The sequence below is a fragment of the Myodes glareolus genome, chromosome 16 (genome assembly GCF_982192425.1).
Source record: "Myodes glareolus chromosome 16, mMyoGla1.1, whole genome shotgun sequence".
Classification (NCBI taxonomy): Eukaryota; Metazoa; Chordata; class Mammalia; order Rodentia; family Cricetidae; genus Myodes; species Myodes glareolus.
The window spans coordinates 33,416,160-33,703,561 of record NC_142041.1 but is presented as its reverse complement, the minus strand read 5'-3'; the positions used below and the strand labels follow the sequence as shown (position 1 = coordinate 33,703,561).

The 287,402-nt window shown below is 45.9% G+C and overlaps 5 protein-coding genes, 3 long non-coding RNA genes and 1 other non-coding gene across 13 annotated transcripts; 6 read left to right on the top strand and 3 right to left on the bottom strand.

Annotated features, from left to right (window-relative positions):
* The first annotated feature begins 23,089 nt into the window (after positions 1–23,089).
* On the top strand, positions 23,090–34,671 carry LOC146891454 (uncharacterized). Its single transcript, XR_014997451.2, has 3 exons — positions 23,090–23,549; positions 30,948–31,088; positions 34,492–34,671. It is a non-coding gene; the product is annotated as an uncharacterized LOC146891454 (long non-coding RNA).
* A 6,090-nt stretch (positions 34,672–40,761) lies between these two features.
* B4galt1 (beta-1,4-galactosyltransferase 1) lies at positions 40,762–88,802 on the bottom strand. Its single transcript, XM_048419843.3, has 6 exons — positions 88,234–88,802; positions 60,778–61,013; positions 49,029–49,216; positions 45,880–46,002; positions 43,803–43,907; positions 40,762–43,401 (listed from the first exon to the last, which is right to left on the bottom strand). The coding sequence occupies exons 1-6, from the start codon at positions 88,643–88,645 to the stop codon at positions 43,269–43,271; spliced, it is 1,197 nt and encodes a 398-aa protein (XP_048275800.2). The 5' UTR covers positions 88,646–88,802; the 3' UTR covers positions 40,762–43,268.
* A 29,884-nt stretch (positions 88,803–118,686) lies between these two features.
* On the top strand, positions 118,687–142,011 carry LOC146891453 (uncharacterized). The gene is made up of 3 exons (XR_014997450.2): positions 118,687–118,864; positions 137,890–138,150; positions 139,995–142,011. It is a non-coding gene; the product is annotated as an uncharacterized LOC146891453 (long non-coding RNA).
* A 2,642-nt stretch (positions 142,012–144,653) lies between these two features.
* On the bottom strand, positions 144,654–153,547 carry LOC146891452 (uncharacterized). 3 transcript variants are annotated; one of them, XR_015735113.1, is made up of 5 exons: positions 153,306–153,386; positions 152,785–152,880; positions 152,633–152,684; positions 146,838–147,651; positions 144,654–146,638 (listed from the first exon to the last, which is right to left on the bottom strand). It is a non-coding gene; the product is annotated as an uncharacterized LOC146891452 (long non-coding RNA). The 3 variants fall into 3 exon arrangements; XR_015735114.1 differs by having other exon boundaries at positions 152,633–152,880; positions 153,312–153,547; XR_015735112.1 differs by having other exon boundaries at positions 152,633–152,880.
* A 16,146-nt stretch (positions 153,548–169,693) lies between these two features.
* Positions 169,694–178,689, top strand: Spink4 (serine peptidase inhibitor Kazal type 4). The gene is made up of 4 exons (XM_048420543.3): positions 169,694–169,826; positions 174,540–174,580; positions 176,180–176,292; positions 178,117–178,689. Exons 1-4 carry the CDS (start codon positions 169,766–169,768, stop codon positions 178,160–178,162), a joined length of 261 nt encoding a protein of 86 aa, XP_048276500.1. The 5' UTR covers positions 169,694–169,765; the 3' UTR covers positions 178,163–178,689.
* A 6,176-nt stretch (positions 178,690–184,865) lies between these two features.
* Bag1 (BAG cochaperone 1) lies at positions 184,866–197,767 on the bottom strand. Of its 2 annotated transcripts, XM_048420363.3 has the most exons (7): positions 197,220–197,763; positions 195,886–196,014; positions 192,323–192,405; positions 189,842–189,955; positions 187,582–187,689; positions 185,776–185,838; positions 184,866–185,125 (listed from the first exon to the last, which is right to left on the bottom strand). In XM_048420363.3, exons 1-7 carry the CDS (start codon positions 197,503–197,505, stop codon positions 185,036–185,038), a joined length of 873 nt encoding a protein of 290 aa, XP_048276320.1. In that variant the 5' UTR covers positions 197,506–197,763; the 3' UTR covers positions 184,866–185,035. The 2 variants fall into 2 exon arrangements, with proteins under 2 accessions (XP_048276320.1, XP_085533367.1); XM_085677241.2 differs by lacking the exon at positions 195,886–196,014 and having other exon boundaries at positions 197,220–197,767.
* Positions 197,768–198,022: 255 nt separating this feature from the next.
* Chmp5 (charged multivesicular body protein 5) lies at positions 198,023–211,372 on the top strand. Its single transcript, XM_048420303.3, has 8 exons — positions 198,023–198,191; positions 198,978–199,082; positions 200,032–200,078; positions 202,170–202,263; positions 203,082–203,153; positions 206,623–206,731; positions 207,232–207,344; positions 210,679–211,372. Exons 1-8 carry the CDS (start codon positions 198,123–198,125, stop codon positions 210,727–210,729), a joined length of 660 nt encoding a protein of 219 aa, XP_048276260.1. The 5' UTR covers positions 198,023–198,122; the 3' UTR covers positions 210,730–211,372.
* An 11,026-nt stretch (positions 211,373–222,398) lies between these two features.
* Nfx1 (nuclear transcription factor, X-box binding 1) lies at positions 222,399–282,448 on the top strand. 2 transcript variants are annotated; one of them, XM_048419754.3, is made up of 24 exons: positions 222,399–222,516; positions 227,573–228,559; positions 234,850–235,008; positions 236,163–236,240; positions 239,661–239,766; positions 243,229–243,300; positions 243,857–243,996; positions 245,279–245,378; positions 245,476–245,693; positions 250,292–250,389; positions 253,587–253,617; positions 257,697–257,776; positions 259,752–259,860; positions 260,331–260,450; positions 265,118–265,197; positions 271,331–271,561; positions 272,155–272,228; positions 274,340–274,441; positions 274,878–274,919; positions 276,361–276,459; positions 276,932–276,998; positions 278,545–278,690; positions 279,349–279,453; positions 281,731–282,448. In XM_048419754.3, exons 1-24 carry the CDS (start codon positions 222,492–222,494, stop codon positions 281,801–281,803), a joined length of 3,342 nt encoding a protein of 1,113 aa, XP_048275711.2. In that variant the 5' UTR covers positions 222,399–222,491; the 3' UTR covers positions 281,804–282,448. The 2 variants fall into 2 exon arrangements, with proteins under 2 accessions (XP_048275711.2, XP_048275712.1); XM_048419755.3 differs by lacking the exons at positions 271,331–271,561; positions 272,155–272,228; positions 274,340–274,441; ... (4 more) ...; positions 279,349–279,453; positions 281,731–282,448 and adding an exon at positions 267,984–268,536.
* Positions 259,038–259,164, top strand: LOC125391453 (small Cajal body-specific RNA 4). The gene has a single exon (XR_007229139.1).
* Positions 282,449–287,402: the final 4,954 nt, after the last annotated feature.

Here is a 287,402-nt window from a genome sequence, read left to right as displayed (position 1 = left end):
ATCCTTAGTCATCAGAGAAATGTAAATCAAAACAACTCTGAGATTCTATCTTACACCTGTAAGAATGGCCAAGATCAAAAACACTGATGACAACTTATGCTGGAGAGGTTATGGGGAAAAGGGAACACTTCTGCATTGCTGATGGGAATGCAAGCTGGTACAACCCCTTTTGGATGTCAGTGTGGCGATTTCTCAGAAAATTAGGAAACAACCTTCCTCAAGACCCAGTAATACCACTTTTGGGTATAGAGCCAAAGGATGCTCAATTGTGCCACGAGGACATGTGCTCAACTATGTTCATATCAACATTGTTTGTCATAGCCAGAACCTGGAAACAACCTAAATGCCCCTCAACCAAAGAATGGTTAAGGAAAATGTGATACATTTACACAATGGAGTACTACACAGCAGGAAAAAAATAACGACATCTTGAATTTTGCAGGAAAATGTCAAGACAAGGTGAAAAGGCCCTTGTGCTGGATTATGGAAAAGACCTGACCCTGTATTAATTTGGGATCAAGGATATGTTTGTGCTTTTATGCCCAGGAAGAAAATAAAGCTGGATGAGATGACTGCATATACAGTAGAAGAGTACCAGCCCTGATGACATCGCAGCTGCTGATGCCCCCACAGAAGAGTACCTGCCCTGATGACATCGCAACCACTGATGACACCATAGGAGCAGTGGAAAGAGGTTCCTGAACCCATGATCCTGACTACCTCATACCACCATGCTACAGGCTGATGAAAGGGGTACCTGAACCAGTGTTCCTTTTTTTAAAAAAAAATATTTATTCATTATGTATACAATATTCTGTCTTTGTGTATGCCTGCAGGCCAGAAGAGGGCACCAGACCCCATTACAGATGGCTATGAGCCACCATGTGGTTGCTGGGAATTGGACTCAGGGCCTTTGGAAGAGCAAACAATGCTCTTAACCTCTGAGCCATCTCTCCAGCCCCTGAACCAGTGTTCCTTACTGACAATAACTTGCTGCAGTCTGACAAGGGAAAGAAGATTGTGGTGATGACTACTGATTTCCAGCCTCTTGATGGACTTGCTACACAGACTTCCAGACCTAGTGAGTTCAGTTTACTTTGGAACTGAACCAGAAACACAGACAGAGCATTTAACTGTTTTATGCTTCGGGACACAGAACTTATTTTGACAGTATGGTATTCACTCTATTGTTAAAATATCGGACCCGAGAACTGAGACCTAAACTTTCCCCTCAGGGGAAAAAGGACTCATTACAAGGAGTGACTGAAGTCCCTCTTCAAATATGAGGAGGGGAGCCTAAGGGTCTCACTGCTGCTCAGAGACTAGACAATTACTTAAAAGCAGCAATGCTAACCAGGTGGTGGTGGCTCATGCCTTTAATCCCAGCATTCAGGAGGCAAGAGGCAGGCAGATCTCTGTGAATTCAAGGCCAGCCTGGTCTACAAGAGCTAGTTTCAGGATAGGCTACAAAGCCACAGAGAAACCCTGTCTCGAAAAAACAAACAAACAAAAAAATGCTGTTAGACTGTTGGATTCTCACCCACAAAAACCTTTCTTGTCTTTTCTGTCTTTTCATTAGAATGGATTATTCAAGAGAGTTGAAAAATTGTGAGTTTATTGTTATTTTACATCCTAGAATTATGGTATTAATCTGGTAATATTTATAACTGCTTTACTTTATTATAAGATGTTAAGAAAAGTTTGATATTTCGTATGAGTTCTTGGGTTTAACATTTTATAAGAAATTCATATTTTGATACAGTAAAAAATTGTTAAGACACTCTCGAGATCAACTGAAGAGAGCATTCTCAACCCTGGTGATCTTCCTCTCATTTAATTAGGAGACTGTAGCCATTAGGAGCATGACTATTCATAAAACATTATCCAATTGCAGGTGAACTCTCTTGACAAAAAATTGGCTCAGAGACACAGAGCCCAAAAGTATTTTTCTCCCTTAGTTCCCTTTGTTTACAGAGTTAGGCAGTCAGTGATGGGTTTGATCCTTTTACCCCCAAGTGCCTAAGACACAGACTTGCATAATTAGAATGCATGTACTGAAGACTGGTAAGTCTGGGAAATGGGGAAGTGTTCACCTAAGGCAGACACGGTCATCTGTCCTGTTGCAGAAGCACAGCCTTTATTAGAATTAATAAGAAGGGAGGAATTGTGGAGACCAAAAAATGCAGACCCATGTTCACCTTGTCTGATGTTCAGAGAATTTAGGGACTAACAGGTTGAATTTGCATTAATTGTATTTTTGTTGAGGCCAGTCCTTGACAGAGTCGAGTGTGATGGTACGCACCTTTAATCCCAGCACTCAGAAGGCAGAGGCTGGAGATCTCTGAGTTTAAGACCAGCCTGGTCTACAGAGCAAATTCCAGAACAGATAAGCTTATTCAGTGAAAGAAATCATCAAAAACAGAAAGTTGGTGAAAATGTAATTGAATGAGGAGGCCATTTTCTAGCCCCAGCAAATGGCAAAACTTGGCCACTTGGCAGCCCGGTTCTGACTTGAGAGTCAAAGAAGAAAAAAAGCATTATGGAACCTTCCTCAATGACTAAGGCCAGCCATGTGTCAAGGGTGATCCTGAAGGGAGGCCTAGAAAGGCCATTGCATGAAGCTGTGGATTGTCTTGAAGATCCCAAGATGTTGAAGATGCCAGAGCCGTGGGATACCTGCCGAGGGGAGCTGCTAACAGGGAGTGGAACCAGCCCAAGAGAAAGAAGTGTACTGCAGTCAACAAAGCTGAAAGGAGTTGGAGATCTGAAGAGCTTTTTGACATCAGACATGGAGATGCGGAGTTTAGAGTTGGCCCAGCTGGCTTTCGGTCTTGCTTTGGTCCACTACATCATCACTATGCTCCCTTCCTTATGTTTGAAATGGCAGTGTATATCCTGTGTCATCATATACTAGAAGTATGTGATCTGTTTTTTTATTTTGATCTTACAGGGGATTACACTTAAGAGATTGCATGACTCGCAGACTATGAGCTTTAGACTTTTAAATAAGTTTGAGACTGTTGTAGACTGTGGAGACTTTTGAAGTTGGACTGGATGCATTTTTTGCATTATGATATGGCTACAAGCCTTTGGATACCAGAGAGTGGAATGTGGTGGTTTGAAAGAAAATAGCAGCTGAGCAGTGATGATACACAGGCTTAATCCCAGCACTTGGAAGGCAGAGGCAGGTGGATCTTTGAGTCCAAGGCAGCCAGGGCTACACAAAGAAACCCTATCTGGAAAACACACACACAAACACACACACACACACACACACACACACACACAGAGAGAGAGAGAGAGAGAGAGAGAGAAAGATTATTTGCTCAGTGGTGATGGTGTACACTTTTAACTCTAGCACTCAGTAGGAAGACAGAAGGAGGCAAATCTTAGTGAGTTTGAGGCCAGCCTGGTCTACAAAACGAGTTTCAGGACAGTTGGAGCTGTTTCACAGAGAAACCTTGTCTCACATAAACAAAAGAAAGGAAGGAAGGAGGGAAGGAAGGAAAAAAGGAAGGAAGGAAGGAAGGAAAAAAGGAAGGAAGGGAATGTAACATGAGGGGCCGGCTTGTTGGGGTTTCTGTCCCGCCCGGCACCCCAACAAGTTGGCAAGTTCCAAAGAAAAATCACATACAGGACTCCATAAGGTTATAAACTGATTGGCCCATTAGGTCAGGCTACTTATTAGCTCTTATAACTTTTGTTACCCCATTATCCTTATCTATGTCAGCCACACGGTTCCTTTCTCAGCTGGGCAGCTTACATCTTGCCTCTTCGGTGGTCTGCGCAGGAATGGCCGAGGGAGTTTCTTCCTCCCTAGCCTTATCCTATTCTCATTGCCCCGCCTTTACTTCCTGTCTGGTTGACCCACCTATACTTCCTGCCTGGCCAATCAGCGTTTTATTAAAATACATGATTGACAGAATACAGACAATTCTCCCACACCATTTCCCTCTTTTTTTTTTTAACAAAGGAAAATACCCATAGTCCATTTGTTGGGAATGTGGGCGTAGTATTTCAGGCTACTTCCTGCTGGTTGGGGGCGCTGATAATCTTATGGGGACCTAAAGAAAATTTAGGGTTATAATCAAGTCCTGTCTGGAGCATCCTGTGAGTCTCGATCATCTCAGGTGACAGTCTTGAATCTGTTATCGATGTAGAACTCAGACATCTGGGCCATTTATTCCTGTCGGAGATTTTTCAGGTGGCCTCCCTTGTTCAAACTGGATTTTTCTTAACTCTGAATAAATCCAGAGCCTCTCATTTTCTGTGGAAACAAAAGCAGAATCTCTTCTCCAAAGTAGCATACCTTTTGACTTCAATTTTGAAGCCAAGGTATTTTCAAAATACCTATCTTGGGTTAGTTCAGCAGCATTTATAAACAAAAGTCTTTTAGCAGCTGTTGCTCTTTCCTCGGCATTCAAACAATTCAAAGAGAGCATAACAGCATACAGTATCAAGATTCTCTGTTTATTTTCCATCTTTATTTTAACCTCTATTTCTTTTATTTTTACTTTTACTTTTTGAGACAGGTTCTCTGTATATCTTTGTCCTGGAATAACTCTGTAGACCAGGCTGTTCTTGAACTCACAGAGATCTGCCTGTCTCTACCTCCCCAGTGCTGGGATTAAAGGTGTTTGCTACCACACCTTGAACTCACAGAGATCTGTCTGTCTCTGCCTCCCAGGTATTGGGATTAAAGGCGTGTGCTACCACATCTTGAAGTCACAGAGGTCAATATGCCTCTGCCTCCCAGGCATTGGGATTAAAGGTGTGTACCACCACACCCAACTACTCTCTTTCTTTCCTTTTAACTTTAAGAACTTTAACATTTAGCCTGCATATACACACTGTAAACCATTTAGAGGTTTTCTTCCTCTTTGAATCTCTCTTTACTGTATATTTTTCTTTTTCTGACCATATGAGTCTTTAATTTACTAAGCAATATGGAGAGCTGTGGCTTTGACGGCTAGATCCAGCTCATTCCTTAGCTTTTCAGCCTCAAGGCTGAGGTACCAGCCAAAGCTGTGTTCACTGCCACAACTCTATGGCGTTTCAAGGTCCTTGCCAGCAAGCAAGCTGCAGCATTCTGCTCACAGACCACACTCAGTCGGACTGCCTGCCTGAAAGAGTCAGAGTTTGCTCTGGCAGGACAGCCCAGATAGCCGGCATTTTAAAACAGCACAGCTTTTCTCCTGCTACAGCTGAAAACTGAAAAGAATGCGTTCAGCTTGTAATCAACAACATTTAAGTGTTTTGTGGCAGGACCTCTTTAAAGAGCTGCAAGGTTTTGCAGCTAAAGCTGAGTCAGGAAGCCTCTCTCAGATGAGAGCGCTTGCTTGCCTCTAGCAAGCAAAGTAGACCTGAGAAATTGCTGCCACCAAGAAGCCATGCTTTACTCTATTCTTTTCCAAGCTTTCTCAGGCTTTCTGTGGATTCAGTTATCCACGTCTGGGCGCCATATGTAACATGAGGGCTGGCTTGTTGGGGTTTCTGTCCCTCCCAGTACCCCAACAGCCGGCAAGCAACAAAGAAAATCACACACAAGACTCCATAAGGTTATAAACTGATTGGCTCATTAGGTCAGGCTTCTTGTTAACTCTTATAACTTATATTAACCCATTATTCTCATCTATGTTAGCCATAATGGCTCCGTACCTTTCTCTGCTGGGCAAGTTACATGCTGCCTCTTCGGTGGTCTGTACAGGAATGGCCGAGGGAGTTTCTTCCTCCCTAGCCTTATCCTATTCTCATTGCCCCGCCTTTACTTCCTGTCTGGTTGACCCACCTATACTTCCTGCCTGGCCAATCAGCGTTTTATTAAAATACATGATTGACAGAATACAGACAATTCTCCCACACCAAGGGAAGGAGGGAGGGAGGGAGGAAGGAAGGAAGGAAAAAAGGAAGAAAGGAAAAAAGAAAGGAAGGAAAAAAGGAAGGAAGGAAAAAAGGAAGAAGGAAGAAGATGGCCTCCAAAGGGAGTGGCACTACTGGCAGGTGTGGCCTTTTTGGAAGAAGTGTGTCTCTGTGGGGGGCAGTCTTTAAGGTTTCTTTTGCTCAAGCCAAGCCCAGTGAGACAGTTCACTTCCTGTTGCCTGCAGATCAAGATGCAGAACTCTCAGCTCCTTCTTCAGCACCATGTCTGCATGATGATAACAGACTAAACCTCTGAAACTGTAAGCCACTTCACTTAAATGTTTTTATTTATAAGAGTTGTCATAGTCGTGGTGTCTCTTTCCAGCAATAGAAACCTTATCGAAGGCAGGGGGTTGGCATGCAAGTGGGTGGGGGTGGGGCACAAAGCAGAATATAAGCATAACGAGTTGGTCATCATAACCTGGAACAAGGCCATGGACACAAGGTGGTCACAGTAACCCTTTGAAACAAAGGCATGGTTGCTGTTTCCTGGACCATGCAGTACAAAACCATATGTAGTTAAGCCTTCCAATGGGGCATAGTCCCAGCCTTGAGAAACAGAGGTTTGATCATAGACAGGAATGAACTTGTGATAGCTATTCCTGGTTGTCAACTTGACTATGTCTGGAATGAACTATAGTCCAAAAATGGAGGGCACACTTGTAATCCAGATCTTGAGACAAGAAGATAGCATGCCTTTGACCCTGATCTTGAGGCTGGATCAGGCCCTTAATCCAGACCTTAAGGCTGGAAGGCTCACCTTTAATCTAAGCCACGCCTTCTGTTGGAAGCCTATGTAAGCACAATGGAGGAAGGAAGGTGGTGTTCCTCACCTGCTTGCCCTCTCTTCCATTAGCCCATCCATCCCATTATTGAGATCCCCGCAGACCAGCTGAGATGCCCAGCTTTGTGGGACTGAGAAACCACTCGATTCTTGAATTTTCCATTCATAACTAGCCATTTCTGGACTGCAGCCTGTAAGTCATTCCAATAGATCCCCATATATATTCCCGAAGGGAGAGAGAGATTCATTCTGTAAATTCTGTGACTTTAGAGAAACCTGACTAATACAAACCCTAATTTGTCTTCAACTGGTTCATAGGAACCACAGCCTGGGACCCAGTCATATACTGTAGCTGCAGGGATGTGGTAACCACAGGGCTGTGAGACCATGTAAAGCATTTACACACTCACCTCCCATTCAGAAGTTACACATTCCCATTTTAAATTCCTTGTCTGTAGGAGGAGGCTGCTCATTTGTTCCCAGCTGCTCAGACCACAAAATAATCACTCAGAAACTATATTATTTGCAATACTGTTTGGCCAATAGCTTAAGTGTATTTCTGGCTTGCTCTTTTATCTTAAATTAACCTATTTCTATTCCTCTATGTATTGCCATGTGGCTCTTGTTTACCAGGTAAAGTTCTGTCCGGTGTCTGTGTCTGGTGGGGCTGCATGACTTCCCTCTGACTCTGCCTACTCTCTCTATAGATCTCTTCCAGCCTGACTATATTCTGTTAAGTCACTAGCTGAAAGTCGCTTCTTTATTCATTAACCAATAAAAGCAACACATATATAGAAGGACTTCCCACACCACTTGTCTATTTCTCTAGGGATCAATCTCCATCCAGTTATCCTCTAAAAGTGACTGAAGCGAGCTGGAGAGATGACTCAGCAGTTAGGAGCACTGGCTGTTCTCCCAGTGGACACTGGTTCAATTCCCAGCACCCACATGACAGCTGACAACTGTTTGTAACTCCAAGATCTGACACCATCACACAGAAACACCAATGCACATAAAATAAAAATAAATTATTTTTTAAAAAGAGTTTGGCTGTGATCTTCTGTGGCTGATCAAGCCTCCCCTGCCTATCACCCCAGGGTCCTTACCTGGTCTGAACAAGCAGCCAAGTATTCAGCTCTACCAGAGACTCTAGTCTACATGGAATGCAGAATTTATGCAGTGAGAGTTCAACACATACTTCAGGGGTCAGCTTATCAGAAATCTCATGTGGGGCACCTCATTTAGCAAGGTGATGGGGACTATTGTCACCAGAGATTAATCTTATCTGCAAGATGATAAGGAATACTGCCTTCTGAATGTGGTAAACTGTCTGTATTGCAGACTTCTTGTGTGAAGAGCTTTTTCCCTCACATTACAGGTTGGGGATTTTTCCCACAGCACTACATTTACCGGGCACAATTTTCTCTATGCATTGGTATATTGGATGACTGTCTCCAGTAGTGAGTGATTCTGGCAAGAAAGAAATCACAGTAGATACCGTTATTCTCACAACCAGGTCTTTGTATGAACTTAGAAGTCTGCCCTCCTGCAGTTATCTTCCTTGGCAGACAGTTGGTCAGTGCTAGTATCCAGGCAAAGAGATCTCTATTGAAACATTCGTAGATGCCCAAGGACAAGAATCATGCCATGTCTAAAGTTGTTGAGCCATAGTTCTCAGAGAGATAGGGAACAAGAGTATCCTGGATTCCCCCTGCCAGCAGATAGGAAAGTGCTGTCCCAAGCTAACTCACAATGACCTTAAAGCATGCCTATTCTCTCAGGCAGTAGTGGCGCCTGCCTTTAATCCTAGCACTTGGAAGCCAGAGGCAGGCAAATCTCTGTGAATTTGAGGACTACAAGATCTACAGGAGGTAGTTCCAAGACAGCTAAGGCTATTACACAAAGAAACCCTGTCTCAGTGAGAGGGGGTGGGGGAAGGGAGCATGCCTATTCTTCACTTGCCAGTCTACTAATAATGGATCTCTATCTCAAAGTTGTCATTGGGCACTAGGCCCGTTCCCACATCCGGTTGGGGTTTTGCTCCTATGGCCTTGGACCTTGGTGTTGCCATGATAAGCGGCTCAACTCCTTATTGTTTCAAGGCTCCTGTAGGAGAAGAGTTTTTACAATAGGGGGAGAAGCTAGAAGCAGCAGCATGAGAAGTTAGAAGTAGGACAGGATTGTTAGAGTAGACACAGAGCAACCGCGAGCACATGGCCCTCAGAGTGTGCGTGAAGCTACTGTAGAGATTCACCTGCTCCTGTGCACCTGAGAAGCGGTTCACCTTTGGAACCTGGGTTGGGGCAGGAGCTGGACTCTGAGCCCTTCCACTGGTTGAGATGTGTTCGCCAAAGGCCTGAAGCCTTTCCAGACGGCGTTGGACAACGGCAGTAGCAGTTCCAGCTTCACTCAGGCAGGAAGTGAAGGTAGACAATAATATTTCCTTTAGACCTCTCGATATCTGGGCCATCTAACGGCAGGCACTCCACACTCAGGAAGGGTCTTTGCTGCCATTCAGCAAATCTCTCTCAGACCAGCAGGTCTGCTAAGTGATTCAGATCCCCTCACGTTAACAACTAAGATTAACCATGACAAGAGGTTTGTTTGCGGGGGCTGGAGATATGGCTCAGAGGTTAAGAGCATTGCCTGCTCTTCCAGAGGTCCTGAGTTCAATTCCCAGCAAGCACATGGGGGCTCACAACCATCTGTAATGGGGTCTGGTGCCCTCTTCTGGCCTGCAGGCAGATACACAGACAGAATATTGTATACATAATATAAATAAATAAATAAATATTTTTAAAAATATTTTAAAAAAGAGGTTTGTTTGCTTGTTTGTTTATTAGCCACAACTACCTGGCCATCTAATTTCTCATTTGTGTGTATTCATAAGGGATATTTGAAATAATATTCTTAATATCATGTCAGTGATGGGATTTTTAAATTCTTAAACATTTTTACTTGTGTGTGTTGGTATTTTGCCTGCATGCACGTTTTTGCACCCCATGTGTTGTAAAAGGAGCGGTGGGCTGCGTTCCGCCCAGATCCCAGCTAGCTTACCCCCGAAATAATTACATAGAAACTGTATTCTTTTAAACACTGCCTGGCCCATTGTCTCCAGCCCCTTATTGGCTAACTTTCTCATATTGATTCAACCCATTTCTAATAATCTGTATGTCATCACAAGGTCGTGGCTTACCAGGAAAGATTCAGCATGTCTGACCTGGCAGCTTCATGGCGGCAGCTCTCCTGACCCTGCTTTCTTCCTCCCGGAATTCAGTTCTGTCTTCCCTGCCTACCTACCTATGTTCTGACCTATCAAGCCAGGCAGTTTTCTTTATTAATTAACCAATGAAAGCAACAGCTAGATAGAAGACTCTCCTACATCACCCATGTGTGCCTGAAGGCCAGAGGAGGGCTTCAGATCCCTCTGGAACTAGAGCTAGATGTTTGTGAGCCAGCACGCGAGTGTTGAGAATCAAACCTGGGTCCTCTGGAAGAGCAGCCAGTGCTCTTACCCACCGAGCCATCTCTCCAGCACCTAGGTTGATGGGATTTAAATCTAAAACTAAAAGGAATTTAAAAAAAAAAGAGTTCTGGGACAACATAATATAACCGTGGGATGGAATTATAGCTTAGTGACTGAATATTTGTCTAATGTGCACAGGGCATCATTCTTTTGAAATCCGAGAGGAGGAAGTTACATGGTCCAGTGGTTAAGGGCAGGTATCACTCTCGCAGGGGACCTGAGTTTGGTTCCCCAGTCATGGTGGGCACTCGAAAACCTCTACAACGCCAACTTCAGGGAATCTGGCATCTTCTTCTGAACTCTGCAGACACTTGCATCCAAGTATGCACACTCACCCTGACACACACCTACACACAATTAAAAGTAATAAAAATAAACCACACAGTGGTATCTCATGCTTTTAATCCCAGCACTCGGGAGGCAGAGGCAGGTGGATCTCTGTGAATTTGAGGCCAATCTGGCCTATGAAGTGAATTCCAGGACAGCCAGAACTGTTACACAGAGAAACCTGTCTCAAAAAACCAATAAATAGATGATGATGATGATAAAAATAATAATAATAATATTTTTTATTCAAAAGGCTTTTGAGTGCTTGGTTTCTGTTTGCTTGGGGTTTTTTTGATTTTCCATCTCACTAGCCTGAGGAGCTTAGGACAACCTGGCCACACATAATAGGACCCAGGTCTCACAGCTGCAGTGGCCGTCAGCACTGGGTTCCCTAAGCTGACACCACCCATGGAGGGCCAGCAGCTAAAGGGAAGTACCTGACATTCCAACGGTTAGGTAAGATAAGAGCACCAGACATTCCTGAGCCCAGAACTCATCTGTTCCCCTTATTTCAAGACCCCTAGACAAATGTCAGCCAATCAGGGTCCTGCACCCTGGAAATTCCCTCACCCCAACCTCAACTATGATTAGAAAAAAAAAAAAAAACACTACCCTGTCTGAGCTTGGCACTCTCTGCTCTCAACCGCTGAATTGGACAGACAGACAGTCCAAGTTTAGACTTGAATAAAGGCTCTTTGATTTTACATATAAGTGCAAACCCCATGGTGGTTTGGGGGGACCCCACGATCTTGGAGTAATATAGCCCATTTCTTCACTTGGGAGTGTCTTTTTCTTAATAAACTGCTTCTTTTCTATTGCTAAAAATGAAAAAATAATCAGGAAAACATTAAGGTTGTACTTCCATACGAGATGAATGCTCGGCGTGTATAGACCCTGAGTTCAGTCCTCAGCACTCTGCAAAACGAAAAAGGGTTTCGAAAAGAAAAACCATAGTGCTGAAAATTGCAACTGCCAGTTATCAGAAAATTTATGAAGGATGTCCATCCCCTGCTGATTCTAATTTTGGAGGGGACAAATCCCTATAAACAAAAGAGAAGGAAGGCAGGAAGTCGGGGGGGGAGCAGGAACTGTATTCTGTCTGCAGTTTGCTGCTTGGGAAAATCTCTGGAGGAACCAAAGTCTTCCAAGTCAGAGCTTCTTATCTCCAGCTGCGCCTAACGGTTACATGTTCACATCCATCAGGTCAGATACCACCCTTGAGAAATGAGATTACATCAGTTGGGCACGGTGGTGGCACTTACCTTTGATCCCAGCACTGGGGAGGCAGAAGCAGGCAGCTCTCTAAATTCAAGGCCAACCTAGTCTACCAACCCTGTTTTGAAAAAAACAGAGAGAGAGTGAGAGGTGAGAGAAAAATGAGATCATATCATTATAAGTAATTGTTTTGCTTTGTTTTTTTAGTTTTTCGAGACAGGGTTTCTCTGTGTAGTCCTGGAACTAACTCTGTAGACCAGGCTGGCCTTGAACTCACTGAGATCATATCATTATCAACAATCACAGATTGAACCTCATTTACTTCTTAGAAAAATTGGATTTTAAACCTCTGATTGACAGCCAGTACCCCTACCTTCCTCATTCATGTTTCCCCTCTAATAGCAGAACGAACTGTGGTGTTTGCTAGCGTGTGTAAGGAGATGGACTGTATTCTTCACCCACCCACTCCACCCTGTGGTGCTGGAATCTGAATGCACGGCCTCATGCATAACACATACACCACAGATCGAATTCTTCAGTCCTGAAACTGCAGTCTTTGCCTAGGGAAGAGGGGATGTTTTTTCTTCTTCTAAATTAATTATTTATATAAGTATCCCAACTACATATAATTCATCAGCTGTATGTCCTCTCCACGCCCCAGGAGTCAGTTCTTTTCTGCTTGCCAAGTCTGGGCTGGTGACATGATAAACTTTATCAATTGTTAAGCATCAGGTTGTCTGGAAATTTTGGTTAAAAGCTACACAGTTTTGATTAAAAGCGATGTATGTCTGTCACATCTCTCCATCTGTCCTAGTTAGGGTTTCTGTTGCTGAGAAGAGACACCAAGACCTCGGCAACTTTTTTTGTTTGTTTGTTTGTTTCAAGACCAGGCTGGTCTACAAGAGCTAGTTCCAGGACAGGCTCTAAAATTACAGAGGAACCCTGTAGACCAGGCTATCCTGGAACTCAGAGATCCCACCTGCCTCTGCCTCCTGAGTGCTGGGATTAAAGTCTTGCACCACCACTGCCCATCAACGGCAACCATTATGGAGGAAAACATTTCACCGAGTGACTTACAGGTCAGAGGTCCAGTCCATTATCAGCGTGGTGGGACTGGCAGCACACAGGCAGATGCGGCGTTGGAGAAGGAGCTGAGAATTCCTCATCTGACACATGCAACAGGAAGTGATCTGAGACACTGTGCATGGCTTGAGCATTTATGAGACCTCAAGCCCACCTCCACAGTGGCACACTTCCTCCAAGAAGGACATGCCTACTCCAACAAAGCCACACCTCCTAATAGTGCCACTCCCAGTGAGTTTACCGGAGGCCAATTTATTAAACTACCACACATTCTATACATGGATATAGAAACTCAAACAAGCTGGGTGGTGGTGGCGGTAGGGACTTTTAATCTTAGCATTCAGGAAATAGAGAAAGGAGGATCTCTGTGAGTTCAAGGCCAGGCTGGTCTACAGAGTGAGTTCCATGACAGGCTCCAAAGCTACAGGGAAACCCTGTCTCGGAAAAATATAAATAGATAAAACAAAACAAAACAAAAAAACACCTCAAACAATCCAGGCAGTGGTGGTGCACACTCTCAATCCCAGCACTTGGAAGGCAGAGGCAGGCAGATATCTTTGAGTCTGAGGCAAGACTGGTCTACAGAGCGAGTTCTAAGACAGCCAGGGATACACAGAGAAAGCCTGTCTCAAAAAAATAAAAAGGAAAGAAAGAAAGGAAGGAAGGAAGGAAGGAAGGAAGGAAGGAAGGAAGGAAAAGAAGCAAGCAGGATGGAAATGGCACAGATTGTAAACACAGCACTTGGAAAGTTGAGACAGGATGACTCCAAATTTGAGGCTAACCTGGGCTATTGTATTAATTCAGAGCCTCCTCAACAGGCTTGGTCTAGTGCAAATAAGATGGCATCCTCTCCGGAACTCCACTTAACCAATGTTCTTCTTAAGCCAGCAGAGGGCAGGGCAGCCTCACTAAAGCCAATGTTGTGAGCCTCCTGCTGGCTCAGCAGTTAGAAAGGAAAAAGGAAGTGAAGTTGGCTTCTCTACTGTGATCTAAACCAGCTTCTCCTAACACGAGGCCAAGTCTACAAGAAAGCCCTCACACAATTCTACCGGCTCGTGGCAGAACATGACTTTCTCCTCCTTTTAACGTTCCTTTCTAGGCCAGGGCTGAACTGCCTGAAAACAGGCCATCGTCTTTTTGGAAATGTCCGTGGATAAAAGCCATCTGTTCTGACATGGAACAAAATATGCTTTCCTGTGACTCTCCAAGGACAAGCCTATTTCCTTCAGAGGTGTCACTGTGACCCTGACCCCTGACCCTGCAGAAGGGGGTTTCTCCTCACACATTAGTCTTTGTCAAGTCCAAGACTTTTCCCAGAAGTCACACATACACACACACACACACACACACACCCTGATTTCTGCTGATCCACAGGCCAATGCAACCTCACGTGCTCTTTGTTGAGCTAAGGCCATCATTGGCAACAGGAATGGAATGACTGTGGTTGACTAGGGCCACATGGCTATGCCCCCGGGGCAGTGGAGGACCACATTAAGCATCCATGCACAGCTGCATCTCATCTGGCGAAGTGGAGCCAGAGCCTGTGGAATGTCTTCTTGGTCTGCCCACTCCCGTCTCCCCACCCCTGTACATCGGTGGGGAGTGCTGAGTGCTCCACCTTTTGGACTAGGAAGAAGAAAAGAGGAATTGAAAAGCCCTGTGCAAATGTCACAGTGAGGGGCTCTGAGCTTACAGAAAATCAATTCAGCTGGAAGACCCAGTTGGGACTTTTTGTTGTTTCTTCCAGAAGTATCCAAAGCAGTAGCTGGAGATTCTGTTTCACTGTCTTAGCAGTTAGACCCATGAGAGGAAAACAGGATAGCAAGAAGCCTCTCAGAAGACAAGGAAATGGGATTCGCAGGGAAGCTGAGGACACGATGCTTAGACAGGACATGCATAGTTCATCTGCATGTCTACCAGGTGGTGCTGTGGCTGAGCGAGTGCCTGAGAAGGTGTGGTCTTCTCATCACTGGCGACGGTGCTTTATACCTTGTGATTTCTAACATCAAGTCGGGCCCAACCTGTTGAACAAGTGGTACAGACACCAGATCCAAGAGCAGATGAACCACAAGCTGGCCAGCTTCTCACTGCCTGCGCGGGTTGACGATCACAAACCGAGTTCATCTCTTTATCGGGCTTTGAAAGTTGGGCAGTTGGAGGCAGCAGGGACATCAAGGGACTTGGGAACAGGTCCTGAGGCCTGAGGCAGCTTTAGCCAAGAGAAAAGGTGCAGTTGAGGGGATAAAGCCTGTGTGTGCACTGGAAGGGGAGGAGAAGACACGTGATATTGTATGTTGACAGAGACATATGGGAGAGGAGCCTTGTTCCTTCTTGCTGCCAAAAATACCGGAACACACTGAACTCTTAGAGAATCTCATTTCCCAGGCCTCTAAGAGCTCCTCTGCTAGTACTGTACCCCTTTAATGCCAGCAGTCGAGTGGAACTCTGTGAGTTCCAGGTCAACCTGGTCTACAAAGAGAACTCTAGGGCAGCCAGAGTTACATAGGGAGATTCTGTCTCAAAAAACCAAGCCAAACAAATGAAAGGCCGTTTGCCTCACGATGCCTATTCTTAGACTTCAGTAGCTTCTACCTCTTCTAGCCCTATTTCCACCCTTGAGAATACGTTCTACCATGATCTAGCTTAAAGGAGACTATATCTTCCGAAGGAGTCTAACTAGTCAACACAGCTCTTACCTGGAGCAGCATCACCGAGAGTGGCCTAGCTGGAGATCCCAGGCTGTGACTTTAGGAGTTTCTCTTTCCTTATCTGTAAAATAAGGATCTCAAAATTCCTGAGAATCAGCCGGGTAGCGGTGGCACACACCTTTAATCCTAGCACTTGAGAGGCAGGGGTAAGCAGATCTCTGTGAGTTCGAGGCCATCTTGAACTACAGAGCTAGTTCAATGATAATCAGGGCTATAAAGAGAAACCCTCTTTCGAAAAACCAAAACCAAACCAAAACAAACAACAACAAAAAAATCTAAGCATTAAATGAATTGTTATGTATAAAACATGTAAAACCTATCTGGCATATAGGAAACACCAAAGAGGAATGTATTATCATCATTCAGTAATTTGTCACACCTCTGGGGGTGTGAAGATCACTCAGCACTTAAGAGCACCTGCATGCTCCTCCAGAGGACGCAGGTTCAATACCCAGCACCCACAAAGCCCCTCACCACCATCTGTAACCATTGGGCTCCAGGGTATCTGATGCCTCTGACCTCCTGAGGGCACCTACATTCATATGCACGCGCGTACACACACACACACACACAGAGAGAGAGAGAGAGAGAGAGAGAGAGAGAAAGGCACACAGTCTTAGTTAGGGCTTTGTTGCTGTGAGACAACATGACCACGGTAACTCTTACAATGGAGAACATTTAATTGGGGCTGGCTCACAGTTTCAGGTGTTCAGTCCATGGTGGCAGGCAGGCAGACACGGTGCAGGAGAGGTGACTGAGAGTTCTACATCTGGATCAGCAGGCAGCAGGAAGAGACAACTCATCCCAAGGACACATTTCCTCCAACAAGGCCACACATCCTGATTCTCTCAAATAGTGTCACTTCCTATGAGCCTATGTTGGTCCTTTTCGTTCAAACTACCACACACACCTATACATAATTTAAAAACATAATCTTTTTCTTTAATTTTTGAAAAGAAGTCAAAGCTTTTCTGTTGTCTTTCTTTCTTCCTCCTTCCTTCCTATCTTTCCTTTCGTTTTTTGTTTTATCGAAGCAGGGTTTCTCTGTGTAGCCCTGGTTGTACTTGAACTCGCTCTGTAGCAGGCTGGCCTCAAACTCAGAGATCCACCTGCCTCTGCTTCCTGAGTGTTAGGATTAAAGGCGTGTGCCACCACTGCCTGGCTTTTTTTTCTTTTTTCTTTTTACTTTTTTTCATAAAGAGAAAATGAGTAGCGTAAGTAAGAAAAGGTCTAGACTGGCTGGTTCCGGAGTGAGGGAACGCTATCCCGGTTACTAAGCCGCTGCTCTTGAACACAGCTTGCATCCTGGTCCTGTCAGCAGGCGGTGGCTGACTGGTCCTCCTGTAATCCTCTACTTTGTCTTGGCCCCCAAAATCACTATGTGTGTCCCATTGGCCGCTTCTGCCCTGCGACACAAAAGCCACATGAAGGATGTGGCCGGCGCCTCCTCTACGTCCACAGAAAACGTTCTTGCTGGGGCTGGAGTGTGAGGCTAGTTACTCCACCAGGACTTGCGGGCACTTGTGCTTTCCAGAGCTTTCCCTCTGCACTCCTTTGATCTGGGGTCTGAGCAAACAGTATCTCCAGGGCCAGGTCACAAGGAGCCCCCCCCTCCCCCCGCACCTTCTTGTACTTACACTACGGGATTTCCCAGGATTGTCTTATAGATGGCACCTTTGGCCCTCTTCCCCAAATTATTTTCCTACAGTCTCGAGGGACTCTGGGGCACCAAATTAGTTCTAAACTTACACATCCAAAATTCCTCGCTGTCCCTCGGCTCGGTGAGGGAGAGGTTCCACCCTTGCTCGTTCCTCGACTGCCCTGCCCACAGAACAGTCCGACTTCTCTGTCTCTCTGGCAAGCTCAGCAGCAGCAGCAGTGGAGGACACACAGCCCAAGGCTGCCACCTGTAGCCTACTGACTTCTCTTGCAGCCTCCACTCAGACGAAACTGGGATGCTTTTGTTGGTGTTTGTTTTATTTTGTTGGATTGCTTTTGTTTGTATGGTTGGTTGGTTTGGTTTGCCTTGGTTTTCTACCAGAGATTATCAGAATAAGTCGGTTTGAAGAAAAGTTGGAGCTATTGAAAAGATTAAAAACTCAAGTGTATGTTTAAGTCTGAAGTGCAGGAAGAAAAAGAGATGGGGGGGCTTAAGCATCTCAATAATAGCAATTTATGTGTTTCGTGGCTTTTTCTTTTATTTGAGACAGTGTCTTATGTATCTCAGACTGGCCGCTCCCTCTAGCCCACACATTTTCATTTCTATGTGTTCATTAAGCTTTTGTAACTGCAGTAAGCCTGGGTGCCCCCCAGGAGCCACACTCCAGCTAGAGGGAGCGTGGTAGCTTGTAATTATCATGACAGAACTTGGGAAATTGAGATAGAAGGATTACAGCAAGTTCAAGGCTAGCCTGTGCTACACACCAAGACACCTCTCTCTAAAAACAAAACCAATCAGAGCAAAACAAACGCAACAGAGCAGGAGAGATAACTCAGTTGTTAAAAGCATTAGCTACTATTTCAGGAGTTAGATTCCCAGCATCTACACGGTGACTCACAACCGACTGTAACTATAGTTCCAGGGAACCCAAAATCCTCTTCCAGCCTACGTGGACATCAGGCACACACTTGATGCACAGACATACATGCAGTCAAAACACTCATACATAAAAAATAAAACGAAATAAAACCATTAAATTGCGGGGTGGTGGTGACTCACACCTTTGATCCCAGCACTTGGAAGGCAGAGACAGACGGATCTCTGTGAATTTAAGGCCAGCCTGATATACAGAGCAAGTTCCAAGACAGGCTCTGAAGCTACAGAGAAACCCTGTCTCAAAAAAACCAATAAATAAATCAATCTATCTTTCTATTTGAGTTTTGTTTTGGTTTTGAGACAGAGTCTCAATATGTAGCTAGCTGTGCCTGTCCTGAAATTCACTCTGTAGATCAGACTGACATCGAACTCATAGAGCTCCACCTACCCCTGCCTCCCAATTGCTGGGATTAAAGGCATGCGCCACTATTATACCCACCATAGATAAATAGTTTTTTAAAAAATAAAATAAAAAAGAAAAGGAAGCGCTCATTCGATTGTTTTTCTTATCTTAGAGAATTTCTTTTCATGGATGAAACTGTCAGGTGACTTTTACATTGTTCGGATTTCAGGGATAAGGGAGGACTGCCCGCTGTAAACTCACAGGCCCACACGCCTGGCTGAAGGCAAACTGTTCATTTGTTGTTCTTAAACGCTTAGATACGTCCGGGAAAGGAGCATTGTATCCTTGACGGTATCCTTGAAGCTTTCCTGACCACCTCTGTACTGAAGTTCGAGTCCTTTTCCTTGCTAGTGCCCTCCCTAAAAGTCCCTGAAACTTTCTGTACCCAGGTAAACCTCTCCACTGATGCAATAATCCAAATCAGACCTCAAACCGAATCAGAAAAGCCCGGTTTTAATGGATACAGCGCTCAAGGATGGCCTCCCAGTCCCCCAGAGAAGAGATGGGAAAGGAAGACTGGAAAACACGTGTCTGCTTTTTGGGGGTGCAGCAGTTTACCCTGTGGGAGCGGTTTTGAGCATCTTGGGGGGGGGTCATCATTTGGCGGGCTTTCTGAGATTTAGCAGGCTATGGAGAGAGATGGGGGAGGGGCTTTTCTCTTTGGATACATGGATGCCAGGGACTAGAGTGAAGCTTCCACCCAAACATCCCAGGCTCTGGGTATGTCTGGCTGCTTTCTGCGGGCACGGGACAAGGTGGGGAGGAGGAGAGTTGGGAGTTGGCGGGCTCACGCTCAGCAGGAGGTGTGGGTGGAGAGGTGTCAGCTTAACTGCCTTCCTGGAGACCTCAGGCATCTGTTCCTTGAGAGAACTGGAAAGGCAGGTTGCTAGGAGAAAAAAAGAGTCCCTACTTTTTTTATCCTGCCTCATCATAATTCCCCTTTATCCCTGTGCCCATCCAACCACATCCAGGAGTGGGCCGTGGAAACCACGTTTTACCAGGTATTCCTTTTCCCATGGTATTTAAATGGCCCGGGGCAGACACTGACTCAAGGTAACCTGACCGGATTTTCTTTCGTGGTTATTATGAAGTGACAGCAAAGGCTGGAGAGATGGCTCAGGGGTTTAGAGCACTGTCTGCTCTTGATCAAGACTGGGCTTCAGTTCCCAGTACCCACACGGTGGCTAACTCTCTGGGATCTTCAGTGTCGGAAGATCTGACACCTCTTTTGACCTCAGCAGGCTTACAGGTAGGTGGTACAAATTCATAAACATAAAATAGAATAACAATAATAATAAAAAACGTAACAGCACAACATCCTGGTTCTAACTGGTCTGCCAAGCTGAGCTGTGGGCTTTCCCTTTCTGTACCATGATTAGGAAGCTGCAGTGAGAAGAGTAAGACTCTCACTAAAGGACAAGAGGGACGCCAGAGCCGCCAGGGACGCTTTCTAGGTTTCCGACTGCCTTTTCTCCTCATGAAGACATTGTGGTAGGGAATATTAACATCCTGTTTTACAGATGTGGAAAGTGAGACAGAAGTGACAGGTTGTCTAAGTGGCACCCCACGATCTAGCTAGTCTTAGAAGTGGTCTAGCGTTGGGCACCCTAGTTGTACGACTTGTTTGGGGAGGATGGAGCACTAGGTTACCGTTGCACAAAACCTGGGTTCAATGTCCATCATTCCTCTCCACCTATGATCATAATAACTGGCTTGGGTTGAGATTCTCTTTTATTAAGAAAGGGTTGACTGAGGTGGATTGTGTGTGTGTGTTGAAGTATATGCTGGGTACTGAACTCTAGGCCTCTTGAGTGTAGGGAAGTGATCTACCATTGGGCTATCTCCCCACCCCAATCCCCATGGTCCACCTCCTCCGGAATAGGGCTGTTTCTGTAGAATATAGCCTTGGACGGGAAGAAAGACAACATTAAAGAAGGGTGCCGCAGGTTTACAGACAAAGTTGGAGGTGGGAGGGGCAGGAAATAGGGGAAGTTCACACCCTTTAACCTCAAGGCTTTATCTGTGAGGTAGTTCAAGGCAAGATTTTGGGGTGAGGAAAGATGCTGTGGCTGAAAAAGGAATAACTGTAAATAAGGGAAGAAGAAAAGCAGCTTGGATCAGCCTGAGAAATCCCCCAGCACGGCTAAAGCTGGTGCATTTTAGGCTTCTCTGCCTTTTGGGTACAGCCAGAGGTGCAGGTAGGGACATTAAAAGGGAGCCAGGAGGGACTTATTGGGCTGTAAGGGGATGGGGGTCTCTGAGGTGGAAGACAGGCTTATTCAGAGTAAGAAAGAACCGAAGTGTATTGCAGCCTAAAACATTGGAACCATTCTTATTCATGACAGGAGCTGAAACATGAAGAGAGTGTCTAAAGTGGGGGGAAGGCCTTAGACTGGAGGAAATCCTGGAAATGAGGGACAGAAACCCGCACATGGGGTATTCCCAGACAGAATCCAGAGACCTGCAGGTGCGTTCAGGCACGCAGCACAGGATGGAACTCATAAATTCACAGTTCCAGGACTGTCCCCTCTTTTCTCTGCCAGCATACAACAGAGGGAGGCACACACAGGGACAGACATGAAGCACATTATGTAGAGACATGCAGTCATATGACACACAAACTTTGAGTCACTCACCACAGTCCTGTGGTGACTTAAGTGAGTTAGATCTCCCCTCCCCCCGCCCGGGTATTGTTTTTCATGTTGTCTCTGGCTACTGTGGTGTCCACATGGCACATCCACAGTTCTTAGGGGAAAAGGCAGAAACCTGAAGCCTCTCCCAACTCAGAAATAAAGGCCTTGGCACAGCACAGCACTGGCTTACCAGGGCAAGATGCCTGCTAACACTCTTATCTTCCTAGAACTGGTGTTCCACTTCAAATGATGCCCCAGGGCCTCTCAGCCACAAGAAACAGCCTTTGCTTAGCCCAGGGAACATCAAGAGAGCTGGGCTGGACTGAATGATCTTGAACAATCAGAGCCTCTATCTTCCCCAACGGAATCATTTTTTTCCATTTGTTTTTTGAGACAGTTTCTCTGTGTAGCTTTGGAGCCTGTCCTGGAACTCATTCTGTAGACCAGGCTGGCCTTGAACTCACAGAGATCCACTTGCCTCTGCCTCGCAAATGCTTGCTCCACCACTGCCCAGCCCAAATCATTTTTAACCCAACAAGCCAGCCTTATGTCACAAAGCAGTATGCCAGGAAGGGGGATCAAGGCTGTGAGGAGTGAGGTGGAAGCGAAGGTTAACTTGTCCTTTAGGACTGAAGGGATGACTGGGGTAAAGAGCATTATTGATCTTGCAGAAGACCAGGGATTCAGTTCCCAGCACCCACATAGCGGCTCTTAACTGTCTGTAACCCCAGTTCCAGAGGCTCGAAAGTCCTCTTTTGGACTCTGTGAGCATCAGCCATGCATGTGATGCACAAATATATATGCAGGCAAAACACTCATACACAGAAGATAAAAATAATAAAATTTTAAAGAAGAAATTAAGCTTTTGACCAAAGGAAAATGGTGATAGGGAGTGGGTACTGCTAAGAGGGAGGTGATGGGCAGTGGGTACTGCTAAGAGGGAGGTGACATGTTTAAATTGCCATTTTAGAGCTCCCAGCTCGGAGAATAGTTCCTAACACACAATAAATATGGCAGCTTGATGTGGAAGGGCTGGACACCAGTAGCCCTGGGGATAGGAAATGCGAACCGGAACATCTGATCAGGCTAGAGGAAGGGGCTTGCTCTAGGGCAGATGTCTGACCAGAGTGAGGAGAAGAAAGGGAAGTGTCTAGGGATTTGATAAGAAAAGCTGACTAGTGAGTGAATTCATGGGCTCCCTCTTACGCTAAGAAGAGAACCTACTGTGAGACTGGCATAGAAAGCTGAGGGAAAACGCAGCTATTGTGGAGATTAAAAATGTTCAACAAAGCCTCTAATCCCAGCATTCGGGAGGCAGAGGCAGAGGCAGAGGCAGGTGGATCTCTGTGAGTTCAAGGCCAGCCTGGTCTACAAGAGCTAGTTCCGGGACAGGCTCCAAAGCTACAGAGAAACCCCCGTCTCAAAATAAATAAATAAATAAATAAAAAATAATAAATAAATAAATAAGAAAAGAAAAGAAAAAGAAAACAACAACAACAAAAAATGTGTAACAAGCTGGTTGTGGTGGATTTCACCAGTAGGATTTGCTGAAGAAGGAAGAGGCAGGTGGATCATGAGTTCGAGACCAGTCTGGTCTATAGAGTGAGTTCCAGGACAGCCAGGGCTACACAGAGAAAACCTGTCTCATAAAGGGAAAAAAAAAAAAAGTTCAACACTGTGTGGACATGCACTGGACTCTTTCCTGCGTGGAATTCTTTGATCCCCACCATCCTACTTCATATTTCCAACCCCATTTCTTTGTTTTCTTTCGTAACCAAACTTTTAGCATTTCCGTCACTGCTGTTTTCTTCTACTTTGCCCCTTAAATTACTCTACCCTGTCCCAGCAGCATTCCAGAGCCTTGTCATGTCAAGGTCACTGATGGCCTCCACGCCACCAAAGCCAATCAACAGATGTGAGTCCTCCACTACAGAAAAGCGAGGCTCAGAACATCAAGGGGAATTTAACCTCCTACAATTCGGCTCCAGAAAGACAACTGGAGAATAAGAAAATATCAACCTGAAGGCGTAGAAATCAGTGACTGGATGTTAGGACTCCTTTCTCCCTGACGGATCTGGACAACTAACGCCAGCTACAACAGCCAGCCAAGAAAATGACGTGTTTCCCCCTTTTGTTTTGTTTTGTTTTAACAGAACAGGGATTGGAGTTTTGAATTGCCAGAATGGGTGCTAATGGCCTTCTCTTTGGCTGAGATACTAAAAGGCTGACCTTCAGAAGGTAAAGGAAGACAGGTGAGGGGGTTGTTAGGTCCAAAAAAGCTCCCTAAACTGGCAGTGCTGTCGGTGACTTGGTCTGAAACAGAACGCCAATGGTTGAGTAAACAGACACCTAAAGGTAAGTTTCTGTTTAACAGAAAAGCGGATCTCTTTGTAAGGAGGGTTTCTGTTTACCGGAATCTCCCGTAATCCTCCCCTGAGGTAGACTCCTGCTGGCCAGAGCGGCTGGTTCCTAGTTGGTCCAAACAGCCTGTTTGCGCACAAAGCCCCCACCCCGCGACCGGCGTATATAATCCACTTGCTCTTCTGCCATTTGACTTCGCTCTACGCCCCATGAGAAAACGCCTTGGCAGTTTGATCCCCGGTAAACCTTTCCTTCTACCTCTGCAGTGGTCCAGTTCAGTAGTTTCACTCTGTTCCTGCTCATACTTGATATCAAAACCCAGAATAGACATGACCTCCCTCCACCCCGGAAAAAAAGCCTTATCACTCATGGCATGGTTCATTTGCTTCTGCTGGCTCCCGTCACCCATAAATAGTCGTCCGTTTCTCTCCTCCACGTACTCTACCCGCAAAGCTCTCCTCGCCTACCTCGCTAGGGGTCCTCTCAAGAACTCCCTGCTGTCTCAGCCCCTGGTTGACTTGCTGGGGCCTCTCTTTGTCTGTCTCTCCCTGGAACCTGCCCCAAAAGTCACCCCAGTGCATCAGCAGCCTTCCCGGTGCCCCATCTTGTAGAGGACGGATCTGTTAACGGGGCTGCAATTCCTGATTCTTGGTGCTGACAGGCTTCAGTCAGACTCTCAGAGTGCGGGACTCTTCATTTTTCCGTTTCTTTAATTTTCCCTGACTTTTAATCTACCTCAAGACTCCTGTCTTAAAAAAAAAAGAAAAGAAAAAAGAAAGAAAATTTAGAAGTGGGGTGTGTGTGTCTGTGAATGAAAGGTAAACAGCCCTGTCAAGGATCAGCTCCAAATCACCTCGGTCTCTGAGCTGGATTTGTTTTGACTTTGGTTTGGTTTGTGGCAGCCCCTCAGTAGGTAGCTTAGATTCATCTGCTTGCCTCACCCTCCTGAAGTCTTGGGATCCCAGCTGTGTGCCACATCACCCAACTCAGTCCCTGAAGTCGAGTAAAGTTTCTGGTTACGCCAGTCATTCCAAACCTAGACGCTTTCTGAAAGAAGATATCAGAGGTCTCAAATTATTGCTACATTTTTTTTGCTACATTTTTTTTTTGCTTTTTTTCCCCCTCACAGAAATTATGGTGTTTTGCAAATGTAATGTCTCCCCCCGAACAGACAAACAACGTGAGCAAAATCCCAGCAAAAAAACTGTCTGCAATAGAACTAACCCCATTGCAGCTCTAAATGGTGGGATTGTAACAAATAGACTTTAACCGTTTACTGTGTTCAAAAGCAGGACCCAGCTTTTCGGTAAAGGTTTGGGAACAATAAAAAGTAGTTGGTAGGGGCTGGAGAAATAGCTCAACGATTAAGAGCACTGGTTGCTCTTCCAGAGGACCCGGGTTCGATCTCCAGAAACCACATGGTGGCTCACAGCTGTGTGTAACTCCAGTTCCAGGGGATCTGACACCCTCACACCAATGCACATAGAATTAAATAGATTATTCTTAAAAAGCAGTTGAAGTGGAAATTCTAGAATTAAAAAGTACAAGTTAACAGTAAGTCACAGTTAGATTTACAGTTCACTCCGCCTGAGAGACTTTCTGAATTAGAAAATAACTTTAATAACAATCAGTTGTGTGCAGAAAGGCAGTACAAAAGAAAGATGGTTCCTTGAAGGTGTGGAATTACACACGTGTGGTCCAAGTGCCACTCAGGGAGACAAAGCAAGAGCAGCACAATCCAAGGGCTAATGACTGAGAACTCCCCCAAACAGAAGACATCTAGCTACAAATTCAGGGAGGAAATCCAAATAGGATTTCAAGGGGCTCAGCTGGGTGCCTCATCCCCTGGCTGGGGTGTCAAGGGAATGAAGAAATGACAGAGACAGAAACACAGACCGAAAGCTGGGATTGGGTGGTCTCGGCTCTCAGGTGGAGCGACCACAGTATCCCAAAAGCTCAACATGTTTATTATGTAGAGTTGAACAGAGTCAGGATTGTGTGCAGCTGAACAGGGAGGCAGGGCTATTACACAGCCGAACAGGGAGGCAGGGTTAGCTTATCTTGGCAGGTGCAGTCTCTGGAGGGGAGCAGCCTTCAGCTGTGCACATCCAGAGAGGCAAACGTTGTGGCGGGCCTGTACTACACATACTGGCAACGTTGGCCCATGAACCACAAAGAAAGGGTTTGCCATTTCCCTCTGAGCCTTGTCTCTGAAAGGCTTTGCTGTTCCTCCGTGGGTCTGAAGAGAGAGACTCTGGGGTCCTTGACATGGCAGGCTCACGTCAACACATATACACACTCATGCGTTCTCTGCTCCCAGCCACTGGGGTCACAGGCTTTGTCAGACAGGGTGCTGGCAGCACAGTGCTAGCCCCTCCAGTACTTAGGTCTGGGTGCAGGTCTGAACAACACCACCCTTTACACTAAAAGCAAGCAAACAAAACCCACTTGACGCTGTGGTGTGAAAACATGGCGCAGTTGGAGAAGAGACGGAATTGGTGGTGGATAGTCGTCCTTGAGTCATAAATGGAAGGGTGGCTCAGTGGTTAAGAACATTGCCTGCTCTTCCAAAGGTCCTGAGTTCAATTCCCGGCAACCACATGGTGGCTCACAACCATCTGTGATGAGGTCTGGTGCCCTCTTCTGGCCTGCAGACATACACACAGACAGAATATTGTATACATAGTAAATAAATAAATATTTTAAAAAAAATAAAATAAAATAAAATAAGGACAACACACGGGAGCCAGAGAAGAACTGGGATTGCCTGGCGTCACAGCTGAACTTCCAAGTCAAAGACAGCAAGCAGAACATGAGACAGACAGCTGGATCAAAGGGCGGCAAGAGTCAAGCTCATCCTGGCTCAGAAAACAAGGAAGAGGAGAGCAAAGCAAAGAAGAAAGTACCCAGAAACGAGGAACCTTTGCAAGCCTTGGGCTTGCAGATAGAGCCAGTTATGGGAGGAATAGGTTCCAGAGAACCTGTTCTCCCGTCAAAGTAGGCAAGTCCCCGGAAGACCCACCTGGTTGCTGCTAAGGCATCAGGTGCCCACAGGAGACCATCCTTCTACATGAAAAAGTTGATGTGGCAGTCCCACCCCTGTGAAGTACCAGCCCTGTCCTCTGACTGTGCCTTCCAAGTGGGAAAGGGGCTCTGCTTGTCTCGGCTCCATAAAGCGAGCTTGAGAATATGGTCACTGCAAAACCTTGTAACCAGACCGGGGGGGGGCACAGGATGGTAGCACCAGCTACTTGGGAGGTTGAGGCAAGGGGATTAAGGACCACCTGAGCTATAGAGTGAGTTCAAGGCCAACTTGGGAGCTGAGAAAGACCCTGTCTCAAAATAAAGTGAAAAAGGGGGAGTGTGGCCTAGTGGTAGAAGGTAGGCTTGGGGTGAGCAAGGCGCTAGGTTCAATCTCCAGTACAGAAAAGAAAAATAATGCACAGAGGAGAGGAGGGGAGGAGAGAAGAGACGCCAGATAGTTTCTGTCCAGCTGCTCAAATGTCTTCAAGATGTCCAAAGCTGTGTAGCTTACATTCACAAGGGAAACAAGGTTTCAAAACAGCCCACGCTACACTTACAGCGAAGAAAAGGGCCTGCTATGAAGGACTAAACTTGCAGAATGGGGTGTGTGGGAAACCATACTCTTCAAAGAACATGTCCAGTGACCCCCAGTTTTCTTCCCAATGACATTACCTGTTTGTTTGTTTGTTCATACATTCATTTGTTCGTTTGTTTGTTTTGACAAGGTTTTACTATGTAAGCCCTGGCTTACTCAAACCTCACTAGGTAGAACAGGCTGGCACTGGCTCACACAGATCTGACTGCCTCTGCTCCAGAGTGCTGGCATTAAAGGTGTGAGCCACCCTGTCTGTCTTTACTGCCCCTGTTAACATATGTGTAGCGTATGTGTGATCTGGGGCTATTGGTATATTATTTGGGGGTGGAAAAGATAAAGGGGAAAGGAAGGGAGATGGAATAGGAAGATTTTGGTTAAAATTTGACATCTGACTGGAGGAATGGTGAGTTAATAGAAACAATTAATGATTTGGTTCTAAGTACAGAATATTTTATCTTTTCAAAATAATTTAATGGCACCATAGACGAGGACAGGGACCTATTGCCTGAAAACTGTCACTGCCTGAAACCTATCAGCAAAGGTGTCCCCTGCCTGACTTTAATGTTGTTCCTCATAAGTCAGGCGTGGCGGCACACTGCTTTAATTCCAGCAACGGGGGGTGGCAGAGGCAGGCAGAGTTACGGTACAACCTGGTTTACATAGAAAGCCTGGCTCAAAAACAAAAAGGCTAAGTTAGTTTCTGAGTTCCCATGCTATCGTTTGGTGTTTTGTTTTATTTTGTTTCTCAAGACAGGATCTCACTGTTGATGTAGTCCTGGCTGGCCTGGAACTGGCTATGTGGCTAAGAATGGCCTTGAACTCCTGATCCCCCTGCCTCCACATCCCAAGAACTGGGATTAAAGGTGTGCTGGCACTACTTAGAGATGAAACTGAATGAGAAGCCTTTTTTAGAGAGTGGATACAGGGAAGCCATTCTGTCCTAAAGGTATTAATTCTTGAAATTAGAGGGGGAAAAGACCCTGCCTTTTCTACATACAAAGTCATAAATGTCAGTTTGTCCATCCAAGCCATGGGCTGAAGTATTGTGGGAGTGGCTGATGGGGAGGGAATGGAAAGGGAAAAGCCAGTGCTCTTACGGTGGAATCTCTTGGAGCCTCTATTTTATGAACTTTGAAACCCAAACCATTAGGGGCAAGGTTTAGTCAGGAGGAAATCTTTGCTAGCTGGACATCTGACAGAGGATTCATACCTAGAACATATAAGGAACTCCAAACCTAAACAAAAAATCGAACACTCTAATCAAAATGGGTTAGTGAACAGATGGCCATCAAAAGATGACATTCAAATGGCCTGTAAGCCTGAACAAATCAGGGGCAGAGGTTAGCCACTGACCAGAAAGTTTCACTGAGTCAGTCTAAGAACTATTGAGTTCAAAAGCTCATATCTCAGATTAACTAAAATTGTAGCAATAGTTCACTTGAAAATACAAAACATCCTTAAAAGTAGAACCTGAAACTCTGCGGAGGGGGAGGGGGAGAACCGGGAGGGGGAGCAGGGAAAAGAAGTTACAGACGCAGTCAGGAACTTTCTGAATAAGAATCAAGTCGCTCAACCTGACAGAGAAATGCAAATTAAAACTGTTGAGATTTTCTCTCATCCTAGTCAGAACGGCAGTCACTAAAAAAACAGCAAGCAGTGTTGGTGAGGATGTGGGGAACCTTTACACACAGCTGGTGGGGTGAAACTTGTGGGCATTCACCAGAGAAGACTGCTCAGACATGGCTTTAAGTCAATAGAAAGTCTCTATTAGCCAGCTGGCAACTTCACTGGGTGTTTGGGATCCCAGTGTAGCCCAAGCTTTTCTCAGGGTGAACTTTTAGGCACAAAAACCATGACCCAGATTGACGTACTTCAGTTAACAGGAACAGTTAGCCAGAAGCAGAACTACAGAAGCCAAAAAGCAGGCTAGTACACTTAGACACTTTCCCAGAACTATGGACTTTGATGGATTGGGCCTTTGTTTTCAGCTTTGGAAGGCGATGCTGTCTATGTGCGGAGTTATACAACCTGAATGACATTTCCATCATGGAGTCAGTTGTGCTAAGGTTTGGAGCCCTATTACATATACCAGTTCAGCCCCTGGAAATCTGTATGGAAGTTTTTCAAAAAACTAAAAGGAGAAAACTAGGCATAGCGTCATATACCTATAATCCCAGCACTCTGAGAGTTAGAAACAGGAAGATCAGTTGTTTAAGGTTATCCTTGGCTACATAGGAAGTTCAAGACCAACCTTGGCTACAAGAGATACTGTCTCAATCAAACAACAACAAAAAGCACAAATAAGCAAAAGACTGAAAATAGAGCTAGAGAGGGGGCTAAGCAGTTAAGAGCTCTTACCCTCTTGTAGAGGACCCAGGTTCAGTTCCTGGAACCTATATGGCAGCTCCCAGCCATCTGTAATTCCAGTTTCAGGGGATCTGATGCCTTCTTGGGGCCTCTACACTCATTGCACGTACACCTGAAGTCAAAGCACTCATATCCATTCAAGAAAGGAAAGAAAACAATAAAGAGTAAATATTGAGGAAATAAAAAGTTAAAAACCAAAACCTAAAAATAGACCCACTACTGCACACCTAGCTAGACCACTCCTGGATACCTAAAGAAGACATCCAATGGAAATATCACAGAGATCCTTGCACACCAGCGTTTATATGGTGCTGCTCATGGAAACTAAGTTATGGACCAACTAAGTACCCCATCAGAAAAAAATGAATAATCTCTCTCTTACTCTCTCTCTCTCTCTCTCTCTCTCTCTCTCTCTCACACACACACACACACACACACACACAAAGGGATATTTTTCAGCCAGGATGAAGAATGCAGTCATGTCCTTTAAAGGAGAGAGGCTACAACAGGAGAATTAGCAAATTAAACCAGTTTCACCAGGCAGTGGTGGCATAAGCCTTCAATTCCAGCACTCAAGAGGCAGAGGTTTGAGGCCAGCCTAGTCTACAAGACCAGGACAGGCTCCAAAGCTACAGAGGAACCCTGTCTTGAAAAATGAAACCCCCCCCCAAAAAAAAATTAAACCAGTTTCAGAAAGACAAATGCCATATAATTTTTCTCATTTGTGGTCCGTAGATATTATATAGACAAATACAATCATTTATATATGACATGGAAGTAGAAGCAAAACTGTCTAGGAGAACAAAGAAACAAATTTAATATATATATATATATATATATATATATATATATATATATATATATATAAAATAAAAAACAGAAAATAACAACAAAAAATAAAACAAACTTAAAAACCCCTTCACACCTTTCATCCCAGCACTCAAGAGGCAGAGGCAGGCAGATCTCTGTGAGTTTGTGGCCAACCTGGTCTACAGAACTAGTTCCAGGACAGCCAGGGCTATCACACAGTGAACCCTTATCTCAAAAAACAAGAAATAAAACAAAACAAAAAACCTCAAAGAATTAACATAGGCTGGCATGGTGGCCTACGTCTGTACACGCAGTTCCTCACACGTATGGACAATTGTTTCATGACAAAGGTGGCACAGCAGAACAGTAGAGAAAAGGTGACAGCTTTCTCAATACGTGAACTGGGATAGTTGGATAGAGCAGCAAAAAGTCATTTTCCCAAAGTCCCATGGTAGCTTTGTGGTAAGCCAGGTCTTTGCATGTATATGCGGTGGTCTCTGAAGCCCATATTCTTTATACACTGACAACTTTCTTGTTACCTCCTAAGCCACTTGGAAGTGACCAGGCCCTGGTAAAGCGCGTGCTTTCTCCCCCAGGAAGTTCTGTGAACATGAGGGGGTAAGACTCTGGCCACTGGAGTGATGACCTCCTTCCAGGGAAAAACAGACCACAGGTTATGAGTCCTGCTCCTCCTACCAAGTGCAGCTGGCACCTGAGCACCAAGTCCCCTTGGGAAGGTATGGTCCTCTGATTAACTCATTTGTACCCCCTTTGGTTTTTCAAGACTGTTTCTTTCTCTGTGTAGTTTCATAGACCAGGCTGGACTTGCTTCTTGCCTCTCGAGTGCTGGGATTAAAGGCATGCGCACGGTGTTCCTAACAGTGGGACCATCTCTCTAGCCCTCTGATTGACTTTTTTTAAGAAAATGTTTTGGTACACATTTTTGTCTTCTTTTCTGTGCATTGGTATTGTACCATGGGTGCCAGGTCTCCTGGAACTGGAGTTACAGACAGTTGTGAGCTGCCATGTGGGTGCTGGGAATTGAACCTGGGTCCTCCGGAAGAACAGTCAGTGCTCTTAACCACTGAGCCATCTCTCCAGCCCTCTGATGGACTCTGTACCCAGGGTTGGCATTGGAGAAGGTCCAGTCTAGAAAAGGACTGGTGCTCTGAGATCAGTTTGTTTGTTTGTTTTGGTTATTTGTTGATATTTATTTATTCTATGTATGAATATTTTGCTTGTATGTAAGTATGTACACCACATACATACCTGGTGCCGCCAAGGTCTGGCGGGCGTTAGATGAGATGCAAATGGTTGTGAATGACCATGTGGGTGCTGAGAATCAAACCTAGGCCATCCACAAGAGAAACGCGTGTTCGCAGCTGCTGAGCCACCTCTCAAGCCCCTTGCTGTTGGAGTTAGGGTTTCCTGCACTGTGAGCTCCCTTTGGGAGAAAGCAGGAGCTAGAGTGCCAGACGCCCTCAGGACCCGGTTGGTGTCTCTTTTGTAAGCCAAACTTTTCACTGCAGCTTCAGCCCCTGGGGTGAGGCAGAGTAAAAACAGGAGAGACAGCTTTCCAGCCAAAGTTGCATAAAGGCCTTCTTCCAGGAGGTCTCTGCGCCATGCCCTTAGGGCAAGCTGTGCCTTCTTCCTTACTCTCTTCTCTGGCTTCCTGAACTGACAAAGTAGACCTTTGTTTCGGACCTTGAGGTCTTACAGGAGGATGGAGTCCTGTTTTAGGCCTCACAACCTTAGGCCGGTTAGAGAGCTCAGTGGAGTGAAGCCAGAGTTCTCCCTTGAGTTTTCTCAGAACCACAAGCCCTTGCTGCTAGGAGATCCCTCACTGCCTCGCTGCTGCCCAGTCCAGACTTCCTCTGCTCCCTTTATGGCCTACACCCTCCAAAATGAGGCATCCCATCAGTAGGCTTAGCTTATGCCATGACCTCAGCGACAGAACGGAGTCAAAAAGGCTTGGCAATTCTTGTTCCCATGAGGAAGAGCCCTGGAACTCAAGGAGGCTGTGAATGTGTGCGATGGAGTAGGCACGAAATAGGGAGAGCGCCCAGACACGTAAAGCAAGCGGGGTTGAACTCCACCAGCCACAATCCCAGCAGCCAAGCCAGAGACTACGAAGAACACAATCTCCGCACCAGATACAGAGCGAGGAATGGCCCAGGCTGGCGTCTGGGACCGCTTGGTCATAGGGGAGGTTTCTCTTCTCCTCAGTCCTTCTGTCATCCATTCCATTGTCTCATTGTGGCTGGGTAAATAGCTACCCAGAGCAAGGCACATGGACTCTGAATCAACGCGGTCTGGAGTTGATGCACTTACGTCCATCAGCCCGCTCGTGACTCATGAAAAATAAACCACAGTTCCTTGACTTGCTGAAAACAAAACAAAAACCCTCAAAATTGCCTTCGGCTGGGAACAGACAGGAGTTTAGGGAAGAGAGTGGCAGCTAGCCTCCTTTTGGGGAGAGGGGGTGTGGTGGAGGCAGGGAGAGGCTTAAAGGGAAGGGAGAGCCGGAGAGATACCACCTGCCTCTTTGGGTTCCTGCAGCCTTGTTGGGGATGCTACACTGAGCCCTCCTGGGCCACCTATGCTGGCCCAAGGTAAGGGCAGTCCAGGAGGATGGCAGAGCTGTGCCATCTGTGAATCAGAGACTGGTGTTGCTGCTCACAGTGAGCTTCAAGAGGCAGAGGGCCCAGGCGTGTCCCCCACCACCTTCTTCCTCTAGGATCGGCTTTTGTGAAGTTGGGAACTAAGAAGGTGTTGCAGCTGGCTTGTCTCCTGTGCCGCTGTCATCAAAGGAGACCAAAGTCAGGCAGGAGCGCTCTGACTGACTGGAAATTTCTAAGACTTCCCTGTCTAAGGCTCTTGATGCAGGAAGTTCCAGCTGACTGGATTCTGTGGCACTGAGCGGAGCTCAACAAGGCCAGGCCTACAACCCTTGCACCGTACCGCACAGAATTCAAAGATAAAGGCATGCCCTTTAGTTAGTCATGTCTTGGCATATGCCTCTGAAGCAGGGACTGAGTCCAGGAACACAGGCCAAATGGTCTGTATTTACATCTGGCCCGGAAATTAACCTCCCATAGCTCTGGGGCTCAAGTCCATATCAAAATCCAGATGTCGGGGTCTGCCTGGGCAGAGTCCAGGGTTCCTGGATTCCACAGTCAAAGCTCTGCTGGCAACAGATCTGCTCACTTCCTCCCAGGCTGCCATTCGTCCCGGAGCAGGCACCTCTAGACCCAGGGCTTAATGTTCCCTTCCCAGGGTTTCTGTCTCTAATCTTTTTCTTACACAAGTATAACAGGCCTGAGGGTTCTGATGCCCTCAGAAGAGTAGCAAGAAGCTTCTAGAGGTCTTTCTAACCTGGTCCTCAGGGATTCCACACGAGGCCACATCCTACCACATGTGAATTCAGGCTCCCACCACACACACTGTGGAGGGCCGGACCACATTCTCCATTGCTTCTAGGAACAAAGGTAGAGATTGACCTGTGACCCCAAGGTGTGGCGGTACACGCCTTTAGTCCTGATGCCTGGGCGGCAGAGGCAGATTGACCTCTGTGACCTCAAGGCATGGTAGTATACGCCTTTGGTCCCAACGCCTGGGAGGCAGAGACAAGCAGATCTCTGTGAGTTCAAGGTGATGTAGCACACGCCTTTAATCCCAGCGCACGTGCTTGGTAACTCTCTACCGCTGCGTCCCTGCCTACTCCCGAGGCATCATCTGGGATAATGGGCAGTGGACCAATCCAAGAGTGACACGTCAGAAGCGAGGACTGTTTCCTTTATAAGGGCTGGGTTCCCCTCATTCGGGGTCTCCGCTTTGGAAGCTGATGCTCTTCCTCTCAAGACGCATAAAGCTTTACTGCAGAAGTATCCTAAGTGCCCCGCGTCGTTCTTGCTGGCGAGACGGTAGCGCGGGACAACACACCCGTGAAAGGACGATCTCTTTCCTCCCAGGTGTTGGAAGGCTTGCCGCTTTCCAGGGAGCGGTCCTTCCACCCCCAGTCTGTCCCCCTCCCCCAACTGTCTGCCCATCCCCCTCTCTCCCTCTTTCTAACTTTTTCTTGTTAGAACCTGGGGCTTCACTCATGCTGCACCCTCGGCCTTCAACTTGTTCTCTCAATAGGGCAGGACCTAAAACACAAGAGCAAGGTATCCCTGGGGTACCAGAACAAGAGCCTGGCCCTCGTCTGTGAAGAGAGGGGAAACGCATCCTCAAAACGCTGATGATGATTCTACTCCCACCAGCAACGACACCATAGTATCCGCACTATGGGGACAGAATTTGACACAACTCCCTGCCATATATGGAAATATTCTGCTTTCCCTTTGACCTCTTTCTAATAAACGAATGCAGGTCCCCCTTATTCTCTATACTGCAGTATTAGGTACTTCATTTTCCTTAGCACAGCCCCCTTTTGGCGGTGTCTTCTCGTTTTCCAGGGCTAACAGCATGGAGAGATACTTCTTGTGGGATGGAGTAGTTAAGTTTCTTCAACTAAATTCCCAGATCCAGAACTGTGGGGTCAGAGCATAGAGCTGATTCGAGGATTTGTCTCCACGAGCCACCCCCAGAAACACTGTCCCCATATGGTACTGATGTCGCCTTGGGGGTCTTGATTGGGCTCATATCCCCTGCCAATTAAACAGTTAAAAGGCAGGGGAATTCTTGGTGCAACAGCGAAATCACGAACACTGTAACAGTATCAACAGTTGAAACAAGGCATTTCCTGCGGGCGAGGAAACACACACACACACACACACACACACACACACACACAGAGCTGGCACTAGGAGAAAAAGGCCCTCTGCAAAGCAAGGGGTACTTAGGAAGCCCAAAAAGGCCATTCTATTCCCGAGGGCCAGGGCCTCTGACCTTTGAAGTCTCTGGATTTTCCTCCACTACTTTAGGGCTGGTCAGTTTGAAGAATGGTAGATTGGCCCACAACTTGTGTAACACATCCTGATCCAGCCTGGGACTTGTTGAGCCGGTCCATCAGCAGGAGGCTGCTGGTGGAGACAGAAGCCCACGAGGCCTTCATTTTCAGCTGCCAGGCTTCTGTCTCAGATCAGGGGGTTGAGGAAGAAGCTGGCTATCTTGGAAGTGTGCCATCTTCATTACCTAGCCACGACCCTTCTTTCTGTGGGAAGTCTGTCTGTCTCCCTCCTAGTCTGTCAGCACTGCTGTCCCCAATACCAAGTCACGATCCCACCTCCCAGGAGCATCTCATCTGCCCTCCAAACTCCAGTGACCCAGAAGGCCACGTCCCAACACCAGGGAACCTTGTTTCTATCTAGACAGAACCCTGTCTAGCTGATGCTCCCTGTTCTCACCCCTGGGCACAGCCCAGCCCTCAACTGCCATTTCTTCCTTTTAAAACCATTTCAACCCTAGTTTCTGCCAACGCTAAATGAAAACCAGTAGGACTCCCTCCGTCATCCGTGTTTTCTGGTCCTGTGCTCTGCCCGAGTCCTGGTTTCACTTGACGCACCCAATTCCCACCTGACTAAGGGAGGCTTGTACAGACGTCAGGACCTCGCACAGTCTAGCCTCCCTAGGGAGGAAGGCTGTTTGTCTCAGAAAAAGTAGCAACTGGGAAGCCAGTTCTCTGGAGCAGAGTGTCAAACTGGATTTAGAAATCAAGCTAAGCCCCTAGCATTTGTCATTCCTCAGGTAGCAGGCCCTGTGTGGCCAGCCTGCCTCTCTTTCTAACCTCCTGGTGGATGCCGGGGATACTCTGTCACCCCCTTGACCTGGGTGCAGATCCCCAGCGTGCACATGAGAGCCAGGTGTGTTCTTACAAACGTGGTACAGAGAAGGTGAAGCAGGTGCATCCTCGGGGCTCGCTGACCAGCCAGACTAGCTGGAAGGGCAGAGAGAAGTTCAGTGGGAAGATCACATCTCAAAAATCAGACAGAAAACAATAGAGGAGGATGCCTGGTGACCGCCCCTGGCCTCTGTTTGTATACACAGGGGCTAGCACACCTGGGACATGCACATACACACACTTTGTGAAATACCTTTAACAAACATACCACTAAAAAAGATTTATTAATTATTATTATTATTTGTGTGTGTGTGTGTGTGTGTGTGTGTGTGTGAGAGAGAGAGAGAGAGAGAGAGAGAGAGAGAGAGAGAGGAAAGGAGAGAGAAAGAGAGAGAGAGAGAGAGAGAGAGAGAGAGATTGCCATATGTGCAGGTCCCCTAGGAGGCTAGAAGATGTAGTTGGGTTTTTTTTACCCTTTACTCTTTTGGGACCCTGCTACCCAGCTCTCTAACAAATAAACCACACAGAGGTTCATTCTTTTTTTTTTTTTCCAATGACTGTCCAGTCTTAGCTTGGCTTGTTTCTAGCCAGCTTTTCTTAATTTAAATTATCTTGTCTACCTTTTGTTAGGACACCTTTTGCCTTTTATCTTTCTCTATTTTATATACTTTTCCTTCCTTCTTACTCCGTGACTGTGTAGCTGGGAGGCTGACCCCTGACGTCCTCTTTCCTCTCCCCGTTTCTCGCTCCTTGATCTCTCCTGTAGCCAACACTGGCCTCAAATTCTGAACTCTCCTGCCTGAGACTTTCAACTGTTGGAATTACAATCCTGGATCAGCAAACCTAGCTATAGCCTAAGTAATATAGACACTCCAGAGTTTTGTTTTTGCTTTGTCACCTGCATTTCTGCTGAGTCGTCTCAGCAAGGTGGATGACCCACTTGAAATGGCCCTGAGGTGGAGGTGGTTCCTTTAGCACCTTCTCCAGGGAGCTGAAGAGAGAAAAGCCCACCCCACCGCCTTCCCTGTGTCTCTCTTCCTCGGGTTCCTTTACAGCCTGCTGAGTTTAGGAGGGAAGGGTCAACAAGTCTGATTTGACAACAGAAAAGGTGACTGCATGAAAGGAAGAACAGAGAAGGAGTGTTTGGGGGGGGGGTGCAGCAGTCAGCACAGAGCAGAGGGAGGGGACCCTCAAGCCTGTCCTGATTTTTCCTCAGTGGTGGAGGTGGGTGGAATCCTGCTGTTCTCACAAATGAAGACCCAAAGCTACAATGGATTTCTCCAGAACACAGAAAAGGCTAGAGCTGGGAGGTTCTCTGTCTGTTGGGAGGACAGAACTAGGCAGGACACCAAGGGTGGGCTCTGAGGGCAGGTCATAAAAACCAAGAGCAAAGTGGTGTGTGTATGTGCGCGCGCGCCTTTAACCCCAGCAGAGACAGAGGCAGAGACAGGCAGATCACCAAGTCCGAGACCAACCTGGTCTACAGAATGAGTTCAGGTCAGCCAGGGCTACACAGAGAAACCCTGTTTTGAAAAACCAAAATAAATAAATAAATAAATAAGTAAAAAAACCAAGAGCTAATAGAGAACTAGAAAGGGACACTGATTTGCCCAGAGCCACACAGTGAGGGTGAGGGCAGAGGAAGTCAGTACAGTAGTAAGGACCATTGTTTGTGTGGTCTCTGTCTTCCCATCTACCTCTGTGGACTGTGACAGACAGACAGCCTCTCCCCTTCTGTGACGACTGTGACAGACAGACAGACAGCCTCTGCTCTTCACCCCCAGTCTCCATGCTGTGTGTCCTGGTAATGTACACATGTCCTCGAGTGTGACATTTCCACCCAAACTTCTCTGAATTTTCATCTAGTGACGTTCACCCTGTAATACCATACCCACAAAGATGACCCTGCCTCAAGACCTCTGAATGGCTCATGCGCAGAGGAATGCAGCTGCTACATTCCCTGCCGGGGGCCATGGCCAAAGGAGGAAATGAAGCCTGCCTGGCAGGACTGGCTCAGCCAGATCTCATTTCCTTTCTGACAAGGTAAGAAGTTCCAGACAGGACTTCACTGTGTTGTCCAGGTCGATCTCAGACTCATAGCGATTCTCTCTCAGCCTTCTGAGGGCTGAGATTGCATATATGAGCCACACCTACTCATTCTGTTTCTAGCCCAGACCTTCCAAGTCGCAGAGGCTTGTGTGGCTGTGGGACACACACTTGGTCTCTGCTCTGGTTTCACAGGGTCCTTCAGACCTTTCTACCTTTCTTAGCAACAGCGGTGCTAGAATCTTTGGATCTCACATTCAGCTCTGCCCCGGCACACATTCCTTGGGCTCACCTTCAGGACAAGCATGTCCTTTGTTCTAGAAGGTGGCTTCTGGTGGACTCTGGATGGAAGCTGCCTTTAGGAAGACAAAACCATGAGAGAACCTAGGAGCTTGCAGCCTCCCCAGCCCAGTCACACCAGGAGTGATGGGCTAAAGGTTTGGCAGATCACTAATGGTTCACAAGATAGAGCCTTCAGAACTTCCCAAAAGTTTGGGTGAGGCTCTGGATAGATAACACAAGGAGATGTCTGGGGGTGCACTCAGAGAAAGCATGGGGTTCTCCTCCCCTTCCTATAGGCCTGACCCTGTGTGTGGTATGTGTGTCAGGTATGTGCAGGCATGTGTAAGAAGGTCAGGAAGACACTGGGTTTGTTCTCTCTGTACCTGAGGTTACATGGATTCTGGGGATTCAAATCAGGTTTTTATGTTTGAGCAGAGAGCCCTCTGGCTCACTGAGCCACTTCCCAGACCCAACACCCTTTACCACTACTTATATTCACTACGATTGAACCCAGAGTCTCCCCCACACAGGGCATGATTTCAGCAGCCTCCTTTTTGTGTTTTTGAGACAGCGCCTCACTAGCCTGCTCAGGCAGGCCCAGAAATTTTGTGATCCTTCTGCGTCAGCTCTGAGTTCCTAGGATTACAGGCCTAAACTACCAGGCCTGGTATAAACTGTAAACCTGTGTTTCCCCGAGTTCTGTGACTCATCCTGGCAAATTAGTTGACCCTGCAGTCAAGATCCTGGGAATCGACAGCCAACTGGTCAGGAGTACAGGTCCCAACCTGTTAGCTATGGGTGTTGGAGGCAATCTTGTGGTTGAGGCCTTAGCCTGTGGCATGCGATTCTGACGCCAGGTGGATAACAGAGTGAGTTACACTAGAGAACATCCTACTGGATGTGCCTGTTGGTAGGGACAGTCCTTACACCTGGTGTCAGATGGGACGTTCCGAGAGACGTGACGTGTGGGAAGGAAAATACATTGTTTTTCCGTCAGACTCTATAAGAGCGCTGTCCAAAGGTCAAAGTGCCTGGTGTTTGAAGGTAACATCTGAATATTCCCTATGGATGCTCAGGCCAGAAACTACTGCAGATTCCTCCAGCAGTGTGGCTAACCCAGAGGGCCCTGGGGGAGGCTAACCGAAACTCATTCCCCTTGCTTCATTCTTGTAGGACAGGCAGAGCCTTCTCTCCTGTGCACTGGCTACCTTTGACCTGTTTCAAGTCTAGTTACTCAGCCTTGAGAGGCTGTAGTGCCTGACACACGGGATGAGAGGACACACCTGGGACCCTGGTAACAACGAAGACGCTTTTCTGATAGTCCAGGGCAACGAAGATGTGCTAAAAGATGGCTCAGTGGCTAAGAGGACATACTGTCTGGCAGAGGACCCAAATTTGGTTCCCAGCAACCACTTCCGGCTGCTCATAACCACCTCTAACTCAAGCTCAAGGGGATAAGATGCCCTCTTCTGGCCTCCCCAGACACCTGCATGCATGTGCGCGTACCCACACACATAACCACAATCCAAAATAAAAGTGAAAGAGGGGGAGACACTTCTGCCCCTTCCCTTAGGGATCACACCATAGTACTAAGACACACCCTGTACCCTGCAGGGAGCTGGGATTTCCTCAGGAATCTCATGCTGGGAGGAAAAGTTCATCTGTCAGGCAGAAAGGAAATTTGTCTCCTGGAAAGAGATTTCCCACACTGGAGCAATGGTGACAGGTACATATCTCCTGCCCGCTATTCAAACCTAAACATATGTTAGGATGCTAAGGACTTGGGGGAGGGGCACAGGAACACTTAAGTACCCACAGTGAATAAATCTCCATTTCCTGCTTTTTACTATGTTTAATTGGTCTGTTGAGGACTGGCGGTCCTTAGGTTCTAATCCTCCAATTCTACTAACACGAGTTTAGATCCCCTGGTTAAACTTTCTGGGCTGGCAAAAAACCCTCTATGGGATAATAGCACGTGACTTACACTGTGACTACCTTGCACAAATGGCTCTCTGATCCATCCTTAACTACGCTGACATTTGTTGAGACTAGCCGACTGTGGCCAGAACTGCTAGGAACAATTTTATTTGAACTGGGAATAGATAGTACCTGTGAGGTACTGGTCATCAGCTTAAACACAGCTCCTCGAGGACCGAAAGAGTCTCCGCGCGGTATAGTTTCCACTCTCAGTAAAATGAAGGATCGATGAGGAAACTTGTGATTTCTGGGAGGCAGGTGTAGCCTGCTGCTGCCTCCTTCCCCCACTACCCAAACCCCTTAAATTAGAAGAAAAACCACAGTTACAAAGATAGGGTCATTTATTCGTGTTATATTTCTGCATTTCAAAGGCAAAAAATACAGTTGTCTGTTCTGAACATCAAAGTCAGAGAGACTGCGCCCCCCCTTCCACCCCAGCCCCAACGGTAAATACACACACTTGCATACATAGGATATCGCAATACATACACGGCATCACAAGTATCTAGAGCGCCCAGTGGTCAGTGCAGACCCTACCAGGCTGAAGGCCAGCACAGCATTTCCTTTGTCCTCCTGTGCCACGGATCTTTTCCAAAGGCCACTTTACACACAGGTCACCAGCAAAAATACAGACAGAAAAAGGCACAGCATGTGACACCAGGGTCCAAACTCCCAGGTGAAGGGAATGTTCGCTGACTCCTCAATCCTCCAGTCTCCAGTGAGGAGGCAGACAGCAGCCTCTCCTGGGCCAGGCAAATGTCCAGGCCCAACAGTATCTTAGCTGTGCGCTGGGCCTGAGGTGCCCCAGAGGAAGCTGGAAGGCGGAGGAGCAGGCGAAAGGATTTCCCTCGGTTCTGAGGACCACATGAACAAAACCCAAGGAACAGCACAGAGTAAAGGCAGTTCTGCTTTAGGAATGAAGGAGGTGACACAGACGGCACCACCCAGCATCTGTCTCCCTTCTAAGGCACTTTGGAAAAGTCAGGATCTGGGGACAGAAAAACAAAACTCTCAGTGCAGGCAGTCTCGGTTTTAATGGCCTTCTAGAGGCACGTGGAATTGAGAGAGCATGGACCTTGCACAGCCTGCCTGCTTTGGTTGGGGAATAATCGTTTCTAACCAAACACACTAAAATAAAGTGTCTGGAAAAAGCAGCAAGGTAGACACTGTGATGCTCAAAGCCATAAAGGCACAGGTAGGACCAGGACCGACCCTCCGGACATCATCTACACTCGCTGGAGTCCAGGCTGCTACCACGCAAAGGGCTTAGCTCTGGGATTAGACTGCTAATCTTGGGCTCTCAACCCAGGCTGTATTTTACAAACCCTCTCATCCTGATGGTCTGAGTGCCTTCAGTGATCTCAATGACCCCAGGCACTGCACTCCAGCAGGGTGAGTTTGTGAGGGACCCCTGTGGGTTAGACCGAGCAGTGGGGGAAGCACCTGCGAAAACCCTGAGTGGTGATGAGGGACTCTATAGGCACCAGGATTCTCAAGGAAGAACGGGGTGTGGGTTCTGGTGAACTTTCTAGACCTCTAATTAAAAGGCACAATTGTGCTAGAGAATGAAGTTTGACCCTGAGTGCCACAGGAAATTCCAGGAAAGGAAGCAGAAAGTGAAAGAGAGAAGGAAGAGGAGCAAAGGAAGAGTTGGCCACTTTGGGTGGGGCGGGGAGTGTGGCACGAAGCTCTTAGGGAAGGTAGGATGGTAACCGCCCTGATTGCTGAGATCTTAACCCTGCAGCCTAGGGCCCTGAGGGGGTCAGTTGCTGACCCAGAGGTCTGGCAGGATAATGCTGACCTGTAGGTTTTGCCCTCATCAGGGGACCTGAGGGTAATTTTGCTCTTCACAAAACCTGGCCTGCCAGCCTAATCAGAGGCTTATTTGTGACCACTACAGCACACATTATTTTTCTCCCTAAAAAATACTCAATCCCTTCCCCACATTTAACATACCACAATAAAAATATATAGGAAATTCAAGTTTACATAGCATGCCTAGAAAAATAAAGTGTCATGACTTAACACTCAATAGCTATTTCAATTTGGATCAACATAAAAACAAGCTATAGCATAATCAGAACTCGATTTATTCTTTAAAACACTGCAAATTGCTTCTTAAAAAACAAACAAACAAACAAACAAGCCCTCCCAAACCCCCCAAACTTTACATTCAGAAATCAGACAGGGATCTGAAGACAGGCCATGTGAGTTGAGAGTACCCGAGGCCCCTGCTCTGAGTGCAAGGCCTCAGAATCCACACCCTAACAGGGCACCAAGCTCCAGGCTCAAGTTTTAAAATTCTTTTGCTAAGAAAGCACATACACTGGTATGCATCAAGCTGCACACCAATGAGAGAACGTAGGACAGGCACAGAACATGAGACTGATTGAAATTTTGATTTTTGTATAAAAAAAAATCCACGAATATCATAGCAGCAGCCTCCAATTTGTCATAAAGTATAAACGTCACCGATTAAAGCAAAGTCTTACCCATGTTTCAGCAGTGGGAATGTGAGCCGCAGTCACTCAGTTATGACCTGTGTACAGCTCTGCCTCTTTGGAGAGGTGATACATGGGCTATGACCAAGAAGCCTCCGAAGGCTGACCTTTTTCCCACTGACCAACACCTGGTAGAATTTCATCCAGTGCCTAGCCAGGTTCAAGGCAAACATTACATTCACCCTGGGCATCTGGAAACACGTCTGGATGATAGCAAGGACAACTATCATTCGGATTATACAAATGCGAGGGACCAGCCCAGTCGACTGACAGAGACACAAGTCTGAGGTCCCTGGCCAATTTCAGGTCTCTTATTTTGTTCCAAAATGCTATCTCGGTGATCCGATGTCCACTGTGATTTTGGTATATAATGGGTATCTTTGTACTTCCAACACCTGGTACGTCAGTGAGTTCAAACCATCAAAACGCATAGTTTCCTTTGTGTGTGCGATCCGGTCAAATCTACCAGGAGAAGAGGAGCAAAGGAAATGGGTTAAAACATAAATCCTGAGAAACTGGTCAACAACTGGACATCTTCCCCAACAGCCCTTGGCCCAGGATGGTTACCACAGATGGAGGGCCAGGCTCTGTGCAAAGCCTCTGACTTACAGGCCTGCCCAGCTTGAAAGAAGCAAGAATGACTAAGAATGAACAGGGAGCTGGGAAGATGGCACTGGCTACTCTTGCGGAGGAAACCTACTGGTGGATCACAACTCCAGTTCCTGAGGACCAGATGACCTCTTCTGACCTCCAAGGGCAGTGGCACACATGTACTGCACATACTTACGTGCAGGCAAAACACTCATATACATAATATCAAATAAATCTAACATTAACCAAAAGAGGACACACGCAGAACATACCTCTGAGGATTGGGCTCATTTTTCTTGTCTCTTGAGTGTCGTATCATGCGACACCTTCCAACCACAGCATTTGGGCGCGATATAGACATGCCTCTATGAACTATTCTGCAGAGTGAAGGGACAATCATCACCAAAGCTGTCAGAAGGCATGGGTCTAGTAGCCCAGCTGGAAGACTGTGGACTCATCCATGGACCTAAAAGCTGTTCACTAAGCTCAGCCCCTCAGCATCATGCTGGGACATAGCCCAGAAAGACTTTAGTTAAAATTTAGACTCCTTCCCAATATCCTGAAATGGCAGATTCTGTGATTTGTAGTATCTGCCCATTAAGGCCCCAAATCAAAGCATCAAATATCCAAGAACAGGGGAAGACTGGCCTAGATGGATGAGTTGCATGTTTCTGGCAATGTTTTCCCTGTGGGTTCATCTTCATGTTTGGAATACAGTAAGCCGGTGCATAAAGCCTTTATCTCTTGGAGAGCTACCCCATCCACGTATTACTCAGTCTTTCTAGTCCTGCCCTTGATGTCTCTTCCCTCCCCAACCCTTTGCACTGTGCACTGCCACAGCACTCCAGAGGGCTTGCCCAGGGAAGGTGCTGAGGAAGTAGGTGTGTCTGAACCCAGGGTCAAGGTGCCTAGCCTCTTCCCTGCTGGACGGGCCTTTCCATGCTCCATATGCAACAGATACTCAAGGTGTGCATGCTTGATAACCAGTTTGCACACTCTGACACTCAAGTGTTTTCTCGAGGTCCTTATTAAGGACTTGGAGCTTTGGCAAGTTCTAACACAGCGGTAACCTTGAATGGCATGGATATTCTTCTGACAGATACCTCTGCTAACTCATCAAATGTATCCCAATTCGGGTAATGGGTTCAGGTTGGCTCCCAGATACTTTTTTGTTGTTGTTGTTGTTGTTTGTTTGTTTGTTTTTTGAGACAGGGTTTCTCTGTGTAACAGTCCTGGCTGTCTTGGAACTTGCTTTGTATACTAGGCTGGCCTCAAATTCACCGAGATCCACCTGCCTCTGCCTCCCAAGTACTGGGATTAAAGGCGTGCACCACCACCACCACCTGGCTGGGTGTGCACATTTTAAAAGTGACTGGGGCTGTGGATGTGGTAAGACTGGTCACAGCATAAGGAGAATGGACCAGGTTCCACCCAGGCTCACTAAACTATTGTCTTTTATTTATTTTCTGAGAAAAGGTATCACTATGTAGTTGTGGCTGTCGTGGAACTCACTCTGTAGAGCAGACTGGCCTTGAATTCAGAGAGATCCACCTGCCTCTGCCTCCCAAGTGCTCTATCATGCCTGCCTGATGCCTTTTATTTTTAATTTGTGTGTGTGTGTGTGTGTGTGTACATCTGACTGCAGATGCCTTCAGACTCCAGAAAAAAGCACTGGCTCCTCTGGAGCTGTGAAACACCAAAACCTGAGATGGGTGCTGGGAACAAAATCTGGGTTCTCTGCAGAAGTGTTATGTGCTTTTAACTGCTGAGCTATCACTCCAGCCCCCTATTCTGTCTTTTCTTATTTGTGGTTAAAATATTCCAAAATAACAATACGGCACAAAGATTCTGTGGAAGGAAACTTGTGTTCTACCAAAAAGGGACTACAGGGAGATGCAAAGTCTTTAAAAGAAGAGCCTCTGGTCTGGGGCCCCTCCGTCCCCACGCCCCAGTGGCACTTATGCGCATCTGGCTGCAGCGGCTGCAGCTCTCATGCTTGCAAAGGGAAGTGGTTTCCCCACTGAGTCATCTCCCCGGCCCTTTACATGGGACACAGGTCTGCTTCTTTGGCAGAGAAAGCTAAGCCCATGTAGGAAGTCAAAGTAAACCTACCCCTCTATCCACTGCCAGCTTACATTTCCCAAAGCTGTTGTAAAAACCCCAGAAGCTCATTTCTCTAAGGGCTCTGCGACACACTTGTGGGACCTATAAGAGCATGGAGCTAAGCACAGGGGCGGAGTGGGGGCTGCTCCCTCCCAGTTGCTAATCCTCCCAGAATAACCGAGCACTGACTCAAAACTGGAAGTGAAGCCTGAGAGACCAGAGAGAGATAGGAACTGTGAGCATTACCTGTTAAAAATGTCGTCATCTTCTCCTCCCCAGCCCCAGTAATTATTAGGAAATCCATTGATGGCAAGAAACTGCTGTTTACTGAGAGCAGAGACACCTCCAAAGTACTGAACGTAGGGCAGGCTGGGGAGGAAGCACACACACACAGAGGCCGGGTTAGTACGCTCTGACTCAAGCGATGACTGAATGCACCAACTTCTATCTCTCCCTTTGAGGCAAGGTCTCTGTATCCCTGGGAGGTCTACAACTCACTGTGTAGACCAGGATGACCTTGAACTCAGAGATCTGCCTACCTATCTCCCAAGTGCTGGGATTAAAGGCACCTGACTATGTGAATATTTTTGAAGCTTTTTTCTTAGTTACTAAGAGGAAATCTTTATTTAATTTGCTTTTCCCCCCTCCCGTTTAGAAAGCTAACTTACTTGCTGACTATCTTTCCAAATTCAGCCCTGAACCAAATGGTACCTTTTGCTGTTTAATTTGCTTTTGTATCAGTGTTCAGATTCTCTTAGAGACACAGATCTGTAGAAGTTCCCCCCTAAGAGTATAGTCCTGTACCTATGGTTATATAGAAAACCAGTTGGTTCCAAGAAGGCTAAGCAGCTCTGCTCCTGTGGCTCTGGAATCTGCTTTTTGTTACCTTGTTCCCGCAAAGATGTGCTCGTTCAGGCCACCCTGCCCACGGCCACACCATGCTTCTTTGTTCTTCATGTCTACCAATCTCTCTTTCTTTCAAAGACCCTAACCATGGCAGCTACATCTCTGGAAACTGCTTCAAATTTTATCCTGACTTAGCAACATGATGAACTTACTTTTCCAGTACTTTTCCAAGCACTGAGTCATGGTACCTTTTGTTCTTCTATAAACTTTTATCTATCTTTTATAGATAGATAGATATAAATAGATATAGATGTATTTACCCTTATGTATATATATATATTTCATAACACTGTCATGGTTAGGAAAGTTAGACTCTGCCCCAAAGGCAAAGGTCTGTCCAAGCGCCCTCAAAGCCTTCAAGTTTCCTGTTAACCTAAGCACTGCTCCAAATGACATTTAGGTTTCTGCTGGACTCCAGAGAGACTGAGAACTATCCTGTCGACTAAGGAAAACGCCGGCCAAATTACCAGAAGACACATCTGAAGATGGTAGTGGTTCCTTTTCTTTCTGGGAAGGAAGTTGTGTGTGGACAAGGGTCTCACTTTGTATCCCAGGCCAGCTTGAACTCACAATTTTCCTGCCTTTCTTGGCCTCCCAAGTAAGTGCTAAGACTACAGTTACCTGTCACAGTGTTTGGAACTCGGACCCTACACCCCATTATACACACACTACACGCACACTCCATTATACACGTACCACAGTACACCCCATTATACACACACCACAAGCACACCCCATCCATTATACACACACCACACGCACACCCCATTATACATGCACCACAGTACACCCCATTATACATGCACCACACACACACCCCACTATACATGCACATGTACACCCCATTCATTATACTAGCACCACACGCACACCCCACTACATATGCACAACACACCCACCCATCCATTATACACACACCACATGCACACCCCATTATACACACACTACACACACCCCATCCATTATACACACACCACACACATACCCCATTATACACGCACCACACACACACCCCACTATACATGCACTACATGTACACCCCATCCATTATACACACACCACACGCACACCCCATCCTGGTCTCACTCCCTAAGTCACCTGGGATATCTTTGGACAGATGACCCTTCTGACCTCAGTTTCCCAGTTGTTACAATTACAGGGTCAGCCACTTTCACTGACTTGGAAGGATTATTTTTCAAAGATCCCTGGGGTTCTGCTTGAATAAATCTAAAGCAATGAATTGAGATTTAGATGCTATCACTAAAGGTCAGATCATCCATTTTTGGCGCACCTCACACAACTTTCTTTTGTGGGGGGGCGGCGCAAATACAGAACTGGGATCTGAATCCAGGGCCTCAAGCACACCAGGCAAATACTCCATCACTGAGCTATGGCTCCGGCTCCTATGCCTAGATCTTTAATGTTGGTTAAGCAAAGGTGGCTAGGCTAATAATTGGTCTTTTTAATCAATGCTATTCTAAAAACAGATTCCTGTTTCAGTGGAAGTACCTGCTATCTTGACTAACCTCAGTTTTGCTATCTGCTATTTTTCTTATATACCTGCTCTATTTACCAAACATCACAGGATGTTCGTAAGTCGCTGTTGGTACAGTAACGAAATCAGTGGTTATTGGGCCGCATCATCACACTTCAAGAGAGGAATAAGACGGTCAAAGAACAAACCCGTTAAAGGGAAGACACCCAGAAGAAGGAAGGAAGACAAGTGGGCACAGATTATTTCCCGAAGAGCCTAAATGTGACATTCTGTTTAGACCCCGAACAGCTCTGACATAGGGAGACCCATGTTCTAGACGGTGCTATGGCTCATGTCCCCCCATCAAGGGAAGGAGAAAGAGAGGACAGAATAACCGATCCTGACAGAGAGCAGTTGTATTCCCACAAAGGCTATCTGCACAGGCCAAGTATATGCGGACCCAGTCTAAACCAAGTAGCTGCAGCACAGCCTCCTGGAGCTTCAGGTTTACTTAATGAAGAAAAGATAATGCTTTTCAAATATGAGTAATTCAAAAAGATTTCTATGCTTAGTGCAAATTGTGAAACAAAAATGCAACCTATTTACTTACTGATTTAGATTTTTTTTTTTTTTTAAGATAGGGTCTTAGCACAAAGCTCTGCCTGTCCTAGAACTCGGTATGTAGCCAGGCTAGCCTTCAACTGTAGTGATCCACCTGCCTCTGGACTCTGGAATGCTTTAGAATTAAGGGTGTGCACTTTTATCCACACACATACTATCCTGGCCCTTGGACTTTTCAGATTAAACAATTGACCATAAGGCTATGCTCCACATGTCAATAAGGTTTGGATCCCACTGCTGTCCCTGGGGACAGGAATATCTCTGGCCTCTTCACCAGCTCTTTGACAGAAAAGTTAGAGCCCTATGTTTGAGTGGAAGCCCATGTTCTTCTTGGAAACAGACCACACCTAAAACGTAGCACATTTGTGGCAGGCTCTTGCTGAGTATGTCTTACCTAAACCCGAACTTGTCCATTGCAACAGAAATGTGCCTTGGCTGCGCAAAGCACCTGTAGGCATTGTGGTCATCCATGGGGACGAGGTCCACATCACTAAACACAAAGCAGTTGTACTCGTAGTCCTTCAAGGCCTCTTGAAAGCCAATATTGAGGAGCTTGGCTCGATTGAACATGGTTTCTCCAGCCTGGTGCAGAAACAAGAAGTGGTTGGTATCAGATCCACAAGACCTTTGAAAGAGAACACTCACAAGGATCAGGGACTTGCCTGCCACACATGGTCATCAGTTAACTGGTGGGCCTCATTTTTCTGCCCTTACTGCACACGTCAGTTCTGAGTGTCAGCCCTCTGGGCCAACAATCCCCCTCCAGGAATCTGTCTGGGAGAAGGGCTTGCAGGCATGTGACAACTGTGACTAGCACTGTTCACTGTGAAGTGGGCATCGCTGCAGCAGACTATGCCAGTTACATAAGCATCCCTGGGGAACTGGTCAAACAAGTCATGCACAGCCACGTAATGAAATAGAGCTGCTAAAATAATATAAAAAATAAGGGCCAGGTGTGGTGGCACACATATGTAATCTGGCACTCAGGAACTTGAAGTATATAGAATATGAGTCTGAGACCAGCCAGGGCTAAAGAGAAAATTTCAGAGCAGCTTGGAATACAGTAAGACTCTGTTTTAAAGTGTGTGTGTGTGTTATTGTGTGTGTGCATGTGTGTGTAACTCTAAAAGAAAAGGTGAAAAAGGCATTTGAACATTTGTCATAAGTTATTTATATTACTACAAACAGACTCCAGGGGAAAAACACAGGAAACAGTGAAAATGAGGTGCCTGACTGTCATATTTTTGGACTTGTACATGAATGTCAGGTCAGCACCAGGTGCTGCACTAGGTCCTCACCCTCACATGTTAACAGTGCACAGCGGGAAGCCGCTGGACACATGTTAGAGCTAGAGACAGAGCGCCTGCTTCGGTCCAGCAGACGGGCCTACGTCGCCAAGTCTGACGGCAGAGAAGATGCTTCATGTTTTAATGACTTACCTTGCTTATTTCCAGAATCGTCCATGAAAATGAGTGTGATAAAGAACTTACACTTTTGTATTTTATTCACCTAGTGCCCCACTGTCATAAAATAAAAACATAATAGTTGCTGTGAAGCTTGATGGATGGATGGATGGATGGATAGATGTGATGGATGGATTGGACTGGATGGATGGACAGACTGATGGACAAGTTTCAATGTACAGAGACAGATGGTGGCACTTTCTGTAAAGTTCCCACCAAAGCAGCTCCTGGTCCAAGGTCAGCAGAGATGGTCCCAGCATCAGCTCTGCTGTCCTTGACACCAAGCAGCCCATACAGCCCTTCCTGAACATGTGCTCTCATTCCGACCTCGTAGCCGTGTCAGGAGGCGGTGAAGCCCCACACTCTGGAATCCTTGCTTACTAAGGCTCTTTTCCCTAGAACTCTTGGGATCAAGAGCCTGGGGCCTCCACTTTGAGGACCACGGTCCCACAAGGGTCTCTCTCCCTGTGCCTGGATGAAAACTTGGAAGCTGGCACCACAGGCCATCAGGTAGATAACACAGAAACAAACTACTCACAGAAAGGCAGGTACCAGGAAGTCAGAAAACAATGAATAACTTAAGAAACCACTTAGCACACAAGGCTCCTTTCTCCGGCCCTAACAAAGTCCTTCAACTATGCACAGTGAAAGAGAGCTGTGCCCAAAGGAACACTGTGTTCTTTGGCTGCTCTATCGCAAAGACTTGATCAGAAATCCTGGGTTCAATTAATTTCATGAAAGACATGGGGCAAAAAGTCCAAAGAGTAGAAACTGAATAGGAAAACTGAGAAGTTATGGGAACTCCTGTTACCATAACAACATATTGCTAGTGTACACTGGGGGATGTCATTCATGTACAGGGCATAGAGTAATGTTTCTAATGTTTCTACCCTGTAGTGCATGGCTTGATCCTCTTGACATCCTTTTTTTTTTTTTTTTTTCCTTTTCCTTTTCCAAGACAGGGGTTCTCTGTGTACACAACAGTCCTGGTTGTCCTGAAACTTGCTTTGTAGACCAGGCTGGCCTTGAACTCACAGAGATCCGCCTGCCTCTGCCTCCCAAGTTCTGGGATTAAAGGCGTGCACCACCGCCCAGTCCATCTTGACAATCTTTTAACAATCACTGTCCCAACCCTAATCACACTTAGGAGCACAAAGTCCCAAAGACAGCTTTCCTAACAAGTGAAAGGGACGCATTCCCAAAGCCTCTAAACCCTCTGTAGGAGACTCTCGGGGTACACTCCCACCATCTGGGGTGAGGGCTCCTGGTGGCCTTCTCTGCCCCACAGGACCTGCTGGCAATGACTGTCTGATCTAATCGCGGCCTGGGACTAGCAGTGTACACCTACCAGGAGCTAAAAACTTGGAACCATAGGCCATAAACAGTCGCAGCCTGGAGAGGTCCAGGAGACCTGCTTTTGGCTTAGGGCCCTGTAACAGACGCCCTTCGACTCAGAAGGGACCCTGGTGTCTGGACCACATTTAGAACTGGTCAGGCAATTTTACAAATAACCTGAACCACATTTTTCCTCTTAAGCCTCCTTCCCAACCAGTGTTACTTGTAAGAACAATGAAGAGAGGAAGAACATGGTACAGGCTAGCGGGTGTGCTGTGGCCCACCAGGAACCTGAAACGGGAAGCTGGGCAGAATGTATGTGTCTTCCTCTTCCTCCCTTGAGACTGCAGAAAAGTAAAGTATTTTCTAGGTTTCTTTGGGTGAAATGCTGACCTTTCTTGGTAAACGACAGCATGGCAAATCCAATTATCTTTTTTTTTTTTTTTTTTTTTGCTGGGGGAGGACTTCAAGACAGGGTTTCTCTGTGGTACAGTCCTGGCTGTCCTGGAACTCACTCTGTAGACCAGGCTGGCCTCAGATCGGAGGTTCACCTGCCTCTGCCTCATGAGTGCTGGGATTAAATGCCCATGCTACCGTGTGTCAGCTTCCAATCATCTTTTTCTAAAATGTACTCCTCCACCTCCCAAGAGGTGGGAGGACCCCTCCCCCAAGCCTTCTTCTCACCCCTCCTCACACAAACTTTCTGCCACTTCATTCACTCAAGTGCAAACTCATCAAGCACCTGACGCCAGGTCAGGCCCAATAACCCAGCTGAGACAAGACACACTTTGCTCCACATCCTGCGAAGTGAATGGGGAAATCGCACCTCTGGCCTCAGTTTCCTGTTTTGTTACCTAGGAAGATACCAGGTGAGTTGTAATAAATACAATAGGTCATAAAAGGCCTTAGTGCCCTACCTGGTGACAATTCAGCTACTACCACAATTATGGAAACAGGTTTTTCATCCTTCTGGAACTATCAGAATGATTCTTGAGTCCCGTGGCTGTTTTTTTTTTTTCTTTCTTTCTTTCTTTTTTTTTTTTTTTTTTTTTAACACTCCTGGGGACTCTGTCTTCTTTAGAGTTTACTTATGGCCTTTCTTACCAGCTTCAAGAGTTCCCGTCAATTCCTGCTTCTCTGACAGACAGGGAATTGCTAAAAAGGATTAGGCTTAACTGAGTTAGCCTGAGGCTCACATGATTGAGACTCCAGCAGCGGAAGAAAGACCAAGGTAAAGTGTGGGAACGCTTAGGGGAAGACCTCATTCAGAAGAGAAGCTTCACACCGAAGGGGCTCTCTAAAAACTGACTCAGCTGGCTTTTTTTTTTCAGTCTGTTTAGGGTATTTTGCGACAGGATTTTACTGTGTAGACCAGACTGGCCTCAAAATCTCAAAATCACAGCGATTGAGTTTTGGGATTAAAGGCATGCACCACCACCAGCATGATCCAGTTTTAAAAAGTGAGCTTCTTCCCATATCTCACAATAGTAGGCAAGATTATAGCTACCTTTTCCTAATTAGAGGGAGAAACAGGAAGAAAGAAAAGAAGAAAGGCCAGAAATAGCTCAAATCTCTGAATGACTGAGACGCTGCAGATGAGAGCAGAGACTCTGAGTGTGGGGGTGGGGTGGGTGTGCGGAAAGGCATCAGATAGTAAGAGGATGTGAAGAAATAGGAACATTTTCAAAATTACAAGAATTCAAAACAGAGACGGAGGTAGACCAGTCCATAGGTAGAGACGGAGGTGGGCCAGTCCATAGGTAGAGATGGAGGTGGGCCAGTCCATAGGCAGAGAGGAAGGTGGGCCCTTGCTGAGGTACTCAAAGGTTCGGGCTTCCCCTCTAAGCCACAGGGAGCCTTACATTATGTTTTGCATATCAGGGGGGATTTGTGTCTCAATCCAAGTAAAGACAGGGAGACCAGTCCATTAGAAAGCTGTTTTATGATCCACGCACAACTGGCAAGCCTGGGAAGTAATGGTGAGTAAGTTTTGAATCCTCCTCTGAGCGCCCGGAGGCTCCACTTCCTTCTCATGCCCCTGTCCCTAAGTGTGTGTACTTCTAAGAGCCTTTTGGGGGAGGAGGACAGGACAGGTACCAGAGTCTACTCTAGTCTCCGGGAACATCTCGAGGGCAGCTAAGAAAGACAAGAAGAGATGTCCCTTGATTGCAACAAAGGCCAGAGGAGCAGCCACAGAAAGCCATGGTTCACCTCGTTCATGTCCCAACAGCCTCTTGAATATTCATTCTGCCCAACCGCTCTGCCTCCCAGGAATGCAGGCCCGTGTGCGCCATCAGCAGCTACATCCTGAGACCTAGACGGACTGGGGACAAACCACACATGCCTCTCCTCCAGCACAAGACGGCTCAACAACAAAGTTGGTCCCCAGATTCTCTACGAATCTGAATATCTGTGTTGGGAGAGATTTGGTTGCTGTGGCCCCATTACAAAGCCACTCCCACTTCGACTGTGAGAAGGCTAGGACTTGGGGCTGGGGAAGCTCTGACTGGGCATCCCTGCAGCCTCGGTGTACTGCAGATCTTAGAACTGCAGACAGACTGGAGGGGACACCTAGGGGAGTAAAGCAAGAGCCTGGGGTTAGACAAATGCTGACCTGTGGTGGGTAATAGTCATTCTTCTTTGGGTTCCTAGCAGGTGGGTTCTAGTTTTTATACATAACATGATGGTCTTGGGCTTAGATACAGTCCTCAACAAAACTTGAATCTGAGGCTTAAGTGTTTCATCCAGTGAGTGAAAGACACAGGCCTTCAGAAGGACAGCCCATACTCATTGGGAGGCAGTTCTCTGTTAGCTGAAGCAGTCACTCAAAAGGATGGGGCACATCTGCTTTCCAAGTCACAAGTTGGGGGAACAGCACAGGAATTGTGGGTTATATATGCAGAGGTCAGCTTAGAACCTCAGTTACACTGAAGCCAGAGCCTTAGAAGGCTTGCCTCTTTCTGAGCTCAAGGCACAGAGACTTCCTGCAGAATACAGCCAAAGGTGGTACTGAACACTTCCAAGATGTATAAGACACAAGTTAAAATAAAGACTTCTCTTTCAAAAACCAATCTGTCTATTTGTATCAGACAAAATATGCAAAGTATTTTCTTAACTATCCTATCCTATAACATACTATGCCATGTCTGAAAATCCAGCCCAGGGAAACAATCTTGAAGGCAGAAGCCAAGACAGAGCAAACCTGACACTTGAGGATGTTTGCTACTGTTTATTAGGCTTCTAATAAAGGAAAAGGTAATTACGGTAGAACTCAGGGATGAACAACTATGAAAGCGTGGAAGTTATGAATATGGAGACTATGAAACAGTGTGGGAAGATGTTAATGATATGGACCTGAAGAGAAAGGCAAGATATAAACATTTATATACATACACTATGAGCTCTAGCAGGGTCTAATCTAAAGACAGCGAAGTCTCTTGGGCTCTGCACCATGAGCTGGCTTCCACTGATCTCGATGTTTTCCCAGAACGCTCACAGCGGTCCTGTGCTTGTCTGGGAGGCCCCACAGCTGGAGGACAGCCCAGTCACGGGCTTATTCAGAGCTTCCCCTGGCCAGCAAGGCCCGGCACCGTATCAGGTGTGAGAACATTACCAGGGTGGCAGTGGCACTGGCGGTGGTGGCAGCGGTGGTGGCGGTAGTTAGGAAGAGCAGCAGTAGGTAAGTCGGCTTTTCTCTCTTTGGAGGAGGCAGAGAGGACAGAAGAGAAGGTGGGTGAAAAGTAAGAAGCCGCCCACAAGTAGGAGCTTCTCCTTCAGCTTGCTTTGCTAACAGGATTAACAAGTAAAGGCAAAAGATCCCCCCTAGAAGGACAAAGAAAAAGGAGGCATATGCAAACGAGATGGGCAACAGGCAAACCAGGCTGCACAGGGAAAGGGACCCATTCGGATCACCCTTGTCTCAAGGCAAAGTTCAAATACTTGCCATTTCCCTTTTGTGGACCAAGGGTGTGTAGAGACAAACTGGCATTTCCCAGAACAATATCTGGGGGCTATTCACTAGCAACTGAGTACCGGTAAGTGCTAGGATACACTCCCCAGGAGAATACACAGACTTGGTCAGAGCGGGGACAGCAGGGCAGAGGGTGGCACTCGGACTGGGTGACAGACACTCCCAACCTTCCCACACCACCTCTATGTCAGCAAGCTGAGAGGTCCAAATGTCCCAAGGAAAGGAGGGTGAACCTGAGCCCTCCCACTACCTAAGTCCCATCCCCTGACACATTCACTGACAGCTGGAGGAGGAAATAGCAGACACAAGTGACAGGAATGACACAGAGATGAGCAAGGCAGAAGCCAGACTATGGGGGCCACAGACCATCCTCATGCCTCACCACAACCGATCCTGACCTCTTGGAGGCCATAACTATGGGAGCCATAAGCCACCCTCATGCCTCACTACAACCGATCCTGACCTCTTGGAGGAATTCTGTTGGCTGGACCACAGCCCACGACAAGTGCAGCAGTGGCGCTTCTTGCTCACGGAGGGCACAAAAGTCTATCTCAAACTACAGCCACAAGCTGATAGCCTAAAACAGTCCACAGAGGCAGGGGCTGGAGATGGCTCTGTGGTGTATAATACACACTGTTCTTGCAGAGGGCCTGATTTTCGGTCCCAGTACCCACACCAGGAAGCTGACAACTGGTCACAACTCGAACTCCAGTGGATCTGATGCCTCTTTTGGTCTCTGTGGGCACCTGCACTAACACATACACACACACATACACACACACTTTTGACAAACCATCTTCAAAATAAAAAACTGAGACAGAACAAAGTCACATCAGAGCCAGACAAAGCACCATCTGCCGTCCTAGCCCAGGCTGGGCTCTTCCGCTTCCCCAAAGCCTGTGCAGTCAGGTCTACCTGGAACCATAACAAGTGAGACAGGCTCCTGGGGGCACTGGGGCTATTACACAAGTCGCTGCCCTGTCTCACATGGGCAAGTGCCTGTGAATGTTCTGGAAACAAACATGACAAGTGGGATAGTCCTTAGTACCTCTGTCTAATCCCAGCTCTGCTACTGGCCATGACATGCTTACCTCTGCAGCCTTCATAGCAGGGGCAGATGAGAAGCCCTCATCGAAGAAAGTCAAGATGCAAAGGAACACAAGAGACTTTGCTTTTGATTTTGGTCTTGATATGTAGCCCAGGCTTGCCTTAACACACTATGTAGTAGAGCTGATCTCGAACTTGGAATCCTCCTCTTTCTTACCACAATTACAGTTATGAATCACTGACCGTGTAAGGGTCAAAAATGAGTTTTATGACCATGAACAAACAGAGGGCTAAAGTATATTGTATCTTTCCCGAAAAGGAAGGTTACCCCAAGGGATGTATTGTAGATAACCTATGTCCTAGTAAGCAATTCACAGGGACTTCAGGGAAATGATCCCTCCCTAGAGGGAGGGGCAGTGCCAATTTTGCAGGGGTCATTGATCTGGCTAAGCTAGGAAAGGAGACTTTGCTTCCAGCAGTGATGGACCCAGCCAGAGAACCAGGAGCAGACACCCTGAGTGTGGGTATAAATAAAAGGACAGGATGCAAGGAAAGATTCTCCATATTCCAAACCCTGCTGAGTTCGTACTGGACTGTGGAGGAGCTGCATGGTCAGAGATGTGGGGATGAGTCTGGTTGGGACTGGGAATCCAAGGTCAAGATGAGGCACAAAAAATATGACTGTCTCTTACATCAAGTAGATCAGGAACAGTGAAGAGGGAGAAGTCACCTCTACTCCAGGGGCTTCACAGAGCTACTGAGGCAGAGGAATGAGGCAGAGGAAAGAAGCTTAAAACACATTCAGAAAAAGTCATGGTGGGGGGGGCATGGACAGAGGCAGGGGCAGTGTAAGCAAAGGCACAAGGAGGAGGGGACAGGTGTCTGTGTGAAGGGTGACGAATGGGGAAGAAGTGGCTGGAGGTAGGTCAGGACCAGTCCCCAGGTGGTATCCCAGCTAAGGTTTCAGACCACTCTGGCCCTGGCCTGAGGCAGTGGGGACATTGTTGAAGGGTTTAAAGAGGGTAAGTGATGTGGTCAGAACCAGAAGGGTCCTGAGTAGCTGAGGGAGGAAACAAGAAGTGTCAGAAGCAAAATGAATGAAACTGCAGAAATTCCTAGTTGCTGAGTCTGGGACCAAGGACGGTCATGGCTATGACCCAGCGTAACAGTGTGTATTTTTTTATGATGGACAGTCTTCAAAGCATCTGGCCTTTTTTCTTTCTTTCTTTCTTTCTTTCTTTCTTTCTTTCTTTCTTTCTTTCTTCCTTCCTTCCTTCCTTCCTTCCTTTCTTTCTTTCTTTCTTTTTTTTCATTTAAGGTTGGTGCTACCAGGTGGCAACACCTTCCTATTCCCTGGCTTTGTCCTTCCCTGACTGTAAACTATGTGGGACAGAAAGCATCCTGTTTGCTATTTGATACCTTGACATTCATTTCCACATCAAGGTCCGCCCCAGTGCTGGATACCTTAGCTGGATATCTGTGTCTCAGAGCGGGACGTGGCACGAGGTACGATGTGCAGGATCTCTAACAGGATCCACACATGGTACGCAAGAGGAGAAACAGAAACTCAAAGGACAAAAGCCAGACTTGCTCCCCTCTAACAGTTGGGAAGCCCCTCCCACAACTGTCCAGCACACTTATTTGGAGTTTTAAGTTTCACAGTGGCTGGGGGGCCTACATTGAACAAGGTCAACAGCTTCCTACGGGCAGAAGTATAAACCGTAAAAACTTGTAGGAGTTCATTTCTGTGTGGGGGACCCCTCTGAAGAAGTTGATAAGACATGGTCCCTGAGACTCCTGAGCCTGCTGTCTGACTCACGCCAGTATCTACCATCTTCTGACCATACAGAGGTCCCAGCGGGTGGTAGGCAAGACCCTGATATTGGTGCTGTGTTGGGATAAAGCAGGAGGCAGGAAGAACAATAAAGAACTTATCAGCAAAGTACCAGGCAGAGGCAAGAGGCAGGAAGAATGGGGAGAGGAAAAGACGAAATCAAGGTAATAATGGCTAATATTTACTAAGGGTTTGCCACACAACAGGTGCCTCGCAGCCCAATGAGGACATACTAACTTCCTTTCCTCTCTTGGAGGGAAACAAGTTGGCAAGGCTTACGTGGTTGGCCCATGATCACTGACTGGGAAATGGCTCTCCAGCATGCTTGCCCCCAGTCCTGGATACCAGGCTTTGAGAAACATCCCAGGAAGAGGCTAAATGGCTTCAAAAAGAGCTCCCGTGACCCAGTAGAAGGGCATTAAACTTGGAGTCCGGGTGGGGTAGAGCTGCAGCCCACTGTTATTTGTGACCAGTATGTACCTCTGCTGCTCTTCACCCTCTCTGAGTCTCTTTGCTGTGACACTGAGCAGAAAACCCGCTCCCTGCCCACTAGGGTCTAGGCAAGTCCTAGCAGACAGTGACTGGCGGCTAGGCCGGAGCTCAAAGATAGGCACCTGAATGCTCGGCAGGCGGTCGACCACTGAGCTACACCAACTGCTATGTAAGATCCCTTTTCTTCTCTCTCTCTCTCTCTCTCTCTCTCTCTCTCTCTCTCTCTCTTCTAATTTTTCAAGACAGGGTTTCTCTGTGTAGCTTTGGAGCCTATCCTGGAACTTGCTCTGTAGATCAGGTTGGCTTCAGACTCTTAGAGATCTCTCTGCCTCTGCCTCCCAAGTGCTGGGATTAAAGGCGTGCACCACCACTGCCCAGCAAAAGATTCTTTTGCTGATACTAAGGTACAAGTGGGAATAAGAGAAAGGAGTTCATGGTATCCTAGGGAGAGTAACAGGAAGGAGAGAGGGGCTGACTTGGGGTTGTTTTCTCCAATGTGTGACTCACAGAACACTCATCACCACAGACATTCTTGGAAAACAGCTCTCTGTCTAGACTAGCTCAGGAAACGCTTCCAGAGGTCACAGTGTGCCAGGGCATGGGAATGCTCTTTAACAACGAGATCTACCTCCTCATGTATTTAGGAACTCCTGCACTATATTATCAGGGCACAGCTTTCTTCTTCCTCTAAATTTCCAAAGCATTGGACAATCATCATGCAATCACTTTTTTTCCCCCTTTTCGAGACAGGGTTTCTCTGTGTAGCCCTGGCTGTCCTGGAACTCACTGATCTGCCTGCCTCTGCCTCCTGAGTGCTGGAAAAAAGCATGTACCACCACGGCCCAGCTCATAACTATTTTTAATTGTTAACGAGCTGTCTAAAGTGGGCTGGAAGCTTCAGGATGTTGCAATGTCACACTTCTCTAGAACATTCCTGAGGCAGCACCAGGCTACAGGAGCCTTCAGCCAGATAGGCAAACACTATCCCAGTGTCCTTGAAGAAACGCGAAGTCCCTTGACGTTGATGGAAGCAGAAAACAGTTAGCAATCTTACTACTTCAAGCAGGCTCAAAGCTGAGCTTAAAACCAAGGGGGCAAACTGTCTTTTCAAAGACATTTCAATGAAATCTGGCACACAGATAAGTCAGACCTGTCAACACAACTAGGAGATTACATGAATTTAAGTATTGGGAATAAAGTTGAAATATCAAAGTTAAATTCGTGGCACAAGTAGTAATTCTCATTAAGTATACTGAAATAAGCAAAGTTTGTTTGTTTGTTTATTTATAAAAGTTCTCGGTGTATGCCTCTAACCCTGGTCTCCAGAGTGAGTCTCAGGACAGTCAGGGTTCCGTAGTAAGATCCTGTCTCAAAAGAACCTTATAAAATGTTCTTAAATCTAGCCGAGTCTCCAGGCTCTGGTGACAGTGGCTGGAAAGTCTTCAGCATTCATGTCCTAGGTGGATGGCATCCTGACACACATGATCTGAAGTGCAGTACCAAGTTCAGCCTAACCCACATCACTCTATGAGGCTCTGGAATAGGACCTTCCCAGACTTCTCACCCACAGCCGGCTTGTATGGAGACACACATAACCTCAACTTGGTACAGGTCTCTTACTGTCTGGCTTGATCAATTTCAAAGTTGTCCAAAAGTCTGACACAAATGGATATTGTGTTTGTAATATTTTTGTAATGTAGGAAGAAAAATATATAGTTACCTTGAATGATAATCAGTGCTTTACTTTGTGATAACTGGAGATGTCTTTTCCTTTTTTTTTCAAACACACCCTTCCCAGTTCGCTTGGCTAGCAGAGCTAATATCAATAAGCAAGCATACTGTTGGCATTTAGCTCACTGTATGTTTAATTAAGTGGCAGGGTTGGCACTTCACTGTAAAATGCCGAGTCGTCAATGAAATCACTCCCTTCCCTTAGTACTAACTGCACAGGCATTTGTGTACCCGAGTTCTACCTCCCGTGCCCCATCTTCCCAAACCTCACCTGGTTGATAACGTAGATGCCATAGTCCAGTTGCTGGCGCTGTAGGATTGGGTGCAAATAATACAGCCAATATTTGAGGTGCTCCTGCCGGTTGCGGAACGGGATAATGATGGCCACCTTGTGCGGAGAAATACAGTCCTTGGGAGAGTAACGACCGCCCATCTTTATCTCTGGGTTCTTCTTGGCCAAAAGCTCCAGATCCACGGGAATATTAAAGTCAATCACCATGGGGCCAACTGGAGAGATGGAATGAAGATGTTAGCCAGCCGCAGGGCCCACCATGCCACAGACTGCATCAGCTGACCAGACCACAGCTACCGAGACAGCTCCTCCTGGAGGAGGGAGAACACAGGGTACGGCAGAAAGCACATCCATGCCCAGCGCTGGTGTGACGGATCACCTTGGAAGCCCCTTGTTCCAGGAACTCCCAGTGCTGGGCAAACCCAGACAGTCAGTTACCTCTGGAACACTCCCTGCCCAAGACACCCTCTCCCACTTGGGTGGTACTGCAAAAAAAAAAAAAAAAAAAAAAAAAAAAAAGGAATCAATTTCTGCTCACACCACTTGACTTTTGCAGTACAGACTGGTGAGCAGAGATGCAAAAGCATTTTCTCAGAAATCCTGAGCTTGAGACCCAGCTCTGCTATCTGTATGGCTTTAGACAAAGGACTAACATGACTCTTTCTAGACTTAATCTAAGCAGGGTGTGGTGGTGCCCTTTAGTCCCAGCACCCAGGGAGGCAGAGGCAGGCTGATCTCTGAGTTTGAGGACAGTTAGGGTAGTTCCAGGACAGTTAAGGTAGTTACACAGAGAAACTCTGTCTTGGGAAAACAAAACAAAATCTAACTGGAGAAATCAAAATTCTAACTAGAGAGAAGAAAGAAGGGGTGTGGTGTGTGGGGCTCACACTGCAGCTAGTAAGGAGCTGAAGGGTCAATGGAGAAGGAAGGAGGCAATGCGACCCCAGGGGAGAGGAGGGGAAACAAAGGAACAGCTGGAAAGATCACTAAGAACAAAAAAGAAAGAAAACAATAACAACAAAAACAAAAAAATCCTCCCAGCTGTGGTGGCATAACACCTTTAATCCCAGCACTTGGAGGCAGAGGCAGGAAGATCTCTGTGAGCTCAAGGCCAGCCTGATCAACAGAGTGAGTTCCAGGACTGCCAGGGCTGTTATGGCAAAGTCAGTATGCCTCCAGAATTTCTGTCCTCTGATTAGAGACCAGTAAGAAATGGCCAGTAAGAAAGTGCTTGGCTCAGAAGACTAGGGAAAGGCAGGCAGTAAATTCTGACATGGTGGACAGGAAGAGAGGGAAGAAAGGAGTCTGTGCACAAAGTGGTCCAGGCACACACAGGGAACCCTGACACACAGGATCCAAGTCTGCAAGCCTGGGCTCATAGTGCTTCACGATCCTCAGAGATCCTCAAAATAGGTTCCAGAAACATGAGCCCCAGCAAGATGCTCAGTGGAGAATTATGCCCAGAACAAGCCAGGGTGGGAGTCACACAAACTAAATCCTGCTTCTGGAAAGCACCCAAAGGCACTGGAAAACCTGTGCTGTCAAGAAACCCCTTGCAGCTCGCTAGCTTACCATTTCCTACATCTCCATCATTACTGAACTAGTGTCGTCATTTGGGGAACCGTTACTGTGCCATGCCAGCTTCACACGTGAAACAGACCAGGCACTAGAACACAGGGAGGAACCCACTGTGGGAGGGACACTGACAGATCAGAGTCTCCTGAAATACATGAGCGAGGACAGTACCCTGCCCACCGCTGTGCAGGCACCAGTCTGTCCTGCTTATAATAAACAATGTCGCTCACATGCTCGGGGAACATCTGCCCTCCTAAAATCGTCTAGCAAAGAAAGCCGCGAGCCTGCTCCCCTGCCTGGTGAGCGTTTCTGGACAGTTGTCACCTCCTCTCCCTTTTCTGGGAACCTCCTCAATCTTCTCTCTCTGTCCTTCATTACAGGACCTGTTCCCATTAACTTATTTTCTTCCGAAGACAAAGCTCTGATTATATCACCTTCATGGTGAAAGCTGTGTGACCTTAAATCGAAACGCGGCCAGATGCTTTGGCCAGGCAACAAGGCCTACCACTCGCAATCTTCCCCATCTTGGTGCCTATTTCCTTAGCCTGGCCTACTCGGGAAGCACCCAACTCCCGCATCGACAGGCAGGCCTCGGCAGAACTGCATCCCTTGGCTCTCTTGATGACCACAGAGCTTAGTCAAGTAGGAGAGTATCAAACTCAAAAAAAGCTGTGCCTCGAATCCGGGCTATGACCTCCCTTTCGGAGGCCGGGGGTCTTGCAGAACCAGTTCTGAACAATATTGCTACTGTCCCTGTTCTGACCTCCCAAGATGCCCCCTAGGTGAGCAGGCACTCTGCTCCAGAACTATGTTAGTAGTCACCTGGTACAATTTACCTCAATCCTATCAACAGAGTTTCCTGGGGTGACTGGCACCAACACACAATCTCAGTCCACCTCAGCTGACCTTGGAAGGGACAGAAGTGGATAATTAACAAAAAGCCCAAGAGATTTTGGTTTTAAATGTATCAGCGTGCTATGGACATATGTGTTCCTATGGGTGTGTACAGGTATGTGTGTGTCCAGAGGCCAGAAATCAACATTATTTTTTCCCTTAATTGCTTTCCACCTTAGTTTCTGAGACAGGGTCTCTCACTGAGGCTGAGCCCTAGAGATGGGGCTTGTCTCCATTCTTGTTCCCTGCCCCAGCACTGGAACTACAGATATATGCTCCAAACCTAGGTTCTGGGGATATCAACTTGCATGAGGCCCTTTACGACTGAGCCATCTCCCCAGACCCGGGATAATTCTTACCAGGCAAATTGGACAACAGAGCTTGAAGGCCCATTTTAACACTTGACACTTTCTAGTATTGAAGGTTCTTTGGGATTCCCACTCCTTCCCATAGACCTACTAGGTTTAGAGGCTCAACTCTCCAATCCTAGGACAAGACTTCCATCTGGGAGACTCCAAGGTACAGTGAATTCATGACCCATCATTGGGTTCTTCTTCCTTTGGGGATCCCACAGCATCTGTTCCTACACTGTCTTTTGGTTCTAGAGGTACTGAAAACACAACCCTATTTACAAGAACCCAAGAGGCAGCAGAGTTATCTTCTGACCACCTTGCTTATGCGTTCTGAAACCCACCCAGAAGACAGGAGCTCATGTGAGGTCTGCCAAGCCTCCCCGAGGATACACCTGCAGGGGAAGTGTCCTGTGTCCCCCCTCCCCCCGCAGAAAGATGCTGAGGTAAATGCACTGAATAAGAGAGGGGACCCCAGGATCCCCAGTGCAGCTGCCTCAGTGACTTATTGGGTGATCCTTGGACAATTTCCCCCTGCTCTCAAGGTACCTATTTTCCTGTCCATACATTGCAAGGATTGGACTGGATGAACTCTGAGGTTTCACAGATACCCGACAGACTTGGAGTACTGGTTAAAACTAGGAAGAACAGACCCCACTCTGGGATCTTCTGAAAACCCTATTCTCACCTTCCTTGCTCCCTGGATGGCATGAATGGCCAAGCAGAAAGGAAGATATGGATGCCCTGAATGGGAAGATGACTAAGAAGGAATCCTTAATTACCAAGCGTTATGCCCTCTCACGTCCCCCTACCTTACCCCCCATGCTTTCTCAGCCTCTTTCCTTGGTAACATCTCTCTCCCTTTCATTTGGGTCTCTGTTTTAAACAATGCCCACTCCCCAAATTCTGTCTCCAGGCCCTATCTTTCTGCTGGCTACCCATGTGCCACAAACACTTTAATTAACCTACCCCATATGCACGCTACCCTTCAGTACCTACCCTTTGACTTGCTTCTCCTCCAGGGTTCCCTTGGCAACAACATTGCTGCCTATCCAGTCGAGGAGCTGACATGGGTAGTCTATCTTCCATTCCCTCCTCTTTCTACCCAACTTCAATACTCTCTGTCCCCGTTTCTGTCAGCCTCTGTTGCACGCACACACACGCAAGCACACACGCACAAAGGTATGAAAAGCATGTTGACCAAGTCCCTGGGAGCCTACCAAGAATGAAACCGGCCTTTTATCCCATAATGTTTACATTACACAAACTCTCCTTGGGTTAAGACAAGAACATTTTTCTTTGTGTCAGCCAGTGCTTTCTGGGTACCAACTGAGTGCCAGTTTGTATGACAGCCCAAGGAGGCTAAGTTGAGGAACAAGAGAAAGAGGCCAGACACGAATGTTCCCACCTCCTAGAAGCTCCCTGCTGGGTATATACTAAATATAAAGGAAAACTGCCCTGGTTTCCAGCTGCCCAAGGAATGCACTCTTTCGGGGGTTCCACACAGAGTTCGGTCACTGATAGCCTTTTCCACTCTCCTGCTCCCCTCTGAGCTACTCTCACAGCCCATGCCTCCAATACCTCACCCCCACGCTCCTCCCCACATGGCAACTCTTCCCCGACTCCCACCTCTGACCCCCACATTCTGGGAATCCTGCAGCTCACCCTCTAGGGTGAAGAGCACACAGCAGCAGCAGGCCCAGAAGCCAACGCCTTCTCGGGTCCAGTGTCAGCCAGGAAGCTGCAGAACTTCTGTCATACTGAGGAGCTAGCCTCCACTGCACACCCAGCTCCACCTCAATATGAAAATCCAAGGAGTTGGACTCCAGGCAGGCGAGGACTGGCACCATTCATAGACATGTACCTCTGCTACCAGTTCTCGGAGCCACTGCCTATAGACACAGGAAGCGTAACAAGGGGCAGCAAAAGCCTGAGAACTTCGTGACAACGCTCAGGCTGGGCCAGGGCACCCTGACTGTGTGGCGCATGGCGTCTGCTTCCACAGGCCTCAGCCCCGCTGGGCTGGCTTGTGTGTTTTCTTGGCTCTGAAAGCTGAAAAGCAGGGTTACGTAAGCAGATGAGACGTGAGCTGTCCTCGGCTCCCCAGGCCCAAGCACTGCCACGTGGGCCTCGCGGCTGGGAGTCCAGGTCATGGCCTTTTGTGTAAGTTGCTCAATAACTTCAATGTGTGAGTTCGACTCTGCAAATTCCACTGCTTCCTTAAAAGACACAGCAAAACCAAACACATGTATGCCCCTGTATCAAAAGCAGGGCTAAGCTAGGCTTGGTGATGCACATCTTTAATTCTAGTAATTGGGAGGCAGAGGCAGGTAGATCTCTGAGTTCGAGGCCAGTCTGATCTACAGAGCAAATTCCAGGTCTGCCAGAGCTACAGAAAAAAAAGACTCTCTCAAAAAACCAAAAAGCGAAAAAGAAAAAGAAAAGAAAGAAAAAGCAGGGTTAATCTAAGCCAACCTCAACACAGGCCCACTCTTATATTGGCGAGGCCACCGGATCAATCCTCCAGCCTCAGGAAACAGAAACCTCCAGGTCACTGATTTCCAACCGACAGGCCAGTGAGTGGTTTAGGACATAATCCCCACCTGAGGCTAGGTGGTGACAACAGTAACCGTTGAAATCAGCAGGGCAGTGGTGGCACATGCCTTTAATTCTAGCTCTTGGGAGGCACAGGCAGGCGGATCTCTGAGTTCAAGGCCAGTCTGGTCTACAGAGAAACCCTGTCTTGGAGAAACCAAAAGAAATGCTGAAATCATGTACATCAAGCTAACAAAATTCACTGGGGGAGCTGTATTTCTTCCAGGATTGAGGGCATCTTAGTCTGTTCAAAGGTCTTTTTTCTTAGGAAAATAAGAAGTCATGGTGGCTTTTGATATTGGATTGATTTTTTTTTTTAAATTTTATGCTTAAAAAATATCCTTCCAGATCTTTAAGTGCCAGGCTTCTAAATTTCCTACAAAAATTTTCTAAGCAAGAAATCCCACCATCTGGGGAGTGTTCAGTAGACAGGGCCTGGGAGGCTGGTACTCTAGGAACTATGGTTTTGGATCCGTGTTTGGGGCCAAGTCCCAGATCTCACCATCCAGTGCCTCTTCTGACCTCCCTAATAACATGCTGGCCCACAGACTCGGTGTGCGTGTGTGGGAGCCTCTCCTCTCTGTGCCTCTGGATTCCAAAGGGCAGGAATGCACCAGAAGCAGCCAGGCAGTGCAACAGGATGTCTGGGCTTGGGAGAGACACATTATTAAACCAGGGCTGACGACACAAGCCAATAATCTTACCACATGGGAAGCGTAGCTTGGTCAGAGGATCAAGACCAGCCTGTGCTACATGAGACTCTATCTCAAAAAGAAACAAAACAAAACAAAACAAAACAAGACTCAGGTGCTCTTTAGTCTAGAAATGAGAGCTGACCCAAAACCTTCTCTTCAGCCTCTGGAGGAGGACACACCCTCTAGATCCGCACGGACTGATTAACTGATATGACTAAACCTATTCGCCTCTCCCCACCCCCCACGCCGGTCCAGGAGGTCTGCTCTATTTTCATCCACTTATCTGAAATAGTCACAACATCACAGTCACTCAGACCTGCACCCCACTAGCAGTTACCATGCACCAAGGGTCCCAGAGGGCGCCTTAAGAAGAGGCTGCTGCTTTCAGTGTGGCAGTTGGGGAGAGCCCAAGACAAAACATGAGGAGGCCAAGCAGAGCAGGTCATGGTGGGGCATGTGACAGTGGTGACCTGATACCCAAGGGGGGAAATGACACCAGGGCCAGGCACAGAGTCAAGGAAAGCTTTGCAGGCAGCACAGCTCTGCGGGGGGCCCTTGGTGCCTCTTGGGGGGGCGGTCATCATACAGATTGTATCCACTTGCCAGCGAGTCCCTCTGCTTCTGAAACACAGCACACACTAAAACAAACACACACACACCTTCTGCTGTAGAATATTAGCTTAGGATGTATTACGTTCATCTGTGCTGTGGAGTATTTGTTTAATGGGGCTAAGCTGTGTTGCTTTGTTAATTCCGGCAAGCTCTGTTACTTTGTCTACAGTGACCTGATTGGTCTAAAAAAGAGATGAACAGCCAATAGCTAGGCAGGAGAAAGAAATAGGTGGGGCTGGTGGGCAAAGAGAATAAACCGGAAGAGGAATCTAGGGAAGTGAGGAGCAAGGAAAGGAGGAGAGGGGGAGACCAGGGAAAGCGACCCAGCCAGCCACAGAGTAAGGAAAGATATATAGAGTAAAGGAAGGAGAAAAGCGCAGGGGCAAAACGTAGTGAAAGAGAAATAAGGTAATTTAAATTAGAAAAGCTGGCTAGAAAGAAGCCAAGCTAAGGCCGGGCATTCATACGTAAGAATAAGTCTCCATGTATTTATTTGGGAGCTGGATGGCAGGTCCCCAGGAGTAAAAACAAAAACGACTATACAGCCTTCCCCAACTGGCCCTGCACTCCGTCCTCCTTGCTGCTCTGCTACTGACACAAGCAACAACGCATTTCAGTGAATTCCAAGTGAAGACAGATAGAACAGGGGTAAAGAACACCACTGGGCTCTCAGTTCCCACGGGAAGAAAGCGTTTCTCGCCGAGCTTTCAAATCAAATAGCTCAGGGGGTAAGGTACTTACTACCATGCCGAATAACCAGAATCTGCCTTAGGACCCACATGGCGAAAGGAGAGACCGGGCTCCTCAGAGCTGTCCTCTGACCTTTACACCTGTGCTGTGGCACACATACACACGCATACACGAGCACACACACCATATACATTTATGAACACGCTAAAATTATTTTATAGAACTGGGTTAGCAAGATGGTTCAGTGAATGAAGGCACCTGCTGCCAAGCCCGAGGACTAAGTTTGAACCCTGGGATCCAAAAGGTGGATGGAGAGAACTGTCACATACACGCTGTGACTTCCACAACCCCAACACACACGAAATAAATGTTATTTTAATTAAGAAAAACCACTTAACTCTCAAAGATTTCCAAGTCACTATAAGTAGTTTATCTTTTTTTTTTTTCTTTTAAAGACAGAGTCCCACTCTGAAGTCCTGACTGACTTGGAACTCCCAGAGATCCGTCTGCCTCTGCCTCCCAAGTGCTGGGATTAAAGGCGTGCACTCCACCACCTGGCCATAATTTACTTCTTTTTTTTTTTTTGGATTTTTGAGACAGGGTTTCTCTGTAGTTTTTGGTGCCTGTCCTGGAACTAGCTCTTGTAGACCAGGCTGGCCTCGAACTCACAGAGATCTGCTAGCCTCTGCCTCCTGAGTGCTGGAATTAAAGGCATACGCCACCACTGCCCGGTCAATAATTTACTTCTTAAATCAAATGTTTGTGTCATTTATTGTACCTTTGGGACATGTCTTTAAAGTTCTTTAAACTAAAAATAATTTTAACTATAATCCAAGGAAAGGTGATTCCAGCCTTTAGTTCCATCTCCAAAGAAAACATCTTCCAATAGAAAGACTTCAAATGTGGCCTAGCAAGATGGCCCAGCAGGTCAAAGGTAAAGGTGTTTGCTGTCTGATGACACATGCCTATTGAACTGGGGTCAGTCTCCAGAACCCACATGAGGGAGGGACAACTGCCTTCCATAGCTTTACCACAAATGTGCCATGGCACACACCCTCAAGCCCATACATACACTGTGGTAGTTTGAATGTAATTGGTCCCTATAATCTCATAGGAATTGGCACTATTAGGAGGTGTGGCTTTGTTGGAGTGGGTATCACCTTGTTAGAAGAAGTGTGTCACTGTGGGGTGGGCTTTGAGGTTTCCTATGCTTAGGCTACTTCCCAGTGTCTCAGTCAACATAGGACTCTCAGCTACTCCAGCACCATGTCTGTCTGCAGCCACCATGCTCCCTGCCATGATGACAATAGACTGAACTCTAAAACTGTAAGCAAGCTCCCCCAATTAAATGTTCCCTTATAAGAGTTGCCATGATCATGGTATCTTCAGAGCAATAAAAACCCTAAGACATACAGTAAATAAATATATATTTTTTCACAACAGGGTTTCTCTGTGTAACAGCTCTGGCTGTCTTGGAACTCACTTTGTAGACCAGGCTGGCCTGGAACTCACTGAGATCCATCTGCCTCTGCCTCCCAAGCGCTGGGATTAAGGACACGCGCCACCATGCCCGGCAAATACAAATCTTTTTAAAAGATTTAAATAAAATAATTTTTGTTCTATTTTGAGACAGATTTTCACAAAGCCCAAGCAGCTCAAACTTACTAAAAAGGTGAGGATGGCCTTGAAGTGCTACAACCTCTACCCTTACGTGCTGGGATTACAGGCTGTGCACAGCTATGCCTGGTTTCAAATCTAGAACTTGGCTATCAGAATAAGACAAATTTTTAAAAAGAGAGGAAAGAGAAACACATCTTTTCCTACTGCGGACACATCTTGGGCACGTGCACAGAACGCAAGTTCCACACCCGTTTTCTTTCTGCCAACTCATCACCCATTTTCGACAGGAAACAGAACATCTGTTGTACAGTAACTTTACGCTAAGAGATGAGGAAAACAAAGTATTTGCTCAAGGCGAAGCCAGAAGGTCAAGCAGCAAGTTGTATCATGGTGGGGCTAGTTGCTCCTCTGTCCATATCTCTGCTCAGGGCCACCTTGTCACATGCCCACACTGCCCCACTGTGTAACCGGCTATGTGCAGAAAGTAGCCTCACCAACGGTGAGCCCTCTACTTCGTGGAACTGTCATTTCTCACACAGTGACATTAAAGACCTCCCCAAGCGTCAAAGGCCAAGCACTGTTGCTGGCTTTCACAGTGCTGGTGAGGCTGCCCACTGTCCCACTCCAGCTGTGCAGTGAAGGGACAGCCTTCCTGGGCAGCACGTCTATGCCCACACACATGCTGGTGAGGCTGCCCACCGTCCCACTCCAGCTGTGAAGTGAAGGGACAGCCTTGCTGGGCAGCACGTCTATGTCCACACACATGCTGAGCAGCCCAGAAAGTCACAGCTCCGGTTTTTTAATTTTATTTTAATTTATGTTTTAAAGTTGTCTGTGTGTGAGTGTTTTATCTCCATGTGTGTGATGTCTGTGTACCACAGGTGTGTCTAGTGCCCTCAGAGATAAAAACAGAACATCGCATCGCCTGAAACTGGAGTTAAAGACACTTATGAGTCCCCATGGGGATTCTGGGAATTGAACCCAGGGGTCCTCTGGGAGAGCAGCAGTTAATCTTAACCACTGAGCCATCTCTCCAGCCCTAGGAAGCTGCATCTTAATATGAGTACTGGGGTTGTTTTCTGTTCATTTGCTTACTTAGGTTTTGTTTTGCTTTGGGACAAAACCACTTATTTCTAAACTCTAAACCTCCATTTTGTTTCCAGATAATGGCTCCTGATTCATCAGCTGCTGGTACTGCCCAAAATAAAGTTAAATTTTAAATTAAAATTTTCTTCAGGCTATAGGCCTATAATTTGAGTTTGTGTCAAAGGATGGACTAACCTAGTGAAAATACATTCATTGCCTTTCCTCACCTGAGCCTCGCACTGCCACACAAAACACACTCTTCACACATGCTACTCATCCCTTGTGAGAATAAGCCCGAGTCTCCAAATCTCAAAGTCTTCTTATTCAGGCTGTCTAGCTCTGCCCTTCACTAGTCCTTTAGGGTTTTGATGGTCATGATACAGCTCCATGGAGGAGGGCCAAGTGTAAGTCACGCCTCTGCTGTCCCTCTGCTATGGTCTATCTGTGTCTCAGAATCCTTCTCAACCTCGGTTCCAGGGCGTAGACTGACGTCACTGAGCTAACCCTTCTCCAGTGTGTCTGTTGGCGGTGCCTCTTAGGCTTAGTGGGGGCAAAGAAGCAGGAAAAACCTCTTGGGATTCCAGAACTGGAGATGTGACAGTTTCCTTCTGTCCAAAGGTAGAAAGGTTTCCACCCAAGGTGAGGTTTCTACCAGCACTGAAAACAGAGACCCTCGGCTCTTAAATTAAATCTATGGTTGTCTGTGGCCCAGTCAATTAGCTTGGTGTTCACCTTTGTAAAGAAATCCAAGAATGAATTTCTGCTTCTTTTTGTGAAACCCTAAAGAAAGATTTCTTCTCCTACCCCTTAGCTGGGATTTGTATAAAATGTACCCGCCTTTAGCTGTCAATCTCAGAAAAGAAGGTTCCTAGAAAGCCCATGGTAGGCTGGGGAGATGCTCAGGGGATAAGGCATTTGCTGCACAAGCATTAGGACCTGAGTTCAAATCCTCAGAAACACACAGAAAGCTGGGCTTGGTAGCACACATCTGTAATTCCAGTGTTCCTCCAATGACATAGAAGGCAGAGGCAGGAGGATCCTGTATACAGATGTTCCTCATGATGCTATCTGGGCAAGGAGCATGGGAAAAGAAAAAGAGGAGAAAACGAGAGAAGTATCACCGGGCAGTCTGAATCAACAGGCTAAGAGCACACATGTAAACGGACCCTGAAAACAAAAGTGAACAGCTGGCAGCGAGTTCTTGCTTTCTAAATATATCCTCTCCTGAAAAGAACTGGGACTCACTGGAGAGACGGCTGGTGCCAGGGCTCTCAGGGAAAGAGCAGCCTCCTGAAACGCCTCACTCTTTCCTAAAAGAAGCTGCTCCAAGAAGGACAGGATCCAGCCCGCGGGAAATCCCACGGGGAAGCCTGGGATGGTAAGCATCAGAATAAGGAATGGCAGCAGAAGCTGTAACCCACTGAATAAAGTAAAACCTGAGAACCATCAGTCTGTGAGCAGGCTGTACTTAGGCATTTAGGAATACTTGTGCATATACAGTATGTATGTAACAACAATCAGTGAAAAAACAAGACCATAAACTTGAAAGAGAGCAAGGAGTAGTATATAGGAGAGTTTGGAGGGAGGGAAGGGGGAAAACCATATAATTATATTATAATCTCGAAAAATAATTTTAAAAAATAATTCAATCTTTATTGATCTATAATTCCAAGAGTAGAGATCTATAATTCCAACAGAATTGATGGGAGGGATCTTTTAAGTAACAAATGCAAGAAATCAACCACCATAGTAACTGATTCAGGAATAACCACAGCAATAAAAAAACAATTCAGTGAAGGGAAGTTTGATGAAAATTGAATATTCACATAGTAACAGTAGGCTGAGGGGGTAGTTCTGGAGGAACACAAGTGTAAAGCTAGCCTGGGCTACATAGTAAGACCCTGTCCAAACAAAACAAAACACACAAAACATGTCTTCATGAACAAACAGCAAACCTGAGGGAACTCCTACAAATAACTGGCTTCTACTCTTCAACAATGTCCTGTCATAAAATACAAAGGAAGTTTGGGCTATGGTGCCAGATAGAGAGGCTGAATATAATACATGATTTCTGACTTTTTTTTTTTTTACCACATTATTGGTACAACTGACAAAATCTTCATAAGGAACTAGGCAGGGGTGCCTGCCAGGCCAGGACTCGGGAAGTGGAGAAGAAACATGAATTCTAGGCCAGCCAAGACCATACAACAGATATCTGGTCTCAAAACACAAGCGCACGTGTTCTCTCTCCCTCTCTCTGTCTCTGTCTCTCTCTCTCCTTTTAAAGCTGGGGCTCAGTGGTAATGTGCTTATCTATTTTGTGTAAGGCCCTGGGATGGAGGGAGATAAAAGTAATAAAAAATAGATAGCTGGGTGTGATAGTTCAACAATCCTAGCATGTGGGAGGCGGAGGCAGGAGGATTATATAGAGAGTCCAACGTCAGCCTGGCCTAAACAGTGAGTTCTGTGACGTGTAGACTGTGAGGTGAGGGTGGGGCTACTGAGGGGAGGCTATGGCTCATGAGACGGGCGTTGGCAGGGACTAAACCGGCCTGTATTTTGATTACGGTGGGATTGACACAAATATAAGCGTCTTTGAGTCCACAAAACTACATGACAAAGAAATCAATTTTACTGCGTGTCAATCTAAAAAATGTAATGGTTTGAAATGAGAAATGCATACACACACATTCCAGAGGTTCCAGTGTAACCAGTGGAAGCACACACACGTGCGGTAAACACAGGAGCAGGGCTGCCCGTGTTGGGGCTCAGTGACGGAAGTGAGAATAAAGATAAAACACAACAAATAGCAAAGAAGGCAGCAAAACCAGCAACTAAACAGAGAAGACAACGGGCCATGAGATGGAGTCTGAGAGCTGGATGGGAAAGAAGAGACTAGCAGTGGCAGCGGAGTGGGAGGCCTCTCCAGGGCTGCCGGGGAAGGGAGGAAGGCGTCTGGACCCCTAGGCCTGCAGGTCGGGGCTGTCACCGCGACAGTCTGACATGATCTAAGGCCAGAGTAAGCCTACTTCTCTGGCTTTTGACTCCTCGACTCCCCGAGAAACCTGTGGCCTTCTGGGTACAGCTGTCTGCATCTACAGAATTCCTTTGTTTGTTTGTTTTTGTTTTGTTTTGTTTGTCTTTTTGAGACAGGGTTTCTCTGTGTAGCCCTGGCTGTCCTGGAAGTCACTCTATAGACCTGGCTGGCCTCGAACTCACAGACAGCCTCCTGTCTCCATCTCCCGAGTGCTGGGATAAAAGGCGTGCACCATGAAACTCCCTTTCCAACACAATTCTTAACAGTAGAAACCTGAGTATTTTCCCACTTGGGAAGAACAAAGGGACGCCCTCTTGTACCAGAGCTACTCGGCATTATAACAATTATAACAGAGGTCTCGTCAGAACAGACCTTAGCAGGAAAATGTGCTGTGAGTGCTAATGAGAAACTTTCCCTGGCGCCTGGCATGCAGGGAGGGCTGAACTATGAAGGTGCACACGGTTGGTGGGGCTGTGGCTGCAGTCTAGGACTCTATAGTCAGACTGGTGCCCACTGACTAGGTTTTCACACTGAGCAAGTCAACAGCTGAGCCCTAGCATCTGTTGTTCTGCTTAGGCACTGGGCTTGCCTGATGAATCTAAGCAGGTGTGTGTGTGCCAAAGGCACCCATGGGGAGCTATGAATGCAGCCCAACAGTTATAATTTATATAAAACATGGAATACGGTGTGTGTGTGTGTGTGTGTGTGTGTGTGTGTGTGTGTGAGAGAGAGAGAGAGAGAGAGAGAGAGAGAGAGGAAGAGAAAGAGAGAAGGAGAAAGAAAGCTTTCTTGTAACTCAGTTGCATAGTTCTCAGGTGTGAATCTGTAAACCACAACATCATGTGAGGGCAGGGCAAGTATGCATTCTTCAGCTGAGACTCAAGTCTGGTTCACACGCTCCACTGACAACTATCCCAGCTTTACAAGGTGGCCCTGGTACACACTTCAGTGTCTTTCAGTGAAGTCTTTCGGCTAACCATGGCTGCACTAGCAACATCAGGCAGGAAGGTACTCCAATGAGCACCCACGCTAACCCTTGGTTAGCGAGAAACTGAGACCCAGAGATCACTCAGTACACTGGCAGCAGACCTGACTTACAGACTGGGCATCCTGGATTTCAACTCCAGCCCCTATGTAGAACATAGAAGGCTAGCCCAGGCTTGTGCCTTAGGTGGTCTGCCATCACGCCAGACATACGACCTAAATGAACACACATTTGGTTTCCATTTTGTTTGTTTGTTTTTCAAGACAGGGTTTCTCTGTGTAGAATTCTCCAGTTTTCTATTTTAATAACATACCTTCTTTCCTCTCGAGACTCCACAAAATATCCAACTCCACAAAACACTCCTTTCTGACTCCTTCTGAAAAACTTGTAACTGTTTATGATTTGAATACTCGCAAACTGTCTACCCTGAGAAGACTGTGCAGGTTGCTACAAATACCTGGCACACCTAACACGTGGAAGCACACAGTCTAAGTATGTTCCCAGTGTGGATGAACAAGGTGAAGCCCTTCTCCTTGTGGCCTGGAGGAGGTCCGTCCACACAGCCAGACCATTCTCAATTCTGAGTTTTCTGCTTCCATAAGCTTTGGTCATAGCTTCACACCTCTCCATTGGCAAGACACTTGACCAAGTCAGCCTAGGGAACTGAATGGACGCCTTCTGTGCCCGAGGAGCAGCGCTGATCAACAATTATACATCTCGTATCATTGAATCCTCTTGTGAACCCTCCAAGGAAAGAAACGATCCCATTTCACATAGGAAGAAAACAGCTCTGACCTGATTCAAAGCACCCAGAGTGTCTTACTACATCAGAAGGGAACTGTGAACTGGGTAGAAGACACAGGAAGTGACTAGAGGAGGAAGGCGGTGCCCCTTACAAGTTGAATAAGGACCCCTCTCCTGGATCTAGAAACTTGTGGTCATTTGAAATCACTGGCTCTAATCACTTTACCATTTATGCAATTAAGCAAGCTTCTACTGGTCTCCCAGAGAGGCCTGCCCTGGCATGTACGAGGCCCTGAACTCAACCTCCAGCCCTGTAAGCCAGACAAAAGGCATGTGCAAGGAAAATACTAGCCCCTCGTAGTTGTAGATTTTGGACAACTTGCATCAACTTATTTTTAATCCAGTATGATTTCAGTGTTCTTTGATTTGAGTGCTGTTATTGGCTTCTATAAACCAGAGCTGTTACACAGGAATTTGTCCACTCAGGTTAAAAGATCAAGCACCCAGGCTAGTCTGTCACAAACGATTCCTAAGAGTCTCTATGACTGGCTGCATGTAACCAACTCACAAAGGTTTAGACCAATATCATTTTAAAGTCAGGCTTTTATAGCTAACGTCTGATCCTATTCTATAAGCTTGGCTTTGCTTATAAAGGAAAGAGGAAAGTTCACTCATTTTTGATAAAGATGATTTGTATAAATCATCTCTGCTTATGGAGTATAAAGAATCAGCAGATTCCTCTTTAGAATACTGAGCACCCAGGCAGGAACAGCCCGGAGGCAGAGGCAGTCACTGTTTAAAAAAAAGCATGCCATGCTTGGGAAAATTCTCTCCCCCTCCCCCCACCAGGGGAGAGAGAGACACACTAGGAAAGTTCACATGAAGCTCAAGATAGATTCAACACTCTCTTTGAATCCACATTCTTTAGAAGTCGGGAATTTCAAATTTAGAGCCTGTGAACAATCCAGACCTCTCAGAAAGCAGTGTGGCAATGTGAACCCACGTTGTCAGGATGACCATAACCGACCTACAGATTCTTTCTAAGAATATATCCCCAGGAAGTAATTTGTTGTGTGATATTTTGATTTCATTCTGAAAACAAAGCTTGCTTTGGGTCAGAGAATGGAGCTAGGTACTAGCTGACTGAAATGAACCACAGAGGTTTGGAGATCTATGGACAGATAGGAGACAGGAAGTAGTAAGGCGAGGCTGAGAGAGGATCTCAGCCCCTTTTAGAGGAAGGAACAAAAGAGGCAGGAAGTCACTGTGGCTGCTCCCATGCTTCTCTGATCTTTTGGGTCCTTACCCCAATGTCTGACTCCCGCTTTTTTATTGATAAAGATTAATTAGATAAATGCCTCAGTAATTCAATTGAAATAAAGAATTATATCCTACAAAATATGTTCAAGATTATGACAGTGAAACCTGAAATGAAGAACACTAAGGAATTAGCAGTAAGATTAGTAAACAGGCATGAAGTTGAGGCAGGAGGATTATGAATTTTAGGTCAGCCTTGACTACACAGTGAAAACTAGAGAAACTAGGGGAGGGGAAAACATGATCCGAGTCTATCCTATGAAAAAATCTTTAATTAGAAAAGAAAATTTTTAATTAAAAAACAAAACAGTTAAGCCAGGAAGTGGTGTCATATTTCTTTAATCCCAGCACTCTTGGGGTAGAGGCAATCAGCTCTCTGAGTTCGAGGCTAGGCTGACCTACAGAGCAAGTTCCAGGATAGCTAGGGTTACAGAGAAGCCCTGTTTCAAAAAAAACGGTAAAAAGATACTAGGCAGCCACAACTAAAGATAATCAGGTTAAGTAAAGGCAAAATTACACTTTGGAAGGTAATAGAAATAGGTGGATTTAAATTAGTTTCACACAATAATTATGACTGTAACAGTAAACTATCCGTGCATTTTGACATAGTAGCTTTATTGCAGTGGTAGGGACAATTTCAAAAAAAAATCTAATGTGAAAAAAATAAAAATAAAAATAAAAAAATCTAATGTGGTATCATTTTCAACTATAAAGAGAACAGATCCCATAAAGTAGGACACATGAGTGGGGGAAGGAAGGTATGGCTCAGCGGGTAAGGTGCTTGCCGTGCAAGCCGGAAAACCAGAGTTCAGACCATCTACATCGGATAAGTCAGGCTCGGCAGTACATGTCTGTGAACTTAGAGTCGGGAAGAATGGGCTGAGTGGGGCTCCAGAGCTTGCTAGCCAGCCACACTAGGCAGTGAGCTCCAGGCTTACTGAGAAACCTGCTCAAAAAGCAAGGTGGAGAACTATTGAGGAAGACATAGGACAATGATCTCTAGCCTCCACATGTACATACTTCAGTGTGTGCATGTGAGCAAGCATGTATGCAGACACACATATACATACACACAAGGGAGGCTGGGCTGGAGGTGTGGCTCAGTGGTAGAGTGCTTGTCTAAAATACGCAAGGTTCCTAGTTCAATTCCTGGTCCCTGGCAAGGGGGAAATCCATCAAAAATGAGAATTCCAGCCTCCCCTTCAGTTTTCCATTCCACAATTTCAGTTACCACCCTGGTCTAGTCCTATCTACGGTCCTAAAACACCACATGCAAAATTCTACAAACCATCCACTAGTCTTAAAGAATTTGTATTACAGCATATTGGTAACCATTATAAAATTGTTCTATTTTTGCTACTATTGTCTCTTATCTATGTTTGATTTAGAAATTAAGGTTTGTCACAGACAAATAGGGTTCAGTACAATTTGTGTGACCTCGGGTATCCTCAGGGGACATATAGCATCGCCATTATCAAAGATAAGCAGCACAATCAGAGCTTAACACGCACCAGGCGCTATTTTAGGCCTTTTCCTGGCCATTCCCTAAACCTCTCATCTCTTAAGTGATACTATTATTACCCCATTTTATACAGGAGAACACTGAGGCCCGCAGAGACAACGGTCTCAGACCTCACAGCTGCCTAGTATGACAAAGCCATTCTTCACTTCATGTTTGTCCGTGTGAGTGTTTACTGTGTGTGCACAAGCGCCCTCAGAGGTCCGGACAATCAGATCCCAGGAGCAAGAGTCAGGTGGCTGCGAACCACTCAGGGTTGGTGCTGGGAACCAAACTCGGGTCCTCTAGAAAAGCAGGGCACGCTTAACGGCTGAGCCATCCATCTTTCAAGCCTCCTCGCTCTATTTCTCAGCCATGCTCCTGCTACATCATCATGCTTATCGACAGAGAGGCCAAAAGCCTCAGAAGCAGCCTCACCACAAATGCGCTGAAAGCAGTGGGTGGTGAGCCCCACAAGGAATTTCTGAGGCCTTTCGAGAGAGCTGCTATCTCTACACACGCCCCACACTAGAATTTCGGGAGGAGAGAAACCGTTCACTTGAGCTTCAGGGAGGCAACAGGACCCAAAAGAGTCTGGATTGGCCTAACACCCCAGGGGCAGAACTCTGAATCGACCAGAGTTGCAGATCCGCCCTGCCCTCTCCACTCCACTCCAGCCTCCTCCACTGCCTCCCCGAGGTTCCTCCTGCCTACAGCAGTCTCCAACAGCCAGCGCCACTGCCTCTTCTAGCGTCTTCCGGCTCCGTCGGCCTTCACTTCCTTCCCTCTCCTACCCTGTCGGCAACAGCCGGAGATTTAGCCACGTGATAGCAACTAGAAGAGGTCAGGGGCTGTCCAGCGATAGACCCCAGCCCACCACAGCGCGGGAACAGTGTTCAGACAAGCTAAGGCAGGGCTGCCAGCATCACTGTGTGCAAGGGGCCCTTGGTTTCTGATGCTGGCCCTAGTCCAGACCACTCATTTCACTCCCTGCCCCTCAGAGCCTCTGAACAGAAAGGCTCTGGACCTGATTCACCCACCGTGAAGGGACTCTTCTATAGCCAGAGGCTGGACCTTGTTTGTGTCTACCTCTCGCACTTCGTACAGTGTAGTTGTCCATAAAAGCCTGCTGTATAAGCAAATGAGGTCACGTCTGTCCCCTTCCTTTGGGGTCTCTTTTAAGTATGTTGGCCAGCAGGGCCCCTGCTTAGGCTGCCTACAATGCTTATCTAAATAGAGGAAGCTACCAGGCCATGTCCCCACTCTGGCCTGACACTCAGCTTCTCTGAGTCTCCCCGAGCTTAGAGTACTTTTCTGCCTGCCTGTCTCTTACTCTTTCCAGGCTGTTGGTGTCTTGTCGCACCAATAGCAGCTCTGTGGTTTCAGGACGTCAAAGGCAAGAGGATATTATGCAAAACAGGGATGAACTTTTAGAGAAAATGTTAAAGGCATTTTTAGGAGGAACCCTGTCGTTGGGCCAAGCATTTACTGACGCTCCTACCAGGCCCCTCCAGGCCCACATGGAAAGGCAGGAAGGAACCTGACCTCAGAGGCTACGTGGGTCAAGCTGGTCTAGCAGAATCCTGCCCCTTCCTTCAATGCAACCTTGCTCTAACTTCAAAAAGCGCAGTGTCAAAAGACCCCCGGTAGATTCTCCACCAAACATCCCCCTCAGAAGAGAATTCAGCTCCACTGAGGACATTCAAAATGGAGTAACTTCAAAATATACTCCTTGGAAACAGCCAAGCACAGAGTGCAGCAGCCTGAAGCTTTGTTGACGTAATCCACAAGTCCTCACTGAAAGCCAGGCTCTGTTGCTTCCCCAGGCTTTTTCCCTTAAGAGAATTCCCGGAAACCTAAGAGTCTCACACCACAGCCCCTCCCTGGAACTCAGGAACACGTGGTAGCAGCAAAGCTGTGTGTGTTTCAGAATCTGATTTGCTGGTTCCTTCCTACCTCCCCTCTGTCACATCTTGATGATGTCTACAGCAGTGGTTGGCCCACCAGGACTCATCCAGCACTCAGCCCTGGAGCCATATTAGGCCATATGAGCCTACCCAGGGATCTGGCAGCTAAGGGGACGAGTGGAGAAGTTCCTGAGGGCATACCATCCCCATGGGTTCTATCCGCAGCAGATCTCTTCAGCCAGCTCCAGAGACCTGCCCAGGCGCTTCCTGACCCTTTTCTCCTCTTAATCAGAACTCTAGACCCATCATTCCACACAAGTGGTAATCGTTTGACAGCGCTGTGCAAACCTGTCGTTTCCAATGCACTTAACCCTTCGTAGGAGGCTTGAAACCTAGAGCTTCTCAAAAAAAAAAAATCATTTTTTTTTCTCTTTTGGAAAATGTTCTACAGACAGCATACAAAAAGTACAATTTTGAGCACAAGGCTCACCACACCTCCAGACACCCACAGATATGTGTCTAACAACAGCTGACGGTAAGACAGCTATGGCATACTCTGCCAACCTAGATGATATACTGCTTTTGTGATTTATTTGCTAGTTTTGTTTTATTATTTTCTTGCAGTACAGGGATCAAGCCTGGGGCCTTACAACTGCTAGCAATCACCCTTCTACTACTGAATTGTATCTCCATCCCACCTCTGTGATTATTTAAAAGATGCAGGACCAAGATTGCAATGAATAAAAAAAAAAGGATGACAACCAGGCTATCTGTATGAATTTATATCAGTTTATTGTTCCTCCTGTAAAGATATCAGTCATCCTGGGTGTCTTAGTTAGGATTTTATTGCTGTGATAAAGACTATGACCAAAAGCAACTCGGGGAGGAAAGGAATTATTTCATCTGACACTTAAAACTGAAGCAGAAGCCATGAAGAGATAGATGCTGCATATCGGCTTGTTCCTCCCTCATGGCTCTCCTGGCTGCTTTCTTATAGCACCCAGGACAATCTGCCCAAGGGTGGAACCACTCACAATGGATGGGCCCTCCTACAGATATCGATCACTAAGAAAATGGACCACAGGCTTACTCACAGGCGAACCTGAAGGGAGCATTTTCTCCACTGAGGTTCCCTCTTCCCAAGAGACTCCAGCTTGTGTCGAATGACATAAAAACTAGCTGGCATACTGAGTATGGTACCAGCCCATCTGGAGTACCATAACTTGTACTCCTTGTAACACAGGAGTTACAAGCCTGGGAAACCTAGGAAGACACTGTCAACAACAAACAACAACAAAGACCCAGAAACAAGGTAGCAGCTATATTCTTAAACATGTCAAAAGAGAAGACAGGCAGAAAATAGGGAAGCATGTCTATCTGGGTGAAAAGAATGTGGGTGTACTTTTCTTTTTTTTAACTTCGCAAGTTATTTTCAATGTGCCTGATTTTTGTTTGTATGTTTTCAGAGCTGGAGATCATCAAATCATACAAGTTCTCTGCACTGAGTTATATAACCCCATCCCCTGCATCACTTTACACACACCTTTACACACACACACACACACACACACACACACACAAAAGGTTGCTCCTACCCTAAAAAAGAAAAAGAAAACATGAAGACCCACAGTCTTTGTCCTGACACCTCTATGAGGCAAATCATTATAGTTACACAATACACCCAGAATATACTTAGCAATACACCTTGCTAAGAGTTCAGCAATAACCAATAAATGTTACAGCCCCTGGCCTCCCTTTGTACAAGGAAGTGGAGGGCTGAGGACAAGTTGAAAACGTGGAACCAGAACAAGAACACCGGGTGTGTGACTCATCCCTCTGTCTGCTAAGGACAAATCCCTTTAGGCCACGTTCACTTAGAACTAAAATCCGGCCAAAACACCACAACCCTCTAACCTAGAGGTCTCTGACTTTCAGAACAGGACTTAGAGAGCTCTCCCGGGGACAATGGCACCCTCACCTCACCCTGCACAGACCCAGACAAACAAAGGCACACAACTGAGGTCTTTTAAGTCACAGCTGCAGACAGCTTTCAGGAGACCTTGCCCAGTTTAGATACAGGAAGGCTAGCTCTATGGAGATCATGAAGTGCAGTCCCACACCTTGCTAAGGCCCTTCAAAGTTGCAGGGACTGGCTGGTCACTGGCCCAGGGAGCACATCAGCTACGGCAGAATCAAATGTAAAACCATCACAGTATCAGAGTCTCCAAGGGAAGCCGATTCGTCAGAAGACCACTCCGAAGCTGGGGAGATGGTCAGCAGATAAAGTTTTTGTTGTGAAATCAGGAGCCCCTAAATCTGAATCCCCACATACAAGCCAGGCTATAGTATGTCTCTATTCCCAGTGCTCCTACAGCCAGTCTGGGAGGAGGACACAGGAGAATCCCAGCAGCTCACGGAACAGGTAGCCCCGCTGTATGCAGCAGCAAACGACAGAAACCTTGTCTCAAACACTGTGGAGGGCAAGGACTAATACCCAAAGTTGTCCTGTGACCTCCACAGGGTGCAAGCCTGCCTACACATGGACACACACATACGTGCACACACATACGGACACTCACACACACATACACACAGGCATGCATGCACACAATTTCTTATAAAAAGATTACCATTCCACTGCATTTAAAAAAAAAAAACCTTGCAAACTCCAAGTAGACATTAATTCAAGCAGAATTTCAGTCTCTCTTGGCAGGAACAAACAGGGAACAAAGAATGGGTATAAGGAATAGAGGGAGTAAATAAGTTGGAAGTGAAGAAATCTCCAGGTTTAGCCAAAAAATAACTAGGCCCCTTTCACAGAGACCTTAGCCCACTGAGGCCAAGATAAGCCTGCCGACCGTGCCTCCACAGTCTGAGCGGTCCCAGGGTGGAGCCCGTGGGAGGGCTCAGGCTGACTTGGCATCAACTGCCCCATCATTCTCAACCCCTAAATTAGCCTGGAAATCCCTACCCTGCTGCTACTCAAAGACCATAATACCCAGGCAGATGGCCGTTGATATCTCATTATGATCATTATAAAGCAGCAAGTTAAGGTTACCCAGCAGAGCTAATGGGCAGCTTTGGAAAGAAAAGGAAAATTTTCACACAATCAAATAAAATCAGGACAGAAGAACTCTGATATCAAGCCTGAGCTTCTCTCTCAATGAAAGGAAGGGAGGTTAGAATGTTAGGGAAAGGGACACACACACACACACACACACACACACAGTTCAGAGACATAGTAATTATGTCTCTCTTGTCTAAATTGTGCATTGCTGCAAGGGAGACCCTTTCCCTTCTTTGTAGCTCTAGTGCTGCACACAGTACACACTGCAATTACCAGAGTCATCCGGACATCCACATAAGACCTTTCAGAGGAAGGGATGTACAAGCACCTTAGAGATCTTCTTTCCACTCTCTGAGCCCCATCAAGGCAACTCCTGGTCCTCCGAGCTAGTCTTTCTGGGCATTAACCTGAGGCAAGAAAACCACCAAGTCCCCTCCAGGAATGCTAAACCGAGAAACCATGATTTAATCCAATCCTACATTTGGCTCTTATTTTCCACGTCCCAAGATCATCTGACGCCCTTCTGCCAAGGTGGTTCCCACACTCGAACCTGGAATTTTTCCCCTCAGTGCTGGGATTAAACCCAAGATATATATGCAAATCACTGAGCCACATCCCTAGGAAGTGTAGAATAAAGAACAGGCAGGGATCTCACTTTTCCTGCCATAATGTTATTTGGGAGAAATGAACAGGTTTTACAAAAAAAAAAAAAAAAAAAAAAAAAAAAAAAAAGATCCAGACTGTCATGGAGGGTATTTCTGAAGGACTTTGGCAATCAGGTATCCACTTTCTGGCTACCTGACTGTGTCTGAGATGAGGTGAGGCCTTGAAATGTTTTTCCTAGAATGTACTTCTCGGCTCCAGGTAGGTTAGGTTCTGTCTAATATGACCGTTAGAAAAAGACAGTAGGATCTGTGTGCACATCAATAAATTATTGCCTCCAGAGAAAAGCAGCAAGACAAAACCGGCTTAAAGGGCTAGTTACCCAAATTCAAAGCTGCAAGATCTGCATCCAAATGAGGCTCTCTGCACCTCCTCCAATACCCAGGATGAGATTTCACCCTTAAAAGAAAGGGAGATGAGGTCCCAACAGTCATCCCAGAGTGGATAAGTCAAGGACAGTCCTCTCCCACATCTCCCAGCACAGGCTGTTCTAATCAGCCTGCCTGTGTCCGCCTGTGCACGCATGGGTGAAGGGAGGCAGCAGCCTGATACAGAGACATGCCTGAGAGCCAAGAGCCCAGAACAGACCTAGCAAGTACTTCATCTTCAACGTCACTCACAAGCCACGGCAGAGGCTCAGCTACAAGCACCCACCCCCCAAAGCCAGGGAAATTGCCCTATCAACAAGTGCTCTAAAAGGGCCTTGGTTATCTAGAGCTCCTGTTTGCGTCTAGATATGAATCCTAGGCCAGCAAGATGGCTCAGCAGGTAAAGGTGTTTGCAACCAAGCCTGACAACACGAATTCCATCCCTGAAACCCACAGAGTGGAAAACTACTGACTCCCACAAGGTGTCCTCCAATCTCCACACTCACACCATGGCACACAGGTCCACACACGTATACACACATACACAAATAAATAAATGCAACTCACTCACACACACACACACATTAATCTTCCCTTTTGAACAAATGAAGAGTTATCTCCTTAAAGCATAATTGGGCAAGAAGGGTCTCTGAGATTGAAGTTGCCCAGAACTCACTGCCCCCTTGAAGGATTTGCACTATCTGTCCCAGGTCCCAGCTCAGCCTGCTATTTCCCCCAATGAATCCAGCCTGATATGCCTGTCTACCTCCTCGACCAACACCACACCCAAAATGCCTGTGCCACAGCCAGTCAAATCATGTTTGAGCTGTGCCAAATATGAGCAGATAAAACATTCGAGAAAAAGATAAACATTCTGGGAAAGAGCCGCAAGGCTGCAGCTCCTCCCATCGCAGGCAAACATCCAGGTGGCCAGAAAAGAGAGCCCCATTGCCATGGTCAGTAGAGAGTACAGTGCACAGTTACCTGGAAGCCTGTCACGGGACTAGAGAAAAAAAAGCCTGAACTAACTAGAATTCTCTGGGCAAGTTGGAGAACTTCTCAGGAAAGGTCAACCAGCCCCTATAGCCTGCACTGGGGTTGGGGAGGATGGAACAGACAGCCAGGGACTCATACTAGCCCCACAGGAGAGAGGAGTCCAGCTACCACTAGTACTAAAAACAATGCAGCCTGCCCCCAGTCAGACCTATTGCAGAAGCACGATTCTAACCTCAGCCTATCTAAAGTCCATTCAAGTGTCCTGGCGAACTGAAGCCAGATCTAACAGCAAGCTAACAGCAGTCTGATCTGGTCCCTTACCATCTCAAAGTCACCAGCAATCAATTGAAAAAGATCCAAGCGTCCGGCTCAGACCGCTGGACACCAGAAAGTAGAGGAAACTCAGGGAAAGGAACTGTAAGTAGTGAAAGGGCAACAGTGCTAACCCCCAGGGATGCTTCCTCCCACCAACCTCAAAACCACGGCCAAGGACTTCAACTGACACCTGCCCAGCTGAACAGATGGGCCTGATTACCCGCCCCGAGACACACACACACACACACACACACACACACACACACACACACACACAGAGTCCCTGGCAGATTGAAAGCTTTCTTAAGATTCCTCCTGGCCAGGAACTGTCTGCCCTCCAAAAGTTGCACATTATTCAAATCTAAGAGCGCAGTTAAAAAATAAATTAATTAATTAAAAACCTCTACCCTCATTTCTGGGTTGTGGCCTCAGCAGCAGCCTAAACATCAGTCCCATGCAAGTCACATGAAGATAGTCAGGCCCTGGCCTCTGGCTCTGCAGTCTAAAATGTTGTCTCTCTGAAAGGTCCTTTTGAGATGTCTGTTTTAGAATTAATTTAGCAACACCACATTGCCAAACCAAGCCCAGCAGAACTATAGCCACCACTTCTCTCATATTTCAGCAGGAAGACCCTACACCCCAAACAACTATAAACATGGGTATCTGGCTTTCATTTTGAAACAAACAGGGTTTGATGTATCCCAGGCTAGCCTCCAACTTACTACACAGGAGAAGATGACCTTGAACTTCTGATCCTGCTGTCTCCACCTCTCAAGTGCTACGGCTCCAGGCATTGTTCACCGGAAGTGGTGTTGGGATCACACCCAATGCTCTCTGATGCTAGGCAAGGACTCCACTGACTGAGCTATGTGCCTGGCCCAGGAGTACTTTTTACTAACTAATTTGTCTTTTTATCTGCATAATGCCCAGGCAACAACCAAAAACAAAAGCAGACGACGGCCCTGGCCCTGATGCTCTGTAATCTGGGGACCCGCTCCCCTCCTGTGTTCTTCAGTGCCATCTCCACAGGGTCTAGGGAAACAATGCCGCCCAGCCTCAAACTGTATTATTGATTACTTGCTATTTTATGCTTACTATGTACACAATCTCAACTAGTCCTACAACAACCCTGTGAGGTAAGCACCGGCAAGCTTATCTAACACCCTCGAAAGGAACACTACAATGTTTGAAGTTGATGTTTCCCAGTAGGACTAATATTCTCCTTCACCCTCCAGAGGACTACTCCTGTTTCCCAGATTAACAACCCAGTCCAAAGGAATTCAATTTCCCGCTCGTGTTTGGCCAATTCCAAGAGGTTCCTCCCAAACTTGATATGAAAATACTGAAGTAATTATTGGAGAAATTGAGCAAGAAACTATAGGAAGGCCTGCTCTGCCAGGGCTCTCCCGGAACGTGACAGGGCTCTTGGCAGGCTGCCTGCCTGTGGTGGGGAGGTGGGGCTCCTCTGAACAACATTCTCTAGAACCTGCATTAGAAATGAGCAGCCACCTGGCTGGTAACGAGGGCAGCAACCTGTGGTCTACAGGCCAAACAGAGGTCTACCCCGGGCCAGCCTCCTTAGTACTAGAAAGTAAACCCATCTACCCGCTGTCTGCCTGGTGAAGGAAGGGTCAGGGTTCAGATCAGCTGGAGAGCAGTGCCAGAGAAGTGCAGCCCCCAGCGATCCGGAGCGATCTGGTTAACTTTAGGCCTCCAGTCCCCTGAGTACACAGGCACTCTGACCCTGGAGAGAGCCAGGCTCACTTTGGTTAAGAGGAACCTTCAGGAGAAGGAACTTGGAGTGAGAGACGGAAGGCCCCTAGGTCCAGGACCTACCAATAGGAAGAAATCCCACAACTGTGGCAAGTTTCTAAAAGTTCATCCTCATTATTTAAACTCCTAGTTACAGTGTTTCATTTACTCCTTCAAAACAACTCCTTAAACAGATGCGGTCTATTATCTCCATTAACCAGAAAGCAACCTTAAAGAGAAAGTTAAGCCATTTGTTTAAAGGCGGAGTGGAGGATGGTGGGAAAGGAGGTGGTTTGCTCAGTCGGTCCTGTCCTCAAACCGTAGAAGTTGCTGCCGGTTTTGCTACAGGTAGGCAAGGCAGTAAGTAGCCTTTCAGTCTACCGGCTACTTTAAACCGACCCCAACTCCAAAATTTCCTGAGCCTTGGGCAAGAACAAGGGTGTTTCCAGGGCCTTTTCTGGCGCTGGGGCCAGAAGAGCCTGAGAACTTCCCAAGAGGGCCCCTTCCTCTGAGACAACCAGCCAACCTCTCCCGAGTCAGCCCCGAAGTTGGTCTTGGGGGATTAAGTACTCTGATCAAAACCCTGAGGCTAGCAGATCATAGGGTAACGTCCCGGTGACCCTACTGAGGAAATCCGAGGAGTCCCTGACCTCCGATCCTGGTTCTTACCGAGCAGCGGGGACTCCTCAGGGCAAGCGGGTAGCGACAGCAGTGCAGTGGTAGGGGGCAATGGGACCGAAGTCAAGTTGCTCTTCGCGCCGGTATCAAAAGCCGCTCCAGGGCTGGAGGGACCCGGGCGAGGCTTCGAGGAGACTCCTAGAGGAGGCGGCGGCCGTGCGCCCCCAGTCCGGAGCTCTCCCGGGGGCTGCTTGCTGGCGGCGGTGCCGTTCGTGCCTCCCTTAAATGGAGATGAGACTCCCACTAGCTGGGGCAGGCGGCTTAGGTCGCGGCCCGAGAGGTAATAGACCAGGGTGACGCCGAGGTGCAGCGCGCAGACGGCCACGAGCAGGCGGCAGGCCCGCTGCAGGGACGAGCCGGGCATCGCGGTGCTGCCGCCCAGAAGCGGCTCACGAAACCTCATCTTCCCGCCGCGGCTTTAAGAGGGGGTGGGCTAAGGATGAGAGGGCGGCCCGCCCGCAGGCCGCCCGCCAGGAGCTACCGGACCACAGCGATCGAGGGAGGGGCGGGGGGGTGGGGAGGCAGGGAGGGCAGCTCCGGCCGCCCGCGGCAGAAAGCCGACACCCCGGACCGCGGGACTCCGGAGCGATCAGCAGGGAGCCACAGGCGCGGATGGGCACGGGGCGGGGCCGCGGTAAGGGGCGGGGCCTCAACCGGGTTTTCGGAAGGCGAGGAGAGCGGAACCTGAGGGGGCGGGGCCTGAGGGGCGGGGCCGCAACGGGGGCCTTCTGAGAAGGGCGGGGTTTGAGGGATGAGACGGGGAGGGGTGGGAGGAAGAGCCTAAGGGGCGGAACCTGCAGCCGGGGATGCTGGCCGCTACGGGAGGGCGGGGCTTGAGGGGCGGGCCCTCTGGAGGGTGGGACGCAAGTGCGCCGCGGCTCCAGGGGACTAAACGTGGCGCTCCGCCAGCCCGACTGTATCCAGGGCTTGAACCGGCATCCCACTCCCAGCGGCGCTCGGCTTTTCTTTCGAGCGTTCACCGTGGGGCTTAAGTGTCTTCGAACCACGCTTCCCCATTAAACGAACTGCTCTCGGGCGGTCCCACCACTTCCTGGCGTACCCAAAGACTCGTGTGTGGGCTTGGGACAGCAGCGCATGAAGCCTAAAGGACTGGCTGGTAGCCCTTGAGGGTAGTGAGAAACTGGAGCGGAGAAAGGTCGTCTAGGAAACCGGCTTCGACGCCCCGCGAAAGGACCGATTCTCTAGGGGCATTCCAAAGATCATCTTAGCCTAGCTGGGTCCTCCGGCCTGTGAGCGGGGCTAGCAAAGAAGGGGTGGCTTACTGGGAGTCCTACAACGAGGAAAGGACCAAGTTGCTGTAATCCCGCTTTGGTGTTTGTCGGGTTGGGGAAACCTCAGGGGCCAACCCAACTTGGTTCTAGGTGCAACAGTGTAGGATGTAAAACGGACTGTTCCGCCCACAGGCTTGCGAATTAATGCAGCTCTCTGCCGGTCCCATCCCTACAAGCATGCGACCTCGCCCCGTGGTGAGAACCCTTAAGACGGGAAATATTAACTAATTCTAGCTACTCCTGGACTTGGAGAGTGTATTGTTAACCAGTGTATGCCCTGGAATAGGGATTGTTAACTATCTCAGTTTCATAGATGAGAAAACAGGCCGAGCAGTTTGACATTTGGTCGCAATCATATAAAATGTACGTGTTCTTTGTTGGCTTTCTGGTGGCTCCTCTGGCCTCTTTTTTTTTTTTTTTTTTTTTTTTTTTTTTTTTTTTTTGACTGCTCCTCCTCATCTCCATTTGTTGGTGGGGTCCGTAGGCTGTGATTTATGTCTTTTTTTATGTCTACACTTACTACTCAGGTGTGATTCTATTAACTGTAGGTCGATGACATCAACAATTTCTGTCTAGCCCACACCTCTTCCTTCACCTTCCTGTGTCATCTCACCTGAACAAATCCTGCCCACAACAACCCGAGCCCTACACCCTATAGTCCACTCCCATCCTCATCTCCCTCAGAAAGAGGCACCATTGTTTGCGCAGTTCCCCAAGACCCAAACCTGAAAGCTGTCCTTTGCTCCCAAATGTTGTTCCCAGTCCCTCAACACGTCTGTCACTGCTACCTTCAGATGCCAAAGTTTACCACTTGCAGATGTGTAGCCGTCACAGACTAAGCCACTATCATCTTGGCCTGCTTTATACAATTGCCTTCTAAGTAGTTAGCTGTTTCCGCCCTTCCTTAGTCTTCCTATCTCAGGGCCTTTGTTCCTGCTCTGCGCTGGAATAGAGGTAGTCTTTCCTCAAATTTCATTCAGGTTTCTCAAATGCTACGTTATGGAGAACACCTTCTTGGTCTTCCCAATTACTCTTCTGCAAAGTCAGCTCAGTCTGCTTCTGCTTTGTTCTGTCTCTGAATAACCCAGGGTGGTTTCAAACTTGGCATCCTCCTGCCTCAGCCTCACAAGTTTGACACTACAAGTAGGACTGAATTTTTATGACCACAGATACTTGTGAACACCTTCCTTTTTTCCTTCCTTCCCTCCTTCCTTCCTTTCTTCCCTTTCTTTTTCAAGACAGGAGCCCACACACTATAGCCTAGGCTAGTCTAGAACTCTCTATGAAATCTAGGCTAGCTTAGAAGTCGCACAATTCTTTCACCTCAATCTCCTAAGTGCTGGGCTTGTCAACCACCATACCTGGCTTCTAGAAATGGTTGTCTTAGTATGGGAAAAGGAAAAGGGGACCTTTATTGCTAAGTTATTTTAAAGAGCAAAGTCACAAATTCTCTTCTGAGAGTCAGTCAAGGTGAAGCTAACTCCACCATCCTATTCTAGTGGGGAAATTCTGATTGGGATTGAGCTGGGTTGAAGCATATTAATTCCCTGTCTGAAAAATGAGCAGAGGAAAATGGAGACAACTCTAGGTCCAGACAATAGCCAGGAAATAGGATTAAAAGAGTGTTAGGGCCACAGATCTATCCGAGGATCTTCTGGGCCAGAAATCCAAGAAAAATAACACCGCCTGCTAATTGTCTACGGATCGGGAAGACGAAGAACCCACTAAGGACTAAGCCTTTTCTATACCTGCCAGTTTTCACTTCTGTTTCATCCCAGTGGATCAGAAGGGCACGAAGATCAGAAGGCATAAAATAGTGCCTGGCACTTAACAAGTCTATAACATAACTCCCAGGCAGTGTGGCAGCAGCTTTTCACTATGGACTGTTGGCTGGTGGTTCCAATTACTGTAATAATAACCACGGCATACATAGGACCTTGGAGATGCACTGTGTGAAGCTGTTTTGAAATTTCCAAGGTCCCGTGTATGCCCTGGTGATTGGATGCTAATGGAGGCTGGGAGCTCAGAAGGCCTAGTTGGGTTAAGTTAATGGGACCTTCATTCCCCAAGTTGACCCTCTCCCCAAAGGCCTTTTCCTGTAATGATTTAGGCTGGCAATTGCCTGGGCATCCTCCCAAACTGGAGGACACATTCCAAAAGCAGCTTAAGACAAATGCAAGAGCATTTCCTAAGAAGCATCCTTAAAACACCACTTCTGTTCACATGTGTGTTCGCCCATGTCACAAGCGGGTGAGGTTATTAACGGAAGTCTTCTACCGTCGGATCTGAGGATTGAACTCAGGTTATTGGGTGTGGATGGAAAGCACTTTTACTGCTGAGCCAGCGTGTTGGTGCCAAAGCATCACTTTTCAGAGAGAGAGTTCTTTCGGCTAAGATAAACTTGAGAGCTAAACATGGATACACAGGCCTGTAATCCAAGCCACTCAGAGGGTGAAGACAAGAGAATCTCAAGTTTGAGGTCAGTCAGGGCTCCACAGTAAACTCCGAAAACAAAAATTTTAAATAATTTAAAGTCAGATAGGGTGGCATAATCCTGTAACCTCATAATTTTGGAGGTGGAAGCAGGAGGATCATCCTTAGATAAATAAGTTGTAGTCTAGACTGGACTACAGAGGACTCTGTCTAAAAATGAACAGCAAAAGGTAACAGGGTAGTCTAGGTTCAAAGAGAGCTTTAAAAAAAGAAGATTTCTTAATGGTTGTAGAAGGAGCAAGAAGTTAGCAGGCATCTTCAAGTTTTTCCAGTAGCTACAAATTACTTCGATTTTTCTCACATATAAAATGTATAGTACTTTGTATCTGTGGTTCCAAGTCCTGTCCTCCCCGAAAGCTCATTCAAGTGCAAAGTTTCATCATCTACACCAGTTCCTGGTATAGTCTCTTAAGTACAGGAACATATAAATTATAAATCACCTTCTTCCTCTTCCTTCTCCGCCCTTCCTGAGAAAGTTAGTCCAGAAGCCAGGAATAAGAGTTCAGCAAGGTCAGTAGTCCAGATGGCATGCACATGCTGGCAAAATCCACCAGCAGGAAGAAGAGGATGGGGCTGGGTAAGGACATAGTACAAACATCCAAGCAGAATGAAGGGGGCGGCATCTAGAGGTTCTCAGGACTAGCATGTGGTAGTAAAACTTTTATAAAGTAGAGCGACCCAAATCAGGGTCTACAGCCCAAGTGGGGAAAGGACATGGTCAAGTACATGCAGATGGTTTTAAAAAGAAGCTGCTCTGTAAATATGTGCATAAGGAGAGCACAGCTGTGCACCAGAGAGGTAATGCAGAGAGCAAAACACTTATCTTCCGATACTTTATTTGAACGAGAGAAACTGACATGAATTCACAACTTTCCACTCAGAGGTATTACTTTTGCATAGCTGGGGTTTGAACCCAGAAACACACACACACACACACACACACACACACACACACACACACTAAACAAAGGCTCTACCACGGAGCTGTACCTGTCATCCACTCAAGTTAAAGATAGAAAATTGAATTGATGGAGATATCAGAAAATTTATGTTCTACATTGTGTGTGGCACTGTTTAAATATAATCATAGCGCTCAGAAAGTGGAGGCAGGAGGATTCAGAGTTTAAGGTGAATTCCTGACTAGACTGGGCTCTGTGAGACCCTATGTGGGGGAAAAAAAAAAAAAAAAAACAGACAATGGATACGGGAGCTGGGGATGTAGCCCAACAGACAGAGTGCTTACCTGGTATGCTTGAAGCCCTGGGTTCCATCCTCAGCATCCAATAACCCAGGCATGGGCCCCATGCCTATAATAGCTGTGTAGTGAGGTGCACCCCTTTAATCCCAGAACTTGGAAGGCAGAGGCAGGTGAATCTCTAAGTAAGTGCGACTGTCTGGAAGCAAAAATTTATCAAGTTGAATAGCACACTAGCCACCAAATCTTAGTTTCTTGTTTCTTAAACCCTACCCTACCAAAAACAAAACAAAACAAAACAAAAAAACCAAAACCAAAGAAACAACTTAAGTGTTGTAGGAGATAAGCCTAACAAGATAAGATTGAAAAATCTTAGACCATAAAAAAAAAGATGAGTCATATCAAATCGAAGAGCTGTAAAAGGATTCAGAGGTTAATTCAGTTAGCCAAGTACAGAACAATGCAAGCATGAAGCTAAATACTGACAGAAAAGGCTTGGGGTCAGTTGAAAGTAGAGATCACAAGTCCATAATCACACGGATAAACACGTGGGAGTCTGACGAAGGACACAGAACTTCAATGCTCCACGAAATGCCAGTAATTTCTATGGGAAGCAGAGCACTCCAAAATGGTTGGCTCTTTCACAAAATAACCATTTCTTAGAGCCTTCCAAAAATGTCACTGTCATGATAGCAAAAAGAAAAGTGGACAACCATTTCCATTCTATCTGAAGAAAAGTAAAGAGGAACGGCCGCTAAATGCAGCACGTGGCTCCAGTGGTTCTTCTGCTGGAGGGTAGCATTGGGGTGCACAGTGACTGATAGCCGTTTTTATATGTCCTTCCACGTAAGTATATATTACATATAATTATACGGTGTTATATGTTAAATATATAATATAATATATTAACATGTTATTATATTAAGAATACATTAGAGATTTGGGATAAGGATGGGTTAATCATTTTCTTCATTGGTGTTGCCTATACTCCAAGAAAGAAAACACACGCACGCACGCACGCACGTGCATGGAAGCAATTCTAATCAAACTCAGCAGTCACAAAACAACAAAGACATGAAAGTAGGAAGCAGAAGGGAGCCGAGGAAGAGGTTCAGTGGGAGTAGGAGGGACATGAGGGAGGGCAATGGGGAGTGAAAAGGACCCAAATACATCATACACATGTGTGAAATTGTAAAGAATTTTAATTTCACCAGGCAGTGGTAGCACCACCTTTAATTCCAGCACTTGGGAGGCAGAGGCTGGTGGATCTTTGTGAGTTCAAGGCCAACCTGGAGGCAAGCAGAGCAAGTTCCAGGACAGGCACCAAAGTTACACAAAGAAACCCTGTCTCAAAGTTTTTAATTTCTTAAAAAGGGTTTGGGGTAATACGAAATCATATCAAACCTACTCTCCAGTAGTTCACAGCATTATTTGTATTCATATTGCAATCCTTCTGTGACTTATCTTCCCCCACTTCCAATATCTAATGGGAAAACAGACAATAGGCAAACCACAATGGAAACTCCCACTTAGGAAGGAGTTATTTAGAAGCACATAACAGCCATTAGTAAACCTGAAAACCAATCATGTTCTATTGGACAATTCCCTGGGCTCTTCTCCAGGGGCAAAGAATCTATTTCTCTGTGAGCTCTTACCTCTCCCCTTTCTGCTCATGGCTGAACTCTTGGCTCGGAAAGTAGTTACTCCTTGGAGGCCCTCCTCTTTTTTCCTAAGAGCTAGTTCATGTTTTTATCCAGCAACTTGATGAAGATTGCACAGTGCCCAGCTCTATAGCTAGGGATGGCCATGTCCTGTGAGATTTGTTACAGGTATGAAAGGTTTATTCAATATCTGAAAATCAACTGTATCATCCTCTACTTTTAGCAAACAAAGAGAGAGAAATCTTGATACATGTTTATAATAATGTATGTACAACAAAATATAATGTATGCAAAACAGTTTTTTTTTAGTTTTAAGACTGTAATTTTATTACATTTCTCCCTTTCATTTCCTCCTTTAAACCCTCCATACACCCCAGCCACTCTCTTTCAAATTCATGGCCACTTTTTATGTTAATTGTGTATATAAATTTTTGATCCTCCTGCCTCAGCCTCCCTAGAGATTATTGCCACACCCTACTCTGTCCTAAGTTTTAGGTTACGTTTTTTTTAATTTTAAAGATTTATTTATTATATATTCAGTGTTCTGTCTGCATGTATGCACCAGATCTCATTATATATGGTTGCGAGCCACCGTGTGATTGCTGGGAATTGAACTCATGGCCTTTGGAAGAGCAGTCAGTGCTCTTAAGCTCTGAGCCGTCTCTCCAGTCCCAAATACTTCTTTTTGTACCTCTAGAGACTCTCCTGGCTGGACCCTCTTTAGTTTCTCTAAATTTTGCCAAACCAATAGTTTTTTTTCTTCCTGTTGTCACAAAAGCAAAAAAAACCCCCAAAAACATAGATGAACACACTTTATGTCTTTGCACAATGTCAGAATTTACTGAATAGCAGTATAAAGTTTTAAGGTTTAGAAGTTTCCGTGACAATAATTTGTCATAAAATCCACCTACCTTAGTAGCCTGGCCATGGCAAATGTAAGTTCTTTTTTTTCCTAGTCACTAATATTAACTCTCATATCACACAGCAAATATACCTATATAGCTCTATACGTATATGTAAAAAGAGGCTGCGGCGGAGGTCAAGAGGTCTCAGAAGTGAGATGAGTAGGAGTTAGCATTGGTAAAATACTGAACCGGACCAGTGCTGGGAGTCACTGCTACTGAAGCTGCTAGAATCTAGTTTGAGAGTGAAGCTGCAGAATTCAGCTTTGAGGTGGAAGGCGAAATGGAACTGAATGCAGAGCCGGACAAGAGGTCAGATTCAGGTTCAGGCAGAGGGACAGGTGGTCCAGCAGACAGGTCAGTAGATGCTGAGCCAGAGAGTCCTCAGTCCTTGACATTCGCACCAGACGTCAGGTGACAGGCTGTGGTAGGACCGTGCCATTGCAGCACTGAGCGTCCATCGCTTTTACCTGGCAGATGGGGCAGTTTCTAGGCCCACTCAAGTGGCCATAGTCAACCTCTCCCCCCAAGTTGAGAAAAAAGTTGTTTGTAAAATGGAGTTTCCTAGAGCAATACAAAGCCCCAAACAAAACAAACAAACAATCAGAAACAGAAATGCCACAGTGTTGTATACAATAGGCAGTAACCTAGGAGCACAGCCCAATCTCGATGCTGGACTCTAATGTGGGTTGCTAAGGGGAATCAGCTGGAACTTGGAATATTGAACTTAGAAATCCCCATGTCTTGCCCGCATCCTATCTGGTTACGGTATGTCGTCAGTGCATGATTTGGGTGGGTCACTACCAGTAATAGTTTGCTCATTGAACTTTGGTCATCCTCACGACTCCCATAACTCTGCAGACTTCCTGGTACCAAAGGCAAATGTCACACTTTAGGTTTTTATCATGGAAGCTGCAGTCTCTGTGCCCGTTATCTCCCGGAGAGCTTGGGGAGGCTGAATTCCCCTGCACTAAACCTGTCCCACCTCTCCTTTCTGTAGCTGATTTATGATGACTCAGCAGTGCACTTGTGTTTGTGTCTACGGTGACTTCCAAGCTACAGCTGCAGAATTAGGGAGGTGTAACAGAGGCTGGATGCCCACAAAGTCGAAAATATTTAGTGCATTACCTCATCTTTCACAGAAAAAAAAAAACTTTGCCAATCTATCACTATGCAAAACAAAACCAAACACAGAAAAATTCTGACCCAAAATAATCCCCACCCCCTACTCCCAACACCGGAAGGGCTGCCACCAAGAGTGGCTCAAAAGTGACTCTCTCTCCCTCTCCCTCCCTCTCTCTTTCTCTCTCTCTCTCTCTCTCTCCTCCCCTCTTTTGGTTTTTCAAAAGAGTTTCTCTGTGTGGCCCTGGCTATCCTGGAACTTGATTTGTAGACCAGGCTGGCCTCGAACTTACAGATTCTCCTGCCTCTGCCTCAGGAGTGCTGAGATTAAAGGCGTGCACCACGATGCCTGACTCTGAAAGTGAATTATTTTTTAAAAACAATAACATATTTCTTATGAGTCAAGCGTTTTCCTGTTTCATAGCGTGTTTTCTGGAGATGCTTACGGAGCGTTTGGAAGGTACAGATTGCCTCATTCCACGGCTGAAAGCTGCTGCTGGTTGGCAGCTGGTAGGCCTACTGGAGCTGTTAGCCCAGTGTCTTTCCCTGCCCTGCCACCACCACCATAGGATCTCCTACCTGGCTGTTTGCGCTTCTTCAAAGAACAGCAGCTAGGAGCCTGGGGAGAGGACTCCTTGTGTGAAGTGCTTGCTGTACAATCTTGAGGACCTAAGTTCTCAGCACTAACGACCAGCACCTACACAAAAGCCACTTGTGGCTATGCATGCCTGTAACTCCAGCACTGAGGAGATGGAGACAGGCAGGTTCTGGGGGCTCACTGGCTGCCATATGGTCTAACCAACTGGTGAACTTCCAGTTCAGTGAGAAATTCTGTCTCCAAAAAAAGAAAAAAAATGTGAGGAACAATCATACATACACTACACTACACATATGCGCACGTGCATACGTACACACACACAGCGTGACAAAAATGGCAGCTGGGTTCTAAGAAAGAGCATTCAAGGGCTTGGGATGCAGTTCAGTTAGTGGAACACATGCCTAGTATGCTGGCAGCCCTGAACAGTTCGGTCTGGTGGTTTGGTTTACGGTTCTGGGACTCCAAGCTAGAACCCCTTACAAGCTTTCTACCATGGAAGTGCATCCTAAGCTTTAATACCACACACACACACAAATTCACTTCTTTTGGTTGCTGTTTGGGTTTTTTTTTTCTTTTCTTTTTTTTCCTTTTTTTTATATTTATTTGTTTATTTATTTATTTATTTATGCAGTATCCTGTCTGTAGGCCAGAAGAGGGCACTAGATCTCATTATAGGTGGTTGTGAGCCACCACATGGTTGCTGGGAATTGAACTCAGGACCTCTGGAAGAGCAGTCAGTGCTCTTAACCGCTGAGCCATCTCTCCAGCCCCTGTTTTTGTTTTTTTAAAGCAACAACAAAAGTAGGGTCCTATTATGTAACCCAAGTGCTACCCTAAATTTATTCCTTTGTTTTTTGCTGTGTTTGTTTCCCTTTGTGGGATTCGGGTTTGGGTTGGATTGGGTTTTTTGTTGTTGTTTTGTTTTGTTCTGTTTTGTTTGTTTGTTTGAGATAGGGTCTTACACTATAGCCTAGGCTAGTCAATAACTCACCATGTAGATAGGGCTAGCCTTAAACTCAGCATCTTCTTGCTTTAGCTTACAGTACGCTCGAGTTATAGGCAGGAGTCAATATATTTGACTAATAGTCACCTTTTAAAACAAGCAAACATTAATTTAACAGGAGGCACTTGTGTAGAGGTCAGAGAATAACTTGGAGGAGTCAGATTTCTCTTATCATGTGGGTCCCAGGAATTGAACTCAGGTCTTCAGGCTTGGTAGCAAGGACCTTTACCTACCGAGTCACATTGCCAGTCCACATATTCACTTCCCGGTGTTCCTGTTAAACTGGCAGTTGAGGGTGGAAGGCAGAGTCCTAGTACAGTGGAAACACTTCTATAAGTTGACTCGAATCTTCTGAATAAAATCATTGTGCCGGTGTTGAGAGGGAGTGCTCAACATACCCACTTCAGGACTTTCCTGCTGCTGCCACCACCTGCCTGGGAGTATTATCCGCTTGGAGCATCAAGTCCTTGGTGGGTGTAGTGAGCCCAGTCCTTCTATCAGACATTAACAACCTTCTTCTTTCTGCTTCCATGGTAGGCTTCAAGGCATTGCAGCTTTCCTGTACTGTGTACTCAGGAATATTCTTCCAAATAAGATATTTGCTGGTAGGCAAACATGGTGACAAAGACTCCCGGAAGTCATTTAGCCCCTCTCTCCCTTTCTCTCCTTCCCCCCTCATTTTAAATTTGTTTATCAATTTTTTGTATGAGATTATCTGTCAGTGCATGTGCACATGTGTGTGCAGGTGCCAGAGGAGGCAAGAATAAGGCATTAGATCACTTGCCACTGGAGTTACAGGCCGTTGTAAACTGCCAGACACGGATACTGGAATCTGAACTCTGGTCAAGTCCTCTTAACCACAGAGCAACCTCTCTTCCCTTCCTGTCTCTTCCCTTCCCTTCCTGTCTCTTCCCTTCCCTTCCCTTCCCTTCCCTTCCCTTCCCTTCCCTTCCCTTCCCTTCCCTTCCCTTCTCTTCTCTTTCCCTCTGAGATAGGTTCTGCCCAGGCTGTCCTAGAACTCATTCTGTAGACTAGACTGGCCTTGAACTCAGAGATCCACCTGCCTCTCTGCCTCCCAAGTGCTGGATTTAAAGGCGTGCGCACCCAGCCTGAGCAATCTTTTGAGCCCCATCTCAGTTGTTTTATTTTTCTGAGACAAGGTCTCATGTAGTCTAGGCTATGTAACCAAGGCTGGCTTGAACTCCTGGTCCTCCCACCTTTACCACCCAAGTTCTGGGGTTGCAGGCATTCACTACCATGCCCGCTTTCCCTCTTAATTATAACATTATCCAATTCTTCTATTTTATCTATATGAATACCATGCCTGAGATTAAGATCCCTGCCAAGGACCCAGTTTGTAAACAGATGAACACATAGATCTTTGTGGTTTGTCAGTTCAGGTACTTGACAAATAGGAAATTGTGATCGTGTCTGCCCTGGCTTATTCTGAGAACTCTCCACTTCCTTTATATCTTTCAAAACCTGCTTTCATGTAAGCGTATAGTTTGCAGAATCAATTTTTTTCTTCAGAGTGTCCCCCAAAGGTCCATGTGTGAAACACCTTAGCCCTCAGCTCAGGGTAGTGGGAGGAGGTAAGAGCTTTAGAAAGTAGGGCCTACTAAGAAATCTCCAGGTAATTGGAGGTATCTCCTTGAAGATTTATGGGACCCCGGTCCCTTCATCATTTTCTTTTCACTCCCGGTGATAAAGTCCGTGATTTTGTTCTGCCGTGTGCCTCTGTGGCCTTGACACAGACCCAAAGGACCGGATCCAGTCAGTTCTGGACCGAGAGCTGGGTGTGAAGGTTCGCATCTGTGATCTCTGCTGTAGAAGTTCAGGACTTCAGCATCATCCAGTCTAGGCTACACGAGAGCCTGTCTCAACAGGCCAAATCATAGGCTGAAAGCTCCCAAATTTTAAGCTAGAATAAACTTCCTATTTTCAAGTTGATTATCTTTGGCTTTTGTTATAGTAACCCCAAGTCGACTAATGAAGTCTCTAGAATGGATGGAGAATGGTTTTGTCTGATTTCTTTTCATTATTTCTTCTAATAAGAGATAACCCCACCCCACCCCCAGTTTCAGGACTGGAGAGATGGCTCAGCAGTTAAGACCACTGTCTTCTCTTCCAGAGAACCTATGTTCTATCCCCCAATTCTCACACTGGCTTACAACCAACTCTCCAGTTCCAAGAGATCCAACACGCTCTTGTGGTCTCTACACTGGTTCAGACATCTATGCAGGCAAAACACCATACACATTTTTAAAAAGAGACCCCTTCTTTCTTCTCCATGTGGTTAGCACAGATTCACCATAGGTTTCTGAATGGATTGGACAATTTATGCTAATAGAGCATTAAATCCCTCAGGCAATAGTTACTAAATTAGGGAACAGTACACAGCTCAAGGTTGATTGACAAGCACTGTCCAGTCCTCCCTTAGAATGTCTGCTACTAGTGTTGAGAGAGGCTTTTCTTTCCTTCAGCAGGTGCCATTCTGTAGCAAGTGCTACACTATCTTTCCAGGATTCCTGGAACAAACTGCTACAGATCTGATGGTTTAAAGCAACAAAAATTCAGGGGTGGCACACACCTTTAGTCCTAGCGCTCAGGAGGCAGAGGCAGGTGACTCTCTGTGAGTTCAAAACCAACCTGATTTACAAAGCAAGTTCCAGGCCAGTCAGGGCAGCATAGTAAGACCTTGTCTACAAAGCAAAACCCAGAAATAATTCTTCCCCAGTTCCAGAGGTCAAATCTGAAGTAGAGGTGGAAACAGGGCCATGGTCCTTTTAAACATGCTAAAGAATCCTTTGGGCTGGAGAGGAGGCTCAGAGGTTAAGAGCAGTTGTTGCTCTTTCAGAGGAACCTGGGTTGGCTTTCTAGTGTCCACATGCTGGCTCACAGTCATCCATGACTCCAGTCCAGAGGATTCAGTGCTCTCCCCTGAGCTCCTGGTAACCAGGCATGCACACAGTACACATATTTACATGTAGGCAAATCATTCATACAGGCAAATAAGTCTAAAATCATAATTTTCAGAAACGATCCTTCCATATGCCTTCCAGTTTCCAGTGGCTCTCAGGAATCTTTGGCGTTCTGTGGTCTGTAGCTTTGTTCTTCTGTCTCCTCCACTGTCTTTTTGTAGACGTCTTCCTGTTTATGGGTTATATGGTTTATGAGTTAGTTACTTCTCTACTCGCTGGGACAACACGCCTGACAAGAGCGACTTTCAGCTCCCAGTTTGAAGGGGACAGTACATCCTGGTGGGAAAGCCATGGCAGCTGAAGGTGAGACTGGACACTTGCTTCTGTAGGCAGGAAGCAGAGAGAAGAACAGTGATCTTCAGCTTCGTTTCTCCTTTTGAGTCAGTCTAGGACTGTTGCCCATATTCTAATGTGTTGTCGGAGAGGGGTCCCTTTGTTCCGTCCCACCCGGCTAGCTTACACCCAAAATAACCACACAGAAATTGCATTAATTAAATCACTGCTTGGCCCATTATCTCTAGCCTCTTATTGGCTAACTCTCACATCTTGATTTAATCCATTTCTAATAATCTGTGTTCACCACGAGGTCATGGCTTACCAGGAAAGATTTAACATGTCTGACTCTCTCTCTGACCCTACTTTCTTTCTCCCAGAATTCAGTTCTGTCTTCTCTGCCTACCTAAGTTCTGCCCTATCAAAAGGCCAAGGCAGTTTCTTTATTCAACCAATGAAAGCAACACATAGACAGAAGGCCTTCCTACACCACTAATGAGCCTTCCCTCTTCCCTCTATAGGCAAACATTTCTGGAAAAACCCTATAGGCACATCCACCACAGTGTCTCTGCGGCATTTTAAATCAAACCAAGTTGACACTAAAGACTATAAGTCATCACAATTCCATCCTTGTCAACGTGGTCACAATCCCATCTTTGTCAACGTGATTACAACATCATCATTGTCAATGTAATCACAATTGCATCCTTGCCAATGTGACCACAATCTCATTTTTATCAACGTGATCACAATCTCATCCTTGTCAGCATGATCACAATCCCACCCTTGTCAACGTGATCACAATCTCATCCATGTCAGCATGATCACAATCCTATCCTTATCAATGTGATCACAATCCCATCTTGTCAACGTGATCACAATTGCATCCTTGTCAACGTGGTCACAATCCCATCCTTGTCAATGTGACCACAATCCCATCTTTGTCAACGTGATTACAACATCATCATTGTCAATGTAATCACAATTGCATCCTTGCCAATGTGACCACAATCTCATTTTTATCAACGTGATCACAATCCAACCCTTGTCAACATGATCACAATCCCATCCTTGTCAACATGATCACAATCCCACCCTTATCAACGTGATCACAATCCCATCCTTGTCAATGTGACCACAATCCCATCTTTGTCAACGTTATTACAACATCATTATTGTCAATGTAATCACAATTGCATCCTTATCAATGTGATCACAATCCCATCCTTGTCAACATGACTGCCCAACCACCTCACTCTGGACCAAGAAGAGTTCTCTTCTGCTAATGTGTCCTGGCTTCTTTCTCTGTCCCCTTTCTTTTCTATTTCTTACTCTTGTTTGAATTCCTGCTTTTTTAGACAGGGTCTTGCTATGTAGCCCAGCTCTCTGTCAGCTCAAATCTTCCTATCTCAGTCTCCTGAGTTCTGGGATTAAAGACATTCATAACATGCCTAGCCTCACCTTTTCTTCTAAGATACCACAATGTATTTGAGGTCTACCCTAATCTAGGACGACATCATCTTCACTTAACAATGTTTCCAAATAAATACCATTCTGAAGTTTTGAATAAGGTAAAAATTTAAAAATTCACTGTTTCACCAACTACAGCCCCCGTGTAGAAGGGACCAACAAGAACGAAACCAACAAAGGCACAAGAGGAGCATGCCCTGCTATGCCATGTCTGGCTTCCCGAGGGCCACCTGTTAAGAGCACTGCCTCCCCCTTTTCTTTAAGTTGATCTGAGCTAACAGACACGTTAGAGTAGCATTTGTGGTGACCAGTGCTCCTGACGTCCCCATGCTATCCGCACCTCCCAAATCCTCCGGCTGAGGTCTGAGCAATTTCATTTGCAAGTAGGCCTCATGCCTTGGATTACTTCATTTGGCTATGAAACAAATCTATTTTGAGCAGCTGGAAGATTGAGCCCTGACAATGAGTGTCTTAGTTGTTGGTCTTTTCATTTCAAATTTGTTATGAAAAACTTGAAAAGCATATGAAGTAGATAAGATAGCAAATCCCCATGCTTCAATCACCTCATTTAAGACATGACATCTGACTGTCCGCAGGGTTCCATGTAGTGGGAGGAGGGAACCTTCTTTGACCTCCACACACAAGTAAGTAAAATGTAATTTTAATACAGCTGCAGCTTCACTAGGTCAAGGAGGAATTAATTCTTCAGCGTCCTCTGTTCATTTGCTTCTTTTGCTTTGTTTGTATTTGCTTTAAATTTTTCGATTTATTCATTTTATTATATCTGTATGAGTATTTTTCCTGTGTGTGTGAACGTGAATCATTTGCATTCCTGTTGCTCAGGGAGGTCAGAGGATGGCATTGGCTCCCCTAAGCCTGGAGCTATGTGTGGTCGTGAGCCATTGTGCGGGTTCTAGGAACCGAATTTAAGTCCTCTGCCAGGACCACAAGTGCTCTTGACTGCTAAGCCATCTCTCCAGCAATGTTTATTTGCTTTATTGAGACAGCATCTCGTTATATCCCAGGCTACCCTAGAACTTACTGGATAGCCCAGGCTAACCTCAAATTTGAGATTCCCCTGCCTCAGCCTCCCTGGGATTACAGGCTGGAATTCTGCACTTCTCTAAACATTTAGGTGATAGAATTGCTGTGTGTCTATGGATCACCAAGTTACAAGGCCCTAAAGTCATAAAGCAGAGAAGAAAATTGCAGGGTGGTACAGAGGTAATGGGCCACAGGGTTAAGAACTGGCTTGCTGAGGAGCTTATAGACTACCTAAACTGACTCATAAAATATTCCTAAATGAGGCTAACACTGGACCAAGCCCTGAAGGAGACACAAGGAAATCTCATGATTTCTGGGAGGTGCTGGCACTGCACAGAGCCTGCATGGTACTTCCTTAGCCACGTGTGGGGCCGCTGGGGTCACTCACTGACACTCGGGAAAATGGAGAAGTTCTGAGAAGTGAAGGGACAGTCACGTGGTAGTTCTAGGAAACGTGACAGAGAACATGTCCAGCCTGTTCTCTTCAAGAAGGGGCCTTGGCGACTCTCTCTCTCTCTCTCTCTCTCTCTCTCTCTCTCTCTCTTTCCCTCTCTCCCTCCCTCTCTCCCTCCCTCCCTCCCTCCTTCCCTTTCTCTTTCTCCCCCCTCCCTCTTTCCCTCTCCCCTCTCTCCCTTCCTTTCCCCCAGTTAAACTCACAAGGTAAGTTCTGTCTGCATGGTGTGTTTGTCACTTTGGTTTGTCACCAGCCAAGGTCCATCTCTCACCATATTATTAACACCAATGTCAAATCTTCAAACCCAAAGGGATGATAGGTAGTCTCACAAATGGAAACAAATTCTGAGGAGAAAGGAATTGGACCTAAGAGCACACATTAATATGGGTCCCTCAGGGGAGAAGGTAGGAGCCGTTCCTGACAGGAATAACATTTCACACACCAGTGAAGAAACTTGCTAGGCCCTACTCCTTCCTGCAGAGAGAGGACTTGCTTCTGGACTTCCTTCAGTGCTACGAGGGTCATTCTGACCTCCTGGGGCAGTCCCCATTGGTCACTGCCATCAGCCTTTCCAGCTATGTTAAAGTCAGCCACACTAAAAGGCACCTCATCAAGCTCTGGGAACCTTGACTTATTGCCATGCACATTTGCTTATAGCCTGGCCTTCCAAGTATCTGTGAAGAGTTAATGCCCAACTGGTTGACATTTTGCTTAGCATCCTATAATTGACATGTCACCTTCTCAGTCCCTGCACTTGAGGGTGCAGCAAAGCTTATCTGAGCTGCCGAGCTCAAGACTTGTTCAGCACAGAGAGGTGACTAATTGCTCTGCTTTGCCCAGAACCACCCTACTTTAAGGCAGAAAATTCAATATCCCAAGAATCCTTTCAGAGTCTGGAAAACTAAGATGATTACAACAGCTTGAGGGTCTCGATGGAAACCTGCCTAAATACTGTCTCATAAAGGTATCGTTCCAAGATCAAGGCCACCAAAATTCCAAACCCACTGTTCTGAGAATTGCCATATAACTGGGAATTTCTATAGTACTGGGGGCTGAACACAGGGCCCTATACATGCTAGGGTGTTGTTCTGTGACTAGGCTAAGTCCCAAGCCCCACTGAATTTTTTTGTTTGCTTCATTTTGATTTGGGTTGGGGTTTTTGTTTTCTGTTTTTTGGGGGGTTTTTTGTTTTGTTTTGTTTTGTTTTTCAAGATAGGATTTCTCTGTGTTGGCCTGACTATCCTGAAACTCACTCTGTGGACCAGGCAGGCCTTGAACTCACAGAGATCCATCAGCCTTTGCCTCCAGAGTGCTGGGATTAAAGGCATGCACCACCACCTGGCCACAGTGAATATTTTTATACTGATTCCTGGATCCACTACACCTCTCAGAAGTTTATAGCAATGGAGTAGGCATAGCGGATTCACGCTAAGAGCAGCACAGATTTTCCCACGTTAGGCTACGCCGGGAGTTTGGGACCAGTCCGGATTACATAAAATTCTGTCTTGAAGCCAGCAGTGGTGGCACACATCTTTAATCCCGGCATTTGGGAAACAGAGACAGGTAGATCTCAGGGAGTTCCAGGACAGCCAAGGCTACACAAAGAAACCCTGTCCTGAATCACCCCACACCCCCCAAAAAAGGAAAGACGGAAGAAAAGAAAGGGGAGGGACAAAAAGAGGAGCATGAGCCTAAATTCAGAGGCCTCACATTCAGAAACTGGCTCATCTTGGATGGACAAATGAGCTAACTTCTCAGGGCCTTATTTGGACATATTTTTATTTTGTTTTACAGCACTGAAGACCAAATCCTGGGACTCACCCATGCTGTGCCACACTGACTCTTACCCCCAGCCCTCTCAATATCTGTGGTGGTTTGAACAGGAATGTCCCACCCCAGGTTCATGTATTTGAATGCAGAGTCACTAAGAAGTGGTATTATTTGAAAAGACTGCATGATATGGCATTGTTGGAGGAAGTGTGTCACTGAGGGTGGGTGCTGAGGTCTCTGAAGCCCAGGCCAAGACTGGTGTCACTCTTGGCTTATGAATTAGGATGTAATTCTTGGCTGTAGCATTGTGCATGCCACCATGCCCCTGTTAGGAATAATTATTAAAAACGAGCCTCTCCACTGACACAATTCCAATCAGACCAAATAAAAGATGCCCAAGTTTAATGCAGCGCTCCCGGGTGTCCCTAGAAAGCATGGAGAGGGGATGAGAGAGCAGGGGAGACCACGCGAAACCCAGAGACCATGAGCTCCTTTTCTAGGCATAAATAGCCTGTGGGAGTGGTCCTGACCCTCCCTGGGGAGGGGTCATTGCTTGGTGGGATTTTTGACTCTCCCTGGGGAGAGGCTACTGCTTGGCAGGTTTTCCCAGAGGTGGAGTCCGGACCAAGGCAACTTCCATGGCAGGGAACCTGAAATGGATGCCAGGGCCCAGGGGCTGGGGTGACGCTTTCAATCAATCACCCCAGACTCCTTGCATATAGGGGTGTCAGGGCGTTGCGGTCTCACTTTTGACCAAACATCCCAGAGTCTTTGGATATAGGGGCATCAGCTCAAGTCTGAAGAGGGGAGCTGGGAGTTGGTGGGCTCTCACTCAGCGAGAGGTGTGGCTGGAGCGGCATCCGGTTTACTGTCATCCTGGAGTCCTCAGGTAGCTGCTTTTTGAGGGAGATGAGAAGGCAGGTGGTTAGGAGAGAAAAAATATAGTTATTATTGGCCCTATGAATGGAGCTAGCCATGGGAAGTCATTAACTGTTAGAAATAATGGGACAGAGAAGTGCCCCAGTTGTACAGGTGAGGCTCGGGTGTATAAGTGAGACACAACAGCAGATAAAACTGAATTCTAGTTGGCAGGTGTCCTTGATTCAGGAGAGTTGGTACCAATGGCGAAGTCCCAGGAGCTGGTGCAGGTGTTGACGCTGTCTGGAGAGCGCTTTGTAAGCTGGTCTTGGCCCAGGCAGCAGGAGTGACGGGGTTGGTCTCTGGGTTTCGCGTGGTCTCCCCTTTTCTCTCTTTCCCTTGACATGCTTTTTTGGGCCACCCGGGAGCGCTGCATTAAACATGGGCATCTTTTATTCGGTCTGATTTGGTCTGATTGGAATTATTTGCATCAGGGGAGAGGCTCGTCTTAAGGATATTCCTAACACCCCCCTACTAGGATAGTAGACTAAGCCTCTAAAACTGTAACCAAGCCTCCAATGAAATGCTTTCTTTTATAAGAGTTGCCTTGGTCATGGTGTCTCTTCACAGCAATAGAACACAACTAAGACGGATGTTTGCAGTAGGAGTGGGGTATGTCTGTGGCAGGCCTGGCCATGCTGCTTGTTGGCAGGATGTGGAATTTGGGAATGTGGTTTAGGAAAGTGATTGAAAACTTTAAACTGGGCTTAATGAACCAAATTAGTTGGAGCATGGAAGACAGTGGTGCGGAGAGCAATGTGAATTACAACAGCCTTGCTCAAGAGGGTTTTGTGGGGGAGAATATTAGTAAGTGGCCTGGAGACCATTCTTGTGACATTTTGGCAAAGAATGTGGCTACTTTCTACCCTTTCCCTAAAAATCGGCCTGAGGCTAAACTGCAGAGTTTTGGGTGAATGGTGTTAGCAGAGGAGCTGTCAAGACAGTTTAGTATTGTTGTCACGGGGCTACTAGTAACCATGCCTAGGCAAATCTATAACAAAATGGAAGAAGCTGGACAGAGAAATAGGAAGTATACTGTTTGAGGAGAATGGAGTACTAGGAAGTATAAGGGAGATCCTGTGCTCAAGGAGATAAACCGATTAAAGAAAAACCTCAGGGCAAGACCCTGCCCAGCTAAGCTTCCAGCTTGGGAAAAGGAACTGAAGAAGAGCTCAAGCAGTGAAGAAAACCTTCAGCAACAGAAAGCTAATGCAAATGTGACTACCAAGGGGGCCTCTCTAGCTCCATCAAGCAGCAGAGCTTGGCAGCTTCAGTCGCCTGCTTTGGGCTTTAGAGTCAAAGATACAAGAAAGGGGTTGTAGAATCTCCCTCCAAGGCTAAGGCTAAAGAAAGCTGCTGAGGCCAGGCATGAGATGGGGTATCCCTATATGGAGGCCTAGAGAAGATGTGAAGGTGAAGGCTGGATTGTGTTAGAGACCTAAAGATATTGGTAATGCCAGAGTCGTGGGATGCCTGTTGTAATCTGCTGACCTGGTCTGTCACCTGGGTACGCTGTCCTTTTAAAAGACAAGCCCCGCTTACTCCCTTCTGGGCTGAGGGAAACTGATCTCCTACCTCCTCTCCAACCTACTCTTCTCTCTCTCTCTCTCTCTCTCTCTCTCTCTCTCTCTACCTTTCTTCTGGAGAAGCAGCTTCTGCCTCTCTCTTTTCTCCCCCCTTCTCCCCTTCCCTTTTCCCTCCATAACCCACTAAATAAATTCTATATCTCAGTTCTCTCTGTATGGAGTATCTGTCTGTCTCTCACCTGCCAAGGGAACCCACCAAAGCCTCGGGTGACTCACTCCGCCCCTCCTGCGATTGGCCTTGGGTTAACAGTGTTTTATAAATGATATCAATACCTACCAAGGAAAGCTGTGGAGTGAGTGTGGAACCATCCCAAAAGAAAGTATGAGCCAGGAGGTGGTGGCACACTCCTTTAATCCCAGCACTCAGGAGGCAGAGGCAGGCAGATGTCTGTGAGTTCGAGGACAGCCTGGTCTACAAGAACTAGTTCCAGGACAGGCTCCATAGAGAAACCCTGTCTCAACAAAACAAAACAAAACAAAAAAAAAGAACGAAAGAAGTATGTTCAGTAAACAAAGCAGAGGCTAGGCATGGTGGCGCACGCCTTTAATCCCAACACTTGGGAGGCAGAGGCAGGTGGATCTCTGTGAGTTCAAGGCCAGCCTGGTCTACAACATGAGATCCAGGTCAGCCAGGGCTGTTACACAGAGAAACCCTGTCTTGAAAAACAACAACAGCAATAACAAAAACCTAAGCAGAAAAGAAGGAGATCTGAAGAACACTTTGTATCAGAAATGTAGATGCAGAATTTGGAGCTTGCCCTGCTGTTTTTCAGTTTTGCTTTGATCCAACATTTCCTCACTATGCTCCCTCTCTTTGGGAATGGTAATGTCTATCCTGTATCACTGTATGCAAGACATATGTGACCTTTTAATTTTAATTTTACAGGGGATTACAGTTAAAATATTGCTATGAGTTTTGGACGAAACTTTAAACTTTTAAAGAGTTGAGACTGAAAGACTATGAGGACTTTTGAAGAGAGACTGAATACATTTTTGCATTTTGATATGCAAGGCCTACAAGCCTATGGGGGGACCAGGGAGTGAAATGTGGTGGTTTGAATAAGAATCACACACACACACACACACACACACACACACACACACACACACACACACACGGCTCATATATTTGAATTTAATCATCAGGGAATGGAATTCTTTGATAGGATTTAGGAGGATTAGGAGGTGTAGCCTTGTTGGAGGAAGTGTGTCTCTGAAGGTGGACTTAAGGTTTCAAAAGCCCAAGCCAAACCCAATGTTGTTCTCAGCTTGTAGATTAGGATGTGGCTCTCAACTACTGTTCCATCACCATGTGTGCCGCCATCCTCCCTGCCACAGTGATAATGGACTAAGCCTCCAAAACTATAAGCAAACCCCCAATGAAATGCTTTCTTTTATAAGAGTTGCCTTGGGCTGGGTGTGATGGTGTATGCCTTTAATCCCAGTACTCGGGAGGCAGAGGTAGGTGGATCTCTTAATTCAAGACCAGCCTGGTCTACAAATTGAGTTCCGAGAGAGAGAGAGAGAGAGAGAGAGAGAGAGAGAGAGAGAGAGAGAGAGAGTTGCCTTGGTCATGGTGTCTATGTATAGCAATAGAAAAGTGACTAAGACAGTATCTTAATCAGAAAAGTAATAAAAGCAGCATACCCACACTGATCCTGCAGAAATAACCTTGGGAACCCCTCAGAGTTCCTGATTAGGTTAGTGTAATGGATTAATAAAATGTTGCAGATCCCTGGCAGCTGCAGTGGCAGACACTGCAGGTCCCCAAGCAGCAGCAGTGGGCAGCAGGTCCTGAGAGCAGCCAGTCCCAGGCAGGGATGGTGCAGTTCCCTGAGTGGCTGCAGCAGGCCACGAGGAGAGACAGACAGATGGGCATGCCATGAGACCACGCTGCAGGTCTGCGAGCAGCTGGTTCCAGGCAGGGAGCCACATGGAGGGCGAGAGACACAGACATGGATAGGCATGCAGAGGTTGGATATTTATTTAGTGGGTTATGGAGAAAGGAAGAAGAGGAGAGAGAGAGAGAGAGAGAGAGAGAGAGAGAGAGAGAGAGAGAGAGAGAGAGAAGAGAAGAGGAGAGGAGAGGAGAGGAGAGGAGAGGAGAGGAGAGGAGAGGAGAGGAGAGGAGAGAGAGAGAAAGGAGAGATGGAAGCTGCCTCTTCGAGAGGGAGTTAGGAAAAGAAAGAGTCAGGCTGCAAGCAGGAAGGGAAGATCTGCCTGCCTCAGCGGATGGGATCAGGAGGGGTGTCTCTTAAAGGGACAGGACAGATCATTACAGTTAGAACCAGCTACACCAGGAGACCCCTTGCCTTACCTGGAAGCCACAATACCCCCTGCTTTATTGCTGCCAACAATTATAGACTTTAAAATATTCCAACAATATAAAAGTCAGAAATTATTTTGTCATGGTGGTCATAGGTTTTCATTGTTTCTGTTTTTAAAACAAGGTCTCCACAATGCAGTTTTGGCTAGCCTGGAACTTTCGATAAAGACAGGGCTGGTTTCAAACTCACGAGTCCTGGCTACCTCTGCTTTGGGACTGCTAGGATTAAATATATGCACCATCACGTCCAGCCAAGCAATCATTTTTTTTTTAAGATTTTATTTATTGTGTATACAATACAGTGTGCTGCCTCCATGTATGCCTGCAGGCCAGAAGAGGGCACCAGATCTCATGTAGATGGTTGTGAGCCACCACATGGTTGCTGGGAATTGAACTCAGGACCTCTGGAAGAACAGTCAGCATCCTTAACCTCTGAGCCATCTCTCCAGCCCCCCAAGCAATCATTTTTATTCCCTTACCTTGCTCTTGTCAGTACCTCCTCCTCCTAGGAGAGGCCTCCCTACTGAGTACCCATCAAGATGCCAGTTGTGGGGCAGACCCCGCTGCAGGGCCATGAGAGGACACAGGCTGTCTCCAGAGGCCTCATCTAACCTTGCTCTCTCTGGCTGCAGATGTTGGGGCTGAGAAAAGGGCCTGGTTTCTCTCATTTCTGGGCTGAGTCCCCGGAGGGACGAGCTCCCAGAGCTGGTTAGAAGGACTCAACAGAAGAGCTGGCAAGAGTCTCAAGCTGCGTGACTAGTCTTCTGGCGAGAACAGAAGGTCTCATGGCTTTGCCCCTAGCCATTGTGTTGGTCCAGTCCCTTAGCAGGCTTTCCTAGCTGCCGTGCCCACACCTGCCAGGCAGAGCTAAAATGAGACCAGAAACTCTGAGAATTCACAAAAGGAATAAGCACAGTTTGTGTCTGGTGGCGGTAGCTCCCGAAGTCCTTACAGCCAGCTATTCTGCCTGACCATTGTCACTTGGAGTGAGGTCTGTCTGCTTACAAAGGCAGACTGGCCCGTGTGGATTTCTCCATTGACGCTCACCCTGGGAAGTGTATACGCCAGTGTGGGCTCCGTGTGACATGATGACAGCAGATTCGAAAGCCCCGGTACTAGGTTTCAGGTCTTCTGTGGAAGAAAAACCCAGCAGTGCACAGAGGTCTCACCATCCCCCCCCCCCCCCAGGCCAGCCTCACCAGGCCAGGTCTCAAAAGCCTCTTGGGACTGCTCTTTCTCTGGTCTTTCCCCACTTTGATAAATGTCTTGGGATTAGCCCTTCTGTGTTTATTGGATGAGCAATTTGTGTGTGTGTGTCTGACAAAGCTACATCTGAATAATATTTGGCACAAGCTGAAGAAATGTGATCCGCCACATTTCTCTCCAGCCTGTTCTCTGGAGCCGGCTCGGCTCCTGCCAAAAGGCTCTAAGATTCTACAGCTGAGTCTGGCAGCCTAAACATGTTTGCAGGCAGGGAGCGAAGGTGGGGGAGGTGCCTAGGGTAGGGCCGACAACAGAGAGGCAGAGGAGTCCTAGTGAACTGGCCAGTGATTTTATAGCTCCTGTAATAATTTAAGGACATTATAGGTGGTCACCCAGTCCTGGAGACATGAAACCCCCGCTGGGGGTGGCAGGAGGTGGGGGTGGGGAGCATCATACAGCTCAAGAGTCTGGAGACTTTCCTAGGCCCAGGTCCTGGGTATGAATGCAGCCAAGGAGGTTCAAGCAAGTGCAGCGTCCAGATCCCAGATGAGGGCGGGCTGAGCTCTTGTTTGTACATGTGCGGGGGACGACTGTCAGGTAGGGTGAGATGAGTGACGACTACTTAACTGGGTCCTATTAGTGTAGGTCCCTGAACTGGGGAGCACAGGGCTTGAAGCGGTGGTAATCACAGGACCCAGGTGTAAGGGAGGACCGTGGGAACTTAGTATGTGGGTGTGGGTATGCCAAAAACCCCCACTATGCCACCTCCCAGGCCTTCTTCCACCATGCCCCCCTTAGCCCTCTCTCATTTCCTTTATACCTTTACTCATGGCTCAAGACTTGCTCCACCTCATTCTCTGAAGTTAGACTGGCTGCAGGCCGGATACTAACCCGCACCTCTCACAATAAGCACAGAGCTGACCACTAAGGAGGTGCGGACCATGAGCCCAGCCATCAGGAGTCACAGGTCACAAGCATATAGCAAATAGCAGGTCAGACAGAAGTAATGATGCAGGAAGTGATCAATTTCAGGTTTGAGAAGAGGTCTGGCATGGTGGTACAGGTCTGGAGGCCCAACACTTGAGAGACTGAAGGCAGAAAGGTCATAAGCTAAAGGCCAACTTGGATTGTTTAGTAAGACTGTCAAAACACACATGTGACCGGTGCTGGGTGTGGAGGCACATATTTGTTTTTGTTTAATTGGTTGATTTTTCGAGGCAGGGTTTCCCTGTGTAATCCTGGCTGTCCTGGAGCTCACTCTGGAGAGCAGACTGGCCTCAGACTCACAAACCTGCCTGCCTCTCCCTCCTGAATGCTGGGATTAAAGGTGTGTGCTATCGTGCCAGGCCAATGGTAGCATGTCTTTTTAATCCCAGTCCTTAGGAGGCAGAGGTAGGCAGATCTCTGTGAGTTCAAGGCTAGCCTGGTCTACATATTGAGATCTAGGCAAGCAGGGGCAATAATAGTAAAACTGAAGAGATGGCACAAGAGATAAAGCCCTTGCTTCATAAGCATGGTGGCCTGAGTTCTCATCTCCAGCACCCATGTAGAAGCTGGCAGTAGCATGTGTCTGTAACCCCAGAGCTGGAAAGGGTAAGGTGGAGGCACGAGGATCCTTGGGCTTCTAGTCAGTCAGTGTAGCTCAAAAGACAAGCTCCACATTCAATGAGAGACCTTGTCTCAAACACTAAGGTGGAGAACAATAGATGAAGATGTCCGACATTGACCTCTGCCCTACATACACACACACACACACACACACACATACACACTCACACAGACACACACATTCACACACACATACACATTCACATATACACTCACAGACACACACATTCACACACACACACTCACACAGACACATTCACACACACTCATACACTCACACACACACATTCACACACACACTCACAGACATACATTCACTCATATACACTCATAGACACACACTCACAGACACACACACTCATACACAGACACATACACACACATACTCACACACAGATACACACACACTCACAGACACACACGCATACTCACACACACACTCACAGACACACACACACATACTCACACACAGTCATACATAGACACACATTCACATACAGGCAAACACATTCACACACAGACACACACACACTCATACATACATAGACACACATTCACATACAGACACCCACATTCACACACAGACACATTCTCACACATGGTTGCACTAACGCCATGCTCAGAGTCTGCTGGACAGACACCTGGCGTGTGTAAAGTCAGTTCCTTGTGGTGGACCCTGAAGCACCTGTGCGGTTGTGCAGCTGTGCATCCGTCCTGGGAAAGAACAAGTGAGGTTTCACACAGCTCCAGTGTGTCAGTAAACAGATTGCTCCACACACCACAGGATGCCATCTGTCGCTCAAACACATAGAAACACACGTGCCCCTGAAAAGGTAGGCGCCATCTGTGCTGGAGCACAGACATGACACCAGGAAAGTTCAGAAACAGAGGGGATCAATTTCACTCGGAGGAATAGGGAGGTTTCGTAGAGACAGGTGACATCAGGCTGGCTTTGAAACAAGGGTACCATTCCCCATATACACACAATGCTTTTTTTCCCTTCTCTTTTAATTCTTACTATTTTTAATGTTTTTGCTACACTTACTTATAGGCATGTGCACATGAGTGTGAGTTCTTATCCCACGATGCAAATGTGGAGGTCAAGGTGGGGATCAGTTCTGTCCTTCCAGCCTGTGGGTTCTAGAGATGGAACGTAAGTGGCCAGGCTTGGCATTAAGTGCCTTTACCCCTGAACCATTTGCCACCCACTATTTTTTTCTTAAAACTACTTATTTTGCTGTGCTGGCGGTAGAACCCAGGGTATGTGGAACTGTTGTATCTCTTGGACCTAGCAAGGTGTTGGCAGAGCAGAGGACAAGGTTAAGTTTAGGGAAATTTTTTTTTTCTGTTAGATCTTAGTGATTGAGGGGGAGGGTGTCAAGACCAGGACAAGGTGGGGAGGCTTGGGCTCTAGGGGCCTGATAATTGAGGGAGGGGTGTGTCCGACTTGTTTGAAGTAAATCCTCTAAGTCAGCTTCCTGGAACTTACAAGAATTCTCTTTGTTTGTGAAAACATAAGTTTTAGACACATTAGCAATTCCACTGTTTATAATCTGTACTGAAATTTACATTGCATAAACAGCAGTATATTTATACCAGAGATGACTGTGACAGATGCTTTTTGGACAATGAAAAGTATCTTTGAGGTCTATAGTTAGCAAACTACCAAAGGGAGTTTGAAATCTTGATCTTGCAGTTACGTAGTGGTGTGTTCTGCCAGAGCTAGATTAATGGCTTATCAGAATTTTATTGATTAAGGTTGAGACTATGGACCCTTGGAGTCCTAATACAACAGTAGCATAATAAAAGAGAGATCTGGAACATGTTTTATTCTTTCAAACGTCTCAAATCACCTGCCTTCGTCATCACAGCTTCTTATCTTCAGACCTCCATAACTTGCATGTACACACCTTAATAACTTGCATTTGCATATCTTAAACACCTTCTCAGGCCCTAAAACACTCACATCTTGAGCTCTCATGTCTTTACATAAATAAACCTTAAAGCACTGTTTTTTTTTATCATGATATCACCTTAACATTTAGGAGAAATCTGTGAGTTTATTTATTTATTATCTGAACCTGTTAATGAGGTAAATTGTGTATAGACTTAGTATTGGCTCTAGGAGAGCGAGCCCTGTGAGCTGAATTTTACACAGAGAACTGAGAAGGCAGCTGGCAAAGCTACCGGTCGTCAAACTGCATCAGAGATCTTGAGAAGAATAAGTTTAGCCTGAGTTAATGATTTAATAATGATTGACTTACTCGATTGGCTACCTAGACAGCCACCCCAGGGTCCTCCATGTCATTAAGGGCAGGTTGTAAGGCAACATCTGTCTTTCAGCAGCAGCACGGGCCTGACAGGTGCAGAAGATCCTGCGGATTAGGAGTTTGTAGGAATACCAGCCTACCTTGCTCTAGGCAATGTGGCAGTCAATTCCTCAGTGTCCTGTTGCCTACGGTCTGAAGAGGTTTGCTGCAGTTGAGGTGAAAGGCAGTTTTGATCAGTGGAAGTAAGTTATGGATGGAAGTTCTGTGTCCACTCATCTTCTCTGGAGAAAGTAGGGGTTGCTGCTAGGAGTCAACCTGTCTTTCTGTTTAAAAAAATGTCTTTTTAATTAAACATTTAAATGCCATATTCCCCAGATCTCTGAGCATTTGAGGACGGTCAATTGGGTATATGACCAATTGTTATGACTATAGTATAGGATCTGCCTGGAGTGCTGAATCCAAGATGAGAGGTTGTGGAGGAATGTTTTACCCAGAATCCTTCAGCTTGACTGTACTGGTTTTAATTTAGCAGGACAGATTTATACTTGAAGGACAAAGAAATAAAGAATTTTTTTTTTTTGCAATAGAAGCTTAACAGTAAAAACAGACAATAGTGGAGAACAGCTTCAAGGAAATCTCTAGATTAGTTTTGTTAATCTGACTAGATCTTTATAACCTTACATTTTTATCACCATGTAAAATATATTTTAAAACAGGGTTTAATTACAGTATTTTACAACATACCAACAGTATGTTTTAACAGATCTAACCATATATTTATCATCATTTAAAAAGTTTATCATCATTTAAAAATACTTGAGGGTTTTTTTTTGTCTAGAAGGATATACAATGATTGAAGCTTGATATATGTACAGTTGAATTTAAGTTGCATACACAGATATGCATACATAGTTAAAGCTAGCTAACATTCACACATAAAGTTAAATGAAAAGCGAACTAAAGAAAGCTGGCTTTTCTCTATCTCTGACTCGTACTTTGTACCAAGTAGACAGGGTATTTTAAAGAAAAAGAGTAGACAGACATGCGCCGGTCTTTTGGAGCAAAGAAAAAAGTGGAGAATCAAAGCCTCCAGATTCATTTTAGGTAGGGAGAACAGACTCACTGCAGAGGGGGGGTCCCTGTGTGAAGCAGATGCTCAGGCCGGTCCTGCCCAGCTGTACCATTACACAAACACACCACATGCAACAGAGTCAGTGCAACAGAAATTAGAGGCAGAGACATAAGTAAAAGATGAGACCAGACAGCATAAAGACAGCTGGCACCAGGTCACATAACTGCTGCCCGCTCTATTTGGCTAGGGCCGGAACCTCAGGAGTCCGTGGCTCCTCCCTTAAACAAAATGGTCCCGGTCACGTGGTTACCCTTAGCCAAGATGAGGTTGAGACATTTGACCTGCCCTTAGCCAAGATGATGACTGCCCACATGTTGTAAAGCTTCCCATTTAACTGTCCATTTAGCTGGCAGAAGTTAAAATTGTATATCGTTTTTTGTCAGCCTGTTTCCCATGGGTGAGGCAGAAAGATAAGCAACTGGCTCAGGCCATCAATTTCGTTTGTCATCAAAATTAAGGGGCCAAGAGCACAAAGTCCAAAGGATGTGGAGTCTGAAGACACGAGGTTGAGAGAGGGCAGCAGCCCAAAAGGCATGAGGATGAGAGGGGGACCCTATCCCTGAAGGACCTATAGGTCCAAGAAATGAAGGCATCATTCAGGCCGTGCTAGGGAACCAAGTCCTAAAGCTTCACTGGTGGGAAGTTTGCAGGTGAAAGGGACCAGAGATGGCCGTGAAGGTGGTGGCTGGGTGGAGAGGAACAAACCAACTGTAGCCAGTATTGTGTGGAGTATCCCAGTGGACAGGTGATTGGAAAGTGGGTGGGTCCAGGTCCAGGATCCCTGCATGCCTTGGGCCTTCTGCCCACAGGCCTGAGAGAATATGAAGAGAGCCTGGTGGTCACAGAACCAAATACTGTAAAATGGCGCGAGTGGCACCTGCCAGGTGAGGACAGTAAGCAGGGGACAAATACGCCATGCAGACAGAGTTTGAGCGTGAAGTTTATTGAGATAAAGAAAATGGGAAGGGAAGGGAGAATGCCAGAGAGACAGAGAGACACAGAGAGAGGGAGACAGAGAGAATGGCAGAGAAAAAGAGCAGGGGTAGGCAAGGTTTGTCTCTTAAATGGACCTTTGCACCTGCTTATAAACTAGGACCCCGGGCTGGCCAGGGTAATGCCTGGTACATCCTGCCAGGTGTGCATAGTACACTCATACACACTCCCAATTTGGTAACCACGGCAAACTCTGCCTATGAATCCCTTTACTCTTTCACTGAACCTGGGTGTGTCCGTGGAACTCTTTGCCACATAACTCTCCAGCTAGACTACCAGAGACGTCATATGAGAAGCAAATCCATCCACCATCCTATCACCTTAGAAGGTATGTACAATTGAGACATCTGTGTAAGAGGCAAAGAGAACCGGCTGGAGGAGAAGCGAGCTGGGCGGGGAGAAGTGCTGACCTGGAGTAGTGAGGAATGTGGGCTGATTACACTGGAAGGTTTGTGAATGGGGAGCCGTGGGTGATGCGGCTAAGAAAGGAAGCTAAGGAATTATCTGGATTCACATTTCGTTAGGCTGAGGAATTTGGTCTCAGCCTGCAGGGAGAGGGAGGATGGCGCAGCTGTGTGCGGGAAGCCATTCTGGCAGCGGCACGTGGGGCAGGCTGGGCGGGGAGGAGCTGGTAAGCCAGCCAGACAACTGTCTCGGGCAACAAGTGATGAAGCCTGTGAGCGACTGCAGCACTTGGCAAAAACATCTGCTCAGCGCTCATCCCACCACCCCTCTCAGGGCTGTCCTTTGACAGCCTCCCAGCCCTGGGCCTGTAGCTTCATTGACAGCAGAGACTGTTTGCTGCCTCTCTTGGGGCCTCGGGCTGACGTGGTTCTTAGCAGGTGTTCATTGTACATCTGTGAAGTTACTGAATAGGGCAGTGAAGAGGAAGGACAATGGGGGTACAGAGAACCGCACGGATTTCCGGGATAGCATCCTGCTCCGCTAGTGCGGATCCCTGTTGGCATGAAGTGTGTGGGCGGTATGTGTGGGGAAGCAGATGCATGGGCAGGAGCTGTGTGCATCTTGAGATGGTTGCGTTTGAGTTGCCATCATTCTGCGTGGGTGTAGGGGGGAGCAGGGAGCGCCTCCAAGAGCTTTTCAAGGTTTTAGAGAGGTAAAAAGTAACAGATGGGAGACCTCAGGCTGTCCCATCCTGAGGTGCCTTAGGAAGCTTGTTAAAGTTTTTAGAGAGGTAGCTAACAGATGGGAAGCCTCAGTCTGTCCCATCCTGAAGTGCCTCAGGAAATACATTAAAGGCTCTTTTTAGGTTACAACTGACAGAAACTCAAAGTGAGCTTAGGAAAAAAAAAAAGGCTACATACTGGTTCATGAGATACGTTTCTGGACTGTCATAATCAGAGATTCTAGCAATGTCAGGTTCTCTTCATTCTGGTGACGTCTGTTCCTCTCCACTCAATCAGCCTCATTCTTGCACTTGGCTTCCCGACAGGCAACACGGCTGCAAGTCGCCTGGATTTCCCATCAGAAATAAAAGTATCAGCCTGAAAGGAAGGGACAGAGATCCTTTCTCCCAGGAAAATCCAAGCGCTAGGCTGAGGAGCCTATGGGAAGAGGCTGATCTGGTGTCTCTGTGGCAATCAGCAATAAAAAACACTACCACCAAGCATTAAGCTCACTGGGACCCGAAGCAGGACATCCGATTTTGAGTTCATCTTTCTTTCATCTTAATCCACTTAGAGTGAATTTGACAACGCTGTGGGAGGAGGGGGGAGAGAAGAAAAAACAATGAGGCCCATCTTCACCTATTAAAAATTTAAGCAGTCAGTAGGATAACAGCCATGCGGGTGGTGATGGGGAAATGTTTTGCTTCTAAATGGCCAGTGGCAGGATAAAGTGTGGAAGCAACCTGTGAAAAACAGTTTACTCGGTCATGGGGATCAAGAGCTGAGAAAGCTTTCTTTACCTTTGACCTGATAATCTCAGCCTTAAGAAGCAATGGAGAGTCCCAAACTAAACCCAGCCAGTACTGTGTGCAAGAGAAGCATGTAAAACAATCTTCCTTGGTGTTAAATAGAAACAAAAATAGAAGCTACAGTGAAAATAGAAGCAATGAAAAGGCAGGGGTTGCCTTTTATTTTAATATTATTATCACACAAGGTTGACATCACACACACCTAGAAAATAAAACACAAAAGAAGACTTTCGGATGAAAATAGTTACATACGAAATGAAACTCTGTCATAAATATCTGTGCATAAAAAATATAGCAATCGAATTCATAAAGCAAAAACATTGACAAAAAATATAGGGAGAAATACGCAGAAATACAATTAGTGGTAGAGAATTCATTTTTATTGTTTTTAGTTATGTGTATATGTCCATGCCCTTGAAAGCAGGTGCCCATGAAAATAGGAGGGGTCAGATGGTAAGTCACCCACCCAACCTAGTGCGTGCTGGGAACCAAACCTGGATCCTCTGGAAGAGCAGTATGTGCTCTTAACTGCTGAGCCATCTCTCCAGCCCCAACAGTAGGTAATTTTAATTCAACTCTCTTAGCCCATGATTAATCAATAAATCAGACAATAACAGAAAACATAGATTATATGATTTATTAATTAGCAAGATAGATTGAATTAAAATATATCAAGCTCCAAACCTTGAAAATCAATAATATATTCTTTTGGCAGGTACCCATAAACCACTTAAAAATGACCATACCAAAAATCAAACAGCCTAGCCAGGCAGGGGTGGTGGTGAGCACTTAGGATGGTGAGTTCCAATACTCAGGAGGTAGAGACAGGAGGATTTCTCTGAGTTTAAGGCCAGCCTGGTCTACAGGGTGAGTTCAGGACAGTCAGAGATACATGGAGAGACATTGTCTCAACTGATAGAATACTTTTCAGGCTTTTAAAAAGAGGAAAATTCTGACAGATGCAAGAATAAAAGTTGAGGCCATTGTGCTAAGTGAAATAAGCCAGTCACTAAAATGGCTTGTTCTATGAATCTGCTTTCATGAGTTCCTTTAAAAGAGTCAAATTCATAGAGACACAAAGTGGAATGATGGTTGCCTGGTACCAGAGACAGAAAAAACTTGATAGTTATATTTAATCAGTACTAAGTTTTAGTTCTTCAAGATGTAAACATTTGAAAGCTTGGTTGCACAACAAGGTGACTATATTAAGCACTACTATCTGTACACAAGAAAATTACTGAGATGGTAAAGTCTGTGTTTGGTGGACTAGTTGGAAATGTGGCTCAGTTAGTAAGTGCTTGTCTACCATTCATGAAACCCTGAGTTCAATCCCTTGCACTGCCTAAAACTGGGTATTGTGGCTCGTGCCTATAACCAGCACTTGGGAGGTGGAGGCAGGAGAATCTTACGTTTAAGGTCATCGTGGCTACAAGTATAAGGCTAGCCTGGGATATGTGAGACCCCCTTTTGTCTGTGAAACCAAACAAAGACCCTCTACTTGGAAATGGAGGCAATCCTTCCCACTGTGCATCCCTTATTCCTGGCTGTTCAGGAGGAACTGAGGCAGGAGTTTGCTAAGCCTGGGCTACAGAGTGAATTCCAGGGTAACTTAGTGTGACCTCATCTCAAAATGAAGTATTAAAAGGGAGAGTCAGCTGGAGAGCGGGCTCAGTAGTAGGAAAGTGTAAGCATTTGCAAAGTGCTGAGTTCTATCACCAGAAACAGCCCCCCCCACTTTCCTTCTTATATAATATATGCTATGACTTGCATGTGCGGGAATCTTCATTCCCAATCCTAGCGTATTGATGAGACTGTTGTCGGGGTTTCTGTCCTGCCTGGTTCCTGCAGTCATTAAGTCCCAAAGAAATCACACAGAGGTCTACATTTACTATAAACTGATTGACCCATTAGCTCAGGCTTTTTATTAACTCTTATAACTTATATTATTAGCCCATTATTCTTGTCTATGTTAGCCATGTGACTCAGTACCTGATTCAGCGAGGCAATCACATCTTCTTCTGTGGTCGGGTCAGGACAGCGGAGGAATGGGCTTTCCTCTTCCCAGAATTCTCCTGTTCTCATTGACCCACCTCTACTCCTGTCTGGTTGTCCTGCTTATACTTCCTGCCTGGCTACTGGCCAATCAGTGTTTATTTAAAATATAGTTGACAGAATACAGACCACTGTCCCACACCATGAGAGAGTAGAACCTTAACTAGATGGAGCCTGGTAAAACCTAATTAAGGTTTAAGCTGTAGGGAGGAGATGAACACTTAAGTCATGGGACTAGATCAGTTCACTTGGGAGTAGAGCGCTATGCCCCTACATCCTGCATTCTGCTTGTACTGGGAATGGACCCAGAGCCCTGTGTGTGCTAGACCAGTATTCTACAACTAAGCACATCTCTAGCCATCCGTTTGTTTGGGACAAGGTCTTACTACATAGCCAAGGCTGAACTTGAATTTACATTCCTCTTGCTATAGCCTCCTGGTGCTTGGATACAGACCTGTGCCACCATGCCCCAACAAGAGTAAGCAAGGCAGATCCCTTCTCTGAATTCCTGGTTCTTTCTTACTTTGGGATGGGGGAGCTATTGGGCCTGGAACCCAGCTACATCACAGGCCCTGTCAATCTCTTTCACGGGTATTGCTCACTTCTTCCTCATGCTCCACGGCTGCTGCACATCCCTAGGGTGTCATATGCCAGAAGCCCTCTCCAGGCAGCTGAGCCCATGCTCGTACCCTGCTCTTCAACCTGGAAAACTAAACAAACCTTCTAGTTAACCTCAGCCATTTGTGTCTTGTTAGAGTAATACAGATTACACTAAGACAGACAAGCATGGATGGCGGACCCTGCATCAGGCCCTGGAGATTAAAAATAAAGGGAAGTAGGAGGTGGTTATTTCATCTCTCCTGTTAGGACGCAACAGCCCGAAGGAAGACAGGGCCCTGGAGGTGTTCTTGGAGTAGGAGGAGGCAAGGACAAGGAAGCTGGACACTGGAGGTTGCCTTTAAGGAAAACCACTGCGCTAGAGTCAAAGGGTAGAGAAGGAACTACATGGAAGGGTAGAGAGCTATCTCTACAATGCCACCCGGAGCTGCTAAAATGGCTCAGCAGTTAGAGCACTCGCTGCTCTTTCAGAAGACCTGAGTTGGCTTCCCTGGCACCCATGCATGTCTGGTTCACAGCTGCCTGCAACTCCAACTCCGCGGCTTCTGACACCCTCTTCTGAATTGTACCGGCAGCTGCACTCAAGTGTGTGCACACCCACACACATATGCGTGTAATTTAAAATAAATCCCCAAAAAAGAAAGTCAACAGTTTAACCCTGAAAACCCTGCTCGACCCCACTAACTAGCTTCAAGAGGTAGAGGGGACCAACAGATAGGTTCTTCCCGCCAGAGTCAGCCTTCCAGAGGCTTCTGACCGTGGTTTCCGCTTCGTGATCATAAGAAAATTGTTTCCCCTCTCTGAAGCGCAGTTTCATCATTTGAGAAATGGAACCAATAGTGCCACCTGGATGTTTTTTTTTAAATGTTATTGTTTTTGTTTTTAAATCAAGTGAAATGGTGTGTGTTAAGAGTTTAAAGTTTAGAGCTTTGGGGTAGTGTGAAGACCCATGTCTTAATCCGGGCACTTGGGAAGTGGCGGCAGAGAGCCAAGAGTCAAAGCCTGGCAGGGAGGGATGGCTCAGCGGCTGAGATCACTAGCTACTCTCCCAGTGGACCAGGTTAGGTTTTCCTCATCCACATGGTGACTTGCAACCCTGTGTAACTCTAGTTCCGGGGAATCTGACCCCCTCTTCTGAACTCTGCAGGGACTACTTGTATTTGGTACATAGACATACATGCAGGCATTCATAACCATAAAAATAAATAAAATATTTTAAAATTGTTTTGCTATTCTGATTTTTAAGACAGGGTTTCTCTGTTTAGCCCTGGCTGTCCTGGAACTCACTCTGTTGACCAGGCTGGCCTCAAATTCAAAGATCTGCCTGCCTCTGCCTCCTGAGTGCTGGGATAAAAGCATGTGCCACTCTGCCTGGTCAAAAAAAAAATTTAAGATAGTTCAAAGCCTTGCCTACATAGCAAGTTCTAAGATATAGGCTACATGAGGTCCTGTCTCAGAAAAATAAAGTAAAATAAACTATTCTAGAGTTATGTGTCTATTAGGAGTATCTAAACAGTAGCAGTTTGGACTTTGGGTGCAGTAGAGAAAGGGCTTGGGGATTAGAGGAAGAAAATGCAATTAAGAAATAGCATTTGGGGCCAGTGTGGCTGCTCACAAAGCTGGGTGCTGTTTCCCTAGAGGTGGTGCCTGGTGGCAGGAACACAGCAAGGATTTAGCTTCTCCTGAGAGTTCTCTGTAAGCTTCCCACTCTGCACTCATTGTTCAGAGCTTTTCCCCTGAGGAGCACCGAGGACGCCGGAGTCCCTGAGTGAGTGGTAAGGGAACAGAAATTAGAAGCTGACTCAGTTATAGTTCGGCTTCTCAGTTCTTGACTCTGAAGCCTTTCTGGAGCTCTGAGAATTGAGTCATACTTAAAAAGCCCACACATGAACATCTCGCCATTAGGAACAAAATTCATTTGGAGCCCAGTCAGATAAATTCCAGATGGCTTCAAGATTTGCATGTAAAACTTGAAACCATGAAAATGTAAAAGAACATAGGAGGATGTTTATAGTTCTGGAAGGAGGGAGGAGTATGAAAGAGTCTGTGAGAGAGGGGTGTTCTAAGTTTAGCTCCAAAGATAAAGAAAGAAAGAATGATACCAGTTGAGGAAAGAAGACCACTGCGAAGAAGATTAAAGCAGACCGCTGAGGTCCAGTTAACAGGCCCAAGGAGGAGGGCTCTGGGCCATTCCCTGGAAGGCAATCACCCCCTCCTTCCTCTTCCTGCGCTTGGACTGGTTAGTCTCTCCTGTGCGTGTCCCAAGCAACAGGTAGTCCTACTCAGTCAGGAGAAATTTCGTACCCAAGACCAGGCCCTCTTTATCTAAGACTCTCTCTCTCTCTCTCTCTCTCTCTCTCTCTCTCTCTCTCTGTCTCTCTCTCTCTCTCTGTGTGTGTGTGTGTGTGTGTGTGTGTTTGTTTATATGTACATACATACATGTATCCCATCAGTACATTCTACTCCTCCTGAAAATTTTCTATATGGAAGATCAATAAACAGAACAAGAGTGGACAATTAAAAGTCGAAGGGAGTGGGCTGGAGAGATGGCTCCGGTGAATAAAAGCACTGGCTGCTCTGCCTCAGGCCCAGGATTTAACTTCCAACACCTACTTGCTGATTCACAACCATCTGTAACTCTAGTTCAGCGATCCAGCACCCTTCTGCGGCCTGTGCAGGCACAAGTCATACAAGTGGTGAACAGACAGACATACAGGCCAAGCAAAATACCCCACACACAGAATTTAAAAGAAAAAACATTTTTTTTGAGGTAAGCCAGGCATGATGGCACCATGCTTTTAGTCCCAGCACTTTCAGAGGCAGACAGATCTTTCCAAGTTCAAGGCCAGCCTGGTCTACGCAGGGATTCCAGGCCAACCAAGGCTACATAGTGAGACCTTGTCTCAGAAAAACCCCTTAAATTGAAAGATGAGCACGTTTGTGTGTAGATTAATGCCTACCTTGTAATAGAGTTGCCTGCCCAGCCCCACACCACGTCTCAAAATGCTTTGTCTAGAATTACGAAGTAAATTGCTGAGTAAAATCACCGTTATGAAGCAAAGTCATGAGAATCTACTGTGAGAGACAGAACATGCCATCCCGAGATTTGTCATTTTGGCAGAGTGGTCATTTTGACCTAAAGTCAACTGAGTAGAAACAGACACAATCTTGGTCCTCCCGTTTGCCCAGAGTCAGGCCACGGGTTCATAAAGACAAAAATATTTTCCTTCCCTCTTGGTCAGAGAGGACAAAGATTAACACTGAAGGCCACTTTGGAGTTAGCTTCCAGGCCGGTCCCACTGACTGGTTGTACCAGTCACAGTTCCTTGCCTTCTCTTCCTTCACCTCCTTCCTCCTCTTTCTCCCCATACCCTCAGGCTTGCTTGGAGAAGGAATTTAGCTGAGCTCCAAGCCAGACTTCTGCTGAGTAGACAACATCTTTTGCTTTCTCCTCGCTGGGAGAAACCGCGGCAAAGGCTTCCCTTTAGGAATGTGCCTGCTTTTGAGTTTTTGGCCTTGAGAATGCTGGTGTTTTAACTACACCAGATCTAACCTTGGAAAAGGACAAAGGCACACGAGCGCCTGTCAGCAGTGGTGACATGGTATCAGCACTTGGCTAGACTTGTGTACGGTCCCGGTTCCACTACTTTCAATTTATAATCCCAGAGGATCTTCCCTTTCTTCCTCCCCCTCCCCCTGCCCTGTCTGAACCTCCATTTCCTGGTCAGTGAAATGGGAGCATACTTGCCTGGCCCTCGGGATAGTTCTGCGGCTAAAAGCCTAAAGCGGTGAAGCAGCATTCTGAGGCTGTTCTAACCGAAATGTCAGAATGCGAATTCCTTCCAGCCCAGAAAGACAATGTGGTTTTGTAAAGGGCCTAGCATACACCACAGGGGAATGGAAAGGACTCTGACTTGACAAACGTGCTTGAGAGACAGACTTATTTCTGGTTCACCAGCTTGTGTCTCTAAGCAAAAAATAAGGCTAATTAGATCAAAACACTTCTTGAAGTTGATATAAAATCAGATTGTTTTTTCCCCTGTTTCGGGTTGGATTTTGTCCACATACACTAAAAAAATCTTTTAAAATAAAAGACATGTTGAGCTCCTACCTCACAAAACCTCAGCCAGGGATTTTATTTGGAAAGAAGATGTAATTACTTTTAAGTTGGACTGTGATCACATTGGAGTGTTCTAGCCATGAATACACACACACACACACACACACACACACACACACACACACACACAGGCCATGTGACAATGAAAGCAGAAATTGGAATGCTGTGCCTCCAGCCAAGCAATGTCAAGGATTGGGTGTCAGGAGCTAGAGGGAGACGTAGAATAGATTTTTCCCTCTAAGAGGGGCAAACCCTACTGATATTTTCTCTTTAACGTTCTGTGTCCCTCATTAGCTTACTCCGCAGAATTTAACAACTGATTCTGTATGTAAATCTATCTCAGAGTGTGCATGGAGTCATGTTAGGGTTATTCCCTCACCCTTCAGCCCTACAAATGGCGGCAGGATTTAGCAACCTCAATCTCAGCACTCCTCCCTACAAGCAGCTTTGTCTTTCTGGTTCCCTCAGGGCACCGCCTTTCTCAGGGACGTCTTCCTGATATCCTGAGATGTGGGGATCAGACACAGAGTCCCCAGGGCTTTGACCATTGCTTCTATTGGTCTGTATTTTCCTTTTCAGAGATAGGAAAGGAGTGTGTCCATTCATTAAAAGACCTGCATTGGATTCTACTTCAGTTTGCTTTTCTTTAACAACAACAAGAGCAGGGAGGCTTCTTTTCTGACCTAGTTTATGTTACAGTCTATCCTGGAAAGGAGAACTCCACATCTCATGCAGCTCAAGACCGAGCCAAACCCTGGAAGGGTCCCTGCTGGCACATATAGTGATAGTTTATTTATGATTTAATAAATAAAGCTTGCCTAACGATCAGAAGGGCAAAACTAGGCCACTAGAGGTCAGGCAATGGTGGCACACACCTTTGATCCCAGGACTTGGGAGGCAGAGGTAGACTTCAAGGCTACCCTGGGCTACACAGACCAATGCGGAAACCAGGGGGTGGTGCCTCACACCTTTAACCCCAGTACTAGGGAGTCATACACCATTAATCCCATCCCTAGAGGGAATATAAAATGATAGGAGAGAGAGGCTTAGTCTGCTTAGTCTGCAGTCACCCAGCCTTGATAGAAGTAAGACTTCTCTAGAGGCTTGGCTGCTTTGCTTTTCTGGTTTTTGAATTGGACCCCAATATCTGACTCTGGGTTATTTTTTTTTTAATTCAAGTTACAGACACTTTTTTAAAAAATCATTTTATTTTTAATTTATGTGAATGGGTGTTTTGCCTGGAGGTATGCTTGTGTTCCTGGTATATTCCTGGTAACGGTAGAGGCTAGAAGAGGGAATTAAGTCCTCTGAAGCTGGAGTTACAGATAGTTCTGAGCCACCACATGGGTGCTGGGAGCAGAAGCTGGGTCCTCTAGAAGAGCAATCAGCTCCTTGACCAATAAACCATTTCTCCAGACCTCTACCCCAGTATCTTGATTTCAGGCTACTAACCTCCAAAGGTGACAAAATAAGTTTTTAATCTTTTGAGACAGGATCTCACTCTGTAGCCCAGGCTGATCTGGAACTCACCTTGTAGAGCAGACTAGCTTGAAACTCGTGGCAATCCTCCTGCCCCAACTTCCTAAGGTTGAGCTTGCAGGTGCGAGCCACATGCCCAGCTCATACACTACCTCACAACAATACATGTTAGTCATCAGGTGAGAAGAAGGGAAAGAAGGGTGGCAGGTTAGAGAAAAGGAGGAGGAGGACAAAAATAATGCCCAGAAGCTGGGTGGGGTAACAGCACTTAGGCTTGGGGCAAGAGGAGGTCAAGGTTACCCTCAGCTACTTCGTAAATTCAAGACCAGCCTGGGTTACATGAGAGCCTAGGGGTACGGGGTAGACACCCAGGAGAGAAGTGGTGGTACTGCACTAATCCCAGCACTCAGAGGGCAAAGGCAGGAGGATCACTATAAATTCAAGACTAGGTTAATTTACAATGCAGAGTTCCGGGGCTGCATAGCAATACCTCAAAGATATTTTCTTAAAAGATGTTCAGATAGCTTGGGGAGCAGGCAAATGTGGTACTAGTCATCAAACCAGGAAAGACCAGAAAAGGAAGAAAGGGAAAGAAAAAAAGGGAAAAGCTGATTCGGTCTTGGACAGAGAGAGTACGAGGTACTTACAGGCAAAAGTCACCAATGTAACATTTCCACAGTATTCTAAGAACCTTGGTTACAGGAGGAACAACTGTTTCAGGAAAACAGAAGCTCTTGGAAGGTTGTTATGGCCCAATCTCTAGAAGACAGAGCCTGGGGCAAGGATTATACACCTATGAGTTCAGAGAAGTGGACCCTGACCATGAAAAACAATGCAAAATGCCCAGAGGAGCCCAGAGGAGCCCAGAGGAGCCCGAGGCGGTTGGCAGCAGCTAGCTGGCCTCTGAATGCTCCAGTGTTTGCATAACTGGCTGTTCTGTAAGCCCCTTACCATCTGTACTTGGTCCTGGGTCATTTACAAGGAACACGGATTGATCTCTCATAGTCCTAGAGTCTGGAAAGGCCAAGAGTTTCGAACCTGATGAGGGCAGCGGGCAGAAGGGCCCGAGAACTGTGAGAAAGCCAGGCTTCAACGGCCAGCCTCAGGGCCCGCGGAAGCAGCACCTATCCACGCATGATGAGCACTCCCTGCTAGGCGTACCGCTCAGCACCGCGGCGTTTTCCATCACTCTTCTAGCACATGTGTTCAAACCAACCCCAAAGAAGACAGCAAAGGCTGCCTGGTTCAGTGTGAGGGCTAAGAGACCCGTTCCAGCCCCTACCCAGGGTCCCAAAGGTGAAATGCTTATCAGGAGGAAAGGGGGTATAGAGGGATCTCTATAATAGCTTCTTCCTACACCTGGGCTAATAGTCTTCATTTTGTATGTTCTTTATTCTTGTGCTGTTCCAAATCCCCACTCCTTAACAACTTGTTAGTAACTAAAAAAACTACAAGGAAAATTCTCAGGGACACGGGCATTCTTTAAAGATACATAGCAAAGCCCGGTGGTGGGGGAGGGGATGGCGGTGCACACCTTTAATCCCAGCACTCGGGAGGCAGAGGCAGGAGGATCTCTGTGAGTTCGAGGCCAGCCTGGTCTACAAGAGCTAGTTCCAGGGCAGGCTCCAAAGCTACAGAGAAACCCTGTCTCGAGAGAAAAAAACAAAAACAAAATGAGACATAGCAAAACTTAATCAGCTAGTTTCTAGCTAACCTCAACTGCAGCTGTGGGGACCGTCTCTTAAAGGGGCAGCCATAGCTTACAAAAGGGAGAAGCAAAACCATTGAGAGGTCTAAGGAAAAGGCAAAGAATAGTATGTTCGTTTACATTTCTTAAGTGTGATTCATGATATCTGGACATGGTTAGTCAAAAAACAGCCTTTTTTATCGCCTGAATCTCAGGACCTAAACAAAAACAGCCTAGTGCATTGAAAGTATACAAAGTGCTCATTGCTGTTTTGAATCAGACAGAGAGGTGTCAGTGAAGGAGACATAGGTGATATTGATCTCTTGAAGGGCTATGATATGACAGGGCCAGACGCCTACAATTCTACTCCGTGGAAGTTCCTCCTATTATCACTCCACAGGGCCAACTTGCCTGTCAGTTGGGCTATAAGATAGAGAAGAGGTTTCAGAGTTTCTCATTGTAAAACGGAACAAAGATTGGACTTTGAGAGCTTGGTTTATAAGCCAGAAAATACTGTAGGAAGAAATCATCCCACTAACAGGACACAGGAAGATTGTGCCTGACATATAAGGAATACACTGCAGGGGAGCACGTTATCACTCAAGAGAATTTACAGTGAGAGACTGCCAGCTATTCAACAGTCAGTACTTCTCGTGGACCATGCCTACGTGAATTTAGCCTCCATCCGATGTGTAAATCTCTGGTGAGAGGCCTTCCAAACGTCAGCTGTCATTACTGCGCATCTTTGCAGACCCCGTCACTTAAGGAGTCTTTTCCTGACGTTTTTCTGCGTCCGGTAACATAACCAGGGCAAGGGTGATCTAGAATTCAACACCGTCCACTGCTGCGCATCTGGTGGCCTTGGCCTTCGCTGCCCCACACATCGATGCTGATTCAGAAACAAAGAGCGTGGGAGAATGGGAATAGGAAACATCTCGGAAAAAGTGCAGGCTGGAGCGAGATTCAGGCTCAGCCAGATCGACTGCTGCTTTTTCCACCCAGGAGAGTCCTCTCTCTCTCTCTCTCTCTCTCTCTCTCTCTCTCTCTGTGTGTGTGTGTGTGTGTGTGTGTGTGTGTGTGTTGAGGGAGGGAGATGACACTCACGTAGCATCTGTTCTCTCCTCTGGGAATCTAATTCATGCTGTCACTACCAGCTAACCATCTACCTCCAAACACCACCACCCCCCACTCCCCGTCTCAGGACACCAGCACCATCTAGGTGGTCTCCCCTGCCCCCTCCCTCCCACCTCTGCTCTCAGCTGGAGTAGAGTCCCAGATCTGGAACCAATGCACTCAGCAGCCTCACACACGTGTGGTACTAACGTCAAGGCAGACCACAGCTCGGCCTCTGGAGAGGAGGCAAGCCCACACCATGTGTCCCGGTTTCTCTCTAACCCTGGAAACTCCGCTGCCTGCATCGTTGTTCATGGAGGCTGTCTCCCTGCTCGGTCTCTGCTTTTCTTGCCACTCACATCCCTCTGTCTGACTGTGGGAAAACTGCTGCTCCAGTCAACACTGTTTGTGCTGGGAACCCCTCCCAGGTCCTCACCGTGCAAAATTAGATCAAAGCTGCTCACCTGTGGGCCTCTGGAGATGACAACGGCTCAGATTTACACGACAGTTGCAGGAGCAGAACGGCAGTGTGAGCCTGTTGAGGAGGACCTGCACTGAGTGGCTGGCCTCTGGTGGGAACACTGGAGCCTGGCATTTGCCAGTCACTGGACCAAATTGTCAGATTTTGGTGGCTAGCTCCTCGGGGGCTTAGTTACCTGGGGAGAATGAGGTCACACAGGTCAGAGTGCTTAAGCAAGGTTTACTCTCACCCCAGCTATTCCTCCATGAGATCTCAATTCTCTGAAATATGGCAGCTTCCATAGAGGACTGAGCCACAAACGGAAAGGCTCTGGTTGGGTACTGGACTCAGTGACAGGGGCATGTTTAGTGTGCACCAGGTCCTGGGCTCTGTTACCAGCAAAACCAGTAAATTAAAAATAAATAAACTCAACGCTGTGGACATGTCTATATGTTATCACTATCTGCCCCCATCTCCCAATACCAGGAACCCCATCAAAATCCAAATCTCATTCTTTGTTTTTTGGGTGGTTTGTTTGTTTGCTTGTTTTTTGAGACAAGGTCTCACTGTCCCTCTAGCTAACCTGGAATTCAATGTGTAGATCAGGCTGGTCTCACACAGATCCATTTGCCTCTGCCTCCTGAGTGCTGGGATCAAAGGTATGCACCACCAGGGACTGCCGGCCTCTTAAGCTTTAAAACAGAGCTCAGGATCATAGATAGCCCTTAGGTAGATAAGAGCTGAGCCAGGTGGGTCAAATCAAATACCAAACAATGTGGTTCTCTGATGGCCTCCTTTTCCTCTTTCTTAAAATAAAAATATTGTGTGTGTATGTGTGTGTGTGTGCGCGCACACACACATGCGCGCGTGAGTGGGGGGAGAAAGGGGGAGAGAGAGAGACAGAGACAGAGACAGAGACAGAGATACAATTCTGGGTCCTGAGAAGTCTGGTCTCTGATGTCACCTTATTCTTGAGCTGAAAGTCTCCAAAGAAAGAACTGTATCTCTGAAGCCCTGGAAGTTGTCTTAGTTAGGATCCCTACTGCTGTGAAGATGCACCATGACCACGGCAACTCTTATAAAGAAAAACATTTAACTGGGGCTCATTTACAGTTCAGAAGTTCAGTCCATTATCATCATGGCAGGAAGCAAGGCAGCATGCAGGCAGACATGGTGCTGGGGAAGGAGCTGAGGGTTCTTACACCCTGATCTGAGGACAACAGGAAGTGAACTGAGACACTGGGCCTATCTTGAGCATTGGAGGCCTCAAAACCCACCCCCACCATGACACACTTCCTCCAACAAGGCCGTACCTACTTCAGCAAGGCCACATCTCCTAATAGTGCCATTCCCTATGAGTTTAGGGGGCCAATTATGTTCAAACCACAACACCCCATATCAACCAGCTACCAACTGTCCTGGCAAGGTTCCCTGAGAGAACCCCAGCATCCTGATGACCCCAGGAAGCTTCAAAGCTGCAAACCAGGCATGTCCAGGCAGAGAAGACATCATCAGTGGGCCTACCACATGAAGGCAGAGTCGAGCTGGCCCAGCAGCTAGGCTGTCTCACCCACAAAGAAAGGGAGGAGAAGAAAAAGGGAAAGTCAGGAGGGATGCCATCAGGAAGGCAGGTCCTGGACGGGAATCCAGAGAAGCCTGACCTGGGAAAGGTAGAACAGAAGTCAGGGGTGAGGGTGGAGTGGGTGTACACTCCCTGTCTGCCACCTGGTTTTGAGACCCCTGCACACACCTCCACCTCCACCTCCCTCTCATCTCATGCCATGCTTAGCTCTTCCACAGAGCTACTTACAGACAGATCCACTCGATATCCAGACAGATGTATTGTTATGTGCTTTCGAGTGTATAGTCTTCTATCTGGATTGCTTTTCTGTTTCTGTAGCTGGAGGCTTCCTGGGAAATATCACCTTCTCCATGAAGTATTTGCCACATTGGACAGAACTGCTCCTGCCTCTGTGCTAAAATCCACAGGTATCAGACAGGCATGGTGGCTCACACGTTTAATTCCAGCACTAAGGAGGCAGGGAGAGGTCCAGGACAGCCAGGGCTACACAGACTCAGGACAAAACAAAACAAAAACCCATAGATGTTTACAGATCAATAAAATGGTCATTTATTAGCTCACTACAGTGTTCTCAAACTTTAGTGTATAACAGAATCATCCAGAAGGTTTGTTAAAATTAAGGTTGCTGATGTTGATTCCAAGTCTTGGTTCTGACCAGGTATGGTGACGCACGCCTTTAATCCCAGCTCTTGGGAGGCAGAGGCAGGAGGATTTCTGTGAATTTGAGGCCAGCCTGGTCTACATAGAAAGTTCCAGGCCGGCCAAGGCTGTAGAATGAGACCTTGTTTAAAATGAGACAAAACCAGGTTTCTGATTCTGATCTTCTAATGAGCTCCCAGATGTTAATTTTGCTGCTGATCCAAGAAAAACACTTAAATAATCATTAACTTAGCACAAAATCCTATAATTCCTGGAAATATAGGGTGTTTATATGCTAACTCGTTCATTTCTTATCTACTGAGGCTATGCCTTGTGCTAGACCTAGACCAGAGGGCAAGTGTTCTCTAATGTGCAACTTGGGCAGAGAATTTGCCCCACAGAGCTTCCAGACGCCCAGAGGGGACAAACTCAGCAAATAAAAGTATCACAAAGACTATAATGACAGGGATCAGCTGTGGAAGGAGAGAACAGCTCCCACAAATTGTCCTCTGCCTGCCACGCGTGCACTGTGGCAAGCGTGCACATACATATATGCACGTTCAAAATAAACATCAGAGAAAAAGAATGTGACAAGACATTGTGGTAAGCACTCTGGTATGAAATTAGAAGTGTAGAGAAAGAAGAACAAAATTGATTTCAGCTACTTGATCAGGTAAGAACTTTTGAGGGAAGCAACGTTTTATACAAGCCTTTTTTTAAAAAAATTTTTGAAACACTATGCCACTGTGCCCCTCAGACTGGCCTTCTACTCCTGGGCTCTCAAGCAATCATCTTGCCTCAGTGCCTCTCTCTCTCTCTCTCTCTCTCCCCCCCCCCCCTCGCCGAGACAAGGTTGCTCTGTAGCTTTGGAGCCTGTCCTGGAACTATCTCTGTAGACCAGGCTGGACTCGAACTCACAGAGATCCTCCTGCCTCTGCCTCCGGAGTGCTGGGATTAAAGGCATGTGCCACCACCACCCAGCATTGCCTCAGTATCTCAAGTAGCCGGCACTGGCTCATATGTGCATATTTTCAGCAAACAGCTAGAGGAAGACTTGCCAAGTTGTCTTGCTTTTAATTTTAACTTTCGTTTTAAAAAAAAAATACTGGAGATTGAACTCAGAGCCCTGTAGACGCCAGACAAGGCTCTACCACTTATTATCTCTTTCCAGATGGCCAGGGTAAGCACTGAGCTGTGTGTTTCTTGAAAGTTAGAATCTTGACTTACTGAAATTTGTGTTTTCAGGGCTTGGGATGTAGTTCAGTCTGCAGAGAGCATGCGTGAAGTCCCTGGTTCGGTCCTCACCACCACATCAACCAAACTGCTGTGGAATTATCCTGTACACTGTGAAATCGTGTTGCTCTCATTGGCCTGATAGCCAGATTGGCCGGTAGCCAGACAGGAAGTATATGCGGGACAACACACTTAAGGATGTTGGGATGAAGTGGGGAGGAAGAGAGACGCTAGCAGACAGAGAGGCAGAAAGACATGCTGGAGGACAGGTAAAGCCACAAGCCATGTGGCAGCACGTAGATTAGGAGAAATGGGTTGATTTGAGTTGTAAGAGTTAGCTTGTGGAAATGGAGGCTGCGCTTCAGTCTCCTGGCTGCCCGGACCCAAATAATCACACAAAACTATTCAAGGTTAACTTTATTAACAGTCTTGGAGTGTCACAGTTTGATCAAATATCCTGCAACACAAAAGTGCGAGAACTTCCTTGGCTTCATACAGCCCAGGAGATGGAAGATCAGGTCTAAAAAAAAAAAAAAATACACACACACACACACACACACACACACACACAAACCCAAACAAGAAAACAAAACTCCATATGCTACTGAACAGGGTAGACATCAAAAAGGCAGATAGAAAGAGGAGAGATCACACAAAGGGTGAATGAAGTATAGGAATTCAGGTATGTATACATACATGTATGGGTAAGTGGATGGATGGGTGGGCATGTGGGTGGTGGATGACAGGAACAACACATGAAGAACTGTCCTGTCCGTAGTGCCAGGAGGTGATGGCGCACACCTTTTATCCCAGTGATCGGAAGGCAGAAGCAGGTGAATCTCTGAGTTTGAGGCTACCCTGGTCCACAAAGTGAGTTCCAGGACAGCCAGGGCTGTTGCACAGAGAAACCCTGTCTAAAAAACCTGTCCTTGGCAGCAGGGATTGAGGCCCAGCTCCACACTGTGGCACTCTGCAATGTGAGCAGAATCTTTGAAAAGGCCTCCTCCACTCTGGTAAAACCAGATCCTTGGGCACAACCACAGAAAATGATTCAAGAACCAGCCAGTATGAAGTACACTTGGAGCTTATTAAAAATAGAAGGAAATACACACACCGAAGTGCCCAATACTATGGGGGTAGATTTTTTTCGAGAAAAAGTTGCACTTAATTACGTGTCTTGGCAGAAGACATGTCGAAGGCATGTATACACACTATTCTCAGCTGTTCTCAGGTTATATCTCAATATGTTGCTAAAAAAACTGTTTTTATTTTCCTTTTCCCTCTTCTTTTTTAAAATTATTTTTATGCGTATTGGTGTTTTGCCTGTATATGTCTGTGTGAGGATGTCCGATCTCATCGAACTGGAGTTCAGACAGTTGTGAGCTGCCGTATGGATGCAGGCAATTGAACCTGGATCCTCTGGAAGAGCAGCCAGTGCTCTTAACCACTGAGCCATCTCTCCAGCCCCTTCTCCTCTTCTTCAATAAATCATGCTTAGAGTTGCTCTAGGGGTGCCCTGAATGGAATTACGACCTGATAAAATAAAATTGGGAACCACTAGGGTTGCATAGGAACATTGGGACATACCTTCTATTGTAAGTGGGGTTTCTGGTGAGATTCCCAAACCATTGCAAGGCTCTCACCAGACAAAAAGCTATTTACACTTAGGCTTTAAGCCTAGTTCGCTGCTGCGGAAACTTTCTTACATGAAATATCAAGCTGTTATCACCTCTCAGCAAATGTTATTAATTGGGCTAGAATGATGGCCAAAGGCTTCGATCCGACTCTGGGTGAAGAGTTCCTTCCCTTCCCATGTCTCCATAGCTTCCCCTTTAATCCTGCCTCCTCACCAAGATTTCTGGTGGTACCGATGAGATAAAAGTAGACACTTAGCTGACTCCTTTAGAATATGTCCAAATTCTGCCCATAATGTCAGGTGGCCAACAGGGGTGACTCTTCCCCGGAAGCTCCCTGGATTGTGGTTGCTTAGTCCCAGCTCACACAACTGCCGTCACCTCCCATGCTCCTGTACACACCACACAACCACACAACTGTATAAAAACTTGTGTATTAGTCAGGGTTCTCTAGAGTCACAGAACTTATGGGATGAATCTCTCTCTCTCTCTCTCTCTCTCTCTCTCTCTCTCTCTGTGTGTGTGTGTGTGTGTGTGAATGTACGCATGTATGTATGTATGTGGGGGAATTTATTGGACTGACTTACAGGCTGCGTTCCAACAGTGACTAGCTGTGCATGGCATCCAAGAATCCAGTATCTGCTCAGTCCTCCGAGGTTGGATGTCTCAGTTGGTCTTCTGTATAAGCTGGAATCTTGAAGTGGGCTCCAGTGCCAGTGAAGGAACGGATGTGCCGACAAGGCCGGGGCAAACAGGCAGAAAACTAGTGAACCCTTCCTTCTTCCATTGTCCTTATACAGGCTTCCAGCAAATTCAAGGCTCAGATGTAAGGCCTGTGCCATCCCACCTCAAGATCCGGTTCAAAGACATGTGGTCTTCCTACCTCAAGATCTGGATCACAAGTGTGCCCTCCACTTCTGGATTGTAGTTCACTCTGGATATAGTCAAGTTGACAACCAGGAGCAGCTGTCACAGCCTGTAATCTACTAACCAACTGTGTGCAAACTACACGGGACACACATACTCTCTGTGTCAGTCCCAGAAGGGTTGTGAACTCTGTGGTGAGATTCTTGCTCTGATCATTTATCACACGACTTCAAAACAAAAATGGAACAAGGCCTAGTAAATAGTGGAGTTTATTTAGATGCTAAAATTGAGTCTCAATAAAGATAAGAAAACACGGAGACCCCGTGGACTGTTAGGAAACAGACTTCTCTTCCCCTGAAGGAAATGACGCAGAGATATGCTCACCCAGCTCAGCATGCTTCAGACTCACGTACGCTTGCTCACAGGCTCATCCGCATTGCTAGGCTCCCTTGGTCAAGAAACTGGAATTCAGCAGAGAAATTCCAAAGGATCTGAAAATAGGAAGAGAGCTCCTCTCTATCTAAAAGGGAGAGAAATTAAATGTGAAGGTCCTCAAGAGAGGAAGGCAAGAGATTAACAACTTGGACATGAATACCTAACCCCAATATCAGCTACAGAAATGCACAGAGATTTCACGTCTATGTTTGCAATGTATAACACACACACACACACACACACACACACACACACACACACACACACAACTTGAATGCCCACACGCACACACTTTCTTTGTGAGTGTCAGGATGTCCTGGAATGGTTTAAATTGGCCCAGCAGGATGAAATTGGCACAGTTCTTCTGGAATCATTGGATACTATAGCTACAAACAGTCTCTGTCCCACTGGTCCCCCTGGACTGGGTTCTCCCCACCTGCCTGTTCCCGGAGCCACTCATAAAGTAACCATTCTGAAGCTTAATAATAATTACATACTCTTTGGCCTATTAGCTCAGGCTTTTTATTAACTAACTCTTACATTTTAAATTAACCCATTTCTATTATTTTATATTTTACCATGAGGCTCATGGTTTGCTACCTCACATCTTGCTTCTTGGGAGGCTACATGGCATCTGCCTGACTTTGCCTTCCTTCTCCCTGCATTCAGTTTAGTTCTCCCACCTCGCTATCTTCTGCCCTGCCACAAACCAAAGCAGCTTCTTTAACCAGCGGTAATAAAACTTATTCACAGCATACAGAGGGGATCCCACATCAGATTACTAAGTGTTAAAGGTCTATAAAATGTCTTAAGTTTTCCCAAGAAAAGAGCAGGCTGGGTATCCTTGCATTGCTTGTACAAAGCCCTGGGGTCCATACCTGGTACTCTATAAACCTGGGATGGTGGAACATGTCAGTAATCCCCAAATTTTAGAAGTGGAGGCACATGGATTACTTGAAATACATAAACAAAAGGCAGCAAAAACAAGCATGAGCCACCAGCTCGGTGCTAATCACGAAAATGTGATTACGGTTCTGGGCAAAGGTGAAGGCTGGAAACAGTCCAAGAAGCACGCATTAGCAGAACAAGCTGCAGCCATGTCCTGCACGTGTCCTGCAGGCTTCTTTCCTGGGAAATTTATTAGCAGCACTATCTAGGGTGCGGGCTCCAGAGCTTGCAAGGAAATATCTTGATTGTGTCCCTGAGACCAACGCCCAGTTCTTGCCTCTCAGGGTCAGAAACAGCTTTCCTAGTTAAGGGTGGTCTTTGGGGAATACTAATTTAGCCCATTTCTTAGTTCAATGTGGATGATATCCTTTTCTAAACAACATGGTATGGCTACTGGGCCTAAGCCTACTGTTGAGATGGTATCAGAAGAGGCAGGAGAAAAACCCGAGGGTTTCTTGGTGATCACCATGTATGAATAAAAAGGAATGAAGAGAGCCTTGCTGGATTTTGCAGCCCGTGGCGAAGAGTTAGTAACTGGTGCTTAATTCAGTGTTTTTCCCCAAATGAGACACAAGTGGCCAGCTTCCTTTTCCACACCCTCTGTTCCCTGCTCCCCAATTCTCTTTTTATTAACCCAGTTTTGTTCTTCGTACAGGTGAGGAAGTAATCCAGGACGGGAGCTGCTAAACCAGTTATCACTCCTTCTCTGGGCACGTTGCTCTGGGATTGTGCTAAGTTTCAAGATATTGCCTCTCTGCTCCAAATTCAGTGTACATGGCTTGCTCCAGGGCAGCAGTTCTCCACCTGTGGGTCGTGACCCCTTTGGAGGTCGAACACCTTTCACAGGGGTCCTGAAATCCTGCATATCAGATATCTACATTATGATTCATAAAAGTTGCAAAATTACAGTTAAGAAGTAGCAACTGAATAACTTTATGATGGGGGGGGAGTCATCACAGCGTGAAGAACTGTGTTAAAGGGTCACAGCACTAGGAAGGCTGAGAGTCACCGCTCTACAGAGATACTGTGGGAAAAAGAAACTCCCCCTCCTCCGCCCCACTTCTTCTGCTGTGGTCGACTCCTGTAGCTTGCTGCATCTGGCTGCTACAGCGCACACAACTTCTCCAGCATCCAGCCCCTCCGTGGTGTCAGCATTGGGTTTGTCAACCCAGATGGCTTCTCCAACAGACGCTTACTAGAGCACACAGTGAGCGACATCATCCAAAGGCCAGCAGCTTTCCCTATACCGTCCCTACGTGGTCTAATAGAGAGTAAGTCTGTCAGGCACCTCCCAAGTACCTAGAAGATGGATTTCAAGTGAGCTCAACTCCTGCGGAAGCACAGTGACTCCCATCCAATGACGCCAGGCACACTATCTCCAACAAGATTTAGATCTCAACCACGCTGATGATCAGACTAAGGAGGGATTGGCAGTTAAGGATGAGAACTCTTCAGGGTATAGCAAGAGCTTTGTAAGGAGCCACTGCCATCCCGAGGGTTTGGGACAGAGCATCCAAGACAGAAGTCCCATACCTGGAACCCAGATCTTGTTGGAGTTTCCATCTTGGATTTAGGTTAAACCTTTTCTATCCTAATTACTATATGGCTTCTCTCTTCTGGTTGGAACCTAACTGGTAGAGGATCTAAGATATACAATTTAGTCTTTCTGTCTGGATGGCTAAAATTTACAGTGTGATTATCTTTCAGCCATGTTTACTGAAAAGTGGAGAAGGAGCTGGTCTGTGGAGCACAAGAGAAGACTAAAATAGGTTCTGAGTTGGGCACAATGGCACATGCTTATAATCCTAGCACTCAGGAGGTAGAGGCAGGAAGAGGTCGAGACTAGTCTAGGTTACATAGTAAGTTTAGGTCAGCCTGGGATGAAGTGATATTTTATTTATATTTTAATAAATAAAACTTGTCTGAAGTTCAGAGAGTAAAACGATCACACTGACCAGCCTTACAGACCAGGCAGTAGTGGCACACATCTTTAATCCTAGTAACTAAACTAGTTTGCCATAGAAACTGGGTGGTAGTGGTGCACACCTTTAATCCCAGCACTAGGGAGGACTATAAAATGGGAGGAGACAGCTCTCACTCACAGTCTCATTCTGAGATTCCTGGAGGCAGGATCACCATTTCAGACTAATAGGGTAGAGGTAAGAGCCAGTGGCTGGCTGTTTTGCTTTTCGGACCTTAAGCTGAACCCCAATATCTCTCTTTGGGTTTTCATTAATTGTGCTACACTGGGATACAAATAGCAAGAGCAAAACAAAATGTTAACAGTAACAGCAGAGACTGGAGAAACTGCTTAGCACTTAAGAGCACTTGCTCCTTTTGCAGAGGACCTGGGTTCTTTTCCCAGCACCTACACCACAAAATGCAAAAATCTTTTGTAATTCTAATTTCTGAGGATCTGAACCCCTCTTCTGGGGCATTCAACATCTGGCTCTATTGGTGCATGAATATACAAGCAGACACATATTCGACACATACAAAAATGAAAAAAAATCTTAAAAATAGCAACAAAAAAGATGATGAAACTCTATGGTAATCTAATAATTTAATAATTAATGTATCCTATCCCCAAACTTAGGCTAGCTTTGGTATATTCCTGCAGTTTTTTTTTTTTTTTAGTAAATTTTATTAAATTATAAAAGTTTCCATTTCCGTCCCCCTCCCAACACCCTCCCACTCCACCCACTCCCCCCCTCCTTCCCCTCCGTCCCCCAGGGCAGTCAGGGTTTCCTGCCCTGTGGGAAGCTCCAGCTCCCTCCCCCTCCCTCCAGATCCAGGAAGGCGAGCATCCAAACAGACTGGATCCCCAAAATCCAGTATATGCAGAGGAAACAGGTCCCAGTGTCATAGTCAATGGCTTTTCAGAAAGACCCCGGGCCAGCCACAGTCAGAGAATCCGGCCAAATTCCGAGAATCTGGCTAGATCACGTCCTCGTTCAGTCCCAGTCCGACTGGCCCTGGTAAATTCTCATCAGATCCGTTCCCTTGTATCAGTGAGTGATAGCATCCCTCGCAGTATTGATTTCGTCTTTCATGTTCCTCCTTCTTCCGCTCCCCCTCCGGACCTCGGGGGGCTCAATCCGTTGCTCCAATGTGGGCCTCCGACTGCATAGCCGTCCTTCGCCAGACAAAGGATCACTCCGAAGGCCCTCTGGATGGAAGCTGGGATCTATTCCTGCAGTTTTTAAACAAAAAAAAGATTAATATATTGACTCTGAGAGATATTGCCTCTTCACAGTCTCTCCTCAGTCAGAATATTAAAAGTTTAGAAATGTATCTTTGAGATAATATTTATAGAAGTCAAAATGATAAATCACTAAATCTAATAATAAAGAATGGGAATGTTACAGTCTTTAAGAAATTCCTCATCTTGATCTCCTGGGTAACTGGGGTGGGGAAGTAGTAAAGGTCAGGGTATAGGGCAGGAGAACATGAGGGAACGGGATGGTCGAGTTGGGGGAGGAATGGGATGGGAGAGCAAGGAAAGGGACATCTCAATAGAGGGAGCCATTAGGGAGCTAGGGAAGAACCTGGTGCCAGGGAAACTCCCAGCTAAGACTCCTAGCAGTAGTGGAGTGGGTGTCTGAACTGGCCTTCCCCTGTAATCAGATTGGTGAGTACCCTAATTGTCATCATAGAACCTTCATCCAGTAACTGATGGAAGCAGATGCAGAGGTCCACACGTAAGCACCAGGCCGAGCTACAGGAGTCCAGTCGAAGAGAGGGAGGAGGGATTATGTGAGCAAGGGGGGATCAAAATCATAACTGGGGAGGAGGACAACCCACAGAGTTAGCTGACCCAAACTTGTGGGTGTTCACAGACTCTAGAGAGTTGGGGATCCTGCAAGGGACCAAACCAGGCCCTCTGTATGTGGGTGACAGTTTTGAAGCCTGGTCTGTTTGTAGGACCACTGGCAGTGGGACCAGGATCTATCCCTAGTGCATGAGCAGGTCCATTCCATGTTGTTGGGATGCCTCGCTCAACTTTGATGCAGGGGTGGGGGTGGGGGCTTGATCCTGGCTAAAGTGAATGTGCCAGGCTTTGTTGACTCCCCATGGGAGGCCTTACCCTTTCTGAGGAGGGGATGGGGGTGGGTTGAAGAGAGGTCAGGAGAGAACTGTGGTTGGTATGCAAAATGAATTAAAAAAATAAAATAAAATACTGTTTTTAAAATTACTCATCTTTGTTTTATTTTAAAATATGTATTTATTTAGTGTGTGTGTGTGTGTGTGTGTGTGTGTGTGTGTGAGAGAGAGAGAGAGAGAGAGAGAGAGAAGTGGGGGGGGCATGTGTCCCACCATGTACATTTGGCACTCTCAGAGCACAGCTTCCTGGAGTCAACTTTCTTCCATCATGTAGGGTCCAGGGATCAAACGCAGGTCTTCAGGCTTGGTGGAAAACCCTTTACCTATTGAATCTCTAGCAGGGCCATATTTGTAGCTGTTGTGAAGGACCCCAACTTCATTGGGGTCACAGTTAAAACTGTGGTTTTAACTTTAACCACAGTTATAACGCTCTGCAAAGGTTTTCAGATAGCAAGCTTCATTAAAGGCCGGGATGCTGAGCAAAGACAGCCTTATCTGGCTGCGAGACAGGATGGATTGGTCATAGGAACAAAGAAAGAGAAGATTGCGAGGCCTGAGTCACGTAGAAAGCGAGGCTCGTCACAAGTCAGGGGCTGTGCAAATCGCCAGCCAAGCTAGGAAGGCAGGAAGAGATAAGAAAAACAGGTAGCACAACCCCCTCCAGGTGGGTCTGGACAACCCCCTCCTTGGTATTTAGGTAAAAGGTCAAGAATGTGCCACTTAGCTTAGCCTTATTTGAACTGACCAATGAAATGAAAGCTTTTCTGCTTCTGTACCCACGCTTTTGCTCCCCTATAAAAACCCCTCATCCCCAACCTGCAGGCGAGCAAGCTCTTCGAGAGACTTGTCGCCCAGGTACCTGCGTATCCACCAATAAACCTTCTGCTGTTTGCATCCGGCTGCGTGTTTTCGACTGGTCTCTGGGCACGGGGTCCTTCCCGAGGGAAGACGCCCACGAGGGAGCCTTTCAGTTGTTGCTATTGTTTTTATTTTTTTCATACAAGGTCAGCTTGGGGTGTATAAAGTATCAGGCCATCTAGAGTACCCAAAAAGAATCTGTAGGGCTGGAGAGATGGCTCAGTGGTTAAGAGCATTGCCTGCTCTTCCAAAGGTCCTGAGTTCAATTCCTGGCAACCACATGGTGGCTCACAACCATCTGTAATGACATCTGGTGCCCTCTTCTGGCCTGCAAACATACAGACAGAATACTATATAAATAAATAAATAAATAAATAGGCAACTACTAGTTTAAAAAAAAAAAAGAATCTGTATCAAACAAAACAAAACCCCAAGTTATGGAAGCCATTCTACCGGTCTGAGCTTCTACCCTAGATCCCAGCAGGAAAAAAAAATCACTCACACCAAATGACATCTATTCAAACTAAAACTTGGATCAAGCAAAGAGGTCCCTATCTTATTTACTTTTCTATTGGGAAGAGTCACCATGAACAAGGCAGCTTATAAAACATGTAAAAAATTAATTGGGGGCTTGCTTTTGGTTTCAGAGGGTGAGTCCATGTCCAGCACTACAGGGAGCATGGCACCATGATGTGGGATTCCCCTCTGTATGCTGTGAATATTATTGGTTAATAAAGAAACTGGCTTGGCCTGATAGGGTAGAACTGAGCTAGGTGGGAAAAACTAAACTGAATGCTGGGAGAAAGGAGGTGAAGTCAGAGAGAAGCCATGGAGCTGCCACCAGAGACAGACATGTTGAAACCTTGCCAGTAGGCCTTGAGCCTCATGGTAAAATATAAAATAATGGAGGTGGGTTAATTTTCGATGTAAGAACTAGCTAGCAATATGCTTAAGTAATTGGCCAAGCAGTGATTTAATTAATACAGTTTCTGTGTGGTTATTTCAGGAATCTGGGCGGCTGGGAAATGGACAAGAGGAGGGCGCTGGGAACACACTAATGGCCTCCCAACAACAGCACCAGGCAAGCAGGAATGGTGCTGGAGCAGTACCTGAGTGCTTACATCCGATCCACAAGTGCAAGGCAGTGGGGGTGGGAAACTGGGCCTGTCATAGGCTTTTAAAACCTCAAAGCCCACTCCCAGTGACACACCTCCTCCAACAAGGCCACCAATCCTTCTCATGACAGTTCCACCAACTAGGGACCAAACATTCAAATATATGAGCCTACGGGGGCCATTCTCGTTAAGACCACAGCAATCTCCAAACACCAGTTTTTCTTAAAGCAGGTTAATACTTGCCTACATGTGAATGACCATAGACTTGATTGCAGCACAGAAATAAAACAAAACGAAAGAGAGAGAGAGAGAGAGAGAGAGAAGTTTCTGGTTAGAGTCAGCATAGTAAGCTCGTGTCCTGAAACAGAATAGAAAGATGGGAAAATTAAGGCAACATGGGAAGGAAAGGACTCTTCACTCCAAAATAATTTCTTTCTTCCTGAGATTTAAGAAGTTCAGCATAAGTAACAGAATTTCCAGTAAAGTTTGCCCGCATATAGGCCATGTTCCTCTTATATAGAGTATTTCAAATAAGACTGTTCAAATATAGTCCGAAGAGACGGCTCGGCTCTTAAGAACACTTGCTGTGCTTGCAGAAGATCTGGTTTTCTTTCAAGCATCTACATGGTGCGGTACAACCACTTGGGAACTGTTTCCAAGGGATCTCAAGCCTGCCTCTGATCTCCATGGGCACCAGGCGTGCTTGTGGTACATACACATACATAGGAGAAACACACACATATAAATAAATAAATAAATCAAAAAAGGGAAGAATGTTCAAATAGCAAAATGAACCATCTTCTAGCCTTAAGAAAATATTGCCCAAGAATGGTCTTTCTCCGGCTGAAATTCTGCAACTGTCTAGGACTCTCACAAGTTCCATTTACACAGTAAAAGAGATGTCAAAACCTCCTTGTGTAGCCTCTTGTGATCCATGGTTTTATTTCTTCAGATTGTAACCCTACCCATGCAAGACACCTCAGAAATTGCCTATGAAAAATAAAAAAGGATGAGACTGAGGTGTAACTTCATAAGCCACCAAAATCACACCCATGACTACTGTAAAGAAACTTCAGTTGGAGCTGGAGAGGTGGCCTAGTAGTTAAGAGCACTGGCTGCACTTGCCAAGGATGTTTAGTTCCCAGAACCCGCAGGGCAGCTCACAAATGTCTGTAATTCCAGTTCCAGGGGATCTGACGTCCTCTTCTGGTCTCTGCAAGCACTGCATGGAAGTAGTGCATGAACACACACTCAGACGCACATGTACATATAAAATATCAATAAATAAATATTTTAAAACAAAAACAGCTGGAAGTATATATAATAAAAATAGGTATTATAAATAAAATAGTTAATATAGATAAATATGTATTATATTTATAATAAAATATAAATAAAATACTTGTGATTTTTTTCCTTACTTAAAAAAAGAACAGAGTTCGAGGCTGGCCTGGTCTACAGAGCGAGGTCCAGGACAGCCAGAGCTGTTACACAGAGAAATCCTGTCTCAAAAAAAAAAAAAGAACAAAAGATGTCTCAGTGTGATTCTTTAGGAATTCATACTCACATTTGAGTTGGACTATCAGTTCCCTAAGTCAGTCTCCCTCCCTCTGTCCCTCTGTCCCTCTGTCCCTCCCTCCTTACCTCTCATCCCTGTGCTTAAAACTGTTCAAGAGCCAGGCGGTGGTGGCACATGCCTTTAATCCCAGCACTCAGGAGGCAGAGGCAGATGGATCTCTGTGAGTTCAAAGCCAGCCTGGTCTACAAGAGCTAGTTCCAGGACAGGCTCCAAAGCTACAGAGAAAACCTGTCTCAAAAAAAAAAAGTTCAAAATCTCCAGGTTGGGGATACATGGAGCAGTCTCTAAACCCTGCCCCATGGCCTCTCACAATCTTATTTTGTAAATTGGAAGCGGTCTCAATTCATGAATCACAAATCAAGCCAATCAGATCTGTAACTAAACAAGCTATGGGCTTTGACATGGCTCCCTACCCCACCCCCAGTGCTAGAAGACCCAATCCAGGGCTTGGCGATGCCAGGCAAGGCTCTGTCACTGAACTGCATCATTACAGCCCATAATTTTGTCTTTTGAAGCACAAACCGTAAAGCGGGGTATTTTCCATTTGTCCCTTCAGATCCACCTCTGCTGTTTTCTGCTCTTCCTTGCTTACTGAGAGGTTGACTGGAGGATACTCAGCCGTCTGCCTTCCAGTTCTGGTCTGCTGATCAGTGGAGCTGGAAGGAGGTGTGAGGTCCACAGGGAGACGGCAAGGTGTTTACTACCCCCCATGCCCTCCCCCAGACTGCCTGGCAGGCCTCAGTGCATTTTACCACCTGAAAATTAAAAACTCCTGTCCAGCCTTCTCTCCCAGAACAACTTCTGCTGTTGTTTCTTCAGGCCTCCTGGGAGGACATCTTCATCCCAGGACACTGGTCCCAAGTGCCTCCTGGATTCCCATTTGTTACTTTAACCTCACTGGCCCCTCCATAAACAGTCCCTGCATCAAACTCCTCAGTAACATCCTAAGCACCTCCATTGATATCCCAGCGGAGGAGGGGCGTAGAGGGTCAGTGTGCTTTACAGAGAGACAGATGGAGCTTTCCGACCTGCTTTGTCAAAGGAAGTAAATGCTTAAGGTGATGCATGCCCTTAATCCCGGCACTCCAGAGGCAGGGGCAGGTGAAGGTCTGTGAGTTTGAGGCCAGCCTGGTTTACATAGTGAGCTCCAGGACAGGCAGCCAGAGCTACATAGTGAAACCCTATCTCAAAAACAAACAAAAACAAAAGCCTTTAGAGGCAGGTGTTTAAATTATCGCTTCATATTCTTCTGCTCTTAGATGTTTGGTTAACTTTCCTTGCTAACTGTTGTGGGGAGAAGGAGACTGTGAGAGAATCTCCATCAGTGAGAACAAAGAGTTTAGAAATCTCAGAGCTGGCGCGTTGGCTCAGCAGCTAGGAGTGCTTGCTGTCAAACAGATAACCTAAGTTTAGATCCCCAGGATCCACACTGTGGAAGTGTTAACTGGCATGGATAGAGTCTACGGGGCAGACGCTGAAATTTCAAGGCTCTTGTGCCACATCCCTTCCTTAATTATTCATTAGTATGAAGCTTGGTTGGGGGTTTGCCTCCATGTACGTCTGTCTGCGTGCCAGGTACCCACAGAGATCAGAAGAAGGTGATGGATCCCCTGGAACTTGTGCCACAGGTCACTGTGAGCAGCCCTATGGGTGCTAGGAATCGAACCAGAATCCCCTGGAAGAGCAGCCAGTTCTTTAACCAGAGAGCCATCTCCCCAGAGCCGTGCCTTTTATGAATCGTACAGAGGATTGTGGAAAGTTACAAGAAAAGGGAAAGTCTGTTAAGGAAGAGGCACAGAGGAGCCTAGAGGTGTACCAAGCCTCCCCAGGGGCCTGACTCCCAGAGGGCAAGGAAAGAGAGAAGGAACAGAGGACTGAAGCCCTTTATGGCTCATTAACGTAATAGTAATACCCACCTCTTCCAAGTTCATTAGCTAACCTTGGCTCTGGGCTACTGGTCTTTTGTTTCCTGCTTCCTTTGCCTTCTGCATGTCGGCCTCTAAAACCTTCATTTCCCTTTCTGACTCAGAAGGTCAAGAAAGTACAAGTGGTCCTCTGACCCCACCGTGGCAGTCTCTCTCTCTTTCTCTCTCTCTCTCTGTCTCTCTCTCTCTCTCTCTCTCACACACACACACACACACACACAAAATAAATAATGTAATTTTTAAAATTTATTATTTTAATTTTGTTTTGCATTTCGACCACAGTGAATAACATAATTTTTTAAAAGTTTTAAAGGAGGGGGAAGGGAAAAGGCCCTTAGCAATCCTCCCAGTTTCTCAACCCAGCCCCAGTCACAGTGTGATGTCCATGTGTCCCTGCTACAGGGGCATGACTAACTAACTTAGAGAACCATAAGTTAACGTGTTAATTATGATTACAGAAATTCTAACAATGAAGAGTTCATAGTGCACTAGGCAGAAAAACAGGGAGTGCAATGCATGACTGTTATAATCTCAGTTACGTTAAACCTGAACAAATACACATGAGGCAAAAAATTTTTTTCACCAAATGTATAGCGATTGCTACTAGGGAGTGAATTTAGGAGCAAAATTATTTTCTCTTTTTAAAAGAATACATATATATATATATATATATATATATATATATATACACACACACATACATACATACATATAGTGTGTGTGTGTGTCTGAGCGGGTGCTTGAGTATTACAGTGTGCATGTGGAAGCTTGGGGGAGCAGTCCTCTGCTCTCATGTGAATCCTGGGGATTGAACTTGGATCTTCAGGCCTGGCAGCAAGCTCCTTTACCCATGGAGTCATCCCACTGTCCCAAGACTCTTCCTTTTTAGGCAGAGCTTTATTTTGGAAGAGGACACTAGCTCTGCTCTGCTTCCTTTGCCAGGAACAGCCTGACATTGGCAACTCTCAGAAGAGGAATCAGCCTCCTCTGACACGGTGAGGCTTGGCTAGGGTGGCAGTCTTACCAAACTGTCAGGGTAAACTCTTTCTCCAGAAAGGGGTTAGGGAGAGCCCGGTGAGATGTGCATGCCTGTAGTCATAGCGCTCTGAGGGACTGGGAGTTCAAGAGTAATCTGGGTTATTTAGTCAGAAGTTGTCCAAAGAAAGGAAGGAAGAGAAGGTAGGGGAGAAAAGAGGGTAATGGAAAGATGAGAGGGAGGAAGCAAGGGAGGGGAGAGAAAGAAACAAAGAAGGAGTAGCCTAGCTTAATTATAAATGAGTAGAGATGTAAATTAGTACCCTCGTCCTTTCCACATAAATATAGCCATGCCTCTGGGCCGTCTGCAAGAGATGCAGTCTCCCCATCCCATCTGTTTACTACGTTCCTACCTGCCTCTCTTCTGAGTTGTGGGTAGAATTAAGAGGTCTACTTATCTATGGCTACTGGACATTGGAGGACCCACATCTTTTCTGGTTCTATGGAAAAGGTAGACAGGTTCCCCTGCTGGGAAAAACTAGACCTCTCCCTAGGGGCAGGGAAGGGACAGGGCTGGGGCAGGGTGGGGACAGGGGCAGGTGAAGCCTGTAGGGTGTTGGTGTGTCTGTATGTTTTATTTTGTTGAACTTATCCATGTCCCCGTTTTCTGTTTCCCTTTCTGATAATTACTTTCCTCCAGGGTTAGGCAGCTATGGCGTTTGATGAAAATGACTCCCAAAGGCTCGAATGTCTGACTGCTTGGTTCCCAGAAGTGGAACTGTTTGTGAAGGATTGGGAGGTGTGACTTTGTCGGAGGAGGTGTGTCCCTGGGGATGGGCTTTGATAATTCGGAACCCTAGCCATTCCTAGCCAGCTCTCCCTGCCTCCACCTTGTGGATCAGATGTGAGCTCTCAGTTACTGCTCAGCACCATGCCTGCCTGCCTGCCTGCCCATCCGTCCTCCCTACCCTGACAGCCATGGATTCGCCCTCTGTAACTGTAAGCCCCGTTAAACACCTTCTTCTATGAATTGCCTTGGTCATGTTGCCCCTTCATGGTAATAGAAAAGTAATTAAGACAGCAGCCTTCACCCAGCACAGGCTGCAGGGTGTGGCAAAAGTCTTCCTCTTGCCCTGGAACCTCCTGACCCAGCCACAGTCTTGTTATAAGCCTCAGCGATTGCCCTAGCTGTGTTCAGGGCCAGGAAAGAACAGCTTGCTCAGCTTCCAGTGTACACGCCCTGAATGTTCCTGTGTTCTGATGGGTCAGGCTGCCCCAAATCCTCCTACAGCTTCTCTCGTGCCCGGTACTGAGGATCAAGAAAATGAGGGGGAAAAAAAAATTCTTCAGCTTTGTGCTCTGCAGCCCTGTGCCTGGCCACAGGCCTGGGTCTAACCAAGAAAGGATCTCTGAGAAGATGTTACGGTTCTACCATAAAACATTCTCTACAGGCACGTGTGTTTAAATACCTGGCCGCGTGAGCGGGGATGCTTTAGAAGGATAAAGAATCTTAGGGACGTGCAGCCTAGTGAAGCAGAAGCGCGGCTGAGAGCAGGCCTTGAAGGTGGTGTTTACTTTCTGGTTCCAGCCCAAAGTCTCTACTTCCTGATCTTTCCCATTTGAACAGCTGTGCTGCAAAGCTCCCGACACCACAGGCTGCGCTCCGGCAGCTGCCATGTTCTTTCCCCACCACGATAGCTGAACTGCCTGTGCTGAACTATAATCCGAAATAAACTTCTCCTTCCCCAGGGAGCTTCTCTCAGGCTTTTCTCACTGCAGTGAGTATACAAGAGTGACGGGGACAACCTTTCCCACCTGAGCCCTCCTTATCCCTTCCCCAACCGTCATAGGCGGCTTGGCAGGAAGGACCACAGGCTTGGCCCTGTTTCCTGCCCTTGCTTCTTGCATGGCTGCTTAGCTCTCTGTGCCCTAGCGGCGGAATCAGTCATTGTTAGGTTCGGGCCAGGAGAGAGAGATGCTCAGAGCTTCTGTTTTTCCACTTCTGCCCTTCCTTCCTGCTTTCCCTGCCTGGTCTCCCTCAGAAACCGCTAAATCAGGCTAGGCCAGGCCGCCACCTCGGATCTCCTTAATGCTCAGCTGCCTGCTTAGCAGCTCTAGGGTGGAGCCTGAGGCTCTGTATTTTATCAAGTGTCTGACACTGCTATGACACCGGGGACCCAGACGTGAGTTCTGTGTCTCAGGGAAGACTATCAGAGCCCCTGGGGTCAGAACCAGTCACTCCAGCCTGCCATTCTCAAGCACCTGCTCCCACCTTTACTGTGTCTTGTCATAGCCCTGGCTGTGGCTGGGCTCACCTGAGTCTGCCCATGTTCTCTGCTAGTATTTGGGCCCTTGGAATAAGGACTCATTATGGCCTGAATCCCTGCCATGGTAGATGCTCAACAGCTTGCTGAATAAATCCGATAGCTCTTGAAGGCAATTCACAAAAGGTATAGGTGGTAAATCTCTAAGGCAGCGTTTACTAACCTGCTAATTAGGTCATGAATTCTGAGATTTGTTTGGGGGAAAGGGGTGAAAATTTTAAAATCATTTAAACTGTGAACTACTGGACAGAAATTGAATACCTAAAGAACTAATGAACTACTGGTTGTGGCCGGTGTCTAAGAGAGAGATCCAGTGCACGGCATCAGCCTGCTCTTGACCAGAGTGCATCTAGAGCAATCTGGTGGGTGAGGGCCCTGAGAGGGATACAGGAGCATTGCACGCTAGCACTCACCAAGCAGTGTGGTCTAGCCGAACCGGCAAGCTTCTGGTCCCACGAAGAATCCCTGTCTCAGAAAGAAGGCCTCAAGTACAGGGGAGATGGTTCAGCAGTTAAGAGCGCTTGTTGCTCTTTCAGAGGGCCCAGGTTTGATTCCTAACACCCACCTTTGGCTCACAACCATGAGTAAGGTCAGTTTCAGGGGATTCGGTGTCCTCTTCTGACCTCTACAGGCCCCAGTCAGGCCCCTGGAGCACATATGTCTGTGCAGGCAAAACAAAAACAAAAGCCCAAAAACAAACAAATAAACAAAACCCATGAAATTAAAAAAAAATCTTAAAAATTTTTAATTCATAAAAAATTTAAGTTAAAAAAGGCAGAAGCAAACAATAGAAGACACCCAATGTTGACTTCTGGCCTCCATATGCACCCTTACACACACACATACACACAAACACACATAAACACACATCTATATACACACAGAGACATACTCCCTACACACACACACCTACACACACACACATCTATACACACACACAGGCATACTCCCTACACACACACTCAACACACACACACACCTATACAAATTCTAATTGTTCTTAATGATAAAAACCCAGAGTCAGATATTAGGGGGTGAAAACTGAGAGATTAGAGAAGCAGGGAGGCCAGTCACTAGACCTTTTACCTCTACCTAATTCTCAGACTGAAGGGGTGATCCTGTTCTCAGACTGCACCTCAGACTGCATCCTCAAACTACCTCTGTCTCCACCACACCTCAGACTGCAGCTGAGCTCCTGTCTCTTCCCACCTTATATTCTTTTCTTCCTCAAGCCACATCCCTTCCTGTCTCCACCTCCCTCATGCGGGGATTAAAGGTGCTGGACTCCCAAGTACTGGGATTAAAGGTGTGAACCACCACCTCCTGACCTCTAGTGATTTAGCTCTGCACTCTGATCTTCAGGCAAGCTTTATTTGTTAAAACATAAACAAAATATCACTACACCTATACATACACAGGCATACCCCCATACATATCTACACACACATACCTATATGCACACACCTACACACACACACACACACACACACACACACAGGTCTATCCCCCTACACACACACACACACACACACACACACACACACACTCATACTCCCCAACACACAAACACAAGTACATGAGAACATAACAAAACTTTAGGACATTGCTTTAATTCACCTGTACTTAGTACCAAGAGAAATTTGTAGGCAATTTATTAAGGGAAAAAAGGGATAATGTGTGTGAATGAAAAATATGAGAATTAGAAGCCTCCCATTCCTGGCTATATAGTGAGAGAAATGGGCATGCAGGTCCAATAGAAGACACACAGGAGAGCATTTGTCACTAAGGCACTTGCAGGTGCTTGGAGATCTGGATGCAATGATGAATCCACAAGAAAGGGAACGGGGATAGCACGTGATATGTGTTGCCTGTTTATCTCATGATTTTCTTTATAAACGAGATAGCGCATGCTGGCGTCTAACTCATAATCCTCCTGCCTCAACCCCCAGGAGGCTGCAATTACAGGTATGAGTCACCATCTCTGCCAACCTCCCACTCTCCTACCACAGTAAGGATCAATGAACTAGATGCACCGACAACAAAAATGAATTCTTCAAGCTGGTGTCACATGGAGGAGAAAGAATTAGAAAGAGAAAGAGACCTCCAATATAATACTAATGATGAGGGTAAAAAAATACATGACCACAAAACAAGCTTTCGAGGAAACCATTCACACCTTTAATCCCAGCTCTTGGGAGGCAGAGGCAGAGGCAGAGGCAGAAAGATATCTGAGTTTGAAGCCAACCAGGTCTACATAGTGAGTTTCAGGCCAGACAGGGCTATACAGAAAAGAAAAGAAGAGGAAAGGAGGAGAGGAGAGAAGAGGAGAGAAGAGGAGAGGGGAGGGGAGGGGAGGAGAGGGGAGGGGAGGGGAGGAGAAGGGAGGGGAGGGGAGGGGAGGGGAGAGGAGGGGAGAGGAGGGGAGGGGAGAGGAGGGGAGGGGAGGGGAGAGGAGAGGAGAGGAGAGGAGAGGAGAGGAGAGGAGAGGAGAGGAGAGGAGAGGAGAGGAGAGGAGAGCAGAGCAGAGCAGAGGAGAGGAGAGGAGAGGAGAGGACTCACTAGCCAGCCATAGAGGAGGTTGCCTGTAGTTCCAGCACTTTGGAAGTAGGGGCAGAAGGATCAGGAATTCAAGGTCAGCTTCAAACTACATATTGAGCTCAAGGCAATCAGGGCTACATAACTCAGAAATAAAATGCAGAAACAGAAACCTCCCACAATAGAATGAGTTACAAATCATCATTCAACATTTCAATCTTTATGAATTAGTTATCACTGCCACCTTGTGGTAGTAACTTCAAATTGAGCCAGAACTCCAACAAAAAAGGAGGGGAGTGGAGAAAAATCATTTAAAAGAAAAAAAAAAGGTGATTTGTAGCTGGATGGTTTCTTAGTATAACCCTGGCTGTCCTGGAATTCACTCTGAAGACCAGGCTGGCCTCAAACTCAGAGTTTTACCTGACTATTCCTCCCAAGTGCTAGGATTAAAGGCACTGACCAGCTAGCTACCTTTGTCTTTTAAGACCTGGGAGGCCACTTTACCCTTTAAAAAGAAACAATCAAACAAAACAAATAAAATATAAACTATACAGCCAATAGTTCAGGTCAGTTGTACATTTTGAGACTACATCAGGAGGCTATTGTGCAAATGTCATAGTTTTTTTACAGATCGAGCACATGTTGTGCCCTCCAAGGCAACCAAGAAAGGCAATAAAGATGGACAAGGTGACTACAGTGTACTGCTTTCCATAATTAGAAGCAGTTTATTTTAATCAAACTAAAAAACATATCATGGAGCCAGGCATGGTGGCTCACACCTTTAATCCCAGCACTCAGGAGGCAGAGGCAAGTTGGTCTCTGAGTTCAAAGCCAGACTGGTCCATCAGAACAGACAGGAGGACCAATGGAACCGAATAGAAGACCCAGATATCAACCCACACATCTTTAAACACCTGATCTTTGATAAAGAAGCAAAAAATATCAAATGGAGAAAAGAAAGCATATTTAACAAGTGGTGCTGGTATAACTGGATATCAACATGTAGAAGAATGAAAATAGACCCATATCTATCACCATGCACAAAACTCAAGTCCAAATGGATCAAAGACCTCAACATAAAGCCAGCCACACTGAACCTCATAGAAGAGAAAGTGGGAAGTACACTTGAACGCATTGGCACAGGAGACCACTTCCTAAATATAACCCCAGCAGCACAGACACTGAGAGAAACAATTAATAAATGGGACCTCCTGAAACTGAGAAGCTTCTGTAAAGCAAAGGACACTGTCAACAAGACAAAATGACAGCCTACAGAATGGGAAAAGATCTTCACTAACCCCACATCAGACAGAGGTCTGATCTCCAAAATATACAAAGAACTCAAGAAATTGGACACCAAAAGATCACATAATCCAATAAAAATAAATGGAGTACAGACCTAAACAGAGAACTCTCAACAGAGAAATCTAAACTGGCTGAAAGACACTTGAGGAAATGTTCAACATCCTTAGTCATCAGAGAAATGCAAATCAAAATAACTCTGAGATTCCATCTTACACCTGGAAGAATGGCCACCAAGATCAAAAACACTGATGACAACTTATGTGGGGGAAAGGAAACACTTCTGCATTGCTGGTGGGAACACAAGCTGGTACAACTCCTTTGGATGTCAGTGTGTCGATTTCTCAGAAAATTAGGAAACAACCTTTTTCAAGACCCAGTAATACTACTTTTGGGTATATATTCAAAGGATGCTCTATCGTGCCACAAGGACATGTGCTCAACTATGTTCATAGCAACTTTGTTTGTCATAGCCAGAACCTGGGAAACAACCTAAATGCTCCTCAAACGAAGAATGGATAAGGAAAATGTGGTACATTTACACAATGGAGTACTACACAGTAGGGGAAAAAAAACAACAGCTTGAATTTTGCAGGAAAATAGATGGAGCTAGAAAACATTATTTTGAGTGAGGTAACCCAGACACAGAAAGACAATTATCACATGTACTCACTCATAGGTGGTTTTTAAACATAGAGCAAAGAAAGCTAAGCTACAAACCACAATCTCAGAGAACTTAGACAACAATGCGGACACTAAGAGAGACTTAATAGATCTAATCTACATGGGAAGTAGAAAGTAGAAAAAGACAAGATCTCCTGAATAAATTGGAAGCATGGGGACCTTGGGGGAGGATTGAAGGGGAGAGTGGAGAGGCAGGGAAGGGAGCAGAGAAAAATGTAGAGCTCAATAAATATCAATAAAAAATGTATTTAAAAAAAGCCAGCCTGGTCTACAAAGTGAATTCTAGGACAGCCAAGGCTACACAGAGAAACCCTGTCTCGAAAAACCACACACACACACACACACACAAACACACACACAAGCATATCTTGGTAAAGCATACACTAATAACATAGTAATTTACTTTTCTTTAATAGAGTTTATTTATTTCAAGACGAAATCAGTCTGTGTAACCAAGGGCGGCCCATAACTCACAATTCTCTTGCTTTACCTCTCCTGCTGGGATTATAGGCATTCAACTTCAAACTGGGCCACGTGCTCATTTATTGACATTGCCAAGCATCATATATTGTATATAATTGTATGAGGTGCAGTTTTATTGTATTTATTTAACGTGTGTTTGTGTGTGTGTGTGTGTGTGTGTATGTGTGTGTACACATGCCACAGCACTCACGTGGAAGTCAGAGGACAATGGGCAGGAGTCAGTTCCCTCCTTCCACCATGTAGGTCCCCAGGATTGAACTCAGGTTGCCAGGTCTAGCAGCAAGCCTTTGCCCACTGAGTCATCTTGCAGGCCCCGAGCCACCTCTATACAATTGGCACCGCATGGGCTTGTCTGTCAGCGTTCCCACAAACGTGAGATTGCACTGTGCTGTTACAATGGCCAGGCTATCTCTGCATGATAAGAGTTTTCCAGCTTGCTTCTGATCTTCCTTCCTTCCTTCCTTCCTTCCTTCCTTTCGTTTTTTATTTTTATTTATTTATTTTTTGAGAGAGAAAGGGTTTCTTTGTGTCAACCCCGCTATTCTGAAACTTGCCCTGTAGACCAGGCTGACCTTGAACTCATAGAGATCCTACAGCCTCTGCCTCCTGAGTACTGGGATTAAAGCAGGCACCACCACCACCAGGCTTCCTTATAATCTTATAGATCTTGACTGAATATATTGCCTGTGGCCTGCCCACTGTTGAACCATCACTCTGCAGCACGCGGCTGCCTTTAATTTTAAGGGGTCTTATTTATTTGCTTCATTTTTCTCAGTCCTTGGGATGGAGCCAGGGGCCTTGCATGTGCCAGGTAAATGCTCTACCGCTGACCTATGTCCCCAGCATTAATTTGATGATTTTTTTTGACAAGTTTATGAACCTTTGTAATCAATGTTCTAAGCAAAAAGTATGGCACACAGGGCCTGGTGGCTCACGCCTTTAATTCCAGCACTTGGGAGGCAGATCTCCGTGAATCTGAAGTCAACCCGGTCTACACAATGAATGAGGCCAGGACTACCCTGTAAGAATGTGTTGTCTTGAAAACTACCCATAAAAGTATAAATATCTATAGGAGATATATATATATATATTAAAATCAAACATCTGAGGGAACCCTTTCCTGGTATGAGGACTTTAATCCAGGTACCTAGTTAGGGTATTGTGCTCCCACTCCATTGAAATATTTTATAATGTATCTATTTAAGAAGCCTCTACAGTAATAGGTTCTCAAATGACTTTTCAAAAGTCCTTTGCTAGTTTTCTCTCTCCATGTTCCCCCTCTGTCCTGCCTCCCCATCCCCCACCACATTTAATCCTTCGTGTTCCATTTCTCCCTCTTCATTTCTCTACAACACTCTATTTCCCCATCTGTGAAAGATCTCCTCCCCCGATGGTCGGCGTACAGAGAATACGAGCCTTTGGAATGTTCAGTCCCGAGATGTCTGCATCACAGCCCTCCCCTCAGACTCAAGGACCTATGGGGAAGAAAGGCCAGAAAGATCATAAGAGCTGGAAGTGGTGGCGGACTCTGAGGAAAGAGCGTTGTCCAGACACACAGTGCAGGTGCACATGAATCTCCGAAAACTGTGACAAAGTGTCCAAGATCTGAGCAGGCTCATGCCAGACAACAATCCCAGCATGGAAGAAGAGAGGTGAGCATGAAGTCCCATGCCTGTCCAACGAGCTATCGACAGTCATTTGATTGCTGCTGAGAGACAGAAGGGCTGATATGAGGTGGTGCTTCTGGGGCTTCTCTGAGAAGAACCTGTCCTCACCAATCAGGTCCACAAATCTGGGTCTGAGATAGCCACCGTGAAGAGACCCTGTCAGTGTGCCAGAAGCTTGACTACAGCACTTCTATTGCCCCATTAATCCAGTCTAGCAGCAGTTGAAACCCCCTCCCCCTTTGAAAAAAGAGAAACCAACACGCAAGGTCACATGGCCGGTAAGACACAGCCGTACACCGAAAGACAGGCTCCTGCTCTTTCATGTTCCCAGCCTGGCTTCGTGGAAATTCCAGAAGGAAGAACTTGCAGCTGTCGGACAAGTTAAAAGGAAGGGATGCTGATCAGGGTTCCGGGACCCCTTCCGGCAGCGGGAAAGGACGCAGAGAGCCAGCGACCACACCCTGCCCACACCCACCGCAGAGAGCCAGAGAGCGGCAGCAGGATCTTTGGCTAGCTTTCAGGCTGGGCAGGAGGCAATCGCCAGGGATGGGCTCACCAGTTCTGACACCTCACCCGTCAACTCTCCAGAATAGTAAATATTTATCAAGTGACACTAGAGCAGAAGAAACCCCTGCCTCGCCTATCTCTGGACCAATGCCCACAGATGAGAAAGGTCCGCCTGGAAGTGAGTAGCTTTCTTGAGAGGAAGTGGACCAGGCTGGGTTCCTTGAACAAGAGATGGATTTCTCAGGCTCCCAGGACGAGCACCCAAAACATTAGCTTTTAGGATCCTTGGGACAGAACTTCTGCTAGACCACATAATGGTCAATTATTTCACTCTGCTCCTTTGGCAACAAGGTGGTATGTACCATCTTGGTCAATGATAGAAGGGTAGTTCCCTGGCCATGCTGATTAGCCGAGAGATGAGCTAGTGCTGAGCAAAACCCAATCTCAGTCTTTGTTTGGGTTTGGAGAAGTTTTGTTTTTGTTGTTGTTTGCTTTGTTTTGGTTTTCGAGACAGAGTTTCTGTGTGTAGCCTTGGCTGTCCTGGAACTCACTCTGTAGACCAGGTTAGCCTCGAACTCACAGAGATCCTCCTGTCTCTGCTTCCCAAGTGCTGGGATTAATGGTATGTGCCACCACAGCCCAGCAGGTTTGGAGTTTCTGTTGTTGCTTGCTTGCTTGTTTTGACACTTCCTGTTTGGATTTAATTTGGTTTTGGCTTTTTGAGACAGGGTCTCTCTAAGGGCCTTGGCTGTCCTGGAACTCTCTATGCAGACCTTGCTGTCCTGACAGACACTAGTGAGGTACTCTTGCGCCAAGTCATCGCCCCCCTGGCCTGGGATTGCAGCATGCAGCCATGTCTGCCCCCCAGTGGTGTGGATTGAGCCTGTCCACAGCAGGTGAGCGTGATTACAACCCCTGAGAGATGCCCTCTTCTGGTCTCCTCTCCTGCACAGGTGTGAGCGTGTATGCACTTCCCCCACATACATGCGCATACAATCACAGTCACACACACACACACACACACACATAAATAATAAACATTTTTTTACAAGATTTACTTATTTATTTATTAAGAGAGGTTCTTTTTGTGTAGCCTTGGCTGACCTAGAACTAACTGTGTAGACGACTAGTCTCAAAGTCACAGAGATCTGCCTGCCTTTGCCTCTGGAGTACTGGGACATGTAAACCACCATGTCCAGCCCTTTTTTTTTTTTTTTTTTTTACTATTTTAGACTTATTTTCTTATACGTGCATGAGCGTTTTACCAACACGTATGTATGCCCACATACAACGTGCCTGCCTGATGCTCACGGAAGCCAGAAGAGAGTGTCAGGTCTCCTGAAAAGGAGTAGCGAGCCAGCATGATGCTAGTAACTGAGCCCAGGATGGCTGCAAGGACAACTCAAACTCTTAGCCACTAGGTCATCTCTCCAGCCCTGCATCTCTTACGTGCATATGTGTGTGTTTGTGCAGGTGAGCAAAGGGCTTGAGAAGGTCAAGGGAGGAGCTGGAGCTCCTGAAGCTGAAGTTACAGGCAATTGTGTAGGGGAAGAGGGGGAAGAGAAGGGAGAACAGGGGACCACTGCTCTGGAAGCAAAGGGTTGTAAAATAGATGAACGTGGAGGTAGAGAAATAACCTAAGTAGTGGAGGTGACAAGTCCCAGAGGCCAAACTACAAGAAATGTATAAAAAGTGAGGGGTATAAGAGAGGCCTAGTTGCTTAAGGTGAGAAAGACACTCAGGGTGAAGCCCACCCAGCTCTGCCAGAACACTAAGTACCCAGAACATGGAGGTACTGACTACCTGGAAGTTTGAGCAGTCTGGGTAGATGCCCAACTGACTTTTGGACATACTGAGTAAAGGAGTCTATAGGATACAGAGGAAGAAGAAATATTCCCCAAGTGAACTGCAGTTTCCTGAGTTAAAAAATGGCGTAACTGTGTTTAAAGATTCTCCGAGGCTGGCTGATTAGAACTGTGACTGTGTAGAGCTGAATGTTTTGTGCCCAGAGCCAAATTATTCTGGGCTATCTTCAGTTCCCTAAGCAGTTATCACCTGCCTGTTCCTGGCCCAACTTTCTTCTATCTATCTCTGAAAACTTCTGTGATGTTCTTTAACAGACCACTAGCTTTCACCAACCCCAAAGCTAAGAATGTCCTCAGATTGTATCTGAGACCATGGCAGAGGCTTCCCCCTTTCTGCTGTAACCCACCTACCTGAAGCTCCCACCCAGGTATTTGGAAAGTGCCTTGATTTATGAAAAAAACTTTATGATTTATGAAAAAAACTTTCTTTTGTTCTGTAACCATAGAAACTCATGAACCTGTCTCCACATTGCAACATGTGATTTAGGCTAATGTGAGTTCATGCTTGGGACTATAGTCACTTACATTTGACTCAACAAAAAACCATGACTGCCTTTGTGTCAAGGGCTGAGGTTTGCAACATCCGACATTCTGCTATTGCTCCGTCTACAGCTTAACTGTCCCCATCCCAAGCGCCCACTGTTGAGAGTGCCAGCGCCTTAAGACTGGGCTCTTGGCCTTAATGGTCTCTAGAGTTCTAGGAACTGGCACGGGATTGGTGTGCCACATAGTAGGTGCCCCGTTCTGTCTGCTATGTGGCAGGATGGGATGTGCCTACGTGGAGATGATTTCAACCATAATCTAGGCCAAGTCCTCTTTGGATGACAAAATGGTAAACAGAACTACCCAGCAACCAGGTCTGTGGGAATGAGACTGCTAACCCTCTCTGTTGGAGATGGGGAGGAGGGCCACAGACTCACCCCAATGATTCAAACCTCCACTCCACCCTGTCCTAGTTAGAAATGCTGACGTATGTCAGAGCTCCAAACCCTGACAGAGGATGGGACTTTGTGGACTCTTGTACATAACATTAATTTTAACTCATTAGTTTCCCAACCTAGACTTCATGGAATCTCCTTTTTAAAAATTCCTCCGTGGGACTGGAGGGATGGCTCAACGGTTAAGAGCCGTGGAACTGCCTGGTTTCACACCAGGCCTCTTTAGTTGGAGTGGGTGCTGACCCCTGGGCTCCTCGCAGCAAGTCCATGAGCAGGTGAAGGCCCTTTAGATTTCAGGAAGGGTGGAGCAGGATATGGGCCGGAGGCCAGGGAAAGTGGTCTAGAGACAAGCTGGCCATATTGACCATGCCATCTGGCAGGCCCGAAGCCTGCTTGAGCACAGTTAATCCATCCCAAGCCAAACAAGATGCTGCTCCCTCCACCCATAAACTGGACTTATGACTCAGAGCTCATGGACGTGATGCTGCTGGTGTTGACGAGGGATGGTACCCCCAGGAGAGCTAGCCCTGTCCCAGGCTGAGCAGATGGCATGAAGACCCCTGGTGAGGCTAGGAATGTTGGCCTAGCCAAAACAGATGTCCTGGCCTTTACCCCAGTTGGGCAGATGAAGAAATGGTGCTCAGGTTTAGGCATCTCCATTCTAATCGTATCAATCCCAGCACCTGTATGGGCCTTGGCCAGGCTCCTTCCAGGTATCCCTGCTCGGTTCCCTTCCCTGGTGTCATTATGACCGCTCCTACCTTGTAACATGAGGGGACTGGCTTGTTGGGGTTTCTGTCCCACCCAGTACCCCATAGCCGGCATACCCCAAGGAAAATAACACAGAGTCTACATTAGGTTATAAACTGATTGGCCCATTAGGTCAGGCTACTTATTAGCTCTTATAACTTTTGTTACCCCATTATCCTTATCTATGTTAGCCACATAGCTCAGTACCTTTCTCAGCTGGTCAGGTTACATGCTGCCTCTTCGGTGGTCTGCACAGGAGTGGCTGAGGAAGTTTCCTGCTTCCCAGAATTTTTCTGTTCTCATTGCATCACCTCTACTTCCTGTCTGGTTTTTCCACCTATATTGCCTGCCTGGTCAATCAGCGTTTTATTAAAATATGATTGACAGAATACAGACAATTCTCCTGCATCATTTCCCTCTTTTTTTTTTAAACAAAGGAAAATACCCATAGTCCATTTGTTGGGAATGTGGGCATAGTATTTTAGGCTACTTCCTGCCGGTTGTGGTGGCGCATGCCAGTAGGATTTGGGCGCCAGATGAAGGTGTAAGTCACAGACAATCTCACACCAGTTTGAAATTATGATTAATAAAATGGTTATTTATTCAAAGGGGAAAAAACTTACAGATTACCGTCCCAGACAACAACCCCTCCGCACAGACAGGAAAGGAGTCTAGGAGCCGGAAGCGGAGCCGAAAGCCAGAGAGAGAGAGGAGGACAACCTCTGCTTTTTTTAAAGAGAGAGAGACCACGCCCCAATGGGCTGGTAACTCAGCGGCGATTGGCTGAAGGAGCGGAAGGAGCTCCCACAGCGCTACCTCATCTCACATTCTTCTTTCCAGGGCCCTCACAGCCTCTGGGAGTTAGCCTGCTAGTAGTATGTATTTTCAGACCTATCTGTTTTTTAGAAGATTTTAATTTCAATTATGTTGGGGCAGTATTTGCATGTGAGTGCAGTGCTTTCAGAGGCCAGAAGAGGGTGCTGTAAGCCCTGGAGCTGGAGTCACAGCCGCTGTACAACCTTCGCCACTGCACATCTCCCCAGCAAACCCATTTCTTAGATGAGTGAACGTGTGTAAGACCAAAGAGGAGGAGAGGGCAGGCACTCAAGTTCCCCAAGGAGCTGGTGCCTGGCTGGGATTTGAATGTGGTCTAGATTGCATCTCCTGCAAGTTATTTTCTTATTCGTCTCACCCCGGCTATAATGGACTTCTTGGTATTTACTTTTTGAGATCTGCTCCCACCACAGGGCCTTTGCACTTACCTGCCTCTGCTTGGGAAGTCCTTCCCTCGGCCCTGCAAGGCTTGTTAACTCCACTAGATCCAAGAGCCTTATAACAGGGATTGGTATCCACTTATAGCTGAGTCCCTAACTGAGTGCTTATGATTCAAAAACTACACAGAACATGAGAGACACTTGTTGAACGCTTGTTGAACAAGGGAACAAATCCAGTCTGCCTCACTTCTAATCCAGAAACCATCTGCTTGTCCCTTTGTGCAACAAAGGAGCAGTCAAAGGAGAGGTGGGGGTAGGAGAACTTGACTCAGGATTCTGGAAAGCAACCTTATCCTTTGCTAAAGACACAGCAAACACCCTGACCCAGGTCACGCCCCTCTATCTGGCTGTTTCGGGGCACCCAGAAGTATTGGAGTATCAGCAGGAACATTTGACCCCCACTTCAGAAGAGTTGGCATCATATCTACCATGGTCTCTCTGCCTTCTGCCTTCCCTTAGGTCAAGAGCTTGGTGTTAATTGAGCACCTACTGTGTGCCAGGCTTAGGGCAGATAAATGAAGTATCACCCTGTATCTCAGGGATCTCAAGGCTGTCAGCAAAGCAGACATGCCAACATCATCAGAGCACGAGGAAGATGGAGCCATGGGAGCAGGGCACTGGGGGCAGCCAGTGACCGCAATGCCAGGTTGACAAGGGGCACTCAGGGAAGGTTTCAGAAGAGCTTCTAGGGCTTGCTCTGAAGGGGCTGGGGTTGTGGTGGAGAGTGGGCAGAGAGAGGGGAGAATCAGCATCATCCAAGATCACACATTGCGTAGGGCTAGGGGAGTGGCTCAATGGGGGGACACTCACGCAGTGTTCAAAGACCTGGATCTGATCCCCAGGACACTCCTGCGCACACAGAAGAGGGTGGGGGATACATTCCACAGAGGAAAGAGATGAGCTAAAGTTATGCAAGCTAAAGGAATTCAAGTCTAGAGAACAGTAAGGAAACCTGGATGGAGTTAGATTGTGAAAGGCCTTGAATGTCTGACTCAGGAGCTTGAGCCAAATGCTATTGGTAGCGGGCACCGCTGCAGCATTTTGGGCTAAGGTGAACTGGTCACCTTTTTAGTGGTTTATCTAGGTCACTTTACTCAGGGGAGTTCGGAGTGGCAGATGGGAGCCAAGGTACTGAAGGCCCTGCCACAGTGACTGGGATGCAGAGAGCAGTGTCGGGCTAGGCTATACCAGTGGACCTGGAGGAGGAGGGGTGGGTTCAACAGCGCTTCAGGATCATTGGCCATGGCAGCCCACCCCTGTCATCAGAGCACTTGAGAGGTAGAGGATGGAAGATCAGCAGTTCAAGGTCAGCTTTGTCTATCTAGTGAGTCTGAGGCTAGCCTGTGCTATAGGAGACCCTGTCTAAAAGCAAGCCAGAAATATTTAGGACGCAGACACACACACACTCAGTGGTAAGGCAAACAAAGGTGAAGGTTAGTTTATGAGATCCCATTGTCGGATGTCACTGGAGCATGGGGTGAGCATGGGAAATCAAGATGGGTTTGACCCCAGGGCCTGTTCCAAGCTCATCCCACAAACATCCCAGCTCACTGGCCTTACCCACCTCCAGGACTTTTCTATTCTTTGTTTAGAACAGGGCAGCCTCCGGTCTCTCACACTGTCCTCTGTCCCAGCACCATTCCAGGAGGTTACAGTCTGCCTTACCCTGGGCTTTCTTGAACCATCCTCATAGATAGGCCCATCTTCATTTCTCTCATACGGCACCAGGGTGTCTCATTTACAGGATCTGTTGAGATGGTGGCCATACGGTTCTACTGCTTGGTTAGAAGCTGTGGAATGTTTGTTTACACTGTAAAGACGTGTCTTTGCCAAGGTCTCCTCTGATTGGTTTAATAAAGAGATGACTGGCCAATAGCTAGTAAAAAAAAAAAAAGAAGAAGAAGGTAGGTGGGACTTGCGGAGATAGAAAGGATTCTGGGAAGAAAAGAAGGGTGGAGTCACTGGCCAGATGGAGAGGAAACGGGAGGCACAAGACGAAAGAAAGGCAATGCCATGTGACAGAACATAAATTAATATAAATGGGTTCATTTAAGGTGTAAGAGCTAGTTGAGGACAAGCCTAAGCTGAAGACTGAGCTTTCATAATTAATAAAAGTCTCTGCGTTGAGCTGGTGGTCCCAAGGAGAAAGTACATTACAGTTAGAACCTGCCACCCCACTGTACCGCAACCTTCCTACGCCGGAAGGGGGGCTGCGGCTGTTATTCCCAGATGCATTGGCACTTTCATCATTGAGCTGCTTGCTAAATACATATTAACGGATGGGTTGTGTATTTGTGAATGAAGTTCATTCAGATGGATTGACCGTCACGGGGCGCCATACAATGACAGGCAGATACAGGAGTGAGGCCCATACTTGGACAGGATGACAGGTTAAGAAATTACTAGGAGTGGGGGGCTGGAGAGATGGCTCAGAGGTTAAGAGCACTGACTGCTCTTCCAGAGGTCCTGAGTTCAATTCCCAGCAACCACATGGTGGCTCACAGCCATCTGTAATGAGATCTGGTGCCCTCTTCTGGCCAGCAAGCATACAGACAGGCAGGACACTGTATACATAATAAATAAATAAACCTAAAAAAAAAAAATAAAGAAAGGAAGAAATTACTAGGAGTGAACCTAGAAAGTGCCCAGGGAAAGAGACCTTTGTGGGGGTAGGATGGTGGAGGACTCAGCGTGACGTGGGCTGCTCCCCCACCCCTACCCCGTCCTTGGAAGGATGTACAGTTCAAGGTTCCTGCTTCCTTGCAGCTAGCAGAGCCATTGGTAGTGTCTTAGGGTTTCTATTGCTGTGAAGAGACACCATGCTCACAGCAGCATTTATAAAGGAAATCATTTAATTGGGGTGGCCGCTTACAGTTCAGAGGTTCAGGTAATCATCATGGCGGGGAGCATAGCAGTGTGCAGGCAGGACATGGTGCTGGCTACTTTTTGACCAGAAGACAACAGGAAGTGGGCTGTGACACTGGGTGTATCTTAAGCATATATGAGACCTCAAAGCTCACCTCCACAGTGACACACTTCCTCCAACAAGACCACACCTATTCCACAAGGCCACACCTTCTAATAGTGCCACTCCCTTTGGGGGCCATTTTCTTTCAAACCACCACATTCCACTCCCTGGCCCCCAAAGGCTTGTGATCATATCCGAAAGCAAAAGTGACGGTATCCCGCCACATTGATAGAGGTCAAGTTCAAAACAGGGAAGAGACAAATTCCTGTGTCCCCTCTGTTCCTTTCTTCCTCTGATGTGGGATAATGACAGACAGGCCAGGAGATCAGACAGGCAGTAAAGAGCTTTCCAGAAGCCTCGCTGTGCGCAGCAGGTGTGGGGAACAGGCAAGGCGGAGGTCTGTTCACAGGTATTTCTGCAGCTCAGGAGGCCAGAGTCAAAGCTGAGGCCCCCAAGGAGCCTCAGGGCAGCAGATCTGGGCAAAGCACTCTCTGTTCTAAGCCTTCCAATGATGAAAGTGTAGGTTGTGAGCTCCCTCCCCATCACCGCAGGGTGAATGGCTTCCTGGTCAGAACTGCTAGGGGAAAACCTGAGTGGAAGATGGGTGGCTGGACTTGAGTTTCCCTCTACTGAGGACCTTCTTTGCGACAGAAAATCATCATTAAATAATAAACTGAATGCTGGGAGAAAGGAAGCAGAGTCAAAGAGAAGCCGTGTAGCCCCCTACACACACACACACACACACACACACACACACACACACACACACATATATATATATATATATATAGAGAGAGAGAGAGAGAGAGAGAGAGAAAGTCAGTTAGTTGCACCCACTTTGTGGTACCAAAAAAGAGGGTGGAGGTGGAGGGCTCATTAGTTAAGAGCATATACTGCTTTTGAAAGTTCAGTCCCAGCACCCATATCAAATGACTCAGTCATCTGTAACTTATACTAGTAGATCTGATGCCCTCTTCTGAGCTCCACAAGCACCTGCACTCACACGTACACACACCCACACACAAATACACATCCACACAGACACACACTCACACACATACACACACCCACACGCAGATACACCCATACACACAGATACATACACACTGACACACACACACACACACACACACACATACACACAGGCACATATCCACACAGAGACATACACACTGACACACACACACACACACACACATACACACAGGCACATATCCACACAGAGACATACACACTGACACACACAGACACACACCCACACACAGACACGCAGACCTAAAGGAAAAAAAACATTAAAAATATTTTTAAAAAAACAAAAGTAAGTTTCTGGGGCTAGAGAAATGGGTCAGAGGCTAAGATCACTTGCAGCTCGGTCAGAGGACCCGGGTTTGATTCCCTGCACCCACACAGTGTTTCACAATATCCTTAACTCCGGCTGCAGGGGATCTAACATCCTCTTTTTGTTGTTGCTTCGGTTTGGTTTGGTTTTGGTTTTTCTCTGTGTAGCCCTGACTGTCCTGGAACCAGCTCTTGTAGACCAGGCTGCCCTCAAGTCAGAGATCTGCCTGCCTCTCCCTTCCGAGTGAGCGCTGGACTAAAGGTGTGCACCACCACGGCCAGGCCTTTGCTGATCTCTGAGGACCCCATACATACACATGGTGCACACACATATACATAGGCAAACTCTCATACATATGAAATATAAATACATCTTTTAAAAAAAAATCTCTTTTAAAAAGTTTTTAAAATCAGTTCTACTGACATTTCCCTTTTCCCGTACTTGGCGTCCCTGTGTGCTGTCACCAGCACTGACCTCAATCAGCCCTGGGAAGTAGGCAGAGCCAGAGTTATCATCTCTGTCTTGTGCATGGGTAAACTGAGACCCAGCTGGACAGGCCTGGCAGTACTACGTGGAAAGATGAGGCAGAAAATTCAAGTTCAAGGTTTGCCTGGTCTACAGAGCAAGTTTGAGGTCAGACTAAGCAACTAAGTGGAACCCTGTCTCAAAGAGGGAAAAGAGGGCTGGGGATTTATCAGCAGAAAAGCATTTGCCCAGCACTCATGAGGCAAACCTCAGCACCAAAAACAAATAAACACGCAACAGAGGTTCAAGTAAGCAAAGTGGCTTTTCTGACGTCACAGATTTGGCAGAGGTGGCAGTGCAAAGCCGCCATGGCCTCTTTCCTAGCGCTTGCTTCTTGCTGCCCCCCACATACTTCTCAACCACCATCCCCATCTCTGCCTCGTTCTGTGTTTCTCTCTACTTCCACGCCTTCCCCTTGCTTTAACCGATAAACGGAGTCAGCTTTGCAAACCGTCCAAACCTTTGCACGCTCTGGAAACCAGCCCAGTTCTAGCCCTGGCCCTGGCCCCAGCACCATGTCACCACAAAGCCAGCGTCATGCCTTGAACAAGCCTTTTCCAGGTGTCAGGATGAAGAGATTAACTTGGGGTGACACTCTGGCTGCCAACTGGCCCCAGATAAGATAAGGGTGGAGATCAGTGCAATAAATAGGCCCCAGCCTCGCTCTTGGCCCAGGTCACAGTTGGCTGAGGTCACAGTCGCAAGCAGCATGGCTATGCACCTGTGGATGGTCACCCTGACCTTGGCTGCCTTCCTTGCCATGGACGGGGGTGAGTGGGCAGAACCTGGTTTCTCTGAAGCTTGGTCTTAGTAGGTGAGCTTGGGTGTGGGGACAGAGGCAAGAGCTGGAGTTCCCTGTGTGCTGAGACTTGCTGCATGATTCTTTCTTCAGCATTCATCTACTACAGTAGGCAAAACATGGACTGAGAGAAAAGAAACGAGATCAGTCCTGAACCAAAACTGCCAAGTCCTCGTCCCTTGGCACTGTGAGGTAGGATGCTCTTCCAGTTCAAAGCTGCATTGAGAAATTATGGCCTGGAAGCTGGGCAGACAGAAGGTGCAACCGGCCTCAGGTTGGCTGTGGGGTGGCAAGTACTAAGGCAGATTTGGCCTGGACCCCTCAGGTTCCTGATCTGCTTTGATAGGGTGTAGTACGGGATCCAGGACAACCATTTAAGCATGTGGTGGGGACCCTTGGGTGGCTAGACACCAGAGGTGAGCTTCCTCGGGCCTGGAGCAGCTCAGCAGTCTCACAGTTCCTGTCCCAGATACCTTTCTAGCCCTTTAATGCACGAGGGACCAAAACAAGAAACGGTACCATCCCAACAGGGCTTAAACCTAGTGGGATCGAGGAGGGTAATTGACAATAAACAGTATATAAGAATGTGATAAAGGCTAGGAAATATGAAGCTGGGTGATGGGTTAGGAGGGAGCTGCAATTTTAAATCAGAGGAGGTCTTTTAGGGAGGTCCAGGTTGGAGGGAAGCTTGAAGAAGGTAAGGGAGTGAAGATGTTTTAGACAAGAATGTTCCGATGGAGGGAGCAGCCAATACAAGGGCCCTACTGGAGAAGCATGTCTGGAATGTTTGAGGTACTGAGCAGATTGAGGGAGCGAAGAGCATGGTACAGAATGAAAGGGGAGGAGAGGAGGGCAGGGCAGGGGAGGGAAGCAGCTGGGAACTATGTTAGGCAAAGTCTTCGGAATTAATGTGAGAACCTTTTGCTCTGATAGTGGGAGCCAGGGCTGGAGTGGAGTCAGACATGGAAAGAATGCTCTCGTTTGTATGTTGAGAATAAGCAGAACAGGGAAGCAGAGACTCACTGGGACTCACTAGACAGGAGTCATAACGTTTTAAAGCAGGGCCTGGCAGGACCTCAGGGCCATGGACTCCATGCCCACTCCCTCCTGTTAGTCACAGATCTGGCAGCTGGGTCAATGAGGAACAGGCCCGCAGGCTCTGGTCAGATGCTCACTCGCTCCCGCCCTACCCCTCCCCTGCCCGTTTCCCATTCCCCAGCACCTCATCTGTTAGGAACATTAAGCAGCCTGCTTTGAAGGTCCTTGTAGACATTTCAGATTCCGGTCTTGGATGAATGAAGGATTCGCCTGGGTGAAGGGCAAGGGATGCCTGGGGTTAAATACAACCCTTCACAATCCCAGGAAGAAATTCTGGCCCTGTAGGGTTCTCTCCTTTCCCGCAACACTCTTCAGTGCTCAACTCCTGAATAATCTCTGGATGGGGCGCTGATGAGTGCACAGGAGCCCCAAGAAGCCTGGGTTCATAGGGAGGCGGGGTGAGAGCATCGACTTGGTGACGCAGCTCAAATCCAGTTTTCTCTGTGAACTGTGGGGACAGGAAGGAAAGCTTCTGAGCCTGGCAGGATGGGGAGAATGGGAGTGAAGACAGCTGAGACAGCGGATCCGCGTGAGGCAGAGAAGCCCTTGTTCCAGGACAGCGAGCAGAGAGGAACCCTTGGGTCCTGCAGCCTTGGAGGATGTAGATCTATTAGATAGCAAGGCCATAGAGCAAGACTGGGGGGCGGTTCAAGCATGTGGCCAGGGAATGCTAGACAGTGACAGGAGCCAGGGGAGGTTGTTCTGTCTTTTAAATGTTTGAGATTTTGGTTTTGTTATGTAGTCCAGTCTGATCTTGAATTTTTGACCCTTCTGCCTCAGCCTCCCAATGCTGGGATTATAGGCCTCCACCCTCACACTCGCTCAGCCTTTGTAGAGCTTTTCTCCTAGTTGTTACAAGGCCATGAAACACATAGCATTTTCACCCAGGAAAGTTTATGGATGAGCTCTGACAATGCACACACCATGTGTCCCAGACCTCTATCGAGATACAGAGTGCAGCGAGGCGAGGAGGTACACTCCTGTAATCCCAGGACTTGAGGCAGAAGCAGGTGAGGCCGGCCAGAGCTACATAGCAAGCCCCAGGCCAGTCAAGGCTACACAGCAAAACCTTGTCTCAACAACAACCAAATAAACAAGATAGGGGAATTTCTCTCCTGCGTCCTGGTCCTTCCTTGTCTCAGAGGCAGCAGTACTGCTCAGCACTCACAGGCAATCACACTCACCTCCTTGTCACCCTGACCTGCCTTCTCCCTGTCACACACTGCCAGATCTGTAGTTGATGTGGCGCGAATGCCATTCCACTCCAGGGAGTCTTCTGTGCCCGTTTCCTCTGCTCAGCTAAATTATTTTTGTAGTTTGTCTGTCATTGTTGCTGTTATTGTTTTAAAAAGGTTTTACTTTTTAAAGTTCTGTATTTGCATGTGTGTTTGTGGGGGGGGTATGTATATATGACTGTAGGCTCCTGGGGAGCCCAGAAAAGGGCACTGGATACCCTGGAGCTGGAGTTACAGGCAGTTATGAAATGTTCGGCATGGGTGATCAGCTCACATCACATACTCAGCACATACATAGTTTAATATGTGCTCTGAACTGTCTCTCCGGCCCTGTTTACTTTTTTTTAGGCAGTGTCTCTTTATGTAGTCTAGGCTGCCTTCAAGTTCCTTTCAGTACTGGGTTTACATGTGTTCTCACTGTAGTGGCTTGAACGGGAATGTCCCCCACAGGCTCAGGCATTAGAACACTTACTCCCCAAGTTGGGGTGCTGTTTGGGAAGGCTGTAGAACTTTTGTGCTCTGGGGCCTTGGGAAATAAAGTACGTCGCTGGGGGTGAGCTCTGAGTGTTCACAGTCTTCTTGCCTGTAGTTGAGGATGTGAGCTCTCAGCTTCCGCTCCAGCCGCCACGCCTACAGACGGCTGCCGTGCCTCCTCGCCGTGACGGACTCCTATCCCCCTGGAACCATAAGACAAAATAAAGTCTTTCTTTTGGAAGTTGCTTTTGGCCATAATGCTGTATCACAGCAACAAAAAGTAATTAATACACACACCACAGCCGGTAATTGCATTTGTGCTGTTTGCTTGTGTGTTGTTTGAGACGGGATCTTACCCCGCAGCCAGAATGGCCTGGAACTCGCCCCGCGGTCCAGGCTGGCCTCAGACTTGTGCTGATCCTCCTGAGCTGCCTCAAGGGTGCTTGTCCTCTTGCTGAGCAGTGCTCCACCGTAGACAAGTCCACACTTTATCTGTTCTCCTGTGGGAGGGCGTTTAGGTTGTTCTTGGTTATGACAGGTATGACACGGAAGACTCTGGGCAGCGTGGTGACAAGGCTAGGTTTATGTTTGAGCCTCCATTGCCAGACTGGCAAAGCACACTAGAGGTGACTTAGTTTCAGTCCCTTTTTTCCTCTGTGTCTGGGGAAATCTCCAAGAAAAAGTCAGATCTGCTAACCTTGCAGTAGCTGTGGAACTCTAGTGCTGGAGACAGCTTCCTTTACGATAACACAGCTTTCCGCTCCATCCAGAATCGTAGTTTGTTTCCCTGCAGCCTCTGCCACTGATGGGTTCTGCTACGGAAGGGTAGGAAGAGCCCATCTCTCCATCAGGCCCTGGACAGCCCTTCAGAGGCATCTGGAAGCATCCATTCCTTCTCCAGCTCTCAGAGCCCCTCTTACTCCCAGCTGTGCATTAAACGTGGCTCAAATTCTCTTGCCCACAGGCTATGCCTATGGTTTCACCGCTTTGCTCATGTCCCATAAGCAGCTCAGCCAAACCTTGCTTGAAGCCTATGACTGTTTGGTAGGGAGTGAGGCTTGGGGTGGCGAACCTGTGTGCTGATCCTAGCTCTGCCGTATCAAACTGTATCACTCAAGTTCTCTGAGCCTTTCGTAGGTCAGTCGAGTGTCCCAGCAGACAGACCCGAGTCTGAACGCATTTATGGGAAGTGTGGGAGTTGCTGCTTACTGGGAGCAAGGAAGTTGGCTGAGTGTAACCCGAGTGTCAGGTGGCCCTGCGGGAAGCTTAGGAGCCGGGTGGCACCTCAACCTATTCCAGAGACACGAGGGCTGAGATCTTGCAGCCACACCATCGTTAGGATATGTCCATGGCACAGGAAGCAAGGTTGAGTGAGGCAGCCTGGTCCCCCAAGGGTAATTCCCAAGAAGGGGCTGGTGGTGAAGTCAGCACTCCTGGCAGCTGGGGCTGGTACCTTAGTTCTGAGCTGGACTCTGGGTAGCAGACACAGCATTTATTACGTCCACTCTCCCTTCTGTTACAGAATAGTGGGAGGCGTGGAGAATCCAAAAAAAAAAAATATGTATTCTCCATGTCTGGCATACAGTTAACTGCTGTTTTTTTTTAATGTTATTATTATTATTTGACGGGACATAAAAATTCCACTGGGATGTGAGTAATTAGAAGCAGTTTGGGTTGTCACCCCCTAATTCTAGACTTTTGGTCTTTATTCATGTATCCAACATGACGTGAGCTTTCTGGCAACCCTACCATCTATGTCTCATTAAATTCCGATTGGTAGTGCCTGGGTCAGGTGCCCCAGGACAAGAGACAGAGTCCCCAGACCCTGGCCCAGCAGCCAGAGCTGACGGTGTCCTGTTGCTCTTTTTGTCTTTCAGAGGTGCAGGTGGCAGCAGGAAGGATTGTCTTCTTGAGAATGGTAAGGCCATCCCTCTGCAGGAGTCCCGTCATCCATTCTATACATCCAAACTTCCACTGACACCTTCGATGGTACCAGGGGGGCCAAGGTGACCTCCCGAACCCACACTCTCCTCAGAATATCCCCTCCAGATTGGCCAAGTTCTGAGCCTGACTTCAGCCCTCAGGATCTGCCCCAGACCTGGTTTCCAAGGTCTTTTCCTCAGCGGGTACTCCCCCGCAGCAGAGCAGGACACTGGCCTGCTGTACTTTGTGAAGCGCAAGAGAAGCCACGGGTGTCAGGCCAGAGGTGTCCCCGGGTCAGCGAATAGCCCTGTGGAGCCTGCCGGCCTTTCCAAAACACCACTCATCATTCGTCCGCTGCCCTGCCTGACTCCGCCTTGGGTCTCAGACTCCCAGTGACAGGGCATCTGTAGGGCCCTCAGAGCCACCTTCCCAAGCAGCTTCTTCCGTATTCATTAGTCCCTCAGAATCCAGCCCCACTTATTTGGTACCAAGAGCCAAATACTTTATATACATGACTCCAGCTAATCCCGCATTGAGAGGGACACCGTTATCCACCCTTTTCACTGAGGAGGAAACTGAGGCCCGGAGAATGAACTAACTTGCCTAAGCTTACAGAGCAAGTCAGTGGCTGAACTGGGGTCTCCAGACTGTAGACTTGAGCTGCCTTGTGTAGCACCAGCTGATTTTCTACTGGTTTAGTAGATAAGCTCGAGCTTCTGATCCTCCTGCCTCCATCTTCCAACTGCTGGGATGACACCATGTCTCCCTCACCTTCTCCTTCACCCAGGCTCCAACCCCAGTCTTGTCTGTGTTCTCTCTGAGCCCGGGAACCTTTCAGTCTGAGACTAATTAAGCTATAAGCGCTGCACCATTCCTTCAGCCTTCCCATAGGGCCTACAGGACCATGTTGGGGGCTCGGAGAGCTCAGTCGGTAAATGCTTGCCTTGCAAATGTGAAGACCCAAGTTTGATCCCCAGCACCCATATAGTCCTAGTACTTGTGAAGTGGAGCTAGGGGCATCCCTAGGGCTTGCTGGACAGTAGGCCTAGCCTTCTTGGTGAGTTCCAGGCCATGAGAGAACCTGTCCCAAATGAATCAGGTGACTGGCTCCTAAGGAAGAACATCCAATGTTTAATGGCTTCTGCATACATGTAGCCCCCCCCCCACATACATGTACACAAAGAAGATAATATTGGTATTGGTAAGTACAAGAGTCCGCAGGGTATAAGACATTCCCTAGGAATGATGGATGCCTGTTTACTGGGCTCACAACAGACCAGCAGCAAAATTTCAGATGCATTCACTAAAGAGTATGTGAACCAATCTCCAGGAGCTTGAGGGCACAAGCTTCCTACATGCACACACGTGCGCACACACACACACGCGTGCACACACACACACGAGACTAAGCAGGATGTCACACGTGACCAGGGTTCAACAGACATAGACTACAATGTATGAACTCACGCCCCACACGCACTCACACAAGCAAACACAACATAGAGACCTGAGTAGCTGATTTCACATTCCAAGCAGAGCCCCTGGGCCCCTGACCGCTGCCTCTGAATCCCCCCACTACTTCTGTTTTCCACAGCCCATCTGTGAGCACATGGCAGAGTCTCCAAAGTGCCCCAAGACACCTAAACTGATCTGTGGTACGGATGGGGTGACATATGAAAACGAATGCCATCTCTGCGTGACTCGGATGTAAGTTCCCTCCCCCATCCAACTAATTGGGAGGCCCCCTCTCTGGTACATGCAGATCTGAAAGGAACAGGGCTTGAGCTCACCTTCACCAGAGAAGAATTCTCAAACATTTGTCTAACTGAACGAGCTAAAGGTACCTCAAAGGAAGCACAGGTTTCTAGAACAAAAGGAGGCCAACTGTTATTTACTGAGCACTTACTATGGCTAGTCCCCAAGAGCCTCTCTAGTTTCTCGGAACCAGGCTAAGAGAGAGAAGTCAAGCCAACAGCAGTACATCTTAAGACTTGGAGCACACAGGAAAGGAACAGGGCCAGGGAAGACTAGAGGTAAAACCCAAGCTCATTCCTGAAATGTAAGTAGAAATCGGCTAGAAAAAGAAGAAAGATAATTCCAAGTAGAAAAGGGGAGATTTGGAAAGTCCTATGAAGGAACATTAGCTTATACTTAAGGAAGTACAGGAAGTTGGGCATACTAGAATATGAAATGGGGGAGAGGTGATAAATGAGTCCGGGCTAGACCACGACCTTGGTATATTAGATCACCTACTTGGTCTGTTTTCTCACCAGTAAAATTATCAATCAAACTGAGAGTCCAGTGAGATCATGAGGAGAAATCTTTGGCAATGCAAAGCTGTCTAGGCAGATGTGTAAGTCTGTATTGGGAGAAATGTAAGAAGATACAGTCCTGGCTTTGAAAAGGTCATGGTCAAGATTCATGGGTAGGAGGGACATTGTGGGTAGAACTGTCAGGGGCAGTACAGGATTGGATGTGAAGGGTGAGCGGAGAGGGGGTAAGAACAACTGCCCTGCCTCCCTTCTTTTCCTTCTTCTGAAACATGTTGTCCAGAATGGCCTTGAATTCATGCGCTCAAGGAATCCATGGTTTGGTTTGGTTTCAGTACTAGGAACTGAACACAGGACTTCTGATTCTAGGCAAGCGCTCTACCATCTGAGCTATAGCTCTTCCTCTAAACAAGGCCTTGTTAAGTTGCATAGGCCTTGAACTCGTTTTACAAAGCTCAAGGAGGTCCTGATACCAGCCAGAATTCTTGGCCCAGCCTCTTGAGTAAGGGATTCCAGCCCTCTAGTTCCAGGTCTAGTAACATATCCACTTACAGCCTCAGGTGGCTAAGATGGGGCTACAAGGGCAGTTCTGGGAGGCAGTGATGACTGTGGATAGTTGGTCCCTGGTATATCTCGGTGGAGCCTGCAATAGGTACAAAAACAGGTAGGACAGGGGCTTGGCAGTGAGGTGGGAGGTCCTTTGGTCTCTGTGTTGCTTTTATTGGTTAATGAATAAAGAACTGCTTTGAGCCTATGGCAAGAGCAGAACAGAACTAGGTGGGGAAGATGAAACTGAATGCTGGGAAGAAGGCAGAGTTAGAAACCATGGAGCTGCCAGTGATAGACGTGCTGAAACTTTGCTAGTAGACCATAACCTCGTGGTGATATACAGATGAATAGAAATGGGTTAAATGAATATGAGTTAGCCAGTAAGAAGCTAGAGCTAATGGGCCAAGCAGGGATTTAAATAATATGGTTTCTGTGTGATTATTTTGGGGCTAAGTGGCCAGAACCAACAAGCAGATCCTTGCAACACGGCAGTCATCAACAAGCAGTAGTAGTTGAGACAGCAGGAAGCTGAAAGCTCTCAGGATAGGTGTAAGAGGGTCAGTTTATAGGGGTATGTTTGCTTAGATCCCTGACACCTCCCTGCATCTGGACATTTCCAGGAGGGGCTCGGCAGGGAGGATGGGCTGGGCCTGGCTTCTTCCCTTATAGATTCTACAGTTAATAACCTCATCCTTACCTTCTCTGGTTCTAGAAAAACAAAAGAGGACATCCAGATCATAAAGGACGGCAGGTGCTGAGCCCCAAGACGCACTCCAGCCACGAGACTTCCAGCTAGAGAACAGCCGTGCACCAGAGGCTATGATGCGAAATAAAAGATGCAGCCCAAGCCGGTGAAGTGGACCAGTCTTTGGGAACTCTGGGGGAGGAGGTGGCAGCAAGAGATGGGATCAGCCCTGACAGCTCCCTCAGCTTAATCTATTAATAGAATTATTATTAACAGAATCATTTTAATTGTTACTTTATACCTAATTTTGTTGTTATGAATCATAATGTCAACATATGATATACAGCCTTCAAAGGGGTCACAGCACATAGGTTGAGAACCACTACTCCAGCCCATAGTATACATTGAGTAACCTCTATTGGCCAAAACCTATAGAAGAATTTGGTTTATTTTGTTTTTGTTTTGAAATAGTCTATGTAGCCTTGACTGGCCTGGAATTTGCTATGTAGATCAGGCTAGCCTCAAACTCAAGAGAGATCTGCCTGCATCTGCCTCCTGAGTGCCGGGATTAAAGGTGTACCTTACAATGCTCAGCAAAAATGATTATTATATACGTATGGATGTTTTGCTTGCTCATATATCTGCGTATGAAGAAGCCAGAAGAGGGCAGCGGATCCTCCCTCTCCAGAACTGGAGTTAGTGTAAGCGGCCATGTGGGTGGCTAGACATCAAACCCAGCTCTCTGGAAAGCAGTTAGTGCTCCTAGCCACTTGGCCACCTCTTCAGCTAGAAGGCTCTTGATATGATGGCAGGGTAATGAAGTGTGGAGGGACCTGGGTAGGTGGTACCAATTTTACCCAGGTTCAGATTCCTGCTCTAGGGGTGCAAAAAGGACAGAGATGCTCTGGAATGACACATAAGAGGAAAGTTGGTCAACAAAGGCAAAAAGCCAACTTCCCCTGGACCAGTGAGATGAGAAAACCAAGCAGTGGATGCTGATTGACAGGTAGCAGGGGCTTAGGTCATCTACCAACAGGCCTTCCCATTGCTATTGACCAGCTGTTCCCACCTGCAGGTGATGGTATAGGATTAGGTATTGGTTGTAAAACACAAAACCAAAATAGTAGACTTAAATCTGTAGAACTTAGTTTTCCTCGCACGGATCTATGCAGACTGACAGCTCTGTGCTCCCTCCGTGTTGTTACTCGATCACCTTCGCCTCAGCCTCTGTCTCTAAGTGTAAGGCAGCTGTTCTGACTGCCGCCTTCATCTGTATTTCAGGGCCCAGATAAGGAAAGGGCACCACCTACCTCCAAAGACGCTTCATGCAACCCAGGCATAGTATGTTCGTATCCCAATGTCTAAAATATCATCTCGTGACCAAGTAAGAGCAAGGAGACCGAGAACCTAATCCTAGTCTCTGTTAAACTAAAAATTAGGAGCAAGTGTACAAGGGGAAAAGGCATACTGGTAGCATCTGGAAGTTTCCATCTTAAGTGGCCAGTCTCTCACATAACACACATAAACCAGCCAAGCATTTCCTCAGTGACCAGTCCTTCTCAGGACTCTACTTGCTCCAAGGAATCACAAGGTTAAAGCTTCAACAACGTGCCCAATACTCCACCGGAAGAAATGCGTAATCCCCCATTTACATCTGTGGTCTGAAATGCAAGTGTAGTTCTAAAGACAATATAGTGTGTGTGGGGGGGTGTTTAGGGAAAAGGTGTTGGTGCAGGGTATTCCTGAAGACAGAAACCATGACCTTGTACTTGCTCAGCCAACCACCACTGAGCTTCATCCCCAGCCCCTCCCAGACTCTGCCCTATAGCACACGGCCATGTTGACCATTGCCCACTGGTCAAAAGATTCTTCAGATCTTGGAAATAAACAGAAACAAGTTCTTCTGAGGCTGTGTGGGGCATGAAGGCTGTTGACAGCCAGGTTTCCTATTTTGAGGAAGAGCGATGCTGGGAGGATGAGGGCACAAACAGAAGGGGTGAGGCCAGGCTGCAGCTAATGTGGGAGCTCCTCCAACCCAGCTACTTTTGACCTTCCAAAGCCGCATGGCATAACTTGGCTGGTATCTTCTATTTCTATATTTAGTTAGTTTTTGGTTTTTCAAGACAGGGTTTATCTGTGTGATCCTGACTGTCCTGGAACTTACTCTGTAGACCAGGCTAGCCTGAAGCTCACAGAGATTCACCTGCTTCTGCCTCCCCAGTGTTGGGATTAAAGGCATGCACCAATGCCTGGCTTAATATTTTTATTTTCTGAGAAAGGGTCTTATAAGTAGTCCAGACTGGCTTTGAACTCAGGATCTTCCTGTCTCTGTTTCCAAGCAGATATATTTGCCTATAAAAAAGAAATTATGGATTCTGCTCATTTTTCTCTTTCACTGTATCTCTTCGGAATTAAGTTCCTGGTACCTTCAAATAAAAGAAGCCCTGACCACCACATGGAGGAAGGCTTCTCAGGAGAAGTGGTCAGCAGTGATGGTGCTGTCTCTAATCCCACTTGGGAGGCTGATACAGAAGGATTACAATTTGATACCAGTCTGGGCCACGTAGCAAATCTTTACCTTCAGTGATGAGCACAGAAGAAGGGGAAGGAGGAGGCCGAGGGAACACTGAAGCCGCAGTGAAGGGCAAGTAGAAAATGCTGACAAAATAAACATGCAAGGGAAGTCTTCCCGCTCTGAGGTTGAAGGACAAGTTTGTAGAATTACACTCCTTGGTCATCCTATGTAGAACTAGTCTAGTCCTAGGAAAGCGGGCAACTGAGAGGGGAGTCCATTCCTTGTCCTGAGGCAGAGCCGCCCTGTGGGTGGACAGGTCTATGTGGGTGGGGCCTGTGCCCTTGGCCACCATGCTGTACATTTGCAGTCTAAGTCTCAGGGCCTCTTTTCTCAATCTCTAAAGGAGACAATGCCATAAAACCCAGTGCTGACAAGAGCGCTTCCATGACCAAGTACAGCTGTGGAAATTCCACACTCACTCTGGATGGACACACTCAGCATTCACTTGAGAACCTACTAATGCTAGGCAACATGCTTGACCAAACATGGTGGTCAAAACGCCCCACCAAGGGAACTGCAGTCCAGGGTTAGAGGCAGTCAGATGACTCCACAAATAAGTCAGCCTGTGGTTAGGTGCTGAGGGAAAAGCTACAGGCAGGACAGAAGGATGCCAGGTAGGCCTGAATAGTCTCAGCTAGGGGCAGTTTTCCCCGTGGAAGAGACACTGAAAGACAGCAGGAGCCACCTAACAAAGCGGAGAGGAAAGTTGTTGAGAGGCTGTCTACACAGAGAGAGCAGCGGGTGCAAAGGCTCCAGGGCAGTAAACACCATGAATCTGGGAACTGGCTGACCAGTGGGGGCTGAGATGCGGGAGACAAGACAGGAAAGAACTCTGGTTCTTTCTTCTGAAAGGTACAATGGCAGTTGAGACAGGGTCTTACAGTGTGGCTCAGGCTGGCCTTGAACTTACGCCAATCCTCCTGCATCAGCCTCTCTGGTGCTAGGATTATAAGTGTAAGTTACCATGGCTGTTAAGGACTGTAGGGTCTTTATCCTAGGAGGCACTGGAGCCACTGGAGGTTTCCAGACAGATCTCATACATATTTTAGCATCATTCAGACTGCTCTGAGGAAAATGAACTGCAGAGGGGTGGAGCAATTATTTTGATTTTGTATCCTGCTGTCATGATAAATGCCGACTAAAGCAACTTGAGGGGAAAAGGGGGTTATTTGACTCAATTCCCAGGTTATTCCATCGTGGGAGAAAGTCACGGGAACTTAGGGACGTTAGTCACATTGAATCCACAGTAAAGCAGAAGGATGGATGCATGCAAACTAGTGCTTGGCTTGCTTCTTCTACTCATAGTTCCGAATCCTCCGCCCAGGGTATGGTGTCGCCCACAGTGGACATGTCTTCCCATCCCAGTTAATGTACTCAAAACGATCCCCTCAAAAGACATGCTCACAGGCCAAGCTAATCTAGACAATCCATCGGTGAATCTCCCTTCCCGGGTAATTCTAGATCATGTCAGGTTGACAACACTCACCTGCAGGGGGTTGGAGAGGACTGCTCTGCAGGTAAGAGCACAGACTGCTCTTACCAGAGTAGCCGAGCTCAATTCCCAGCACTCACGTCAGGCAGTGCATAACCACTAACTCCAGCTCCAGGGGATTCCAGCACCTCTGGCCTCTGTGGGTACTAGCATAAATATATGCATGCATGCATGTGCACATGCCCAGACACACACACACACACACACACACCCCAGGTTATAAAAATATATCTTAAAAACCAGAACAAAATTACCTACATCAATATAGGGTATAAAGAGGAAGCTAGAATGAGTGTGTATGACTCCATGCCAATTAGGAGGAAGACGGTCAGGCATTAAAAGCATTGGCTCTGTTTGGAGGATATTAGCATGCTTGCCTAGCATGCACAAGGTCCTTAGTTTGTTTCCCAGCACTACAGAATGGGGTGGGGGGAGAGGAGAAAAGAAGAAAAAGAATACTAGAGGGATGGCTGGGCAATTAAGAGCACTGACTGCTCTTGCAGAGGACCTGGGTTCAATTCCCAGCACCCACATGGCATCTTACAACTGTCTGTAACTCCAGTCCCAGGAGATCTGATGGCCCTTTCTGGCCTCTGAGGCCACCATGCACACACATGGTGCGCAGACATGCATGCAGTCAAAACATCCAGACACATACTACAAATGAATTTTTTTTAAGAGCATCCAGCTTTGACAGAAAGCACCCGGCTTTGTGGTGTAGCTCTGCCATTCTTCCCTATTTCCTCCACCTCTTTATTATGTGAGGATTAGGTCACGAATATATACAAAGAACAGTGCCCAGTGCTAAGTAACTTTGTGTGCTCGTGTGTGTGCAGGGGCTAGAAGACAACCTCAGGCTTTGCTCCTCCAGAGCCATCCACCTTGTTTAGCCTTTTTAAAACAGGGTCTCGCACTAGCTAGACTGGCTGGCCGGTGAGCCCCAGGGATCGGCCTATGTTTATCTCCCCGGTGCTAGGACTATATGCGCCACCACTCTCAGCTTTAAAAACAGATAAATAACAACAAACAACATGGGTTTTGAGGACCTCTTGCTTGTGTGACAAACACATCCCCGAGTCCCACAGTAACTTCTTGTTAACTGTGACCCAGGGACAAACAGATGCCACAGAAAGGACGGTGGCAGTGTTCCAGTAAAGTCAGGCATGGGTTAGATCCTGCGTTCTGTCTACCCGTTTACCTCTACTATCCCCAGGTCTGATGTCTTACCTACCCGGTCCTAAGTCCCTGGGACTTCAGTGAAGCCCCCTTGGTAACAAGATAAGCCTCACTGGGCCTGTTGAAAGCCTGTCTCCTGAGTGCCATGCTGAAAATGGGTGAGAGCAGCCGGCTAGCTTAAAGGAATTCTAACACACAGAATCTCTCAGCTTCATCAAACGCAAATGCTAACAAGCCACAGTCGTCTTTCTCACACAACAAAAAATAAACACTGTATACAGTTGTGTACAGCTATAACTCAAGACTCAGGAGGCAAAGGATGTAAGTTCAAGACCAGCCTAGGCTGTATAGCAAGACTGTGTCCAAAGGAGGGACACACATGGTCGGCCATGAAAACACACACACACACACACACAAACACGCACGCACACACGCACGCGCACACATGCACGGGCAAGCAGGCAGATAGACAGATGGACAGACGCAGAGGAGAAAAATTCCAAATATTCTTGTGCTTGATGACAACACACGAACTGGTTTTAAAGCAATGGAGGAGCTGGAGAGATGGCTTAGCAGTCAAGAGCACTGATTGCCCTTCTAGACGAGCCAGCACCCACATGACAGCTTTTAACTCCCTCTAGCTCCAGTTCCAAGGAGATACGACATCCTCTTTGGGCCTCCATGGGCATCGCATGCACACAGTACACAGGCATCTGTGCAGGCAAAATACTCATCTGTACAAGATAAAAATAATGTAAAAATATTAAAAAACAAACAATGGAAGGGGAAGTCCAGAACTCGCAGGAACAGTCTCCAGGGAAACCTAGAGCCAGAGGGCACGGTTAACAGAAGCCGCCAGCTGGCTTCGCCCCACTTCACACACTCAAACTGCTGTCTTTGCCTTCCTGAGCCATGGTTTAGAACTGGTTTCAGGCAGAGACTCAGTTGGCACTGGGTTTTTAACAGTCTGGAGACTTGTTTGGGGGCAAGGTCATCCACAGATTAACCACAGGGCCCATCCCAAAACAGCACCTTGAATCCAGGCATAGTGGCACACACCTTTAACCCCAGTACTTGGGAGGCAAAAGCAGGCGGATCTCCGGTTTACATAGTGAATTTCAGGATGGCTAGAACTACCCAGTGGGTTCCTGTCTCAAATATTAATAAAATAATAATAAATATAATGACTGTGGCTGGGGAGGAGTAGTGGAGGATGAGGACAAGGTCTTTAAACCCACAATCCAGTCAGATGTTCTGAAATCAGTCCCCAGTAGGGCACTCTGTGGATTGTCCAGGTGCCAAACTTCTATCTGACACTTCTACCTGGGAGCAACTACTTACATCTACAAACTGAGGACTAGGGGGCCCTACAAACCTGGAACTAGCTCCACATGAACTAGAGCTCTGCCCAGCCCAGAAAGTTTCTGAATGTCGAGAGCTAGTAACCACTGGGTAGGGAGGCCTCTCTCCTACAAAGGGAGCTGCTGGACAGCACAACCACACAGAGCCAGAAGGAGAAAACAGGAACTCTACTTCAGAGTTGCAGAGATAGTACTTTTCATTGAGAACCGATGGAGGAGTAGGGAAATTGACATTTAGCCAGTTGCCTCTGGCAGTGCTAGAGAAACAAGCAGCTTCTGTTCCAGAGAGGGCAGAGCCGTGAAGCTGCTCTTCAGGCTAGAACAGTCACTCTCTCCCACACTTCATTCAGCGAGGGCCAAGTTCGTAGACTGCAGCCGCTCTGTCTCTTGGCAGATGTATTGCTCCACCGTGTCGCACTCAGCTAAGAACACCTACGAGACAGACACAGGCAGTGAAATCCCAGGCCTTCCGAGGACAAGCCAACCACTGCCCATACGAGGCTCTTTATTCAGTCATCTGGGGAGCCTGTTGCTTAGATGCTAAACAGGTGGTGTGGGGGTGGACATGGACTCCCTGTCTGGACTCCACGGTTAAGGGGAACAGAAATAATGAAACACTGGTTCATGGTTTCTGGATATGCCCTAGGCCAATGGCCCTCCAAAAGGAGGCAATGGACATACCAATGGTCCTTACTAGAAATTTGCCAGCCCTATCCGCTCTCCAGTGAACTTGCCCAAACTGACTAAATCAAATACACAGTGACAAGAATCCCCATCTCAGGTTCATGCTAATAAATAAACAGTAACAACAGACCATGCCTCTTAGTTTGTTTGTTGAAACAGGGTTTCTCTGTTTAACAGCCCTAGCTGACATGGAACTCGCTCTGTAGACCAGGCTCTGTAGACCAGAGATCCACCTGCCTCTGCCTCATGAGTGCTGGGATTAAAGGCGAGCACCACCACTAACTTGCCAGACCATGCCTCTTAACCACGGTTCTACACTTCCCTGTTTTGGGCAGATAAACACACATACCAACACACTAAATATATTACAGTCTCTCATGTATTACCATATAACTCACCTGAACCCTCTTAACCAAATTCTTCCTTTTTAGCCTGCTGTCCTTAAAATTTTCTGGTAGGACCTATGGAAGAAACAGTTCACAACTGAATCTGTAATGGCAATGACAAGAGACATTGAAAATCCACACAATATACCCAACAGGTCACCAATAGAAGTAAGATGTGCACTTTCAGGCATCATTTCTCCCATTCTGCATCCTATGAGGCTCCTCTCATGGCTCTTGTTCCCATGAATGGTGCCTCCCTTGATTGCAATGCCTGGACTGTATCCTGGTCTGAAACACAGATTTTGTTTCTTCACTGTTTCCTACATACAGATACTACTATGCCAGGAAAAGTACCTTCTGTTGCTTTGGGGTTTGCTTATTTGCTTGTTTGTTTGGCTGGTTTTTCGAAACTGGGTTTCTCTATAGATCCTTGGCTGTCCTGGGGCTCACTCTGTAGACCAAGCCAGCCTCAAACTCACAGAGATCTGCCTGCCTCTCAAGTACTGGGATTAAAGGTGCGCACCACCATCGCCTGGCTGCTTTGTTCTTTTTAACCCCTCTGTCACAACAGAACTCCAAGCCCAGAGAAATTTGCTCTCAAGAATAAAGCATCAAGCTAGAGATACCCTAACATTAATCTGTTAAAGAAAGCTTGGGTCAGCGATTCAACAGCCTCCCCAGATCTGGCTATGGCTGCAGCCTGTAGAAGAAACACGCTCAATGACATCACAACCTGAGGTTTAAAAAACAAAGACCCATGTTTCCTTAACCACAGATTATAAAATTCTTGGGTTCCAGGTCCACAACCACACACACACACACACACACACACACACATTTCACACATTTGTCATCTATATTACAAAAGCCCTGTGTTGGTGGGCTGTGAATGCCCAGGTCAGAAATTCCATATATTCACCCAGAACCTAGCATGCTGTCCTAGTTTCCTCCTTGTTGTGTGATTAAAAACACTCTGATCAACTAGGGGAGGAAAGAGTTTGTTTGACTTAGACTACCAGGCCACAGTCCGTTATCAATGAAGTCAGGGCAAAAACCATGGAGGAACGCTGTTTGCTGGCTCACACTTAGCTTTCTTTCTAAGGTTTATTTATTTTAATTTTATGGATGTTTTGTCTACATGTCTATCTGTACCATATGCATGCCTGATACCTGAGGAGGCCAGAGATGACATTAGATTCGAAATTTGAGTTAAAGATGGTTGTGAGCAGAGCTGGAGAGATGGCTCAGTGGTTAAGAGTATTGCCTGCTCTTCCAAAGGTCCCGAGTTCAATTCCCAGCAACCACATGGTGACTCACAACCATCTGAAATGAGGTCTGGTGCCCTCTTCTGACCTGTAGGCATACTCGCAGACAGAATATTGTATCCATATTAAAAAAAAAAAAAAAAAGATGGTTGTGAGCCACACTATGTAGGTTCTGGGAATCAAACCCAGGTCCTCTAGAAGAGTAACCAGTACTCTTAACCACTAAGCCATCTCTCTAGCTCAAAGCTAGCTTTCTTATCCAGTCCAGGACCAGCTATCTAGGGTGACACAACCCATGATGGGCTATTTCAATTACCAAAACAACTTCACCCCCTCCACGTGCCCAAAGGCCACCCTAATCTGGGTACCATCAATCGAGAGGCACTTCTTAGGGAAAGCTAACTAGGACACACAGTATCTGGCACGCAATAGTAGATGCTTGCATCCCTGAGCAACAGATTTCCCAGGCAATAGAAGTGCTATGCTGGCAGAGCGAAATGGACGGAAATACTGTCATGAAGAACTAGCATCTCTAAGCTGAGTATTTACTTACCATTGTGTCAATCTCTTCCAAGATCTTCATGAACTGCTCAATTGTGGCCTTTACTTTCCTATCAAGTTTGCAGAGAGCCTCTGCTTGCAATTCCTTAGCCAGAAAACCCTGTGAAGGAAAAAGGCATTACCGTAAGTGTTTCTTCAGACTTATGGAAAACCACACCACTATACTGATGAAGTGATACAGAGTTTACCACTGTTCTAATAAGCCAGGCTGAGTCTCAGATCTTCATCCCTTAGGACAATTAGAAATGCTGACCCTGGCCAGTCTAAGAATCCTAGCAGGCTGCAGGCTGCTGTTTCTCATGTGGTCCACTGGGTTCTGAATGCCTCTAAAGCCTAACTAGAGTATAGCCTTCGGCCACAAGTATACATGTGCTCTTAAGAGGCAGACATTAGAGCAGACTTGAATGCTAGGCATTGTGGCACAACATGTGGACATCGAAGGTCTGCATGACACTCTCTGTTTGGTGGTTTGAACAGGAATGGGCACCCTCAGCTCATATATTTGGATGCTCAGTTTTGAGGGAGTGGCACTACTTGACAGGACTAAGAGGTGTGGCCTTGTTAGAGTAAGTACAGCCTTGTGGAAGGAAGTATGTCACTGGGTTTTGGGTGTTCAAATGCTCAAGCCAGGCCCAGAGTCTCTCTCTTCCTGCTGCCTACACAGATAGGTCCATATGAAAACAGAGGATGACTGTATTTATTTTAGTTTTGTTTTGAGACAGGGTCTCAGGTAGTAGAAGTGGTCTCCAACTCACTGCTTAGTCAATGCTGCCCATGAGCTCCTGATTCCTCCACCTCAGAAGAGCTGGGATTAGAGGCGTCTAAAACCACACCTGGCTCAAGCAACACTCTTCTTATTAAACCACCTTGCTATTTATTCACATCTCTCAGCTGAGGGCTGAGCTGAAAAGCAGGAATTTCTGAGGATGGCTACCAAAGCAGTGACAAATGCATATTTTACAACACACAGCAAGAAGCTCAAAATTACTCAGAAATCCAAACTCAGTGGGACCTCCTGTATCTGTATTGCTTTTATTGGTTAATGAATAAAGCTGCTTTGGCCTATGGCAGGGAGAACAGAGCTAGTCAGGAAAACTAAACTTAATGCTGGGAGAAAGTAGGCAGAGTCAGGGAGATGCCAAGGAGAAAGATACCAGCCAGAGCCTGCCAGAACCTTGCCCATAGGTCATGACCTTGTGGTGATGCACAGGTTAATCCAGATGGGTTAATTTAAGATTAAGAGCTAGCTAGAAACATGCATAAGCTAATGGGCCAAGCAATATTTTAATTAGTTTAGTTTCTGTGTGATTATTTTGCGTCTGGGATGCCGGGAAACAAATAGGCAACCTTCACCTACACTATCAAAAACAATCACAACTGTTCAAAAAAGATTCATGTCTAAGGGCATTCAAAGAAGCATCATATGTAACAGAAAAAAATTATTAGGTAAAACAACAGAGAATAGAAACTAGCTTAGATAAAACATGATATGCAATAAAATATGACCATTTTCAATGACACCAGAAAAATGTTAACTTTTTAATCAATAAAAGAACAATTTACCAAATGTACATCATATTGAAATTCTTGATAATAAGATAAAAAATATTTTTCAGAACAATAGTATCTCTGGACCACAGGTACATACTTACACACAAGAGCAGTAAGGGCATGAAGTTTAGGGAGTGATGGGCCTTGGTCTGAATCTATTTGTACATACATTTAAAACTCTTGTATAAGTACCACAAATAATAATAATAATAATAATAATAATAATAGTAGTAATTTATTATTATTATGTTATTATTTGGTTTTTAGAGACAGGATTTCTCTGTGTAGCTCTGGCCATCCTGGAACTCACTCTGTAGACCAGTGTGGCCATGAACTCAGAGATCTGCCTGCCTCTGTCTTTCGAGTGCTGAGATTAAAGACCTGGTTGCCACTGCCCAGCACAAATTAAATTTTATAATTAAAAGACAAAACAGGACTGGAGAGATGGCTCAGTAATTAAGAGCATGTGTTGCTCCTCTAGAAGACCTGAGTTGTGTTCCTAGCATCCACATGGAGGCTCAGAACTTCATGTAGCTCCAGTTTTGGGAATTGGAGACCCTGGCCTCCCTGGCCACCAGGACTCCCATGCACATACTCTCACACATACATACATAATTTTAAAATGAAATAAATGGTTTTTTAAAAAGCCAACTAGGTAACCATATCATACCACTAAATTAGAATTGAAATGGCTAAGTCACCTGCTGGATGCCAGAAAGTTCTTTGGTCAAGCCTTCCAGGTGGTGAGCTGTCTTCTCTACAGATACCTCCAAATCTTTCAACTTCTTTAACTCAACTTCTTCCTCTGGATTGCTCTAATGTGAAGAATAAAAACGCGGTCAGTAATCACAAAGGCTAGCTGCCTCTGAAAGAACATCTGACCACCACTGGGCTAAGCCACTCACTGAGGAGGGCTGAACCAACTGCTGATGCCTCTTGGAAAGCAACAGGTTTCCTGTCTGGAAAGCCTAGTCTAGAGGGAAGGAAGGTGTTGGGCAAACGCTCTAGTGAGAATCCTGACGACTTATGTTCAGAGAATGGAGCCAATCCAAGTGTCAGATTCAGCCCCTGCATTAGGGTGAGGATCCCAGCAGCTAGGTTAGAGTGTAATCGAGGACTAGAGAGAACTCACTACTCTTCCAGAGGACCTGGATTCAGTCCCCAGCATCCACTCAGTGGCTTACAATCTTTTGTAACTCCAGTTCCAGGAATCCAACCCCTCTTATGGGCAACAGACATGCACATAGAACACAAACATAAATGTAGGCAAAATGTTCATATATATATAAGAGGTTAAATAAATCTTTAAAAAAGAAATAGAACAGGGGCTGGAAAGATGGCTCAGCAGTTAAGAGCATAGCCTGTTCTTCCAAAGGTCCTGAGTTCAATTCCCAGCAACCACATGGTGGCTCACAACCATCTGCAATGAGGTCTGGTGCCCTCTTCTGGCCTGCAGACATACACACAGACAGAATATTTTATAATAAATAAATAAATATTTTTTTAAAAAAGAAAGAAATAGAACGTAAGCAAATTCAAGTGGATGCCACTAAGACGTACAGAATGAAAAGGCAGGCAGAATTCAACTAGTCCTTTGTTTTGAGACAAGATCTCACTATCTAGTCCTTGAATTCCTTCCTCCCACCTCAGCTTCCTAAGTGTTGGGATTAAACAATGTACTAGCGTGCCCAGCAGTATGACAAGTCTTTTTCCACCAGGCAGTGTCTCAAACTAGCCCAGGGTGGCCTCAAACTTACTATGTAATGGGAGGATGACCTTGAACTCCTGATCCAGCTGCCTCTATCTTCCCCATGCTAGAATTACAGGCATGTGCCACTATGTTTGGTTTATGCCTATTTAACTCTATCATTAAATATGATGGTGACAATGATAATACTTATACTTTTATTGGTCACCCGTTATATGCCAGCTACTATGCTTAGCATGTTAGCTATGCTTCTTTCTCTCTCTCTCTCTTTCTCTTTTTTCTTCCTTCCTTCCTTCCATTCTTTCTTTTCCTTCCTTCCTTCCTTCCTTCCTTCCTTCCTTCCTTCCTTCCTTCCTTCCTTCCTTCCTTTCTTTCTTTTTAAGCCTTACCACAATCCTAAGAGGCAGAAACCGTTTAACAGATAATGGAAACCAGGGCTTAATGTAGTGAAGTGACCTAAGATCCCAATGCCCAAAGGGGAAACGTACTAGAATCCAGATGTGGCTCCCCACTCTTAGCCAGCTCCAACCGAAACTACTATAGCTTCTTCAAACTGACCATGGGTACTGCCTGATGCCCACACTGTTCTCCCAGACCTTTCAGCAAGACATCTAGAACATTCTCCTGCCTCTCACCCACAGCTGGCAGCCAGGGCCAGCAGCTGCCTGCTTTCTTACACTCCCCTACACTGTTCATTCTCCACGGCCAAATCTCAAGCCCAGTCCCCCAGGGGCTCCGGCTCGAGATCAGACTCTCATTGAGTCCACTTAGCTAGATGGACTCAGCCACCTCACTCAAGCAAGAAGCTTGCAGTGAGCGGTGCCACTGTGTCACAATGCAGGGTGGGCACAGTGCCCACCACGGCAGGGTAGGGCCACAGCCCTCACCTGTCACCAACGCTTTCTCTTGCCCCTCCGTTCTTCAGTCTGAACCTTCCCACTCAGAGAGCATTTTCTTCTTATAGAATGGAAGGCAGCTCCTAAGACCCGAGCAGGAGCTCTTCCAAGAGCTCTTCCATGTAGTGCCTACAGCTCTAACGAAAGCTCTCTTGAAAATTCTAAGTACAGCCTGTTCCTGACACATTTTAACTACATCAAGGTAGCACGGTCAGGGCAGAAGCTTAATTGACAGAGTAGAAAAGCACAGATAATGCACCTACCAAACTGGTAATCTCATCAGCCCTTGCTCAAGGGGGACGTCACCAATGCTGAATCTGGGTAACCAATTTGGGGTTTGTTTTTGTTGTTGTTGTTGTTGTTGTTGTTTTTTGTTTGTTTGTTTTTCAAGACAGAGCTTCTCTGTGGAGCCCTGGCTGTCCTGAACTCAGTATATAGACCAGGCTTGCCTCTGCCTCTTAAGTGCTGGAGTTAAAGGTGAGCACCACCACTGCCCAGCCAAATTTGGTCTTCTATACAGAATCACGTATGGTCCTTTAGTCATTCGATTTAAAATTTTGACAGAAAAAGCAATTTACCTTTTCCCCAATTAGCATGACTCGGCAACCATTTTGTATTCCAAGTGCTGACAATGGTGTCTCCATTTCTTTCAGAGATTTTCCTGAAAAAAGCAAAGGCATGCCAAATTGTATCATCTGTACAACACTGAAACTAGACTTTGGCTAATGTACATGAGAAAGAGATGGGATTGGAGCCCCACCACTGGTTGTGGCGCTACTGACATTGAAGAGCTGTGGGAAAGAGTCAGTTTTCTTTGAGGTGTGACCCCTGATAGGTCTGCCTCATCCCAGGGCAGGCCCTGTATGGACTCAAATGGAGGGGGCAAACGTGGGCAAGGAAGTGAGTCTGAGCAAATACATTGTGTGAAATTTTCGTAAAACTAATGTTATTTAAAAACAGAAATACAAATCTAACATAAAAAGGGGGTCTGAGAGATGGTGCAATAGTTAAGAGCAGTGGTTGCTCTTCTAGAGGACCCAGGAAACCAACTCAGAGCACTCGGGAGGCAGAGGCAAGCAGATGTCTGTGAGCTCAAGCCTAGAACGGGCTGTAGACCAAGACCACGTTCCAGACCAGCACAGACTACATAATGAAACCCTGTCTCAAGAACCAAAACCAGGGCTGGAGAGATGGCTCAGAGGTTAAGAGTATTGCCTGCTCTTCTGAAGGTTCTGAGTTCAATTCCCAGCAACTACATGGTGGCTCACAACCATCTGTAATGGGAGTCTGGTGCCCTTTTCAGGCCTGCAGCATACACACAGACAGAATATTGTATACATAATAAATAAATAAATGTTTTTTTTAAAAAGAACCAAAACCAACCAAACCAACAAAAAGCTTCATGTTCGCTAACAATAAAAAGATAAATAGGAATCTTTTTAAATGTCTTTATCTGATAATGTCATTTCTTGATATCTATCCTAAACAAATAACTGGAAATATATTTATATAACAACTATTAAAAATAATATTTGGGGACAAAGTATTAATATAATTCATATAATAGATACAGTTCTTTAAAATTTTTTCATTATTATTTTATGTGGAGAGGTATTTTGCCTGAATGTATGCTTGTACATTATATGTGTGGCTGGTGCCAGTGGAACTGGAATCCCCTGGAACTGGAGTTATTGACCAGTTTAGAGCCTCCATGTGGATACTGGGAATTGAACCTGGGTCCTTCAGAAGAGGAGCCAGTGCTCTTAATTGCAGAGCCATCTCTCCAGTCCCTAAAGGTTTTAAGATTTATTTTTATTTATTTGCTTTTTTTCAAGATAAGGTTTCTCTATGTAACAGCTCTGGCTGTTCTAGTACTTGCTTTGTAGACCAGGCGAGCCTCAGACTCACAGAGATCCTCTTGTCTCTGCCTCCCTATTAAAGGAATGCACCACCACCTCCGGGGATTTATTTTATTCTTAATAATGTATATCTGTGTGCATGTGTTGGTATGTGCATATGACTGCAGATGCCATATCTCTCTAGCCCCAAGAGATTACTTCTGTAAAGTAAAAGATTTTATAGTCATGAAAGCTCTTTTCAGGGATGAAAGATGGCTCGTGGGTTAAGAACAATGACTGTTTTTCCAGAGGTCCTGAGTTCAATTCCCAGCAACCACACGGTGGCCCACAACAGATGGTTGTTGTGATATAATAAGATCTGGTGCCCTCTTCTGGTCTGAGGGATACATGCAGACAGATGCTGTATACATAACTAATAAATAAATCTAAAATAAAAAAAAAGCTCTTTTCTTCTCAGGATATTTCAATGAATGCAGGTAAACTCAATATTACAAAAAGAAAATGTAAAATATGTGGGCTGAGGATAGGGCTTAGTGGTTTGGTACTTGTCTAGCATGTTTGATTGAGCCACGAAAGCATTTAAAAAAATTGATAAGACCCAAAAAGACAAATATAATATGTACTGACTCATAAGTGACTTTTAGACATAAATCAAAACAAACAACAAAAAAAGCCTACAATTCACAATACCAGAGAACCCAGACAACAAAGAAGACATGAATCTAAACTACATGGAAAGTAGAAAAAGACAAGATCTCCTGAGTAAATTAGGAGCATGGGGATCATGGGAGAGGGTAGAAGCGGGGAAGAAGGGAGGGGAACAGAGAAAAAATATATAGATCAATAAAAACAGTTTTAAAAAATTATCAAGTAGTTTTATCCATGAGAACATTTTCTTCTTTATGCTTTCTGTTTTGAAACTTGATCTCTTGTTATTCTCTGTCCTTCTCCTCTCCCCTTCTCTCTGGCAGAGTCTGACTTATTACCCAGGTTGACATGGAGCTGGTCTGCGTCTCCAGAGTACTAGGGTTATAGGTGTGTGCTGCCATACTCAACTTTGAAAGATACGTTTCTATTGTCTTTCTAATTCAGAAAATTAAATTATTTAAAAAGGAAAAGACATGGGGCATGGTCATACATAACCAGTTCCGAGATGACTTGGGCTATAGGAAACCATCACTTTCCCACCAAGAAAAAGGCAAAGATCTATGCTATGAAATATAAATAAAATGCTTCCTATTGCTATACTCGAACGTTATGCCTTTGCCATAATGTTCATTATTAAATTCTTTACAATAACCGAAACCTAATGAAATAAATCTGGCCCTATCATGTACTAGAATAACGGGTTCTATGGGAGTGGGGAGGCAGGGGAGAGGAGGGGTGGGGAGGAGCTAGTGCCTCAGAAATCAGCACCAGCATCAACAACACACTCTGCCCATCCAGGATCCTGCTAAGTCTGTTCAAAGCCTCTCTAATCAGCACGATGTCAAGTATTGGCAAGAACACTGTCTCTGCTGTCATACTAAGAAATCAGATATTAGGCAACTAAGATAACTTTACTTAGTAGTAACTTCAATACAATCATGCAGAACATATAATGGGGAAAGGATCTAGCCTAGCCAGAGAAGACTGTCCATGTTTCCTCAAAAAGGTTAACATCTGACATCATGTTACCCCAAATCTGATAGTCATCCAGATGTTTACAATGTCTAGTGTAGAGCAGGTCCTTAATAAATACCTTGTAAATGAATGAATGAATGAATAAATAAATGAATGAATGAATGAATGAAAATGGTTCTGCTTTGAAAACTGAAAGATAGGGGCTAGAGAGATAGCTCAGTGGTTAAGAGCATTTGCTGCTCTTACAGAACATCAGGGCTCAGGTCCCAGCACCCACATGGTAGCTCACAACCATCTGTAACTCTAGTTCCAGAGAAGCTGACATCGTCTTCTGGCCTTCGTGGGCACTGCACAAACATGGTACACAGACATGTATGTCAGGCAAAACACCCATGCACACATTCACACACAAAAAACTGAAAGTCACCAGTAGGTAGGACTAAGCAACTTAAAATCTGTCCTTTATAGGGTGGTGGTGGCAAATGCCTTTAATCCCAGCACTCAGGAGGCAGAGGCAGGCGGATCTCTGAATTCGAGGCCAGCCAGGTCTACACAGAGAAGCCCCGCCTCAGAAAACTAAAATAAACAAACAAACAAATAAATAAAATGAAATCTGTCCTTTGACCATAAGTACTCAAAAACCAATGAGAAGCACCTACCCTTAAATATGAGCTTCTGAAAAGGCAGTGGAACCCCTGTGGCATCTTCCACAAGCTGAGCTAGGTCTTGTACACATGGTTCACTATTACCCTGCTGTGGGGTAACAAGAAGGTCATACCTCTCATTGCCTGGAGGGAAAGAAAAGCATTCAATGAAGATAACTCTTTCACCTAAACCTAAAAGTAAGCTGATGCTGTCTTATGGGGCTGAGGATGGAAGTCAGTGCCTTGAGCTTGCTGGGAAGGGCTCTACTACTGAGCTATGGCCCCAGCTAGAGTCACACTTGCATGCAATTGTATGCAATTATACATATACAATTATACAAGACTTGTTGCATGCCCTATCTTAAAACCCCAGGACAGCACCATACAGTAGCTATTAGGTTAATATAACCTCCTTGGGGGGAACCTTCAACTGGCAGAGTCAGAATCAGCCCTTAGATCTAGTTGATTCCAAAGTCCACTCTTTCCATCACAGCTGCCTGCATCCTGTGGCCCGACCCCCTGTTGTCTCTAAGGCATTGGTCTTGTCTCCCCTGATTCACCCGCAGGGGGCTGTTGCCCTCCACGTCTTTCTTACTGGGCACACCTAAGTACACCATAATTAGTGCTTAGTAAAGACAAATGAATAAATCGATTTTTTAAAAGCACAGGTGCCGATTTTTTTCTAAGTAGGTGGAGTCCAGGTCCAGCTTATTAGACTACTCTCCCAATTGATCCAGGGTCAGAAGGAGCCCTAGTTCCCATCTGTGCTTCACAGACCAGAAATCAGAGGCCTTTAAAAAAGAGACGTCCATCTCAAGGTCACCCAAAGCTGCTGGACACAGAATCATGGTTTCCAGAAGTATGTGGTTCTTTCCTAACTGACTGGTTCTAAGAAAATCTCACGGATCCAGCTTTCTCGTGTACTTTCCAGTGATTGGTTCTGTTTTAATTTCACCAGGAGTCCAGAAAGTAACTCTTGGACCCACCGCCCACTGAACCTGCGGTTCTGTGACATTCAATACAGAAAAGTAATGAACAGCCCGACCACGTTAAGTTCAGACTCACTATACAGGTAGATGTCCAGAACCACAAGAGTTCCACACACAAGATGGCCAAATACAAGACTGACACTTTATTACTGGCGGCACACACTCAACTACGCTTCCAAAACAGTGGGTCTAACAAATGTCCAGGGACGAAACAAACTGGCCACACGGAAAGATGTCCTGACACCAAACCCAGGCAAAAGTAAACCATCCACACGGACATAGCCAAGAGCCCATCCTTGGCCACAGGTGGCCAAATTCACAGATCCCAACCCTACCTACGGAGCCCATCCTGGTACTCACTGTGGGTGACGGTCACACTAACCCCAGTTGTTTCCATATCCTCGGTCTGGACCATCTCCTCAATCTGGGCCATGACCTCGGTCTGGGTCACCTCTTCAGCCACGGCCACCTCTTCGGTCTGGGTCGCCTCTTCGATCGTGATCACCTCCTCTAACTGGGTCACCTCCTTGGTCCCGGTCCCTTTCTTGCTGCGGGTCGTTTTCTTACCCCTGATCAACTCCCTGCTATGAGCCACCTTCTCGCTTTGAGCAGAGCGGGGACGAACTTTCTTCTTCATCCGCGGCATGCAAGCGCCGGCGGCGGCGGCGCCCCTGGTGGATCGGTCATACCCGCTGGCTGCACTGCGGACAGATGAACGCTGAGAGGGAGGCGAGCCGCGCTCGGCCAGTGGCTCCGACTGGCGCGGCTCCCGGCCGGGCCGAGGGGCGCGCAGCCGGGGTCCCAGCGGCTCCCGGTCCCCTCGCGGTCTCCGAGGGCTGCTGCGATCCGCCAGGCCCGCGTTTGTTCACCGCCCAGCGGTGGCCGTCGACCGCACAGCCTTGCAACCCCGCCCTACTACTCACCGGCCCCACCCCATCTGCTTGCCACGCCCTCGGAACTGACCCCGCTCCGGGCCCCGCCCTATCCGCCCAGCTGCGTCTAAGCCACACCCACTTGGCCGAAGCACCGCCTCGTCCCTCCCCTAAACCCCGCCCCCAGAAGTCTTTCCGCCTCTCCCATTGCTCTACGCTCCTTCTCTGGCAGGAGGAGCTGAAAACCCGGAAAAAGGATTGGAAAACTCCAGCGAGCACTCTGCGCTTGCGCCTGGAGTTGGGGGGCGGGGGCCGGAAACTGAAACCGGAGCGACTACGCTTCCGTTTCTGGTTTTCCTCCAGTGTTTGGGTTTCTTCGCCGCCAGCCAAGATGAACCGATTCTTCGGAAAAGCGAAACCTAAGGCTCCGCCGCCTAGCCTGACTGACTGCATTGGGACAGTGAGCATTTGACTTTGTATACCTAGACTCAACTCCGACTGGCCCATACCGAATTCCTACTCCACCCCATTCCTGGTTCGGGCCCATTAAACCTCAGTCTTCTCCATCCCCATCCCTTTCATTCCTGTTTTCCAGGTCATTCCTGACCCCACAAACCAGAGACTCTGACACTTCATCACTGCCTCGCCCTTACCGTACTTAAAGCCCTTTCTGATGCCCCCCTGCGCCCCATCCCTTCTTTCTCGCTTTGGTCCTCAGATTCCAACCTGCCCTTCCTGGTTCATACACCCCACTTCGTCCAACCTGGTCTTTTACCAATCCTTTTCTCCATTCCTCTTTCCTCGCCCCGGTCAGGGTTAACATATCTATATACCTTAGTCATGGATCTGAGTAACACAAAATTCTGAACCTTGGCCCCTCCAGATTAAACCTGATTTCGGAAATGGCATTAGATCTTATCGTACCCTGTGTCCACTGGCTCATTCCATACACATTCCATACATGTTGAGTCCCCAAACTGACGAGTCTCCCACATGGCAAAACTCAACCAACCCAGTGATTCCCAAATTATTTTCTCGAGAGAGAATCTGGGAGGTGGGAGAGAGTTGATGAAAGCCTTCCGATTATTCTGGCTGGTATTCCCCATCCTTCAGTGAACCACTATTTTCATTCTTTGCTCTTTCCTTCCTTTTGTTTTTTCTTCTTCATCCATATTCCTCACTCTCCTGCCCCTTCCAGTATAAATATATTATAATAATTACCACTACATTGACATTTTCCTCCAAGGTGGATAGCAGGGCAGAATCCATTGACAAAAAGATTTCCCGGTTGGATGCTGAGCTAGTGAAATATAAGGACCAAATGAAGAAGATGAGAGAGGGTCCTGCCAAGGTAAGTTAATATCGACTACTGTAGGAAGTACTGTGTGGGGCAATGGTGGAAGGATGCAGAAAAATACAGCTTGGTGTGTAAGGATATAATATACTCTTCAGGGAAGAGAGTGCAGCCAGATACAAGAGATGTTAATGTGGTAGATAGAAGATGCTGATCTTTATTTAATGATAATGGGAATTGATATGTTCTAATAGGTCTCTGGAGAGGAGGGCTTGGTTGTACTCAGAATTTGGGTGTGGTCAGGCTGGTCAGACTGGGATAGATATAATACAGTGGCAGGCCAGGAAAAAGTACAGAATTAGCATGTAGGACCAGTGTTCTAATACTATCACTGTTTAATAGACTATGGATATATAGCTATCTTGGGTTTTTTTCCAGCTTCAAAACTTATAACAGTGTGAACCAGTGCATCACTCAGCCTCAGTTTTCTCATCTGTGAAATGAAAATAACACGTCTGTTGTAGTGTGAGGATTCAATAACAAGTCACCTACATGGCATTATGCCTAGAATATAGTAGTTTTTGGTAAATTTGCATGAAGAACCAACAGAAAGAGGAAACAAAGTTTGTGTAGAAGTTCTCAGCTTCTAGAAGGGAGAGATTTTGAGGTTGTTGTAAGCTGTTTCTAACATGAGGACGTGATAGAGGTTGAACATGTTGTGTTTAAACTGAAGGCGACTGAACAGACGTTGTGGGCACAATTGGGGCTGGAAGTGGGTACATCAGGAAAAGGGAGAGTAGTTCAGGGCACTGAGGTGTGGGGTGCAAAGGCTGCTGAGGCTTACTAATAGACACTGGAGTTACCTGTGCTGGGGGAGAGCAGATGAGGAGCTTCTGCGTCTGCCGTTTTGAAGAAGAAAGCAAATAGGCACACGAGCTTGAGCATTGGGAGGTTTCTTTCGCCATATGTGTTCCTCTTTTTTTATTAAATCTGTTTTTCTCCTCAGAACATGGTCAAACAGAAAGCCCTGAGGGTTTTAAAGCAAAAGCGGATGTAAGTCATATGCACCATCTCCTTTCTAAGAACAGTTTAAGCCAAAAGCAAAAAGGTCTTCATTCTTTGCTGCTTTTATCATTTGCTAAGTATTCTTGATTTCATTCCATACTCTTCTATTATTTAATGTTGCTAACTTAAGTTTAGGTAACCACGTGGTGCTAGCGACTACTACTGTGGCCGGCCAGGTCCATATGGCTTGGCTTTCCCGTTGTTTAGTTAGTATGGTCTTCTAGGTTTTGTTTGTAAAGTTAGGGGTGCTAAGTATGTGCTCTCTCCCACCAGAACAAAAGTAAAGGTCCACAATTGGTTTTCAGTTACTATGTCCCGGTGTTTGTGCAAAACCCAGTTAATATCTGGTGTTCCCCCCAGGACTGCTCAGCCTGTGAGATCACCCAGGAGCTGTAGAAGCAGAGCATACTCAGCTTGTAGGAAACCAGAAAAATTGTTGACAACTCTGTTCCAATTTTGAAATGACTTTGTAACATATCAGATGCTGTCTTTCTTTTTTTTTTTTTTATATTAAATCACATTGGAAAAAGCTAATCATGCCTACTATGGCCAAGATGTGTTGCAACTATTACCTTCTTAGTGGCAATTGGTTTTAAAGTATTTTGTTTTCCTTATAGAAGAAATACAGTTTGGCTTCAATAGTGTAGGCCTATAATCCTAGCACTTAGGAGGTAGAGGAAGAAGGACCAGGAACCTACGAGCCTTTGCTTCATAGAGAAATCAAGGCTGGCCTTGACTACATACGACACTATCTAAAATTAAGTAAATAAATAAACTGAGCATGGTGTGTGAAGGCAAAAATATCAGAAGTTAAGAGCTACCCTTGACTAGTAAATTCTGGGCTATATGAGTCCCTGCTTTAAAAAAATAAATAACACTTTTTTTAAAAAGGGGGAGTGTAGATTTATTGCAGAAACTTGGAAAATATATCAAGCAAACAGATGTAAAGAAAATTTGCCTAGATTCTTAGAAAACTGAAATTATAATGTGTCTTCTATATAAGCTATTCTTTCCCACTTCAAACTGTACTTTTTTTCCTGTTTCTATTTTTAGAGCTAGGGTCTTGCTATGTACCAAGACTGGCCCCAGCTCTGATCCCCTGGCTCAGCTTCCCCAGTACTGGGATTAGAGCCATGTGCCACCTTGCCTAACTTAATGGAGTCATCTGCTACTCGACTGGATCATGAATTACCTATTTCTCTTCTGTTAGTTAAATGGTTTCCAAATGTTGTGTAAAAATCATGGTGATAGCTGGGCGTGGTAGTACATGCCTTTAATCCCAGCACTTGGGAAGCAGAGGCAGGCTGATCTCTGAGTTTGAGGCCAGCCTGCTCTAAAGAGTGACTTCTAGGACAGCCAGGGCTACACAGAGAAATCCTGTCTTGAAGAAAAAAAAAATTTGTGGTGACATAAGTCTTTGACATAATATTATAATTGGATAGAAAACTTTAAAGCGTATCAGACATTTAAAGTATCCGTATTTCTAGTATCAGACATCTGATTTATATTAAGTCAGATGTATTGTATAGCCTAATTATGAATACAGGATTATTAAAGTGTCCTTAAGTACACTTTGAGTCTACCTGAAAAACATATAGCTATATGTATGAAGAACCTTAAAAAATAATCTTTCCACCTAAAAAAATAAAAATAAAATAAAAAATAATAATCTTTCCCTTTGTCCCAAGGGTTCCACTTCTGAGAATTCATCTTGGGAAATAATTAGAAAAATATGAATAAGATGTAATAAGATACAGTGCAGACAGGAGCAGTGGCAGGCACCTGCTTTACCAGGATTTGGGGAGCTGAGCAGGAGGGTCACTACAAGTCTGAGCTGACCTGAATTACAAGACCCTTTTTCAAGAAATAGAAACAAATACTATGTTGTTAAGTGGGAATAGTTAAAATTCAGGTACATTCAGGGGAAAAAGATTTGGAGGGGTTTTGCTAGAGTGGGTAGTTTTTAAATGGTTTTGGTTTGTTGGTTTGTTTGAAGAAAACTCCCGTATTTAGTCTGAGGCTTCTTCCTTCCTAAAGATTTCTGTCTCCCATTTCTAATTCTCACTTGTCTCCAAAAAGGTATGAGCAGCAGCGAGACAACCTTGCCCAGCAGTCCTTTAACATGGAGCAGGCTAACTACACCATTCAGTCTCTGAAGGACACCAGGACCACGGTATGCCCAAAGCACTTTTTCCCATTTTAATTTGTTTTTTTTTGTTTGTTTGTTTGGTTGGTTGGTTTTTTTAATATTTTATTTATTTATTATGTATACAATATTCTGTCTGTGTGTTTGCCTGCAGGCCAGAAGAGGGCATCAGATATCATTTGAGATGGTTGTGAGCCACCATGTGGTTGCTGGGAATTTAACTCAGGACCTTTGGAAGAACAGGGAATGCTCCTAACCACTGAGCCACCTCTCCAGCCCTTGTTTTGTTTTTTGAGACAGGGTTTTTCTGTGTATCTTTGGCTGTCCTGCAACTTGCTCTGTAGATCAGGATGGCCTCAAACTCAGATCTGCCTGGCTCTACCTACCGAGTGCTGGGGTTAAAGGCGTGTGTGCCACCTCCTCTTTCTCTCGGCTCTATTTTAATTTTTAAATCTCATACACTTTCCCATGGTTTTTAAATGATGTTTAGCAAACATGACTATGTGTTTGTTTGCTTTGCCTGCATGTTTGTGTGAGTGCCTGTGTGCCTAGTGTCATAGTCAGAAGAGAGCATTGGATCCCCTGGATCTGGAGTTGGGGATGGTTGTGAGCATGTGGATGCTAGGATCAAACCCAAGTCCTCTGCAAGAGCAACAAATGCTTGTCATGACTGAGCTACCTCTCCAGCACAAACATGACTTCTCAAAACAGTGTATTTTCAGGGCTGGGGATGTAACACAATGGTAGAATGATTTTTTTTAACATGTATGGGGGTCCTGGTTCAAATCCTCGGTACTTCAAAATAAAACAGCAACTGCGTTGTGCTTTCTTCTACCCTTTTTTAGGTGGATGCCATGAAATTGGGAGTAAAGGAAATGAAGAAGGCATACAAGCAAGTCAAAATTGAACAGATTGAGGTGAGCTGTCTGCTGGTTTTTGCAAGACATGTACTTGTTACTGCAAGGTTGAAAATAAACGTGTGTGGCAAGAAATGCAGAAAAAAGGGATGAACTCCGGGGCCTGCTGTTTACTAGTGTAGTGACTTCAGGAAAGGGAAGGATGCTAAAGGCCTCAGTTTCCTCATTGCTAATGCAGAGATCCCAGTACCACACACAGTTACTATGCAGGTGAGATATGTGGTCTGTCTCCAAGTATTGTGCCCCAACCTCTCCCCGCAGAAAAATCTTGCAAAGAAGCCCAGACTAGCCAAACCTTGCCTTGGCCTTCTAAGTGCTAAGATTAGAGCGTACACCCATGATGTTAAATGAGGATGTGTATGTAATTGGTTTACACAATTTCTGGCTGAGTTAGGCCTCTTTTCTAGTATTTTGAGTAATTTTCTTTACATTTGGTAATAAATTACTAGCTTCTTGAGGTTACTATTTCCTTTGGGGTCGAGGATTTGGTCAGGAAGGTAAGGCCTGTAAGTCTGGCTACTCAGTCAGCTCCCAGGTGAACATCCCCATGGCAGGCAGGCTGGCAGGAGAGCATAGTGGCCTGCCAAAGGAAAAAGACTCCTTCCTACATCTACAGCACAGCGTTTCCCCTCTGATTAGAACATCTCTTTCCTCAAAGGAAGGGATTTAATTTTGTTCATTCAGTCTTTATCCCCATTACCTTGAATTTACCTGACCATACTTGAGGCCCAGGAAGTATTTGAAGGTTAAAGGTGATGCCATACTGTTGTTCTAGTGGAGCAGTGTTTGTTGAGTGAGCAGTCGCTATGTCCCAGGCGTTTTCTCAGGTCATCTCAGTCTTCAGTAGGAATGAAGGCGTTGGTCCACTGCTCACGTACTCGACCCTTGAGCGATCCCAGTCGTTCACAAGTCTCTGTTTATGTGGCATTAGGCATTGTTACAGCTTTCAGGAAATTCACTGAGAACAATATCCTGTGTGCTCATTTGTATAATACCATTTACAGCTTGCTAGTCCCTAAAAGTTGGGTAGGACTCTTTGTAGTGTTGTTTTGTATTTGAGACAAATACAATTTGTTTTGTAGCCCAGGCTAGCCTGTCTTACTATGTGTGCTAGCCTTCTCCTGCCTCAACCTTCCAAATGCGTGGATTATGGACTTGTGCCACCTTGCTACCTCTCCTGTGGGTGCAGTGAGAGCTGTTTAATACGAACATAAGAGACTCTTTGCTTATTCTGGCTTCCTTTCTTTTGGATTTTGTTGTTTTGGGTTTTGTTTTATTTTTATTGTTTTCTGAGACAGGGTTTCTCTGCGTGTAGCCCTGGCTGTCCTGGAACTTACTGTGTTGTGTTTTTTTTTTTTAATTTTTAAAATTTTTTGTTGGTGGTGGTGGTATTACAGATTGAACATAGGGCCTTGTGCGCACCTCACCTCTTTTTTTGACTTTCTAAGTTTTATTTATTAGTTTTTTAGATGGGGTCTCACTAAGTTGCCCAGGCTGACCTTAAACTAAGTACTATTTTATATACATTATTGCAATAAATCTTACAGTAGCCATATGAAATATGGTTCTTAATGATCCCATTTTAAAAAGTTTACTTTTATTTAATGCATTATGAGTATTTTGTCTGTATGTGCACTGTGTGCATGTCTGGCACCTTTGAAGGCCAGAAGAGGCATCAGATCCCCTGGAACTGGAGTTATAGATGGCTGTGAATGTCATGTGGGTTCTGGGTTCTGGGAATGCAACCCAGGTCCTCTGTAAGAGCAGCAAATGCTCTTAACTGCTGAAGCATTTCTCCAGTTTCCCCCTCCTCTTTTTTTAAGAACTGAAATTATGTATATGCATGTGTGTCTGAGGAGGGGTTTGTGTATGTAAGTGCAATTGCCCTTTGAGACCAGAAGAGGGAACTAGGTCCCATAGAGTTAGCTATTGCCTCGAGCTCTGGGCCTTGGAAGAACAATATGTGGTCGTAACTGCGAGCCATCTCTTAGCCCAAACATCCCATTTTTTTAAATGAGGAAAATAGGGCTGAGAGTAGAGCACTTGCCAACCATGATCAAGACCCAGGGTTCCATCCCCAGTATTGGGTGGCAAGGCACTTGGGTTTAGTTTTTTGTTTTGTTTTGTTTTTTTTAATTTTTACATTTTTATTTTTTGTGCATTAGTGTTTGCCTGCATGTATGTCTGTTTACCATCTGCCCACAGGGGCCAGAAGAGGACATCAGATCCCTTGGGGCTGGAGTTACAGACTAGACTGTTGTAAGCCACCATGTGGGTGCTGGGAAACAAATGCTGGTCATTTAAAAGAGCAACACACTAGTGCTGCTAACCGCTAAGCCGTCTCTCCAGCCCCAGGAAGACTGACATTGCTTCTCACTAAGTAGTGCAGGATTCGACGGTGACTCAGTGTTAGAGCACTTACCTAGCATGCACAGTACCAGTCAGCTCCAGTACCACCACCATCAAAGAAGTTCATTTCTAAGGACTAAGAGAAAGTGGAAGCCAGAAGTCAGGCCTGGTAGCATACACCTGTAATCCCAGAACTTGATAAGTAGAGGCAAGGGAATGAGGGATTTAAGGTCGTCCTTAGTTATAAAGTGCATTTGAGCTCAAACTGGGCCACATGAGATTCTGTCTCAGAAAAAGGGGGTGGGGACTTATACTTGTGCACTGATGGCACATGCTCCCATATGTGCACACACACACACACACACACACACACACACACACACACATGCATGTATGTGCATAAATAAATACTATTTAAAAATTTAAAAATTTCAGTTCTCATTCCTAAGTGAAAACCTTACCTTGTCACAGTAAACCCATTTTGGGAACCTTACCTTACCTGCAACAGAGGTCTATTGTTTACTTCTCAGTAAAACTTGCTTCCTTACACTTGAAGAAAAAAATGAGGATCAGCAGAAAAGAGTCTGGAGAAGGGGCCACAAGTGTCATATCAGGCCGAGAAGGTCGAAGAAAAGGCCCTGAAACAGCCAAAAAAGGAGGCCAAGGAGATGGGTAGGAAGGCTTCCAGGCAGAAATAGAGAGAAGGGCAGAAGAAACTCAGGAAGTAGAAGCCAAGGCTAAGAAGAATTCAGAAATCTGGCAAAAAGCAGGCTTTTCCTTGTTCCTAAGATTACGGTGACATTTTTCCATTCCTATTTAAACCTTGGATTCCCTGTTGTCACATCTTTTGCCACCTGTAGCTAGAATGAAATGTTATACTGGAGCCTGCTGAACATTATAATAAACTTTAGTTTAAAAAACAACAAAATCATACAGTCTAGTTTTCATTCAGCTGTTTCCACCTTTAAACTCAGCTATGAGTTTCCGGTAAACTGAGTCTGAAGTCCGGAGCCTGCTATCCCTCCTTTGTTGTGTTCTGGATTCTGTGTCACCTCGAATTAAACTAATTAATTTAAGAGGCTAAAAAAGAAAGAAAACCCTGTCATATATATTTCCATAGGATTTACAAGACCAGCTGGAAGATATGATGGAAGATGCAAACGAGATCCAGGAAGCCCTGGGTCGCAGCTATGGCACCCCAGAGTTAGACGAGGACGACCTGGAAGCGGGTGAGTGCTCTGCAGCGTGGTTAACTTCAGAGTCATTCGGGAGCCACTGCCTGGGACCGGTCCCCAAATGCTGGTTAAAACTCCTCTCAGGACACCAGACATGGTGGCGCATGCCTTTAGTTCCAGCACGCCAGAGGCAGAGAGAAGCTGATCTCTGTGAGTTCAAGGCCTGCCTGGTCTACATAAAGAGTTCCAGGACAAGCCGGGCGGTGGTGATGTATGCCTTTAATCCTAGCTCTCAGTAGGCAAAGGCAAGTGGATCTCTGTGAGTTTGATCTGTCTGCCTCTGCCTCCCAAGTGCTGGGATTAAAGGTGTGCACCACCACTGCCCAACGAAAAGTTTTAAATTAAAATAGAAAAAATAAAGATTAAGAAATAGAGATGAGTCCCTTTTCCTTTGTATTATATTTGCTCATTAACAAACCATTTGACTAACTTTTGGGGAAAAGGAGCCAGTTTTCTCTTCACAGTTTTCTCTGATGAAGCCTGTTTAATTTCAGAGTTGGATGCGCTGGGTGATGAGCTGCTGGCTGATGAAGATAGTTCCTACTTAGATGAAGCAGCATCTGCGCCTGCAATTCCAGAAGGTGTTCCCACTGACACAAAGAACAAGGTACTGTTTTCCCTAAGGAGTCACTGCTATAGTCTCAACAGTCCTACAGATAACTAATGTGGCCACAGAGCAGGACTCTTGGTTTTTTGAGACAGGGTTTCTCTGTAGCTTTGGAGCCTGTCCTGGAACTTGCTATGCAGAGCAGACTGTCCTCAAACTCACAGAGATCTGTCTCTGCCTTCCAAGTGCTGGGACTAAAGGTGTACATCACCACTGTTTAGCGGGACTCCCTTTTTTAAGATTTACTGATTTTCTGAGTTTTGCCTGCATGTGTGTATTTATACTATGAATTTCCACACAACGTATTAAAGGCTTTATACCCACCACTGGAAATCTAAAATATAGTCCTAAGTTTAGTAGCTCTGATCATTATTTTAAGAACTTTTGAAAGTCCAGTATTCCTGCATTAGGCAACTAACAACTGCACAAAAAATGTCAATGAGACACCAGGTAGTGGTAGCACACGCCTTTAATCCAGCACCCTAGAGGCAGAGGCAAGCAGATTTCTGAGTCTGAGGCCAGCCTGGTCTACAGAGTGAGTTCTAGGACAGCCAGAGCTACACAGAGAAACCCTGTCTCGAAAAACAAACAAACAAACAAAAAAGCCACTGAGACTCAACAATGTTTTGTTGTGGTTCTCCTGGGACTGGGGCCTTAAACCTGCTGGGCAGGCACTCTTCACTGGAGCAATATTTTCTTTTGAGACAGGGCCTCATCGAGTTGTTCAGGCTGTCAGGCCTCTGCCTCTAGACCAACTGCGGTTATACAGTGGCGTGTTATATATGTAATCAGCCTGTAAACTAGGACTACGCGCTATTTACATGTTTTACCATTTCCTAGAAAAGCACTGATGACACATGTGTGAGCCTTGCTTACTGATAGTGTGTGTGTGTGTGTGTGTGTGTGTGTGTGTGTGTGTGTTTTGCTGGGAATTTATTCTTAGGGCCTCACACATGTTAGGCAAACACATTATACTGAGTTATATTTCCAGTCTGGTTTTTTGTTTTGTTTTGTTAAATTAATTAGAGACAGGGTCTCAGGTATCCTTTACTCCTGAACCAAGCAATCCTTTGGCCTTAGCCTCTCTCAAGTAGCAGAGAGGCAATCCACTTCTCTATTTACCTTTTGAGTGGTCATTTTAAAGAGAGTCCCAATCCTAAGCTGGCAAGTTAGCTCAGTAATTGAGTACTTGCTGGTCTTGCAGAGGACTTGGGTTCAATTCCCAGTACCAACATGTTATCTCATAACCATCTGAAACTCCAGTTCCAGGGTATCCAGTGCCCTCTTCTGACCTTTACAAACACAAGACATGCAGGCAAAACTCATGCACATAAAATAAATATTGAGAGAAGGGAGGGGACAAAGGAAAAAGTCCTTCTCTGGACACACTAATTATATTGGATTATTTAAACTATGAAGTATAAAATTAAGTATAAAACTTAATAAGTAAGTAAGATTAGGAATGTAGTTCAATTGACAGAGTGCTTACCTAGCATGCACAAGCCCTGGATGTGATCCCCAGATCACATGGGCTAGGTGTGTGGCCACAGGCCTGTAACCCCAGTACTGGGGAGGTAGAAGAGGAAGATTAGGAGTTCAAGGCTACCCTTGGCTACAGAGTGAATTGGAAGCTAACCTGAGATAAATGAAACCCTATATGGAAATACAGGAAATACAGGGATGGAAACCTTACTATTAGAAAGATCCTAGTTCAACAAAGGAAGAGAATCAGGGTTTCTGACACTGTGACAGACCGCTTAGCTGTTTGTTTCTATTCTTTGCATGTGTGAAGTAGTCACATGATTCCTGTTTAGAGCCGTGTAGGCCTTGTATGTAAAGGACTTAAACCCTAGCTCATCCTGTATAATTGTCATCATAAACAGAGCACTTTACTGCGTACAAAACTCCACTCCCTCTTAGTTAATGTTGCTAGTGAATGTGTTATTTGTCATGGATATTTATAGCCCCAGTTTTATCTGATCTTCCCATAAACATACTGAGTACTCACAGTACTGCTGACTGAATTTTTCTGTAAGGTCCAGCCCTAAATCTGCCTTTATTCACATAGAATTCTGAGCAAATTAGAAATTCGTGCCTTCTCCTTGTCTTAGGGTTACTATTGCTATGATGAAACACAGTGACCAAAAGCAAGTTGGGAAGGAAAGCGTTATTTGAGTTACACTTCCACATTGTAGACCATGACTGAAAGAAGGGGAGAACTAGCCTTGAACTCCTAATCTTCCTCTTCTACCTCCCCAGTACTGGGGTTACAGGCCTGTGACCACACACCTAGTCTATGTCAGTACAGGAGCCTGGGGGGGGTGCTGACACAGTGCTGCTTACTGGCTTGCACCCCATGGCTTGCTCAACCTGCTTTCTTATGGCACCCAGGACCACCAGCCCAAGGACAGCCCCTCCCACATCTATTGCTAATTAAGAAAATGCCCAACGTGCTTGCCTACAGCCCAGTCTTATGGAGGGAGGCATTTTCTCAATGGAGGCTCTTTTCGGGGAACTATAGCATATGCCAAGTTATAACTAGGCAGCACAACTCTGAACATTACTTCCTCTCGCTATAAAATGTGAGGAGCAACAGCTGGGAGGCAGATAGTTTTGTAGGCCTTTTGTAGGTCTCTGTGAACGTGCTTCTCCTCATACCCTGCCTCCTTCCTTGAGCTCAGAGTACTTCTCTGACTTCTTAAAAGTCCCAGGTGCACACTTGCTTTAAATAATTATATAATTATCTACTCTTTAGTAATTATGCTGAAGCTATTTTTGTGATCACTACTGTAACTCGCCTTTTCAGTTTCCTAGTAACAAGTCCCTGAAGCATCTGTGGTATTTTAACACAAGGCCGCACACATGCTAGGCAAGTGTTCCTCCACTGCGCTGCATCTCCAGCTCTTCCCAGTGTAGGACACAGACCACCGTGAAGAGGAGCCCTTAGCTGACCCTGGCTGATCAGTGCAGTGTGGTACAGGGAGCAACTGTCTGCCTGAGACGCTCCCTTCAAGGGTTTGCCAGTCTATGAAGACAGATGGGAGTGAAAATAATGGATTTGGAGGCAAGGACGCCACCCTCCCCGCTGGCCCTTGCACTCACCGCTGGCCCTCGCACTCACCGCTCCTCTTTCTGGGTCTCCTCTTCGTTCTTCACCCTTTTTAGTTCTGATTCATCAAGCCCCTATGCCTTTGATGAAAAGGCCATTGTCAGCTTCTGAATGGGATTTTAGTTCTGATTGATTAAACGCTTGGGCATGACTTCTGCTTACTAAATGTAATAATCATTTTTACCAAGTCGGAGAGCAGCACTGATCCTCAATTTCTTCTCTCAGGATGGCGTGCTGGTGGATGAGTTTGGACTACCGCAGATTCCAGCTTCCTAGACTGCAGCATTCCAGCACATGAGACAAGAAATACGTATTCTGGGACTAGGAAATATTTCCCAATTTGCCAAACAGATTTAGATTTCTTTCCTTTCTTTGAAGGAAAAGCTAATTACACTGCTCCTGTATCTTAAGTTTTTCCGGTAAGAGATTCATTGCTTGGGGGAAGCTGTCTTTTACTAAAATTTAATTCTTTTTCTTTTTCTCTTAGGAAAGACTAACTGAAAAGTCCGTTTGACTTTGTATGTCTTGTTTTCATCATTAATAATTTGGAATAAACAAGGGGATGAGACTCTAAACTTTATGGTAGTGTAAGTGCAGTCTCAGTGTGACTTGATACATTGGTAAGGTAGAGATTATTAATGAGATTGAGACTGTCGATAGTATGCCTCAAAACCATTGTCTGTTGTGGTGTTATAGGTGGGTTTAAGTGATGGGTTTTTGATAGGTTTTGCTGTGTCATGTGAGCAAGTCATTACTCTGTCTAACATTGGAATGAACTGTCACTACTGGATCATGAGTTGCTGTTTTGATCCCATGGTTCCCTCGGTATTATAGCCTGACTTGTAATGAATAATGGATATTTCTTGATATTTAATGTATAGGACATTTATTTATACTCAATAAATATTTTTCAAAAGGATGTAATTGTAGCATCATTTTAGCCTAAAACCTCTGTTACAGAAACCAAGCTTAACCAGTGGCATTGACATAGCAAGGAAAGGGCAGAGAGCAGCCTCAGCGCGGGTTTGGGGATATCATTTATTAACTACCGTTTCTTATTAGTACAGTTGTACTTGCCTCAGGCTCTCATGAGGAGTAGATGAGGAACTAGGCCTCAGGACTCAGTTAACTTTGATGTGCTGTTTTCCCATGAGGGACTAACAATAAAAAAGGAAACCCGGAACTTCATCCTTTTCTTGTGAACTACCTAAACTATTGATACATATAGTAAGTCCAACTGCTACCTGATTTCAGGGTCTTTGTTTTATTATTTTTTAAATGTTCTGTTTATGAGTGTTTTGCCTGCATGTGTGTCTGTACACCACGTGTGAGCAGTGCCTCACTGAATTACAGACAGTTGTGAACTGCCTTGTGGGTGCTAGGAGTTGAACCCGGGTTCTCTGTAAGAGCAGCCAGTGCTCTTAACACTGAGCCGTCTCTCCAGCTCCCGACTTCTGGATTTTTACTATCTCTCTGTGTGGTGGTTAGTCTTGTCAGCCTGGTGGGATTTAGACTCATCTAGGAGACAAGCCTCTGCTGGTACCTGTGAGAGATTATCTAGATCAGGCAGGCTAATTGAGGTGGAAGCCCACCCAGTTGGTGACGTGATTTTATGGGATGGGGGGGCTGCACTGATAGAAAGGAGAAAATGGCTGAGCACAAGGACTCACCACTCTGCTTGCTGAGTCCTGATGCAGTGTGACGAGCTGCCTCAAGCTCCTGCCCCCGTGACTGACCCTCCATGATGGGCTGTACCCTCAAACTGCCAGCCAAAATAAACCCTCATTTTTCAGTTGGTTTGTCAGATATTTTGTCGTCACAGCAACCAAGCAAGTAGCTAATACATTTTCCTTCTTTTCTCATTCAGCTTATACTCAGTCTGCTCCCTCTCCAACCTGACTTGGCAGCTGATGTTGTCATGGACACCAGCTTTTCACATTTCTGCAGATGAAGCCAATAAGCATACTGAATCCTAGTTGTTTTGATTCTGTAAGAAGCCCAGAGACTACCAAAAGCAGTGAGCCCCTCCCTTCCGGTGACAAGTGGGATATGGCATACCTGTAAACCCTTTCCCATGGCCACAAACCTCATTTTCTCAAAAAGTCTTCCATGAGCAAACATACAGTGCCCATCATAACTTCCTTCAAGCCTTTCTTGATTTTCCTGCCTTGTCTGAGTTTTCCCACTTGTCTGGTCACTTGGTCTCTTCCCTGGACTCTTCTTTCTCACTCAGCCCCTGAAATGTTTCTTCCATTATAGTTACAATGTGTATCCTTTTTTGTTTGGTTTTTATTTGTTTTATTTTTGTGGGTTTTTTTTTTTTCTAAACAGACTCTCACTATGTAGCTCTGGCTGTCCTTGAACTCACTATGTAGACCAGGCTGGCCTTGAAACAGTGTATACTCTTTTTTTATGGGGCTGAGGTTTTTTTTTTTTAGACAGGTTTTCTCTGTGTAGCTCTGGCTGTCCTAAAATTTGCTCTGTAGACCAGGCTGTTTTAGAACTCACAGAGATCCACCTGCCTCTGCCTCCTGAGTGCTGGAATTAAAGGTGTGTGCCACCATCTCCCAGCTGAAACAATGTATACTCTTGAGCAATCTCATACCTGAGAACTTCAGGAATCATGTACTAATGACTCAAAATACTTGCCTTACCCTCCTATTCTTTTTATTTATTTATTTATTTATTTATTATGTATACAATATTCTGTCTGCATGTGTGCCTACAGTCAAGGAGAGGGCACCAGATCTCATTACAGATGGTTGTGAGCCACCATGTGGTTGCTGGGAATTGAACTCAGGACCTTTGGAAGAGCAGGCAATGCTCTTAACCTCTGAGCCATCTCTCCAGCCCTCTTACCCTCCTATTCTTATTTTCAATTCTGTTTCCATTTTAATGTCTAGGATAGTTAGCTTTACTTTTCAGTTTAATACAGCCTAGAATCCCAAGGGAAGAAAATTTCAATAAGGAATTGCCTCCATTGGGCTGGTCTGTTGTCATTGTCTTGAGTAGTTGATAAGGGAAGACTCAGCCCCTGTGGGTAATACCATTCCTAGGCAGGGATCCTGAAATGTTGAGAAGTTGGTCAGGATGCAGGCAAGCAAGCATATATGCATTTGATATTCTCTCTGCTCTTGACTGGATACAGTATGGCTACTGCTGGAAATTCCTCCCACACCTTCCCCACAAAGATGGACTGTGACCTGGAATTGAGCTCAAATAACCCTCTTTCTCCCCAAAGTTGTTTTGTTCTTGTGTCAGGATGTTTTATCATCGTAACAAATGAAACTAGACAATACCCTGACATTATCCAAAACCTAATATAACCAAATGATACCATTATCAGGGATTATCACAGCAGACACGCTTCCTTTCATTTTCTTTTTTAATGGGGTTTTGCTGTGTTACCAAGTTGGATATTCACCATTACTTCTTGCCATTTTGTCGTGGAGTGGTTTTCTTTTTGTTGTTCTTTCGTTTGTTTTTGTTTGTTTGTTTTTTGGATACAGGGTTTCTCTGTGTAGCAGCCCTACCTATCCTGAACTGGCTCTGTAGACCAGGCTGCTGGTCTCGAACTCACAGAGATCCACCTGCCTCTACCTCCCTAGTTCGTACACCACCATCAGCTTTTGGTGTGTTTGAAGGTATAACAAAATACCACAGACTGAGTAGATTAGAAGTGTACGTTTGACTCATAGTTCTGTAAGCTAGGACGTCCAAGATGGGGTGGGGGTTATTTGCTGAGGGCCTTTTGGCTACATCATAACATGGAAGAAAGCATCACATGGAGAAATCGTAAGACTGAAAACAAAACCTCCACCCCCTTTAGCCATAATCCACCCACTCCTACCATAACAACTGCTGTGGGACAATGCTCTTGTGCTCTGTAAAGATTTGTCACTCATTTTGGTTTACTAAAATGCTGATTGACGAGTAGCCAGGCAGGAAGTACAGGCAGGGCGACCAAAGTAAGAGATTCTGGGAAGAGGAAAGGCAGAGGTGCAGTCACCAGCCAGATGCAGACGCAAGATGAGAATGCTTTGCTGAGAAAAGGTACCAAGCCACGCGACTAAACATAGACAAGAATTATGGATTGATTTAAGGTGTAAGAGCTAGTTAGTAATGAGCAGTTTATAATTGCATAAGCCTCTGTGTTTCTTTGGGACTGAACAGCTGCAGGATCAGGCGGGACAGAAACTTCCATCTACAAATGGCCTTAATCTATTCTTTTTTTAAATATTTTTTATGTATATGAGTGACCTGTCTTGTCTTCAAGCACACCAGAAGAGGAATTCAGCTCCCATGGTTGTGAGCCACCATGTGATTGCTGGGAATTGAACTCAGGACCTCTGGAAGAGCAGCCAGTATTCTTAACTGCTCAGCCATCTCTCCAACCCCCTTAACCTATTGAGAGTAGAGCCCCTGTGATCTGACCACCTCTTGAAAGGTCCTACCTTTTAATACTGTTAAAATGGCAAATTAAATTTCAACACTGAGTGGAGGAGGGGTATTCATATGTATGTATGTATGTATTGCTAGTTTAAATGTTTTATTTAATAACATCTTTAATAAACATTCCATCTTAGCCTTAGAGTTAACACTTTTGTTGTTTAGTAAAAAGCAGATTCATGACCTCGCAGTAATCTAATCTGAGGCTTCTTGGTGGATTCTCAGAGACATTGCCACTGAGGAAGCAGTGACAGTACAAAGCACACCCATTCCCCAAACCTCTTTTCAAATACGGTTTTTGAACTAGCATGTAAAGGAGTTCTTCCTTTGCCTTGTCTTTAATGGTGTTTTCTGCTTCATTTGACTTTTCACCACCAATCAGATAGGATGCTCTTTCTAGAAGAAGCTGTTCCCTTTTGGGAACGTGTTCTATTAGTTCCAGTTGGAGTCTCACAAGAGAGCCGTCGAGGCTGTGGCTGTGGGGTAAAACTGGTCTAAGGACTTCGCTGCGTCTGTGTCTGCAGAAGACAAAGACGGCCTTAAAAGCGGCTCTGCTGCTCGGAGGTGAAACACTGTGTGTTGATCTCCATTTATTCTTGTTTCTGAAGTAATATTAACCTTTGTGATACTATTTTATTTCTTTTAGAAAGGTGAGTTTCAGGGCTGGAGAGATGGCTCAGTGGTTAAGATCATTGCCTGTTCTTCCAAAGGTCCTGAGTTCAATTCCCAGCAACCACATGGTGGCTCACAACCATCTGTAATGAGGTCTGGTGTCCTCTTCTGGCCTGCAGCATACACACAGAATATTGTATACGTAATAAATAAATAAATATTTTTTTTAAAAAAAGGTGAGTTTCGACAAGTCTGTGGTGGCACATGCCTTTAATCCCAGCACTCTGGGAGGCAGAGGCAGGTGGATCTCTGTGAGTTCAAGGCCAACCTGATCTACAAGAGCTAGTTCCAGGACAGACTCCAAAGCAGCACAGAGAAACCCTGTCTCAAAAAACAAAAAAGAGAGAAAGGAAAGAAGGAAGGAGGGAAGGAAAGGAAGGAAGGAAGGAAACAAGAGTTTCTTGAGTGAACAGGCAGTTGTTTTTTATCAAAGCTGGGCTGCAACTCTCTGACTCTCCCCTAAATAGCTTTCTTCTCACCAGCCCATGGTAGCCACACTGCACTCACCTCCAGGGTCTTGTAATTTTTCATTTTGATGGGTCATGTCTGGCTGCCCACATACACCATGTTAAGCCACCAAGCAGCAGTCACTCCTAACTCTTCACTGCTGGCTGTGCCATACTCATTCCTCCTGTTCTCTGACTGTTCTCGCTACAGCTCCCCGGAACCCCGCTCTCTACCCTGAGCGTTCCTCAGGATTCCAGCTTTTATCCACCACACTTTCTTTGCTCTACTGTACTTGAGCGAAACCTCAGCTATTTTTGTGGCCTTCACTACTGACCTTCAAGTCTGTGCTTCTAGCGCCAGTCTTCCTCCTGAGTTTCAGAATGCTATTTGTTTTTAAACTTTTTTGAGAATTTTATATATGAGTACACCCTATTTATATCATTCCCACCCCCATCTCCTTGCTTCAGCTCCTCCCATATCCCCCACTCTCTTGAAACCATGAGCTCTTTTATAATTATTACTACATAAATATGTGTAACCTACAGAACCCACTTAGTTTTGCTCACATGTTCATGTGTTTAGGGCCGAACACTTGAGATTGGATGGCCTTCGGGGCTCATCCTTGGAGACGACAGATTCTCCCTTCCTCAGCAGCCGTTGGCGGTCTAGGAATCCCCTCCATTCCCATTGGCATGTCACTAGGCAGGCCTCGTTTCGGCGACCATCGTAAGATTTCCTGAGTGCAGCAACTAGAAGACACTAATAGCAAGCGTCCATCCTGGTCCTCTGTCTCTTAAAATCTCTATGCTCCCTCTACCAGATAGATGGGCCCACAGGTACTGAGCACCCCATGGTCGGTCACTTACTCTTTACATTGTAATCAGTTGTGGATCTCTAGTAGTTCCTGTAGGCTGCAAATATCCAGCTCTTTGCCGGACAGTACCTTGGCTGTCCCAGACTCACTCAGCACCTCACAGTCACATGGCAAAGACAGCCCTTGTCTTGATCCAAGTCTCTGCTGTTTCCCCCTCCAACCAGAGAAATCATCCTAACATCCAAACAGAGTGTTCTAGAATTGCCTATGTCTTACTTCCTCCTACATAGCCAATAAAACATTCAGCTTTGCTTTTAAAAAAAAATCACCTTGTTTATTCTGGGGGTACATGTGCCACAGTGTGCATGTGGAGGTCAGAGGACAACTTACAGGAGTCGGTTCCCTCCCCACACTGTAGGTCCTAGGGAAATACCTTTATCACTAAGTTATTTTACTGACCCCAGTCCTTGCTTTTAACTCCTAAATCTCTCTCTTAGTTTTTTGAGACAGGGTTTCTCTGTGTAGTCCTGGCTGTCCTGGAATTCACTCTGTAGACCAGGTTGGCCTTGAACTCAGTGATCCCCTGCCTCTGCCTCCTGCTTGCCACCTCTGCCCAGCCTAAATGTTCCTCAAGCCCAGTTCCCTTCTCAGTTTCCACTGGCCTAGATATATCTCAAATAATCTTTCGGAATGAATGACCTGCTTCCTCTACATGCACAATTTACTTCCTTGAATTTCATTTGTCTTGTACAACTAATCTTTCTGGGGGGAAAAAATAGTATATATGGGGGCTGGCTCAGTGGTTAAGAGCATTGCCTGCTATACCAAAGGTCCTGAGTTCAATTCCCAGCAACCACATGGTGGCTCACAACCATCTGTAATGGGGTCTGGTGCCCTCTTCTGGCCTGCAGCATACAGACAGAATATTGTATACATAATAAATAAATAAATATTAAAAAAAAGAGAGAGAGAAAGTTCCAGGATGGATCTACTTCGCGTTCCTGGAGAAGCCTGAATTATTCAACAAATGCAGATTCTTCATTTATCACATATAGTAAGCAGTGTTGTGGTATAGTTCAGAGAAAACTGGGTTCTACAAAATTGGATTTTTACCTTGTATTGGCTTTCCAAACTGCCTTATCTCTGAAAGTGATTTGTTCTTCAAAAATTGTGTATGTTGAGCCATGAGCATTTTCTCCAAGATTAGAATCCAGAATGACAGAAAAGGGCATACACATCCTGGGCTGTGATTTTCTACCTATGGAGACTGTATCAAAGAGCTGGACAGATATTGATGCAGTACTTCCTGAACTAATTTTGAATGCATCACTCTTGGTAATATCCTGTCAATTACTGATTCTTTTTTTTTTTTTAAGCCATCAGGTCTATATTATGGATGGAGGTGAATGCTCCCTGTCAGTCATTTCAGGAAAGAATTTCTTCTAGTCTGTAGTTTGTTGAATCAAAACACAACTCTTGCTTATATGTATAAATGATATTTTAAAGATTCATTTATTTATCTGCCTGTATGTATGCCTGCAGGCCAGAAAAGGGTACCAGATCTCATTACAGATTGTTGTGAGCTACCATGTGGTTGCTGGGAGTTGAATTCAGGACCTCTGGAAGAACAGGCAGTGCTCTTAATCGCTGATCCATTTCTCCAGCCCTGTGTAAATGATATTCTATATTCAGGACCAATTATGAGTAACCATGAGTGAGAACAAGGATTAGGGTTATCCCGACATATTCTACTGTGGAAGAGGTTAGGGAACTTTTATAGTTACAGAATGGAAGAAGTCTTAAGTCAATGCTTTGGTCAAGTACAATGGTGGGGATATCAGGTAGGTGGGTAGTCATCACAGTATCAGGTGACTCATCTTCCTTTTGGACATCAGGGCCACCTACTCTATTTTGACAGTTTTAGGGACCCACCTCTCCTTATTCTCCTGTTGTTGGGGTAGGGTGACAGACTTGCCAACCTCACCAAACCCTACCACTTAGTTACATCTTTAAGGATATTCACCTTAGCCATTCCTTTCTGGTGGTGCCAATCCATCCCATCGCATTGCTGAGAAGGGACCTCTTAGCCAAAATGGGAGCCTCTATTTCTATCTCTCCCCCAATCCACTGGACCAGGCCAACCACTTCTTCCCCTCCTCCTTCTCCAAATTTCACAGTCGGAAATCCCTTTTCCCTTGCTAGCCTCCCAGTGCATCCCTGATTATAGGACACCCAGAATCCTTCTATAGCCAAACCCAATCCTGTCATCAGGCAACTACAAAATCCTTTTGCTCCCATCCAGGGCAAAAGCAGATGTCGACAGCCCATCCGGTCCTTTGGAAAGTTTTGCTGTCTGTCTATATGCACAGATGAGTCTGTGTTTTCTGTTGTGTCCATAAGTCTTGTGGCAAACATGGGAGCCGAGATGGAAATGAGCTAGGCTCAGCTGAATGGATGAATACTGGTGACCACATCTTTTGTTTCTGACTGATCTTTGAGTGTGTAAGCTTCCTGTATTCTGTGTTTATTGGTTTTGTTTTTGCCTTCTCTGCCTCTACCAGCTCACTGCTAGTCCTGGTTGCTGTGACTGTTTTGATGGCCAGGGCTCAGAATTTATCTCTGAGCTTTCTAGTTACTGAATTCAGTCTGATGGGGACTCGAATGTCTTTTGAGTGTGGATAATATTAAAGTCGTTGCACTTTATGGGAAAGCTGGCTCTAGAGTTTGGTGATGGCTCCTCCTCCTCTAGACCCAAGCACGTTTGTTTAAGGTGTCCTGTGTCAGGTGGACCACACCTGACTGTGACAGAGGAAGAAGAGCAAAACAAAGGATCTGAAGGAACTTGCTTTGCAAGGACTGCACTCAGTGACAACCATGTGTGTCTCTAGTAAACAGTTAGATGGAGGATGTAAAGCTAAAGTTCTGAGGGTCCCAGAAAGTATTTAAGGCATGAAAGTGACAGTTCTAAAGGAATGAGAAAGTGACATAAGGGAATAAAAAGTGTTTCAGATCCCCACCCCACCCCCGTGCTATTGTTATACTAAGATTTCAAAGGTTCAGGAAAACTGTTCTCAGTGGTTCAACCAGACCACTCCAGTGGTGAGAGCTGGAGCCTGCTCACCCGCAGGTTGTCCCTATGGCACCTAAATAGACTTCTAAAACATCTGTCCCCTATGCTTGCTTTCTCTATGCTCAAACAAGAAATTACTGTTGATGTTGGCCAGAGGCTAATGGAGGCTACCTTAGTGGAGATGTGATGTATATTCAGGGAAGCATGACATTTGTGCAGAATGGGGCATCTTTTATATCCTAATCAAGGACCTATGGCACCCCAGATGGGAGAGGTGGATCCTTGGTAAACTTTAACATTTATCACAGTTGCCCATTAGGCATGATCACAATACAGAGGGTACACACCCCATTCACTCAAACCCTAGGTACAGGCACTGTTAAAGAAGTGATCCAAAGCTCCTACATCCCTAGTATTACCTCTTAGACAATGTTGATCCCACCTCCCTGTCACACCGTCTCGTTTCAGACCATAACCTCCACATATCAGCCTGACTAACCACCATCTGTGGCCTTGTCCACTGGTCTATTAGACTCTCTCACCTCACCACTGCTAAGTCTAACAGCTCTGAGGGGAAAGGTATCCTGGCAGTCAGGAGCCAAGGACTATCACAAAGTCATGCTGAACAATAAACCTCACAAGAGAAATTTACTGGGAAAGACATGGGAGGAAGGGTGACTGCTTCTGCTTGGGTGAGAAGCAGCGAAGAACTGAGTGAGAAGCAAGGTTTATATAGTTTCTTGGTGGGGTGGAGCTGTCTAGGGTGGCCTGATCTTGGGGCAAGCTCAAGGATTGGTGGGATTTTGTGGCCAGATCTTGGGCTGTTTTTTGTTTTTTTTTTTTTTCTTTTTTCCTGTAGGGCAGGATCTGGAAAGGGCCATTAGAGAAGCCTAGACTTAAGGAGCTGGGAATGGCTGTTTTGACTGTTAGAGAAGTTTGGGGATCCTGCCTAGCCATTAGCACCTCAAGGAGCTTACAACTTCTCCTTAATTGCTATAAGCTAAACAACACTACCACCCCTTATCCCTCCCACATCTCTCTTCAGTATCTCAGTCTGCTTTAACTCCCCCCAGATACACTTTGTGGGTACCCTGGATCCTGCAGATTGTGATAATACCTTGATCCTTAGTACTACCACCCAGTCCGGTCCCCTGTGCCCAAACATTCACCATGCCTCAATTCTCTTCAGCACTCAAGTTTACCACTGCCTACCTGCTTGGTGGTCTGGGAGTTGTGCCCTGGTGGTCCTTTTTCCAAAACTAGGGGTGAGACCTGGTGAAGAACCCTTGCCAATTCCCATGACAAGGTTTACGGTGGCATGGTACGACAAAGGGGCAGTTCAGGTCATAGCCTCTAGCAGTCCTGGGTATGACCATAGCGTTGCTACTGGAGTGGCAGAACTATTTCCCTAGCTATGAACTATTGGTTTTTTCGGTTCAACCAGCATCTCCAGTGGGTGGCTCAGATCATCCTCACCTTCCAGGGCCTCATAGACTCACTGGCCCCACAGTGCTACAAAATCGGTGAGGATTTTACTAACAAAATCCCTCCAATCCCAGGTCACCCTGGAACCCTGCCCCCCAAGAAACCCTATATAAAGCCTGCTTCTCACTGGAGCAGAGGCAGCCACCCATCCATCCTCCTGTATCTTTCTCAATAAGTCTCTATTGTGAGGTTTGTTGTGTGGTTGACTCTATGGTACTCCTTGGTTCCCCACTATCAGGATAGCTACCTTTTCCCTCAGAGCTGCAATATTTAGACATACAATATCTTAACCTTTCTGAGTCATTTTTTTTTTCAAATATATTTCCTAAAGGATACCCAGATTTGCTGGGTTAAGTTAATCGGGGAAGGCTAAGCTAACCCAGTAGAAAGGGCTTCTTAGTCTATAGGTGTTAGAAGGAAGAACAAAGCCCTGTGACCAAAGTGGTCACAGACATCGTGGAGAATGTTTGAGACAGGGTCTTACTCCGCCACTCTGGCTAGCCTGGAACTCACTTTGTAGGGGCCTCAGGCTCAGAGAACCACTGCCTGTGCCCCCGGAGTGCTGGGATTAAAGGCTTGGGTCACCTTGACAAATAAAACCCAAAGTAGAACTAAGACATTTGCATTTGCTGATGCACGCCTACAAAGGAGGCTGAGACAAGAAAGATCCATTCTGCCCCCATTACACCCCCTTTTGATTACTACAGTACCCCCCCCACCTCCTCGTCGCCTGAGTGAGCCATTCCAGGCAGATTGTATCTGAAGGCCATTTAAAGCTGGGCGCACGGCAGGACACGACAAAAAGAAGCTGCAGCCGGAGAACACAGCACCTCTCAAAATGAAAATCAACACAAGTCCGGCCCAGCTCCCGAGATTCGGGCCCCCTTCAGCCACCCGTCCCCGCTTTCCCGCCAGGCCGGTTGCATTTTCCGACGTCCCAAAGACGCCATTCTACGGCACACACGAGCGGCACCACCCCCTCGTGGCCATCTACGCGCGCGCAGGCGCGACTTTTCGGCGCCGGAAATCCGGGACACGTGACCAGGTGACAGCCCTCGCTCGGTGGCGGGGCTCGCTCGAGGTGCTGCTGCACAGCACGGGATGGCGGAGGCACCTCCGGTCTCAGGTACTGTCCGTCTCCCCGCGCGGGACCTCTAGGGTGCGGCGGTGTATTCAAGCTAGGAGATCGGAAGGGCCCTTAGGTGGCGAGAGGGGCGCGTGCTGCGCGGGGACAGTGGCTCGCAAGGGCCAAGCCACGCGCGCCGCACGGACGGACCCTCCACCATCTTCCATAGGGTGGTGAAGCTCGGCCCCTGGGTTTCCGAGGAGAACGGACGGGTCCCGGGTCCCAGCGAGGGGACGTGGGGGAGGTGGGCTTCCCGCGCCCCCGCGGGGCTCCTTCCGGCCTTGCCGAGGCAGCGCGGCCGGAGTCCGGCGGGCGGAGGAGGAGGCGGCGGCGGCGAGTCCCCGTAGCGGGCCCTGGAGTCCAGCGAGTTTGCGCGCAGCGCTCGGGGAGTGTTCGCAACCTCCCGGAGCCGCGGCGTTCCGCGCGCGCGCCAGCAGCTCCAGCCTCGAGGGCTTTGAAATCCCACTTTGCCCCGATGTGCGTGATCCAACCTCAGTTTTCTCGTCTGTCAGTGTGGACTTAGTAAGCTAATTTCCGGACCCTACACGTTCCGTCCCTAATTGTTGGCTCCCTTGCCTTCCCGAAGCTACTCTGGTTGGGACAGCCTCATTTGACTGTTAATAGAAGTTCTTTCCATTCACGTTGTATTGGTAGATCCGAGGTTTCAGATTTTGTGGACAGCGATCAAAAAGAAACCTTTTGCATTGGGATATTAATGCACACTACCTAAAACGTAAAAATGAACCAGGAAACTGGAGAGTTGGTGCCGTGTTTGAGAACACTACTAGCTCTTCCAGAAGAACCGCGTTCGGTTTGCACAACCACCTGTAACCCCAGCTCTAGAAGATCTGACGCCCTCTTCTGACCACCGAGGTTATCAGCACACACGTGGCATATATCCCGTCTCCCTCCTCTCTGTACACACATACACACACAGTACAAAAAAAGTTTTTTAAGTGAACCAAAATGTTTCAGTGGTGTAGGACACCACTATGTCTTTAATCCCAGCACTTGAGAGACTGAAGCAGGAGGATCTTTGAGTTCAATTCATCTACGTGTTCAGTTCCAGGCCAGCCAAGGTTACATAGTGAGCCCCTTGGAAGGGCGGGATGAGGGTTGAGGGGGAGAAGCAGTGGTTTCTTTTACTATAAACAACATATTGTAACGTTACGATAAAACAACACCAGAACAAACCCAAACCCGCTTGTCACAACCCACTCCATAAAAAAGCAGCCCAGCAGTGTCCCGCTTTGGCTTGAATTATAGTTGTGCTTTTGACAGATTGATGGGACGCTAGTCACAGCTAGTCAGACTGCGCGTGTGTCTGTGTACCGAGCGACAGGAAAGGTGTACGTTCATGTCTCAGTTGAAAGATTATAAGAACACTGCACTGGCACACCCCAGATTTGGCTAACCCTTCTTGGGGAGTGGGAACTTTAGGCAGATACATTGCTCTCCAACCCCTCTAGGCCCTCACTAGCCCTCTACCCTGAATCCCTTGGGCTTCTCCTTCTCAGTCACCTCTGACATCCTTCCATGCCGGTAGGTGTCTGAAGCAGAGGTGGGTGAGGTCATTGTGACTCACAGCTTTAACCTTTGGGACTGTGCTTCTACTCCCTAGAGCATTTGCTGAGTCCCCTTGTTCAAGGAATCCCTACTTCCTTGTTTCTTTTTTCTTTATTTTATTTTTTGCTTTTTCGAGACAGTTTCTCTGTGTATCTTTGCGCTGTAATCCAGGCTAGCCTCGATCTCACAGAGATCCACTTGCCTCTGCCTGCCAGGTGCTGGGGTTAAGGCATCCCCACCACGCCCGACTGTACTTGTTTTATAGCCTTTGTCCATCATCACTAACACACACTCTTCTAAGGCAGTGCTTCTCAACCTTCCTGATGATTCAGCCCTTAAATGCAGTTCTTCATGTTGTGACCCCAACTATAAAATTATTTTCTTAATTATTTATTTTATTTTGTGTACATTGGTGTTTTGGTTGCAGATCTATCTTGTGAGGGCATCGGATCCCCTGGAACAGTTGTGAACTGCCATGTGGGTGCTGGGAATTGAATCTGGATCCTCTAGAGGAGCGTCCAGTACTCTTAACCACTGAGCCATCTCTCTTGCCCCTGCTCCCAATAAATTATTTTTGCTGCTACTTCATAACTGTAATTTTGCTACTGTTATAAGTCATAATGTAAATATCTGTGTTTTAGGTGGTCTTAGGTGACCCCTCTGGAAGAGTTGTTCGACCTTCAAAGGAATCGAGATCCACAAGTTGAGAACTGTTGCATAAGGTCTTTAAATGACGGACTAGAACAGGGGAGTCTTTTTTTCCTGTGTGATCAGATTTTCTTTCTTCTTCCCCACCCACCTCCGAAACAGAGGTTTTCTGTGTAACTGCCCTGCTGTCCTGGGACTCTGTAGACCAGAACGGCCTTGAATTCACAGTGATCCCACCTAGCTCTGCCTCCCAAGTGCTGCCCGGCCTGTGAACAGGCTTTCTAATGCCAACTCTGTGTACAGCACTGCATGTTGCTGTGCTTTGTTAGGTCGCCAATGCCCCTTGTAATATAATGATGCTTTGGTGAGAAAACAGCTCACTACAGAAAAACTTCTACTTAAATAGTGGAACAGGTGTCTGACCTGTGCCATAGTACAGTTTCCTGATTCGTGTGCCCCTTTTTCCTTCCTTGTGTCTTTTTAAGGGTCGTTCTGAGGTTTTTCTTAGATCTAGTGAAAACACAACTCTGTATGGCTAGACAGCGTGTCTAGATCTGTTTACTGCTACTCAATGTGAAAGGCTATTGGGCAGCTTTACTGATCTTTTTTTCCTAGCCCCCCTCCCATCCGTGCTTCTTCAAAGCAGGAGAGAAATGTATAGCACTTCTTGGTACAGTTTACTCATTCCCACTTGTAAGTCTATCTCATGTTTCCAGAATACCTCTTCTGCTCTGGGAGTCTGTCTAATCCTCTCGCCATTTTGTGAGGCCCTCCACTCCATCCTCAGCGCTACCTACGTGGAAGTGTTTGGGACAGATCCTGGATTGAGAGGTTTCTCTGTGGCCCGTATGATTTCGCCAGTTCTTCACTGTGTTTCTGTGGTATCTGCTACCTTGCCCCTGTCAGTGTGCAATGTACGGATGAGGACAAGTCATGAGTGCTACGTGTTCCAAGTCAGAGTTCTGAACTTGCCTTGGAGTGCCTGTGGCCTCGGGCAAGTTACTGTGCTTTCTCATCTGGAATGTGAATATTAAATGAGTTAATGGGGCTAGAGAGATGGCTCAGCTGTTAAGAGGACTTGGTGCTCCTCCAGAGGACCAGGTTTGGTCCTTAGCACCTACGCACCTGGTCGCTCAGAATTTCCTGTAACTCCAGCTCCAGGGGATCTGATATCTTCTGCCTCAGGACACCCACACACTCATGGTTTAGACTCACAGAGATCCCTACACGTACACATTTAAAACAGAATAAAGAAGTTAACACATGAAAAGTGCTTAGACGAGTGTGTGGCACATACTAAGTCTACAAGGTTTGCAGTTGCCCATTGGAATCTGTGTTCAGATAGTCGTAGCTCTAACAGCAATCATAAGGTATCATTTTAACTGCTGTAGGCCTGCTATTGCTTTATCTTTACCAACTTAGTTTCCCTAGCAGCTCTGATGGAGGGAGTATGTTCTCCATTACATATAAGAAATCTGGGGCTAAGTAACATATTAAAACGTGATAAAGCGGGGATATGATGCTGCATGCCTGTAATTGTATCACTTAGAATGTTGAGGCAAGAGGATTTTAAGTTTGAAACCAGCCTGAGCTATATAGTGAATTGAAGGCAGCCTGGGCTACATATTGAAGCCTTTTCTCATATGACAGAAGATAGATGACTTAAAACAAACAATAAATGGTAGTCAGGGACTTAAATGTATGCCTTACAGACTGTTGGTTGCTACTGTGACTTTGTTACTGACTGGTTTTGTGTCATTGGGCAGATAATTTCTCTCTTTTTATTTTTTGAGACAGGGTCTTACTGTGTAGCTGACCTGAAACTCAGTTATGTAGACAAGGCTAGCCTCAAGCTTACAGACATCTGCCTGCCTCCGCCTCCTGAGTGCCAGGACTAACAATGTGTACCACCATGCCCCTGCCCTGGCAGATGATTTCTTTAGGCTTCAGGAACTGAGCTGACTGTATGCAGAATCACCTTGTGGGGGTAGTGAGTAGGCTGAAGTTAAAGTAAGGTTAGATTTTAAGGCTTGGAAATTTTAGAACATACTGTAGGAGTTACATGTAAAATCCCAAACTGTATTTCTAGGGGAAAGAGATGGAGACTAGCACACTCCCTATGCTAATATTATCTGTATGGGATTTTTAAGGTGCCATAATAGCCTTTGAAATAAACATCGTTATCCTTCATTATAGATTAGAAACTGAGGCTGAGGTGGTCAGGTAATAACCCTGAGCTCAGATTTTAATCCCATTTTAGGCTGATTTCAAAGCCTATTTGCTTGCTATGATGCAATGCTACTTTAGTGTTTTGAAAGACCACATGGAACTTCCTGACCAATATCTCATCCCTAAACCTGACCTTCATCTTTTGAGACAAAGTCTCACTGTGGTACCTGGGCTGTTCTCAAACTTTTGATCCTATGCCTAGGCCTTTTCAGTTCTCGGATTAGAGGCATGTATCCACATGCTCTGCCCTCTTCCAAAGTTTTAGTTTTGGTTGTAGGGTCTCATGTAGCTCAGGCTCTTCTTGAATTTGACTCCCAAGTAAGGAGATTACCAGTGTATACTACCATGCCTGGCTTTGGCTCTTCTAAGATTTTTAGATAAAAGTGTATTCGTAGTGCAAGATGGCCTAGGCATGAGTGGACATCAGTGTGCCCAGTAGACACAGGATACTAATTGTCATCTTTAAGGACTGAGAGCCTGACACACAAGAGACTGATCTCATTAAGCCTGTTTTATACAACATCCTTAAGAAAATATTTTTTAGATGTGCCTTTTTGAGTCATGGGGTTCCTAAGTGGCATTGATTTCTTACTGGATATTTCTTGTTCCCTAGGCACTTTTAAATTCAGTACAGATGCTGCTGAGTTCATTCCTCAGGAGAGAAAAAATTCTGGTCTAAATTGTGGGACCCAAAGAAGACTAGACTCTAGGATTGGCAGAAGAAATTACAGTTCCTCACCTCCCTGTCACCTTCCCAGGCAGAATCCTTACGATGACATCTCTGCTATTCATCAGCACAATTACGCCTCTGGAAGCAAACCTAAGAGTCAACAGGTGTTTTTCCAGTCTTCTAATAAATCACTCAAGAACCATGGCCTTCACAATCAGCCATGGCAGAAGTTGAGGAATGAAAAACACCAAAGCAGAGTCAAGAAAGCACAAGGGCTCACTGACCAGACGTCGGATACATCCAGTTTAGAAAGTGTGACCAGGTCAGAGAGTGGAGCAGACCCTAGGGAGCATAGCCCTTCTGAGAGTGAGAAAGATGTGGTTATTGCAGATCCTAGAGGAGCAAAGCCCAAAAAGGCAGCGCAGCTTATATACAACTATGGCAGAGGACCAAAGGCCAAAGGGAAGCTCAAGTGTGAGCTGGGTAATAGAATGAGCCCGAAGTCTGAGGATGAAAACACCAGACCTGTGGGGGCTTCCCAGACTGACTTTTCAGATGTGTCCTGTAGAAAGGCTGTAGTGGATGGCTGCATGTCAAGACGGAATGAGCAGAGAAGATACCCACAGAAAAGGCCTCCCTGGGAAGTGGAGGGTGCCAGACCACGACCAGGCAGGAACCCACCAAAACAGGAAAGTCAGCGACATATAAATTCAGGGCCTAAAAACAACATGCCCACCATTCCAAAGGATAATCTCAGAGAAAGACCAACAAAGTCAGCCTGTGACACTGGGAATTTGGCCGTTGTCAACAAGTCTTCCAGAAGGGTTGACCAAGAGAAGAATGCAGGAAGGAGACAGGACCCTCAAGTGCTCTCTGCTTTCCCCAGAGGCAAACAGAACCATGTGTTGAAGAATGTAGAAACACATACAGGTCAGTGTGCCTGGAGCGGGGGTGGCGGGAGGGAAGATTGCTTGAGGGTAATTTTCAAGCACTATACTCATAATTTAGAAACTATAAAATAATAATAAAAAAAACGGTGACAGTGAAACCTACCTTAATTCAGCACCTGCTTGGAATCTGCCGCTGCTCATTGCTGCCCTCATTGGTAACCTCTTCTGTTTGTTTGTGTTTGAGACAGTCTTAAATTACCCTGGGTGTCCTTAAATTTACTCTATAATCCAGGCAGGGCTTGAACTAATGCTCCTCCTGCCTCAGCTGCCTCAGCATCCTGAATAGCTGGTATTACAAACCTGGACCACTGGGCTTTACTGATTTTCCTCCAATAAATTATTGTGTAAGGGCTTTAAATGTAGCTAACGATGATACAGCTCTCTGGGTTTCAGATTCTTTTTGAGTTATGGTAGCAGAAGCAGGACATGGTAACATTTCGTTGCCCCTGTTGATTACAGTTGGTGCAGTCTCTCCTCATCCTGTTTGCTCCACTGCAGTGGTTCTGTCTCCTGTCTTAGTTCTCTTCTCAGCTCATCTTCGCTCCACCAGTGGTGAGCTCATCAATCGTCTGTCTCAGGTCCTGCCACTGTGGGTTCTGACTTCTGTCATTTTCCTCCAGGTTCCTTCCTGCTCTGTCTGTCCAAGCTGTTGGATGCAGTTCCCTCTGTCTAGGGCTACTACCCCCTTAGCTCACTGCTACACTTTTTTGTTGTTCATTTTTTCACTTTTCATTTTTTTATGTGTATGGCTGTTTCACCTGTATGTATATCTGTGTACATATATGTGTGTGTGCCTGGTGCCCATGAAGGCCAGAAGAGGTTGTCAGACCCCCTAGAACTGAAGTTACAGCTGATTGTAAGCCACCAGTTCTGGGAATCAAACCCAAATCCTCTGGAAGAAGCAGCCTGTGCTCTTAAGCACTGAGCTAGCCCTCCAGCCCCTTGTTTTTGTTTTTGAGACAGGGTCTCACTCAACGTGTAACCCTGACTAGCCTGGAACTTGTTATGTAAACTAGGCTGGCCATGAACTCACAGGAATCAGCCTGCCTCCTGAGTGCCGGGATTAAAGATTTATTTTGTGTATGCACCTGAGTGTATTTATATGCGTCACTGTGTACCAAGAAGCCCTCCGAGGCCAGAAGGGCATTAGATCCCCTGAAACTTCAGTTACAGGGAGTCATGAGCTGCCACAGGGGTGCTGGGAACTGAGCCATCTCTTCAACAATAAACTCCTTTAGACAGGATCTCACTATGCATCCCTGGCTGGCTTGGATATCCCTATGTAAATCAAGCTGGGCTAGATCTCCCAGAGTCCCTCTGCCCTTCCAAGCACTAGGATTGAAGGTTGTGCTGCAGTTCCACTTGTGAATGTTGTTTAGTTACATATCCAGGGAGCCTTTTCTTATCCCTATGGTATTAGCTCTTCAGTTTTTTACAAGCTTGTCTTTTTTTTATCACTGTGCATACCTCTGTTTCCAAATTTATCACTTGAAACCATAATTTGCGCCCTTAATCTCACCACTTAGGAGGCAGAGGCAGACAGATCTCTTAGTTCGAAGTCAGTCTGGCCTACAGTGAGTTCCAAGACAGCCAGGACTACACAAGAGAAACCCTGTCTCAAACCACCCCCACCCCCCAAAAAAGAAAGAAATCATAATTTATCTCCATGACAATGTTTGGAGTCCTCAGACTATTTATAAAAAAGAGTCTTTCCCCCCTTTTTTTTTTTTTGAGTCTCCCTATGTCGTGGCCCTGGCCTCTGGGTGCTGGAATTAAAGGAATGTACCACCACCACCTCACAGGTATATGTTGGTTTCTTTGTTTTTAGATATGGGTATCCCCTGTGTAGCCCTCGCCTGGAACTTGTTATATATAGGCTGACCTTGAACTAACAAAAATCTTTCTCTGCCTCTTAGTGCTGGGATTCCAGGCATGGGCCGCTCTCCTTGGCCTAGATACCGTATCTTTCTTTTTCCTGTGGTGTTCTTGCCTCACACAGCTCTTAGAGCATAGCTGAGAGTCAGTTCTGACTGCTCCACAGGACTTGTGGTGAACTAAATACTCTCCTGTAAGAATGTTCTGAAGCATGTGTTCTCTCTCTTCACAATTACCATCCTGCCCCCTTCTTTACAAATAAACCTTTTACACTATTTGAAGACATTCCTCATTTTGCACTGAGTGTGTTATTACATCAAGGCAAAGAGCTAGGTATGGCAGCGAGCTTGCCTTTAATACTAGCACTGGGGAAGACTGAGTTTGAGAGCAGACTGCTACTTAGCAAGACCCTCTGTGTATTGGGGGTGGGGATACTTCAGTATGTAAGCTCTTCCTCGTGAACTTTTACCTTTATTGATCTCCTTTTGGTTTATTGTGAGCCTTTGACCTAATCAATGATGCCACCGCCTGCCCAGGGCCTGTTTTTTCACTGAGTTCCCCGCACCTCACTCCCACAGTATTTCTCTGTGTAGCCCAAGCTGTCCTCGAACTCAGAGCCACCTGTCTTGCCAGGTGGTGATGGACAATGGGGCCGCACACCTTTAATCCCAGCACTCGGGAGGAAGAAGCAGGTAGATCCCTGAGTTCCAGGCCAGCCAGAGCTGGTATATAGAAAAACCCTGTCTCAAAACAAACAGACAACAAAAAAGGAGCTGGGGGTGGTGGTGTACACCTTTAATCTCAGCACTGGAGGCCGAAGCCCCCACGTGTTGGGATTAAAGGCATGCATCCTCGCCCGGCTAGTTTTCTGTTTTTTAAAGCACAGGTATTTTATGTTACTTGGGTTGTCTTCAGACTTTCTGTGTAACCTAGCCTGGCCTTGAACTCCTGCTTCAGGCTTAGTGCTAGCCTGTGTCTTTGTTGTTTGTGTGCTGGTTGTTTTTTTTTTATTTTGTTTTGTTTTGGTTTTGTCAGTTTGAAGCAAACTAGCATTATCTGGAAGTGGAAATTTCAATTGAGAAAATGCCTCCATCAGATTGAACTGAACTGTAGGCAAATCCGTAGAGACATTTTCTTGATTAATAATTGATGTGGGAGGCCCACCCCATTGTGGACAATGCCACCCCTGGGCAGGTAGTCCAGGGAGATATAAGAAAGATAGCTGAGGTCTAGAGAGATGGCTCAGCAGTTAGGAGCACTAGTTACTCTTCCAGGGGGTCCCGGTTCAATTCCCAGCAACCATATGGCAACTCACAACTATCTGTAATTCCAGTTCCAGGGGATCCAACACATGTATGTATACAGACATACATGCAGGCAAAAAATGCCAATGCACATGAAATAAAAATAAATTTAAAAAGAGAGCTAACTAAAGGTGAGTGTGAAGACAAGCTAGTGAGCAGTGGTACTCCATGGCTTCATTCCTGGCTTCCTCCACAGTAGACTAAGCTTCAGCTAAAGTAAATCCTTTCCTCCCCAAGTTGCTTATGATAATGGTGTTTTATCACAGCAGTAAAAAGCAAGCTAGGATAATTTGTTTCTGATTTTGTTTTTTAAACTCAAGGACAATTTTTATTGAAGTTTAAAACAAACCCCCCCAGGAAAGCAAGCTGTAAATCTCAACAGCTGGTATAGAGAAGAATGGAGAAAAGAATGGGTGGGGAGGGTGCCCCTGAGTCAAGCCAGTGTGGAGGTCAGCCCCAGAGTGCTAGGGAAAGTTTAGGACAGGAACTTGTTTGTTTTTTAAATTAGTTATTTGGTGACTGGACCCTTAGTGTAAGGGTCTGAGACTTTTGGTGGGGGTTGGGGGTTTGTTGGTGTGTCTGAAAAGTTTGCAGTCCGCTAGCACTCAGGTAGGTCTCTGTGTTCTCCAGGTTATTCCAGGGCGCTGTGTCCCTTCACTGACATACTGTTCAACTAGAATCAGACGTAGACACAGTCACGGCTCAGAAATGATGGGCCCTAGTGCAAAAGGGCTTCTGGGAAATGAGAAAGAGCCATGGTCAGACAGGACTTGCAGCTAACACGGACAAGTCTTGGCACTGAAACCTGATAGTTCACCAGCACAGAGCAGCTCTAGAATTCCACTACTACCATATTTTACACATTAGACATGCTTTGATAAGACCTAACAGAAAGGTATTATTGCCAATGAGATATTTATATTTCTCTAAGACCTCTTTGGAGCCATTCATTGTTTTTTTATTGAGTGCCCAGTATTTCCAAGGTACCGCTCTAATAAAAATCTTGGTTCTCAAGGAGAGTATATTCCGTGTGTATAGTTAAATAATAAACAATATGTATAATACATAATACATGGTTTATCAGATAGATTTTGTTTTCTTTTTATGAGACAGGATCTGACTGTGGCCTAGGTGAGCCTCTGAGTCTTTATCCTCCTATCTCAGCCTGGAGTGCTGGGATTACGGGGCTGTACCATGATACCTGACACTGTCAGGTAGCTGTAAACATTGAGGGAAAATACAGTGTGCAAGAAGAATAGATTGTGTTCAGGGGGTGAATTGTAACTTTTCTAAGTGTGCTGAGGACTGTGAATGAGAAGTCACGTTTTAAGTAAATACTGGAGTGGATGAGGAGCTGAGCCACACAGCTATCTAGGGCAAGTCTTCTGGGCACAGGATGGAGCATAAAGCCCCAGGCAGGAGTCCACCTGGCAGTGAGAAGATGATGGGCAGCGGGACTGGGGAGGAGGTGAGGCCACTGTGAGGATCTGGGCTTTTACAGTCACCAGATAAGAACTATTGAAAAGGGACTAGGGAGATGGTTAGCATTTCAAAAGAGCACTAGCTACTTTTGTGGGTTCAGTTCTAACACCCACATGGCAACTCACAACAGTCTGTAACTCTAGTTCCAGAGGATCTGATACTTCTGGCCTCTGAGGGCACCAGGTACCCACACGTACATATAAAATTTTTGTTTGTTTTGTTTTAACTGGTAAGCTCTGACCAGAAGAGTACACCTAAGAGCACCCACTCTGTACCAAAACTGGGGCTTGAACCAAGGGCCTCTTGGTGCCAAGCAAGTACTCTACTACTGAATTGTATTCCTACCTTCTTTTCCTTTTTATTTTGAGACAGTGTCTCACTAAGTTGCCTAGGCTAGTTTGCCATTATTCTGTATCAGGTAGGTCATAAACTTGTGATGCTCTTGCTGGAGCCTGCCTACTAGCTGGGATTGCTGGCTTACAGCCTTTAGGCTAAATTTAATTTACAGTTTGCTATTCTCATTGCTGGGGTCTAAAGGAAACAGAAAGCAGTTTAGACCAGAGTGGGAGCAACAGAAATTAGATTCTAGACATAGTCTGCAAATTGCTGACATAAGACCCTGTCTCAAACTCTAAATAAATAAGCAAATAAAATGACAACTGCAAGGTAAACAGATGATTACTCTTAGGTTTATTCAGTGCTTACTATTCTTTATTATTTGTGGTGTTTTGAAACAAGGTTTTTTTAATTTTATTGATTTTTTTTTTTAATTGAGCTCTACATTTTCCTCTGCTTTCCTTTTTTCCTCTCCCCTCCCCTCCAGTCCTCTCCCAAGGTCCCCATGCTCTCAATTTACTCGGGAAATCTTGTCTCTTTCTACTTCCTACTTCCCATGTAGATTAGATCTATGTATGTCTCTCTTAGGGTTCTCATTGTTGTCTAAGTTCTCTGGGATTGTAGTTTGTAGGCTGGCCTTCTTTGCTTTATGTTTAAAAACCACTTATGAGGGCTGGAGAGATGGCTCAGCGGTTAAGAGCATTGCCTGCTCTTCCAAAGGTCCTGAGTTCAATTCCCAGCAACCACATGGTGGCTCACAACCATCTGTAATGAGGCCTGGTACCCTCTTCTGGCCTGCAGACATACACACAGACAGAATACATAATAAACAAATTGTATACATAATATATATGTATGTAAAATAAAAATCACTTATGAGTGAGTACATGTGATAATTGTCTTTCTGGGTCTGGGTTACCTCACTCAAAATGATTGAAACAAGGTTTTATTATGTAGCCCAGGCTGATCTTGAAATCTCGTGCTCAAGTGAGATTCCTGAACCCTAGCACCACAGGCCTGAGCTATAGCTCTGAATAATCTGGGTGGACTTGGGAGAGTGTTTTCTCCACTATAGGAATCCCTACCTAAATGTCTGCTTTCTCAGTCCTGTCTCAGCAACTTCTGCCCATTCTCAGCCTCTAAGTCTGAATAACCATTTATTCAGAATCAGGTATCCCTTTAAGTCTGTAAATATTGTCAAATGGCTTGTTTCTCTGTTGACTAAAGTGAGGAATGGTTTTCTATGTTTCAGTTTGTTTGTTTTTTTAAACAGGTTCACTAATTGAGCAGCTAACTACAGAAAAATACGAATGTATGGTGTGCTGTGAATTGGTTCAAGTTACAGCCCCGGTGTGGAGCTGTCAGAGCTGTTTTCACGTCTTTCATTTGAACTGTATCAAGAAGTGGGCCCGGTCTCCAGCATCTCATGCAGGTCAGTTATTTATGTTTCTTGAGTTGTTTTTGTGCACTGCTTTAATAAATTTGGGTTATAAACCTGGCTTTAAAATGCTAGCCAGAAGGTGATAGCACACTCCTTTAATCCCAGCACTCGGGAGACAGAGGCAGGTGGGTCTTTGTGAGTTCAAGGCCAGCCTGGTCTACAAAGCAAGTTCCAGGACAACCAGAGCTACATAAGGGAGAGACCCTCTCTCAAAGAAAAAAATTCCTCTTAAGCATTTATCTACAGGTGATGCAGATCTTGCTGATAATATGCTCCCTATGCTGTGGCTTTTTTTAAAAATATTTATTCATTTATTATGCATTCAATATCTGCTTACATGTGTGCCTGCAGGCCAGAGAGGGCACCAGATCTCATTACAGATGGTTGTGAGCCACCATATGGTTGCTGGGAATTGAACTCAAGACCTTTGGAAGAGCAGGCAATGCTCTTAACCACTGAGCCATCTCTCCAGCCCCCTGCTGTGGCTTTTTAATTCAGGACATAAGGATTTTCCTGTATACCCAATAGTTTATTTCTGCTTTTCAAGTCAGTGTTCAGTTAATGTTGAAATTAGAGGTGATGAGCAACATGGTTACCTACTTGATTCACCACGTTAATAGGTCTTTGTAGCCTGAATACAGTATTTAATGAAACATTCAACAATGTGATTTATTTGCTTTTTTTTTTTTTGAGAACTTTATTCAGAAGTAAAGCAATAGGATGAAATTAATAACTTAAATTAAAAGTCAGAGAGAGCACCTCAGGGTGAGAGTTATTTAAAAGCCTAGATCTGTTTCTTAAATGTCTGATAATATTCAGCATTTTAATTCTAACTGCTTCAATGATGTGAATTCCTATAGATTTTCTTTTTTTTTCTTTTTGAAACAGGGTCTCACTGGACCTTGAACTCAGAGAGATCCTGCCTCTTGCCTTCCAAGTGCTGGGATTAAAGGGAATATGTCACTATACTTGGCCAGAAGTTTAAAATTACAGTGCTGTTTTTTCAGGAGGGTGCAGAGGGGCAAGTCCTAGAGACCTGGATAGACCAAGCACATTACCTACTGCTGAGCTATATCTCTAACCCAGCATATGCTGTGGAAAGACATCGTATTGATGTATTCTTTTCTTTCTTTCTTTTTAAACAGATGGCCAGAGTGGTTGGAGGTGCCCTGCTTGTCAGAATGTTTCTGCACATGTTCCTAATACCTATACTTGTTTCTGTGGTAAGTTTAATTACATACACTGGAGTACTTTTTATTCCTATGTTGTACCTCAGTGTTCTGCAGGGCTCTCTTCAGAAGTGACTGATAGACCTCAAAGCTGGAAGAGGCTCTAATGTACTCATGCGTTCCATCACCAGGTGGAGCCATGGGCCTTGGTGCTCCTGGCAGGCTCTTCTGGAGGTGGGTCTTCTGATTATGCCAACCAGGCTCATGCTGGTTCTAAGCTTGAGGTGGACCTCACCAGAGCAGTCAGTTGGCAGAGGCAGATATGATGGTGTTCTCCATCCATATCTAGCCATAATATCTTTTATTATCTTTATTAATTTTAGATTTAAGCCATGTACAAAAGATAGTGTTTAATTTAAGACATCAATCATTTGTCTGTGTAGTGGAGAGATTTTTCTATAAACTGGCAATACAAATTAATCTTGAATCTTCTCTCTCTGTAGAATAGGTGTTTTTTTTGTTTTGCCCGTTTGTTTTTTAATTTAAATAGTTTTTTTTTTTATTGATTCTTTGGGAATTTTACATCATGTACCCTAATTCCACTCACCTCCTGGTCCCCTCATATCCTCCCCTTACCCCTACAGCACTCCCCCAAAAATAAAATAAATTTAAAAAAAGCAAAGCAAGCAAACAAACAAGAACAAACCCAACCAAAAAGAACCTCTTCATTTCTCCATCTTTCCCGCCTCTGCCACACCTCTTCATTCGTCCTGGTGGCACTGGGAGCAGTGTGTCACATAGTATACCCTTTTGTCCAGTCAACTTTACTAGCAGATGTTCTTTGTAATGAGTCCCTGGTCTGGTTCAAGGCCTCTGGTTTCTGGTACGCCATCATCGTTGGATGCTCACCTAAACTCTCCTAAGATGGCCCATGGGCTCCCTGAGTCATGAAGATCCTGCTGATATTGTTCCACAGGACCAGCCTCTTCACGAATTCCAGCAGGTCCTAGATGGGTTAGATGTTAGAGTAGGCCAACCCAAGACCCAGGTGAGGGCCTAGGTGGTAACTGAGCTGGTCATTCCAGACCACTGGAGCCACCAGCCTCAGGTGAGAGGATGGAGCCAGCTCCCCTATGCCCATGTCATCAGGGTCACAATTCTCCCTCACCTGTGGTGAAGGGTGGGGACCATCTCTCCCAAATGCAGGGCTCAACTCTCTTGCTACAGTGTCCAGCAAGAGGCAAGGCTAGCTTTTCCAGAGCTAGTGAAGGGTTCCTATGGCCCCTGAGGTGGCACAGGCCACAGACATCTACACAACCCAGCTGCAGCTGGACCATGGACCCAGATGTGGCCCTTGGTAGCAGCTTGACTCCTGACAAAATGACATTTTGGCTCCAGGTGGAAGCACTGGCCACTCAGATTGGGATGGCTCTAGTGACAGCATGGTCCCCAGGCATCACCAAGGCCTCAGGTTACAGTCCTAACCTAGACTTTAGTATGACCTTTGGTGGCAGTACAGAACTTGGACTTCAGCACAGATCTCAGTCTCAGTAGGACCATGGACCCAGAAAGGGTCCTCAGCAACATCTGGGTCTGGGTGTCACCATTGCCTCAGGTGGCAGTACATGCCATTCAGATCAGCACAACCCCAGAGGTTGTGTGATCCTCGGACACCAACGTGGCCCCAAACCTTGGGTGTCCACATTGTGTTTGATAGTAACCTCAGACAACACAGACCCAGACATGGCCTCCGCTGCAGCTCAGGCCCCAACATTGCAATGGCATCAGGTAGATCTGCATGGCCCTGCCTGCAGCATGGCTCTTGGACTCAGGTGGCTGATCCAACCCTGGGCAACCACCAACGCTTGGTGGCAGCAGGAACCACATATGTCCTCCCAGACCCTGACCACTATGGGGCCACAGACCCTGACATGGCCCTCAAAACAACAACCTGGACTGGGGTGACACCAAGTTCTGTTTTTTTGTTGTTTTGAGATGATCTGTGTAGCCCTAGCTGTCCTGGAACATACTATGTAGACCAGGCTAGACTTGAACTCACAGAGGTCCACCTGCCTTTGTCTTCCAGGTGCTGGGATTAAAGACGTGTGCCACACTCTCCAGCTCCCTTTTCCTGTTTTTTAATAGTTACACCTTTTTTGTTTTTTGTTTTGATCCAGATGCTGATTCCTACTGCTAGCTTATGTCTTTTTTTTGTTTTTCTCCTTCATTTTAGTAGCTAGTCTTCTAGTTGGTTTTGTGCCTTGACAGTTTGTCTCTCCCTTTGAACCGTTAGGTTTTGCACCTGCCTTTGTTGCCCTCCTGAAACTCTTAAGACGTCAGCAGTGACCCTGGCCATGTGGGCAACGTGACTCCCTTGACACCTTTGACCATTCCCTTTGTAATCCTTATTCTGTTTCTTTTTGTCTACTATCTTTATGGTCCTAACCAGTTTGCTCATATTCCTCCTTTTTTTCATGACAACTAGCTGATATCAATCCCTTGATTCCTTCACTAGCAAACATATTCTCTCCCCCACTCTGTGGTTCTTGGTTCAAACCCAGAGCCTCACACCTACTGGGCAAGCACTCTGCACTGAGCTGTAGCCCAGCTCCCCTTTTATTACATCTCACTCCACTTTCTCATCCTGGATGCCTTTCCCAAAGAACCTTCTCCATTTGTCAACCTCTTCTCGCTCTGGCTTCTCTTTATGTGGAAACCACTGGTTGTGTAGGTTTTATTACCAGAACCCAAGTTTAGTGTCCTACTGAAAAGGGAATGTGAATTAGACATAAGAGGTCACTGGGAAATCAGTGAGATAGACAGGATAATAGTAAGACTTAAAGGATATGCATTTATTGTGACTTTTGCGATAGCATTTCACTCTGTAGCCCAAGCTACAGGGAGATCTCTGTGAAGATTTGTACGGTGACATTGGCTATGAGATTGCAGTCTTTTTATGCCTACTGTGAAGCTTTAGAGCCAGGCTCCTCCGCAGGGGTTTATGTCTTCATCCACAGCCTCTTCCAGGGTCACTCCAGAGATTCTGTCCTTTCTCTACCCACCCCCTCAGCCTTGCCCACAGTGCCAGAACTTGTTAAGGAAGTGTCCTACCACTGAGCTGTACCCCAGTTCTCTTCCTTTATTTCCTTCTGATCATTACCACAGATAATTCTTTGTCCGTTTATTTAAGATTTCTTAATTAATAGATTTTGTTCAGTAGTCAAAATGGCATCTTCATAGGTAAAAATGACTATCTTTTTCAGGTAATCTTGATGTTAAGATTTATCATAAGATTTATCATAAGAATGTTTGATAAGAGCATCACAGTCAGCTTTTTGTTTTAGAATGTGAGGTAACAGTTGTACTGCTGAAAACCACGCTTAAGTTTTACACTGTCTGGCTGTACTCTGTTTCGAAAAGTTGAGAATATGGTTGAAATTTATAGCATTGACTTTCTCATCTGATGTGTTGTAGGTAAAGTAAAGAATCCTGAATGGAGCAGAAATGAAATTCCACATAGTTGTGGTGAGGTTTGTAGGAAGAAACAGCCTGGCCAGGACTGTCCACATTCCTGTAACCTGTAAGTAAGAGTGATAGATTTCTGGGGACTCCGGTGGGTGTGCTTTGCTGGTGCCTTTAAGTTCACATACCATTACCACGGAACAGGATGGGATAAAGAGTGATGCAAAGATTTGCTGAGCACTGACTCTGTCGTAAGCACTCTGCATAAGTTATTGATCCTTTCCATGGGCATGTGTAGGTATGAACATTTCTACTTTATAGATGAGACTCAGAAAGGCTAAGCCTCGTACCCAATATTGCAGTGCTAAGAAGTGATAGGGCTGGGTATGAAAAGCCAGTGATCCTTCCACTGTTTTGTGCTGCTAGCCCTAAAAAGAAGGGAGCCTTGGATATTTATCGGAGTGTATAGGGCAGCCCAGGGAAAGCACTTGTTTAACATCCTGTGTAATAGGACTTTGAGGTTGGGAGGAGTGCTTGTTTTTCTTTTTCACAAAATTGTGTTACCATATGATTAATTAGACTTTCCTGTAATTGCTTTTAATTTCCAAAGAATTGCATTTGCCATCATTTAGAATGCCCCTCCCCAGAATACAAATTACAGACCCTTGTTATCACATGGGTGCTAAGAATTGAACCCAGGTCCTCTGGAAGAGCAGCAGGCACTCTTAGCAAACCTACCAACTCTTTAGACGCCTATAGATTTTAGGATTTTGTTGTTCTTTGCTTGCTAGCTTTTAGAGATGGGGTTTCTCTTTGTAACAGCCCTGGCTGTCCTGGAACTAACTTTGTAGACCAGGTGCCTCCCAAGTGCTGGGATTAAAGGCATGTTCCACCAAACTCAACTGTTTATTTAAAAAAAGACATGAAAGGAGAGGGGACTAGCTGGAGTGGGAAGAAAGGACAAGAGCAGGGTGGAGGGTGAACATCATCAAAAATATATGACATACGTGTATGGGGTTGTCATAAAGAAATCCTTTATTTATTTTGGCTTTATTATTTGTGTGTGTGCATGCCTGTATGTGCAGGCCCCAGGACACACGTGGAAGCGAGAGGAGCATTTTGTGCTGTTAGTGCTGTCGTTCCACCTTCACATGGCTTCTGGGGATGGAAGTCAGCAGGTCACCAGGCCCAGAGAGCAAGCACCTTTACTTGCTAAGCACCTCCACTGCCCTGTTTTGTTACTTTGTTTTGTGTTTAGAGACAAGATCTGATACTATAGCCCTGGCTGCCCCCAGCCGCTCTGTTCTCATGCCTCATTTTCCCATGTGTTAGGTTACAAGTGTGGCCAGCACTGTGCCCAGGAGAGAAACCACTATTTTGAATGATATATATTCATTTTTTAAAAAGGACTCTCCCCAATTTGTAGAAATCCCCAAAATAGGATTAAAGTGAGGTACTTGTGGGTCAAGGTGCTTGCTGCAAAGACTGAAACCTGAGTTTGAGCTCAGGGGTCTACATGGTAAAGAAGACTGACTCCGACAGCTTGTCTTCAGGCCTGCGCATGGCACGGCAGACCTTGTGCACACCAACACATACAGTCTGTGATTGACACTGGTTCTACATGAAAACAGTATTTATCAAAACACATTTAAATTCCTTTTTTTCTTCTTCTGACTTCCACAACATTATGTTCAGATGTCTGATTCTATCCTAGAGCATATCACTAGGCTCAGTTTCCCCGTCCCTCCCGCCCTGTGCTGGGATTCTGTTTCCTAGCCACATGCTGTACTCTTGTCAGCCACTCTCGTACTGGTACTGCAGTCAGACAGTGCCTGGGCAGTACTCCACTAGCTGATGGGATGTGTTTGTTCTCCTTGTGGAGTAAGCACATGTGAGCACCGTAGCTCCATTCCTTCTTTCCTTCCGTCCTACCTTATCCCGAGAATCCAATCCAGGGTCTCCAATACTAGGCAAGGGTAAAGGGGGGGGGGCTGGAGAGATGGCTCAGAGGTTGAGAGCACTGGCTGCTCTTCCAGAGGTCCTGAGTTCAATTCCCAGCAACCACATGGTGGCTCACAGCCATCTGTAATGAGATCTGGTGCCCTCTTCTGGCCAGCAAGCATACGGACAGACAGAACGCCACATACATAATAAATAAATAAATAAACAAACAAACAAATAAATAAGTAAATAAAAGAGAGGAGGGCTGGAGAGATGGTTCAGTAGTTAAGAGCACTGGCTGTTTTTACCAGAGGTCTTGGGTTCAATTCCCAGCAACCACATGGTGGCTTAAAACCATCTTAATGAGATCTGGTGCCCTCTTCTGGCCTGCAGGCAGATATGTAGAAGAAACAATGTGCACATAATAAATAAGCCAAAAAATAAGCGTGGCAAGGTTTGTGGGGTTTTTTTTCTCCAAGATAGGAGTTCTCCGTTTAGCCCTTGCTGTCCTGTAACTCACTCTGTAGACCAAGCTGGCCTCGGAATTAAGGAAAAAGCATGCACCATCACCGCCTGTCCACACATTGAACCAAAGGCCATATATTTTAAAGTGTCGTCTTTGTCAAACCCAAACTAAAACAGTATTTTGAGTTGAGTTGAGATTTATTTATTATTGTCATGTGTCCCAGAACTCTAGACCAGGCTGGCCTTGAATTCACAGAGACCTTCCTGCTCCTGCCTCCTGAGTACTGGATTTAAAGGTGTGCGCCACCACTGCCCAGCTACTTTTGTTTTTCTAAAATGATTGTTATTCTGAAATGATAATGCTGTCAACTTTTTCTACATAAAAATATTTATTGTCTTTTTGAAGCAGTCTTACTTTGTAACCTTAGCTGGCTTAAAATTCATTATGTAGATCAGGCTGGCCTCAAATTTGCAATGCTCTTTCTGCCTGTGCTTCCTCAGTGCTGGAATTATGTGCTACCTCATCTGTTTTGAAAACATAATTTTTTCGCCCTGGGTTTTTGAGACAGTTGCTTTGTGTAACAGTCCTGAAGGTCCTAAAACTCACTTTGTAGACTGGCTTTGAAGTCACAGAGATCATCCGTCTACCTCTGCCTCCATCATGCCTGCCCAGTTTGTTTCTTGTTTAAGTGGCTTTCGGGAAATACTAAGATATTTCATAGTAAGCTTATTGGTGGCCTGTCCTAGTTTGCTTTCGTTGCTGTGGTCAGGAGCTGACCAAGGTCAGTGGGAAGGAAAGGGTTTACTGCATCTGAGTCAGACCCATCAAGGAAGCCTCAGAAGAGCTTAAGCAGGAGCCTGGGGACAAGAACTGCGGCCAGGCTTAAGCAGAGGTCAGGAGGCACAGTGCTGTTCATAACCAGGACCACCTTCCAAGGTGCCACCTCCCACAGTGGTCCCATCAGTCATCAGTCAAGATGATGTCACAGCATGTTCACAGGACAGTTTGATGAAGGCAGTACCTCGGCTGAGGTGTCCTCTTCCCTGATGTCCAAGTTGGCAGCGGAGATTAACCCTCACCTTGCCATATTTACAGTAGGACACAGCTGAGGCAGCTTTGTTTGAATTTTGGTACATATAAATGGTTTCTTCATTAAAGCTTTTTCTTTTACAGTCTCTGCCATCCTGGACCCTGCCCGCCCTGCCCTGCTTTTACAACTAAAGCATGTGAATGTGGACGCACCAGGTAAAGTTAGAACTGGACTGAGGAAGAAGGCTGGAGGGATTGCTTGGTGATTGCATGACCATTGTAGAAGACCTGAGATCAGTTTCCAGCACCATGTTGGGCAGCTCACAGCTGCTGGTTACTCTGCCTATGAGGGATATGATATCTGTAGCCTCTGTGGGCACCTGCATCTCTGTTTCTTATATATGTGCACAAAATTTAAAATAATAAAAATTAATCTTTAAAAATTAGAAGAAAACATGTTAGGAGCAGCAAAGTCAATAGAAATGTGTGGCGGGCGCGGTTGATCGATAATTCACCAGACCAAGTCTATATAAAGATTTGGCTTTTAATCAAAAGGGGAAAACTTACAGGACCCGAGATCCCACGAACACCAATGGAGCCGTAAAACTGAAAAGGGGAGGGTGGCAAGGCACTTGGATCTTTTGTAGCCTGAATGGCCACACCTTAAGCAGAATGTGATTGGCTGAGATTCCCCATCAGAAGGGTTTGGATTTTACTGTTATTTTGTCTGTATAGCGGGAACTTTCAGAATAATGTATTTGTATCTTTATAGACACACAGTTCGCTGTGGTCAGGCTGTCTCAGTCCACTGTTCTAACGCATGTGAGAATATTTTGAACTGTGGTCAGCACCACTGTGCTGAGCTGTGCCATGGGGGTCAGTGCCAGCCTTGCCGGATCATATTAAATCAGGGTAAGTGGAATGCACATGTTAGCAATGCTCGATGCATTTTTCTGGAATTGTGTGGTATGTCAATTATATTACAGCAAAACTACTTCACAGAAGCCTATATTAGAGGGAAGGTTTGGGGGATGGGCATCACAAACAAGCTCATAATGAGGTATCTATCTATGTACTTAACTAAGGTTTCTAAAATGAAAAAAAAACATATTGGCAAGGACATTTGGCATCTTCATTCAGTGTTGACAGATGTACAAAATGCTAGTCATTTTGGACAACTGTTTGTCAGTTTCTTATAAAATTAAACATATGTATATGTTATGACCCAGCCATTCCACTTTGATATCTGCATACCAAGTATGCAGAGAAAGGACTGTACAGATGTCCTTTAACTGGAGGAAGGAACAGATAACTTAAGTAAATTCTTTTTCTTCCTTTTTTTGAGACTGGCCTTATTATGGTGCTCAGAATGTTCTCAAATCCCTAGAGTTCGTGGAATTTCAGTTTTGTTTCTACTATTTTGGTCACCATTTATCATGTGAGCAAGGTATACATGCATAGATTAATTTGTAATAAATATCCTTTGTGGGGAAAAAAGTGCCCCCCCAAAAAAGATTGTGGGGCGGTGCTGGCACACGCCTTTAATCCCAGCACTCAGAGGCAGGTAGATCTCTGTGAATTCCAGGACAGCCAAGACTATACAGAGAAACCCTGTCTCAGAAAAAGAAAGAAAAAATTGTAAAGTGATGCTTATGAGAAAAATTATGTAATTTAATGAAAATAACTCTTCAAATTTAACAGTAGTAGTGCCCAAATTATTAAGAATTTCATATTGTGGTAATGTTTTTTAATAGTGAGGCCTTTTGAAAGCATTTTATGTGAGCCCTGATATATAAAGTATCAAGAATCCATTTTGCTTGTGTTGAAGTGAAGATGGGGACTCTGGATGTCAGCTGCTCTACTATACCACCGGTTAAGCCTGCAGTGCCCTCTACATGTCCAGAGACCTCCTAACCCATGGTGCTCCCCTTGCCTAGGTACTAAGTTGTGTCCTTTTAGCTTGAGGCAGTCTGTCTGAAGGGCATGTTGCAGGGCACTAAGAGACATTGGCGGAGGAACAGGAGCTTTTTATTTGTTCCCATGTAAAGCTCTTAGGTGTGTCAGGGAGCTATTGTATAAACCATAGTAATTTTGGCATCATGTCTGATCCATGCTAATGAATATTTATAGACTATTGGGAATATTTTAAAGCATGGATGGGTTGCTAACTTGTCTTTTAAATCATGTCCTCAAGTGTGCTACTGTGGCAGCACCTCCCGAGACGTGTTATGTGGAACAGACGTGGGAAAATCTGATGGATTTGGGGACTTCAGCTGTTTAAAGATATGTGGCAAGTAAGGTTTTACATCTTCTTACTTAATTTAAGTTGCTTTTAGTTAAAACTTCGTTTTATGTAACAGTTATGTAATTGTCTATTGTTTTTATTAAAAGGGACTTGAAATGTGGGAACCATACCTGTTCTCAAGTGTGCCACCCTCAGCCTTGTCAGCCTTGCCCACGGCTCCCCCACTTGGTGCGATGTTGCCCTTGTGGCCAAACACCTCTCAGCCAGTTACTGGAACTTGGAAGTAATGGTCGGAAAACATGCATGGATCCTGTCCCTTCGTGTGGAAAAGTGTGTGGCAAACCCTTGTCCTGTGGCTCCTCAGGTAACTAGGTGACATAAAATTTATTTTATAATATTTATTTGGGGACTGAAGAGACAGCTCAGTGATTAAGAGGACTGGCTGCTCATCCAGAGACCCAAGTTCCGTTCTCAGCACCCACGTGGTGGCTCACAACCGGTTTTCTGTAATAGCATTTCTAGGGGATCTGATGTCGTTCTTCTGGCCTACATGAATATAGACAGAGCCCACACTTGGTGCACAGACACACATGAAGGTGAAATATCTATACACATAAAATGAAAATTGAAAAGTTTTTTTTTATGAATGTAAATGTTTAGCAGCAATGATGCTTTAACCAAGTAGTAAATGCCACTCTAAAAGGTTCTCATAAACGTAATAATCAAATTTGGATAGGTACTTTTTTATCTTTTTACTCAAAGTACTCTTGTGAAAATACAGATTTTTCAAGTGTTTTCTCCAATTTTATTGACATCATTGGTTCTCTAAGCGCCTACTTTAGTACAAACACCATATATATACTTGGACAAACCCAGCATTCCACATGTTTGCGTGTCATCTTTTGTAATAGGAGCATGCTAAAACAACTGTGGATGGGAAATTTAGGTCTGAAATTCAAATGACAGAGTCTCAGCCAATTATAGCACTTAAACAGTGCCTTCTAGCTAAGCCTCCTGGATAGCTGAGGGCAACACCTTGAGCATCATTTTTGGATGGGTGCTTTTCTAAGATGGGATCTTTCTATGCAGCTCTGGTGAGACTGGTACTGTGTAGCTGATCCTGGCATCAGATTGGTGGGTAGCTTCCTAACGCAGTCTCTCCTGTAACATGAGAGGGCTGGCTTGTTGGGGTTTCTGTCCCGCCCGGTACCCCAACAAGCCAGCAAGCCCCAAGGAAAATCAATCACACAGAGATCTCTATAAGCTATAAAGCTGATTGGCTCATTAGGTCAGGCTTCTTGTTTACTCTTATAACTTATATTAACCCATTATTCTCATCTATGTTAGCCATAATGGCTCCATACCTTTCTCAGCTGGGCAAGTTACATGCTGCCTCTTCGGTGGTCTGCGCAGGAGTGGCGGAGGGAGAGCTTCTGCTTCCAGAATACTCCCAGTCTCTTTGCTCCACCCCTACTTCCTGTCTGGCTTTCCCGCCTATACTGCCTGCCTGGCCAATCAGCGTTTTATTAAAATATGATTGACAGAATACAGATAATTCTCCCGCACCACTCTCCAGGGCTGGATGACTGATAGGAGCCACCATACCCAGATTGTATTATCTATAAGAAACCAGTCACTGAAGATAATGTCTTTCCCCTTGTGATTGAGCACATCTTTCTGTGGAGCCGTTACTAAAGTGATGGCCTTGGGCCCCTCAGGTTTACCAGGCTGTCTGCTGTACTCCTGGGTGCAGTTTGGATTGTTTATATGCTTTCTGAGGCTTTTTGTTGTATGTTTCTTGTTAATATTTTTTAGTGTGGCTGTCTCTGATCACTAATGATACCTTGCTTCCTCTTTTGTGACTTCTGGTCATTTGGATATAGAAACCAGAAAATTTCATCAGAGTTAGATATACAATAACACTGAGTTTCGTTTGTTTTGTGTTCTTTGTGGTGCTGCTGTTTCCTGAGACAGGATCTTGTACGTAGCTCTGGTTGGCTTGGAACTCACTATGTAGCCCATCTAGCCTCTGCCTCTCAGTGGTGGGGCCGCAGACCTTTTCAGTATGACTTGGTCTTTGAGGCATGTACAGGTGTGCTTTTGCTATGACTTGGTGTATTTTTTATTGAGTGAGTGTGCATGACTCTAGAAAAAGAAATGTAGGCAGCCGAGAAGAAGGAAGAGTCCACTAACTAACCATGCATCTTTTAGGAGAAGGTGGACAGGCCTGGGTTAGGTTCATTTTAGTGAAAAGAGCCTTCACGAATTTTTTTTTAAGTACCAGCCGGAATCAGTAGAGTGTTTCTTTTTTACTGTCTGAATTTAAATTTATGTAGAGAAATGTGTTCCTCGTTCTTTTATTTATTGTTATGTTTAGGGTGTTTTATTTTGTTTTGTTTGGAGAAAGTTGCATGTAGCTCAGGCTAGCCTTGAACTCTCTTTGTGTGTAAAAAAGGAGAGCAAATGACTTTTAAATCAAGAAAGCTGGTCAAATCTTCCCTTTTCTGGAAGGACATGCATGGTTTTGCTTTTGTAACAGTTTGACAATACAGCGACCAGAAGCCCTATCCTGAGGCTCAGCTGTTCTGTTGGCAATAAGAGAAAAACTCTGAAAATGGGTAATGAAAGGAGACTAGAGCGAGAACTCAGCGACCTGTGTGTGGACCTTGGGGGAAGGTCCAGTTCCAGGGATTCAGTCATCCAAGGGGACCAGACACACACATGGTACACATACATATATGCAGGCAAAACACACATCAGATAAAAGAGTAAGCAGATAAATAAAAGAGTTCCAGACAGCCAAAAAGACATAATGAGACAATGTCAAAAACAAAGAAACAAACTATAGAGTTTCAGTACAACTGGGTGGCAGTGGTGCCGCCTTTAATCCCAGCACTGAGGAGGCAGAGGCAGGGGGATCTATGAATTTGAGCCCAACTTGGTTTACAGAATGAATTCCAGGACAGCCAAGGTTACACAGAGAAATCTTGTCTCAAAAAACAAACAAAATCTCAGTTCAGTGGATAAAGGCGCTTGTCACCAGAACCCATATGTGGTAGAAGGAGAAAACTGATTTTCTTCTGACCTCTGCATGAGTTCCATGACACTCATATGCTCATACACTTACACACATGAGAAGAGATAACTAAATGTTTTTGTTTGGTTTGTTTTTTGTTTTTTTTTTTTAAGCTGTGGAAGGGGGAGGCTTTTAAAACAATCTGCAGTTTATAATAGTAACCAACTGTGATATTCAGAGAACCAAAGTGAGGAAAGCAACAGAAACTGTCTGTAAGAGTGCCAAATGTCAGAGTTAGGAAGAACTTCAAGTCGCCCTTTATAAGTATGCTCATTAACCAAAGAAAACCCTGTTACACAGACAGAAGACAGAATCACATCAAGTAGAGAATATCAGTAAAGAAAAAGAAGCTAAAACCAGGTGTGGGATAGCACACTCGGAATCCCAACACTTAGGAAGTAGAAGCGCGAGAGTTAGGAGTTCAGATCCTCAGCACAGTGACCTTGAGGTCAGCCTGGGATACACGACAAGAAACTGCAAAAAGTAAATATCTGGGAGTGGTGGTGTTTGCCTATAATCCCAGCATTCAGTAGACAAAGTCAGAGGATCTTGAGTTAGAGGCCATGCTAAGAGGCTGTGTGTTGAGACTGTTTTTAAAACAACAGAAGGAATCAAATGGAAATTTTGGAATTGAAAAGTTTGACAACAGAATTCACTAAAAGTGCTCAACAATTGATTTGTCCTGACAGAAGAAATGATCAATAGGACTAGAGGTATAACTTAGTAGAGTGCTTACCTAGTGTATATATGTATGAGACCCTAGTTCCAATCCCAAGGAACAGAGACTCGGTAGTAATCTCCCAGAAAAGCTCTCCTGTGCCGTGATTGCTTTCTCTTGCTGCTTTTACAGCTGTTTCCTTGTTTTCAATCACAGATCTGGTGTGACTTTCTGTGCATGAATGCCTTTCTTGATATATAATGTTTTCCAATAAATGTGAAAGTTTTCACCCATTACTCAAATATTTTTCTTTTCCTTCCAACCTTCCTTTTAGTCCTTCCTACTCTAGGAATACTCATGTGTTTAAAGGTGTCCCACATTTTCATGGGCTCTGTTCAGTTTTACTTTCTTTATATTGTCTCCTCCCTGCTCATTTCTTCCTAAAGCGGGGTTCTGTGTATCCCAAAATTACCTCAGACTTGCTATGTAGCCGAGACTAACCTTGAACTTGTGATTCTCTTGTCTCCAACTCCCAAGGACTATGACTAACAGGCCTTAAACTCATTAGATAATCAAATTGAAATCCCAATCCTCCTGTCTCTATCTCCTGAGTGCTGGAATCACAATCATGCACTTCATATGAAATTTTAATGCAGTGCTGGGGATCAAACCCAGGGCTTTCTGCAAGTTAGGCAAGCACCCTACTGACTGAGTTACATCTTCTGTCTCAGGGAGATAAAACAGAAAATCTTACCCTAAATCTGGTTAGCTGTCAGGTGAACGTAGGTTGTCCACATCTATAAAGACAACAGCCTTAGTTGATAGAATTATGGATTGTGGCTTCAGAATTATCTGTGATCCCCAGGTAACTTGTAGAGCCCAGAACATTTCATCGAAGCCATACATGATTAATTTCTAGGGAGTTGCGGATCTAATATAAAGACTTTGCTTGGCACCTAAAGCAAAGGTCAGAAAAATCTATACTTTGTGTCAGCAAGCAGCATGCATATCAAAACATATTCCAGCAACTGATGCTAGTCTCTGTCTTTGAACGTGCCCAGCCTGGATGGAGGGAAGCCAAGGGAGAGGCACTGACCTCATTCTTCTCCCTCAGCTCCACTTTTGGAGTTATTAGGAGTAGAGGTGGGAAAACGGTGTTGGTAGTGAATTGGAAGAATCAGAGTAAGTCGCTGCGATTCTCACTCCCCTTCTTCCCTTTGTATTGAAGATTTCATCCATACCTGTGAGAAGCTCTGCCATGAAGGGGACTGCGGACCATGCTCTCGCACGTCAGTCATTTCCTGCAGGTGCTCTTTCAGGACAAAGGTAAACTGCTAGAATCCCTGTCATCGTTTCCTTTTTAAATGGTGATTGTCAGTGAGGAGGACCCAAAATAACCCAGCTTACTCACTGGATCCCACCAATGTACACTGACATATACCTACCGTGCCCCGTTTTTAGGATAGACTGCAGGGTTATAGCACTCACAGTTCAGAGGTCAGTCACGAGGGTAAGGCAGTGTTACCAACTGCGGGTGTGAAGAACAAAGACTGCTCTGGTTTAGCCAAATGAGAATTGGACACAGCCCTCAACTCCTCCCCTGAGAGTTTGGACCGCTGCTGAAGTAGCCACCATGCTCACTTAATTCTCATGAGCTGAAGGTCAGGGGGCCCTAGGACCTCTCAGGCCTGGTAATTTGGTAGACTCTTCTAATTCACTGAAAAACTGAAAACTATCACAGTCATTGTTGCAGTTTTTCTTTTTTTAGATTTGTTTGTTTATTTTATGGAAATGAGGGCTCTAACTGTATGTACACCTGTATGTACCTCTGGAAGAGCAGCCATCTCTCCAGCCCCACCAGTGCAGGTTTATTACTAGGAAGAGACACAAACTAAAATTAGTCAGTGAGGAAACATGTAGGAAAGAATCTGAGAAGGGTCCAAATGTGAAGCTTTTGTTTGCCATTTGTCCTTCCCCATGGAGTTGGGACAGCATTACCTTCTCAGTATCTGACAGTACGTAGAGAGTATTCCAGCCAGGAAGGCTCACCGAAGCCTGTGTGTTGAGACGTTTATTATCGTACTGGTATGATTTACTACCTACAAAGCCAGTCTGTCTTTCCAGAGTTTGTGTGACCCAAGCTGCAACCCTTAGACTGTCCAGTGTTGCCAACCTGCTTCTATGGCATAGTCTTAGACTATCCACCTCTTCAGAGTCAAGTACAGAAGTCAGAATTCAGTTTCCAGTTTCAGTCCTGGGTAGTCTGATTGGACTTTGTGTTATAAAAAGGCATTTGGCCATTTTGGAGTTGGGCTTTAGTACCCATTTCTTCTCTAATCAGAAGAGGCATGAGGTCTTATGGATGTCTTGGGATCGGGCCTTCTAAGTAATGATCTGTCCTGCTCCTCTTTCAGGAAGTCCTTTCTGAACATATCAGGACCTCCTCCAAAGAGCATAGTCTGGGGTGGAGACAGACCTCAACAGTTGATTCTTTTTATTAAAGTAGCCAAGGTCTGGGCAACCATTGATTCCCAAATAAGCTTGAAGATATAGTTATCTTAATGGATAAGCTTAAGAATAAAAGAAAAAAAGAAAAGTAAACAATTTATGATGGAAATTGTGTTGTGTTTATGAGGTATTTTCTCAATGTCACAATATATGTAAATGTTAGTTGTAGAGCCCATTATACTTTGTAAATGCCGTATTGACTGCAGTAGTTGGGGTGCAGCTTAGTGATGGAGTATGTGTTTAGCGTGGAGAAAGCTTCATCATTTAACCACAAGGATTTTTCTTTTCTTTTTTTTTTTTTTTTTTTCAAGATAGAGTCTCTATGTAACCCTGGCTGTCCTGGAACTCTCTTTGTAGACCAGGCTGGCCTTAAACTCAGGAATCTGCCTGCCTCTGCTTTCCAAGTGCTGGGATTAAAGTCACATATTGCCTGGCTACATGGGTTTTTCACAAATGTTTCTTGTAAGAGGGTGAAAGCAAATTTGGGGAGATGTTTTGTTTGTGTGTGTGTGCACATGCATATTTGTGTGAGGGTTCCACATCCCTTGGAACTGGAGTTATGAATAGTTATGAGCTGCCATGAGGGTGCTGGAAATTGAACCCAGGTCCTCTGGAAGAGCAGCCAGTGCTCTTAACCGCTGAGCCATCTCTCCAGCCTTTCTTTTCTTTTTCTTATTGGTTTGTGTTTTGTTCGAGACAGGGTCTCAATCTATAGCCCTCACTGTAACTCACAGTACTGCCCAAGCTAGCCTTGAATTCAAGGCTGTCTTTTTCCTCAGCCTCCAGAGTGCTGAGATTGTAGGCATGCCCTTCAGTTTTGTACACCTCTACATTTATTTGCGGCTCCAATGGCCAGTTTTGTAAATCAGAGCCAAATGAGCCAAATTACAAAATGTAATTTGTAATTACAAATTACAAAATGAGCCAAATACAGGTGCAGCTTCTAGGCAGCCCAGCTCCTTCCTCCTCACGTAACTGATTGAGTTCCCCGTCCACCGGCCTTACCGTACATGTTCCACTCAATCGTGCGGCCGCAGATGACATGTGGTATCCTTTGGGGGTCCTCTAGCATAGTTGAAACCACAGTCATTGTTTCAAAGTTCAAAGGTCTGCAGTATTTTTTTTGGCTGTGGTATTTTCATGAGTACTGTAAATACTTGTCCTTAAATGACAGCAGATTATTACCTATTTTCAATTTTTTGTTTTGTTTTGTTTTTCGAGATAGAGTTTCTGTCTTTATTCCTGGCTGTTCTGAAACTGGCTCTGTAGTCCAGAGTGGCCTCAAATTCATAGAGACCCACCTGCCACTGTCCCCTGAGTGCTGGGATTAAGGGTGTGTGCACCACCACCCAACTCTAATTTCAATTTTTAAAAATTATTTTTTAAGGGGACTTGAGAGATGGCTCAGCGGTTAAGAGCACTGACTGCTCTTCCAAAGGTCCTGAGTTCAATTCCTGGCAACCACATGGTGGCTCACAACCATCTGTAATGAGGTCTGGTGCCCTCTTCTGGCCTGCAGGCATACAGACAGAATATTGTATATATAATAAGTAAATAAATAAATATTTTAAAAAAATTATTTTTTAATGAGTTAATTTTTTGAGATAATGTCTTATTATGTTGCCTGGCTGTCCTTGAATTGGTTGTCCTGACCGTACCTTCCAAGTGCTGGGCTCACAGGTGAGCGCTAGCATACTTAACTTAGATTCTTCATTCTTACATCTGCTTTTCATGGATTTTACTGTTTATGTCCTGGTTAGGTAATTATTTCCTTTTGTTTTGATGCCTTTAGCTACTCCTTTCTTTCCAGTTCTCATAATTTCTAATCTACTCTAAGTTTCAAGAACAGACTACAAAGATTGTTGGACTCACACTACGTAAAAGTCAGGAAATCTGGGGTCCTGCTGTGATGCTCACTGGCATAAGTGAGCTGGCTCCGGTTATGTTTGTGTTCTTCTGCAGGATCACTTTTATTACTTCTAAAGTAGCTATTGTTTCTTTTTCTTTTTCTGTAGGAGCTTCCATGTACCAGTCTTAAAAGTGAAGGTATGACTATAAAGGGGCACCAAGGGACTGAATGAATGGAATGAAGATAATGCCCTGTGTATTCATAAAATGTTGATTTATGTGTTTGTTAATTCAGTGAAGAAACATTTAAGATTGTTCATTACATTTTTAACATTTATAGTAAGGGGGGAAATCATGCTTTGAATTCTAGTTAGTAGATTTCTTGGGTGGGGGGAGCTAACTGAGCTAAATACATTCATGCCTACAACCTACTTTGAAATACTTTTTAAAAATTAATTGAAGCCAGGTATGGTACATGCCTATAGCCCCAGCCTTCTGAGAATTTGAAGCTTGTCTGAACCTCTTAACATAGCAAGTTCAGGCCCACCTGCATTAGATCCCTAGATAGTCATATATTTTGAAATAATAAGGCTGAGATGTCTCAGCTGGTAAAAGCCACAGAAGCCTGATGACCTGAGTTAATCCTAGAACCCACATAAGTCAGATGTGATATAATTCCAGCATTCCTACTGAAAGATAGGAAACAGAAACAAGAAAATGAGTCAGACACTCATGGGACAGCTAGTCAGCTAATCTAGAGTGTGTTTTAAAACTTCAGAAACAAGATAGCCTACTAAAGGGGAAGAGAGAGAACCAACTTCCAAAAGTTGTTCTCTGACCTCCTCTGCACATGCATTTTCTAACGCAAGTCGTTTTTAAAAAGGGGTTCCCTAGAGATGATTCCTTGGTTAAGAGTACTCACTGTACAGTCATGAGAAGCAGAGTTAAGGTAGTGAGCCAGGCATCTTCTACCTGTTGTACTCTCAGCTCCGAGGAGGGCTTGCTGGCTTCCAGCCTAGCTAAGAGCACTTGAGGCCAGGTCACAGGGAGAGACCCTGCCACAAAGGGATAGGCAGAATAATAGAGGACATCTGATACAGCTACCTGTACATAAGTTTACACTACCTACACACACACACACACACACACACACACACACACACACACACACACACACACACATCTTTTAAAAATAAATTTAAATAAATAAATGGTAAGGGGATGGAGAGGCAATTCAGTGGAAGAGTATTGGCTACTCTCTAGAGGACCTGGACTTGGTTCCCAGCACTCACATAGGGACTTTTGCAACTATCTGTAATTCCAATTCCAGGGGATCTAGTGTGCTTCTTTGATCTCCTTGGGCACATGTTACCATATGTAGTATATACACATGCATATAAGCAAAACACCCATACTCACAACATTTAAATTGAATAAAAGAAAAGTAGAAAAGCTAAATGGGGAAAAAGTTATGTTAATGATAGAAGATAGTAGTTCTATGGAAGCTTGTTTATTGAATTATATATTTATTGCTTTGGGGGTTTGTTTTCAGACAAGGCCTGGCCTGATTACTGGGATTACAGCATGCAATACCGTATCTGGCAATAAGTTTGAAATTTTCATAATAAGTTATGGATTCGGAACTAGGCATTATGGCACATGTCTTTAATCTCAGCACTTGGGAGGCCGAAGCAGGTGGATATCTGAGTTTGAGGCCAGCTAGGGCTACACAGAGAAACCCTGCCTCAGAGAAAGAAAAGAAATTGTGGGTGCAGATAAAGCTGGATTGTTTTTCTGCTCTGATACCTGCCCCCTTGATGCTTGCTAGCCATCTCTCCAACTCCTAAACTTAGCCTTAGATCCTGATTGCCCACTCTGTCCCTGCCAGTCTCTGTTGTGAAGCCATCATGGAGTTTTGGAGTTTTAGATGACAGTATGTACAAAGTAGAAGTTTTTGTTTTAGTCAGGAGGAAAGCAGTATTGATGGGGATGGTTTCTGAAAGTAGCAACAGAAAAGTGAAATTCACACCACAGAATTAGCTGTTTAGAGCATATAGTTCAGTGGCATTCAGTACATCCTCCATATTATTTAAACATCATCCTATCATGCGCCAAAAATATCTTTCTACAAATGGAAGCCCTGTACTTCACTCAGCCTTCCACATATAACCCCTATCAACTTCTGTCTCTGGATTATTATATGTATAAACGTCTTGGGTTTTTTTTTTCATTTATCATCTTTTTTAAATTTGCCATTTTTATGGCTGAATAATACTCCATTTTGTTAATATATACAGCATTTTATTTATCCATTATTAGTTGATATCTATAGAGGTGATTTCTACTTTTTGGTTTCTGTGAATAATGCCATTATAAAACCTAAGTATTAGTTTGTTTTTTCTTTTTTAGACAGGATTTCCATGCTCCAGCTGGCCTCTAACTCACCCTATAATCAAGGATACCCTTGACTTTCTGATCTTCCCAGCTGTCTCCCAAATGCTGGCATTATAGGCATGCACCATTATGCTCAGTTTTTTGGTTATTTTTTTAATTATGATTTATTTTTATTTTCTGTGCACTGGTGTTTTGCCAGCATGTATACCTGCGTGAAGGTGTCAGATCCCCTGGAGCTAGAATTCCAGACAGCTGTGAGCTGCCATGTGGGTGCTGGGAATTGAACCCAGGTCGTCTGGAAGAGCAGACTGCTCCTAACCACTGAGCCATCTCTCTAGTCCTGGTTTGTTTGTTTGTTTGGTTTGTTTTGAGGCAGGGTTTCTCTGTGTAGCCCTGGCTGTTCTAGAACTTGCTCTGTAAATCAGGCTGGCATCAAAGTCAAGGATCAGCCTGTTTCTGCCTCCCGAGTGCTAGGAGTGTCACCATACCAGTCTGTATGCCCAGTTTTCAATCAAATTTTTGTTTAAATAACTTTAAAGGTATATTTTATTTATTATATATAATGTTCTGTATGCAGAAGAGGATATCACATCTCATTACAAATGGTTGTGTGACACCTTGTGGTTGCTGGGAATTGAACTCAGGACCTCTGGAAGAGTAGTCAATGCTCTTAACCTCTGAGCCATCTCCAGCGCCATAATAATCAATTTATTTTATTTTATTTACATTAGTGGTTTTGCCTGCATGCCTGTGTGAGGGTTTCAGATCTTCTGGAACTAGAGTTATAGACAGTTGTGAGCTGCCATGTGGGTTCTGGGAATTGAACCCAGGTCCTCTGGAAGGACAGTCAGTGATCTTAACTGCAGATCCATCTCTCTAACTCCTAAATAACTTTTAAACTTTTTCATTTTACTTATTTTTGAGACAGGGTCTCACTTTGTAGCCTAGGCTACCCTGCAGCTCATTATTTGTAACTCAGGCTAGCCTTAAACTTATGCAGGTCCTCTTGTCTCAGCCTCTTGTTTGAGTGCTGTAATTGTACATGTAAACCCACAACACCCAATACTGGTTTTTGAGACCATATCCAGGACTATTCTGGGGCTCACTGTGCAACTAAAGATAACCTTTAACTTCTGAGCCTCCTACCTCTAGCTTCTGAGTCCTGGGACCACAGCTGTGCACCACCACACTTGGTTTGTGCAGGTTCTAGCCTACCAGGCCTACGCAGTGACAAAAGTGTTACAGCTGGCATAACATTGTAGAATGGATGGATCGTAGATGCTTTTGAGGTGTGTGATTTACAAATACGTTTCCACTGTATGAGTTGCCATTTCTTTATGGTGTCCTTTAATTTCATATACAAAAGTTTTTTGTTGTTGTTGAGTCCAATTTATATTTTTTGCCTTTTGTATACGCCTTAGATGTCCTGCCCCTCCCCCTTCTTTTTGGTGAGGATTGAACCCAGGGCCTCTCACACTGAGCTAACCTAATTCTCTAGTTACTTTCAAAAGTATATATAAAACATGGAATTACACTCCATCTTTTCTTCTTTGTATGTGGTGCTAGAGACCACTTGGCCTTCAGCAGACTCTAAACACACCCTACCACCGAGTGAATCTCTAGGGCCCATTTGAATTTTTGTTAGACATGTATGTATCTATGAAGAATGAGTGTACCTTTTCTCTCCATTCTTACCCATACCATGTATTAATCAGCTTTGGTTTGTTTGGTTTTGACAGGCGGAAATAAAATTTTAAAAGCATTTCATCAGTAATTTATTTACTTTATTACTTATGTATTTCTTCAGCCTACAGTCACTCATAGGTATGTTGAATGAATGTTCACATCTTTTGTATGTTTTTTTCTTTAATTGGCTGTAACAGATGCTACATTTATGTGTGACAAGCGGTGTAACAAGAAACGATTATGTGGCCGGCATAAATGTAACGAGATATGCTGTGTGGTAAGTGGACTTAGCATTGGTTGGTGTAATCAGATTCCATTTGTCTGAAAGCCTCAACCCTCTAGAATGTGACCCAGATTTAGAAGTCAAGCTAAACAGCAGAGTTTCTCCTAGTCCCCACGTGATCTCAGCAGACAGCCTTTTTAGGCTTTTAGTGGCACCCACTGCACAGGGAAGAGGATGTGTAGAAGGCCTCATCTGACCCCAATCCTAAGAAGCTTTAGTTTTGCTTTTTGAGATTTCCTTTTATTTTTTTCTTTTGATTTTTTTGTTGTTGTTGTTGTTTTTTAAGTTTTGGTGCAGTGGGTGTCTGTTTTGGTCAGTATGGGGTTTGTATATGTGAGTGCAAATGCCTACAGAAGCTAAAGGTTAGTATCAGATCCCCTCTGGAACTGAAATTACAGGCAGTTGGAGCTACTTGGCATGGGTCTCCTGCAAAAGCAGTAAATGCTTTACCTGTTGAGCCATCTCTCCAGCTCCCAAGATAACTTTAGAATGGTCCTTTGGAAATGTGTTGTCCCAGCATAGTGGGTCATATCAGCGGCCAAAATAAGTATCCTGGGTTTTGTTTCTTTTTAAATACAGGTTCTTCATATATTGCCCTAGCTGGCCTAGACATTGCCTTATAGACTAGGTTGGCCTTGAACTTAGGATGGATTCTCTTGCCTCTGCTTTCCTAGTGCTGAGATTACTGGTGTAAAGACATCATGTGTGGCTGACTATGGCATTTTTTTTTAAAGGCACAAGTTTCATTTATTTAAAATAATTGTTTCTGTAGAGTTAATTGTAGGTCCTCTACCTGACATTGGTATTGTGTTAATCTATATGTGTATACATATAGTATACATATATATGTAATGAGATGCTGTATAATACTTATAAGTAAAGCAATATATATACACAAACAAGGGAGAACAATAACAAGTTAGTGTAACTATATATGTATATATGTTATTCATGTATCTATGCTTGCATACTGCAAAGTTCCTTTTTTTTTTTTTGAGACGATCTCACTATGTAGCCTAGCAGGTCCAGAACATACTATGCAGGCGAAAACTGGCCTTTAACTCACAGAGAAATCTGCCTACCTCTGCTTCTGCTTCCCAAGTGCTGCTATTAAAGGCATGCACCACAACACATGACACAATCTTTAAAAATTTATATTTTGCAGCTATGGAGATAGTTAAGTTAGTAAAGTGCTTACCTTACAAGCATGAGGACTTTCGTTTGAATCCCAGCACTGTTTAAAAATGCTGGGCATACTGGAGGACCAAGAAGGCTGAGTCTGATGAAGCAAGACTTTGCTGATACACTCCTCCTAGACAAAGGGGTAGAGAAAACAGCCCTTACTGGAGAAACCACAGGGGTTATTGTACTACCCAACATTTTTCACTGTCTTTGCTATTTTTTTTTTAATTTTTTAAATTAATTTAACATCTGTTGAAGAGAAGTGGGTATGCTTATTTAACACTGTAAAAAAGAAAATGCTTGATTCCTAGTGCTTGGGAGACAGGTAGGAGAATGAGTCCCTGGAGCTTGCTGGCGAGCTGTTCGAGCCCATTGATGAATCCCAAGTGAATGAGAGACCTTATCTCAAAGGAGATGAGAGTGTTCTGAGGATGAGACCTGAGGCTGGCCTCTGGCCTCCTCATTCCCACACACGTGTACCTAACACACATGTAAAAACCCTTGTCTTGACAAAGAAAAGAGTGATGGTCTTGTGTTCTATACCAAGGTGGATGAGTCAGTGTTTGGAAATCTAAAGATTGTTCTATCAGAAAGTTCAAATGGAAGCAGCGAGGCAGCACAGCAGAGCTCATCCACACAGCATCCAGCTACAATAAGTGTCTGCTCATGACTAATCTCCTGTCATTCCTGTCTTCCCCTTCTTCCGTTCATAATATGTGCAGCCTTGTTTTTATTTTGTTTGTAAAATGGAGAAGAATCATGAACAAATAGAAATCTCTCCTCTTAGGACAAGGAGCACAAGTGTCCTTTGATTTGTGGGCGAAAGCTCCGTTGTGGCCTTCATCGGTGTGAAGAACCTTGTCATCGAGGGAACTGTCAGACCTGCTGGCAAACCAGTGAGTGCCTTCACCGTGTACTTAAAGGGTTTCTGGAGCTGGCTGTAGTGCCACTTAGAGGCAGAGGCGAGCAGATCTCTGTCAGTTTGAGGCTAGCCTGGTCCACATAGTGAGTTCTGGGACTACATGTAGCTAGAACTACATAGTGAAACCCTGTCTCAAAAACAAAATAAAAGTTTCCTGACATATTTTGAGCAGGTGGTTTGCTTGGATTAATAAGAGTTATTGAAATAAGCCTTCAAACGTGTTGAGACTTTGTAGTTATTCTTAGCCAGACATTCCTATAATGACAGTACAGGAGACAGCAGGGCAGTACGAGAAGAAAGCAGGTGTGTAAGTACAAAACCCCAAGTTCAACCCCCAGAACTAGGCAGGGGGCCAAATAAATGACAAAATTAAATATACCTATCTGTGCATATTATTATATCCCAAACTCAGGAAGGCTTATTTTCTCTCATCTGTGCCCTCAGGTTTTGATGAATTAACCTGCCACTGTGGCGCCTCTGTGATCTACCCACCAGTCCCCTGTGGAACTCGGCCTCCTGAGTGTACCCAGACCTGTGCCAGAGTCCATGAATGTGACCATCCAGGTGAGTCACATCATGTTGCCACCCTTCACAGCCTGCTCGCAGCCTGTGGTTTAGCCTGTGGCTGTGTGGCTGTGTAGAGGACTCGGACCTTCTGAGTTAGGGTAGCTGCCGTTGCTCCCCTGCTTCTGTGAGGGTGTATCTTACTCTGTCATCTAAGCCGCTTCTTCAACACGCTCACTTCTTCAGTTCTCCAGCTGTCAGACACATCCCAAAGTTTGGAAGAAACCCCAGTTTGTTTTTCAGACTTCTCTCCCTTTGTTGCCTCAACTTTTTGTACATATTTCAAAATTGGACTTTTTACAGAATTAGAATCCTTTAGTTAAAGCCCAGCAGGTGCAGGTGCTTACTTCCAAGCCTGTGACCTGAGCTTGTTCCTTGTCCCTGTGGTGAGAGCCAGCTCCGAAACGTGCCATGGTGCATGCACATGAGCACACATTCACACAGCAAAAAAATAAGTAAATATGATTTTTTAAAAATCTTGAATTTGGTTTTTGCTAGAGAAGCAATTTGTTTCTTAAGTAAAATTAAATTTAAAAAAATTTGGGCTTGAGAGTTGTCTCACCACTTAAGAACATTGGCTGTTCTTCCAGAGGACCTGGGTTCAATGCCTAGTACCCATCTGGCAACTCATAACTGTCTAAAACTCCAATTCCAGGGAGTCTGGCACCCTCACACAGGCGCACATGCAGGTGAAACACCACATAAAAATAAATTAGTTTAAAACTTGAAGTCAAAAGATTGATATTAAATCACCTACTATAGCACTTTTTTAAAAGATTTATTTTTAATTGTGTGTATGTCTATGAGTATGTACATGAATGCAGAGGCCAGAAGTGGTGTCAGATCCTCTGGAGCTAGAGTTATAGGTGGTTGTGAGCTGCCTATTAGAGTCCGGAGAACTGAACTCTGCTCCACTGAACCATTTCCCTAGCCTTTCATTATGTCACCTTCTTAGAATTATATATCTGTCTATGTGCATACATATGTTACATATATATTTGTGTGTGTGTGTTTGCCTTTTAGACGAACAGAGGTCCTACTGAATACAATGATTTTTAAACTTGCTTGTTTTTGTTATTTAATTTTTTTACAGTATAGTTTGTTGTTGGGGTGTTTTCTTTTTCTTTTTTTTTTAAGATTTATTTAATTATTTTATGTTTAAGAGTACCTGCACAGCAGAAGAGGGCACCAGATCTCACTACAGATGGTATAAGAGCCACCATGTGGTTGCTTGGAATTGAACTCAGGACCTCAGGAAGAGCAGCCAGTGCTCTTAACCTCTGAGCTATCTCTCAAGCCCTGTTGGGGTGTTTTCTGAGGGGTTGAGATAGTCTTAGTTTGTAGCCAGCCTGACCTCCAACTTGCTGTGTCTTATCAGGTTGACCTCAAATTCTTGATCCTTCTGCCTCAGTGTCCTGAGTGTTGAGGTTACAAGCATATAGCCCCATATCTCACAAAATAATACTAATTTGTATTTTCTCACATTTTTATTTGTGTGTATATATGCACATGAATATGCATGTGTACACTAGTATGGGCATACATGTGCCATAGCACAGGTGGAAGTCAGAGGACAGCCTGACAGAATTGGTTCTCTCTTTCTACCATTTAAGTCCCAAAAATAATTTGCAGTTTGTTGGGAAGGTCCACTTTCCTGATAGGGAGCCCACAACAGACCAAAGTACAGACACCACCAAGTCCAACTTGGTGAAGCATCTTCATCCACTGAGCTGTCTTGCCCCCAATATAGACTTTTAAGTTTTGTTCTTATGTGTGTGTATGTTTTACATGTGTGTATGTCTGTCTGTATATGTACCAATTGTATGCAATGTTCACTAAAGAAGAGGGTGTTGGATCCTCTTCAGCTGGAGTGACAGGTGGTTTTAAGCTTCCATTGTGATGCCGCAGGGTGATTGGTAATGAAAAATCCCCAGACTATCTTAATACATAATATACAGCTTTAATAAACAGAAGTAAGACTTACAACAGCTTACACCAGAATTCAAACGATCCGTCCAGGCGCAGGAGCCAGGCGAAAAAGAGAGCTAGCAGAGCTTGTTAGGTTTATAGGCAGGCTTTAGCCTGAGGGCAGCACGCCCCAAAAACAGAATGTGATTGGCTGAACTTCCCTATCACCATTGTAGATGTTGGGAGTCGACAACATTGATTTTTATTTTTAAAGATTTATTTACTTATATAAAATACAGTGTTCTCCCTGCAGGCCAGAAGAGGGCACCATATCTCATCATAGATGGTTGTGGGCCACCATGTGGTTGTCGGGAATTGAACTCAGGACCTCTGGAAGAGTAGTCAGTGCTCTTAACCCCTGAGCCATCTCTCCAGCCCTACAACATTGAACTTTATAACAGTGGAGTGACCTGTTACATCAATGGTTTCTCAACCTCCCTAGTGCTATGACCCTTTTAATATAGTTCCTCATGTTGTTGTGACCTCCAACCATAAAATTACTTCATTATGACTTCATAACTGTAATTTTGCTACTGTTATGAATCGTAATGTAGTATCTGTTTTCCAATGGTCTTAGGCAACCCTGTGAAAAGGTTGGTTGACCTCCAACAGTCACAACCTGTCGTTCAAGAACTGCTATGTTACATGGATAGGCCACTATTTTTCTCGTCCCGTTTTATGTTGTTGGATATTTACGTTGTTTTCAGTTTTTCTCTGATAAACTGCTATAAATACCAAGCCAAAACCACATGACATCACATCACGTTTGCCTTGTCTGCTCAGCCTAGTTGCTAACTGATGTGTGATCAGACTTCCTGAGGAGTTACAAAGCTTAAGTCCATTCCTCCAGATAGGGAGCCCACAACAGACCAAAGTACAGACACCACCTAAGTCCGTCTTGGTGAACCAGTGAGTTTTATTGGTGTTACTTACAGGAATATGGATGAGGGGTTACTTAGGAGCAGAAAGAACTCAGTGACAGCGTACCCCAGCACAGGTGACATTCACAAAACTGGGAACCTAGAGCACTCTGCACAACCTGTGGGAGGCTCAACATATTGGAGAGTGTCCTTTCCTGGTGCCTCGGCTCGACTACGCTTCCTTTAGGCAGCTAGTCAGGTCTCGGGGTCTTTGCAGCTTGGCTTGTCTGGGAGCAACCCTCTGCTGGCTTTTTTTTTTTTTTCTTTTCTTTCTTTTTTTTTCTTTTTTTTTTTTTTTTTTTTTTGACTCCGAGAAGGAGGGAAGGACCAAGGGACCTAGTGAATCTGGTCAGTTTCCAGAACTTCCTGAAACTATTCTGAGTTAGTTTAGCCTCTGGCTTCAGGAGCTTCTGTGGATGGTGGACTGTTCCGATCTCAGAGGAACTGATAAGCAACAGCTCATTGTTTCACACTAACCCCACAAAATAACTCAGGGCCCCGGATCTGACACCTACATGAGGTCTAGCCATGTGATTTGAATTAAAATTAGATGGCTGGCTCTCAGTTTTTTAATTTAATACAGTAAAACAGAACTAAACAAATTTATCATGAAGTAGAAAACTCTTTTTTGGGAAACTTAGATGATCTTCCCAGCATGGTTTGTAAATTCCTTTCTTCGTCATACCAGCATGAAGTGTCCAGGCCAGTTCCTACCCAGCCCCTCTTTTCTACTAGGTTCCTGGAATTACAGATGATGTCCAAATCCTGCTGGGTAGTATTCTTAGTAAGACCTTTAAAACTTATACATTGTGGTGTTTTTACCTGCTTTTGTTTAGCATTCATTTTCATTTTCTTGAGTGTCTTTTGAATATCCAGCATGGTGTTGGTCAGAGGGAACTTCAGAGAATGAAAAAAAAAAATTTCTCATTACTAGAGTCCTGTGTTCCTTAGAGTTAGAGAATAGTGGTCACATACCCATACATGCAGTTCGGCCAGGTAACAAGGCTGCGAGCCTTGTGTTGGAGACCTAGAACACATGAGGGATTATAGGAAGCTTAGACAGGGTACTTACTTAATCTGTGGCGCTGAAAGTAATCAATAGAAGCATTTAGATCATTAAAAAATTATTTTGTACGGGTGGGTATTTTGCCTACTTGCCTGTCTGGTGACTGGAGGCCAGAAGAAGGCATCTGATTCCCTGGAACTGGTCACAAATGGTTGTGAGCCACCATGTGGGTGCTAGGAGTTGTGCCATCTGTGCAGCCCACAGCAGAAGCATTTCACACAGAATAAATGACAGCTGTCGGGACATAAGTTACGGTTCACACAGAAGCACGGCCAGACCAAGTGGCTGTCTCCCTTAACTTTTTTTCTCATTCCCACTCATCTTTCTTTTTTAAAGATGTGGGTGTGTGTGTGGTGTGTGTGTGTGTGTGTGTGTGTGAGAGAGAGAGAGAGAGAGAGATTGTTGCATGTATGGGTGCCAGCATAGGCAAGAAGAGGACATTTAGTCCTCTAGAGCCAGTTACAGCCGGTTGTGACCCACCGGCATGGGTGCTGGAGCCCAGATTTGAGTCTTCTGGAAGAGTAGAAACTTTAACTGCTAAGCCCCAGATGCTCATTTTCCAGTACTCAGATATAAAGCCAGTTATGTTTCTACTTCCTCATGATCATTTAGAATAATTCCTAACTCTGGGATCTAAAACATTTATAGCATGTTTATAGTATTTGTGACCTTATTTAGACATTATTTCTAAAGTTTTGTTTCTGTTTTTGCAGTGTATCATTCTTGTCATAGTGAGGAGAAGTGTCCCCCCTGTACCTTCCTAACTCAGAAGTGGTGCATGGGCAAGCATGAGGTAAGTCTGCTCTCTCCTAGGTGTCCATAGTTCCATCAGAAATGTATGCTTAGTTACTTAAACATTTCTCAACATGAGAAAGCATTTCTCATGTCTCATTTCTCAAAATAAACATAGTCTAAGAAGCAGAAGCTTTCTGTTATCACCTTTCTCACTTTTGTTTCAAAAATTCCATATAATAAAGTGTATCAGGGGTTGGCAACATAGCTCATCTTAAAGACACCGTAACACAGCTGACAGTCTGAGTTTAATTCCTTTAACCTTACATAAAAGGTGGAAGGAGAAAACTGACTGCATAAAGCTGACCTCTGACCTTCACATGGATGCCAGAGCACACTTGTATGCACACACACAGTAATAATGCAGTAAAATAAATTTTTGAAATTGATTTTATTTCATGTATATGAGTGTTTTGCCTGCATATATGTCTGTGTACTATGTGTGTGCCTGGTGTCCGTGGAGGCCAGAAGAGAGGACATCAGATCCCCTGGAACTACAGTCACAGATGGGGTTGTAAACTGCCATGCAGTTGCTGGGACTCAAACCTGGGTTCTCTAGAAGAGCAACCAGTGCTCTTAACTGCTGAGCCATCTCTCTAACCCTGATCTATCATTTTAAAATTTGATTATAACCATGAAATGTAGCAGAGTTGACCATGAGAGCACATGCTGTGTGTGTCCCTGGCTGTCCCGAACTTGCTCTATAGAGCAGGCTGGCCTCAAACTCAGAGATTCACCTGCCTCTGCCTCCCAAGTGCTGGCACTAAAAGTGTGCAATTCTACCACTGGGTTGTATAAAATTCTTAAACAGTGCATTTTAAATATATAAATAAATGCGGCTAGAGAGATGATTCAGCTGTTAGGAGCACTTGCTGATCTCCAGAGGACTTGGGTTTAGTTCCCAGCACCCACGTGACAACTCACAACCATCTGACACTCCCAGTTCTAAGGACTCCTGTGTCCTCTTCTGACCGGAGGGCATAAGGCATGCATTCATACATGCAGGCAAAACACGTACGCAAGTAAATAAATAAATAAAATTTTAAGTATCAGTGTATATTTAGGAGCCAACAAGATGGTTTAATGGATAAAGATGCTTATCAAGCCTGGCAGCCTGAGTTTAATCCTGGGTCACATGTTAGAAAAGACCCAGCTTTCTCAAATTGTCCTCTGACCTCCACACAACAGTTGGCACATATGTGATCACATACATTCACACACAAAAAAAAATATTATAATGTTTTTTTAAATTATTTTATTTATTATGTACAATATTCCACCTGCATGTATGTCTGCATGCCGGACATGGGGCACCAAATCTCATTATAGACGGTTGTGAGCCACCATGTGGTTTCTGGGCCCTCTGAAAGATCAGCCAGTGTTCCTAAGCTCTGAGCCATCTCTCCAGCCCCAAGTTAGAACTTTTTAATGCACAGATATTACAGATAGCTGAGAAAATACTGTTCTGGTACAAAAACACTTCTTTTGTTGTGTTGCAGATTAAACCAAGGGTTTTACACCAGTTGGGTATATTGGTTAGTTTTAAATAACACAACTTAATATAACCCAGTTGGATCAGAGGAGAGAGTTTTAGTGAGAATTTAGACCAGGTTAGCCTGTGGGTATGTCTTTGGAGGATTATCAGTTGATAATTGATATGAACCCAGTCCACTGTGGAAATCACAGTTCCTTAGTCACGGGGACCTGAACCATGAAATAGTGGAGAGATCAGGCCGAGCAGCACACAAGCCGCACCCCGCTTCTGTGATGGTGGATGTGCTGTGACGAGCTGCTGAGTTCCTGCCCTAACTTCCCTTCAGTAATGAACTGTAGCCTGAAATTTTAAGCCAAACAAACTATTTCCTACCAACGGGCTTTTTCAGGCTGTTCTGTCACAGCAACATAAAATGAAACTAGATCCAGAATTGGTGATGAGGTTGTTGCTCTGGTAAACCTGGCCATGTTGGTTTTGGGGGAAGAATATAGAAGATTCTAGAAGTGGGCTGCATAAGCGATTGAATCCTGTTGACACAGCTAAATAGGTCGTTCTAGTAGGAGCTTAGAAGACGTGTGTGCCTTCGAGAGCTGATCCTTAGGGTTTCAGGGGGAGCGAGGACATTATCAGGAATTGGGCTTTTCAGGAACTGTTGGCTAATCATTCGTGTGTGGTGATCAGGCTGGGGCTGAAGAAAAGCCATGATTGATGAGAGATCAGCAGCAGTGGGGCAGAGCTTTCTGTGCGTCCTAGCATTCCCTTGGGGTCAGCACAAAGAAGCGAACCTAACTGTTGCCCAGGGGCTAGGCTACATCTCAAGACTGCAGAACTTAACATTGTAGGAGTTACCACATGGTAATGGTTTTGAAGGCACAAAGGGGTCATGGAGAGCAGCTGAAGCCAGACACCAGGACCACTTGTCAGGGTCCAAGTCCCTACAAAGAGTCCCTGAAAGGCAGTTGGTGAAGAAGGTGAAGCCTCAGTTGCAATGGAGACCCCACAGTATTGGAAATGCCAGGACTTCAGAATGTCCACCAAGGATCGCTGCTGATGTGGATGGATCCAGGCTACGAGAGAAGCTGTGTGCCCTGTGGATGTCAGAATTGAAGCAGTAAGGCTGCCCGAGCCCTCTGGAGTCTGGAAGATTACATTATGATTGAGGCCCCCTTGTTGGACATTGAGCTGCAGGATTTGGGTTTTGCTTTGGTTGTAGCTGCTTTTATGCCCTAGTTCTAGTTCTTCCCTTTTGGAATAAGAATGTTTAAGTGTGTAACTTGTTTTTTATCTTTCAGGAGCTCACATTTAAGAAACTTTGGACTTTTAAAGAGACTTTGGACTTTTGAAGTGTTGGAATTTTTGAAGACTTTGGGGGGCTTTTTTTGGAGTTGTACTATATTTTATATTAAGATATTGCCATGAGATTTGAGGACAAGAAATGTAAAGTTATTGTTCAAAGTGACATGTTTGTGTGCTAACTTGACAAGGGGTGGATTGTGCTGATTTAACTGTTAATTTGACACAACCTAGAATCACCCAGGAAGAGGGTCTTAATGAGAAGTTACTTAGATCAGATTTGGCCTGTGGGTGTGTCTATGGGGGATTATCTTGATTGCTAATTGATGTGGGAAGACACAGCCCACTGTGAGAGGCACCATTTCTTAGGCAAAAAATCCTAAACTCTATGAATGGAGAAATCAAGCTGAGCAGCAAGCAAGCAATATGATGTGTTCATTTCTCTCCCCTTGAGTGTGGACAGGACTAGCTGCTGGACTTCCTGCCTTGACTTAAATGCAATAATGAACTGTAACCTGGAATTGTAAGACAAATAAACCCTTTCCTCCTCTATGCTTCTTTTTGTCAGGCTATTTTATCACAGCAACAGAAATGACAAGAGTCCTGTGACTGAGCTGTATCCCTAGCCAGGGAAAGAAATGTTCTTTAACATTTTGTTGTATAGCCAGGGATATGTGATTCATGTTTCTCCTGCTCCCGAGATGATACATTTTGTGGCCTGCTCTTGTTACTTTATAACATAACTCTTGATATCTGTAACATGTTTTCAATATTCTTTTATCTTTAAATGACATATTTTTCCTGTACTTATTTCTTGTGGTGGTTCAAGTCATAACCCTTCATGTTTCTTCTCTTTATATCATTTTTGTGGTTGCTTTGAGGCAGGATTTTGTATAGCTCAAATTGGTCTCGAACTTGCCACCTCTCCAAACCTCTTGAACTCCTGATCCTCCTGACTCTATCTCCTAGGTGCTGGGATTACAGGCATGTGCCACATATTCAGTCTGTCGGTCTTACTTCCTCTGTCAGCTTATCTGCTGTAAAATGTTCATGTGTTATCTTTATTCAGTAAGTAATAGCTGAATACCTACTCTGTGCCGGGTACTAGACTAGGTATGGGGCGATTCAAGTTAAGACTGACACACCCCTGCCCTTGTGGATCCACTATTCAGGGATGCGTCAGCCGACAGAAACAGACAGTTGTTAAGTTCCATAATGTGAAGAATGCAGAGTCCTAGGGGCTTAGATCTGCCAAAGTTACTCAAGATGAAATGACACTAGAAAGGACAGTAAGGTGCCAGCAAGTCAAGTAAGACACAGAAATACACAGGATGTGTCCCTAATTCCAAAGCAATTGGGAGCATGTATGTTCTAGATCTGGAGGCCTCTTCAAATGGTGCTATTGGAGTCTGATGTTGTAGCAAACGCTTGTGATCTCAGCATTAGAAAGGATGAATGAAAGGAAGGAAGACGGATCGAGGCTAGCCTGGGTTGCACAGCAAGACTCCATGTCACAATAAAAAGTCATGTGTTACTGGAATGAAAATTGTTTCCAAATTTCAACAGCTCTTGAAGGAATTTGAGTGAATACATAAAAGTAACCTTGAAGTTGAGCATAGCACACACCTATAGTCCCAGCACTTGGGGAAGTGGAAGCAAGAGAATCAAGAGTTCAAAGCCAGCCTGTACCACATAGACCCTGTTTCAACCAGGCAGTGATGGTGCACACCTTTAATCCCAGCACTTGGGCGTCAGAGGCCGGCAGATCTCTGAGTTTGAGGTCAACCTTGTCTCCAGAGAGAGTTCCAGGACCTTGTCTTAAAAAAACAAAATCTTTGAACTCCTGGCAGTAAGTTTGTAGCATGTCTATCCAGCAATGGGAGGCCTAGAAGCAGGCAGGTTCTCAAGAAATAAAATGAATTGAGAGTTCCTATTGCCTCTTCATTTTTAAAAAATCATTTGTGTGTGTGTGAGAGAGGCGGGGTGATGGGGAGAAAGCTGTGTGCCACGGTTTTGCATGGAGGTCAGGTTCCAGCTGCAGGAGTTGGTTCTTTACTCCTGTATGGGTCCTGGGAATTGAATTCAGTTCATTGTTCTTAGCAGCATGTGCTTTTACCCACTGAGCCAACTGACCAGTCCTTGCTTGTCATTCTTTATGACAAGATTACCTGATTCTGAGACATCAGCTGGCAGATATGATGGAATAGTTGACTTTAACCACAGTACAGCCCTCTGCAATGGTGCCAAGGCGATCTCAGTCTAACACTCAGACTTAGGAGACTGGTGACAGTATCATCTCATCCTCATTTGCCATAGGGATTCTGGGGGAGGAAGGGAAAGGTGGGATGCTCCCTCAGCCTCTGGAGCGCTAGGACAGTACACATGTACCACCATCATGGTTTAAGAAGTTTGCTGGGTCACAGGTGGCTAGTGCCATGACCTTATCCTTAAAGTTCCCTTTTGTTTTTCTTTCCTACGCACTTGGACACTTGGACTTTGAAAATCTTTAACTGTTGCCAGGCAGTGGAGGTGCACACCTTTAATCCCAACCCTGGAGGCAGAGGCAAGTAGATCCCTGAGTTTGAGGCCAGCCTGGTCTACAGAGCAAGTTCCAGGACAGCCAGAGTTGTAATACAGAGAAACTCTGTCTTAACAACAAACAAAAATCTGTTTTCAGTTCAAGGAGATTTTTTTTTAGGTTTTTGTTTTTAATATTCATGACTGTGTGTGGTGGTACCCAGCTTGAATTGAGTACTCAGAAAGAAGAAGCAGGTAGATCTCTGTGCTTTGACTCCAACTTCATCTATATAGTAAGACCCTGCCTCAAAAAAAAAAAAAAAAAAAAGGTTTTTTTTTTAATTTATTTAAGCCAGACACTATGGCACATACATAGAATCCTATAATCAGGAATCCAAGGTCACCTGTGACTGCATAATTTGAGGTCAGTCTGGGCTATTGAAGATCCTGTCTCAAAAATTCTTAAACAGGGCCAGCCACATGATTCAGCAGGTAAAGGCACCTGCCACCAAGTCTGATGACCTGAGTTTAGTCCCTGGGACCCACATGCTGGGAGCTGGAGAACCAGCTCCTACAAACTGTTCCCTGACTTCCACATGGATGCTGTGGCACACACACACTGAATTAATACATGTCAAAACAAGCCCACTGCTCATTTTCTGAAGAGTGTAAACATAGCTCATGCGTCAGTATTTGCCGAGCATGCACGAGGCTCCCAATTCAGCCTCAGTGCTGCCAAAAAGAAAAGGTAAAGACAAGTATTCTAGGAGTAAAGCTTCAACCTGAACACACACAAAGATGAGAACCTGGCTGCTTCTCTCTCTCCTAGCTACGAAGCAACATCCCCTGTCATCTGGTTGATATCTCTTGCGGATTACCCTGCAGTGCCATGCTACCCTGCGGGATGCACAAATGTCAAAGACTCTGTCACAAAGGAGAATGTCTTGTGGACGAGGCCTGCAAACAGCCCTGTACCACCCCCAGAGCTAGCTGTGGCCACCCATGTATGGCACCCTGCCACCCCAGTTCACCCTGCCCTGTGACAGCTTGTAAAGCCAAGGTAAGTTGACTCATCTACTAGTGAGTCCAGACTTGACATGCAGTGGCCCCTGTCTGTGCACTGAGAGAAATCGTGCAGTCTGCATGATACTATGTGAAGTGCTGGCGCTATACCCGAATGAGAGATAGGTGGTCCCTTACAATAAGATAGGACAGACAGATAATAGCTAAGTGATGTCTCAGGTGATTAGGACTCTGGTGTCATAGAGGAGTAATTATACCTGCATGGAAGGTAAGTGGGAGATTTGATTTGGTTGAGGAGTCAGGAAGGGCCATCCCGAAGAAAGCAGGGGTCATCTGGACCTTGGTTGAGCCTTTGTCAAGTGTGTACCCTGGATTCAGTGTTACAAGCTTCACTCTAGGTTTGCCCTTTCAGCTGGTAATAAGAGAGGTCCTTTCCAGACAGGCGTTCTGACAGGACATGTGCCTCCTAGCACGTCCATTGCTGTGCCTCCCGTCCACATGGGTGGTGGTTAGAGAAGCCGGCTGGTCGCCATCTGGTGTTATTAGGGAAGGGCTTTAGCAGTGAAGCCTGCCCGAGTTCCCCACCGTTCTCTTGTGGGAAGAGTCACACCACGCTCACTGATATTTCAGGTAGAGTTACAGTGTGAATGTGGGAGAAGAAAAGAAATGGTGATCTGCTCGGAAGCGTCCGGCACCTATCACAGGTGAGTGCTGCAGCTGTCCTCGAATTGCTGGGTCCGGTTAAATGGGAGTCATTTCTTCTCCAGCGCTGGAGACTGAACCTTGGGTCCTGCACATCCTAAGTTGGTAAATGCTCTGCCGCTGAGCTGTAGCTCCAGCCGTAGGCACTTGGCGGTGTTTGCTGTTGCTTGTGAGCTGTTTTTGTTCTCTGTAAAGTTTTGCATTTATTATCTGTGTGCATGTACATGTGTGTATATACACATGACACAGTGCATACGTGGAAGTAAAAGGACATCTTAGGAGAGTTGGTTCGCTCCCTCTGCTGTGTGGGTTCCAGGGATCAAAATGAGATTGTCAGTCCTGGCTGTAAGCACTTGTTACCTGTTGAACCATCTTGCCAGTGCCCTAGAAAACTTTTAAAGTAGAATTTTACATCTAGTGCTGGAGAGGTGGCACAGCAGTTAACTTCCGGAGAACCTAAGTCTGGATCCCAGCCTGCTGATCGTCTGATCAGCTCATAAACTGCCTATGACTCCAGTGTCAGGAAATCCAATGCTGTCTATGGGCTCTTCAGACACCCACATAAACACTTGGCACACATGCCCGCACGCGCGCGCAGACACACACACACACACACACACACACACACACACACACACAGTAATTAAGTAAAATTTAAAAATCTTTAGAAAAAAGATTATTCCAATTTATCCGAGGAGCTTTAAAGTGTTTTTTGGGCTGGCCCGGTAGGTAAAGGCTAATGCAAACCTGGCAACCCGAGTTCCATCCCTGGAGGCACACACCTTAAAGGAGGAAAACGAGAACAATCTACCCATTGTCCTCTGACCTCCACATGTGCATCATCATGGCCTATGTGCCCACTAACACACACACATCGTGTATATACGATGATAAAAAAAATTTTAAAGATTTATTTATTTATTATGTGTACAACAGTCTGCTTCCATGTATGCCCACACACCAGAAGAGGGCACCAGATCTCATTACAGATGGTTGTGAGCCATCATGTGGTTGCTGGGAATTTAACTCAGGACCACTGGAAGAGCAGTCAGTGCTCTTAACCTCTGAGCCATCTCTCAAGCCCCCAGTGCTAAAATTTTTTAAAAAATATTTAAGTGCTGCCGGGCAGTAGTGACTCACGCCTTTAATCCCAGCAGAGGCAGGTGGATCTTTGTGAGTTTGAAGCCAGCCTGGTCTACAGAGTTAGTTCCAGGACAGCCGGGACTACGGAGAGAAATCCTGTCTCAAAAAAATTTTAAAAAATAAAATAAAAATTTAAGTACCTTTTCCTGCCTTTAATTTATAAAAGCAATACTCTGCTTCCTCCTTCCCCACTCTTTCTTCCCCTTTTCATCTAATTACACCGTGAGAGAGAAAGGACGATGTCTTGAAGTTAGGTAAGGTGTTGTTGTTGTTGTTGTTGTTGTTGTTGTTGTTAGTGCCACAGCTAAAGTGCTCTGTGTCTCGTTTCCAGCTTTGGGTTCCTGTTGTTCCTGTTGTTCTGGTAGATTCCTTAGAGCCCCCTAAAGTACTGACCCCGTGTGGTGGTACAGAGACCTGTATAGCGGTGGAGTGTTAAACAATGGTTGGCTGTGTATATCTCTTAACTAGATGTGAAGGTGTGCCATGTTCTCTGACTACAGACTTGCATAGATATCTAGTTGGCTATTTGTTGGTTTTGTTTGATGGTTTTTCTTTTTTGAGACTAGATTTTACTTTGTAGCCCTGGCTGGCCTGAACTCACTGTGTAGATCAGGCTGACCTCAAACTCACAGGGCTCTACCAGCCTCTGCCTCCCAAGGGTCGGGATTAAAGACGTGAGCCAAGCGTCTGGCCTGATTGGCTGTTTGAAGAGAGTATTGGGTATTGGCCTGGAAGTTCTGGAGATAGAAAGTCTCTTTCTGTGTAGCTGCTTAGAACCCAGCTGAGGACATGTACCATAAACATGTCAGTAGTTTACATGTAGTGCTACAGTAAACATGTAATAACAGATGAACTTCCGGGGTCACACGGATTACCTTGTGGTTGATGACCTTTGAAGGAAGCTCTGTGTCCCTAGCATGGGGAGGTTCTTATAACACTGCAGTGCCTCTTCTTTCTTTTTATATTTCAGAATAGCTGCTATTTCTATGGCCTCTAAAATAATGGACATGCAGCTGGGAGATTCAGTGGAGATCAGCAAGTTCATTACCAAGAAGGAAGTCCAGCAAGCCAGGTAACTTTGGAAGGGTTGCCTTCTTTCTCCAGCTCCTCGGTTTCTACAGGATTCACCTGTCTCACTCCTCCACAGACTGGGGTGTTGGGACCAACACAGCGAGTCCTGCCCGGGACACAGCAAAGACCAAACTAGGTTTTCCAGGCTCACTTCAGTTAGCTAATAGAGAAAGCAGCAGTCCTCACAGTGGAGCCAAGCCGCCCTTCGTGGGCTTCAGATTGGTCCCCATTTCCCCTTCTAGATAGAGTTCCCACTTTGGATCTTGGTTCTGCAGGCCTGTTCATCTCCCCTTTAGCCATCTCGGGGTGCTAGTGAAGCCTCCTAACTGCCGCAGGCCGTAAGCGAGGCTGCTGCGTCCTCACAAGGTCTACCTGGGGTCTTACTGGCTGGGAGCTGTGAACCTGGGCCTGACTGTCTGTCTCATTTGTTTATCAAGGTTGCAGTGTGACGAGGAATGCTCTGCTCTGGAAAGGAGAAAGTAAGTGGTTTCAAAGCTTGTTGCTTCTTGAGCCCTGTGCGGCTAATCAGGGGAGCCGGCCCTTCATCACCCGGCCCTTTGCTGGGTCTCCACTGCTGTCAGCAGAGGAGTGTGCTCATCACAGTTGAATTGTCTAAGACATTAAACCACTCGGGCAATGTCAGCGTGTTCAGAAACATGAGCTGTGTGGTTTTGGGTGTGGTGTAAATTTCACATGCCACAACATGCTTATTTTGTGACTGGCTAACTTCCTGATCCCAGCAGAGATAAGAGGCTCTGAAACATGTAGAAATATAAGGAGCTAAGATAGCTCAGTCTATAAAATATTTACCACACGAGCACAAAGCCCTGAGTTCTGATCCCTAGCACCCAAGTAAGAGCTAGCATGATGACACACATGTAACTCTAGCATGATGACACACACATGTAACTCTAGCATGACGACACACACATGTAACTCTAGCATGGGAGGCGAGCGGAGACAGAAGGACAAGAGAGATCTGGTGCCCTCTTCTGTCTCTAGGCGTACATGCAGGCAGAACACTCATATAACTCATATTCTACATTCTTGGCTCTTAATGAGTTTGAGGTCAGCCTGGAATACATGAGACCCTGTCTCAAAAAATAGCATGTATCAGGGATGATTTCTGCAGTAGAAAGGGGTGAGCGTTCTTGACTTACATAAGAACATATCTGAGTTTACTATGGTCTATGGTAAGCTGATGTCTATCTCTCACTTCACCAAACTATAGATTAAACTTTATTATAGGTTTGTATGTATAGAAAACAAAAAACAAAGGGGTATGAGCCCAGGGGTGTAGCTCAGCTGATAGAATGCTTGCCTAGCATACAAGCGGCCCTGGTTTGATCCCGGCACCCCATGAGCCTGTATGGTGGTCTCAGGTAGGCAGGCTCGCAGTCACCCTTGGTTACGTAGGTATTTTGAGGCCAGCCTGGCCTACATGAGACCATGCTTCAAAAATAAATAAATTAATAAAACAAAACGAAAAGTGGGGTGTTTGGAAGATAGCTCAGTCAGAAAGTGCTGTCCGTACAAACGTGTGGTCCAGGTTTGCTTCCCAGCACTCCTGTAAAAAGCCAGGTGTGGGTCACATGCTTGTTAGCTCAGTGCTGAGGGGGTAGAGGCAGGGTCTTTGGGGCTAGGTGGCTAGCTTGGCCAAGACCCAGGTCCCAGTGAGAGGTCCTATCTCAAAACCAAGGTGTACAGCATCTGAGGACCACACCCAAGGTTGACCTCTGCCCTCCACATACACACATGTGCACATGCAACCCCCATCCCCCTCAAACCCGAATGTTTTGGATTCAAGCATCCCTAGGGAATCTTGAAACAAATCACTTATAAATTAAAAAAAGAGAGAAATACTTTATATTTTCCCTCTCCTCTCTCCTTTACACTGGCTTCTTTCTCGGTCATTTTCAGGAGGTTGGCAGAGGCGTTTGACATCAGTGACGATTCTGATCCTTTCAATGTTCGTTCTGCAGCATCAAAGTTCAGTGACAGTTTGAAAGATGACGCCAGGTATGTAACTGGTATCCACTTCCCTAGCTGTGGCTTATGAGCATTCTGATTAGTATTAAAGACGGTACTTAGTATGCGTTCTTCCGTTACTGTGCCAGATGACGTTAACATGTGTTGTTTAGCTGGCCCCTTGAAGAACTGAACTTGTGCTTGAGGGGTGGTCCCCATGGCAGGAGTCTAGGCCTTCCCAGGGCCGCATAGGTGTCTGAGCCAACTCAGCCCTCTCTCGCAATCACGAGGTCCTTCTCTGGGACAGTAGCGGTTCCATTTCTGGCTCTCTGGTGGCTGTTTCTCCTCCTTTCCGCCTGCTTCTTTCTTTGCTGTTGTGCCGTGGTCTCTGTGACCTGGCAGGTCCTCACCCCTGCATGTTTCCACCAGCCTCGTCCTCGCTCTCCCTGGAGGAGAAGGTGAGTGGGAGATGCTCCTGGAAGAGCAAGAACAGCTGGAGCTAACTGCTGCTTTCTCATTTTAGGAAAGACTTGAAGTTTGTCAGTGACGTTGAGAAGGAAATGGAAGCACTCGTGGAGGCTGTGGATAAGGTAGGCAGACTCGTCCGACTGGGCATTTCTCTTAGGCTTGAGTTAAAAAGATATTAATAAATAAGTTCCAGAAGCATGGTTAGCCTAGAGGGCTGTAGGAAAAGGTTGCAGATTCCCAATGTTCAACCGTTATAACATTCATGGAAACCTGGATTACTTTCATCATTATAGGAAAGAGATCTACAGTTAAATTAAGTGTACATTAAAAATAACCCTTGGCCAGATATGGTGGCGCATACCTTTAATACCAACACTCTGGAGGCAGAGGCAAGCGGATCTGTGAATTTGAGGCCAGCCTGATCTACAGAGTGAATTCCAGGGGAACCAGGGCTACACAGGGGAACCCTGTCTCAAAAAACAAACAAAAAAGAAGGCGGCTCAACAGAAATACTTGGGTTAGAAGGCATGCAAGGCCCCTCAGGTGACTGAAAGGTTGCCTATGATAGGAGAGCACATTCTATTTTCTCAAAGGTGGGCCGGAAACCCCTGTGGGGAGGCTAAAGATGAAAATGGGGGGGGGGCGGACTTAGGAAAGTGGGCCCTGATCCGCTGGGGATGTCAAAGTGGTACCCTACATGAAAAAGTAATTGAGTGAACGGTGTGGTGATGGCATCGTTTATCCCACCACTTAGGAAACAGACAGGTGGATCTCTGCGAGTTCGAGGCCAGCCCGATCTTATAGCAGGTAGCAGGGTAGCCAGGGCTACACAGTAAGATGCTGTCTCTAAAAGAAAAAAAAAAGTAATGTGTTAAGAAGCAGCCAGTCCTGCTCCAGTTCCCTCTGCTGTCACCGGACTCCCATTTCCTTCCTTTCCCGCTCTGTTCCCCTTCCAGCAGGATACTAACCTGAAGAGGAAACTTAATTTGTCCCTTTTCTGTGTAGGAAACCTGTGCAAATGTATTTCTGTGTTTGGGCACCTGTATCTGCATACTTAACAGCTTGAGGAAACAAACTATGTGGGAAGTTTGGGTTTCTTGTTTTAAGTCCTCAGTGTGTCTCTGCGTTTCTCAGGAATACCGCCCCTCGGTTCTGGGCTGTGTGGGAAGTTTAGGTTTCTTGTTTAAGTCCTCAGTGTGTCTCGGCGTTTCTCGGGAATACCACCCCTGGATTATGGGCCCCTCAGGGAGAAGCATGGCCTCCACACCGCTCGTCCCTGCTCATCTGCCTTCCCCTTGTAAGGAGTGTGGTGTCCACCATGCTCACACACACAGTAGTAGGCAGTCTGAACCTCTAAAAATTTAGTCGCGGGCTGACGAGGTTACTTCATGGTAAAAACACTTGACACACACACACACACACACACACACACACACCTGACAACCTAAGTTTGATCTCCAGCACCCACAGTGAAAGGACAGAACCAGCTCCTAAAGTCATCATCTGACCTCCACAAAAAATAACAATAATAAAGATTCAAACAGGAAAAAGTAAAGTTAAATCCCGTCACCTTGATCGCCTATGCTCTTGTGGTGGTGGTAGGGCTTAGTCGTGAGCGTTTCCGTTTCGAGGGGACGGTGCTAATCAGTGTTTCCTTCTCCCAATCAGGGAAAGAGTAATAAGAAAAGCCACTGCTTCCCCCCCATGAACAGAGACCACCGCCGCATCATCCATGACCTGGCCCAAGTCTATGGCCTGGAGAGCGTGAGCTATGACAGTGAACCAAAACGCAATGTCGTGGTCACTGCAGTCAGGTGAGTTGACCTTGCTGTCACGGGGGGAGCTCTTCAGCAGGGCAGGCATGACGCCCACAGTCTCTGTGTGCCTTTGTTACTTCCTCCTCCTCCTGGAGGAACGGAAGGGAAGTACATTTCTCCAGAACAGTCTTTCACCATTGCCTGAAGATCCAAGCCAGAGAGCAAAACCCACACCTCACTCCACAGGGCTGCCCTGATCCTTTGCAGAAGCTACAGGGGACGTTTCTGCAGGTGGAGCGGGTGTGAGCAGAAGGCCTGTTCCTCACCTCTCCACCGCTCTGTCTGCTGTTCCTCCCTCTGACCTCCCAGCTCTAATCTTGGCTTGATAGAGACAGAAAGAATGCTAGGCTCTGACTCAGTGTCGTTGTCAGAGGAAACGGAGGTGGCAGTGTGAGACAGGACGGACCTAGACTCACCATCTGAACCTAGGGCTATTGAGAGAACGTCACAGTGATAGAAAGTGGATGTGGCATGGGAGGGGGTGGGCAGCAGGTCTGGCAGACACCTGCTGGGTGGGTGGAGGCACAGACTGAATGCAGGTTGACCACCCTGAGACAGGTGGTGTCTGGGTGTGCTTGCCAGCAGCAGTGCCGCACAGTCAAGGCTGTTTCTGCTTGTGAGCCCCGATCTTCAGCTCTCTGCTTACTCCTCTCAGAGGGAAGTCCATTTGTCCTCCCACCACGCTGACCAGTGTGCTTGAGAAGGAAACTCAGACGCGGCCTCCACCGCCAATTGCTCATCACCGACACCAGGCAGACAAGTAAGATTCTTCAGCTATTCCCCAGCAGAACTTGTGTGGGCAGAGCAGCTAGGACGGGTACCTGTTGGGGCTCCATCTGCCATCGCTGGCCTCCTTGGACTTGTGTTTAGAGTGTGAATGTCCACATAGGTTTTGACTGGGACCTCGAACACATTTGTTCAAGCCAGCAAAGCCTTAAGAGAATAGTCAATTGGGCCAGCAAGATGGCTTACCAGATAGGGGACTTATGTGAGTCTGAAATCCTGACTGGGATCCTGGGCCCACATAAAGGTGGAAGGAGGCAGTGAACTCCAGAGATGTCCTCTGACCTCCACACACATACTCACACACTAATAACAGTAAATAAATGTTAAATGTCTGTTAAAGGCGAGAGAGACTAGTTGTGGAATAGTTTCTGCAGCGTGTGTTGGCCTGTAAGTGGATTTCTCTGCCACTCCAGATAATTTAGAACTGGATGCAGTGACAGCAGACGAAGTGGTGTGGGGGTGACAGTTGGCAGTGACAGAGGCAAGTAGAGACTTCACTTTGAGATTTATTTAGTTTTGGAGGGTTAAGCAACAGTGCCCAAGGGGAAGGGTGGATCTGGGGAAGGGGTGCAGCGTTTGGGAGCGATGGTGCAGACAAGAAGGCTCAGGGCTCCAAAGGCAGCGACAGCAGAGCAAAGGTCAGATGCGTCCTGTGTGAAAAACATGAATGCTGTGGGAAGTTAAAGTGCGGGATGAGATTTGGTAAAGCAACCGCACAACATAGTAAAGATAAAGCCAGGCCAGGGGTGACTTGGAATGGATAACCAGATGCTCCGTGGTAGGACCAATTCAGGACACAGCATTTGCCTTGCTTGTAAGGGTGGTGGGTAAGCCTGTGCTTACAGCCCCACTGGTTAAAACATTATCATTTTACTATAATATATTTACTATAAGTGTCATTTTACTATTGTTGAAGGGAGAAAATAAAATCATTTGAAAGGCTGGGCAGTGGTAGCACACGCCTTTAATCCCAAGCACAGGAAGCAGAGGCAGGCAGATCTCTGAGTTCAAAACCAGCCTGGCTGGTCTACAGAGTGAGTTCCAGGACAGACAGCCAGGCTACACAGAGAAACCCTGTCTCAAAAAAAAAAGAAAAGAAAAAGAAAAACTGAAAAAAAATACTTATTTCTATTTAATTTATGTGTTTGCCTACATATATATGTGTGCACCACATACATGTCTGGTGCCCACAGAGTTCTGAAGAGCATGTTGGATCTTCTGCAACTGGAGTTGCAGATGACTGTGACTGCCTTGTGGGTGCTGGGAGTTGAACCTGAGTCCTTTGCAAGACCGGCCAGTAGTGCTCTTAACTCTGAGCCATCCCTCCAGCCTTGGCTTTCACATTTTGCTCTACCTATGTCTCTAGGGTTTGAATGATCTTTATGATAAAAATGCTATTTTGATATAAAGAAAAAGGCAGGAATCTTCCCAGCATTTTTGTCAGCTGAGCAGAGGAGAACCATCTTCTCCTCTTCCTCTTCCTGTCTCCAGAGGTGCCCAGCCTCGCCCCTGGAGCCGGGGAAGATGGCTGAAAGTTACTCTGGAGCCCACAGGTCCCTCTTCCACCACGGCCTCCCACACAGTGCCCTGGAAGTGGGAGCCTCCACAGTGGTTCCTGCACAGAGGCTCACACAGGTGACCAGGGTAGTTTACAAGGTTATCGTCAGGATCGCAATCATTGGTGCTCCTGTGGGCTGGACAGGCACAGCCTCAGCCCCGGGCAGCCTAGACTCGAGTCAGCAGGGTCTGTGCATCCGGATAGACAATGGTCATTTGATGTTTGGATTAGGTTTGGTTTTTTGAGACAGGGTCCTGTATAGCCCTGGTTGGTCTCAAACCCACTATAGCCAAGGATAACTCCTGCCTCCACCTCCTAGGTGCTGAGGTCACTGGTAGGTAGTTGTTTGGAAAACATGGAGCCACAGTTGTATTCATTTCCACTCAGACACAGCCATGGAGAGCCATTAGCATGCTGGGGTGCTATAAAGATTATAGAATCTTTTTCTACCCCTTGCTTGATTGTTTTGTTTGTTTGTTTTACTTGATTGTTTTCAATATAAAACTTTATTATGGAAATTTCTTAGAGCAGAGAAAAATAGTAATGTAATGAACACCTCCAGGCTATTAGCTGACTTAGCACACACTGGGACGTGGGTTCCTGCTGTCTTCCCAGCTGATCCAGGGCTTTCTGAAGATTTAGGTTTATTTTCCTAGAGAGGAAGACACTGAGGGCTCTCTGCTTGCTTTGCAGGAATCCTGGGAGCAGCAGTTTACAGAAGATAGCTAAGGAGCCCGTGATCGACTACTTTGATGTCCAGGACTGAGAAGACAGAGTGATTCTGTGTAGTGGAGACTCATTTGCCAGCAGATTAATCATGCCCACTCCTCCTGCGTGGTAGAACCCCAGATACATGCTTTTTGTGCTGAGACATCCAAAGAATGGGTGTCAGAACCCCCTTGTCTACTTCTGCCCCAAGTATCTCACTGTGGCCAGATCTCTGGCTGTGTGGCCACTGGATTTTTAGTCGTGTGATCGAAGAGGCCCCTCACCCCATCACTGTGATTACTAAGAGGGTTGGGGAGTATCATATTTTATTTGGATAAACCAGAATTTTTTTCCCAAACTGACTTTGTGGCACCTAGCCATAATTTTGGTTGTTCCCATTGTCACCTGGTGGGTGTGGAAAGACCCTTGTAAACCATTTCTGGAACCATCTTACCTAAGCCTGGCTCGGAAAGCTCCCATATGTCTCCGTAGACTGGACAGGTCCCTGGCATCTTCCCCCACATCACCAAGCCTACCCAGGGGCAGCAACTGTCCCCACAATGGTGAGAACGGAGCAAGCTCTTCAGCCATGTTCACGCTGCGGGCCGATGAACTGCCCACCGTAGCCCCGAGTCCTCTCTGGTCAATGAACTACCCCCTGTAGCCCTGGGTCCTCCCTGATCGATAAAGACGCTCACACAGACAGCTGTCCTGTGCTGGTTTTTCCTAGGCCTTCGGAAGCCACACCGACTCTCCCTCCGTCTGAGCTCTGACCTGCTGTCTGACTTTTGAGAGAAGTGCGTGGACAGTCGGGAGCTCATGCCTCGCAGCCACCGCAGTCATCCTTGTTTCCTTTAGCGACCTCCTCATCGCAGGCTGGACTCTTTTTTTATTTTATTTTTTATTTATTTATTTATTTTTTGGTTTTCAAGACAGGGTTTTTCTGTGTAGCCCTGGCTGTCCTAGAACTCACTCTGTGTAGAGCAGGCTGGCCACAGACTCACAGATCCACCTGCCTCTGCCTCCCAAGTGCTGGAATTAAAGGCATGCACCACCACTGCCTGGGGTTTTTTTCACTTTAAAATAAGCTTCAGATCCAGAAACTTGGAACCATAAAACAAGGCACTTAATTTTTACTTTATTTTGTTTTTTGAGGCAGAATCTCACTAAGTTGCTTAAGCCCATTCAGGTCTTAAACTCTCAGCTTCCTTGCTTGACCTTCTGAGTTCTGGGATTACAGGCCTCTACCATCCAGCTGAGAGACACTTAATCTTTTTTTTTTAATTATTTATTTTGTTGATGTTTTAATCAATATGTATATCTGTGTGAGGGTCCTGGATCTTGGAGTTACAGACAGTTGTAAGCTGCCATGTGGGTGCTGGGAATTGAACCCGGGTCCTCTAGAAGAGCAATCAGTGCTCTTAACCACTGAGCCATCTCTCCAGCCCCAAGGCACTTACTTAATTTTACAGGAAAAACCCGCTGCTCTTTGGTCCTAACCCCAGGCTCGGTCGGAAGGCGCGAGGAATAGCAGGATGCACAGGTGACTGGAGAGGTGATGGGAAACAGCGGAGCCTCTCTGAGCCTGTGTAGTCTGTGCCCTCGCACCCAGCAGGAAGTGCAACAACAGAAGTGCGTAGTCTTGTGTGTGTATGCTTCTCAGCAAAGCAGGAGGGACAAATCTGACCGGATTCTAGGCCTGCCACTGGGTGGATGGGGTCTCTTCCATCTACATTGCTAACCAAGTAGTGAACGATACCTGTTGGGCCTCTCACGCTGGGACTGGAAAAGCTCGTGTGCTAGAGCCTGAGAAATGGCTAACTGTTCAGAGTGGGCAGAGAAAAGCTGGTGCCGGGGTTTGAGGCTGACAGGATGTGTCTGTGAGTCATGGAAGCCATGGACAGACCCTAAGCAGGGTAGCAAGGCTGCATTTATGATCTGTATCAGAAGTCCACAGGTGTTTTCCAGAGACCAGAGTAAATATTTTTTAAAATTACAAAGTTTATTATTAAAAGGAACTTGCAAATAAAAATATAACACCAAAGTTGTCCAGATCCAAAGTCTACAGAATTCAGTGAACAACTCAGCTGGAATAGGCATTTGGAACAGACATTGTGGGGCTTCACATTGAACTTTACACTTCCTTTTTGTTTTGTTTTGCTTTTCTGGTTTCTCAAGACAGTTTTTCTGTGTAGCCCTGGCTGTCCTGGAACTGGCTCTGTATACCAGGCTAGCCTCAAACTCAGAGATCTACCTGCCTCTGGCTCCCAAGAGCTGGGATTAAAGATGTGCGCCACTACCACCTGGGCCCAAATCATGACTTCTGCATAATAGAAAATGTTCTGACTTCCCAAGCCATTTGAAAACCAAAAGGAAGAAATCTGGATTTGGTCTTGGACTTGGTTTGTCTCCCTGACCTTGGCAGAAGGGGACTGTGGATACCATCATAGCTGCCATCTCCTGACTCCCAGCCCCCACGCCCTTATCAAATGTCCTTCATGGGCTAGCACTTTCCAGAGACTGAATTCTTCTCTCAGTAATTCTGTACCATGTCTAGCACGGCTTCTTTCAACCGTAGGGCCATCCAGGTAGGCAGTGCAATGGTGTGTGTATGACTGGAGATGCCAAGCCCTCCTGACTGCACCCACAGCAAGAGAAAGCTCTGCCTGTTACACCTCACCACCTCAGCATGCGTCTGTACCACCTCCCATGGCATTTTAGAACCCAGGGCTCCCCCAAAGGAATTGTAGAAGCCACTCTGACCCCTCAGTTAACAAAGGCCAAGCCTGGAAGAAACAGACTTCCTGGGATCATAGTGTGTGCCACATGAGGCCTGGTGTACAGGCCAGGAGGAGGCTAACTCCCTAAGAAAATGAGTCGTGGTCCTAGCAGCTTCCACGTGAAGAACTCCCAGATCCTTCCCAGCAGTCCAGCATGCTCTCTGGTGTACAGACGTGGGAGCCTAGAGCCTGACCGAACAGGTAACCCTGTTCCTGCCTCACTTGCTCTGACCCAGACAGTTGCTATAGTGAGCATTGGGTTCGGCATCCTTCAGGTGGAGTGATGGTCCCTGTGCATGTACTGTGCAGACTGTCCTGCCAGTGGTACTGCTCCAAGCCATCATGAGGGTAGTAGTGGACAGGATCAGGGAGGTGGGGCATCTCCACATGCCAGAGGGCAGCAGAACAAGGAAGCCTCCAGGCCAGACCTGGACACTCAGCAGGCAATGTGGGGGAGGGGAGGAAGTGGCCTTGGCAAGGGCAGGAGCTTTCAGTGACCCCACTTTCCTCTCCGCTGTGCCCAGCACATGAGTAAGAGAATTCAGTGTCCCGGCTATCCACACTTTCCCAGGAGCCTTTTCTAACAGTGGGTAACAGCTAACCACCAGATCAAGCATGGCCACCACATTCATCTCTTAACTCGTCCAAGCCCCAGGGAGTACGTTAGCTCGCTTTCCCAAGATAGACTGAGATTCTCACTAGGTCTCCTGTGTCCTCACCACAGAACAGAGGCAGCTTCTTTGGAGTCCCTGGGGGCTGGCTGGGGCAGGGTGACCCAACAGGTGGGCAGAGAGACCACATCTTCGAACAAGCTGAATCTCTCAGAAGACAGGACCTTTTCCACGGTGGCCACTAGAGTGCAGTGTAGAGCCCTAAACCAGAGGGTAGGCATTCTTACAGGCATCAGGAAGGCTCTGTAGTTCAAATCTTTTAGTAACAGTTACAAAGTTACAAATCTTTTTCTTGTGGGGAGGGGTGGGGGTTTTTGGTTTGGTTTTTTTTGTTTTGTTTTGTTTTTGAGACAGTTTCTCTGTAGCTCTAGCTGTCCTGAAACTTGCAACTTTCTCTGTATATCAGACTGGCCTCAAACTCAGAGATCCACCTGCCTCTGCCTCTGAGTGCTAGCATTAAAGGCATGCACCACCACCACCTGGCCGTATTTTTTTTCTTTTATGTCACACTTTCACTTTTTTCCCCCTCTGGTTGTTGATATAAACTGTAGACACGGAGAGAACAAGCCACTCAGATACGGGAAGGGTATCTTTTCCAGGCGGCAGGAACAGCCACTATAAGGTCCCTGCGGTGGTCCCTGCCATAAACTGTGGAGCCAGGACCAGGGAATAGCAGGTACCCAGAAGTTAGCAGAGGGAATCTGATAGCGTCAGGCCTTGCTGGTCAATGGAAAACTTTAGGCAGAAAAATGTATAAGATCTAGCACAAATTTTACAAAGGATCCAGGCCTAGACCAAGGGCACTATTGCTCTACCAGACAACCCAAATTTAGTCTCCAGCACCAAAATCAGGAAACGTACAACTTCCAGCTCCAGAGGGAGCCTGTGCATCTGGCTTCCACAGGTGTGTATACCACCCACATACAAAAAGACCTTAGAATAACAAGTAAGGGATCCCACCCCTGTGTTAAGATTAGACTGTAAGGTCGAGCATCTTCAAAGAGGCTGTCACCCGCTGCTGTCATCCCAGAGAGGCGGTGAGGATGCTGGGCTGGCAAGACGTGGCCGGCTGGGTTCTGGCTGCAGTTTGCAGATAATACCTAAATGATTTGTTAGCAGCATGTGGGGTGTGGGATGTGAGAGAAAGGAGAGTCGGGGCTGATTTCAGAGGTTTTTTTTGTTTTTGTTTTTTTTTTTTTTTGCCAGCACAGCTGAAAGACTGAATTTGCCATTTCCTCAGGAGAGTGTGGGAGATGAAAATCTTTCCAGTAGGTGGCTAAACTTGGGAGTCTGAAGTCTGAGATAGGACGGGGCTAGGGAGCTAATTTGGGGCGCTGTGATACGTAATGGTATTTAAAAGACAGTGAGATCGTGTCCAGAAAGTGAGCAAAAAGAATCCCAGAGCGCCCTACCATTCAGGTGACAGGGCAGGCCAGAGGACCAGGGCCGCGGTGCCTTCAGCCACTCACTGCCCTGCCTCCTCCTTCACCTCATACCCCTGAGCCTTTAGCTGCAGCCCCCGTGTCTCTGATGATAAACAGGACTCCAGCCTGGGGCAATGGTTCTTGTAGATTCAACACAGTCCCGCTCCACTGCAGGGAATTGCTAATACCAAAGTTAAAGCCAAAGCTCCTGGTTGCCGAGCCTCACCATGTTCTACAAGCAGGCAAACAGAAAGCTCAGAATCCCAACACCCTGCCCCAATTTCAGAAAAGGACGCTTGAAGGTCGGGCTTTTAATAGCACTTGTCTGCTATTAAAAGGGTGATGGGGTGAGGTGGCCATCCTACCTCTTCCAGACTGCAAGGCTCCATTTGACAAAGGCCAAGGGCAGAGTGCAGCTAATGTCCCTAGAGTGAGTGGAAAGGCAGGCCCGACATGGAGTAGGGACTCTTCCCAAAGCTAGACCACCGGACTGAGAACCAAACCAGAGTCCTGGACGAGCCCAGCATGGGACTAGTTCCTGCCTCGTCCCCATCACCTCTCAATAGCAGATGATTGGAAAGGGGGAGGCTGGAGAGGGGTCATAACATGGTTCCTCAGGTTGCTGGGAAAGTCATCCGAGAGGCCACCGAACACCACCAGATCCATATAGATGGGAAAAAAAGGCCCACGATTGGGAGGGGCACACAGGCAGTGTGAGCTGGGACAGGAAGAATGACAGAGGAATGTATTATGAACAAGGCCCCACAGGTGCTGGACGCCCA

Excerpts from the sequence above, each read along its gene's own strand:
- Spink4 (XM_048420543.3), top strand. The coding sequence starts at position 169,766 with ATGGCTATGCACCTGTGGATGGTCACCCTGACCTTGGCTGCCTTCCTT. Across the intron at positions 169,827-174,539 it reads CTTCCTTGCCATGGACGGGG|AGGTGCAGGTGGCAGCAGGA; the intron begins GTGAGTGGGCAG and ends TTTGTCTTTCAG. Across the intron at positions 176,293-178,116 it reads CATCTCTGCGTGACTCGGAT|AAAAACAAAAGAGGACATCC; the intron begins GTAAGTTCCCTC and ends CTCTGGTTCTAG.
- Chmp5 (XM_048420303.3), top strand. The coding sequence starts at position 198,123 with ATGAACCGATTCTTCGGAAAAGCGAAACCTAAGGCTCCGCCGCCTAGC. Across the intron at positions 198,192-198,977 it reads TGACTGACTGCATTGGGACA|GTGGATAGCAGGGCAGAATC; the intron begins GTGAGCATTTGA and ends TTTTCCTCCAAG. Across the intron at positions 199,083-200,031 it reads TGAGAGAGGGTCCTGCCAAG|AACATGGTCAAACAGAAAGC; the intron begins GTAAGTTAATAT and ends TTTTCTCCTCAG.
- B4galt1 (XM_048419843.3), bottom strand. The coding sequence starts at position 88,645 with ATGAGGTTTCGTGAGCCGCTTCTGGGCGGCAGCACCGCGATGCCCGGC. Across the intron at positions 61,014-88,233 it reads TGAGGAGTCCCCGCTGCTCG|TTGGCCCCATGGTGATTGAC; the intron begins GTAAGAACCAGG and ends CCATCTCTCCAG. Across the intron at positions 46,003-49,028 it reads ATGGACAAGTTCGGGTTTAG|CCTGCCCTACGTTCAGTACT; the intron begins GTAAGACATACT and ends CTTCCTCCCCAG.
- Nfx1 (XM_048419754.3), top strand. The coding sequence starts at position 222,492 with ATGGCGGAGGCACCTCCGGTCTCAG. Across the intron at positions 236,241-239,660 it reads TACCTATACTTGTTTCTGTG|GTAAAGTAAAGAATCCTGAA; the intron begins GTAAGTTTAATT and ends GATGTGTTGTAG. Across the intron at positions 279,454-281,730 it reads CACCGACACCAGGCAGACAA|GAATCCTGGGAGCAGCAGTT; the intron begins GTAAGATTCTTC and ends CTTGCTTTGCAG.
- Bag1 (XM_048420363.3), bottom strand. The coding sequence starts at position 197,505 with ATGCCGCGGATGAAGAAGAAAGTTCGTCCCCGCTCTGCTCAAAGCGAG. Across the intron at positions 196,015-197,219 it reads TAGTGTGACCGTCACCCACA|GCAATGAGAGGTATGACCTT; the intron begins GTGAGTACCAGG and ends CTTTCCCTCCAG. Across the intron at positions 185,839-187,581 it reads TGGAAGAGATTGACACAATG|GTCCTACCAGAAAATTTTAA; the intron begins GTAAGTAAATAC and ends TTTCTTCCATAG.